General features: G+C 34.8%; 1 protein-coding gene across 1 annotated transcript; it reads left to right on the top strand.

Moving 5' to 3' along the window:
- Window positions 1-65616: 65616 nt before the first annotated feature.
- On the top strand, window positions 65617-264718 carry LOC309863867 (uncharacterized protein). Its single transcript, XM_082729125.1, has 7 exons — window positions 65617-65700; window positions 84110-84208; window positions 205124-205234; window positions 220053-220125; window positions 252374-252471; window positions 261838-261928; window positions 264414-264718. The coding sequence occupies exons 2-6, from the start codon at window positions 84196-84198 to the stop codon at window positions 261843-261845; spliced, it is 303 nt and encodes a 100-aa protein (XP_082585251.1). The 5' UTR covers window positions 65617-65700; window positions 84110-84195; the 3' UTR covers window positions 261846-261928; window positions 264414-264718.
- The last annotated feature ends 23640 nt before the right edge of the window (window positions 264719-288358 follow it).

Raw genomic sequence — 288358 nt, 5'->3', positions numbered from 1 at the left:
TAGGGATAGAGTCATGCAAAATATATGCCTATAATATATGGATATTAATTTTGAGGTTCAGATTCATTCAAAACCACAGGAATTTGTGAGTAACACAGAGAGAAGGAAAATACATATTTCTCTTAATAGTTAAAACTTTATGAAACAAACTTAAGAAAAATACATTATTAGACTTATCAAACCAATTTAAGAAGTTTAATTCATTATACTTCTCCAGCTATCCAATAAGTTGTTATAAATCTAGTATGAAATCAAAGAAAAACAATAACATCTTCTTTTGTAATTTTTTAAAAAGATTTAAATTTATTGATTTGAGAGAGAGCATCCAAGTGTGGGAGTGGGGTAGGTGTGGGGGAAGGGCAGAGGCAGAAGAAGAGAGAAAATGTTAAGCAGACTACTTGCTGAGCAAAGAGCCTGGGGTGGGGGGGGGGGGCTCAATCTCATGACCCTCAGATCATGACCTGAGCCAAAATCAAGAGTTGGATGTTTAACCAACTGAAACACCCAGGGACCCCTGTTAGTAATGTTAGCATATCTATCTAGGCAACTAGACCAGAGACATGGAAGCATTTTCCATTTCTCAAATCATGAGTGTCTTACAAAATGCATACTTTGAAATAGGTTCTCATTGAATGACAATTAAATGAATGAATAAATTAGTAGAAGGCCACTCAAATATATAATTGAAACTAAAGATAGAGAAGTAGAGTCTGTCATTTTTTAAATTGCCCTAAGAGTTTGGGACTAAATAGATCCAACAGACTGAAAAAGAAAATACGGTCTTCCTCACTCAAGTAATTTGATCTGGCAGTGTTTATAAACAAATGGATACAATATAGTACATTCTAGTTCCCTTCCTTCTCCTTTCCTTTTAAAAATGCCTCACTCAGGTAAGTGCTGTTACATCAAGATGAATTTAATGACGTCTTTGTGAGGTATTTGCAATAAAAATACCTTTTTTAATTTGTTTAATGTAGACATACTAGGCAAGAGTAACTTTGGGGAGAAGGCACGTACGTTCCAAACAAGCCAAATGAAATGAATATGGCATAAGGAAGTCAGGTATTAATAACCTGCATAAAGCAAACAAGCAAGCAAGAAATCTGCATAAGAGGGTACTTTTCTATTTTGTATTTCTTTCTACTTTGTGCTAGAACTAAACTTACTAAATTATATAATTACTCAGGTAACTCTTTGGAAATCAGTATCTTATATAGCTAAACAAAATTCGTTCTGCTACAATCAACTCATTTTTTTGTTGTTGTTTACTTTGAAGGTATTTGTGACACATCTAATCCAAAGCTCTCATTAAATACCAGCTGTAAAAGCCTTAATGCCAATCATACCAGAAACTACGTAGCTATGACAAATTCTTTATAATTATCATAAAAATATATTAAAAGCATAATTTCATAGCCATGAAATTTAAATAAGATAAATCAATTTATACTTAAGTAAACAAATATCTAGGAACTGCATTAAAAATTAAATATAACCAAAATCATTTTTATTAATAAAGTTACATTTCTTGCACATGAACTAAATAATTATATATTCTTCTTATCTACTAAATGCCTATTATTGTTCATTGACAAAAATTACTTAATTCCTGCCATTTTAAAATTCAATTAAATATTAGGATATTTTCTTCTTTTAAAATTTAATATAAAGTGACAAAAATTAAGTTCTATTGAAGGCAAAAACATGACTAGTTATAATAATATTTTAGAGCACCTGGATGACTCAACCAGTTAAGCATCTGACTTTTAATATCAGCTCAGGTCTTGATCTCGGGGTCCTGAGTTCAAGTTCTATGATGGACTTCACACTGGACATGGAGCCTACTTAAAAAATAATAACAAAAAAATAATAATGACTTAGTGAATTTTCTTGAATCTCATTTGAAAAATACCATGGAATGAAATAATTTATATCAAAGCAGCAACATCTTCCCCCATCATTTATTTCATCAGTTATTTCATCATTTTATTTCATTATGTTTTTGGTCCAGTTATCCTATCTTGAGTCACTTTCCTTATTTACTTATGTGATTTAAGGGTTTAAAATTCTTTGTAGTGGCTATTTTGATAACTGTCATCTCATGAGTTGTGAGGTAATCTGTTTGCAAGAAAAGAAAGTTGATGAGTCAATGGTATGAATCATTATATTAAAGCCCTAATTATAAACTGTTGACATTCTTTTAAAAATTTTTCAAAATCCTTAACGTGGTTCAGATTTAAAAGAAAATATTTTCTATAGATGGAGATCTTTTGCACCCAGAGTTTCCAACTATAGGCCTAAAGATCTTAACTTTCTATTCCTTATAGTACCACACTATTTTTTTTTTAAGTAGAAAAGCAAATGAAACCTATTACTCTTAATGGTTTAGGTAGGCTCAGCTTAAAAGTTAGTCCTTAGGATTCCATTAGATTTTTGAGAAGTTACTTTACTTCGTAGATTTTAAAGCTATGTTAAAATACATTATTTGGCTTATGAAGCATAGAGACAATGGAGTCAAATTTTGATAAATAGAGATAAGCATTAAATTCTGGTTCATTTCTCCAAAAAGGCATCTGTGGATTTTGGTTTGAGATTTAGGATAATTTTAAACAGTGAATATCATTAAACATTGAACTAGAATTTGGATCTATCCACATAAGTGCCAACTCATACTTACAAAACACTTCAAAATATATATTCTGTTTTTAAGAAACTTCATTTATTGTAGTCTAGTAATATGGAAATGCCACACCATTTTCCAAGCTCAGAGAATTGTTCATAGCTTTACTTTTTCAAAATCATTACCTAACGTGATCATGTAGTTAATATGCCATGTTCAAATAAGTCAAAAAACATGAAATAAAAAATAAAAAATTAATTAAAAAAAACATGAAATAAAAAACCAAGCCTAGCAAAAAATGTATTATCATGTTTCCTATAGAAATATGAGTAACTATGGAATCAGTGCTGGGTAATTCATGTTGCTATTTATTTTCTCAAAATTTTGACCTCTGCAGACAAAATCCTACCTCAACGGAGAAACAGACATTTCAGGTAGCTCCCAATTCTTCAGGACACAGTTCCTTGCCTTCATTTGTTTTCCTTGTATTGAATATGCTAAAATTAAGGCTTTTGTGATGATTTTTCCATTGACATATATATTAGTTTCCTGCTCTTTCACAAAATTTGTACCAAAGATTGGTGAAAATTGGTGCCCACAGCTTGTCAAGAGTGTTGTGGATTGCTTTATTGAACTCTATCATTCACCTTTTATTTATTTTCAAGTGGTAGGGATTGATTTTGAGGTATATGCCAGTTAGATTTACTTGAATCATGGTACAGCTTAAAAGAGGCCACTTAGCTGAAAACATATATTATTGCTTTTAAGGGGGGTGTATAAGAGGGTAGGGATAGAATTAAGCAAATAACTAGTAATTGAAGTTATTACTGGACCAGCAACCCAGATGCCACTGCTCCAATTCTGGATTATTACCATGCTCTATCAGTCAACTTTTTGGTAGGGAATGGGTTACATTGTCAAACTGGGAATTTGAAGAGAGTCTAGTAAAGTATTCACAAAGATGTAGCAAAATATAACAAAATTGAAGGGCATTTTATAATAACATGGGGCACTGTTACTACTCCTAAACCTGAAAAATAAGGACAAGATGAAGTTAAAGGAATCAGAAGAACTGGTTCCTTGACAAAGTCTGTGATCATCCAATAAGACATGTTGTTGGGCAGTGAACCTTCTAAACAGAGCTGTGGAAATGGTTACCATGATCTTTCCCTCTCCGAACTCCTACTGTTGTTCCTCTTGGCTGGATCTGACTGGTAGCCAGAGAGCTAGAAAGTTTGTTAATGTACCTCCATTGGGCACAGGTGGGGTTTGGAAAGTTGGGAAAATAGAGGAGCATAGGAACAATGTCCAAAATACTCTGCATACTATAATTTATAGTGGTGGAACAATTAGATGGCTAAATAATTTTATACTGGTCAAAATTATTTATATTATTTTTTAACCATCTGCTATAGCCTCCAATGCAAAGATACATAGATATAGATATAAAGATATATAGACTATATTATATTAATCCTTTAAGTTTCTTGTCAGGTAGAAATCAGGTAATGCTGCCCTCATTTCACAAATTATTAATTAGCCTAATAGCAAACATGTACCCAGGAAGTGGTAGAATGTGGATTCAAACTCACCTTCTGCTTTTCAAGCCCAGTGTTATCTCCATTAATTTGTTTTTATTAAAAAAAGTATTTGGGAATATTTATTTTCTTCCCCTAAAAATGTGATGATTAAACATTCTTGGCAAGCTTAAGTATCTGACCTCAGTCAGTCAGTTGGGTATTTGATACATGAAGTCAAGTAACCATTTTGGTTGAACTATTTGACATGTCATTTACTATTAATCAATTAAGCTGATGACTTATAGACTCAGTTTAGAGAGTGTTAAACTAAAAATCAAAAGCAGTTTTGACTCTAGAAGAGTCTCCTTCATCTTCTTGTAAAATACAAAGAAATTTATCTCTGAAATATAGTTTAATATAACCATTCTATATAATTTGTTATACTCTATATCTTAATATAATCATAATATAATCAATACAGTTCATATATTCAATAATAATTATAAGTGTAATTATTATTACAAGCTTGGCGGAAAGTAAAATAATTGTATGTTTTGTTCAAGGTTTGTCTTTTTCTTCTTTTTTTTTTAAAGACTCATTTATTTATCCTAGAGAGAAAGAGAGGGAGAGCACGAGTGAGACCGGCAGGGAAAGAGGAAGGGTGGTTCTGAAGCAGATTCCTCACTGAGTGCCACCCCAACACAGGCCTGGATCTCACAACCCTGAGATCATGACCCTGAGATCATGATCTGAGCCCAAACCAAAGTCCGAGGTTTAACTAACTGTGCCACCCAGGAGCCCCTCAAGCTTTGTCTTCTTAATAACTAAGTCATCTAGTATGAAGTAAGGTAGAATCTTTCATTACAGTGTGTTCAAAATTTAATGGCAGAAAATTAGTTTATCATTTTAAGCTGTCCTTTGTTAAAAGATATTTATTGGTAGTCGTCATTAAGTATTACTGTTCTGACCATGCAGTTCCAAGACACAATGACTCAGTGTGACATAAAGGCCAGACCACTGATTTCCAGGTATGAGCTTGATCTGGGCTCAACGTTGGCATTAGCCAAGTTATGAGAGAGTGTTAGCTTCTCAATCCATAAAATGTGTTTCCTGAAAAATCTGGCATAGAGTTTTATCATCTAAAAATTATCTTCCTCCTCAACTATTCTTCCAAGTTAGAATTGTTTACTTGAGTAAAAACTACTGCATTCATGCAAACGTGACAAGTGTTTCCTGCATGTTGTTTAAAAACAAGTAAAACAAAAATTAGTCCTAATCCCTGCCATGAGAATTTGGGTCCAGTAGTAATTAGCTCTTTTGTTCTATCTTAATTAAAATGTACACTTTCACTGGTAGCAGCAGTATAAAGAACTGCTAATTTAGATTTTTTTTCCCCATTTCCTCCATTAACTTCAATATATTTCATGGAAGAAAAACTATATGGTGATGAAATAAAGACCAAATATTTCAATTTGGCTTGAGTAAATATATGCAACTCTATATATCTTGGTAATTTGAAATAAATGTATTATATTGGGTTTCACACAATCAAAAAAGCAGAGTAGTGTTACAACTTCATGCAAATACTAACTTTCATTGTGTTAGTTTTAGTAATGCATGGAAATAGCATTAATAATTTAAATATATATTTTATTGCTTAATGAAACTGCTAAAGCAGTTTTATTTTGAATTGGATTTCTAGTAAAACACTGACCAAGAAATCATCCTCTAAATACTTCTCTTAAAAAATAGCTTAGCAGCTAATACATTTAGTGTTACAGACATTTTGCAAAAATATTTACTGATTTGTTAATATGTAAAATTCAATTGCATGAAAACAGCAAGAATACTGAATTTAGTTTACAAGCTTATTTCTAATTATTTCTAGCTGGGTCACTCCTTAGAGAGTAATTATCCCTGTAGATAGTATAGAGATTGGGAAGCATTTGAAGTCAAAAAGGAAAAGGGAATGAAGTTTCATTTCTACTTTAGCCTATGGAGGGAGGAGTGGAGTTATCCAAGTTGTCTACCCTTGTCATTTCTCATGCTGTTACAAATCTCATCCGAAATCTTCAATTACGTTTTCAAAATCATCTTGAAGCAATGCAGACCCTAGATGTCCCAAATGAATGTCCTGAGACTCTCTACGTCTCTTCTACCTCCATTCAATTTTTCTTTGTATCCCTCCAGCACATGCTTCTAAAGTCAGGCTTTCTCTCATGGTATTCCTTCTAGTTAGAGCATTTTCACCCCCTTATTCACCCTTAAAACAGAGTTTAACATGCTTTTATTTCTAAAGTTTTTCTGTAATATCCTATACCCATCTTGTACCTTCTATTTTCTGACTTACCCTCCAACTCAGAAAATAATTATTAGGTAATTATTGTATTTGCCTTAAAGTTGTTCTTACATAAATTCCATGAAGGCTTAGATTTTGTCTAATTTGGAAGCATTCTGAATACTGCTTGATACTGATTGGATTTTTGCTTTGTTTTGTTCTTTCTTTCTTTCTTTCTTTTATTAAGTAGATACGTGTCTCATTTCCTTATGGCTATGTGCTGTACTGTGCAGAGAAATTTTCTTTTACACACAATACAGTTACTAAGCTAGGGGGCTTTAGAGAAATACTAGGTGGTTTAACTTTCTAAGTTGACCAGAAATAAATTGTCCTGAGGGTGTTTAAGATTATGAAATATGTGAACTAGATATAACCTGTATCATGCTTCAAGGTAAAAAAAAATAAGAAAAAAAGCACACTCATGATTGTTATGGGTACATAAACACCACAAATCACATTATAATTCTTAAGAGACAATTGTCTTATTTCTAATTATCTTTTTGAAATTCACCAAACTGAAAATGCATGCTTGATATGCTCCCACATAATACTTTGGATTTACAGATGGAATACTTGGTACAGCATTTATTCTTTTTTTTTTTTTTCCTCATAGATTTCACACCTTTGCAAGAAACCTACGGACAAGTGCTAAGTCATTTGATTTATTTAACTCTGAATTTCTTTGCTTTAGGATTATAAATCAGACTCTTATTGTCACTTTAATGCAGAAAGTGTTCTTTTGTGTTCATAATATAGATCAAGATGTGATTTAAGTCGAATCTTGTCAAGGTAACTCCTTTTTAAACTATGAGAAGAGACTTGGCTGTAGCCCAAAACTAATGGGAGTCATATTTTATAATAAAAAGCAATATGTTAGTAATAGAGGCTTTGCTGCTTCTTGCAATCTCCACAAGCACAACTTCTTGTCAGTTTTCACAGCTAATGTGTTTTTTTGTCAAGTCATAAGCACTTTAAAAAAGGCTCTACTTAATATTGTGGAAGACAGAAATTCTAATTTCCAAAGGAAGCAGTGAAAATAGAGATCTTAGCCTGGAGGAATAAGATATAAGATGCCTGACTATCAAATGAATCCCATTTTGAAAAGAGAGACCATCAGAAAGTAGACTAGTGTGAATATAAAATTGAACAAACTTTCAAATTGAACATAAAGGGGTGTCATATCGCCAGTACTTTTCCTCTTCCCCACACTTTATAAAGGGGTCCTTCAACTGATCAAATGTAAAAAGATGACAAGAAGTAATTTATATTGTTCACATCTACTATGTAATGACTCCTGTGAGGAACGAAAGTTAATTTCACTCGTGTTTGCATACACTGTAGACACTTGTCACACATTGCTTATAGCTTTTATAAGGCTATACTAGTCTGTACTGTAGAGATAGACATTGAGGAGAAACTAGAGCAAAAATTTCAGAAATGTTCGTTACTTAAACTTTTAAACTTCTGTGACTGCTAATGTGAGAAAGCCAAAGATATGTTGCATAGGAAAAAAAAGACCAGTGTGAGCAATTAAGTCAAGTGGGAAGAACTCATTTTTTAAAATACTGATTACATTAAGTCATCTTCCTAGAGAAGCAAGTCAGTTTTATTTATTAAGTTCATAAATTTTATAAAAAAGGAAAGCTAACTCAATTTACAACTTTATTCTTCTATTTTTACATGGCGTATGAGATTTCCAAAGCTCTCATTTGCCTATTAACTTACAGGGTTTTCAAAGACGTCCAACATTTCAAGGACATCCATGTAGCTTTTTAATATTTAGTTTTGAATTATGCAAATCCGCTATGTTCACATTGTTATAACTGTCTTCGTGTTTTCCTCCTTCATGGGGGTGTCACAGATGGAGGTGAATAGTCATCTTTGATGTCAGCGTGGCTTTCTTCAAGAAATATCATCAGTGGTTTAGTAGATGTAAACTTTTGCCTTTGCTCTTATGTGCTCTGGAATAAATTTATTATGTCACAGATGTCTTTCTTTTTATTTCTCTTATGTTTTTTACTTATATGACTGAATTCCAAACAGCAGTTAAGCTGCTTTGGACATTGAAACAAAATCTATCACTTACTTCATTTCATTTTATATTTCAGTTTGGTTTATTGAAATACTTTAAATCTACCTTCCAGATGAAAATTCTGAGGTTCACAAAACTTACATAAATTGTAAAATCAGGGTGTAAGTATAGGTCTTATAGCCCTAGTAGGCTTCTCCCCCCTACACACAAAGTTCCCTCAAATTATTTTGAAGACAAAGTCACCAACTCTTCTTAGGCCCATGAATTTAATATCTAGAGTATCTCCAAGTATTAATAAGGGTAGCGAAGATGAGCCTGTGAGAGAGAAATTTAATTCCTACACAAATGTACACATGTGCCTTATTATTTTATAAGAACTATCATTCCCAAAAAAACATTTCAGTAGAACCTGAAACTTCAGCTTTCCATCTTAACCTTTTCTTGAGTGCATCTAGAAAGTCAAATGTAAAAGGAAAATAATTTTACATGAAGAATCTTTTACTTATAATCCAGTAAGAGATGTAGTTTCATTCTGTAATGATCTGTTATTGGAACATATAATATCATTTTCATAGTTCTAGATTATTCAGTATCTTATTTAGGACATTTTTATTGGAATTAGTTTGTTTATATTACCTAATAATTTAACATTGTTTAATTCTTATCTTTTATAATTCTTTGAACTATTTAAAATTAATTGTTTTTGTCCTAGAAATCAATATCTATTATTTATTTGAGAGAGAGAGAGAGAGCAAGGGGGAGGGGCAGAAGGAGCAGGAGAGGAAGATAATCTCAGGCAGACCCCTGCTGAGTGTGGAGCCAATGTGGAGCTCAATCTCACAATCCTGAGATCATGACCTGAGTTGAAATCAAGAATTGGAAACTTAACTGATTGAGCCACCCTAGTGCCCCAACAGCTATTAGTAAAAATCATTCCTTTTTCAGAAAAAAAGAAAAAAAAGTTTGTTCTTTTTGAGCTAGGTATATGCTAAAAATGGAGAGTTTTGTGTATCACTCTATTTAGGTAATTTATTAAAGTGAAAGAATATCCTTCACTTCAGGTCTTTATCTTGATTTAACCTGTCCTAATATGTTGTCCTTTTGCTGTCCATTGATATTCTCTCCAAGTAATCTCCTCCATTCCCAAGGGATTCAACAACCAGAGATAAGCTGAGAAGGGTTGAATTCCCATCTCTAAACTAAAACCTGCACTGAGCTACAAATTATTTGTCCAATGTCTAATTAAATCTCTATTGGGGCATCTTAAAGACAAATTAAACTAGGAGACTCATGATCCTTCCCTACATTCTTTTTTTTCTTTTAATTTTTAATTTTTTGTTTTTTATAAACATATATTTTTATCCCCAGGGGTACAGGTCTGTGAATCACCAGGTTTACACACTTCACAGCACTCACCCAAGCACATACCCTCCCCAATGTCCATAATCCCACCCCCTTCTCCCAAACTCCCTCCCCCCAGCAACCCTCAGTTTGTTTTGTGAGATTAAGAGTCACTTATGGTTTGTCTCCCTCCCAATCCCATCTTGTTTCATTGATTCTTCTCCTACCCACTTAAGCCCCCATGTTGCATCACCACTTCCTCATATCAGGGAGATCATATGATAGTTGTCTTTCTCTGCTTGACTTATTTCGCTAAGCATGATACGCTCTAGTTCCATCCATGTTGTCGCAAATGGCAAGATTTCAGCCATCAAAAGAAATGAAACCTTCCCTACATTCTTGAACAAACTCCTCCTCCAGTGTTTTCAATCTCATTCAATGCCAACATCACAGTTGCTGAAACTAATAACTTTGGAATCATCCTTGACTCCCCTCTCTTCCTCACTCTTCCTTTAGTCTATCACCAAATTTTATTGATCCAAACACTTATCCCTTCTGTCACCTTCTCTTTATCCTTAACATTGCTAGAGACCGACGAACCACGCCCTTTAATGCCTAGACTATTGATAGAGCCTCTTTACCATTTTTCCCAATTCCTACTGCCATTTAGAAAACGTTCTAAATACTTAATATGGACAGCAAGTCTATGTGAAAGATAATCTCTACTCACCTCTGAACCCAAGTTCATTTCTTTTTCCTTTTCAATATACATGCCTGTCTATGCTTCAGACAAATGGGACTTAACTCGTTCTAACACACTTTCTCTTTTCACATGCAGGCATCAGAACAGGAAATTGTTTCTTATTGGAGCTCCTATTTTCACCACTACATATACATAAGTTTATGTCATCCTTTATGTATTAACTAAAATGTCACTTCCTTTACTGATATTCCTAAACCAGATAGGGTACTCAGTAAATGATCTCTCCAAATCTCCTTTCATGACAGTCATCAAAGTTGTAATTATGTGTTCATTCCCTGTCTTTCACCCTAGAATTTAAATTCCATTAGGGCATAGACCATTTTATTTTGTCTGCTGAATTCTTTGTATCCATCATAGGACACTGACAAAAAATGCATGCAATAAGCATATGAGTATTGAATAAATGAATATCATTTTGGTTCTTGATTATTTGTTCATAACACTATTCATTTCTGGAAGCATCATGCCATCTACTTTGTAGACAAATATATATTTACTTTGTAGGCAAATATATATACATACTGGCATCCAAGTCTTAGTTTGTGATATAAGATCCGGTCAAAGTTAAAAACTGTCCTTTACCTTGGGGCAATTAGTAGCCTTCCTTTGATCCTGCCATTGAGTCAGGGTTGATTATAACTTTCAAGAATTCAAGAATTGGGACTTTTGTCAAAAAAGTAAATTTTACTTACTTAGTTGAATTTATTCTTTAAAAATCAATTGTGCAATATTATTAAAATTCATGAAAATGAATTAAACAGGATATGCAAATCTAAGCCCTAAAGATTTCAGAAATCAAATCACAAATATTAAATCTCATTAATTAAAGTCACGCCTAAATAACCCACACTGGTTCCTCTTATTTTTTAAAAAAAATTTATTTATCTATTTGAGACAGAGAAAAAGAAAGAGAGAGAGCTTGAGCAGGGAGGGGCAGAGGGAGAGGAAGAGGGAGCAGCAGACTCCCCGTTGAGCAGAGAGCCTAACCAAATGGGGGCTCCATCTCAGAACCCAAGGAACTTGATGTGAGCCAAAGGCAAACACTAAATCAACTGAGCCGCCCAGGCGTCCCTCCTCTTATTTATTTATCATTTTTTATGACAGTAGATCTATACAAGCCTCATATCAAAAATAAGTTAGAAATGTTATGTTTGAAAATCTGATTTGCACTGTATGGGGATGCTGGTCTTATGTGAGTCAAATATGAATGCACATTTTCATATTATGAAACTATGATTTGGTATTTTCTGTGACTTTGTCAAATATACCCTGCATTCTAATCTCCATTCTGTTACAAAGCTACATTTCACTACTAATTATAAATCATCTTGATATCTTTGGTTACCACATAATGTTCAGGGAGGAAAGTGCCATTGACCATTTCCTCTCAGAAATGTGTATGACATTGCTGCTGTCTACAACTACCGTCATAGACTGTGGAGTACATGCATTGGACTTGAGCTCAAAAGGGCACTCACTCTGACAGTCAGAGATTGTCAAATAGAAAACTATGGTAGAAATGTAGGCTGCTACTGGAAAATAAAAAATAAGAATACAAAAGTAACAAAACAAAACAAAAAACTGCTCTGACTCTGACAAAGTAATGGAAGAGGAAGGATTCTTCACCGGATTAAATTTTAAACAATGCTAATTTAAAAGAGTGACAGTGTCTAGTTAACTCTCAATTTCAAAGTACTGGTGGATTTCCTGGAGATGATGGACTTTTCAAATCATCAGATTTTCCAACTGGAGATGCATCATTATGGCAAAGTTCGCTTATTTTTCTCAGTATCCATTATCACACACTATTCTCCTTGTACACTTGTTTTCATAACATCCATTGAAGTCCAGTTGGAGACACTTCTCAGCTTTCTGGTCTCTTTCCATCTTAAGTTCTCAGTAATTGGAAAATAAACAGCAGTCATTCAGCAAGTTCCATACCTGTTCCTTAACAGAACATTGCTTCCCTTCTATTTCTTCTCTGTCTCCTTTCTTGGGATTTATAGACTGAGCCAGCTTCAGACATGTAGATCAGGACAGCAGAGTAGCTGAGTAAAAAGTCACAAGAAACGTGGGAACACACCTTCCTATGGAGAACGTGGCTTTCCTAAACGGGGACTAAAATATGAGGAGAGATACAATTTGAAGGAAAGCTTGTGGTCTTACAAATTTTTATATCATTCTTTAATTTTCTAAATAATAAAGTTGAAATAGAAATGAATAGGGATATTTATGTATGCATACCTGTATGTATGTGCATATATACGTTTTAAAATCTGCTGGCATATAGCTTACATAAGGTATATTGTGTTAAATTAAAGGCAGGAGAAACCCTTGCATTTGTAAAAAAGTAATGTGATTAGGCAAGGGAATATCAAGAATAGTAGACTTGAATTTTTTTTAAAACTAGTTATCTCTTTTTTAATGGAAAATGCTAGAATATAGAATACTCCATTGTAGAAAACACAATTAAATTTAAAAATTACTAACTCTAAAAGTTTTTTGACTGTTCTCTTTTTACCTAGTGTTGTGCAGCCTTCCAACAGAAGGGTGATGATGCCTTTCTTTAAACAGCTAGGCTTGGTGAAGTTTTATCTTTAACCTCCTTCAAGATTCTGCATAAAATTGTGGTTAAAAGCATGAAGATGTTACATATGCCTAAGATTGCCTTAATAACACTAACCCAAATTTTAGCTCTATTTCCAGATATCCAAATAAGCAATATTAACTATGTACATATGTATATACATGTATACACACAAACACACATATGTATACACATATAAACGACTTATTTGAGGTTCTTTTTCATTGTATTTTTTTAAAAAATGTTGTTGTCATAGTTAACTTTTGCACAGAACTAATATCGATGGTGTTCCTAGTAACAATTAAATCAATTATCTTTATCCCATAATACTATCCCAAAGTCTTGGGCTTTGCCTCCTTTTAACCTTGCTATTCAATATTAATACATAACTTAAAAGCCTGTGGTGAGCCAATTAGTTATTCCCAGAGTATCACAAAGTCGTATACAAGAATAGGTGTTATTTCAAGTGTCTTGCTAACTCGGGGCTCTTAAGAAGTCTTATGTTTATAACTTTAAAAAACATAATTTATATTCTGATTTCATAGAGACTAATGTAAGCAAAGGGATCTAAATTGGGCTATCCAAATTAGTATCATTACCAGAAAGCCTGAATGCCCACAAGATGGGCTGGTGACAACTTGATTGTGTTCAGACACTTCCCAAATTAGGTGCTGTGTTTGAAAACTTGGCCCAAGTGAGATTGACACCAGCTTCTCAGCGAACAGTGAGGAAAACAGAAGGGAGATCAAATTTGGGCCTGCCAATCCTTGACAGGCTTGCTTTAACTTTCTCTCCCTGAAGTTCTTTGTCTTATATTCTCTCTTCACTGAAATTGTGACACAAAGGTTATGACAAGCATGTGAAAATAGCTAGTGACTTATTAATGTCTGCTATGACTTGGGAATCACAGAACAGCACAGTGTGGCTTCCATGATCTCCTTTCTTGCTTTCCACATATTGCAGCCAATCTCTTGAGCTGTCCAGAAGTGTCATATTCCTTCAGTGAAATAAAATCAGCACATTAATATGCTTTTCTACCTTGAAGCTCATAGATACTTGTCGCATTAATATTTTGCTTAGACCAACTTTCCCTGAAATATAAGAAGGCAAATTATTCAATTCTTGAAATCCTAATGCAGGCTCATTCCCAACGTTCCATTTACACATATATTGAAGCGATGGACTTTCTTAACAAACAGGAATTTTCATTTATTATATTCATCCAAAGGGAACTGAAAAAAGCAATATTGAAACAGGTTTTTTATGAAGTGGAACCAATCACTAACCTCCTCCACAATACTAAATTTAGAACCCTTCAAGAGTGATCTCTCTCTCTCTCAGTTTTGGGACATGATTGGCTTTATTCTTTTACACTTAGTTGTTTTATTTTGTTTTAATAAGACTGTCATTTTTATTGGCTTAAATTTGAGCACAGACATACGAAAGCTGTCCTTGTAGGGCTTTAGCTTATTTTGTTTTTCCTTCCTCTAGAAATTTAGAACATAGTATTGTCAATAACAATAACAACACAAACTTTTGGGAGCAAATCTGTCATTGCACACAATGATGGTTTCGAATTTAGAAGATAAATGAGGGGAATTTGAGGGAACAACTTAACATTCCTAGAGCAAGACAATTCTTCTTATTTATCTTTGCAGGATATAGAAGACAGCTAATAAAATGACTTTTTCACAACTCCTTTATTTTGCTGTTTTTGGCTCTTCACTGTTTCTTCAAAAGCATATCATCTGCTTGATAAAAGTGTATGTATATTTTGATTTTCACTATTTTTCTGAAATAAAATTTTTGTCCAATATTCCTGGGTTTCTAAAATCTATATTTCTATTATGAATTTTTATTGTCACTGTGAAACAGATTAAGAAGGCAAATCATTTTTCCAGGGCTTATTTTTCCACTCAAATTATGATGAAACAAACTGATTGTGTAATGTTTCAAAATTTAGTTATTGATGAGAACTAATAATCTTTAAATTTGTTGCTGTTTAACCATGCAGAAGAGATTATCCTAAGTACATTATATTTACTATTTCTTTTTAGCCTCACAGCAAACCCTAAGAAGGGTGTCATCACTATTCCAATTTTACAGATGAAGCAACTGTTTCAGAGATCTAATTGTTTAATGTATAAAATAATTAATACTAGGTTAACGTTCCACTATCATAAAGCAATCCACAATTTGTGATAACGCTTTATGCCTGTTGGGCATCCTTGTGACTCATAAACATTGAAGACTTTTATCCTCCCTCAAAGTCTGCTATATGATAAGTCTGATGACTACTTATCCCAAGTCCAGAAAATAAGACAAATTTGAGTACTATAGCAAATACACACTGATCCAGACTTGTCTCTGTAACTCTTACATTTTGACCCAAAATAGCTATGTCTTCTGAAGAAATAGGATTATTTTAACCATGTAAAGTTCATGCAACCAATGGACTGTTGAAATACCGATGACAGGAACAAATAAGACACTGTAATATTCTTCCAATACTTTGTATCCTGTGAACTTTGGAATAGTCACACAAACTAGGCAGAGCATACAAAGGCACACACATGTGCAGGCATGCCCACATTTCTTGTGTAATATGAGGACACCAAGGCTCTGAGAGAGTAGATTGTTCAATTCTAAAGTCAAAGTCCCTTAGTTCATTGTGTTTTGTACACACACATTTTCCATTTGAGACCTTGCACAGCAACTATAGCCTTTTGTGCTAGATGTATCTAAGAAGTTACCTTGCTAACATTTTTCATTTTACAGAGGTACGAACTAATATCCATAAAAATAATGTGACTTGCTCAAAATTTGGATTTTTTTCTTTTATTTTAACATCAACGTTCTGTATGATCTCTTGCAAATCACTTCTGTTCTCCAAGTTGTATTTCATGTTCTGTTCAATAACGGATTGATTATGAACTTTTTGGTCTCTTGCAATGTCACCGTGTATAGAGCAATACATTGCAAGGCCAGTCACGTCGGTTCCAAAGCCAAAACCCACTGTATGGCTCCATTCTTATTGTTCATCACTGGTGTTCTTCATTTGAATTTGTGTACATGCAGCCCTGAGATAGGCTGTCTCATCCCAGTTCTAGGTGAACACAGACTTTATGTGCTGTGTCTCTATATTCATAGTGTGGGAGGAGAAGGGGCAGTTCTGTAAAAATCCCTGCACTTCACAGTCCAACTTTTTAACACTTCGATGGCAGAGAACCTCAGGTTAATATGTTATCCACAAATCGAAATGTTAGCCCGTTATTTAGTATGGTTCTTAATGGTAGTATTTAATTAAAACAGAATTGTGGAAGAGTAATCAGCACTTAACTGTTCCTAAAATGTGCGCTTTGCTTTGAATATGAATTAAGTCCCTTTGTCCTCTTTATAAAAACCATTTCATAAAAGGAACATTCACCTTCCATTTGGCACTTCGTTATGGTTTATTTGCGGCACACCTACAGACAGAAGATCATTCTCTCTTTTTATGTTCTTAAATCACTGTCATGGGCCAGCATTCTGCTCGCTAACCACCAAAGTTCAGGTGTGATGCAGAGAGAGAGTTTCTTAGTGAACTGAAGAAGTTTCTAGAGACAAATCTTGATTGAGTGACCTTGAATAAGTCTGTTTATTTAATTATGGGGCTCTCTCGAGGTTTATGATTTTTATAATTTTTTTAAAGATTTTATTTATTTATTTGACAGAAAAAGAGCACCAGCACTCCCAAGTAAGTAGAGTAGCAGGCAGAGAGAGGGGGAGAAGCAGGCTCCCCACTGAACAGATAGCTCAGTAACATGGGGCTCCAACCCAGGACCCTGGGATCATGACCTGAGCCGAAGGCATTCGCCTAACCAACTGAGCCACCCAGGCACCCCCCTTCTGATGCTTAAATGAAACTACACACACACACACACACACATACACACACACACAGAGGCACACACTACCCTGCATATGAAACATAGTAAGCACTTAGTAAATGTTAACTGTTGTTTTGCTTATGAAAGACCTAACATAAAAACTAGATTATTATTGTTGGTGCTTCTAGAACTGAGGCCAATATATTAGACCTTGTTATTGACTGAGATATTTTATAATTAACACAAATCAACATACCCTGTGTATCAGAAATCAGAGTAACAGAGTTATAGAGTTACTATTTGATTATTTCACAGATCATTCATATTTTTATGAATAAAGTTAACGTTAAAGTATATGCAACAAAAATTTGTTGAAACCACTGTTTTCCAACCATTTCAACACCAAGATCCACTTTCCTTAGTGGATCTGACCTTCAGTATATTTTTCAAAACATTTGCTACTGTTGACCACGTATCCATTTCTTGGATAAGTGTGAGATTTGCATTAATTTAGAACTAGCAAATATCTTACTATGTTCAGACACCTCAGTGATTTCTTAGAACTATTTCTTAAAACCTTTGTGCCACTAAAGTTTTATAACTTTTCTTATGTTTATATATTGCTGTAGAGTGTATAGAAATGTTTATATGAATTATGCTTATAATCCTGCAGACAGCACTTTATTATAGTCTTGTAAAAATTTGATGTAGCTAACATTATTTAAGAGACCTGGAGTGATTCAGCCAGATCTTGCTAGTGAGTGCTAGAACAAAGCCTAAATACTTTCTGGCTTCAAATTCTTTGCTCATTGTATCCACATTTTACTGCCTTGTAAAAGGATCTGGAATGTAAATGGAATGCCCAGCAGCCACCGAGGAGCTCAGGATGTTTAGAAGACAAAAACAGGGGCTTTGATTTATGACTCAGTTCTTGTATAGTTCTTTATTAGAATTTTAAGTGATCACTATTCTATTGTCAGATAACATATACCATGAGAACTCTTAGTTCGGTTGGCCAGATGGTACAGCCAGAAGACGGAGGGGAGACCCAAGTAGATTAAGCATGGAGCTGGAGGCAGGCATATGATTAGAATGCAAAGCCTCTGTTCTCCATCCATGCTTCTGACGCTGGGTTACTCTCTCCAAATGTTTTACGCAGTTGCCAAAAAATCTGCATAAAAATAATATTCATTTGTGCTTGCAGCATTCATTAGTTACCCTGAATTTTCTCTGAATATCAAATACATGCCTAAGTGAGATGAGATATAAAAGCAGCAGGCAATGCTATCCAATTACCCAGGGAATATTGCCAGTTCTCAGCAAAGCCGCCGAATGGCTGAACCTCAAGCCTCCATACATGTATCTCTAATTGCTTAGATTTTAGAGTTTGGGTCAGTCATCGGCTTTAAAGAACCCTAAAACACTGCTTAAAACAACACTTGGCTTTTTAAAATCCTGTGTGTGCCTTTAAAATCCTGTGTGCTTTGAACATAGATCTTGTCCATCTTAGTCTGAACGTCTCCATTGTAACAATCCTTCCTCAGCTTTTCCTGCGATCCTCTATGTAGAACCCCATATTTAATCATTCACACATGCTTTTTCTTATACTTCCCTATCCTCTTTCCTTCTCTCTGTAATTCTAGACAACTTACATTTAGTCCTTAATTGACAGCATGCTTCAACATATTTTTCATTGTTTACTGATTCATTTATTTGGCTGAGCTACAGGGTGTCAGTGAACTGACTGCAAGATGACACATAGGATGCTGGCAGACAGGCATGGGAAAAAACGGGGGAAACATGGGCGGGGACTCGAGAGTGTTCAGTTGAGGAGATTTATGTTCCCCAGTCAATCTTCTTTGCTCCTGGATTTATCCATAGTGACACTATCCAGAGCTGCAGATTTCCATCTGTGATGATAATTGTGATTTTGAGTTTTTATTTGGATTATAAACCTATCCCAGCTGGGTTTTCTTGTGTGGCTTTATTCTGGTTGGCAAAAATGAGATCTGTTTAATATTATAAGCATATCGCAGCTTAAAAAGTACTTTTGCATTCTACCCTAGGGCAGGTGGTTTCATTTACATTTTAAAAATAAGGAATGGGAGGTTATTGATTATAACTTGCCATGCAGTGCAAGCCAATTTCATTTGATTCTACACACTGCAAATCTCAGCCTTTGCTCAACAGGTAGTCTAAGGTTACGAAGAAAATAGCTTTTAAAATTATTGCCATTCAGCTTCATTTCCAGCAATACACTCCTTCACTCAGACTCTTTTCTGGGCTACTTCTAAGTGGCAGGCTCTATACTGGCTGCTAAGAACATGGAAGTGCTCTAGATGCTCCTGCAGCCAGTAACAACATAGTTTATAGTCTGATAGTGAGTAATGCCATATTCCAAATAGCCCGGTTCTTCTGGGTATGTGTCCGAATTTCACTTGCTGTCTCCCTTGACTTTGTGTGGTGCATATGACCACTCCTGTCAAAGAAGTTATAAACACTAGTGTCTTCTCAGGCTGTTTTTCTCTTTGTGAGATTGGTCAGTTTCTTCTTCTCCCTGCCACTAAAAAAGCAATGCTCCAGGTAGAGGCTCTTCTAGTAGCTTGGTTCTGAGGGTGAGGACAATGACAACATAAAGAAGAGTCCTCAGTAGATACGTGGTGGGAATCTGGTATGAAAAGAGATGACATTTTGTTTTTTAAGTTACTGAAGTATAGTGGAGCGTTGCTTTCTGCTGAATAACTTCAGTTGTCCTGACTGTCATGCAAAGGAGCTTTCAAATTGAATTGCAAACTTTATTTCAAAGTTCCTCATTATTTATGTGTGTGTGTGTGTTTGTATAATTTCATTTAAGTCTGGAAGTCATCCTGAAATTTGATACTATTCCTTCCATTGTTTGACATCCCTCAGCTACAAAATAGAGGACCACAACTGCCCGTCACTTATGTCTGACTGCAAAAGCTACCCTCCTTCCCCTAGGAGGGCCCTAATAACAATGATTTGTTATCAAAATAGCATATCCATCATTTAACTATTAAGAACTGAACTTGTTTTTGAATGTAACATTTCTAGGGTTTTTTTTTAAGATTTAAAAATATTAAACATTTACAAGTTTTCTGTCTTCACAAAACATATATTTTATAACTGAAGTATAGGATAAAGTAACTGAGCTAATATCAGCAGTAGTCTCCAGGAGGTGCTTTTAAATCACCAAATAGACAAGTGGTAATGTGTATGGTGCTCTCTATCACCCAAGCTATCGATGATTGTATGCTCCTCCTATACTCCATGAATTCAAAAGAGAAACTCACATGGAGTCCCTTTTTCACAAAACATCCACCCCGAGTTTGCATAAAAGCAAGTAATATGTAAATTAGTAAGGAAATATCCATATTAGTAAGGAAAATGAAAGTGATTTGGCTAGCAGCATACGAACTTGTGGACATCTGAAAGATTCATGGTCCTGCCCTGTCAACTGAAAAGCATCCAGCTCATTTTCCTTCATGCTGTGAGTGAGACTAACCACGGTGGAGGCTATTCCAGTAGCTGTCACTAAATCATTTGTCCCATGGTGTAACCAAGTGATGGGGCAGGATGTCATACCTCAAAATGAAATTAAAATAAAATAGGGTAAAAATATAAGTGAAAGAAGAGAACCCTTTTATCTATGGTGAAATTTGAGGTAGTTCAGTTTTATCTCCAGACAGTTTTAAATCAACCTGGTGAACTCTAATTTATTAGTACCAGAAATAGTATTTGGCTTAAGTTTTCAATACCCTGACTTAATCCATACCAGATTTTCTGCACTCATGCTGTGGAGTTGTATGCTGGAACAGTAAGTGACAAGTGAATGAGGTTTCCCTCCTTCCCTCCTATTTTTCCTTTCTGAGTTGCATTGCCATTTACTCAGTGAAAGGAATTACAATGGTGAAACAAAAAGTATCCAATCTTTCACTCAACCTATTTTCTTAGTTTCTTTTAAGTCTGTGTTTCATAGTAACAATATTTTTTAAAAGACACATAGAAATTTATTTAAATAATTAAACCAGGAGTTTTTCCATTTTTATGAAACAAAGCTCCCCCAAATGAGGTATTCTAGTCACTTTTCACAATGTTTTTTTCTAATGTCACTAATTCCCCTTCACTGTAATGGGATTTGGTGTCATTGACATTCTCGTGAGATTTTTATAATATAAATCCATAGACATGATGTTACAATGTCAAATGAAATAAGCTGGCATGTCTATGGAGATATATGTCAATGATGCAAATATTTCTAACCTGTAGAGGTAGCAATATGTCAAGATGATGGCAAATAATGCCGGGGGATTTCTGGGGATACTATTTTCTGGAGCAAAAACAGTGCAAAAAAGACTGTTAATGCAGTTCTGTAGAAACAATGATCTGATTATCGAGGCTATAATAATAGAAATATTGCTAGTGCTTGTGATCATCAGAATTATTTTTTTCTGTATTTGGGGAATTGATATTTTTATATACCCCACTGCAAAGCACTAAAGAGCTTCTTGTGTCATAAAAAGGAAACTTCCGGTCTTACAATACACCAAACCAAGGAGAAAGGAGACTATCTCGGGATTTTTAAGATCAAGAAGACATATACCTTTTTACTCTGGGCCTACACTGAATCCTGAATCTGATTATTAGCTATTAAAGTAACCATTAATATCCATTTCTCCCATGCTTATATTTTTTAGGAGTGATTTAACTTTGGCAAAATTCGAGTTTGACACAGATGTGTTCATAAAACTTCTAAAATATGATTTTTAAAAATGAGGCACGACCTTAATCAGATAAATGGAGAAAAGGGGAAAAAAAAAAGAAAAAAGGTCATCCATTTAATTCTTTAAGTGTATTCAAGATAATGCCACAAGGAGAGTAATTTGACCTTACTGGGTAAAGCAATTTATTATAAATAAAGATATTTTTGGTGCCACTCATTTAAGTTTCTGCACATGGATAGAGTCCAGAATAAAATATTGAAATCCATGATTTTGAATTATGTGAGCTGTTCCATCATTACTGCTGGAGCAGCAGACATAAGGAGTAATTTCCGGCTGTGCAGTTATTGGAGTGATAGTGAAGTGGGTAAGAACGTGTGTCCAGAAACAGCACTTGAAGAAAGAATCAAAATAATATCATAGTCCCTCAGGAGAAAGAGGAACTTATATACACAAACACATGTATCAAACCTTTCAAAGAGCTCAAAGTACTTTCAAGCACGTTGTTTTATCTTCTTTTACCATACTATTCTAGTGATACAGATAAGGGGAAAGATTGTTCTGTTTTTGCAGGGAAATGGACACAAGCTCAAGTCACTAGTTCTTTCTGATAATGTATCTAAGGAGGAGCATGTAGAATTTAGTTACTTCTGTCTAAAATATCCCAAGTTTTATTTATTTCAGGTAGGTCAAAAGTGCCTAAAATGAAAATATTTTTCCATAATATCTTATTTCATTTTTAATACTATATTTCTTCACCTACCAAATCAGAATTAATTCCAGGTTTTAGTGCCACAGCTTAGTCTTTCTCTTACAAAATTCTATTTCTAGAGGACTGACATTACCATCATGACTTACTACAAAGCTATGGTAATCAAGACAATGGGGCATTGGCAAATGAATGGACAAACAGATCAATGGAACAGAACAGAGAGCCCAGAAATAGTGCACATAAATATAGTCAATTGATATTTGACAAAGGACCAAAGACAATGCAATGGAGCAAAGATAAGTCTTTATAACTAATGGTGCTAGAACAATTAGCTATCCACATGCAAAAAATGAATGTAGACACAGACTTTATACCTTCACAAAATTTAACTCAAAACAGATCACAGATTCTCAAATAGATCTATACTCATAGAAGGTAGCACAGGAGAATCTAGATGACTGGGTATGATAGTGGATTTTTAGTATAAAATGAAAGACATCATCAATAAAATAACTCATAACCTAGATTCATTAAAATAAAAACTTCTGCTCTATAAGTGAAAAAGCCAAGAGGATGAAAAAATAAACCAGAGACTAGGAGAAAATATTTGCAAAATACACATCTAACAAAAGACTGTTACCTAAGTATATTAAATATATACTATATATATATATAAATATATACTCCATAATCAGGTTAGCAGATTCCCTAACAAAATCTCCTCTTACATAGAACTATACCTTTCTACATCTATCTTCTATCAGCTTTGTTTCTGTGGAGAACCTTGACTAATTAATACACAGAATGATGTATATGTAGATATAACACATAGATACATAGAATGATAACAGTATGTTTAGTTTTATAAGAAACTACCAAACTGTTTTTCAAAAGTGGCAGTACCATTTTATATATATATATATAAATATATATATATATATATATAAATATATATATATATATATGAGATCTTAAAATTCAACAATAAGAACACAAACAACCTGATTAAAAAAATGGGCAAAAGACCTTAACAGATTCCTCACCAAAGATATACAGATGGCAAATGATCACATGAAAAATGTATCCCACACCATCTGTCATTGAGGAAATGCAAATTGAAATAACAGTGATGGGGCGTCTGGGTGGCTTAGTGGGTTAAGCCTCCGCTTTCAGCTCAGGTCATGATCTCAGGGTCCTAGGATTAAGCCCCACATCCAGCTCTTTGCTCAGTGGAGAACCTGCTTCTCCCCTCTCTCTTTGCCTTCCTCTCTGCCTACTTCTGATCTCTCTCTCTCTTACTCTCTCTCTGTTAAATAAATAAATAAAATCTTAAAATAAAATAACAATGAGATACCACTACATACCTATCAGAATGGTCAAACTCCAAAACACTGACAACACCAAATGCTGGCAAGATGTAGAGCAACAGGAACTCTCATTCAGTGCTGGAGAGAATACAAAATGGTACTGCCACTTTTGAAAATCAGTTTGGTAGTTTCTTATAAAACTAAACATACTGTTATCATTCTATGTATCTATGTGTTATATCTACATATACATCATTCTGTGTATTAATTAGTCAAGGTTCTCCACAGAAACAAAGCTGATAGAAGATAGATGTAGAAAGGTATAGTTCTATGTAAGAGGAGATTTTGTTAGGGAATCTGCTAACCTGATTATGGAGGCTGTAAAGAGCCAGTATCTACAGTCTGCAAGCTAGAGAACCAGGAAAGGTGGCAGTGTAATTCAGCCCAAGTCCAAAGGCTTGAAAATGGGGAAGCTAATAGCATAAATCCTGGTCTGAATCCAACGGCCTGGGGACCAGAGTCTCTGATATCTGAAGGCAGGAGAAGATGGGTTTTTTCAGCTTAAGCACACAGAATTTGCTTTTCCTCCAACTTTTTTTTTTTCTATTTGGATGCTTGAAGGATGGAATGATGCCCACCCACACTGGTGAAGGACATCTTTACCCAGTCTACAGATTCAAAAGCTAATCTCCTCCAGAGATACCTTCACAGACATACCCAGGAGTAATGTTTTACCACCTATCTGGATATCCACTGATCCAGTCAGATTGATCCATAAAAGTAAGCATCACACATTCCTTGATATTCTCCCAAAGGAGTTGAAAACATATGCCCACATAAAAGACTACACAGGAGTACTTACAGCAACCTTATTCACAATTGTCAAAATTTGGAAGCAACCAAGCTGTCCTTCCATTGATTGAATAGATAAACTGTGGTATCTCTAGACAATGAATTATTATTCATTGCTAAAAAGAAGTGAGCTGTCATGCCATGAAAAGACATGGAGGGAATTTAAACGTATTACTAATGAAAGAAGCCAATCTGAGAAGTTTACATACTATGAATTCTAACTATGTGACATTCTGGAAAAGATAATAATATAGAGACAGTTAAAGATCAGTGGTTGCCAGAGGCTAGGGAAGAGTGAGAGATGAAAAGGTGGAGCACACAAAATTTTAGGACAATAAAACTATTCCACATGATATTAAAACAATGCATCCATGTCATTATACATTTGTCCAAACCCACAGAATATACAACAGGTAGAGTGAATGTGAAATAAATTATGCACTTGGGATGATAGTGATATATTGATGGAGGTTTACGAGTTGTAATAAATGTACCACTTTAGTGGGGAATGTTGATACTGGGGGAAGTTATGCATGTTTGGAGGCAAGGGGTAAGTGGGGAATCTGTACCTTCTTCTCAATTTTGCTCTAAATCCAAAACTGCTCTAATAAGTAGTCTAGTATTTTAAAAAAATAAAATAAAATAAAATTCTGCTTTAAACAGCTGACCTGCTATAAACCAGCCTGGATTTATTTTTTATTCAGTACTAACTGTGTTCTGGTAATTTTATTTATGTCTTTATTTTTTAATTCATTATTATTATTTTTTTTTTTAAGAGAGAGAAAGAAGTGGAGGGAGTTGGTAGAAGGACAGGGAGAGAGAGAATCTTAAGCAGGCTCTACACCCAGCACAGAGCCCAGCACGGGACTCCATCTCAGGACCCTGAGATCACATCCTGAGCTGAAATCAAGAGTCAGATGCCTAACCGACTGAGTGGCTCAGGCACTCTTATAATGTCTTTAAAATAAGGTTTGAAACCCTGTTTTATAGATACAAAATATAAGAGTTGAAGAAGATTTAAAAAAAATGTGTAAGTCAAGCAGTCATAATCAACACTATTCAAGGTGTACATCAAGTCTATGCTGGGTTCCAAAGTCTGTACCCTTTGAGGAGACTTCTTGGTCAATCTATCCACCCATCCATCTAGTAAGCAACCATTTTAGTAAGGGAAAGTTTGAGTCAATCTGCCATTATTGATTACACTTTGTTAAGAGAATGAAAAAGTAATTCCTGGGCTTCTTGTATTCTTTTTACCACTCAGGAAACTTTCTGTGTATTCTGAGTAGAGATTAAGAATAGTAGGAGTGGTTATATCTTCTGTAGAATTTTTATACTTAACAGTAACCCATATATACATATGGATGCAAGTGGATTGTTAGGCCTAGTGTACAGCGTTATTTCTTATTCTACCTCATTTTTTTCCTTAAGTTTTTGTTGTCTTCAATAAGGGATTTTATCTATCTATTTATTTATTTATTTTAGGGCATTATGTATTTGAGAATGGAATTTTTTCTAATAAAAATCTATAAAATTCTATTATACGGGGATCTTACCTTAATGTAGAGTCAGTTGAATCATCGTTTAGAATAAAATTATAATCACCTTCATTTGTAACGTACTATTACATGACAAAGAGGTTTTTTCAAACTGAAGCCATGAGTAATTTTAAGAAAAAAGATTTTTCATTGAAATAATTTTGCTCTGTGCTAATCTACTTTTTATTTTCCATAAATCTAAACTAACCGGGTAATATTCAAAGTAGAAAGGTGATTTTAAGATTTACATAAAATATTTTTGCTAAAATGCTAGATGCTGCAACCACTCTCATTTTATTGGATGATCTTTTATAGGATTTTATGAGAGCTTATCAGAAATAAAAAGCACATATGAATGTAGAGTGTATATAAGGATTCTGTTTGCAAGAATTTAGTAAAATTTTATAGTCATGTTTGCTTGACACAAAGTCTAAGCAAAGCTAAAGACACGGCTTCACACTCCATTTGAAATTTTGAAATTGACTTTTTCTGTTAGGGACTTTATACAGGATTTCAAATGCCAAAAATCTATCAAATAACTACACATGCTTTCTTTATATTTGATAAAAGATATTATTTGCCGATTTGAATGGTGTGGCTCTATTAGGTAATATTACTTTGTAGTTACTGCAAAGTGTTAGACATGTCATCTCTTAAAATGCCACATTTTTATGAATCTGTCTTAAAACTTGGGAAGAAAATCAGTAACTGTCTCCTCACCCATTCATTTCTCATTAACACTAGTAGTTATCTAAAATTATAATCTTTTCAACAATCATGGTAAGCAAGTCCCACAGATCAATCCTCCCTCTTTGCTTCGATTCCCTGGTGTCTCAGTAGCCTCCTCTCCTTTCCAGAAAGCTCCCTGCTGGTTGTTTCTGGAGCTCATACAGAGCTGGTCTTCAAACTCACCTTCTCCAACTTGCCTCTTCCCCTTTATTAAGGAAATGAATTTTGCTGTAGCCAGTTCCAAGAAAGACCATTAAAAAATGAAAATATAGACGACTTAGAAATGATTGATAATTTCACAAAGGTGGCCTAAGTGCTGGGCCCTTCTAAGCATGGGGCCTGTTGAATGACAGGGTTAGTTTCCCATGAAACTGGCTACTGGATTTTAGGCCCCAGAATATCCCTTCTTGTCTGGCACATTCTTATGCTGATTATATCTTTAGTTGCCACACTCTGATTCTCTTTTTTATTTCCCCATAAAACAGCCTTAGAGGCTTGAAATTTCAGAGAAATTTACATCTCTTCTTCCTATTTTTTTCAAATGGAAGGTAAAAAGAACAATATTGTAGAATTTTTTTTAGAATAATTATTCTTAAAAAAAATCATACAAGACACTATTGGAATTAAATCTTATTTGATAATTAAAGTAGTATAAGCATTATACTATCAAATATTTTATCATTACTTAATTTTGTTGCTTTAGTGTATCATTAATTACTTAGAGTATGTATCTTTTCAAACTCAGTTACATGCATGTGAAAGTGAATCATTTGACAACAGTGTTTATGAATGTGGTGGCAGCAGAGTGCTAAAATATTAATCCTTGTTACCACCACTAAGAGGGCAACGTTCCTCCATGGATGTGGCATCTTTTTCAGGTTATTTAGCTGTTCCTCCTCTTTCTGATCGGTACCTTCTGAGAACCATCTTTCTTCTTCACTATCTTCTTCCTATCCTGGTTTTGGTTTTCCTGTTTCCCTAACTCTGAAAACCTCTTAGATGTTCAGAAGGTACCAAATCATCTGCCTTGTTTCCAGCCTTAAGGTAAATGGCATTTGCATTTTCCTGCTGACTCTGTGGGTGATGCAATGACTTGCTAGTTCCTGGCTCTGTCAAAGGGGCACTTCAAATAATGACAATTAATGATTTCTTTCCAGGGAAAGGAAGGTTTGGTGACAAGTATTGGTGGATATGAAGAATGTTTCTGAACATTTTCTCCAGAGAAAAGGTACAGCCTTAGTTATTTATTCGTGCTCAGGCTCAATCCTGGTCCTACCAGCGCTGAAAGCACTGCATGTAAAAATCCACTGATTCTTCACCCATTTCTTCTGCAGGCAGAACCACAACATCAACTTAGACTACCACTGACGAAACCAATTTATTCTGTTTTCACGTAAAAAGAGTTTTAGATCTCATTTCTCCACACAGAATTCTCAGTTCTTGCCTATGATTAGCCCATCTTTAACAAAAAGGGACCTGATCAAAACAATCTAATGATTCAGCTAAAAGACAAAAGACTAAGAAATATCTAGAAGAACAAGATATCAGTACTTTGTGTAGAATATAATGATGTGTTTGAGGTCTATAGAAATTTAGTTCTATAATGATTTATTAATGTTACAATGTACTTAATAAATAACCATATTGCATTTGACAGATACTTATAGACATAAAATACTAATTTGGGCTCCTGATACATCATCATTCTATCATTAATAACACTTATACTCAGTTTTTGTAATACCAATTTCCTCATGGAATGTCAACTCAATGGGAGACCAGCAGCCTTCTCTTTATAACAAGTAATGTAGTATATCCTATTATACATCATCAATTATAATTACCCATGGTAAATTGTGCTTATTATGACTACTGTTGGTTATGTTTTCATGAGTGTTGTGGCTATTTTCTTCAGTTATTTCAGAGTAACTCATATGCCTTTCACACAGAATCAAACAACATATTTGAAAATATTCATTAAATATATATATTTTAATATACTAAAAATCCATACATAAACGATGGTAAATTTAAAAATATGTAAACATTGGGGCACTTGGGTGGCTCAGTGGGTTAAAGCTTCTGCCTTCGGCTCAGGTCATGGTCCCAGGGTCCTGGGATTGAGCCCCCACCCCTCCACTCAGCAGGGAGCCTGCTTCCTCCCCTCTCTCTGCCTGCCTCTCTGCCTCCTTGTGATCTCTGTCTGTCAGGTAAATTAAGAAAATGCGAAAATAAATAAATAAATAAAAATAAAAATATGTAAACATCAAAAAAAAAAAAAGCAAGTAAATGTTAGAGTGAAGAACAATGGCTACATAGCAAACAACAACAAAAAGTTAATTACTCCATTTGAACCTAATTTTGAAACCTCCAAACTAAAATCTGTCTAGAACACTTGATTATGGAGTAAAGCAAATATTTCTATGGCTGATTTCTCTTAGTTTATTTTTTGTGGAACATGTAAAGGATAGGTTTGGAGCCCAATGAATATATACATTGTAAAGACAGCTATGAAAAATTTTAAATGAAAATGTTTTATCTACATTTAATTTGATGTATATATTATATTTGGGTACCTTACTAGTAACCAAACTTGCACAATTACATTATTAGCAGCCCAACTAAGCATCAAAATAATTTTATTGGACGATTTTACAACCCCTTATGGCTGATCAAATTGTTGTGGAAAACTGACTCTTGTGCTATTGAGCTTATGAAGTACAACATGAAGACAGAATTTCGAGATAAAGAAAAATGGTAGTTTTATTATTTTGCCAGACAAAGGAGGCTATAGCCGGCTAATGCCTTCAAAATAGCAGATTCACTGGGGTAAAAGGCTGAGGAATTTTAGAGGAAAACACAAGATCTGTGTGGTTTCTATAAGAATTTGGTCCCTGCAGCCAGCACATTGGTTGGGTCTTTAAGGTGGTCTCATGCCTAGCATAAGCATTGGTCATCCGAGTCTCATTATTAAGTATACATTGAGGTCAGGGAGATATCAACATCAATACCAAGTTCTGGGAACAAAGGATTCTACAGAAAAGCAAGTGAAGAGGAAAGGGGGTCTTCAAGAATGAAGAAGAGAAAAATTTGTTCAAATTAAAGTCAAGCCTTGCTGAAGCATTAGTGTGTCTATCTTAATTTCCATCCATGTTTATATTTCTATAGAGATTTTCAGATAGCATCACTGAAAATGTATTTGCTGAAATTTAAGTCATCCTAATGAAATAGGTCATCTTAAGAAATACAACTATTCCCATAGATTTGAGAAGTTTTACTTTTTTATAATGAAAATACCTTAATATTTAAAACCCTTTTATCTTAGTAAAAATTTGTATACATGATATAATTTATAGTTAATTTGAAATACTTTTGATGGTTCAAAGAACTGTATAACATTCTTAAATGGCAATGATTATTCTACTGTAAACAATTTAACAAATCATTTTTCTTATTTTTAAAGGAAATCACATGATATTAGATGTTGCTAAGAAAAATTAAATTGAAGCATCTCCAATGTACAACTTATGTTTAAAAAGTGAATAAAGATTGGCTTCATAGTCATAATTTATTGAATGGGCCTATAAATGACATTAGAAATATCCAGTTACTTACAAAAATTATGTTTTCACATTAGCTGTTCTTATATTTATATTTTGAATGATGCAACTAAGAGGTGCTGAGAAATATTTACAATAACAGATCATCAGGATAAAATAGGGACAATGTAGTTTAATCACTTTATTTATTTTTTTGAAATTTGCTTAATGGAAAGGATGAGTAACGGCCTTGCTTCAAAATTAAATTCTATTGCCCTGAGTGAGAGATTGAGTATTAGCATAACATTCTATTTATGTGAGTAATGCTGTAGTTTTGTCATTTTTTACATTACAGTGTAAGAAATGTAGTGATTTATTGTTGAATTTTTAAAGGGCAATGTTATACTGAAACCAGAATCTGAAAGAAGCTAAAAATCATATTTGTTGAAAACTCAAGCCTTGACGTAGTTTATGATCACTGACTATTTGCCCTATTTATAGGGCTGTATTTAAAAGTAAACTAATCTAGCAAGATCAAATATGATTGATGTTTTCTTATTTATTATTTTCCAATGTTTCATTTTTTGGTTTTATGATGGTTTTAAGATATAAGATATATGAAGTTATGTGGAAGTTAGAGAATGCATAACACTTTTTCCTTTCACTACACTCCTTTTGAAGAGAATTATTTTCTGAATATTCAGCTTGAGTCCTATCAGCATCTATTATAATTAGAGCAATTTTAAAAATATCAGATGACTTCTGAATATCCTCTTCAGCTACACAAGTGAGATATAAAATGGTTGCACGAGGATTTGAATGCTACGGTCTCGTATACAAGGTAATTATCACCAATGTGAAAAACATCCCACTTATAAATTATGAGGGCTTGAGAACTTGAAACTTTTGCAATATTATAGGAAGCAAGATCTAACTGACAACTTCTCATGTAGCCAAGCATCTGGAAACAGGAAGTGAACCTATATATCACTGTTCAAAGCAAGAGTACAAACATATCTATAGTCTACATTAAAACTAATTTCTTAATTCAGTCTGTTAGACTCATAGAATATAAGAATAATAGCTATATTTGCTTTTTTTTTAAAGATTTTATTTATTTACTTGACAGATATCACAAGGCAGAGAGAGAGAGGAGGAGGAAACAGGCTCCCTGCAGAGCAGAAAGCCCGACATGGGGCTCGATCCCAGTACCCTGAGATCATGACTGAGCCAAAGGCAGAGGCTTTAAACCACTGAGCCACCCAGGCGTCCCTTTCCTTCTGTTTTCAAACAACTATTTATCAGTAAATTTTAATCCTGACTTGAAGTTATCATTTTTGATATAACTACAAATAAATCACACTTTGATATTCCATACATCACAAGGCAATTATCCAAGTATATGAAGAGCAAGAAGATATTGTAAGTGACTTAAGTATATATGCCTTGGGTGAGAAGGCAGAAGAACCACTCACTAAAAGGCAGTACCAAGCAAATGAATCTGAGCATAACCTATAGGATTAATGTGGATGGGAATGTCTGATTTGCCTCATCCAGCTGGGCTGATTGGACTGACTATAGTAAGTTGCACTCACTGGAATTGCCATTCAATGGAATCTTTATTCCATCACTTGGATCAAGAATGAAACCAAGCCAAGATACACTTCTCAATTTCATAGATATTTTAGATATTGTACTCTACCTTGGAAAAAATGGTTTTGTGTATATTGTGGGAAAATTCAAGTGGTTAATGTTTCTAGACTTCAATATACAATAGGACTAAGAATGAAAAACATTGAATTAGCGAAGCTCAATCTATAATTACCACTTGCACCAGGCAAGGAAAATATTTTATTGCCAACTGACCTGAATAATAGAGGGGGACGGAAAGAAGGAAGCCTATTTATTTGAGACACCAAGTGAAAACTATGAAACACAAAGGGGAAAAGGCGGTTTCATTGAGAATAAAATATTCATGTTGATAACTTACATAAAACAAAAGATGGAGTGTTTTCTGCAGGGAAATTACTTTCTTTGATGAGCTCTATTTATGCATGATGAAGTTTTAAATTTTTGAAAACCCCCTTGGTTATTTTTTCTCCCTTTCAATTCTTGTGGTTTTAATTTCAGACATAAACAGATGTAAAATTTTCTTGCTAAAAGCTCCTTACTCTGTTTAAAGTCGAATTTATGACAGAGGAAAAAGAACCCAGAATGCCTTCTTACAATGACAGTGATTAGGAAATCAATATTTAAGGCATCAGTCTCATGAATTGCACGGTGAGCAGTGGCTCCATTCATTTTGAAACTACTCTATGATAAAATATATCTTCATTTACTTTGCTCATTTTTAACATTGTTTTGTATGAAGCATATTCTTGAGGGATGCTGAGTATTATATCTGCTAACTAGCAGCTTGAGTTTGGAAGCAATTTCATTTGAGTGAAATTCACTATATAATAACTTTGCTTGAGTGGTCTGCAAGCTACATGGTAAGGTTCAGATATTTACTTCTTGAGGATAGAAAGCTCTTGGCTTTTCTTGGTAATTTAAGGTGGGAGGCATTTTAGAGTCGTACCGGCAAGCCAGGATTTGAATCTTCTGTGTTGCCTATCACCCTAATCAAAAGAGAAGAGAAAATAGAATATACCTCCTCTAGAGACTTGGATTCCTGCAGTAGAATGTCAGAGAGATGGGAAAATAAATGTATTGGTCTTTGTATGTAAACTTATTTGTGCCTCGTGGAGTCACCGTGCAATGTGACACTATTTGAAGAAGGTGGCTCCTATCAGCCTTGCAGAGGGCTGGGACAAGAATGGGCAGGACAATGAATGTTTACAAGTTGATTTCCTAATATATATAGTGCCTGCTTACATGAAACTGCCTGGTCCATTAAGAGCAAATTTTTAGGGAAGTGTACTTAGTAAAATAACCATAAACAAATCTCTGTGGAATTACCTAGTGTGTTAAATAGATACCTACACTGGCAGACTGTCTGCTCTTAGGATGGAGGGACTCTGACTTTGTTGCCTAAATCAAAATAGTTTGTAAATCTCTCTGAGTGATTAAGTTCTGCACTCCTGGACAGCAGGGGTCTAGCTAACAGGGTCAGGACTATATTTTCACACCTTTATGATCTGGCAAAATCTAGTGATTGCAACATGTTTTCAAAACTCAGAAAATGCTAAACAAACAAACAAAAATGACTACACATATATTTGTATTTATTTATAAGCACATATATAACAGAAACAGACATACACACTCACATTTTTGAACCCTCATACAGAGTTAGAGAGTTGAAAAGCATGTGGACTTATAGAAGAATAATGTTTAAGAAATCAAAGTTTGGAGGATGCCTCTGCCTCTAAATCTGAGACAGTGGCTTTGCCAAACTGGTATGCATTTGACAAATACTAATTGATTATTAGGCCCTGGAGTTTCAGAGACAAAATATGACCTATTTACACACTTGAGAAGCTTACAATGAGCTGAGGGAGACAGAGAAGTCAATTTTTTTTTTTTTTATGGCTTAAAATACTAAGTATAAGGTAAGTAAAAGTTATTAGACAAGTCTACTTGACTCAGTCTAAGGAGTAAGGGAAGTTTTTGGAGATGGTGATATGAAACTGATTTCTGAAGAGTAAGTGAGCCCAAGGCTGTGATGGTGTGTAGGGATTCAAGGTGAATGAGACATGGGAATATGTGAAAACCTGAATGTTAAAGAAGGCATATGAATGATGGTGCCATATTCCTGCCGGAAGACAGCTGGATAGGTGGAGAGAGAACTGATTGGAGCCAGAGCTCCACTAGGTCCTGGCTCTGTCTAACATACTCTTTAGTGATTTTTTGCAAGCACCTCACTTCTATGTTTCATTTTTTAATCAGTAAAATGTTTTTAATAATACATTGTCTTTGAGGGATGCTCTGAAGATATGTTTTGCAATGGTACATACAGAGAGGGGTGCAATAAAAAATATTTAAAGAGGTTATAATTACCAACAATGGCCTGAACCAGAGGTTCCTAATCTTGGCTGTGTACTGGAAAAGCTTAAGGAAATTTAAAAAATGATGACACTTGCCTCTCACCCCAAGAGATTCTGATTTAAGAGGACATGGCATAATTTGAATGTGGGACTAAAGGAGAATACAGGAAAATCTGAAAAATAATAAGTAAGGACAGAGGAAATAATTGGGAAAATATGGCCTTTTTCAGAGAAGGTTATATTAGACTTTATCAATATGCTAAAGACTAGATATCTTCACTCCACAGAACAGAAAGATTGCCATGGTTAGGTGTGGTTAAAGAAGTATTTCTGGGCTTCACCTGTTCCAAAGTAGTTGACTGCTGGGGAGTTAACCAGCAAAGATAGAATTTCTGCAATCTGGAAAACCTCTTCTAACACGAAATGCATCAATTCTGTTTTGTATTATGGGAGAATAAGTTCTAAGTTTTAATGCCTTAGAATAGTATAGATGAAACATGGAAGGAGTGGTAAGGGGATCTAATACTGAGAAGAAAGATTCTTTGAGTTTTTTAAAGTACTATAGTTTAGTCCATCTAATTAATATGCATTTCAAAAGAGACTGAGGCCCCGCTTTGAAGATGTGAAATACAGCAAAAGCAATCCTGCCTAAGCCTTTAACCATAGGTTTGATGACTGGCAACAATATTTTTAACTATGTTAGGAGTAAAATAAATAGGCTGAATTGCAGGGAAAAGAATTTTAAATACGTACTAGAGAAAGCAAGGAGCTCGGTTTGAATCTTAAAAACAATTTACTCTCCCCCCACTCCCCGGTCTTTCACAAACAAGCCATGATATACCCTGATTACCAGCAAGAATCATATTCTCCAATGCTAAACATCAAAGAAAAGCCAAAAGAAGCAAAATTCCTTTTAATACACTCAGATTCCTAAGGTCTAGAGTTTATTTTTTGCATGAAGAACAGCTATACTGATATTTTGATTATGTAAATAAAACACAGTATGCTACACTGTTGTGATTGTTATCTGGGACCTCCAGAAAAATGAATTATTTTACCCATGTATTGTTTTTCTCATGAAAATACTTCAGGCTAATTGGAAAATAATTAACTACATTCATTTCCTCCCTGTGAAAGTCTTTTGATATTGCAGAAATATTTCCCTGTGAAATGTATAATTGCTGAAATATTTCCCACCTAAAATCATTCTAGTTACTTTGTGCCATTCCTGAGAAAGAAATACTTGAAATCCTACCATTATTAAAAGAAATCTTATTAAAGGCCTTCTTCAATACATTGCCATGCTAAGCAATACCTATGAAGTATTTCAGGAGTAGAAATTAAGGATCAGGCTATAATTAGAGCATATGAGGATAATCATGGGTGATACATATCCATTTTTGTGCTTCTTCACACACTCACATACTTGCAAACTTGTCTGTGCATGCTGTTTTTAATTTTGTACTCAGAACATACACAAGATTCCATTTACAGTCTGACATTTTCTTCAACCACTCAGATGGACTGTTTTATTAGTTATTGTTCAATGCACCAACTTCCTTCATGTAAACGAATCCAGGGATCACTGTTTAGTCACCATCTTATTTGACTTCTCAGCATTCGCTGAAGTTATTAGTACTTTCTCGAGATGTTTTTTTTTGTGTGTGTGTTAACGTCCACCCATCAAAGACCACCAGAATATACCTGTAGTTGAACAAATTGGGCTTTTGGATATTGCTGGGAGAAGGGAGATTGCATACCCTCAGGAACTTGGGGCATCTTAATAAGAGCATGCTAGAAAGTTCTTGTTATTGGTTGTGTTAGGTGATTTTTGGAGGATAATTTAAGGAAGTGGAATATATTCTAGACCGGTTACGTTTAGGAAACAATTGGACTCTATGACTGAATATCTTAATAATTTTTATTTAGCAGATAGAACAGGGTAAGGTTGAAGCTATAATTAGTGAAGAAGCAGAAGTCCCTTGTGTTAGTTGGGAGGAGGGAAGTATGGAAATCTTTATAGTTTTCACGGTGTTCTTAGTTTCATCTGTGTTCAGACAACGGTAACAGAGTGCTTTTGTTTTTGTCTCATTCTATCACAGTTACATAGTAACCTTATCTCACACTAGAGTTTCATGAAATTGTTCCTGCTCAGCAGGGAACCACATGACTCACCTTTGTACAAGGCTAGTTCCCAGCTAACAGCTGTCAGTACTACCTTTTTCTTTCTTAGTATCATGGTTCTGTATTCTTTTTTTTTTTTTTTTTTTTTAACCTCTGTACCCCCTGCTCCTTTTCAGTCTTTCCAACAGCATCTTCCCCCATATATGATTTTTAACTTCAGGGTTTCCCCGGCCTTATTTCTGAAACATCTTTTATATTTTCTTATACGTCTTTTCTTAGGCAATTTCACTTATTTTTATGATTTTAATTACTATCTGATTTTTTCTATTTGTCTATCTATCTGATCTGATCTGTCTGATCTATCTTAAAAGATGAGTTGGAAAACTACAGCTCAGTCTGTTTTTGCCCAGGGTGTAAGATGGTTTTTATATGTTTAAATAATTGGAAAGAAATCCAAGGAAAAATAATATTTCATGATACATGAAGTTTATATGTTGGGGTTAATGCAGAGCATGAAATCAACCATAATACTGGGCTTGCTAAAATGTAACACAAGAGGCCACTGGGGGTGAAGGAAGGTTTCCAAGAAGAGTCTGGGCCTTTGGAGGCCTGCATAGAGGCGTGGTTGGAATGCTGGGGGGAGTTGTTTTCCCAAAGCTTCCTTATCCCAAACAGCCACCTGATGATCTAAGATTTATGCATCGGCCCTTAGGCTACCTTCAGTAGAACACACAGATTAGCATATCTTATCTTTCCAGTAAACAGATCCTCCTGGTTTCAGTAAGACCCCTTGTCACACATCACAAGCTTAAGAAGCAGTGATAAGGCTTTATGATTATCCCCAAAGACCAATAAAAGTGGGAGCAAAAAAGAGCAAAGGGTCTTCCTCTCTGAGCACTGACCCCTCTTGCCTCCTGCTCTCTTTCACAGCAAAATTTGGAGTGATCTTTCATCCACTGGGACAGGATTGCTGACCATTCCTGGCATTTAAATAAAACTCAAGTTACTGTGTCCATAAATAAAGTTTTGTTGGAATTCAGGCATGTTCATTTGTTCAGGTATTTTCTATGGTTACTTTCTTGACGTGAGAGCAATGCTTAGTAGTTGCAACAAAGACCACATGGCCCCCAAAGCCAAAACTATTTACTAGCTAAGCTAAATCTTTATAGAAAGAGCTTGCCAACCTCTGCTCTAAAATCATATATTCAACTAACATTTGACGGTTTCACTTGAATGCTTTAATCATCTTAAAATACTTAAAACATGAGGCGCCTGGGGGGTTCAGTTGGTTAAGCGTCTACCCTTGTCTCAGGTCATGATCCCATGGTCTTGGCATCCAGGCTGGCGTTAGGCTCCCTGCTCAGGAGGGAGTCTGCTTCTCCCTCTCCCTTTGCCCCTCTACCTGCTCACGGTTTCTCTCTGTCTCTCAAATAAATAAATAAAATCTTTAAATATAATTAAAATACTTGAAACAAAAGTTTTATGCACATCCACTCCATACCATAAATCTTTCCCTTTCCTACTCCTGTTCATCTTAATTTTGGAAGTCACTGCCTACACTGTTACTCAAACTAGAAACCACAACTCATCTTTAATACTTACTTTTCCTCTATCCCATATTTCTAATCCTTCTAGAAAACCCATTGTTTTGACTTCCTAGCTTTATCTCAGATAGGTCAGTCAATCTTCATTTGCTCTGCCACCATTCTATATCATACCACCACCATCTTGTGTCTGGTCTATTCAAACAGCCTCCTTATGGGTTTCCCACTTATGGGATTTTAAGTCCTGAACCTATGATATTTTCTAGGATTAACCTGGTCTGTTTTCTTTATAGCAATTATCATAATTTGTATGTGACTATTTGGGTTTCAATTTGATATATATATTTATCATCTATCAAAGCACATAAGCTTTTAAAAGGTAATAGGATTTTAAAAGGTAAATAAGTTTTTAAAATGTAAGCTTTAAAAGGTAAATTCATGCTTTTTTTGCCCAGCTGTGGATATAAACACTTTGAAAAATGAACAGCATAGAGTAGAAAGTTAATAAGTACTTTTTTTTTAAACCAGTGACTGACCTGCTTAAAGACCACAAAGGCAGATGTAAAATTAACCTCCCCCTATATATACATGCATGCAGTCCATTTCTAAAGAAAACATATATAGGGAGCGTGGGTGGCTCAGTCATTAAGTGTCTGCCTTCGGCTCAGGTCAGGATCCCATGTCCCGGGATTGAGCCCCACATCGGGCTTCTTGCTCAAGGAGAGCCTCCCTCTCCCTCTCCCACTCCCTCTGCTGTGTTCCCTCTCTTGCTGTATCTCTCTGTGTCAAATGAAAAAAATAAAATCTTAAAAAAAAAAAGGAGAAGAAAACATATGCAAAGCGATGTATATTCAGTTGCTAATAAATGACTTTAAATTGGAATTATATCTACAGGGGAGGCAGTTTTTTTTCTGAGGGGGAAAAAAAAGATGACCTTGATTTCACTTGATTTTAAGAATTAGATCTTGGTCAGCTTTTGGTGGTGGTGGTGGTAGTGATTGTTTTGATGGTTACCTTTTTTCCTAGCAAACAAACAGCAATTCACTTACATCATTCTGGTGACTCAAGAGCTATCTCAAAGTGCACTAGTCATTTACCTGGTAATTTGTTGTTAATCATCAGTGTACTTTTTAAATATATATACAGGAAAGAACTATCTACTTATTTCTATGTGGATTTTATGTGAATTTTAAATAGGAACTTAGAAACTCTTCTAAAATAAACACTGAGAAAAGAATGAGATGAACTGTATATAAGCACTGTTTTTTGTGTGTTCAACAGTAAGGAGAAACTGCTGAATGGTGGAATTAGGTTTTAGGTAGACCCAACTTGGTGAAATGGTCATAGGAAGTCATGTGAAGGTCACTTGAGAACAGATTTTTGTAAGTTGTAGGGAAAGAAGCCAGACTGCAGGACTTTGCAGATAAATTACCTGACAAGAAAAGAAGGCAGTGAGTTGGCAGCAAAGGAGAGAACAAAAACGGGGTGGTAGACAGATGGAGAATCAAATACATAGGAGAGGAGAGGGAAAGTTCTCCGTGTTTGAAGGCAGAAGAAAGAAAGTCACTAACATGGAAAAAATTGAATTTGGCAGAGTGAAGAAAACATAAGAACTGTACCACTCAGAATCTTAAGTGTCTTTTCAAGTTTTGAATAATAATTTGGATTTTCAAAACTATTTTTGCATAATTTATATCATATGACCCTCACAAAAACTGTGTAAGTCTAAGTCAAGTGAGACAGGTGGTTCTATTCCCATTTCACGGATTAGAAAATAGAAGCTCAGTTCCCAGGGTCATGCAGAGGGTAAGTAACATAAGGAAGAACAGAAGTGTTCTCACTACTACATTTTTATACTTTCCACTGTACCATGTTGACAGTGTTGTGTTAATCTTTAAACAGGAGGAGATCAAAATCTGCTGTGAGGAAGAAAAACATTTAAGGCAATGATCCAAAAGAAGTAGTCTTTTTTCCCACCCACTCACTTAAACTATTATCACTTTAAATGAATTTTAGTAAGCCAGGAGGGTAGAAAGAGAGGACTGTGGTGAAGGAGCATGCGGAACATTTATTTATTTTTAAGTTACTCTATACCCATCACTTAACGGGTGTAGGAGATGTCATGATGAGTAAAAATAACAATAGTCCCAGCCTTAATGAAGTGTATTCTCCAGTGGAAAGGATGGACTTTAAATCAAGTAACAAAAATAAATATTTGAATACAAACCCAAATAAGAAGGCAAAGTCAATAGTGATTTGAAAGAATGTTACATAGGGCTTCATCGAACCTATAGGGCACAGAGATGTTTGCTTAGTGAGAGGATGACAATTGACCTAAACTCTAAAGGAGGAAGAGGAGTGAAATGTCTGAGGGGGAATGGTAGATGGATCTTTTAGGAAGGCTCTTACATATGAGGAAGTGAAAGGATCCAGTATAATCAGAAAAATGTTAGCTTGTCAATGTTCATGTAGCCTGAATTGAACCAACATAGTAGAGTTCTCCCTTCATTTTATATAATTATGTAATGGCATTGAGACACATAATTCTGATTCACAATTTTTCTCAAGTGATGAATTAAAAATAGAGAACAAAATGATTGCTATAAAATATTAATTTCTGGGAGAATATATATTCTTGCAAAGTTCTCAAATAGAGTTTTTCACATGATAAGAAGTCATGAAATAATGATTACCTAATTCTTTCAACATACGTTTATTGAAAATCTCTCAACTGTAATGTATACAAACACCTGGCTAAATGCCATTGTCAGCTTTTTATCCTTTAATATTTGACTGAAGAATGGCTAGGGCATGCTTTAAATGAATTCTTATTGATTTGGAAAAAGTCATTGCCAAATATTTTTGATGTACTTATAATCTGTAGATTTATTCTGTCTTTTCTGCCTTTGTCTCAGGTAGTATAAGATTCTCACAGTGCTGTAGTGATGAAAATATTCTGTATCTGTCCTGTCCCCTATGGAAGCATTAGTGACCTGTGGCTATTGAGCATTTGGAATGTGGTTGGTACAACTGAAAATTGAATCTTTTATTTTATTTAATTTTAATTAATTTTAATTTAGTAGCAACTGTACTGGATAGTGATACCTCAGAGGGGGTTTGACTTTGAGTTCCCACTATAACACCTCTGATACATTTGACATGAACTTGATATTTCTTATTATCTATGGCCAAGGTGTAATCCAAAGAGATGTTTTCTTGGTAGAAAGAAGAACTTATCTTAAGGTAAAAAATGTAGGTTTGAACAGAAGAAGGTCTTGGTTCACTTGGACAATAACAATTGAACTTGTTTATATAAAAAAATCCACTAAAAGAGGTAGGTGGAATTGCACAGTAAGTGATTTTTTTCAAGGACCCAAAGAGTTAAACAATTTTCTCTATGTTTACCATTTGAGCAATGGCCACTGACAAAGAAACAGAAACCCTGAAAATAAATGAAATAAAATTACCTTTGTAATAGACAGTCAAAAAAATTTAGTGGTCAGATAAAGAAGACAGATGGAAGACTAATCTGTGGTCAGCCAACTCATTTCTTATCATCATAACCAATGTTTAGAGTTTCAGTGAGACATCCTCTCTCTCTAAAATATTTATATTTGAATGTGAATGCATACAATTGAATGTGTTCATTCAAAAGGTAGAAAAAGAGTGTTTAGAGAGAAAAATATACCTCTGCTCCATGTTTGTAGCATAGACATTTAATTCTACTGCTTAGAGAATGTGCTTATTCTCAATTATCTCTCTCTCTCTCTCTCTCTTTTTTTTTTTTTTCAAAATTCAGAGATATTTACTCTTTCAACATGTTTACTGTCTATTATATGCTAGGCATTGTTCTAGACACTGGTTTATTTCAGTGAAAATAAAATAAGAAAAAAACAATAAAAATTTCCTTAAAGAATTACATTCTAAGGGAAGAAAATAGGCAATAAATAAAATAAATAAGGAAAATGCATCATGTGTCAAAATAATGGTCAATGCTACAGATTTTCTAAAAGGACTTTAAAAAAGGTGTTGGCATTAAAGAAGAAAAAGCAATGAGTTACCTCTGTTGGAGAAGTTTACATTTTTAAATAGGGTGAGCGGAGAAGGACTTACAGAATTTTATTTTAATCAAAGACTTGGAGAAGATAAAGGAGTAAAACATGTCTAGGCAGAGATCTTCAAAAGCCAAGGCCTTAAGGTAAGAGCTTGTCCAACATTTTGCTTGAAATCATCTTTGCTTTCTGTGGCTGAAATAGGAATCACAAGGCAGAGGCTTTTGATGTCAGGTAATTAATACACCATGTATTGATGAATCATAGTTATAATATCCTATATATTGTGCATTTTTCCTCATCAGATACATTATTAGTCTCTAGGTTAGAAATAGGGCTCTATCTCCCTGGTACCCATTATCTCTATTAACTGTGTATTATCTTCAAATAAAATAATTATGTATTAAGTAGGGTCTTCTTATTTTTCTTATGGAATATATTATATAATACTTACAAAAAGAGCTATGCAAGTTTCTTCCCAATGTTCTTTTCAAAGGCCAAGATCATTTTGAAATACAAGAATGCATCCCCTAGTTGAAGATATAAGACAGATTGTTTTGTACTAATACAGATCCATAAAGAATTATCAAAATGTGAATTGACTTGATTATAATGAGATTATTGCCAGTTATTATTTTTATAGCAAAAAATAAAAGACTTATGGAAGAGAAAATTACATTAATTTTGTGTATTAATGAGGACCTCAAACTCTAGAGAGTCTATAATAACCTCCAAAGTCTAGTCTAAAATGATTTTCCCAAAACTCATATGTTACAGCTAGCATTATTGCATTCATATATGTGAGAGCCATTGTGCTAACTACTTTTACAAGCACTGTGTAATTATAATCCACCTACCAACTCTGAGAGGGAGCCATTATTAATCTTCCACTAACATGGGAACTTAGAGAAATAAATAACTTCAAAGTCACACAGTTGGCGAGTGGTGCAGCTGGGATACTATCTTGATCTTTGTACCTCAAAAATAATCCACACTGGGCGCGTGGGTGGCTCAGTGAGTTAAGCCGCTGCCTTCGGCTCAGGTCATGATCTCAGGGTCCTGGGATCGAGTCCCGCATCGGGCTCTCTGCGCAGCAGGGAGCCTGTTTCCTCCTCTCTCTCTCTCTCTCTCTGCCTGCCTCTCTGACTACTTGTGATCTCTCTCTGTCAAATAAATAAATAAAATCTTTTAAAAAATAATAGTAATCCACACTGATCTACTTCCCACTGATCCTGGGAAGAAAGCATTTTAATAAGACATTGGATTAAATTTCATCTCCACATAAGAGCTTAATATTTTGAGGCAAGCTATGTAAACTTTTAAATCTGTTTCCAGTTCTGGAAATTGAGGAACCAAATTACAGCTCTATATTTGCTTCTCATGACCTTGGCATTATCCATTGTGAGTAATTTAATTTGTGAGTATATTATCACAGAGCAAATTAAAGCAGTTATTCAGTTGAGATGAAAACCTTTATATGGCTAAAAATATAGATCAGTATAGACAGTCCCCAACTTATAATGGCCCCACTTAAAATGATATGACAGTCACTGTGGGTAGGGAAACTTTTCAAGTTATTTTTTACATTATTAGTAGTGAATTTGCAATAAGCATCCAATCTCCCACACCGAGACCCCCAGTGATCAATTGAATACATTTACTGGATCACCAGCTGAGATTACAGGGTATAATCTGTGGCTAGGGATCAGAGATTGCTCTGTGTAAATTTAATTTACACTTACGGGGATCAAAAGCTCATCAATACCCCATTCTTTCCAACAGAGCTAAAAGCTTGAAGCAATTAGTATTTGAAAAATGTTTTCTTTCATTAATGTTTTCAATAAGAAATCTCTGGTAGGTATTCATATGGTATATTTTAAAATTAGAAATGCATAGCCGATGTCTTTTGCATTTCATAGTTGTTTTGGATTATTTTTCTCTAACAAGTGTTTACACAGCAACTTAAACAATAACAACAAAAAAGCAGTTTCTAGGTACTCATTTCATTCAAATGAATTGACTAGTAACTTTCAAGAGATCTAGATTATTCCTGCACAGAAGAAGAAGTGAGAAAACATTTTTAATCATTAACACAAAAGAATTTGCCACTTTTCAGTAGGGAAGACATTGTGTACTAGCTGCTTGAGCCTGAAGGCTGTCTATTAGTTACACAGATGTGTTAGAAATAGAGCTCCTGGCAATGCTCAGCATGACTAGTGAGTGAATAAGTGCAGTTTTTTATATACTTCATATAAGACACTACACTGTCCTTACCAATTATTATATACAAGTAAAATGTAGGTCTGTGTGATTATATATTTTCTTTTCTTATCCGACCATTATTCATAAAGAAATTATTCGTGAACAGAAGATGATAAATGTTGGTGAAAACAATCAAATGTTTTTGTTTTGTTTTAAAAAGCTGACATAATTTGAAACTATGATATATTACTAAGTCTCTGTATTATAATAGCATGTTGACAAATGATACTATGAGTGGATAATCTATATTATTACAAATCACAGATTAGGGACAATTTTGTATAATAAGTTAGCTTCATTCTTTTATCAATATGTTTCCTTAGTAGTACATCTAATGCTTAGAAGAACATATTAACTCTTTCAGTCCATTAATGCAACTTTAAAGACCTTGAGTGATATTGAAAAATATAGTAAATATGATTACAGTGCCTTAAGAGAGAATGTCCCTATGGATGCCTAAGTACATACAAATATTCTAAACACTAGTAAAATGGTTCTGAAGAAGAGACGGATTTGTAATAGAAGCTATTAAGGAGTAAAACGTTTCAGCTGCTTTTGATGTTCTTTTTTCTTTATGGTGGAGAATTGTAAAGTATATCTTAGGAAAATAACATATAAAATTTTGTCATCAGTTTTTTTTTTTTTTAGTGAGGATTTTCCCCAACTTTATTAATGTATAATTAACAAGTGAAATGATATTATTTAAAGTGTATAACATGATGATTTGATACGCTTACATATAGTGAAAGGATTCTCCCTCCCCACACTTAGTTAATTAACATCATCATCAGCTTATATATTTACTTTTTTCAAATTTCAGTTGTACAGAGAAGTGTTATTAACTATAATGATCATGTTATACATTGGACCCTAAAACTTTGTTCATCTTATAGCTGAAAGTTTGTACCCTTTTAACAACCTCTCCCTATTTCATCCACACTCCAGCCACTGGCAACCACTGGCAAACACTGTGTTTATAAGTGTTATTATAAAGAAAAATCCACATGTAAGTGATAGTATGAAGAATTTGTCTTTCTTTGCCTGCATTATATCACTTAGCACTGTGCCCTTCAGTTTTGTCTATGTTGCAAATGACAGGATTTCCTTTTTTAAGGCTTTGTGTGTGTGTGTGTATTATAAAGAAATTATAAAGAAAATGGATAAAGAAAATATTATATATACAATACTTATATATAAAATATATATCCGTTCATCCACTGACAGACACTTAGTTTCCATGCATTAGATACTATGAATAATGCTGCTATGAATATGAGAATACAGAAATCTCTTTTCTTTGAGGGCTGCTGGGTAGCTCAATCCTTAAGCATCTGCATTCAGCTCAGGTCATGATCCCAGGGTCCTGGGATTGATGAATCGATCCCCATGTTAGGTTCCCTGCTTGGTGGAGAGCCTGCTTTTTCTCTCTCTCCCTCTGCTGCTCCCCCATCTGTCTTGATCTCTCACTGTCCATCTGTCTGTCAAATAAATAATTAAAATCTTAAAAAGAAATCTCTTTGAGATAATAATTTCAATTTCCTTCAGATATACATCCAGAAATTGGATTACTGGACCATATAGTAGTTCTATTTTGACGTCTTGAGGAAACTCCATACTGTTTTCCATAATCACTGCACCAGGGTACCTCCCATAAATATGGTACAAATCCTTGCTAACATTTGATATCTCTTGTTTTATTCTAACAGGTGTGCAGTGATATCTCATTGTGGTTTTGATATGCATTTCTCTGATGATTAGTGATATGGACTACCTTTTTATGCACCTGTTGGTCATTTGTAAGTCTTCTTTGGAAAACTGTCTATTTAGGTCTATTGCCCATTTTTAATTGAATCATTTGGTTTTTCTTTTTTTATTTGCTATTGAATTGTGTAAGTTCTTTGTATACTTTAGATAATAGCCCTTTATCATTATGTGATTTGCAAATATTTTCTCCCATCCCATTTTATTTTCTCTTTCTATTTTGTGGTGATTTCCTTTGCTCTACAGAAGCTTTTTTTTTTTTTTTTTTTAAGATTTTATTTATTTATTTGACAGAGAGAAATCACAAGTAGACAGAGAGGCAGGCAAAGAGAGAGAGAGGGAAGCAGGCTCCCTGCTGAGCAGAGAGCCCGATGCAGGACTCCATCCCAGGACCCTGAGATCATGACCTGAGCCAAAGGCAGCAGCTTAACCCACTGAGCCACCCAGGCGCCCCTACAGAAGCTTTTTAGTTTGGCATAGTCCAACTTGTTTATTTTTGCTTTTGTTGTCTTTCCCTATGATATCAAATCCAAAAAAAAATAATTGCCAAAACTAGTGTCATGGAACTTAGCTCCATGTTTTCTACCAGAGTTTTACAGTTCCAGATCTTATGTTTGGGTCTTTAACCCAATTTGAGTTGATTTTGATGTATGGTGTAAGATAGGTGTCCAGTTTTATTATTTTACTTTTAGCTCTCCAGTGTTCCCAGTGCCATTTATTGAGGAAATTATTCTTTCACTATTGCACATTCTTGGTTCCTTTGTTGAAAATTAATTGACCATATATGGGTTTATTTCTGACCCTCTATTCTTTCCCATTGATTTATGTGTTGGTTTTTACATCAATACCATAATGTGTTGATTACTACAGGTTTGTATTACAGTTTGACAAGAAGTATGATACTTCCAACTTTATTCTTCTTTGTCAAAATTGCTTTGGCTATTTGGGGTCTTTTGTGGTTCCATACAAATTTGGGGATTTTTTCCATTTCTATAAAAAGTGCCTTTGGAATTTTAATAGAAATTGCATTGAATCTATAGATCATTTTGATCTACAAAACTAATTTTTCAGTCCATGGAAGTGAGACATAACAGGATTAAGTAATTTGACACAAACACATAGCTATTTGGTGTCAGAGTAGGGATCTGAACCTGGCCACTAAGATGCCAGATCCCTTGCTTTTAAATCACTCTCTGATTCTTCCTTATAAACACAAAATAGCAGATAGGGGATTCACAAAGTTTTGGAAAGATTGGAAGATTTGAGTGTGGAATTGCAGAAAGTGAGATGACAGACCAGAAGGTAAATTTCTTACAATGGGAGTCTGTGGCCAAGGGAAAAGCTGCTGACAATATAATTGAAAAAGGCTTAGATGGCTTTAAACTGTGAGAACTTAGGACTATTAATTAAATTGGGAACAAACTAGTGACACCGTCAAGATGCTTGCTCCTTCAGAAAAGTTGCTAAGACCTAACCCAAGATAATTTTCATGATGTGATGAAGCAACCTTCAGGGGTAACTGACTGCCTTCTGCCTTGTTCTAAGTTAATTTGATTTTTTTTTTACTCTAAGTTAATTTGAATCATGTTTCCATCTAAGAAAATCCTTACCCCACCTTACTTCATTCCTTCTATTCAAGTTTCCAGGGAGACATATAATAACCTCCAGCTCTTTCTCATGTGACCCATGCTTTCAATATATTAGGTCAGGAATCTCATCGAAGTCAAGTTTATCTTAGCTCTGCACTAAAATAAAATTAAATGTTAGACAATTGGAAAAACTACAATTTAGCCACAGCCCCATGGCACAGTTTAGAATAAAGTTTACAGCTACAGTTTATTGAAGGTAGACATTGATCTAAATGCCTTAAAGCACTATCTCATTTACTTCTCACATCAACTCTTTTTGAGAATAGTATAATAAATTCTTAATTATAGCATAAAGGTTAAAGTAAAAGAGCATTAAAAATAACTATAGCTACTACTGCTATAACAAAATCACAGCACAAAAAGAGATAATTTGACATCAAAATATAAAAGAGGAAGAATAAAAGGATGGGAACTTTATAGCCGAATGAAGGTAAATCCCTATCAACAATTTTATCTACAGACTATTTTATGTACAAAATATTTTATGGAAACCCACAAAGCTAAAATGGAGAGCAGATGCATGAAACATAAGAAAAAAAAAAAAAAAAGGTTACTGAGCAAATCACCATGGAAAACCAGCAATTTACAAAGGTAGACAGAAACAGAAAGAAAAAGAAACCGTGGAGAGACAAAATAACCAAAAGACAAAAGATAAAATGGCAGTAGTAAATCTTTGCATATCAATAATGACCCTATATGTAAATGGATTGAACTCACCAATTAAAAGGTACAGAGTGGCTGAATAGATAAAAAGACAATACCCACCCATTGTCTATAGAAGACTCATCTCTGCTCTAAAGACATACATGTGTGCAAAAAGAAAAGATGGTAGATGGCATTCCAACCAAAGGCAAATCAAAAGAAGGCAGGAGTAGAGGTACCTGGGTGTCTCAGTGGGATAAGTGTCTGACTCTTGATCTCAGCTCAGGTCTTGATCTCTTGATCTCAGGATCATGAATTCAAGCCTTGCATTGGGCTCCACACTGGATGGAGCCAACTTAATAATAAAAAAATAAAAGGCAGGTATAGCCATACTAATACCAGACAGACTGCAATTCCAAAAGGGTCAGTAAGAGGAGACAAAGAAGATCATTATGTAATAATAAAGGGGCCAGCATATGAAGAATATATAACAATCTAAATATATATGCTCCTGACATGTTCACCAAAGAATACTAAGCAAAAGCAAACAAACAAACAAAACAAAACAAAAACTCCCTTTCTTAATGGAGAAATGGACAATACATTAATTATAAGGTACTTCAATACCTCACTATCAGCAGTGTCCATCCAGACAGATAATCAACAAAGAATCATTAGAATTGAGCCACAGTTTAAAACAAATGGTCTTAATAAACATATACAGAACATTCCATCAAAAAACAGCAGAAAGCATGTTCTTCTATGGTGCACATACGACATTCTCCAGGATAGATCACAATAGGCTACAAAACAAATCATCACAAATTTAAGAAGATGAAATCATACCAATCATCTTCTCTGACCACAAGGGTATGAAATTAGAAATCAACAAAAGGAGATGTCTGGGTGACTCAGTCAGTTAAGTGTCTGCCTTTAGCTCAGGCCATGATCCCAAGAGTCCCAGGATCAAGCCTCTTATCTGCCTCCCGGCTCAACAGGGAGTCTCCTCCCTCTACTTGTGTTCTTTCCTCTCTCTCTCTCTCTCTGTCAGATAAGTAAATAAAATAATTTTAAAAATCAATACAGGGGCGCCTGGGTGGCTCAGTGGTTAAGCCTCTGCCTTCAGCTCAGGTCTTGATCTCAAGGTCCTGAAATTGAGCCCTGCACTGGGCTCTCTGCTCAGCAGGGAGCCTGCTTCCCTCTCTCTCTCTACCTGCCTCTCTGCCTACTTGTGATCTCTCTCTCTCTCTCTCTCTGTCAAATAAATAAAATCTTTAAAAAAAAATAAAAAATAAATAAAAAATAAAAAATAATAAAAAATAAAAAATCAACACAAGGAAAGTGAGAAGATCACAAATATATGGAAATTAAACAACACACTTCTAACACAACCATTGGATCAAAAAAAAATAGAAGATTACCTCAAAATATGCAAAAATACACCCTATCAAATATTGCAAGACACAGAAAAAGCAGTTCTAGTAAAAAGTTTATAGCAATAAATGCATATATGAAATTTAAAAGATTACAAATAAACAAACTAACTTTATACTTCAAAGAACTAGAAAGTCGAAAGTTGGTAGGGGGAAGGAAATAATAAAGATCAGAATGGAAATAAATGAAATAGAGACCAGAAAAACAATAGAAAAGATCAATGAAACTAAAAGCTGGTTCTTTGAAGAGATAAGCAAAGTTGACAAACATTTAGCTAGATTAACTAAAAAAAGAGGGAGAAGACTCAAATAAATAAGTTCAAAATGAAAGAGATGACTGATACTGTAAAAATACAGAGAATCATAAAAGACTACTATGAACAAGTGTGCATTAACAAATTGCATAACCTGGAAGAAATGGATACATCTCTAGAAACACAAAACCTACCAAAACTGAATCAGAAATAAATAGAAAACTGAACCAATAATGAGTAAAGAAATTGAAACACTAATCAAAAAAATCCCAACACAGAAAACTCCAGGACCAGACAGCTCACTGGAAAATTCTACCCAACATTTAAAGAAGAAATCTTCCTCAAACTCTCCCAAAATATTGAGGAGCAGGGAAAACTTCCAAATTTATTCTAAGAAGTCAGCATTGCTTTGATACCAAAACCAGGTAAAGATACCAAAACCAAAACCTATAGCCCAATGTAAATACAAAAATTCTAAACAAATATTAGCAAGTCAATTAAAAGGATTATATAATGAGACCAAGTGGGATTTATCCTTGGAATGTAAAGATAAAACATATGCAAATCAATACATGTCATTTCAATAGATTCAAAAAAAACCCCCAAAATTTGATATATACAACACCCTTTCATGATAAAATCCTTAAGCTATTAGGTGTAGAAAGAACATACCTCAACACAATAAGGGCCATAAAAGACAAACCCACATCAATTATAGTACTTAAGTAAGTACTCCAGTACTCAAGTACTCAAGGGAGTGTTTCCTTTAAGATCAGATATAATAGAAGCATACCCACTCTAATCAATCCTATTCAATATAGTTCTAAGAGTCTCAGCTAGAGCAATTAGGCAAGACAAAAAAATAAAAGGCATCCAAATTAGAAAGAAAGAATTAAATTGTTACTTTTGTTGGTGATATGACTTTACATAAAAAGAACCTTAAGCAGTCAATCAAAAAACTGTTGGAATTAATCAATGATTTCAATAAATTGGTAGGATAACATATCAACATACAGAAATCAATTGCATTCTTTTACACTAATGTTGAAGCATCTGCAAAAGAAATAAAGAAAACCATCTTATTCATAATAGCATCAAAAACAATGATATACTTAGGAATAAATTTAACCAAAGAAGTAAAAGAAAGATCTGTACAATGAAAACTATAAGACTCTGCTGAAAGAAATTAAAGAAGACACAAACAAATGGAAAACATTTTGTTTACAGATCAGAAGAATTAATAATGTTAAAATGACCATGCTACCCAAAGCCATCAGATTCCATGCAATTCCCATCAAAATACCAAAGGCATCCTTCACAGAAATAGAAGCAACAGTCCTAAAATTGTGTAAAACTGCAAAAAAAGACCCTGAATATCCAAAGCAATCCTGAGGAAAAAGAATAAAGCTGGAGGTATCATGAGCCCAAATTTCAAAGTATACTATAAACCATAGCAAGAAAAACTATTATACTGGCACAATAATAGACACATCAACCAGTGGAACAGAATGGAAAGCCCATAATTAAATACTGGTATACATAACCAACTAATATTTAATAAGGAAGTCAAGAATGCCCAATGAGAAATGATAGTATCCTGAACAAATGGTGCTAGAAAACTGGAGAAACATATGCAGAACAATGGGCCAAAGACTTACTCATAAGATCTGATACCATAAAACTCCTAAAACAAAATGTACTGAAGAAGCTGATCAATATTGGTCTTAGCAATGATTCTTTGAACATGACACAAAAAGCACAAACAAAAGCAAAAATCAACAAATGGGACTACATTAAACTCAAAACCTTCTGCACAGCCAAAGAAACAATGAAATGAAAAGACAAAAACAGAATGGGAAAAATATTTGCAAAACCTATATTGGATAGGGGTAAACATAAAAAATATATAAAGAATTCAGTCAACTTAACAACAAGAAGAAAAATAATCCGATTAAAAAATGGGCAGAAGAATAAAGTATTTTTCCAAAAAGGACATCAAAATGGCCAGCAGATACAAGAAAAGATGTATCAACATCACTCACACATGATCGGGTAAATGGAAGTCAAAATATCAATGTGTTATAACCTCAGACTAGTTAGAATGACTATTGTCAAGAATACTAGAGACAATAGATGTTGGCAAGTTTGTACTGAAAAAAGGAACACTAATACATTGTTGGTGGAAATGTAGATTAGACCAACCACTGGGGGAAACAATATGGAAATTATTTAAAAAATTAAAAGTAGGGCAGTTTATGTTTATAAAAAATAAAAAATTAAAAAAAAAATTAAAAGTAGATCTACTGTATGATCCAGCAATTCCACTTCTGGGTGTATAACCAAAGGAGATGAAAACAGGATTTCCAGAAGATATGTCTATTCTCATGTTTATCACAGCATTATTCACAGCTGCCAGTATGTGGATACAACCCAAATGCCCACCAATGGATGCTCAACAGATAAAAAAGATATGACGCATATACACAATGGACTATTATTCAGCAGTAAGGAAGGAGGATATCCCTCTATTTGTGACAACATAGATGGCCCTTGAGCACATTATATTGAACAAGATACATTAGACTGAGAAAGGCAAGTACTATATAATATCACTTACATATGGAACCTGAACAAAAAAAACTTGTAAAAAAACAGGGTTAATATGGTGGTTACTGAGGGACGGCTTTGATGAGAGGGATAGAGTGAGAGTTTTTAAGGGTAAACAAGTAATAAAAAAGCCAGAGAGATGTAATACACATTATAATGGATATAGAGAGTAATGTACTGTATTTAAGTAACGTGATAGATATCACTACATTGGTAATCATATTGTAATATATAAATGTGTCAAAGTAACACTCTATACATTTTAAATTTATACAATGTTACTTGTAAAATTTACTATGTTAAAAAAATGGTGATGTTGAATCTGAAGGAAGAATTTTATAGAGATCTGCCCACTCCTGAATATCTGAAAGAGCAAGAGATTACAAAGCCATATTGACATTTTAAATGAGATTATAATCCATAAATCTGTACACTTTTTTCTCCAAATTTGAGTTAATGGGATAAAAAATAGGGTATAATGAGAACATGTGGCTCAAAAAGGATATGTAGACACAAGAATCTATAAAGTGTTTAATATACCTGCCTTTTTTACTTTAGGGTGTTTATTCTATGTTTTTATAATGATATAATAGTGAGTGCTTTTATTATTATTATCTCAATTATTAAGGAGGCTTAAAAATAACCATATTAACTGTGCAATTTAAAAAGAATTCTCAGCCATTTGGGTTCATAATTTTTATGCAATTTGGTGGGATCTTCCATCGGCATCTGATAAATAAAATGCTATTAGAGTATTTGGTTAGAGGCTAGGAATTTTTACTTTCTGGAAAAATGAAATTAGAAGAGATGAAATACATTTATATAGTATAGAAACAAGGATACCAGTTGATCTGTGAAGTGTGAAGTTTCTGATGCAATCATGAAGAAAAGGACATTTAGGAAGGAAAGTGTTATCTACCTTTTTAGTGTCCTTTTAACCTTGGTCATAGTGTCACTGTAGTCATGACTCCTGGGTAGTAAGATTGTTTTTCTCCATATGCATAAAAATATGGAACCAGACTTAAATTAGTATGAAATTAAAAGGCATTCTAAAATTCATATTTTCCTACTTCATATTTCACAGATAAAAGGATTCTTTGATTTGATCAAAAGGCTACAAAAATGACTGCTTTCCCTAAGTTTTATTCACATATAAAGTTTAATTTCAGTGGACCCTGCTTTTGTACTAAAGATGGTCTTTCCTACTAACCATAAATCAATCTAACTTTAACTGTTATAAAATATTAAATCCATTTTAATTAATCTACCCTAAGGATATAAAATGAGATATTTCTTTTCACATTGTTAACATTATCAGAGCAAGCCTCATGTATCTATGTATAATGAATGGTCTTAGATCTTATTTCCAATATTGAGTCATGGAATTCTGAATAGGAAAATATCTCAACATAATTTCCCCTCCTTACCGGTTTGGGCCATGGCAGCTTTGGGTTCAGTTAAGGATATATGTGAATCTCTTGGAGATTTCACTAATTTTTCCATCAAACCCTTTTTGATGCCCAAATCACTGGTTATATAATTTTGCTGTCTGCTTCCTTAAGATATTCAAACATGTACTTTACTGATTTAGAGGAAATTGTTGGATCCCAATAGAGTGGGATTTGGCTCTTCTTTGGCTCTTAAGAAAATTTTATAGAGATGTTTGGCTTCCTTCTCTGTCTCACTTTCTGTTAAGATGATGCACTTTAAATGGTTATAGGCCTGTCTCTGCCCATGATGGGAAGGATGACCACTGATTAGTTACAATAGTTTCATTCATTTAGTGTCATAGATTTTTGTATCTATATGAGGTCAGTGGGGGAAATAATATAACCTAGTGATTAATACTAGGATTTTGATGTCAAACAGATTTCTTCAAATCCAGGATTTGCCAAAACTACTCAGGTAAATTTGGGGCAAAATATTATATTTTGTGAACATCAATTTTGTCATTTGTAAATGGGGATGGTAGTATTTAGCATGAGTAGTTTGGAAGTTTATGTGACATAGTGGAAATGAACCGCTTTACCTAGATCACAGCAAGCATGTACTAAGTAATAGCTATTCAAATTATTACATAACTAGATGTATGTTTTATATGGCATTATGAAAATTATATATTACTACTGATTTATGAAAATGTAAATCTGACAGTTTGTGAATAAAGCCTCCTCTATTTTTCATTGTATTTTTAATTTTCTAAGGCCAATGCATGGCATATCTGAGGACAAAAACATAGTAAAGCCTATTATGATTAGGTCAGTTGGCTATTTTGATTCTATTTCAATAGCACTTTAATGCTGACCCTGGTAATAACTCTAACAGTTGTTTTTTTTAAAGAGGAAAAAGAAAAGACAAATAATGTGTTGTCATTTTTAGGGTCATATTACTGGTTGAGGTATACAGAAAATTGAGTACTGTCTATATGCCAGAAAGGCTATAGGCACTAACATCATACTCAGTGTTTCAGGGACGAAGTCAACACTGAACATAATCACTTGAAATTAAAATCCTTTCAAATATGTAATAGTAAAGTGATCAGTTACTAAGGAAATTGTCAATCTTCCCTAGTAAAAAAGGGAAAAAATATTATTGAGCACTTATAATGTGTATTTTCATACATAATATCTCAATTAACTTAACGACTAAGGACTGCTCTGTAATATTTTACCAAGTATGAGTTGAGGACAAGAAAACACAGAAATTAATGAAACTTATCCCAAACTGGATACACTAATGAATAGTATAGCTGGATTTCTTCCAAGTATAATATTTCAAATCATATGCATTAAACATTAGCATAACCCAGCTTAAAATATGAATTATTTATGATTTATTCTATATGAAAAATATTTATAGTCAGTTCATTACTATTAGAAAATAGATTCAAATAATTAGACCTTAGCAATAAAAGGTATTTTTGGGAAAAGGCATAATCTGTCAAATCTCTTTTCTTTTTTTCCTTCTTGTTATTTATTTTAAAGGAATTAAGTCAATAAGATTTTCAGATGTTCATCAGATTTTTAAAAGAAGTCTCAAGTCTTAAGAAACAGCAAGGCCTTAGAAATTGTAAAATACATGTTTAAATACAAATCTGTTGTAATTAGCATCTGAGAAAATTATAGCTAACCTAGATGAGTGATTATATTTTCATGGCATTAATAGTTTACTTAGAGGTTTATGGTCCAAGAGACAAAACTTTAATTTCAATTCTCCCACCAACTCCAACTTGGTGACTTTGAAAATTTTTATCACTGCTGCCTTCACTTCTATATTGATAAAATGTTAATAATACTGTCTCACCAAGAGAATAAATTAATAAAATCCAGTACAAATTCTTTTGAAAGTTAAGATTATAAAAAGTAGTGTTTGGGTCTTATTATGGTCTAAACCTGCTGAATTTCAAATTTCATGAAAATTTTTGTATTAAAAAACTATTGTAGATAAGGTAAAGTATTTCACTGAAGCAGTGACATCGTTTTCATATTCAGTGATCATATTTAAAGGCTTAGCATCTCATAACTACAGTTTCTTGTTCAGTAAAAGAATAGCCATTTTCCCTTTATTTTTTAGCACTCTGAAAAAGCACTACTCATGAGTGGAATTTTTTTAAGGCTAAAGAAAAAATCCTAATGGAAAAGTAAAGTCTCAACTTGTTGGCCTGAAACTATGTAACACTGTTTTTTCAGATAGGAAAAGAGGAAGAGTGAAAAATGTGATGAACCCTTAATAGTAAAAGCTCCTCTAACTGAGATGTGGTGGTAATTGCTTTTTATTTTTTTGTAACATCTCCTGAAAATGGTAATGCTTTCAAGTGAGGATCAAAGAGAATGACCTACATAAGAAATAGATTGCAAGTGTAGTTACATTTTTCATCCTTTGTAATATGCTTCTTGCATCCATACTTCTAATAAGAAACATAGCATAATGCTCATCATTTTTTAAAATGAGTTGTCACTAAGGTCAGATGGGGTACTTGGAAAAGAAAAAAAATATGATTTGCACCAAGTTGTTAATGCCAATAGATGGATCAGTAGATGGATCACTCCTCACATACCACCTTTATACATTTGAAAGAAATAAGACCAAAAATTCAGGAATATGTATATATGTGTGTGTGTGTCATCTAAATTTTCTAAATTTTGTTTATATATATGTTATATATTTTTCATATGTATACATTGTGTATAAATAGTTCTGGATTTTATATGTATTCAGATACATGAACATATACAAAATATATTAAATATATATGTGTATGTATACACATAAAATATATTTCTGTGTATATATATATATGTACACATATCTCTATTTCTGATGCAATGTATCTGTGTATATGCGTGTGTGTGTGTGTCATCAGAAATAGGCAAGTCATCTGTTTTTCTACCCAAGATATTCATTATAAACAAAAGGTCTAATATAAAGAGAGGTAATAAAATGATCCTTTTTTAAGCTTGTAAACACATTTAATTCACAAATTTTTGTCGTTGTTTTTCTAGCCCTAAAAATGGCTAGTCAAGAGACTTACCTCACATATGTGACTAGAAATTTTTCACGAGAAAAGATAGCTCTTGCCAACCCATCACAAGGCCAACGTTATGACATTAGTTCACTAATGTACAAATTCCCCAGAGAAGTAGTACCTTCCGTTATTATTAGCAAACCTAATACATCAGATATTTGCAATGACTACAGTTGTTAGAGACCAGATTTCTATGGAAAGTTTTAGCACCTAGATGTTGATAGAGAAGCAACCGGTGGAACCTGGAAAAGGACAAACTGATTCACAAGTGTTCCTCCAAACTCTCCTTTTAAATTTTCCTTTCACCAATAAATTAAAATAATTGGCACTATAGTGTTTCTTTAAAAATGATGGTGGTCATTCCCTACTATAATTTTTTTTAATTTTTTATTTTTTATAAACATATATTTTTATCCCCATGGCCCTAATATAATTTTTAAATGTCCTTGGTAGAAGAAGAAAGTGAAAGAAAATCTATTTAGTAATGGCCCGGGCCCTGACCACCTCATAGAACAGAACTGAATTCTGAATTGAAGCTATGAAGCTTCTGTTCAAACATCTTAATGTTCTACTACCCCAAACTCTGTTCAGGCTTGCATCTTACTGAAGATGACTTATTTATTTATTTGTTTGTTTGTTTGTTTGAAAATGATACTTTATTTTTGAAGATTTATTTATTTATTTTAGAGAAGGAGGTGGTGGGAAGGGACAATGGGAGAGGGACAAGGAGAAAAACAGACTCCCCGCTAAGGGCGGAGCCTGATATGGGCTGGATTTTAGCAGCCTGAGACCATGTCTTGTGATGTAATCTCGTCCAATGCTCAACCCACTGAGCTACCATGGCACCCTCAAAAATGATACTTTTAGAAGAGAATGAATGAAATCAGACTAAATTCACAAATGAGAAAAACACACACAAACTGAAAAGCTCAAGCAAATGTGCTTCATGCTTACAAAAAATTCTACATTCAGATGACACACAGTGTAAAAGTTACTTGGTTCATTTATTCAACTTAAACAATAAAAAATTAAAACTAAAAGAAATAAATTACCCAAAATAAGTCTTAAAATAGGGGCATCCTGAGTGGCTCAGTGGTTAAGCATCTGCCTTTGGCCCAGGTCATTGTCCCAGGGTCCTGGGATTGAGGCCCCACATCCAACTCCTTGTGCATTGAGGATCCTGCTTCCCCCTCTGCTCCTCCCCAACTTGTTCTCTGTCTCTCTGACAAATAAATAAATAAGGTATTAAAAAAATAATAAAAATGCTTAGAATAAAATATAATAAATGGGTGCTTAATAAACATGGGTTGATTTAGCTATTAATATATACATTTTAATATCCATGAATATTATATTATGAACACTCTAAAGAATTTCTATCTGTACTTTATGGTATTTATTAATGCTTACTTTAACTAAAATACTATTAGAAGTTTTCTGGATAAAAACTGTCAAATATAAATCAAACAAATGTTAGAATTTCTAAGTATACTTTTTATACACAGGATTTTTTTTAATCTGAAGGCTCTTTTATCTGAAGGATCTTTGGTCTGTATCTGAAACAAATTATAATTTTAAAATTAAGGTAAGTGTACATATTTGCTATTTTGATTTTTGATGTTTCATGTTTTCATTTTAGCTGACAGTGGGAATATTTTCCATGTACCATTTTTGCCAAGAAAAAGTACAATATTCTCCATGAAGATACTAAAATTTTAGCTAAGGAGCTATAAATCTGTAAATTTGTGAGCAGAAGTAGAACAAGAAATATTAATGCAGTTAAAGGACTTTCTTCAGAAAAGACTGTACAGATAAAGAAATTACCTTTGAGAATTTGGTTCAGGATCTGGAGAAAGATCATGTGTTTGGTGATTCATACTTTTTCCTTTAGGAGATAGCTCTGGGAAGAGGAATCTCCGTATCTTATTTTGGACATAACAGGAATTTTTACATGCACAGAAATGGAGGTCATATGTTGTCACAAGCATAAATAGTTTATTTGCTTTTTGGATTGTGTGTCTAGATTCTAGACCAGAATGTCAGAGCTAGAATAAATATTAGATATTGTGCAGGTAATCCCTTCCTTGTACAGAGATTAAACCTGTCTCAGAGTGATATGACTACACCCAACATGGATCTGATATGTAGAGGATAAAAGCCACAAACAAAGGATGCATTCTAGGGAATCCATAGTCAAATATAACACTTAAAAATAACTCTACTCTTCCGTTGTTTCTCTGGAAACCTTATTGTGATCCTAAAAATTCTAAATCTCATCTCTCCTCACCCATCCTTCCATCTAGACAATGTTCACAACTGAAATGGTTGGGAATGATGATTGATACTGGGTACTTAGCAAGCTCTTTTAAGTTAGGGCACTAAAGCAAAGGCTGTTGTAATAAAAACAAGTGGCCAATGGAACTCTTTACATAATATTATAATCTCATAATTCAAAATATGCTTAATTGTTATTTGATGTAACACAAGAACTGAAGAATAAAAATCTTGTCTATTATTTGTTCTTCAGTCTTAGGTTGAAATTCCCTAAAATGTAAAATTCTCTAAATGAAGAAATTTGTCTTCTACTAAGCTCACATGACTGCATGTGATGTTAGTGCAAGAATATTCACCTTCTCCTTTTTAGCACATGTATATTAGCAGCCTCCTTAGCAGTGAGAGCTCACACTTTATAAAAGTTCTGTGTACATATGCATTTATATTAGGCATGTAGGTATATCCTTTATCCTGTGATCAGAGCTGGAATCTGAGAAAGGCTGTTCTTTCCTCGTCATCTCCAAAGATCGAACTTAAGGTACTTACTCATAAATAGGAAATATTTTATCAAATATGTTTAAATTTACCTCTCTGTTTTTTTTTTTTAAGTTTTGGTGGGTATTTGCTTTATTTGAAAAGGTCCACAATCTAACAGAAAGAAAATACTCATAACTCTTGTAATATTCTTTTCATTTAACTCCTTTTTTATGTCTAAAGTTTGAATACCCAGACTTATCATTATTTAGGCCAACCCTGTTACTCCAACTTCTCACTGACACCAGGAAATGGTTGGGTAAAAGGAAAGGCCTGGGTGTGCTGCTCAGTAGGCCTTCAGTCAGTCAAGAGCCTTGCAACTCAAGGGTGTGAGGGAGAACATTTCAGCATCCAGGCTGACAGATAGAAATAATGCCTAAAAACTCACACTGTTGTCCAGAACATGGTTTCATAGTACATTTTGTAAAACTGCACTTATATTCAGTTGTGTATTATATGTGCATATGTAATCTTTTTTTATTTATATATAAAATACAAATATTATAAATACAATTTCATTATTAATTTATCATTATTATGTCATCTTATTTATATTTGAGAATACTCTGTTGGGATTTAAAAAGAAAAGTGTCTACCTTGTTTTCTTTCTATTTTTTTTCCTTTCTTTACATGTGTGTCTTACTATATAAACTACTGATCATTTACTGTTAATATTAATCTAATGTAGTTAGTTATTTATGTACATACATTTAACTTTTGTGTCATGATGATCAAACAAGAAGCACTTTAATATGTAATTTTAATATGTAATATGAAGATAAGAGACAAAGTAACTGAGATATTACATTTCTGATCCATCACCATGCATAAGAGGGAAGCCCAGGTGAAATGTAACAAGCCTTTTGTGTCTGCTCCTTCCTTTGATTTTTAATTTAAAGAAATACAATCTAAAATAAGAATAAGTCACCAAATGCCAGATTCATTCTTTCCCCTGAAAAATTACATATTCTATGTAGTCATTCATAACCTAGATTCTTAAGGAATGCTGACAGTCTATAAGACATACATTTTAAATATTTCAGTTCCTTTTATCCCATTGTTTTAAGAAAGATATCAGTGTAAGACAACCAATTGTCTTTTTTTGTTCTTTTCCATGTTAGCTTTGCCCAACCTTTCAGATCACTTTTTTCATGGTTCAATCCTACCTTAACTTTTATTTTTTTTAAGATAGCAATATATTAAAGCATACTTCTTTAATTTTCTTTTTGAAATATTTTTAAGGCTAATTATAGGGGCATGAATATATACCTGAGTTTGTGTATAAACACACACATCCATGGTTAATAGAAATGGAGAGCACAATAAAGGACATTTTGACTATCCTTCTAATTTGACGTATAAGAAAGTAAACCTCAGAGAGATTGAATGAAGTGCACGTATTTTTAAAGCACTGTTAGATACATAATTAGAATACCAGTTTCCAAATGTCTCCTTTCCTAGCAAACAATTGTGAAGAATCCAAAGGCACCTAATTGAAATACCCGTCAGTTGACCACAATGAATGGAATTATGCCAGAGACTTTGGAGAATCCTCATGAGTATTAGAAAATGGTTAGCATACTGTCCTTCTACTGAATTATTCTGAGTGTGTGTGTGTGTGTGTGTGTGTGCGCGCGTGTGTGTGTTGGGTAGACTAAAAATACACATCAGAATTTTTTTTTAAGGTTCATCATCAAGCCTCTAATACTGTAGCACTTTATAAAATGCATCCAAATGCTAAATTCCCCACCCATTAATCTGAGGTTCTGTAGGCACTTAACTCAAAGTTGTAGAGATCATGCCTAATAGCCTACTTGTCTGCTCAGCTGGTAACTATAGATTATAGGAGTTCTGTGGGTAGTTCTCTAGAAATGTGATGTCTGGCTGCCTTTTATCTAAATTTATTATGGCTAGCAGTACAGTGCAGAAGTCCATAAACTTCTAAAATATATATATCTCATGGAGTATCCATTAACTGGATTTTTTTCCAGATTTTATTTTGACACAAAATGACCTCAATTGCTTGGTTCTGGCCTCTGAATTGTGACTGTCTTGGCAGCCTAGAAAGGATTGCAATTTGGTAAACAAATCATGTACATGGGAAGTTTTAAATGGTACTGAATTAAAACAGGGTTAATATTAGTGTAAAGGCAGTTGAGAGGAGTGGGGCTATGAAGGTGATTCAGATTTTTCACTTTAACAGCCTATTTTCAAGGATGGCAAGCCGACCTGATAAACTTGTCTCTAAACTAAAACCTGGAGAGTTATTACTGGTGTCAGACTGGAAAAGACATTTATTGGCTGCCTCTGAAAATATCAACCGGATCTCTTTAATGTTAAAAGGGCCTAGTGTACAGAGTTGGCAGGTCTTAGAAGTTTAAAAAAAAGTTAGTATGTAGATACAGGTTTCTGATAAAATTCTGAGATTCAGTGTAAAAAATAGTAGAGTTTCCTAGTTCATTACAAAATAACAAATGCATGTACATAAGAGTATTATAGAATGAGGGGTCACATATCATTATGTCTTTAATGGGCATAGGTATACATATGTATATTATGTATTTGATAGTAATAGATCTAAGTTAAAATAATATTAAAATGATTCCAATATTCAGTGATACACTTTTTGGCAAGTCTTTGACACTAACCTTCTGTTAGCCTGAAATTGAGAACATAAATATCTCTAGACAGAAAGACTACAAGTAGGGGAAGGTTAAAGATGGTGGTATAGAAAGATCTAGAAACCACCTCCTCCCATGAACACAACAAATCTACAGCTACAAATGAAATACATTTCTTAAAACTGACCTGAAAACTAACTGAATAGCAACTTCATAACAAAGGATAAAGGGTAAATACCCAGTAGTGCAATTGCTGGGTCATAGGGCAGTTCTATTTTCAACATTTTGAGGAACCTCCATGCTGTTTTCCAGAGTGGCTGCACCAGCTTACATTCCCACCAACAGTGTAGGAGGGTTCCCCTTTCTCTGCATCCTCGCCAGCATCTGTCATTTCCTGACTTGTTGATTTAGGTATTTACCCTAAAGATACAAACGTAGTGGTCCAAAGGGGCACGTGCACCTGAATGTTTATAGCAGCAATGTCCACAATAGCCAAACTATGGAAAGAACCTAGATGTCCATCAACAGATGAATGGATCAAGAAGATGTGGTATATATACACAATGGAATACTATGCAGCCATCAAAAGAAATGAAATCTTGCCATTTGCGACAACATGGATGGAACTAGAGAGTATCATGCTTAGAGAAATAAGTCAAGCAGAGAAAGACAACTATCATATGATCTCCCTGATATGAGGAAGTGGTGATGCAACGTAGGGGCTTAAGTGGGTAGGAGAAGAATCAATGAAACAAGATGGGATTGGGAGGGAGACAAACCATAAGTGACTCTTAATCTTACAAAACAAACTGAGGGTTGCTGGGGGGAGGGGGTTGGGAGAAGGGGGGTGGGGTTATGGACATTGGGAATGGTATGTGCTTTGGTGAGTGCTGTGAAGTGTGTAAACCTGGCGATTCACAGACCTGTACCCCTGAGGATAAAAATACATGTTTATAAAAAAATAAAAAATTTAAAAAAAAAAAGAAAGAAAGAAAAAAGAAAAGAAACAAAATGAAAAAAGAAAAAAAGGATAAAGGGGCCATGTTGAGATGGGTAGGAGAAGCAGAGACATGTCTCACTATAAAACCCCACACCCTGCACAATGACCCACAACGGGGAGGGATTTCACAAATACAGAGTTTCTTCCTAATGAGCAAGGAGTTTCTGTTCCCTGCCAGGCACCTCAGCTCTTGGGATCTGTACCAGAGAGACAAGCCACTCAAACCTCTGGCTTGGAAAAGCAACAGAGTTATGTCTAAGAAACCCATATCTGTAGGAAATGGACAGTCTGCTCTCCTAGTGTGCAGATTTTCTTGCCTGGGACCCAGCACCAAAAGGAAGAGTTTGAAAAATACCTAGACCAAATGTGAAGATTTATTTGCTAATCTTAAAGGCTGTGTTGTAGGGGCAGGAACCTATTGGGACTCTCTCTGGGAAAGAAGGCACAGTACTGACGGATATCATTTTTGTGTTCTCCCTCTACCTTATTAGGATAATTGCTGGTGGGCTCCAGTTTTTTCACTGTCCCTCTAACCTGCTAGTACCAGTTTCTGGCTGATTGTTCTGAGCTCTTGCCCAGTCCCAGGACAGGCTGTCTCATGCTGACTTCATGTCCAGAAACCAAGGTCACTGTGTCTGGTCAATAAACAAAAAGCAATGCTCTTGGCAGAGATTCCTGTTGCTACTTGCTGGCTAACTTTCAGAGTGAGTGGCAGCATCCGCCCACAACTGGGCTCTGGGGGATCCCATCACTGTCTCTCTCTATTTACACAAAGGCAGCTCTGACAACGTAGCTCACATTGTGTGGCCCCTCTGAGATATGACCCAACTTCTTCCCAGGCCCACTTCTCCTGGGGCTGCTTTACTAAAAACTTCTTTCTTCTTTCCTCACTGCCTCCTACTTCCTACCTCTGTCAGAAGTTTTTCAGCTCTGCCCAATTCCATGTGCATCTTCTGCTGGCTCCTTCTGTTCCTAACTTTATTGCCCACCAATGGAGGATCAGCTGGGTCCCAGTGTGTGGTGAGGGCCACCCCAACTGGGAATACCCGGGTCACCCTAGAGGCTGTTGGACAGCCCATAATGCTATACATGGTATCTCTGCATCATGCCTGGTACCTTAGTTCAGTCAGCTAAGAACAACAACACAGTAACAACAACAAAAACCTGTGCTACCTCCATGGCCCCATCAGAGCCAGGCAGCCAAGTGCCCTATCCCCAAGCCACCTTCATGGCCCCCAAAAAGCCAATAAGCATATGGAGCTCATACAAGAGATACCTCTTGAACGTCTGGCCCTGGTGGCCAGGGAGGATTGCATTCTGGGACCTATGGGATTGAAACAAATGGAGAGAGAGTTCTTAGAATTCTGCTACCCCCAAAGTAGCACACAGACAGCAGACTGAAATGTACCCTTAGTATTACGAGTGAGAGCTATCTATTTTTCCTGGAATTTTAGCCCAGGGGGCACTCTTCAGGATTACCCACATCCGGAGGCTATAGAAGTGATTTCAAAGAATATGGGCCAGGGCACTCCATCTTTGTGCTTTCCCTTGGCCTCACCATAGCTCAGTGGGATCACCCATAAAGGAACACATATATTTGTATGATTATTTAGCAACATATTCAAAGGTCTAATCATTATGCTATATGCCTGAAACTAATCCAATTTTATGTCAATTTTACTTTAAAAAAGAAGATAATATATTCAGATTTCACAAGAAGGTCTCATGAACCTTAGACTAAATATATTTCCTGAAGTCGCTTCTTTCAAAATCAGGTCCTTGCAATCCTGTGCAGCAATAATTATTGGAAAATTTTTTATATTCAGTTGAAATTGTATCTTAGTCCTGCCTCACTCCAGGAGTAGCACAAAATGGCTTTGATTGTCCTCTGCCACTGTTTTGTAATTGCTCTGTTTCAAGTTTGAGATCTACTGGTTCTTCCAATAAAGGTGAGTAGGAGGAAAAAAAGTGAAACTTATGGTTGTTTGAGAGCTAATACCTGACTCAGTGAACATCTATTTTGGAATTGTGTGTTTGAACTCAGGAGGAAGTCACTAAACTTTATAATGGCCATGTTATCTTAGTAAACAGAGCCTACTTAAAATTGTCACTCTGTTGTACAATGACATTGTGCTCTTGCTTAGACTATTTAACTGCAGCTTCTGTTTCCTTATCTGTGAAGTGGGATTTCTCATCATTCCTGACAGATATTTTGTGAGATCAAATTAAATAACAAATGCAAATTTTTGGCAGAGAAGCTTACAAAATATGAGCCTGATATAAGTTAACAGTGAACTATGATTTTTATTCTGAAATAATTGTGTAAATTCCTACAATACAGTTATAGATAATGTTCCATGAACAATATAAACTTTGCTACTGGTTAATTCTACTTTTTTTTTTGAGACAAGTTTGATATTTTCCACTGAGATTATACATAAGGCCCTCTGAAGTTACTTTTATTCATTTGAATTTTAATTTTACTTGATTTTTAAAGGTTTATTTATTTATCTTATTTATTTTAATTTCAATTTTACTTTATTTTGTTTAAAGTTTTATTTATTTATCTTAGAGAACATGAGTGCATGTGTGTGGTGGGTAAGGGCGGAGGGAAAGGATCTCCAAGCAGACTTCTGCTGAGTGCAGAGCCCCAAGGGCTGATCTCATGACCCATGAGATCCTGACCTGAGCCGAAACCAAGAGGTGGATGCTCAACTGAGTCACCCAAATGCCCCTAAGTTATCTTCATTTAAACAAATAATTATATATTTAATTGAAAAAAACCTGCATTTAGGTTGTTGGGTGAAAAATCAAGGAAATGCATATAGGAATGTCTTTGTTAATTCAGAGGACCTTCAAATAGAGTGAGGAATTTGTTAATCAATACCGATTCAAATACTGGTTAAAGTCTTGCTGTGTACTATATCTCGAGCCATAGGAGGTAAATATTGATTTTACTAAAGCACAGAGAACTCTGTTACTCGTTATTACACACCTATTATGTGTGAAGTGAAATTTCAACTGACTTCAGAATCCATGCATTCCAATTGCTGTAGCTGCAAAGAACAGTCACATTTATTCTGCTTATGGGTCTACAGCTTGGTCAGGGCTTCTTTTCTCTGCTCTGCATGGTGTCTGGTTAGAGGGCATCTTGAAAATTTGGTTAACTCAGGGACAGCTGGAATCAACTGAAGGCTCACTCACTTTTAGCCCTGGTACCTGCACTGTGAAGATTCAAACAGCTGGGGCCCTCAGACAAGTCTCTTTATCTCTAGACATAGGATGAGTCTCCATTTGGACACATTGGTGTAAATATTGCTGCTCCTGTACTACAACAAATTGTCTTCAGCTGCCACTTCACCATGGCTGGCTAAGTGAGGCAGAAGTATAAGTCTGTTCCCATTGCCTCAAGGGAGCCAACTCTTTCATATGGTTTATGTTCAGCTCTCCCTCTGAGAATCAGGCCATGGATGGACGGCAGCTGAGAATATATCCTTGCTTGTTCCCTTCTCCTTCCCTAGCCGACCTTACTTCCTTACAGGTTTCTGCAAACGAGCACCTCCTCAGTTAGTCTCATGCTCCTGAACTCCTGTCTTCAGCTCTCCCCTAGTAAATCCAACCTAAGATATAGGGTGAAAGTACATGTGGAAAGATAATTAAAAATATCCCTCATTAAAATAAATAAAGCAACAATTTTTTCATTCATAGCTTTTTGGAGCAACTGCATTGATTCTTCTCTGATATTAATTAATTTGGTCTAGAGATATAGTTTTTGGGACTGTCCAACTATCCATTAGAGCCTACTCTTCATAATACTGGACATTGCTTTAGTTAAAATCTGTGTACCAAAAATCCCAGTGCCTGACTATCTCTTGGAAAACTCATCTGTGTAAATTAGTTGAGTTTTATTCCAGCCTCCCTTTTCACACACAAAGCACAGGACACACTTATTATTATTATTATTATTTTAAGATTTATTTATTTATATGTGAGAGAGAGAGAGCACGAGGGCAGTGGGCGGGGCAGAAGGAGAGAGAGAAAGAATTCTCAAGCAAACTCCCGACTGTAGATCCCCACACAGGGCTCTATCCCAAGACCCTGAGATCATGCCCCCCACACAGGACACACTTTTATTTATTTATTTATTTATTTTTAAAAAGATTTTATTTATTTATTTGATAGATCACAAGTCGGCAGAGAGGCAGGCAGAGAGAGAGAGGGGGAAGCAGGCTCCCCGCTGAGCAGAGGGCCCAATGCAGGGCTCGATCCCAGGACCCTGGGATCATGACCTGAGCCGAAGGGATAGGCTTAACCCACCGAGCCACCCAGGCGCCCTAGGACACACTTTTAAAGAAAAACTCTCTTACCTATCACAGCATCATCAACAGTTGTTACAAGAGATTCACACGAAGCATAGATTTAGACAGCATTCTGTGGACTCTGTGCCTTTATTTTCGAAGTTGAGGCTAAATTTATCATTCGCAAATACTTTCACCCATTCAATAGGTTGTCTTGTTTTGTTGATGGTTTCCTTTGCTGTCCAAAAGTTTTTTATTTTGATGGAGTGGAATCTAAACAACAATAGCAATAGCAAACAAACAAAGCAGAATCAGACTGTAGGATCAAAATCAAAATATAGAGAACAAATTGATGGTTGTCAGAGGGGAAGAGATAGGGTTTTGGCAAAGTGGTTGAAGAGAATAAGAAGACACAGGGTTTCAGTTACGGAATAAATAAGTCATGGTGATAAAAGACAGCATAAGGAATATAGTCGATGATACTATAACAGTACTGGGACAGATGGTAACTATACATGTGGTGTACATAACAGAATGTATAAATGTGTTGAATCACTATTTGTATACCTGAAACTAATGTAAGATTGTGTGTCAACTATACTAAAATAAATAAATAAATAAATAAAAATGCAATAGAGGCTAAATTTACATTTTTGTACAATATCCAATAATACTGGATGATTCAAATGGAACTTTCAACAAAAACTTAAGAATTTAGAAAGTTAAGTTTTCTAAATGGGTTATAGGTACATTCTCTAAATTTATAGACTTTAGACAATATTTTTCAGAAAGAACGAGCAAGAAGCAGAGCAAAGTTGAGAGTTAGCATAGATGGTTATAATAGCATATAATTCCACCTATGTTTTACTATGAAAAAAAATTTAAGTAGATTAATCTCTTCACAGATCTTCCAACCCTCACCGCTTTTATGCTCTACCTCTTCCCCTCACTTACATTTATGAGGGCCAGCAAACCAGTCATTCCTTCAACCCCCGGGTGCTGCTGCATGCACTCACAGCAGCAAACCCTAAGAAGGCACCAGCCCACTAAATCCCCTTTTTGTAATCCAGCAATATTGTTTCACCTATTTCCTGCCAATGGTTAGGGGAAAAAAGCATTTGTGTAAAGTGTATTTTAAACCTCTCTTTTCTTAAGACAGCAAAGGAAGAAAGTTGATGATTAATGACATCCATAAAAACTGAATGGCAGTATTTTAATCTTTCAGGTTATACTCACATTCTGAAACAATAATTCCTTAACTCACAAAATGAATTTTATCAATGACATTATTTTAAACCTTCTAGTTAAGCTTGCACTTTGAAAGAATATTTTCTTAGCCTATAAATTGGATGAAATCAGGAATTTCATGCAATAGTTCCTACCTAAAAAAAAAAAAAAAAAGAAAAAAAAAAAAGAAAAGCTCAGTTTCCTGGGAAAATATGGTATGGACGTCACAGAGGTGTGAAACTATTTTACTGTTTAAAATAAACACAATAGGGTGCCTGGGTGGCTCAGTGGGTTAAAGCCTCTGTCTTCGGCTCAGGTCATGATCCCAGGGTCCTGGGATCGAACCCTACATCAGGCTCGCTGCTCAGCAGGGAGCCTGCTTCCTCCTCTCTCTCTGCCTGCCTCTCTGCCTACTTGTGATCTTTGTCTGTTAAATAAATAAAATCTTTAAAAAATAAATAAATAAAATAAAAACAATAAAGTCATATAAGTGAGCATAGGAAAAATTAAACCTATATCTCTGAGAAATAAAGAGGAGAATAGATTTTATGTTAACACTATAGTTTGGGAAGAGAAGTTCTGGCAATTAATGAAAGACCTCTTATTCACTGCTCCAATAATAATCTAGTGAATGGACAAGATTCCAGTAATTAGAAATAAAAGGCCTAAGGGAGAGAAAGGGAAACCAGATAAAAAGATACAGCGTGCTTCTCTGGCCCAGCAGATGGCATGGGATTTGCTCCATAGTTCCATAGCAAATCTAAGCAACCTGGTAATTCTAGAGATGATTTTGATTGTCACAACTAGGAGTTACATTTATGTAACTAATCTAACATTAGTTACATTTATGTAACTAATCTAACATTAGTTACATTTACTTGGGCAGAAACAAGGGATGCTATTAAAACATCTTAGGATGCACAGAATGGTCCCTCCCCATACAGGCTTATCTGACCCAACATATCAAAAGGGCCAACTTTGAGAAACGTGTTTTAAGCTAAGGCCTCTCTCTCCCACCAATAGCAAATTATAACCAAGGAAAATATCATATTGAGAAAAATGCCACTAATGTTTTCCTTCTGTTTTTGTTTTGTTAATTTAGCCACATACCAAAGTAGATCCTAAATGTGGGACATTTACTCATGTGATCCTCAAAGTGGACCCATTCTTTTTCAAAAACAGGTATCAGTTGTATGATACATTTGGCCCATTTCTGTACCTATTCATCCTGACATTGCTGTGTTGCAGTGGAGAATGGCTGGCCCCATCTTTACTGTTCTGGGGAAACCTTTCCTAGGCAGCCAGTTGTACAGCTATCTTGCCTCAGGGTGGGTCCTTGGAGTGGCTGTGTGACTGCACTGAGAAACTTTCCTCCCAGGTTAGCTTTGCCTCCAGGCTCTTCATAATTGTTCCTGTATTCTATAAGGTAGAGTGTGTTCATTTTTTTAAGGATCACCCTGACGAGTAACCCCGGGTGGCAATTTACCTTGTTTATTTCCCTAAATTCTTATTAATGGTGGTCTTGGTAGGCCAAGAAAATTTTGAATAGCTATAAGCAATTAGTGGCCAATTTGAGCAGAGAAACTCCCATGCAGAGAGCAGTTAGATTTTCCAGTATGATCAGATATTTTTTTTTTCCTAAGAATTGTATTTGCTATAACATCCAAGAACTATGACTGTTTACTGTAGACAGGCAATGTTGCAATTGTTGTAAAGCCCACTCCCATAGAGGATTATGTAAAACTTGCAATTGGTATTGAGAGAAGGCTAGGCTAGGGAAGAATTCCTGTGATGGTTGTAGCCCCTGTATTTTTTAGACACGCCTTGGGTCAGTGATATTATGTTGTATACACTGCCTTCCTTGTATATATTGATAAGTGCCTGGGGAGGAGGTCCATGGCAAGATGCCCTTGGTCACTGGGCTAATGCAATGTCTTTCCATCCAAATAAATGAGGCTTATACTGGAAGGGAAGAGAATTCATTATAATTAGTAGGAAAAGAGCTCAATACCTGTAAAGGTGTATATTGTTGGCTGGATTTATATTTATAATCATCCTAAGGAGAAGGAAAAGCTGCAATTTTATCTCTAAAATCCTATAGGGTTTGTCAACATTGACTCTGGATTATAGTTTTTGATTTGATTGATCATGATCAGGTCATGAAAATCCTGGTTGTGATAGAAGGTGTATACTATCTTTGAGCAGTATCTTTTAATGATACTCACTAGGTAGTGGCCCATTGCTCTTTTTGTTTAATGGCCACTAATTAATAATAGCGGGTTATGTATGATTTAAAGTAAAAGTTAGCCCATACAGTTTAGAAGGCATTTAGGAGCCAGGTATGGCAACTTAGAGTCTGACTTTGTAGGAATAGCTATTTCTAGTAGTGGTAGACATGGGAGGAAGAGTATTATTCTCAGGGCTGATGTGTATGATTATGTTGGTGGAATTAATCAACACAGGCCACAACATGGCTCCCTTTGTCCCTGCTATGACCTATGTTGTGTGTCTCCATGTGGTGTACATGTACTGTGTTGTTTTCAGACATTCCTTGTCAACATTAGAATCCAAATTACCAGGACACGTAGTAGACATCAGTGAGGATGAGAACTTCTCAGATACGAAAGAGGCACAGCAACAGTGGTAAATGAAAGTAAGAGATTTATTTGTGGCCATCAGGAGAGGATCTGACTATCTCCTGAGTGTTGCCAAAATACTGTCAGGAGTGATTAGTTCTACTGCCTAGGTGTTGGGAGCAAGTCCAGACCTGTTCCATAATACTTTTGTTGAGCAGAGTACATGGGAAGCTGGTGAAGATGCTTCTCTTTCCAGGTAGTGGTTAGTGTCTTGTTTGGCTTATGTTGGATGATGAGGGAATGAAGGCTGACAATGGTCCCATCATCAGTGGTTCACAACAGGACCTTGTTAAGACAATAAAGAAAATGGCTAGACTCTGAATTATTGGTAAGAGTAAAGGGAAAGATGAAAGTACTAGGTCGTTGTTCCTTTGCTATGGCTTACAAAGCCAGGGTTCTTGTGTCTGTGAAGACTGGTAATTGGATATATCTGGTGAGGGTATAAACATCAAAAGAGGTTGCAGTATCTCCATTGTTAGTCTCTCCTGTTATTGTTTATTTAAATATGATGTAGTTATGCCATGATATGTGTGTAGGGGGGTTGCTTAACATTATGGTTGCTTGACCATTTGGGGGACCATTGTCTTCCAAGATGTCTCAATTACCTCTGTTTTAGAAGCTCATTGTGCCCTTCTATGACACCTACTATTGTAGTGTGAGGTTGAGTTAGAAGGGTAGATTGGAACTAGAAACGAAATATTCTTAGTAAATGTTGTAGACTCCCTTAGTGTATCTTTTAATTGATTGGGAATAGTTTGCCATTCTGAATTAAAAATGTATCCCCCATGGAGCTCCTGGGTGGCTAGGTAGGTTGAGAGTCAGACTCTCTTTCTCTCTCTCTTTCTTTTCTTTCTTTTTTTTTTCTTTCTTTTTTTTTTTTTTTTTTTTTTTTTTTTTTTTAATTATGTTATGTTAACCAACCTATAAGAGTCAGACCCTTGATTTTGGCTCAGGTCATGATCTTAGGGTGATGGAAACAAGCCCTGCATGAGGCTCCATGGCTTGGAGCCTGCTTGAGATTCTCTTTCTCCTCTCCTTCTGTCCCTCCTCTACTCTCACTGTAAAAAAATAAAAATATAAAAAAATTAAAAATAAAGTACTATCCAAACTCAACAGACTGAGAGGATCTTTTTTTTTTTTTTTAAAGATTTTTTCTTTATTTATCTGACAGAGATCACAAGTAGGCAGAGAGGCAGGCAGAGAGAGAGAAGGAAGCAGGCTCCCTGCAGAGCAGAGAACCCGACGTGGGGCTCGATCCCAGGACCCCGGGATCATGACCTGAGCCGAAGGCAGAGGCCTAACCCACTGAGCCACCCAGGCGCCCCCGACTGAGAGGATCTTATATCTTATTCGGGATAGTTGTCTACTTCCTCTTAGTAAGGTGTTTATTCACAGTTGTGACAGATGGTGAGACAGACTCTTTTTTGAGAGCAGTGAGTAAGATGTCATCAATATAAGGCCAAAACCATGTTTTTCATGAGGTGTATGGGACAGGTGTCTAGGTGTTATTAGCAAATTCCATGTGCAATCGGAGGGCTATTTAAGTACTCCATAGGCAATCAGAGAAGAGTATACTGTTGACCCTCAAAAGTGAAGGCAGGTTGTGGTTGACAATACAATGAAATTTTTTACTCAGTAGAACATATTATCCAAGTTTATAACTTCAAATCATCTAACCATGCTTTTTGAATATTATCCACTAAAATGAGAATGATTGGTAGAGGTTTTTTAAGAAAACCAACAGCTTGGTTTAACTATCTTTGGTCTGTATTTATTCTCTACTCATAGCAGTGGCTTTAAACACAGGCCATATCAGGGAATTGAAAAGGGAGATGTTAGGTTAACTAAACTATAGCAGTTAGCTGATACTGTGGCATATTTACCACCTGTCCTGTAGAGAAAAGTTAACTGGTTCCCATTGGGTGGCATCCACCAGAAACACAGAGCCTTAGATATATTCCAGGAGGTTTCCTACTGACTGAGGAGGTCCATTCTAATAATAATGAAATGAATAGTGGGGAATGGAGGGGAAAACCACCAGGACAGAAGCATCTTTTAATAAAACTGAGCTGATTTTTTAATAAATAAATAAATAAATACCCCTTAAATTAATTTTTCTCCTACATTATGAGATGATCACACCCTGGAGTCAGTAAGGGTTTTTAAAACATACGTGTTTCCCGGGATTAGAGAGGTTTGAGCATCTGTGTCCAACAGAGATCCCCCACTATTTATTTTTTGGAGCCCAAACTACAGTTAAGGTGGTAGAAGAGCCTTTATCTTCTAGAAGGGGCCATTTCAGAGACCCCAGATCCTTGTGTGTAGTGGGTCCCTGACACTGGCAAAGATCAAGGGCAAGTGTTGAAGGTAGGGCTGTCTCTGAGGGAGATACTAGCTGTGGTTTGAAATATAACCCCATTTAATATTACAATTATTCCACCAATATAGCAGAGATTCACCAATTTTGGACTCCTTTGTCCCTTAGGACACTCTCTTGCTCGTTTTGGGCTTTTGCTTAGAAGAGAGCCTGGATGGTTGGTTTGTTCTGAGAGTGGAGGTAGCTTCCTGTTCTTAGTAATTTTGATCCAGGTTGGGTGGGATATTGTTTTAATAGGCAACACTAGTTCTGAGTTTTTTAGGGATTTTTATCTGTCAAGAGCCTCCCTGAGAAGAAGCCCAGAACTCGGGAATTAATTCAGCTTCCTCCAAACTTGCTGAATCAGTATCTATTTTCTAACATCTTCATCTGACCAAAGACTTTGGCCTTGTCCAACATTTTGCATTGACAGTCAGCTCAGGTATTATGAGACCTAAAGCAGAGTGAGCAGAACTTCAAAACCTAAAAATCCATATTAAAAAGTTTTATGTGGACAGGGGTCCACAACCTCCTCTGGTGGCCATTTCCATCTTACACACTAATTGTATAGAATCCTCTGCTGGGATACCACAATTTTTCATCTCATACTATGGCATGTAATTGTTTAGTTTTAGCCCCTAATAGGTGTTACTCAGTCACTGGTATATGTCACTCATTCACTCTATATTGCCAGGCAATCACTTTCTCTTTTGGTTCCAGGTAGGTTATTAGGGAAAGACGGAGCCTCAGGGCAAGAAGGAGGGCATATTTTCATCTCCAAGTGAGAAATGGATCCTCCTTCTTGACCCTTCTTGTCTTTTCTCTCTTTGTTATTTTGGTGATGGTCACCAGCAAAGCTGAGGGTTAATTATTTTCACCCTTATCATGGTTGTATTATGCTGGCTTTTACTCTACCAGGCATTAGTCCTCTTTTCTGGGGTCCTGCCCCCTCTAGTCTACCAGTAGATTAGTAGAAGGGAACTAGAAGAGGGGAACTATTCTACTGGAGGGTGGGGAAGAGGAGAAGACAGGAAAGAAACAAAGAGTGATTATTTACTAAATAATAATACAATCTTTCTGAAATGGTAGGGCTGAATTCCTGAAGTATTCTTTGAGCCCAGGAAGGTAAATTTTCTAACAAAATTGCAATTTTTAGGATAAGGAAAAATGTTAGGTTGAAAATAGTAGTTAAGGTGGCAAACACTAGTGTCTTCCATGTTAGCAAAATGACCCCAGAAAATCTAGTAAATCTAAGATCATGTTAAAACTTAGAAAATTGTCATTAAACTGTCTGCCAAAGAAACAAACCTAGATGGTTTACCAGATGAATTCTTTGAAACCTATAATGAAAATGTTTCAGAGATAGGATAAAAACTTTCAGCTTCCCTTTTTATAAAGCCATCACAATCCTGAAAGAAAAATCTGCTGAAGATGATACAACAAAATAGATACCTAAGTAGAGTACTATTATTTATGAATATCATTGGAAGATTATGTAATAAAACTTTATAAGTAGAATTCCATAGCATCTTAATAGAGTAATCTACCATGATAATGTAGATAATAACCATCATGCTTGGATGGTTCAATATTTTGAAGTCTATAAATATAAGCCTACCAAGTTATTAACTCAAAGGGCAAAAATATCTGACTAGTTCAATAGATGCCAACATTAGAAAGGCAAAGTAAGGTTAGTTACCTTTGGAGATGATGTGATGATAAAGCTGAACAGCACAAAATAATTAAATTTTAAAAAAATACAATGAGAACATTAGTTTACTGATTATAAATTAGTGTGTTAAATTCAATAACTTGTCCTAAATAAAGAGTAACCACTTAAGATATACTCTATAGGAAATGACCAGGAACAGAAGGAAAGATGCAAAGAGATGAAAAACTGTACTTTCTTTTTCATAAGATTTAGTATTTAAAGAAAAATCATGCTATCTGAATGACTGGATGAATTAATATGCTAACAATCAAACCAACTAAAAAATGTTTGTTGTGCTTTGATTTTTAATAAAATGATTCTTAATTTTATCTGAATATAAATATACTAAAGTATTAAAAGAAAAGTGATGAAAACAGCTTGCAAAAAGGGGCAAATATTCTCCAAAAAATTAACTCAGTGAATGAATATGAGAAAGACTTAGAAAAAAAAAGGAATAGGACCAACCAGTGGCTCAGGCACAGGGAATGTGGCTGAAATGGTGTGGATTTGGATATACAGTACCTTCTGGGCACCTGCTAAGTCTTTTCCTAAAAAGAATGTGAAGTCATTGAGATATTCTATCCAAAAATAGGATAGTATCAGAGTTTGCTTTGAAAAGACCATTGCCATAGTATTATTTAATAAAGGATGTAAACACGGATAAAATATGAAAAAAAAATTATGAGAGGAAGTCCCAAAAGTTTGAAAAGATATTATGTTTTTTAATAATTGCTTGAGAAAAGTCTACTATTACATTCAAATAAGGAATTTAAGCTAATCGATCACAAAATCTTTTACTTCTTTATGCCTTTTGGAAGTTGCTCTTTTGCTTTTTGGCAATTGATATAGTAGAAAAGTTTTCAAAGGTATAGATTCTCGTTCATGTGTTTGTTGGTAATAATGTGCTGTTCTTTTCAAGGTGATTGCTTAAAATTTTTGACTTCAAAGTCATAATATAAAATTCATACCAAGGTATACCCAGTATAGAAATCCTCTTATAGTTTTCCAGATACATGTTAAACACTCTTGGTTTTCACACTTAGACTTACTCTCAGATTAGAAAACTTTTATTATTTTGTACTAGCATTATTTCTTCTCTATAGTTTGTTTTTTATTTTTTAAATTTATGGTCAATCTGCTTTTAAAATTACCAAATATAATTAGTTTTAGTATTTTATTTACTTATGTTTTTCCTGTTTTCCTACTTTTTGACTTCTTACTATTTAGATTTTCTACCATTTATAGCTTGCTACTTACTATGAAAACCGGGATTTAACTTTACTTTGGTTTTCATTTTAATGGAGTCGTTCCTCGACTTAATTTGTTATACATCTATCATTTTCTCCTTTATGGAGAACGTGAAATACTTTAGAAAAGGTCTGTTTAGAAAAATGTTTTTAGACAGAGTAGTTTATTCAAAATACCTTGTTCATTACTACTCTTTTTCTCTTTAGCAGCATTTCCCCCCTGAATCCTATGATAAATACTATTTCTCTATTTCTATTTCCTCTATATGTTAAGTAAATTTGTTCTTTTTGGGCTTTCTGAAATGTTTCTTTCTAGCAGTAAATCCCAAATCAAATGAATGGATGTCAGAATTAATCACATGTTTAGGGGCAGAAGAGGACAATCAATAAGATGATATGAAACAATCAGAAAATTGTATAAAACTTTTTTTAAAAAACATAATATAATCATTACCTTGGCCAGTAGATCTAACTATTTAAGAACAACATAAATACTGACAGACTCCCTCCTCAGCCAAATTTTTTTCAGGCTCCTCTGAGCCCTCTTCTTGGTGAGGTCTCTATCTTGTCTCCCATTGTCACTGTGGCTGCATAGCCCAAGTTTTAGCAAAAATCCTGTTAAATAAGTTTAGCAGGAATCCCCCTGCTATTGATGCCTCCTTTTAGTAACTTTCCATCCACTAACCCCCTCCCTGCTCCTTGACTGTAAATCTCCATTCATCCTTGCTGTATTAAGAATGGAGCTCGATTCTATAATGAAGTCTCTTTTCCCCTATTGCAATAGTTTCCAAATAAAGTCTGTTTTTACCACTTACTACTGTCCACATTTAGTTTCCTTAAAAGTACATTTTAATAACATATACAAAAATATATGGAAACTTGAGACAAAATACTAGAAGAATAAGAAATAAAAAGAATTTCTTTTCATTTCTCTTTCTTTCTTTCTTTCTTTCTTTCTTTCTTTCTTTCTTTCTTTCTTTCTTTCTTTCTTTCTTTCTTTTTCTTTCTTTCTTTCTTAATGGAATTAGGTATGCTTCGCTCATGGGGAAATAAAAACAAACAAACAAAAAACAGGACAAAATAGTTAAGGAAAAGCCAGAACAGTGGGGTGTAAGCTGTAACATCCTCCAGAAAACCTTGCCTTATTAAGCTAATTGGTTTCTGTTTGCTTCCTCTCTGGCCCCAGGTGCTTTCAGCTCTGCTCTGTAGGCAGTCCCGGTTTCTCCAGGAGGGTGTGAGTGCATTACTCAGTGTGCACAAATACTCAGTAAAAGCTAACTTCCTAACTGCCCCGAGCTGAACTGACCTGCACAAAACTACAGAATTGCTAAATAGGGAGTAAAGCCAAGTGGACCACCTGCTCCTTGTTCCAGCCTTGGAGATCTTTCATTGACTATACCGTGTGAGAGTGGACAATCTGAATTAACAAAAGGGAATGAGGGATGTCCTATTTCATATTGATAGCATTAAAAACAAACATCTTTCCCAGGGCGTTTTTACACATATTTATACCAGGATATGCACTACCTCCGTTACGCAAACATAATTTTAATAATTACTATTTTTAATAATGACAAAGAATGGGTAAATATGCATTTTACTCTCAATTAAAAACTTACTATTTTGAAAATTGATTAAACATTACATGAAACTTTATGACTTATAAAAAAGTGCTGTTTTAGAGAATTCATTGGTATACTCAAAAAATAATCTCCATAGAATGACTTTTGTGAACAGGATTGTATAAAGTCCAATTCCTGATGTGACAAGTAAAAATATGTGAGTATTCACAATCTATGTTGTTATACATAGGATTTAGGGCATAAATTAACATTATACAAAAGTGTGATTTGTGATAATGAAAGTTACAAATAGAAAGATTTTTAACTTCGTTTATCTGGAATATCTTCTTAAAACTCTTGATTTTTCCCACCTTCTTAGGAACATGTATAGCAATTTTAGCTGAAATTACACTATTAAGTGCCTAAGAGCTCATTTTATGCAGTAAGACAATGTTATCTTTACTCTCTGTCAAAACACATTCTTTAATCATGAATATCTTTCATTTTTATTTTTATTTTTATTGTGGCTGAGATTAAAAAATAACTTATGATTGAAATTTTTATGCAGTGGATTTTTAGGTCACCTACATACCTTACTTGATATTCCAAAAATGTTATTCTATATTTGAGTCCTGTAAACTCCATCTAGATAGAAGTCTTCTTAGAATAGAAACACATTGTTTGACATTTGGTTGTTCTTTATTTTGATAAAAGTGATGCATAGAAAGAAGTTTATCTTTAAAAAATTTTTTTTGGCAAGTGAGCTTAAGAAAAGAAGTTTTGCTCAAGGGTTTGGTCAGGCTTAATATTAGACAAAAAATCAGCTGGGATTGATAATGGAAATAGCAAGAGATTACTTTCTTCATTTTACCAGCGCTTATAAAAAGATCAGTTTTCTAAGCAATACTTACTGAACAAAAATTAAACATTTCACACACTTTTTTTACTACAGGAAGAAATGACAAGATCCCAGTGTTTTTGAAAGTGGGGTCTTAACGGTTCTGTACTATTTAATAATAAGACAGCAAGTGGATTTCTGTGCAAGTTCAATTTTTGGGTATGCCAAAGATACTAGAGTTAACAGCTAAATAAATAAATCATGTTCAATACCTTGGTTGAGTTTAACAAAATTTATTTAGCTGGTTGAAAGGATTGCTAGGGACATTGTAGGTAAGGTTTCTAAATGTAATTGGGAATGTCAAAACGAATCATAACAAAATGTACGACTGTGCAGGTTTCTGCTTTGCACCAGACATTTCTAATGCACGGTATAGTTACACAAAAAAAGCCTTCAGTGTCAGTTATGAAATTGTATGATAGAGAAAAATTCATTTTTCTTTCCTTTATGATAACACGTTTTAATGGCTTTAGCTATATGAAAGCATTTTTTTTAATACAAAGGCCATGAATTATATGAACCGTGCATGAGAATTGAGTGGAAAAAAGTAATTTTCAATATGCTAATGCCACACTGTATTGCTTGAAACAGAGCAGTCCAATAGCAATACAGAATAAGTCCTACATTCAATGTAAAATTTTCTAGTATCCGTGTACAAAAGAGTAAAAGAAACAGGTGAAATTAATGATGATAACATATTTTATCTAACCCCAACTATCCAAGATGTTACATCTCTTTAGCATGAGATCAATATAAAAATTATTGATATTTTGCATATTTTTCTATACTTGCAACTCTGGTGCCTATTTTATACCTATGGCATATTTCAATTTAGACCAGCCACACTTCCAACACATATTAGACAGTACAAGCTTAGACGAAAATACCTACATTATTTCTTCATTTCATTTCAATACTAAAATGTTCTCATAGATTTACATGCATCTGTCATCATATTAAATAGTGATTAAAGGTGAAAATTTAGTCATATGGCTGGGATATTTCTCTGTAAAACTTAAATATTGACTCATAAAAATTAACATTTTTCTAATGGAAATGTTTTCTTTGTTTATAATAGTTGAGAACTGAAAGGCATAGCCTGCAGATATTATTTTTATATTAATGGATTGTCTTAATATTATAAAAGCCTCTATCAGGTGTCTTAACATTTCTTTAAGGTATAAGATGGATATGCACTCATACCATTTCATGGGAGGTATGCTTATAATTGAAATTTCATGTATCTTCTCTATTTTCAAAGGATTGAAGGATTCATACTCTCACAAGCACTAAAAAACTATTTAATTTACCTGGTCATTCTCTGTCACAGTTTCTTATCTTACTGAATGACACTCTAATTCCTTACCTTGTCTGTTACCACTCATCAAGAGATAATGAGCTGACCCTTCTCCAAACGCTTAGTCTGAACCACAGATAACACTGAATATTTGTTGGTGAGAAAAGTGGATAATAGGTATGTTTAAGAGATGGGCAATATCTGGACAGGGACAAAATAATCGTGGGTGCTCCTTAAGGGCAATGCTGTCGGCTCCGGCAGGCTATGAAAAGAAGATGGAGAATCAAATCACAAGAACAACTTATTCATATCACCTTAAAAAGCACTAATCAACTGGTTTGGCTTAAAAAAAAATAAAAAGTCTGAAACATACTTTTTGATACGAGTAAAGGAAACTTGAGGTGGTTAATAGCAAATAGTCCATCTCATAGTTAAGGTTCATAGTCAATTTTATATTTTTTAAAGTTCCATTTTATTATTTCTTTGAGAGAGGGAGAAAGAGCATTAGCAGAAGGGGCAGAGGGAGAAAGAATCCCAAGCAGACTTCATGCTGAGCACAGTGCTTGCTGTGCGGCTCTATCTCTTGGCTCTGAAATCACCACCTAAGGGAAACCAAGAGTCAGATGCTTAACTTACTGTGCCATGTAGGCACACCCATAGTCAAATGTAGTAAGTTAATTCAACTGATTAACAATAGTTAAGTTCTTAAATTTAATAGTTCAAAATCACCATAAACCCGTTGTCTTTTTATCTCATATCAACATGTTCATTTTGTCCCAACAGTGTAGATATATCTGCTGCTAAACGTTTTAATTGCCATTTTAAGTTTTAAATGTCATAATAATGGACCACATTATTTGAAAATTTAAGCCTTCTATTCTTTCAAGGTTCATTAAACACAAACACTTCAAGTCGTAGTCATAATGCACAGGTCAAGAATTGGTACCCTCATTTTGAAAGTGGTAATTATTCTCTGTTCTGTATTGCCAGTACAGAATGGAATGAGAGCTAGTGTCAGCCCTTGAAAAAATAAGCATGATGACTTGAAAAAGTAATAGATAATTCTCATCAAAAGAAGAAAAAATTATGGTAACATATTAAAATGTACATTGAAGGAATGTAAATGCTAACTATCCATTTTAAGTCAGGAATTACAATTAGTAAAATTAAAATATAAAACACAAATTGCATGTAATTCTATTATGAAACATTGTATTTTTTCACAAATTTAGTAAAATCTTTGATACACATTTTTAACAAGTTGCATGTACCAAAACTTCCATGTAAAGAAAAAATAAATATCAACTAATAGCTATGGTTACTAGGTTAATGGTATATGCATAAAAGACTAATTTTCTCCACCCCATTACTTAAAAACTGCAGCTTTGCTTCTAGATGTAAACAAAACAAACAAAGCAAACAAACTGAAACCACTCAGAATGATGGTTGTAACCACACTGTAGTGTTTTAACCTTGTGTTTATATAATGTTCCCAGTTTCAGAAGGATCCTCAGAACCGTGTGAGTCTTCCCAGTAAAGGGGACCCAGCGACTTACAACATGCAATGACAGAGGGACACACTGAAAATACTGATCTTGAAGAGTCATTTGAAATAATCTAATATTGACCCTTCATGTTATGGCTAAAGAATATTTGGTGATTTTGTTTGCTAAATAAATTTATACTCATAAATTCTACATTCTTATTTTTTATCAAAAGAGAATTCTAGAGCTAGACCTAGGCAGAAACACAGTTTGTGAGAACGTGAGCCAGCGTCAAGACTACTGTCCAACTTACTGTTGAGGGGAAAAGCCCTCACTTTCTCCACTGAGCTTGCCATTATGAAGATCTGGAATCTGAAGTTTGTGTCGTCATCTTTCGAAAATGCAAGGAGACAGCCAGTTTAAGAAGCAAGATAACACTGACTTCTTGTAACTATTAGTTATCATTTGTCCAACCACATGGCTCCATGCGGAGCTGCTGTTCCTGCTGTGTCTGATCCTGCTGCCAATCCTATATCTGGACTTTTTAATTAAGGAAGATAATTAATTCATTTTTTTTACTAATACAGTTTTGATTTGGTTTTTCATTACTTCCAATTGCAAGAGTCTTAGTTGATTAAAGATATTAAAAATGGCAAGTCTTATCAAGGTCTTAAAATGGCCTCCAATTAAATTGTATAGTGGAGGTTAGTGCAGGGACCAGAGTCTTATCAACTGGCTTTCAGTTTATTGTTCTTGCATCCATAAAATGTTGTATTCCTCGATTATCTAAGATGATTCCGCAGTGTGGAATGTTGGCTATGTGAGAAGCCTCATCATGGCATCTGGGGGCTGAGATTTAGTTATTTATTGACAGTACCTTCACTGAATGGAGAAAACATCCTTGTCACTCCTTAGTGATATACAAAGTGTGGTTTTTGGGTCTTCTGAAATAAACATAATATGAGGAAAGCAATAGCAAATTAAGAATCAAGGACAATAAGTTCAAAAAGTGTAGCAGATCTTATCAGAGTTCAAACTACCCTCTTACCATCTGTGAGGTACTGCCTCCCCACAGCTCCTCCCTTCAAAAGGATTACAACCCCCCCCTTGCAAAATTTAGAGGTGATCACATGTCCTGATCCCATCAGTGAAAAGTGAGCAGAAGTTATGCATGTCAGTGTGATATCCGGTAATGTTTACCGACAACCTGACTAGGCTACAGCACGGAGAACTTAAACACAAATTTGGTGATTCTGCGAAGAGATTCTGTGGATATGATTTTCAGCTACAATCAGTTAACTTTCTGTAAAGGAGATTATCCTGGGTAATCTGAATGGCATAAACGAATCAGATGAAAGGCCTTAAAAACAGAACTGGGTTTTTAGTAAACAAGAAGAAATTTTCCCTGTAGACTGCAGTGCCAACTCTTGAAAGAAATTCCAGGTTTTCCAGCCTGCCTCTCTTGACAGTCTCCCTACTTCCCCTACAGGTTTCAGACTAGCCTAACCAGTGCAATAAATCTCTGAGTCTCTTTCCTGCAGATTCTGTTTCTCTGGAGAAACCTTGACTGTCACAGCTTCAGGCAGAAGTTTTAAGGACCAGCAGCAAGTAGTGCTCATTTCTCTTTTCTCTCTCTCACAAGTTCAACAAGATTGCAAAATAAAAACTAGAGCCAGCCAACCATCAAAACAACATGAGGCAGAGACTCAGGGATTCAAGTAACCTGCAATGGATGCCTATGGTGTGTAATAGGATAAAAAAAAAAATACATTTTAATTTTTGCAAACTACTGTGATCTTGAGGTTGCTTCTTATTACATCATATTTTAGCTTACATGGACTGACTCAGGAAATGAGGTAGAATATATATGAAACTGAACTACTTAGGGCGCCTGGGTGGTTCAGTTGGTTATGCGTCTGCCCTTCTGCTCAGGTCAAGATCCCCGGGTCCTGGGATTGAGCCCCATGTTGGCATCCCTGCTCAGTGGGGAGTCTACTTCTGCTTTTCCCTCTGTCAATCCCCCTGCTTGTGCTCTCTCTGTCCCTGTCTCTAAATGAATAAATAAAACCTTAAAAAAAAAATACTGAGCTCCTCTGTCTTTTCTGAAAAGTCTTTTACCCTACAGTCTGCTGTATATCAGTTAGGGTTGATGTGGAGTCTGCCTCCTGGATAAACCCTATGTGTGATGTTTCACACATCACACACCAATGGTTTACAGAGGCTTGACCTGGCCAGACTAATGGGGGAAAACTGCCCTCAGCACCCCAGACTTGGGGCTCTACCAGTGCACTGAAGTAACTCAAGGGAGCTGAGGTCAAGGACTCAGCCTTCACCCTCTCGTCAACCCTCTCCTGCCCTCTCCTCTCCCCCCCACCCTGCCGCTGGTGCCATGCTCTTACACATTTTCCCAGCTCAGGTGCCTCCAGCTAGATGTTCTCAGCATGCGCCCCTGCCAACATCTCCTTAGCAGGAAGAGGGGAAAAAACCTCCAAGGTATATTTCCCAACTCTGACCCAATACTTAGTACTTTTCCATTCTTGGTATTACCCCCTCTCTTTCCCAGGCCCGGGGCCTCTTATTTGGGGCTCCCTTAGCACAAAATGATCCCCAAGTCTGTATGGATCGACTTTTCCCTCTCCAGAAGTCATAATCCGGGACAGAATGAAACGTTGAGGAACAGCACCTACTGCCCTTTAACCTCTTGTTTATATTCTTGTGGTATTTAAAGGCTTGATGGTTTCTCTCACTTTGGTTTCTTGTCTGAACAGACTACTCAGACACCAGGCAGCTCAGCTGTCTCTAGCTCGGTACAACTCATAACAGTCACAACTGTCTACAAATGTCACAGAATCATTTCTGACTCCTTTATTTTTCTCGTTCTCACATCCAACCCACCACGGAATAATATTGGAATATAGTCAAAAGGGATTGTGATCATTTTCATGACTTCTGGTACCGTGCCCACGCGCCCTGGCACATTACCTCTCACGTGCACTAGTATTAATATAATTGTAGTTCTGCCATTTTCTTGACTCCTACTGTTGTCTAACTGCAGCCTATTCTCAAAACAATAGCTATAGTGATCCTCTGAAAACATAAGTCAGATCATGCTGCTTCTTAGATCAAAATCTGCAATGGATTCTTATTTCCCTAAGAGTAAGAGCTGACATCCTTACAATGACTAACAAAGTTCCCATGTTATGCCCATCCTCTCTCTGACCTTGTCTTTTGTTTCTTCTCCCATTTTCTCTGCTGACTTCTCTTCTGCACCCATCCACCAGATAAAATTCTGCCAATTCTTTATTCCTTTTCTGGAAAGCCATACTACATTGCAGAATAATTTGATAAACCATTCACAAACAATGGCTTATAAGGCATACTCTATCACCTGTAGTAGATCATGTTTAATTTTCACAGACACTTTCATTGTCTAACTCAAAGGATGTCTTGTCCAGCAATTTTAGTCAGGGATACAGAGCCAAATGGGGCATGTTACCAAGAACAAAGGCCTTTTGGGTCATGTTTCTAGTCATAACTCATAAGCAAATTATACATAAAAAGAGCTATGAATAAGCAAATATCATGGATAAGTTTCTTTTTGTCAGATAACAGGAACATAGTTGACATTTTTTAAAAGATTTTATATATTTATTTTAGAGAGAGAGAGAGAAAGTAAGAGAGCACAGGAGAGGGGAGAAGATCAGGAGAAGCAAACTCCCCACGGAGCTGGGAGCCAAATGTGGGATTCAATCCCAGGACTCTGGGGTCATGACCTGTGCCGAAGCTGGTTTTTTAACCAACTGAGCCACTCAGGTGCCCCATAGTTGACATTTTGGTTTACTTTGCTGTGAACCAGTTTACATAACCTAGTGGACATTAATATGAGTATATGAATGCCAGGGGAATGCAACCATGTATGGAATCTATTTTATATTATATTTATAATGTATATGTACATTTTCACACATATATATGCACATACATAGTAAGTTATAGAAAATAAAAGGAAGTATATACTCTTTTAATTATTAAATGACAACAATTTGACAAATTTCAGTTAAGTTAATTTGGCCAAATAGAGAGAGAGGGGAAACTAAGATGAAATTAATTCCGTATTTCTATTTCTAATTTGATAAGAATATATAATTACTTTTAATTTAATCACTTTTGGTTTAAATTAATGTATTTTAAATTTTGGCAACTGAAAAAATTATAATTTGTATTAAAATTGTGAGGACCTGTTCAATGACTTGGACTATCAGACTGGATATTGTCTGCCCTATTGTAATCCATAATAAATGAAGAGATTAAAAATGCAGTCCAAAATTTCTTCCAAAAATAAAGAAAAGAATTTAGTTTACCCAGACTCTTTATTTTGTCCCATATCTAAGTATTTATACAGATGTTAAACTTTAGATTTTCCATTATGTTGATTGATTCCAGTCATCTTAAGAATATTTCTCTCCATAGATGTCAGCACAATGGGTTTTTAAAAAGCTGTTGTTCTGAGTGATGATCATCAAGGGAAGGAATACGACATTTCCAGGAGGATTTTAGCATTTCTATAAAATGTAAGATTCACTCATGGTGGTAGATAGAAAGTATAATAACATCAAATATATGAAGTACTTATAATGAGGTCTCAAACACTTGATCATAGACAAAACAAAAACAAAAACAAAACAAAACAAAACAAAAAACAAAAAAACCAAACAACTAAAGAGAAATACTTTCAGAGTATTTTAGGTATTTAAAGAACAAAAATGTTTCTCAGTGCTGTTGTAGTCCTCAAAACACAGTGAAGTTCACTGCAGTAGGAAATGTCTCTGCTGATTTAGATAAATGTGGCCTCATTCCAATAAACTCTATTATTCTTTTTATCCAATTGAAAACCTACCACAGGTTTTTACTGTTGGCTGTCAGAGAGAGCAGAAATATTTCATAAACCATAGTGGGTTTATTAAGTTGACCCCAATTTTAGCTTTGGGGTAGTTTACTTCATGGTTAAAAATGTATCCCCCCTTTCTTTATAATGGAAGACACAATACAAATGTTGTTTTGACAACCTAATGTTGATGCTACCTCCCAAGCCATGTGTTGGTGTTACTATACCAATCTGAGCTTACAAACCAGTGCAGGAATGAAAGATGTGAGATATGCTGTTGATAAGAAATTTACATTTAAATGTACTTAAAGTAAATTGGTCATTTATTTTTTATTTTTTTTATTTTTTTAAATTTTTTATTTTTTATATACATATATTTTTATCCCCAGGGGTACAGGTCTGTGAATCACCAGGTTTACACACTTCACAGCACTCACCAAAGCACATACCCTCCCCAATGTCCATAATCCAGCCCCCCTCTCCCAAACCCCCTCCCCCCAGCAACCCTCAGTTTGTTTTGTGAGATTAAGAGTCACTTATGGTTTGTCTCCCTCCCAATCCCATCTTGTTTCATTTATTCTTCTTCTACCCACTTAAGCCTCCATGTTGCATCACCACTTCCTCATATCAGGGAGATCATATGATAGTTGTCTTTCTCTGCTTGACTTATTTCACTAAGCATGATACTCTCTAGTTCCATCCATGTTGTTGCAAATGGCAAGATTTCATTTCTTTTGATGGCTGCATAGTATTCCATTGTGTATATATACCACATCTTCTTGATCCATTCATCTGTTGATGGACATCTAGGTTCTTTCCATAGTTTGGCTATTGTGGACATAGCTGCTATAAACATTCGGGTGCACGTGCCCCTTTGGATCACTACATTTGTATCTTTAGGGTAAATACCCAATAGTGCAATTGCTGGGTCATAGGGCAGTTCTATTTTCAACATTTTGAGGAACCTCCATGCTGTTTTCCAGAGTGGCTGCACCAGCTTGCATTCCCACCAACAGTGTAGGAGGGTTCCCCTTTCTCCGCATCCTCGCCAGCATCTGTCATTTCCTGACTTGTTGATTTTAGCCATTCTGACTGGTGTGAGGTGATATCTCATTGTGGTTTTGATTTGTATTTCCCTGATGCCGAGTGATATGGAGCACTTTTTCATGTGTCTGTTGGCCATCTGGATGTCTTCTTTGCAGAAATGTCTGTTCATGTCCTCTGCCCATTTCTTGATTGGATTATTTGTTCTTTGGGTGTTGAGTTTGCTAAGTTCTTTATAGATTCTGGACACTACTCCTTTATCTGATATGTCGTTTGCAAATATCTTCTCCCATTCTGTCAGTTGTCTTTTGATTTTGTTAACTGTTTCCTTTGCTGTGCAAAAGCTTTTGATCTTGATGAAATCCCAATAGTTCATTTTTTCCCTTGCTTCCCTTGCTTTTTGCGTTGTTCCTAGGAAGATGTTGCTGCGGCTGAGGTCGAAGAGTTTGCTGCCTGTGTTCTCCTCAAGGATTTTGATGGATTCCTTTCGCACATTGAGGTCCTTCATCCATTTTGAGTCTATTTTTGTGTGTGGTGTAAGGAAATGATCCAATTTCATTTTTCTGCATGTGGCTGTCCAATTTTCCCAGCACCATTTATTGAAGAGGCTGTCTTTTTTCCATTGGACATTCTTTCCTGCTTTGTCGAAGATGAGTTGACCATAGATTTGAGGGTCTATTTCTGGGCTCTCTATTCTGTTCCATTGATCTATGTGTCTGTTTTTGTGCCAGTACCATGCTGTCTTGATGATGACAGCTTTGTAATAGAGCTTGAAGTCCGGAATTGTGATGCCACCAACGTTGGCTTTCTTTTTCAATATCCCTTTGGCTATTCGAGGTCTTTTCTGGTTCCATATAAATTTTAGCATTATTTGTTCCATTTCTTTGAAAAAGATGGATGGTACTTTGATAGGAATTGCATTAAATGTGTAGATTGCTTTAGGTAGCATAGACATTTTCACAATATTTATTCTTCCAATCCAGGAGCATGGAACATTTTTCCATTTCTTTGTGTCTTCCTCAATTTCTTTCAGGAGTACTTTATAGTTTTCTGAGTATAGATTCTGTGTCTCTTTGGTTAGGTTTATTCCTAGGTATCTTATGGTTTTGGATGCAATTGTAAATGGGATTGACTCCTTAATATCTCTTTCTTCTGTCTTGCTGTTGGTGTAGAGAAATGCAACTGATTTCTGTGCATTGATTTTATATCCTGACACTTTACTGAATTCCTGTATAAGTTCTAGCAGTTTTGGAGTGGAGTCTTTTGGGTTTTCCATATATAGTATCATATCATCTGCGAAGAGTGTCAAATTTATTGCCATAGAGTTGCTCATAGTATGTTCTTATAATAGTTTGTATTTCTTTGGTGTTAGTTGTGATCTCTCCTCTTTCATTCATGATTTTATTTATTTGGGTCCTTTCTCTTTTCTTTTTGATAAGTCGGGCCAGGGGTTTATCAATTTTATTAATTCTTTCAAAGAACCAGCTCCTAGTTTCGTTGATTTGTTCTATTGTTTTTTTGGTTTCTATTTCATTGATTTCTGCTCTGATCTTTATGATTTCTCTTCTCCTGCTGGGCTTAGGGTTTCTTTCTTGTTCTTTCTCCAGCTCCTTTAGGTGTAGGGTTAGGTTGTGTACCTGAGACCTTTCTTGTTTCTTGAGAAAGGCTTGTACCGCTATATATTTTCCTCTCAGGACTGCCTTTGTTGTGTCCCACAGATTTTGAACCGTTGTATTTTCATTATCATTTGTTTCCATGATTTTTTTCAATTCTTCTTTAATTTCCCAGTTGACCCATTCATTCTTTAGAAGGATGCTGTTTAGTCTCCATGTATTTGGGTTTTTTCCAAACTTCCTTTTGTGGTTGAGTTCTAGCTTTAGAGCATTGTGGTCTTAAAATATGCAGGGAATGATCCCAATCTTTTGATACCAGTTGAGTCCTGATTTAGGACCGAGGATGTGATCTATTCTGGAGAATGTTCCATGTGCACTAGAGAAGAATGTGTATTCTGTTGCTTTGGGATGAAATATTCTGAATATATCTGTGATGTCCATCTGGTCCAGTGTGTCGTTTAAGGCCTTTATTTCCTTGCTGATCTTTTGCTTGGATGACCTGTCCATTTCAGTGAGGCGAGTGTTAAAGTCCCCTACTATTATTGTATTATTGTTGATGTGTTTCTTTGATTTTGTTATTAATTGGTTTATATAGTTGGCTGCTCCCACATTGGGGGCATAGATATTTAAAATTGTTAAATCTTCTTGTTGGACAGACCCTTTGAGTATGATATAGTGTCCTTCCTCATCTCTTATTATAGTCTTTGGCTTAAAATCTAATTGATCTGATATAAGGATTGCCACTCCTGCTTTTTTCTGATGTCCATTAGCATGGTAAATTCTTTTCCACCCCCTCACTTTAAATCTGGAGGTGTCTTCGGGCTTAAAATGAGTTTCTTGGAGGCAACATATAGATGGGTTTTGTTTTTTTATCCATTCTGATACCCTGTGTCTTTTGACAGGGGCATTTAGCCCATTCACATTCAGGGTAACTATTGAGAGATATGAATTTAGTGCCATTGTATTGCCTGTAAGGTGACTGTTACTGTATATGGTCTCTGTTCCTTTCTGATCTACCACTTGTAGGCTCTCTCTTTGCTTAGAGGACCCCTTTCAATATTTCCTGTAGAGCTGGTTTGGTATTTGCAAATTCTTTCAGTTGTTGTTTGTCCTGGAAGCTTTTAATCTCTCCTTCGATTTTCAATGATAGCCTAGCTGGATAGAGTTCTTGGCTGCATGTTTTTCTCGTTTAGTGCTCTGAAAATATCATGCCAGCTCTTTCTGGCCTGCCAGGTCTCTGTGGATAAGTCAGCTGCCAATGTAATATTTTTACCATTGTATGTTACAGACTTCTTTTCCCGGGCTGCTTTCAGGATTTTCTCTTTGTCACTGAGACTTGTAAATTTTACTATTAGGTGACGGGGTGTGGGCCTATTCTTATTGATTTTGAGGGGCGTTCTCTGAACCTCCTGAATTTTGATGTTCGTTCCCTTTGCCATATTGGGGAAATTCTCCCCAATAATTCTCTCCAGTATACCTTCTGCTCCCCTCTCTCTTTCTTCTTCTTCTGGAATCCCAATTATTCTAATGTTGTTTCGTCTTATGGTGTCACTTATCTCTCGAATTCTCCCCTCGTGGTCCAGTAGCTGTTTGTCCCTCCTTTGCTCAGCTTCTTTATTCTCTGTCATTTGGTCTTCTATATCACTAATTCTTTCTTCTGCCTCATTTATCCTAGCAGTTAGAGCCTCCATTTTTGATTGCACCTCATTAATAGCTTTTTTGATTTCAACTTGGTTAGATTTTAGTTCTTTTATTTCTCCAGAGAGGGCTTTTATATCTCTCGAGAGGGTTTCTCTAATATCTTCCATGCCTTTTTCGAGCCCGGGTAGAACCTTGAGAATTGTCATTCTGAACTCTAGATCTGACATATTACCAATGTCTGTATTGATTAGGTCCCTAGCCTTCGGTACTGCCTCTTGTTCTTTTTTTGTGTTGAATTTTTACGTCTTGTCATTTTGTCCAGATAAGAGTAAACGAAGGGGCAAGTAAAATACTAAAAGGGTGGCAACAACCCCAGGAAAATATGCTTTAACCAAATTAGAAGAGATCCAAAATCGTGAGTGGGGAGAAAGGGGTTAAAAAGAGGTTCAAAAAGGAAGAAAGAAAAAAAAAGCAAAAAGAAAAAAAAAAAAGAAAGAAAAGAAAAGAATTTTTAAAAAAAGAAAACACCTACGAAAAATGTAAAAAAGAAAAAATATATATATTAGTTAAACTAGTAAAAAATCGTTAAAAAAGAAAAAGGTAACAGTTAAAAAAAAATTTTTTTTACCCGAAGGCGAGAAAAAAAAAAAAATGAAAAAGAAAAAATTAAATTAACTGCAAGACTAAAAAAAATCACAGGAAAAATCTATGAGTTCCGTGCTTGGCTTTTTCCTCCTCTGGAATTCTGCTGCTCTCCTTGGTATTGAAACCGCACTCCTTGGTAGGTGAACTTGGTCTCGGCTGGATTTCTTGTTGATCTTCTGGGGGAGGGGCTTGTTGTAGTGATTCTCAAGTGTCTTTGCCCCAGGCGAAATTACACCGCCCTTACGCGGGGCCGGGGTGAGTAATCGCTCGGGTTTGCTTTCAGGAGCTTTTGTTCCCTGAGCGCTTTCCATAGAGTTCCGGAGGGCGGGAATACAAATGGCGGCCTCCTGGTCTCCGGCCCGGAGGAGCCGAGAGCCCAGGGCCCCACTCCTCAGTGTGCCCTCAGAGAACAGCGCCCAGTTACTCCCGTCTGCCTGACCTCTGGCCTCGCTCCGAGCTCACCGAGCCTGCGACCGGTTCAAGGTAACCCCAAGCTGTGAGCTCACTGTCGGCTCTGTCTCTGTAGCCGGCTTTCCCGTTCCAATACCCGCAAGCTCTGTGACACTCAGACACCCCCGATCCTTCTGTGACCCTGCGGGACCTGAGGCCACGCTGACCCTGCGTGGGCTTCGTCCCGGTTTGGCCTCTGGAGCGATGTCCCTCAGCGGAACAGACTTTTAAAAGTCCTGATTTTGTGCGCGGTTGCTCCACTGCTTGCCAGGAGCCGGCCCCTCCCCCCGGGGTCTATCTTCCCGTCGCTTTGGATTCATGTCTCCGCCGGCCTACCTTTCAGAAAGTGGTTGTTTTTCTGTTTCCAGAATTGCTGTTCTTCTTCTCTTCGATCTGCCGATGGATTTTCAGGTGTTTGCAATCTTTAGATAAGCTATCTAGCTGATCTCCGGCTAGCTGAAGCAGTCTCAGCTTGCTACTTCTCCGCCATCTTCTCAGGTGACTTCTAAATTGGTCTTTTAAAAATTTGATGATTCTTGGGATGCCTGGGTGGCTCAGTTGGTTGGGCGACTGCCTTCGGCTCAGGTCATGATTCTGGAATCGCAGGATCAAATCCCACATCAGGCTCCCAGCTCCATGGGGAGTCTGCTTCTCCTTCTGACCTTCTCCTCGCTCATGCTCTCTCTCACTGTCTCTCTCTCTCAAATAAATAAATAAAATCTTTAAAAAAAATAAAAAATAAAAATTTGATGATTCTAATGTTTAATTTATGCATATTCTGTCTGCTTGTCATAATAAAATAAATAAGGAAAAGTCAGACATAAAAATCATGTCATGAAAAACTTTGGATCCCTTTTTGAGGTTTACTCTAAGTCAGACACTGTTAGATGAACTTAATATACTCAGATCTTTAATTTGTATAAGAATCCTATATGTGAGGGATTATTGTTACCATTTGACAGACAGGAAAATTAGGTAAGTTTCCCAAAGCATCAGGTCTATTGAGTATCAAAGGGGAATTCAAACCTGGACACCATGATTCCAGAGGCTAAGTAAGCTCTTAACTGCTGTTTCAAGATCAATTTGGATAAAATGTAAATAAAGAGGTAAAATAAAATTAGTAATAGATGAAAGAAAGTTAGAGATAAAGGAATAAAGAAGGATGTATTGATCAATAAAAAGTAGATTAAAATATAATGTGTAAATTATAGAGAAAATGCAAAATAAGTTTAAGAATAATAAAATAAGGGAATTCATAATTAAAGTGTTAACATTGTATTTGAATTAAATCACACTCATACAAAAGACTGTTAAGACAATGAAAACTATGTTAAAAGAAAAAAAAAGTTGAGTAAGGTAACAACAGGAAGTATACATCTTAACACAGTGACCTAATTCAGAAGCAAAAATAGTTATAATGTGGTCAGGGTTCTGGATCTCTGCCTGGTTCCTTCCTTCTCTCATACATTCATGCATTCCTCAAATATATCTTGAGTGCTTTCCACGCCATAGGCACTGATGGAAGCACTGAAGATCCAGGGTGAACAGAGCAGACCGAGGCCTCTCCCTCAATTGAGTTCATGTTTTCGTGGTTATGGAGGGAACAATCATAAATACATTTGTAAGTGACACGAGGTGTATTAAGTGCTGTCAGGAGAAGTAAAGTGCAGGACAGGAGTACTGGGGATCACAGTGTTGGGTACGGTGATTAGGCAAGTGGTACGTCAGGAAATAATTGGAGAGGCCATTTATATATCCAGGAGAATAATTTTTCAATCAGAAGTAACTTTCCTGGGCCTGGAGTATGTCTAAAGTCCTTCAAAGAAAGTAAAGAGGCCAAAAGACTGAAGCAGGGGTATACGTTTCCTGGTTGCTGTAACAAATGCCCACAAATATGGTAGCTTAAAATAACAAAAACTAACTCTGGAGGCTGGAATTCTGAAATAAGGTGCTGGACCACACTCTTTCTGGAAACTCCAGGGGAGATTCTAGTTCATGGTTTTCCAGATTCCGGTGGCCACATGTGTTCCTCAGTATGTGGCCAGATATCTCCAATTTCTGTCTTCACATGGCTTTGCATATACAGGTGATTGCATTTATGGCCCTCCCAGATAATCCAGGATAAACAGATCCTCCCATGATGCTTAACCCAATCACCTTTTTTGTCTAAGGTAAAATTCACAAGTTTCAATGATTTGAGATGTAGGACTTTTGGGAGGAGACATTTTTCATCCTACCTCAAAGGTCAATTTGACTAAAAGCAGGAGTGAGGAGAGAGCAGGGGCATGATAGGGTGGGAGCAGAGGCTGCAGGTGACATGATTATATAGGCTTTTACCCTGAGTGAGATGAAGGCACTGGACAAATTTGAGCAGATAATTGACATCATCCAATTTATATTTTTAAAGGAAAACTCTTAGTCTTCTGTTGGGAACAGATTGCGGGGGACAGGAATGGAAGAAGTTGACCAGTTTGAAGTTTTATTGCAATTCTTTGGGTGACATGCACGCTGGAGTCGAGGAGGCTGGGTAGTGATGGAAGTAGTGAGAATGGTTCCATTCTACATATGAGTTGAAGGGGTACTGACTTCTCAAATGCTTTGAAACTGGAACACCATTTTGCAGGAGGTCCTCGAGAGGATTGGTTATTAGGAAAACATCCTCCATCATGGAGTTTTGCAAGATCAGAGGGCCTTTGGTCTTTTCCTATGGTAACAACATCTAACATCTTACATTTAGTAATGTATGCGAAGCTCTTCCGCTCATACGTGGCAGCTGACTTTTCACTTGAGAATCTCCTAGATAGCATGTACTCTCACATGTCTATAGAATGAGCTAGTAAATGAACATTTAGCATTGAGTGAACCTAGCAGATCCAGAAATTCGAGTCTTTGTAACTGTAAAAACAAACAAAGATTTCTGTGATCATGAGGAATGATGTTGAAAAGAATTAATAAAATAAATAAATTAGCAATAAATATGGAATATCATCTGAGCTTTTCTTTTGGCATGTAACACTGGCAGATCTGGTGTGGGGGTTGGGGGAGTGCTATAGAGCAAAGCTGTAAACTGGTGGCATGTTGGTGGAATTCAGTCCACAGATTTGTCATATTTACATAATAAAATGTTTGAATTTTTCAACATTTAGCAATGGAGCATTTCCATATAAAAATCGAAGTTCTGTGTATAAATCTGTATTTCCAGCTTGAGAAATGGAAAAATTGTGCCCATGTTCCTATATAACACTATCCTGTTGAAATCTTGCACTAAGGCCCCAATTTAGAAAATGCCCATAGTTTCTTCCCTCCCTCTTAATGAACTTATGGAGCTCTCTGCCCTCCTGTTCCAATCTGGCTGCTTACAAAGACTTTCTCTACACAGCTGCCATGTTGGGTTATCCCCTCTTTGTCATCCTCAGAATTTTGCTCACCTCTGTTATATGCCTCATTTCTAGGATCCCAATATGTACGGTTTCCCAATTTATTCTTCATTTGGTGGAGCATATTTGCAATAGTTAGAGAACCAACTGGAAAGTTTGAGGGAACATAGTCTACCACCCCACTTCTCACCCCAGTTACAAATGTGGAGGTTATATAAAACCATCTCCATTTTAATTATTTGCTTGAAAGACTCACAAAATCACTGAAAGCTTTTTCACTCACGATGATGATTTATTACAAGAAAAGAAACAGAGATTAGCCAAAGAAAGAAACACCTAGGGAAATCCTCCTCTCCCTGTGGAGTCAGGATGCATTAGTTTCCAGGCATCCGTGTGTGATAATACATAGGAAGTATTGGCAACCAAGGAAGCTGCCCTGAGCTTTGGTGTTCTGCTCGTATCGGGAGTTCCATTCCACTGGCATGATTGATGGATTGATTACAAACACGGTTGATTGCATCCTCCAGGTTGATTGACATGTGACCCAAAATCCTCACCGACGCTGCATTATTTGTCTTTCTGGTATGGCCAGCTCTCACGGTCATTCACACTGTTAGACTGTCTGGCATGACCGAAGGCCAGCAGGTAAACACAGACATTCCAATTAGGCATAAAATTCCAAGGACAAAACCTTTCTCTGAGCAAGGCCAAATTTTGTTACTATTACACAGTACCTTCATACGAATGGTACTTGGAAGTCAAAGATACGTAGAAAATTGTTGAAATGTACAAGGATCGCAAATCTGGCAGGATAAAGAATTTTACTCTCTCCCTTCAAGCAGTTCAAACCAACACACAGTTTTTACTTAGAAGGCATTATTTAATGATGTTTTAAGAATTCTGATACCGTTCTGACTCTTGATCAATTATAAATGACTAGCTTTTGCTCTCTGATGTTTTTAGAATTTCTTCTGTATCTCTAGTATTCTAACATTTCGCAGTTATGAGCCTTGGAATGAGTCGTTTTTCATTCATTAAATTAGGATTTGGTTGGCCTTTTTAACTTAGAGCCTCATGTTCTTAAGGTTTGGAACATTTATTTGTATTATTTCTGTGATAATTCTAACTTGTCATATTCCCCCCCCCCTCATTTTGGGACTCCTATTATTCACAAAATGAACTTGAATTATTCAGTAATGTCAGCTTCTTTTCCTTACATTTTCATCTGTCTTTTATACTATTTCAGAAAGAGGTTTTTATTCAATTCTCTCTTAGAAAGATTTGTGCTTTTTTTTTTTTAATTCTACTATCATAGGTTTAATTCAAGAGTATTTTGTTTATTTTCTGAGTGTTCCTTTTATAGCATCCTGGTTTTATTTTACTGGTACACTGTCTTCTCTTTGCATTTAAAGATACTAAATTTAGAGTTTTTGAGTTTGTTTTTTTTCCTTGCTCTTAAAATTATCCATTAAGGGTTTTGTTTGTTTGTTTGTTTGTTTTGTTTTTTGTTTTTTGTTTTTTTTGTTAGTTTGTTTTGGCTCTATGATTTCTGTAAGTGACTTTCCTCAAACTCAGGACATATCTTATAGTTTAGTCATATTTGTTATCAAAGCATAATTATGGGGATGCCTGGGTGGCTCAGTTGGTTAAGTGGCTGCCTTTGGCTCAGGTCATGATTCCAGGATCCTGGGATTGAGTCCTGCATCAGGCTCCTTGCTCAGCAGGGAGCCTGCTCCTCTCTCTGCCCCTGCCTGCTTGTGCTCTCATTCTCCCCCTAACCAAAAAAAAAAAAAAAAAAAAAAAAAAAAGCATAATTATGGAAGAAGTTCCATATGAATGGGTGGCATTTATTGACTGGCAGATTCTCCCTGCAAGGGTAATCAGAGGGGGGTCTGTTTTCTCATTAGGAAAACTAGTTGTTTATGGGATTTGTTTGGTCAGATGAGATGCAAAAGGGTGGGAATCCTTCACATTCCTACTAGGAAGGTCTGGTGTTTATCATTTTGTTGGGGAGGTCTACAGTGCAGCATATAAATTTTAATATTCTCTGGATGAAATTATTTACTACCACCGTTGATGATTAAGATTATAAACTATGTGATTATTTACTACCACCGTTGATGATTAAGATTATAAACTATGTGGTTCAATATTTCTAGGGAGTAAACTTCTAGTCTTTCACCAAAGTGGAAAGAGATTATTGCCTGTTTGCTCATACTGGTGGCCTCTGTGAACATAATTGCTTTTCGTATAAACTTTCCAACAATTTTTCCTAAAACCAGTGTCATACAGACTGCCTACCTTGTGAGGGTCTGATTTCTCCAAAAGCTGATTCTTCGCATTACTGTGTAGGATGAGTCAACCTTCTTTTGTTGCCCTACTTCATTGCAAGCTACAGTTTTCAGTTTTTCTCATGTAACTAGCATAATTCTTTATCAAATTTCAGCTTGCAAAATACAGTTGGCAGCTCTTACCTGCTAGAGTCTTCTCTTGTTCTCTTTTCCCTTGGATTTGTGCTAGTTTTTTAACCTCTTTGATACCATTTTAATGGGGCTTCAGAAGATTCTGGAGAAACACTTGTATATGCATCCTGCCTTGCAGGGCCAGAAGTCAAAATTGACTATTGACCGATGGGGGGAGCAAGCCAAACTAAACTGTGAGCATAGGATAACCACTTCAGGGTTTATTCCTTCTACCCAAAGAGCAGAATAATAAATTACATTTCAATTGAATACTAGAATTGTATATGTAATATGGAATAATTCTTCAGTTATGACAGATTTGTTCTGCATAATCTGGGGGTATTTATTTTAGAGGTACTCGTATATTTATTTTAGAGCATTATACACATATATTTCCTTAAACATATCCACTTATACATATACTCATCCATTGTTATTACAAATTGCGTTTATTGTCTCCAAAGACTTGGATCAGGAACCATAGACTAGGAGTACAGAGATTGATAAAATATAATTTTACCTTCAAAGAGATCATAATTTAGCAGAGATCCTATGTGTGTACAAATAATTTGGACACTAGAAACCTGGGTATCAAACAAGCTTTAGGCATCGGAACACAGTAGACAATCAGCAAGTATGCAATGAAAAGCTTTTAAAAACGAATCATCCTGTTGTTCATAAAATAAATCTTGAATGCTATATTTATTCATAGGATTTTCTCTAACTCTAACATGGATTGTGTTTGTCCATATTATAGATTTAATTCTAAGTTAAGTTTTTGATCTCCTAGAATGTATTTTCTTTAAAGTAGCAAATAACAAATGGAGTCTACAGCTAAGAGGGGGAAGACAATGCCACAAGGCTGAAGTGATGCCTGGGTCCTATGTCAAGCAGTATCAGTGGAGTTTAAAGGCCTGTTGTAATTCTGGTTCTGCTACCTGTTAACAAGAACAAGTCACAGTAACTTTCTCCATATGTTTCTTTATTTGTGAAATAGGACCATGATCCTGCTGACCTTCTACTAGAGTTCTTGAAAGGATTAAGTAAAATAATATGTGCAAAATGCATGGAAGTTAATTACAATTAATGTTCAGCATTTATCACTATTATTATAGTGCACCTGACTGGGATATTCAAGGTAAATGAAAATGGTTCAACACACCCCTGAAGACTCTTCAATTCCACTCTTTAGAGAGTGGTAGAGTATCCAGGAAGCATGGTCTGTCAGGGTTGAATCCATAAAACAGTAAGGAATCTGAGTATTTAAAACATAGTACATTGTATGCAAATGTTGGTTTCCATGGTTACAGAATAATTTAGATGCTAAACAGAAAAAGAGATATGGAGGCCCTGGGGACAAAAGTCAGCCATAGCAGAAAGCCCCATCCCATCTTAAGGGGAAAGACACAAGGAGGACTCAAAGGTGCTAGAACTGGGGAGCTGCCCAGAGAGTTAGCCTGGGCCGAACAGATGGACACCCAGTAGAAGAGAGAGAGTGAGACACCCTGGTTTCTCCCCTCTTCCATCTCTCGGTCCCCACTGATGTCAGAACCTGGGAAAACCAGTGAGTTGTAGTCCCACCCTACAGGACAGAGCAGGAGCTGGCCAGGAATGGAGATGTGGCCAAGTAGGCTCAAACATTCACAGCAAGACCCGGCGACTCACACTAAGTAGAAGACCACTGAAGTTAGTGAGATTTCAACTCAAATGCACCCACAAAATCAGTGCTTTAAACACTAATTTATAAATACTGCAGGACTCTCAAACAAAAGTTTTCAGTATTCCCTTAGTTATAGAGATCCACGGATATTTGTGCTGTGTGTGTGCGTGTGTAAGGAGAGAAAGGGAGAGAGAGAGTGTAGGAGAGAGAGAGGGAGTACTTCCTAGTCCCTTGTTGCATTAAGAGTCTCTTCTCCAGGATGCTGAGCTCTTTGTGTCCAAAACCTTATGCCGAATTTACTCTGTTTGTATCTGTTTCCCTTCCTCTGCTTTCCCCTAGAATTAAGTTAGTATGGAAGAATTGGAATCATGTGTTCTTCACTCCATTATTACACAGTATCTGCCACGTAGCGGGCATTTAGTAAATATTTGTTGAACTCAATTGAGACACTCAAAACAACCAGACTCTCAATTCAACTTTTTTGTTCAAAAGTTATTGGAGAATAAAAAAATGAGACTGCCAGTTCTTGGGAAGGAAGCAGGAAAAGGAAATTTGAAAACTGAGGAACTAATTTGCTTCAGTAGTACTGGGTATTTCATTATTAATCCTTAATGGGAGATTTTGGAAAGAGTTCTTTGCCATGAAAACCTAAATTGATTTTTTTTTCTTCTATTAAGATTAAATAGACCCTTTGTTATTCTAAATTTTGGTTTTGGGTCCCTTTTTTCTGTTTTTAAAAAATACATTGATTACAAAAATATGTTAATTCCTCTATATGACAATACAAACAAATCAGATTATCAATCAATGTAATATTCCCTGTATTTGGAGAAATCATCTTCCCAGGTAGCCAGCAGATGTGGGCTCTGGGTGTGAGCATGTTCTAGCTGTCACACGTGTCACCACACTGACTGCCAGCTTGGAGTCCATTGATCTTAGTGACTTTAAAAAACATTTACTTCTCTCACTAATGCATGCGTGTCTCCCTGGAAGCTGTATCATCTGACAAAGAGCTGTATTAAAGATGAAGATCTTTCTGTGAATGAGGGCTGTACTTGTGACACTGTGTTTCTTGCACAGAAATATGTTTCTCGTTTGTTAAGAAGGCCCTATGTAAATACGCACGGATGTCTGCAAACAGAGAAGAAAACTGAAATACATGTTAAAACTTCGGCAAGTTTGAAATCGCTTCTGAACCAGGTTGCTTTAAGTGTCCTGGTAGGAGGGTATGCAATTTGTGCATTTGTGTTGTCCAATACAAAGTCAATGACTCAGGAAGCACTGTGCCTCCCACTTGCTTCAATGATTGCAATGGAGAAGGACCGGTGAAAGCCCTCTATGAGACGTGTGCTCCTTTCCATCTCTGCTCTGCTCTCAGTTTCCAATTTCTCTTTTCCAACAGCTCAACATGAAGGTAGAAGGCACGCTGGGGGCGTTGATTTTCAGTTCCTTTTACCTTTTACAACTATGTTGCTGACTGTGCATTTTTAAAAAAGGTCTTAAACTGGTTACTGACAAAGTTGTTTATAAAACAGTAAGACTTTGATGTTCTTATTTTCTTCCCTCTGAAGTGTGCAGTGGCAGTGAAAGATTGTGTATACTAAATGACCTTCCCAAGGGTAACTTTTATTAGGAAGCAAATGAGTCTTGCCTTTCACAGATGTTTTTTCTAGTTTTTATATGTGCAGGTAACTCCAGAGACAGGCTTCCTGTAAATAGACATTCTTTTGAGTCCACATACTCATAATTCTTGCAAAATGAAATCAGTGAAAGGTGGTTTAAAAGATCACCACCTCTTTACTATGAAATAACTTTCTTTATTTAATTATACCAAATAAATATATAACACTCTGATTAGTAATTAATGACTGAAAGTATTTTATATATACTGTTAACAATAAAAACGTCTGTTATATAGTTCTTCCTGGGAAATTTTAGCTTTTAATTACCTTCAATGGAAACCAAACAAAGTAACTGTATGATAGTGACCATAAAATGAACCAGTCATTTTTGAAATTTGAGAATGCATATTTTCAAAAGACTAGATGTTTCTGGAATCTTTAGTGGATATTTCCTTGTCCCAATTTTTTCCTGCATGTTGATTTCTTTTATTCCAGCTCTGAACTTCTGGACATCAGTTATTTTTCTTTCCAGGAGGCGGGACTTGATGTGGCTTTTCTTTGTCCTGATTCATCCCTAGTATAGACAAATGTCCTCTGCTAATTCCTCTGAAACAAGGCTGTAACTTTGACAATAATTTACTGAAGATTTGGAAATGATGGAAGTTTAATGTAATACATAAACGTTTGCATGCCATCTTCAGTAGGTTAACTTAAGAAGAAAAGGAACTCAGATGCAAATACACCTACCCTGGGTATCAAACTGATATTTTTCTTTTCTTTCTTTCTTTCTTTTTTTTTTTTTTTTTTTAAGAAAAATTGACTTGTTAAGGACATTAATTGTAAAACAGTTTGCTTTACCTTCACCCCTAAATAGATGAGCCAGCTTGCTGCATTTACTGGCTGCTTTACCCTCTATTTCAAGTGTAAGATACATAAGCCTTCATCGCTGCACTGAACACTTTCCATTTCTTTTCTGCACTACTTAAAACAAAACAAGTGTCCTTGGGATGCATGGGTGACTCAGTGGGTTAAGCAGCTGCCTTTAGCTCAGGTCATGATCACAGGGTCCTGGGATTAAGTCCTGCATCTGGCTTCTTGCTCCCTCTGCCTGCTGCTCTCCCTACTTGTGCTCTCTTGCTCTTTCTGTCAAATAAATAAATAAACTCTTTAAAAAAACAAAACGAGCTTTCTCTAGAAACATACTAATTTTATGTGAGAAACTGACCAAATTCAGGAACATCAAATACTACTACCTTTACGAATTATTCCCATGGCTTTTTTGATGGTAAATACTGTTATAAGTCAAGCTTCTATTTTGTAGTGATTATCAGTTGCCATTTGTTAAAATATTTTAAAATAATTTATGTAAACAATGACTTTTTTCACTTTGCCTATTTAGTCTAAGAACTTGAAAGGAAATATAACAAGCATAAAAAATTTACACCTGATTTGCAATTTATTGATATTCTATAGTCATAAACTCTTATTCTTAGGAATTCTATTTTTTTTAAAATTAAACCTTAGTCATAAATAAGAGAAGAGAAAGTTACAATAGAGAAAATTTTTTAAAAATCATCATAATCCCTTATTTAATTACATTTAAAAAGCCCAGAATACACGCACACACACACACATACAAATACAGTTTAAAATTTATCTGAAATCTACCTAATATATCTATGCTAATAGTGTTTGCCATTTGAATTTTTAAAAATAAGATCAATATTTCCAGAATCTATACCATATTTTTAAAAAATTCCTTTAGTGGTCATATATATAATGTGATCAGGGTGATTTCTAATAATTAATTTGACTATTACAGGTATTCAGATTTTTGACATATAAAAACAAACATATGTACCTTAAAATAAATATAGGAATTTTATTATTGAATTTTAATTTGGTTGTCATTCAAGAAATAGTGGAAGTTTTAAAAAAGAATAATTGCAAAAAGCATATTAAATAAGCTGGGTATGATTATACAGAACAAACAAAAAGAATTTAGCATTCTATCTGGAATGCAATTCCAAAGAATACTATGTGAGCATTTTATTTCAACTTAACTAAATACATTTATATGATTACTGTCAAAGGTCATTTTAAGAAAAAAATTTAGATTCTCAAATCAGATTTCTAATCCTTTATGTCTTTCGGACAGTGCCATCAAATGACAAGGATCTGAAAGAAGAATATTTTAAAATTAGCATTTGAATCCTTGACAATAATTAGTTCCTAGGTTAGGAGTGCATCCTTGGGTATTATTTAATAAAAGCTGTGCTCAATTATCCAATAGATACTGAGTACCTACAATGCATACTGCCCAACAAAACCAATCCTGTCCACAATGGACTTGCTGACAAATGGCAAGGGTCGTCAAAATGTTCTAAGATCTTGCCAAAATCATAAGTTCATATTTTAGATGAAAATTAATAGTGACTAGCTGACTTCTTGTGTGTTCTTGGGAAAGTCACTATCCATAATTAAATACACAACTTCCTTTAGCATACATTTTGAGCACTCATCATAAAGTTGTTCATGTGCATGGTAGCAGAAGTTTCGTGCAAATCAAGGTAGAGTTCTCTGATTTTTTTTTTTAAAGATTTATTTATTTATTTTGGAGAAGGAGAGAGAGACAGAGAATTTCAAGCAGACTCTATGCTGAGGGAAGAGCCCACTGTGGGACTTGATCTTACCACCATGAAACCATGATCTGAGCCAAAACCAAGAGTCAGATGCTTAACCAAATGTGCCACCCAGCACCCTGGTTGTCCACTCTTTGAACTTTTCTCTATTCCTAGACCCCAAGTGAACTTCATTTCTTTTATCTGGCCTATTCTTGACTGATTATTTTACTCTTCAAATTTAATGTAGGTTTCATATGACATGGTAAAAGTAAATATTTTATTATTATGAACCAATATATTTATTCCAATATTTCTCCTGACTTTGTTATATCAAGTTTTTTTTTTAAGAATTTTTATTTGTTTATTTGACATAGAGAGCAAGAACACACACAGGAGGAGTAACAGGCAGAGGAAGAGGGAGAAGCAGACTCCCCACTGAACAGAGAACCAGATGTGGGTCTTGATCCCAGTACTCTGGGAGTATGACCTGAGCTGAAGGCAGTCACTTAACCAATTGAGCTGCCCAGGTGCCTTTATTATATCAAGTTTTAATAAGATATCTGTGAACATTTATTGTTTTATTTCATACTCTGACATTGCTTGGTGTTATAGAATATAACAAATGTTAACATTATAACTTTATAAATTTTTAAATACACTTAATCAACATGTATATGTTTGTCTATATCTAGATCTATCTTTATCTGTATCTTAAATAATATTCATAAGAAAAGCATTATCATCTAAATTTTATTCAAGATTCAATACCAAAATTGAAAAAAAAATCTGTCTGATTCTTTAATATAGACCATCATTGTAAAATCCTCATTGAGTGGTTATTGATAAAGTAGGGAGTAGTCACATAAGATCTAAATATAAATATAATAACTGTAGTGAAGCTCAATGATGGAATTTCAGGTAGCTTTTGTGTTTTCACTTTATAAAGGAGACCTGAAAAATTAACAGTGCTATTTGTTAGCATATGATCAGGTGTACAAACTATAAAAATGCAAAAATTGGGGCTCCTGGGTTGTTCAGTTGGTTCAGTGTCTGCCTTCAGCTTAGGTCATGGTCCCAGGCTACTAGTATTCAACCCTGTATCAAGCTCCCTGCCCAGTAGTGAGTCTGCTTTTCCCTCTCTCTCTGCTTCCTCTACTACCCTACTCATGCTCTCTCTCTCTCTTCCCTTCCTCTCTCCAGTAAATAAATAAAAATCTTTAAAAAATGCAAAAATGGTGATTATAGAAATGAAACTTTGGAAATACACACCCATTTAAAGTTTTATGCACATACACATATATCAGACTGTCTGCTATTTCACTATATGAAAAATAAGAAAGAAAATCTAAAATTATAGAGTGCAAACATTCCTACCTGGAGAGCAAGCAATCAGGAGGAAGTATGAAATACTAAGATATTGTGTGCAACACTAATTCTTCATTAGCACTTCTGTCCAGCAACTTATTTATTTAATGATATGGACATCCAGTATATTTTCAAGTGTTCATAGGAGCATCCATGTCCATAGTTAACCTATGTTGTCAACAGTATTTTACATTATTAATTTTTTATTTTCCCAGAAGCCCTTGGGACTCATGGAAATTGAAGACATTTTGCCAACAGATTTTCCTCAGATTAGGTTCTGTGTTTATATTCTCACTAGAAACCACAAATTGAACTTCATGGGACTAATGCCAAACAATTGGGCACAAATAGAAGTAGAAGAAAAACACTCTACATTCAGCACGATACTATTTTAGGACAGAGGATTCAGGGAAACTTTTGAGTCCAGTTAAAATTGCAGGGAGGATTAAAATGGAATTAAGTGCATATAATTAACCAAGCTGGAATTTGTTCAGGATACAGGGCCAAGTGCTCTTTTAATTATTCAGTTAATGGTCCTGTTCATGCCAAAATAGCCACCCTACACTGAGTCTGGCAGCTTGTTTTGTAGGAGTATGCCTTCATTTGTGCACTCTAATACCACACAGAAGTTAATTGCTTATCTAATACTTCCATATTCGCACCAAGATTCCAGTTACACTCATGAAGTTAAGTACGTGAGAAGGTCATCCTTGGTATTTGGAAGATTACTTTAGTAGATAAAATGGTTCTGCTTCATTGGTATGTTTTGTGTATACAGATTCCAGAACGTGGAAACATCATTTTTATGAACATATCTGACTTTAAATCTCAAATAAAAGCTACCTCTTACCTAAAGGAGTCTTGAACAGATGGTGAACATTATTACTATTATTTTTTTTAGTAATCTACCCAGTGACAACTTCATGATAAAATTAACTCTTCATAACTGTTCTCCCTCAGAAGATGATTTAGGTTACTTTATTAGTTGGTCATTCAGATGTTTCCACATATTTCTAGTCAATTTGCTGTTTTTCACATTTTATTTTTATGCCTTGATATCTTTTAAATAAGTGAAATTCTTCCACTTACTCAGATATCTTCTCCTGAAAAAAAGATTTACATGAATTATGAAATGCTTCCACTTTCCTATAAGTCACTAATGCCCCCAAACATTAAAGAGACTCATATAAATTTTACTCAAGCCCTGCAGTACAAACAAATGTGTGTTGAGAATCGACTCCTCCAGGGAATTATGGGAAGTATAAGACAGTTTGTTTCAATTTCTCCTTATTATTACACTGGCTCTGAAGTGACTGATGCCGACAAGTGTTCAATTCTTCGCTTGTGTTCCTCCTTCCCTCTAGCACTGCCTCCTCTCTCTTTTCTACAATCTGTCTCTAACTTCCACTACCAACTCAGGAAAGTATTTCTACATTTATTAAAACAAGTTTGCCATCCTTAAAACATACCATATACACAAAGTTATGTAACACAACCGCTAACACAACTAGCAAAGTGAAAATCTGATTAACGGATTGTTTTAATATAGGCTAAAGTATTTAATTCAATTATGAGAGGTTTCTTTTGAGGATTCAAATAGCTACTTCAGACACCTTTCTTCCTTTAGGTGACTTTAAATGTGGTATAACTTATGGATATATATACAGATAACAGAAAATAGTTGAAATATGCTTTTTCATTTTCATTTCAGGGTTAAACATGTAAGAGGGTTATTAATAAGTTTCAAAGTGTTCAAACTGACTTGACAAACATGGTGAGGCTCCAAAAACAAAATCATATTAATAAAGTGGTTCCCTGTATCTATTTTTCTCTGAGATAAAACAACACTGTTCTTACCTACTTCACCTCTCTTAATGTTTACAATAACCCTTTGAATGAGAAAAGAAATTTTAAAGAGCTGAGAAAAATGATACTCAGGTGATCTCACATGCACTAATAAGTGGGAGAATCAAAACTTAACACCAGGTTTGTCAGACTAACAATTTCAATATACTAACATTTTTGAGATACCATCATAATTTTGTAGGAGAATATACCAGCTTATTTTTATTTTCGCTTTGGGAAGCTGAATTAGAATCAGTTAGTTAGTCTACAATATGAAGACAAATTTTGGGTCTGTATAAAAACTATGAATTAAAGAGCTATGGTGACAGTAAAATAAGAGATAATGTCAGGAATCCTGATTTCTACAAAAGTTTTCTAAAAGCCCAAATCCACTGACATCAGCACTTACCAAGTGAAATTCCTGAAACAATTTTCCAGAATACATTAATGAATAAGTAAGGCATACATAGAGAGAAATGAAAAATAAATAAATAAATAAATAAAACATTTGATCAGATACAATTACCAGAGGAATTTTAATTCAGAAGGTGCCAAACTAAATTTTAAGAAAACTAATGGCTGTGCAGGTGTTTTGGACTCGTGAGGGAATGTTGCATTCCAACTTTCTCTCCCTGATTGATTAGTGCTAGTATTCTCTGAAGACCCCGGATATTAATGTAAATTTTTCTCTTGGCAAAACAGTCTTTCAGATGTAAGACTAATGCTACCATATTGCCTAATACAACATTTATTGCTGTACAAAACCATGAGAATGGGCTGGCAAAGGAAAAACAGTAAACTGTGAATTTTGCTTTAGCACTTTGAAGAGTGCCACAATTCAACATATTTATTTCCCAAATCTTCAAAGAAAATATATTTTCTGGGAAGATCTTGTGTGCTATTATACATACTTGGCATCATGGTAGATTCCAAGAGCTGAGCAGACCCTCACATCAGAAGAACAGCTGCAAAGTTTAGTAAGTAGCTATCGGTTTTATTGGTCATTACAGCTGACTATAGGGCTGTATTTTCAGTTCTCCTTATCCTTTTGACTTCTTAATAGAATTAAGTAGACAGATGGCAGAGAACGAAACTTCCTTCATGACAAATCTTTGAGATCTAAGTTACTGATGTCAGAAAGAAGAAAATCAGGAGTATGTTTTTGGTGGGCTATTATCAATTATTATCAATTGGTATAAGTAAACCAATCTTTTGAACTATTATACTCAGTACACGAAGTATGAGAAAAGATGATAGGATGTCTAAATTCCTCAAATGTCTTTAACTGGCACATAAAATTTGTATCTCAAATTTTACTCATAAAGAGAATGGATTTTTTTCAGTGTTAATCGAAAATCCTTCCCCACAAAATCTTACTTTTGTTATATAAAGAACAGACCCATGACAATGATGATGATTGTTTGGCTTATTCCAAAGTTAGTATGTTGTTAACATAATCAAGGGGACCAAATTTTAACCAAAGTGATGTTTAAATTAAATAATAAAAAGTAAATGGCAGAGTGTGGGGTTCAATTTTCAAATATGTACTTAAGAAAAATAAACAATTTGTCCACTCAGAATATTTCTGTACCAGTTTTCTATTTACATTATTCATTTTTTGAGAACAGGGATGATTTCTTATTCATTGTCATGTCTCTAGCTTCTACAGTATACTGAAAAATGTTTGTTGAAAGCATTTTTTATTTCAGCTACAAATGTATCATTGTCTTTACAATTTAAAAGTCAGAATTTCCTTCTTTGTTAAGTTATTGGTTTTAATCCACCAGTAATTGCAGGAAAATAATTGAACCAACAAAAATTCCTACAAATTTACCAATTGCCATTCTCTAATGTTAAAATCTTAATTTCCTTGATGCACATTTGAAAGAAATTTAGTCTCAGAGTATGAAAAATGAAGGCCAACAAAAGTTAATTACATAATTTTCTTTTTTTGATACAAATGTTGGTTACTAACCTATTAAAAATTAAGTGCATAAACACAGAGATACAAAAACATAGGATCTAGGTATCTACAGGGATATAAAAGAAAAATTTTAAAACTCCTTTGACACAACATCTTCCAACTTCAAATTTCTAACTTCACCATAATAACATAATAACCCTCACAGAAAGTCCAGACCTACAACTAAATAAGTTCTTAACTTGGAGATAATAAAGAGGTTGTTCAGGATAGTGGTGTGGAGGAATTATGAAATTATGAGACTCTTGTATGATAACAACCTAGCCTGTTGCAGATTTTTGGTGGTCAGCAGAAGGCAAGAGTCTCCTGGATCAGAAACAAAGGACTTTTTTATTCACCAGACATCAGTTCCTTTTGCTTTACAAATTCCATGAGACAATTCAGAGGGGGTGCTGGTTGGATGTTGCATACACAGTGAAGTTGTGTCATAGCTGAGAAACCCTAAGCTAAGGAAGTCCTAATCTTTTAAACATGGTTACAAGCAAATTTGCCCAACCTTTGCCTGGAGGAAGACTACCTTTACTAAAAACTCAGCACTCTGCCCAGGTGGCCAGGACTATATGTTTTGAGTCTTGTTCCTATAAAGACATCTATGCAAAAGTAGTCAGGAACAGAAAACATGCAGAAATATGACAGCTCCATGGAGAGTTGGCTTCCAACAATGTGGTAGATATACATATCTGGATTTTATTATTTTTTTCAATACCAGGAACACCCCCCCCCCACACACACACACACTTGTTGAATCAAACAAGAAAGCGGGAACTTTAACTTGACTTCCATATCTTTTTCTCCTTACTCATCTACTCATCAATCCTGTTTATGTATCGAGGGTTTTTCAAGGCTGTTCACTTTAATCTATTTCTGTTGCTATTGTTTAAATTTAGTTCACTATGATCAGTAACTTGGTTTTTTGCAAGTGATTTTACAGGTTTGCCAGACCCAAGTCTTATTTAACACTAACCCTTTCTTCATAAATGCAAATAGGATGATCTTTCTAAGATGCAAATCTGAGGTTACTCTCTTGAAGAGAAGACTTACATATTGTCTTTGCCTTCAAGAAACAATCCCTATTGCTTTAAATGTCTCACAGTGTACTGAGTTTATTTTTCCTCTCAATGTCTTCTCTGAACCCCACCCCTCACAGTCAATGTTGCAGCTCTACTGAGGTACTTAAAATTCCAGGACTATGCACATCCCATTTTTCCTTCCTAGGATAAACTACCTGGACCTTCATTCCTTTTGCAAAGCTTCCCATTTCTGATTATGCAACTCCATACTTTGCCTTTTTTAACATCTCTTATCATACAGTAATTAAATTGCTTATTAAACTTGTTTTTAATGTTTCACCAGGCAATACATTCTAAAGTGATAGATAACGAGGACCCACCCAGACTGGCACATGGTACTCATCCCTAAATGCTTACTGAATATGTAAATGGATGAAGGAATTAATAAATGAGTGAATAAATATCTAAAGAGATGCTTACTTTGATGGGAGGTATTCAAAATAGAAATGTACTCCAGGAATGATGCAAACTTATCAGAATCAATACTATTGTTGGCTATTACTTTTAATTTTTTGCTTTCTTTCTTTCTTTCTTTCTTTTTTTTTTTTCCTGTGATAACCTACACACGACATTGTTTCGACCTTACTGGTATATACAATTATGTCACTTTGCAAAGAGGATTTTTAAATGTCAGCCAATTCTGACTTCTTAGAATTTTATACACTAAAAAGAAGCAGTGGGAAAATACGACAGGTGGATATATGTTGAGGATTAGAGTACACCAGGGATTGAAATAGAGCTACCAATCTCATTAGCTGTCTTCTGAGCTGCTGAATTCTACCTAGGTCCCTAAGGTGAAAGGCTAATAATTAATTCAATTTACTATCTATTCTGTGGAAAGCTCCAAAGGTTAAGATTATGGAGGACCGATGAGGACAATCTTTTATACTGTTTAAATTGCTATTTAAATTTGAATTAGATTCTAATGGTGACAGTTTGAAACCGACACAGTTTAATTCATTTATCACATTCCAAAACCTGCCTACCTGAACTCACTTTAAAGTATGTCTTAAATAAGCAGTCAGTCAGTGCACTTACTTGTCCATTTGTATTATTTGCTTGGAATTCAAATATGAACAGCAATTATAAGCCTTGTCACCTTTTTTGTTCAGTTTCTATTATTTTAGCTTTCCCTGCTCTGGGATCCCCACTGGCCATGATATAATTTTTTTTAATTGATAACATAACTCATACTTCCCAGGACACAGTATTCTGGGGGTAAAATTAGATGGCATAATGCTGAAAACAACAACCACTAACTCTATACAGTGTTTATGATTTACATATATATATATAATTACATACATATTCATATACACACACATACATATATATGTATATAATGATTTGGTCCCCTGAACAATCCAGTCAGATGGTTATTATTATAAATGAATAAACTAAAGATAAGAGAGCACTATTTTCCCAAGATTATATAACCACGGACGACAGAACTGCCTTTCAAAGTCATAGGAAAATTTGCCTACATTCACCCACATTTGCTTCTTTGAGATTCGAGCTCTCCACAGGTTCCTTCAAATCATTCTGGAAATTCTGAGGCAATCTGGCATTTCACCCACAGACTTGAACTTGGAGACCGTATGGCACTTGCCATTTCCCCTCTATGCTGGCCCTCTGTGGATGCCTGTTGCTATGCCATGGCAGTTCCTCAAAAGCAGAAAGTGTGAGGGTACGTGCTTCATCCATCATATCTGCTGTAGCCAGTGCCTGCCAAACGCTGTCCTACATCCGTCATGGACATCAGTACTGCAGCAAGTGCACTGGGGACTGAATGTAAGCAGAGCTTCTACTGATGCCAAAAGGTGCTCAGATTGATCCTGCTAACCAGGATCAACCAATTCCCATTTTTTAGTTTTCACTCAAGATACTCTTGCAGGTCATGGTATTTGGGTTTATCAAGAGCCCCCCAAATGCAGAGATTAAGTACATGAGAAAAAATACTGGAATATTGACAAAATTCCTTTGACAGAAGTAAAAACATCTGAAAGAAAATGAGTGTTCTGGATATGTCCTTAATAATTAAATTATTTTTAAAATAGATAATCGCAATGAGATGTTAATGATTAAGCTGAATATTTTTCAAAACTTTATGCTTACTCAGAACTAAAAATAATTGATAAGAACACTTTTGTTAAATAAATGACCATGTTGTTTTTTTAGTTATATTTTAGTAATATTTAGTTAATGTTGAACACTACTTGAAAGAGTACAATGACCTCATGTTCCCCAAAGAGTAAACCACTATTTTCATTAATAAAAGATCTGATATGTCACATTATCATCTCTGGGTTGTTGAATCAAATAAAGATTAGCCTCACCTGGCACGATCAATTCAAAGAAACAAACTCTATATGTTATTTTAGTTAAAAGGTTAAATGAAATGTCAGTTATTAGGGAATTTCAGTACTTGGTTGATTTTTAATGCTCTGATACAGTAAATAACACTTGCACTGAACTTTCAGGATGGCAGTATTTTGCAGAACATAAATTAAATCTTTGTAATGGCTCTAAAAGTTCAGTGATGATACCATTCTCAGGTCCATGAACATGAGTGATTGTAGTGGCGAGATTTTTTTGTTTGTTAATGTATTTTTCTCTTTTTAAAAGGAAAATACTCATATTTTGAATATCATATATATTATAGCTTATGTTGATTAAGATTCTGAGAATCCATATAAACATACTTAAATATCATTATTTTGAATTTTTTGCATCAACATACTAGAAATTCTTACAATAAAAATTCCTAAACTGCATTTTACTCTTACTTATTCTTTCTTAAGGTGCAATTATATCTACATATAAAGTCACTTTTACCTATTTGACCTTACACACACAAAAATACAACCAAAGTTATGAAGAAACTAGAAAACTAGAAAACTAATTTTTTATTCCTCTGGATCCCAGGAGATTTACCTAATCCTTTTGTGGCATGAAATAAAGTTAAGTTTTTGTATATGTTCCTTCTTAACCTATTTATAACAAAGAGCTTTTCTTTATTAACCTATTTATAACAAATTAAAAACAACAACAACAAGGTTTTGTTTTGTTGCATAATCATTTTGTTTCATTCACTGCAAATATAGTAATCAATTTTTCCCACTTTAAGAAAAAATCACCATTATGTATTGTAATCATTGTTATGATCAGTGAGGCACAGGCATCATTAGCAAGAATTTAAATGCTTGGACACTTTTACAGTAGTATATAATAGTGTATCATCTGTTAAGTTATAAAAATACAAGAACAAGCTTAAAAAAGGAAGTTGGTGTAATTAATTGGTATTTATTAATTCATCAACTTAAGAATTGTTTATTTGTTTGAAATTTTAAGCAAATAGAAAATTTAAAATTCTACAATGCAGCCATGTGTCTTTTTCCTTCTTCCTGCTCCCCTAGTTATCCAAGTCCTCAGAGCACACTTCAGATAGAAATATTATCATCCATCTTTTATCTTGGAATCAATGTTTAAAATGCACCTCATTATGACAATAGAAAATAGATATGAGTTTCTTTACTTGACTTTGAGCTCTTTGAAAAGTAGAATCTATTGACATCTTAACAAGTCTTTTATGCTTATCACCTAGAATGACTGCTGTATGTACTTTGTTCAGCAGATGCATTAAAAAAAGTTATATTATACACTCATAGATTTCACAAGACACAGAGATCCTAGAAATCATCTAAAAAGAGCTAAGTATTTCCTTATCAAAGAAAGGCACAATCTAAAACTGTGCTATTTGTTGATAGAGTCATCCTAGATATTTTAGTTTTGGTCTAGAACTTTTTTATGAAATTATATATAAGATGAACTTTTAAAATACTTTCATCATTGTACATTCAGGTTTATGGAAGCTAAGCTATCTTTGGCTTATTTACACACAAAATGATGCAACAATTCCAACCTCATCAGGAACTCAACCTTTTTTGGTTTCCTGTTGTATGGTAGAGCGACAGAGATTCCTTCCCCACACCAAATTCTCTTTAGTGGTTTGCCATTTGCTGTGTTCTTGTGAGTATTTTCAGAATGTGATTTGGAATTGAAGCTTATTGTTTTCTCTGTTTAGTCCTCCTTTCAGGGATAGATTTTCTTGACATATGTTTGGCACGGGGTGTATATATTCTGTGTGGTGTCTAATATGTATGGCTCTACAATTGGAAAACTATGCTCTGTAACCCAGGTGGTATTGCACAGAATGATTTCGCCAGTATTGATTTAAGCAGTTGATGGTTGCACTGGAGAGGGAAAGTCATTCAATTGTATCAAAGGGCTTTCAGTACAAAGCAATTGGTTAAGCTTGTGCTAAATGACATTTTCAAAAGATGTCTTGAGTAATAACCTTAAATTTAATTCTAAGGTTTCCTCTATTTATTGCATTTTGCCTTCTCATTTAGTTAAAAATTTTTAAAGAAGACAAAAAAAGGCTTTGCAAAAGGGTGCTTGCTAAGCATTAAATTCACTAAGAAATATTATTTTTCTACTAACAAATTTTCTCAGCTGGCATGTGAATTTGGTGGATATAATAGTAGTCAGCTTTCTTAGAGAAATAGCACAGCAGTCTTTTCTTAGATTCCTATTTTGGGGATAGTTTAGAATAGTCACTTGCTACAAGTTTCTTATAGAAAAAAATCTTTATATTTTGGAAGCCTGCCTCAAGTTTTTAATTTTTAAAATTATTCACATTAGTTTGAAGCCATTGTTTCAGCTATCATTTCTGTGGATTCTAAGGTATGCAAAATCTGGGAAGTTTCATATATTTTAACCAAAATCTGGGAAGTTTTATGTATGACACATTTAGACAGCTATTAAAACATGGCAAAACTTCTTCATTGCCCATTGTCCTTTGATTGACATTAATGGCCCTTGAATTGTCTTGGTTTGTCTTTTTTTTTTTTTTTTCAAGTAACTTATTACATTTTAACTGGTTTTACCTACTCTTTTTTTTTTAATTAAGGATTTTTATTTATTTATTTGACAGAGATAACAAGCAGACAGAGAAAGAAGGAGGGGAAGCAGGCTCCCCGATGAGCAGAGAGCCGGATGCGGGGCTTGATCCCAGGACCTTGAGATCATGACCTGAGCTGAAGGCAGAGGCTTAACCCACTGAGCCACCCAGGCACCCCTGGTTTTATGTATTCTTTATGATTATTATTTACTTTCTAGCTTTTCCACTGAAATTTAAGTACCATAAAAGCGGGAATCCTTGTACATTTAATTCAGTCATATATACCAAATGCTTGAGACAGAGAAAACGCTCAGTAAGTAGTGTTGAACAGATGAAATCTGTTCCTTCATGGAAATATGAATAATGATGGATTCTTCTAAAGAAGATCATTTATTAAGCAACAGCTACGCTAATATCTGCACACTATTTCTGATGAAGAAACAACAACTAAAGATGCCCTTATTCTAGAAGTGTTTACTAAGATAAATACTAAATGAAAAAACATAAATAATTATAATATGGCTCAAGAAGAAAGTCAAGAGAGTTTCAATTTCTTCTGACAAAAGTGTCAGAAAATGTTTTATGGTAAGGGACCCAAGTGTAGCGGTGAGGTGAAGGCACAACTGTTAGACTTCTTCTCTAGAGCTTTCTTCATCACCAGTTTCTGTGGGAGGCTTAGTAATCCTTAATAATCCTGGGGCCTCTTCTTAAGGGTAATGATCTTCTTCCCAGTCTATTTTTGTACGGCCAGCATACAAGAACAATTATCATTTTACAATTTCCTTGTGGTTCACTTTTTCACTTATTAAAATAGACATGACTTTTTTTGTTGTTTGTTTTTGTTTTTAATTTTTTATTTTTTATAAACATGTTATTTTTATCCCCAGGGGTACAGGTCTGTGAATCGCCAGGTTTACACACTTCACAGCACTCACCAAAGCACATGCCCTCCCCAATGTCCATAACCCCACCCCCCCTTCTCCCAACCCCCCTCCCACCAGCAACCCTCACTTTGTTTTGTAAGATTAAGAGTCACTTATGGTTTGTCTCCCTCCCAATCCCTTCTTGTTTCATTGATTCTTCTCCTACCCACTTAAGCCCCCATGTTGCATCACCACTTCCTCATATCAGGGAGATCATATGATAGTTGTCTTTCTCTGCTTGACTTATTTTGCTAAGCATGATACACTCTAGTTCCATCCATGTTGTCGCAAATGGCAAGATTTCATTTCTTTTGATGGTTGCATAGTATTCCATTGTGTATATAAACCACATCTTCTTTATCCATTCATCTGTTGATGGACATGACGTTTTATCTGTGGATCATTGGATGTTTTAATATTGTGATGTTTACAAATGTGAATCTGCCCTGTTATTATTCATATTTCTAGATTTCTTGAGAATTTTTGTAAATTTTGTTTAAAGGACTATATCTGTTTCTAATTTATGTGTCTATATATTGGTTGTATTTATATAACCACATACAGATATATATATATATACATACACTTATATTTACATATTACATATGTATATGTACTATTTGTGCATTTACATTTATAAAAGCATATACTGTTTATGAAAATATATTATCTATTTATAAGATATACCATATGTGTATATGAATATTCATATACATTCATTAAAGGGAGAGAGAAAGAAAATGTAGAGGGAGAGACAGAGAGAAATCAGGAGTCTATAATCCTGTCCTTTAAAAAGCACCTACTTTTGGATATCAAAGAACTAGTTTCATGAACAACAGTGTGCTGGGCCAACAAATACTGCAGAGCTATGTAGGTGAATTGGGTAAACTGGACCACATGGACAACTCTTGTTATCGACGTTAGGAATAAGCCAGAGCCTAGAACTGAATGGTTTGATTTAGGTTAGTTATTGCTCGAAGCTCATGACTTAAAATAACATGGGCTGTATGGCTTTAGTAGGAAAGAAAGACTGTAAAGATCTACCAAGAAAGTCAAACAAAACTCAAGAGACTCAGGAAGCCGGAGAAAGCCCCTCCATGCCAGAGCTATTACCAAAGCATTCTTGCCTAGGCATCTCCTGAGCAAAAGTGCAGGCCAGCTGTCCCCTGCCTGTCCTGGTCTGTGGGAGGGAGAATAAGCAGAGGGAGGGAATAAGGGCCACAAAGACAGATAGAAGACTGTGTTTTCATTGAGTATCAGTAGTCCCCAGTCCTACTTCTGAGTCCAGGTCTCAGGGAAGAGGAGGGTCAAAGAGGAACCTTTGTCCCATAAATTCTGGATCCTAAACTATGCCCTTGACCTTGATTGATGAGGGGCTGCTTTCCTGGAAAGTAAAGTAAAGGAACCAGCAGAAGAGGATGGTGAAGAAGACTTGTTTCACTGGAGCCTGTAACTGACAATACAGATTGAAAAAATATGAATATATAATAGAATTCCAACTTATAAGGTAAAATACAGGGGAAAAGGTTGATGTTAAACTTCAAACAGAAAAGCCTCAAAAGAACAAATAAAGAATGAAAATTAAGTAGCAAAATCCTTCGTTCAGTTTTTAGACAACAAAAATTCCATTTACATTATAAACAAACACAAAGATATTCTCTATCATTTTCATGTTACAGAAATAAATTTTATAATAGGAAGTAGTATCTCTTTGCACATTAACCGTGTATGTGTTTTAGCTGGTGTTGAAGAAACTAATTTCATTACTTCTTGAACCTGCTAATCTCAAAACTTCCAGAGTTTGGCTAAGTGCAGAGAAAAGTTAGGGCTTTAAAAATGCAGAAGTAGGAAAATGAGCACTGGAGGACCATTCTCTTTAACTAGCTTTTTCTTTCATGCTCTTTCACCTCTCTCTTCTTTTTGCATTGGATTTTTGTTGTTGTTGTTGTTGTTGTTGTTGTTGTTGTTGTTCTAGGAAGGAAAAGATCTGAACATAAATTCTGATGCTCTATAGAGAACATTTGCAGACAACACATGTTATGAAATTTCTTCAAATGATTGTGGCTTTACCCTTATATATGCTAACACAAATTAACAACAGCAAATGATTCATTAACTATTAATATTTTTTGGCCTTACATTTATTTTTTTTAACACTGAGCAGGTTTTATCAGGTATTTTTAACATTGGAAAGCTTCATATTTCTTTTTTTTTTTTTTAAGATTTTTAAAATTTATTTGATAGCGATCACAAGTAGGCAGACAGACAGGCAGAGAGAGAGGAAGGGAATCAGGCTCCCTGCCAAGCAGAGAGCTTGATGTGGGACTCGATCCAGGGACCCTGGGATCATGACCTGAGCCAAAGGCAGAGGCTTTAATCCACTGAGCCACCCAGGTGCCCTGGAAAGCTCCATATTTCAAAAGATTTTGTTTACATATAGTTTGCACACATCATCTTCAGTATTTTATTCACTGTTGATAATGCATTGTAATGGATCTATTTCTGATCTATTGTTTATATAAACTAAAAAGAGATTGAAATATACAATTTGCTTTCCTATTGAAGTGTACTAATAATGATTTATTTGCTCAAAAAAGTATGCATATTTTTAAAGATAATTAATTTTATTATCAGAAATTAGATCATGGATATTGGGGATTAAGGTTCAGTTTTCCCTTATCTATTATATTGAATGAGAAAAACAAAAAAACTTAAGAATATGTGTAGTGAAGTCAAAATGTGTATTATTCAACACTATTTAACATTTTTGGTTACTCATTTGGAGACTAATTTTATCTTCAGTATGATAAAATAGTTTTTCCTTAAAATATGCTTTAATTTCTAATAGAAGAGGAGTCATTTTTACACTGTCCTTCTGGATTTAGCTCTGATGTATGAGAGTAAAGAAGTGTTGCCCAGGAAAAGTATATTTTTAAGAAAGGAGAAGAAGGTATTATTTAAAAATGATAGGTTTTATATGGTTGTATGGATTCTGATTCATATAGGAGTTTGATAGGTAGCCTCTGAGATGTCTCTACTAATCTCTACCATCTGGTATTTATGACTTTGGGTAATCTCTTCCCCTTGAGGAACTGCTTCTAACCCATAGATTACAGCAACAGTAAAAGGATGTCATTTCTATAACTAGGTTAAAAAATATTGTGATTTCTGTCTTGCTAGCTCAATCTCTTTATTGCTGTCTTAGTTTGAATGCTTTGAAATAATGAACTGCGTTTTAGGGAACCTCATGCAATAAAAAAACAAAAAACCTGAGGCCATCAGTCCAATAATCTGTGAGGAACTATCCTGTCAACTATGTGAACTTGGAAGACAATCTTTCTCCAGTCCAAACTTAAGATGACTGCAGTTCAGGAACACTTTGCAGCCCCAGAATAAAAGATTCGAGTAAATTGAGCCTGGATTCCTGATTCACAAAAACTGTTGTTTTAAACTATGGAGTTTTAGGGTAATTTTCTAGGCAATAGTAGATAATCAATACACTGAGATATAAACATGTATCCTTATTTTGCCTGCAAGGTATATGAGATAACAGAATACTTCTTTATAGCTTATGTAAAATCATGTTTTAGAATCTATAATTAATGGGGAGATAAACATAGGATTTTGTGATGCTTAAATACTACAATTCCATACTTAGTATGTATTTTATGCATGTACTCACATTCTAATGTAATTTGCATTATTTTAGATGCATCGTGTATTACAATTGAAGTGTGCATATTATTTTGGAATAATCTTATCTGTAGTTAGTAGAGGTTATTTAATAGCAGATAATATTTGAAGAAACAGCTATTATAAATCTCATATTTTACAAACATTCTTAATTTCAAATTTCATACATGTGGTTTAAAAAAAGAATTAGCATGGATTAATGGCTAGCTTTCAAAATAAACCAAAGATCAATTTATTTTAAGGTAACAACACTTTCTCTATTTAAGAATGTTTTGCTTAGTTTCAAGATAATTCACTCATATTCTGAAACAAATTTGAAGGCATTAAACCTTTGTCATGACATGTGGTGAATCCTAACATGTGCTTATTGCTTTGCTGAAACACAAGAAAGAGCATATACAGCAATAGTATTTAAAATGCACGGCTTATGTTTGACTCTGGGTGACAAGCAAGTGACAATGATAGATCCAAATGCAATCCCGATTTAGAGCGTCAATTAGGAAAATGGCAAAGGCCTTTCCAACATTATAAATTACTCTGTGAATGCCAGTAACAAAAGCTCTCACTGCCAGTAATTTTGCATGATTACAGTTTGGACAAAAGATAGCTGATGAAGGTGAAGCCTTATTATTTATGATGCTGAAACATGTTTCTTACCAGATGTATGACTTCAGCATAATCAAAACAATTTCTACAACTCTAAAACACACCTATGTGAAACAAATTGCAGATTGAAGCCACATTTTATGTCTTTAAATTACAGCACTAGTATTTTTTTGAGATATTAAGATCCAAGTTCTTAACATTCATATAGCAGGTTCTGTTCTATGAAAAGACATATATGCATATCTTGATTATCAGTTACATCAGTTACTGATGATGGCAAATGAATCATTATAAGATTAGCTGCCTCTTCAGAATGCCTTAGAATAATAGTGTTAATACTATATATACACTGTTAGCTTTAGATTTTCAGGAAAGAATACAAAGTTTACATTTTACTTTGTGTGACAAACAAGTGGGCAATCTCTTATAATAGAATTTATAAAGTACTTTATGTTACCCTTAAAACATAGTACATTTCTGGACTCCCTGCTGCTCATGGTGTGATGTATTGTTTGCTGATGCATGTGCTAATAGTGTCAAGCATCTCCCAAATAATAATACCGTAAGTTCATCACTCTGACACTTCAACCATTGGTTCTTGAGTCTCATCTTTAAAAATGGAGAACTTTAAGGGTTAAGGAGGATCTAATAGTTTTTTGTTTATGTTTATAAAATTTAAAGTTAAAAGTTACCTTAAATTTTATGAACTTTAAGCCCTGTATTTTCCTTCTATGGAAACGAGAACTCAGAAAAGTTAAGTGACTTCTTTGAGGTCAGTTAATTGGAAACTTCAAATAACGTCATGATCTATTAGTAGAGCAAAATGTCTTCTTGAAAGACAGTTAACACCATAAATAATTGTTCTATCCTCTCTGAATACTTAGTATCAGGTAAAAAAAAAAATGTAGAAACCACTCTAGATACTTCAAACAGAAAGAGGTTTATATCAAGGTATTGATTACAAAGACATTAGAAAGTGCTGGAAGGGCCATCATGAAGGAAGATACTGCTGAACACAGAAAATAACTGGCTTCTCCTTTCCTTCTGTGCTTCCAAACTCCCATTATTTGTGCATTGGGGAAAATTGAAAAAGATAGAAGACAAGAGAATCTTAGACCTGTGGTTTGCAGGCTTCAGCCCAAGAGGTATAAAAGGAATTATAAAATTGATTTTGGAATGGATAGTCAACAGGAATGACATAATTAGAAACAGGTATTTTTGATTCCTGTAAAAGTAATGCATGTTCTATGTTCTCTATTCTACAGTATTTCCATAGAAATATCAACATTTTAATGATTTTTCTCAGTGGTCAAGTTAAGAAAGAGAAAGGGGGACAGGTTTAATTTTCAGTTCATATCAAATTAGAGAAATTATATTGCCAGCCAAATGAAGCACACATCAATATCCTTCTACTTATTAATGACACAGAGAGCTCATTCCTTACTTAAAGTGTGGACAGATACTCAGCATTGAGAGAAATGGAGAGGGGTTTTGTGTGTGTGTGTGTGTGTGTGTGTGTGTGTGTGTGCCAACAAGATTTGTCTGTGCCCCCAAGTAGAGTTTCTCTTTTGTCTGTATACTTACTTTGAAATGGATCTCAGATCTTTAGATTTTTACCAAATAGAATTTACTTAACAGGAGATCAATTTAGCAACAGTGTTTTTAGCAAAAATAATCTAGGAAAGACTAAGTAGAGGCCTCCTTCAAAATTTAAATTAGATATCTCTTTTAAGCTTTTCTTCTTATTGGGGAGCCTGAGTGGCTCAGTTGCTTAAGCAACTGATGCTTGATCTCATGGGTGGTCATGTGTGAGATGGAGCTTCATGCTCAGTGAGAAGTCTGTTTGAGATTCTCTCTCTCCTCTACCTCTGCACTTCCCCCACTTGCTCCCTCTCTAAAAACAAACAAATATCGAAGAGATTACTGCCTATGTTCATTTCTAGGATTCTGATGGATTCCTGTCTCACGTTGAGATCTTTTATCCATTTTGAGTTTATCTTTGTGTACGGTGTAAGAGAATGGTCGAGTTTCATTCTTCTACATATAGCTGTCCAGTTTTCCCAGCACCATTTATTGAAGAGACTGTCGTTTTTCCACTGTATATTTTTTCCCGTTTTGTCAAAGATTATTTGCCCATAGAGTTGATGGTCCATATCTGGACTCTCTACTCTGTTCCACTGGTCTATGTGTCTGTTTTTACGCCAGTACCATGCTGTCTTGGTGACCACAGCTTTGTAGTAAAGCTTGAAATCAGGTAGCGTGATGCCCCCTGTTTTATTTTTGTTTTTCAACATTTCCTTAGCGATTTGGGGTCTCTTCTGATTCCATACAAATTTCTGGATTATTTGCTCTAGCTCTTTGAAGAATACTGGTGGAATTTTGATCAGAATGGCATTAAAAGTATAGATTGCTCTAGGCAGTATAGACATGTTAACAATGTTTATTCTTCCTATTCAAGAGCATGGAATGGTCTTCCATATTTTTGTGTCTTCTTCAGATTCCTTCATGAGTGTTCTGTAGTTCCTCAAGTACAGATCCTTAACCTCTTTGGTTAGGTTTATTTCCAGTTAACTTATGGTTCTCGGTGCTATAGTAAATGGAATCGATTCTCTAATTTCCCTTTCTGTATTTTCATTGTTAGTGTATAAGAAAGCCACTGATTTCTGTACCTTGACTTTGTATCCTGCCACGTTGCTGAATTGCTGTATGAGTTCTAGTAGTTTGGGGGTGGGGTCTTTTGGGTTTTCCATATATAGAATCATGTTATCTGTGAAGAGAGTTTGACTTCTTCATTGCCAATTTGGATACCTTTTATTTCTCTTTGTTGTCTGATTGCTGTTGCTAGGACTTCTAATACTATGTTGAACAAGAGTGGATAAGGAAGATGTGGTCCATATATACTATGGAGTATTATGCCTCTATCATAAAGGACGAATACCCAATTTTTGTAGCAACATGGACGGGACTGGAAGAGATTATGCTGAGTGAAATAAGTCAAGCAGAGAGAGTCATTTAACATAAGGTTTCACTATTTGTGGAGCATAACAAATAGCATGGAGGACACGGGGAGTTAGAGAGGAGAAGGGAGTTCGGGGAAATTGGAAGGGGAGGTGAACCATGAGAGACTATGGACTCTGAAAAACAATCTGAGGGTTTTGAAGGGGCGGGGGGTGGGAGGTTGGGATACCAGGTGGTGGGTATTATAGAAGGCACGTATTGCATGGAGCACTGGGTGTGGTGCAAAAATAATGAATACTGTTATGCTGAAAATAAATAAAAAATAAATTAAAAACAAACAAACAAACAAACAAACAAACAAATAGGGCACCTGGGTGGCTCACTGGGTTAAAGCCTCTGCCTTCAGCTCAGGTCATGATCCTAGGGTCCTGGGACCGAGCCCCGCATTGGGCTCTCTGCTCAGCAGAGGGGAGCCTGCTTCCCTTCCTCTCTCTCTGCCTGCCTTTCTGCCTACTTGTGATCTCTGTCTGTCAAATAAATAAATAAAATCTTTAAAAAAAATAAAATGAAAACAAACAAATAAATCTAAAATTTTTTCTTCTTACTGTTTAAGAAGAGGTCTGCTTCTTTTCAATACAGCCTCTAATATTTCTTTCCTATCTCTTTGGAGTAATTTAAATTTTACTTCAAGTCTTCAGAGTATATTCACCAGCAAACACACAGGCCAGCTCTTCAAGAACTCTACATATTAAAGTTCAGTTTTCCCAGGAAGAAGAGTTCAAGAAGTTTATTTCTGTGTAGGAAGTTTCCTGGAGAATGAATTTGAGATCAACATTTGCAAGGAGCTAAAGATGCAGGAGTAGCAAGAGGTAGAAGGTGAGCTCAGATGCAGTCACAATAAGGGCTTCAGCCTGTTTCAAAAGGAGCTCTGGACCTAGCACAGTTCTTCCTGAACTGGTATAAAGCAGCTGAGATTTTACACCTCTCACACAGACTAGTCTTGGATGTGGCTGCCCCATGATAGGGATGCGCCTTTGAATGATGATTTCTTCAACCAAGGGCAACCAACATGAAGAGGTATTAAGCTATGAGCTGTCATTAACACTATCAGGGTCTGGGGAGATGAGATGTTCTGAAGGAGAGTTCTGGGTTTGTACCCATTGTCCATGACTAGAGGGATGGTAGATTCTCCTGTATGATGAATTTTTTTTTTTAATGTGAGTTTTAACCATATTGTTTGACTTTCATTGAGCAAATATTTGACCTCTTGCAAAATCTACCTCAGTGTCTCTAAGATGATGCTAATAAGACTCAAAACAACAATTAGTTTTGCCCCTATCCAGACTTTCTGCCTCCTGGCCCTCTTTCCTCACACCTTATTTTATTAACTGGGGCATAACTCATCATCGAGCTACCCCTTTGGGTGCCGCATTACTTTACTCACTTCACTTATTTAAATACTGTTAAATTCCTTGCTTTTCCTTATGGGGTGCTTTCTCTGTCCCTTCATAGCAAGGTGGAGCTTTTCTGTGTCAGTGAAGGCCTCAAGGTTTTCCTTGGAACTTAAAGAATAACTCTTGATGGCTAGAGTCAACAACATAACATGAGAATGCAAAGTTGCCTTGGTGAGCTGGAGAAATTCCTAGCCTTGTTTTCTTCCACAGGACACTCAAATAATAAATAGGGTTCACTCCTATGTGGCTAACTCAAAAAGAGAGCACAACATTGTCACCAGAGTGCATTGCATCTCTGACCTCTGAAAGGGAGAAAAGCAGCTCATCTGCTGCCCTCATCCAGGCTCCTTCCCCCACAAATCATGAAGTCAGTATAATTGAACATCTGACATTTCTATTCTTAGTATTTCCTCACTGGGCAAGCAGGATAAAGATCCCTCTGTCATAAGATGCTTATCTCCATGTTGGAAAAAACAGAGTGCTGGGTATTTCTTTTATATATATATTTTTTCTGAATCTCTCAGATGGCCCTGAAGCCTTTCCAAATATTATTTGGGACAAATTTATCCACACCAAAACTGAATCTGTGATCTTTGCCTTTGCATGACCCCAAGGTTACTAGCTTTCTAATTAGAGGTAGGGAAGCTGACTGCCCTGATTTGATAGGATCTTAGCTGGGTGGAAAACAACCTCACTAGCTCTCTAATATGAAATGGTACACCCAGTCCAAACTTTTGCACTTGGTTTTGCTGTCAGAGAGTAGCCAATGTCGCCTTCTACTTTTGAAGCTCCAAAATAGCTCTGCTAGCACTGAGAATGTGACAGCTCAGTTCTGACATGGGAAAATCTAGGTTTCTTCAGAAAGTCTTTGTTATGCATCAGTGTCGGACAGGCTTGTGCAGCCTGCCCTAATTTTCCACATCTTGCCTCCACTTTGCCTATCATATTTCTCTCTTAAAAAAATCTCTCAGGACTTAACATATATGTGCTAGTCTTTTCTCCTTGATGCTGATGTCTGGTAACAAACTTGACATACAATTTCCTATAACAGTCCTCATTACTGAAAACACATTCAAGTGCTCTCAGCCACAGTGACAGACACATTTGTGAAATTGAGATCATAGAAATCCTAATGGTGACCCCTGAAAAAAATGAATCAAATTTCATTGCTTCTCCCTCTGAAGTCTGACACTTTACTTACACAGTGGCAGGTTCCTCACCACAACTTAGTCCTTCTTTCTAATCTCTGGCACAATTCTTTTTCACTTTTTTGTCATAGCATATAGTTTCAATCTTAAAGGCTCACTGCAGAAGTCTGTTTTAGCAGATGAAGAAAGCATAGGTCCTAGAAACTACCAAAGCATAACTGCCTTTTGAGAAGAATACCCAAAATTTTCGGAAAATTTGAGTCTTTCAAAGCAGGGTTGAAGAGTAGTAGCGACTTGACAGAACTTTGTGCATACTACCAAGTTAGTTCATGGAATATTCTGCAAACATCGTATCTTAAACAGTGCACTCCCCTGTCCTCCAAAGTAGGAATATGCCAATTCAGTTTTTTCCTTAACTTTCTTATGACACTAAAATCAAACACAATGGACCAGTGTTCAAACCAAACTCTCAGCTGAGATTTAGATGTATCTTCATCAATTATAGTGAGGCTGCTAAGTACAGCATCTTTGTTTGTGGATTTTAGTTGTGAGCTTAAATTGTGCAGATATGCCTTTCACTAAAAGACAGCCATATTTTTGCCCTAGTCTAGCTCTGAATCACAAATACAGTGTTCATGGATTATCCCCAGATGCAAACTTCTGTCCAAGCCGCTTTGTGAGCTACATGGTTTCTACCAACATGTATCACAGAGAAAGCTTAGGTAGTTTGCATTGAGCAGCACATAAAATATTAATTCCTAAACACATGAACACACACACACCCTTCAAATCAGGCTTCTTTCTAAAAATTGTATTAAGGATTTTTGAGAGCAGACTTTCTTTCTCCACTTTCCATTAAATTGTCAACCACTAAAATCTCTCCTTTCTTATATAGAACGATTGAACTCAATCTCAAATTGATAATACTATTTCTTACTTACTATTTTCTGCAACTCTGGCTTCCTGGCCCCCAAGGAAGCTTATTAAAGTATTAAGGTATTATTAAATACCTATTGATTTACCTATTATTAAAGGAAGCTTACAGAATCTTCACACAACATGAGTAGATCTAATTCCAGGAGGAAGGATAAGGGTTATCCTACCGGCAACAAGGAAAAGTAAAATCATGTTTATAACATTATATCAAAAGTAAACAGCAACAGACATTGTACCAACATACATTCTCTGTTGTAAAGAAAGAAAATGTCCTTTAGCAATAAAATTAAGAACAGTTTTTAAAAACAAACTTTAAGAAATTACAGATTGAAGATGAAAAACCTTTAATATCTATATGTAGGAAGGACTAAAGAACAAAAATCAGAGAAGTCTGGACCTATTAGCACATGTGACTAAAAAGAAATAACAGGAGGATACCCAGAAGAAGCAATTCAAAACACATCACTCCTATCACAACATCCTGATAAGCATTTTTGCAGTTTATTCCATTCAATTATGCTTTTAATAACTGCATGGCAATATAGATCTAGTTTTCATTTTATAAGTGAGGATTCTCAACTTTTGTTGCAGTTTTACAGATACATGGATTTTTTCTTTTAGATTAGCATATAAACTAACTGGATTCCACATGACTATCATAGTCAAGATTTGGAGTCTAAAGTAAAAAAAAAAAAAAGTATATATATATATATTCATTTTATAAGTGAGGATTCTCAACTTTTGTTGCAGTTTTACAGATACATGGATTTTTTTTTTAGATTAGCATATAAACTAAATGGATTCCACATGACTATCATAGTCAAGATTTGGAGTCTAAAGTAAAAAAAAAAAAAAATATATATATATATATATATACACACACACACATATATCTGTATATGTATATATAGAGAGAGTAATTCCTGAACATGCCATGTACAAAGGAAATGCTTTTCATTATTAGGACATTTCCCCCTCACCTCTCCTTTTCTCCTCCATCCTATTCACTTATTCAGAATAATTTTATGAATTTTCAAATGCAACTTGTTAACTGATTTCTATGATCACATCAGGTTTATAAGCAGGAAAGTTAAAAAAAGAGGCCATTATATATATATATATACATATATATATAGAGAGAGAGAGAGAGAGAGAGCAAGAAATGATGAAATATCCACAAAAACTAGTAGTAACTTAGAAAGTTTAGTAAATAATATTATTCAATTATAAGCCATTTGGCTGTTGAAATAGGTTTCACACATGAGTACTAAATTTCAGAGATCTTTGCTTTTGCTCTATTACTTACTGTAATGCTAATTACCCTTAGCTCAAAATGGCATGAAGAGATAAAATTAATGGGTATATGTTTAAAGCAGTGTCATGAAGAGAGGGGAAATATACAGAGTAGGTGTTAAGATTCATTTTAAATGTGTATACAATTAGACTGGACAATGGGGAAGAATGTTTTGCCCAACTCGGTAAGACTATTAGTTTTATTAGTCTGTATTTGGTAAGAACTTGAATTTATTTGCCTTTTTAGGAGGCAGTGAAAAATTGTTTCTTTTTTAACAAAACTACCTATCAAAATGAGATTTCTCTTTCTTAAAAACATGGACTGTTTGCAGTGTTAGTTTTTCTACTAATAATGAGGCAGTATAGTATATGTGACTCACTGTTATAACCCCAATAACTTTAGATTTTATCTTGGTTGTATTTCACATCACTTTGCTTCTCAGTTCAGATTTCTTTTGAATGCAGTTCTAGTGTGATCAATAGATATCTAAATTATATTCTTTAAAATCACTTTTTGGTACTATTTTGTCGTATTGTCTACTGTGTCAGCTCTGTCTTCCATTTTTATTAATCAAAATGTGAAACTTGAAAAGTTGTTCATGATGTCATATTATGTGGGTTCATAATAATGAAATAGAGTATGGGTGGGTGTCTAAGATGTATGTTATGTGTGTTTATATAAGTATATGACCAATTTATATATATTCTTCCATCCGTCCATCCACCCATCTATCTTTATAGATTTTATCCCAAGAAATTCATTCCTTAAAGATAACTTCTTTGTATTAGGAAATGGATGCCATCTACAAGAATAGATTTTCATATACTGTACTTCTGTTTTAAGGAAATCTCAGTTCTTTCTTCCTTGGTTTGTTCTTGCTTGAGTCTTGACAGTTTACAAACCATTTCTACTATGCTATCACAGAGATTTTTCTAAAGCACAGAGCTTTCATATTCCCCTTTATGTCCCAAGTCCTATGGGATAGAAGTCCAAACTTTATAGTAAATCCACAAAGGAGGGAATCTGCTGTTTTCATAGAATCAACATTAGTCCTCCTCTCCTTGGTAACAATGCTTTGATTTTTCTCTATATAAAGCAGTCTGTCTTCCTGAGTTGCAAATCCTATGAGATATCAAATCAAATTTTATGTTGTATCCTGAAAGGAGGGAATCTGGTGTTTTCATCAGACCAGTATCAACCCCACTTATCTGGTAACCAGTACCTCAGTTTTTCTTCTCCTATGATGCGTGCAACATCTTTGGGGGCAGAGACTATGTTGGACATGGAACTCACACTTGTCAAACTGTGCTTTACCTTCTGGGCATTTACAGTTTGAGAGAGAATTGAGTAAAAAGGGTTATAGTGATTGAATCAAGACTTGGTCTCTGCTTACTTCTGGTTAAATCCTCTCATTTTGTCTTAATTTTTTCCTGAGACTCAGGTCCTCAACTTCTACCTTGATTCTAAGAGATGTAGCAGATGGTTCCAATTAGGTTTGGTATCATTGCTTTTGCATAAATAAAAGAATCCTTGCTATTATTTATAATCAAAAGATCCCCATTAATCCAGGGCTCATGATGGGCTCTTTGCCTACCTCTTCTGCTCTAACCACTCAAGATAAGCTCCTCTTATAGTTCTTACTCATCTCTGTGCCTTTTTAATGGCAAATCCATTTGCTGGATGTCTTTTTTGGGACCTTTCTTTATAAACCTACTTATTCTTATCTTTTCCTTTCAGTTGTTTCCCTTGGGAAGCCAATCTTATGGTTCTTAACTTCTCATATTAGAATAGGTTCCTCTTTCACACATTCCAATTGCAAGAAACTTATGCAAATTTTTAAAAAATATTTTTTATTTATCTATTTGACAGACAGAGATAACAAATAGGCAGAGAGGCAGGCAGAGAGAGAGGAAGGGAAGCAGGCTCCCCTCTGCTGAGCAGAGAACCCGACGTGGGGCTTGATCCCAGGACCCTGGGACCATGACCTGAGCTGAAGGCAGAGGCTTTAACCCAATAAACCACCCAGGTGCCCCAACTTAAGCAAATTTTAATCATAACAATGATACTGTAGGTAATTGCTTACTTCTTTATCAGTCTCCTCCATGAGAAATAGTTGCTCCAGGGGAAGTTCCGTGCCTAAATCCTTACACCTTTAGGACCCACCATATTATTTCCTACATAAAACACAAGAAAGTTATTTGTTGAGTAGTTAATGACTGGGTGTTCTCAGGCTTATTAAAAAAAAAAAAAAAAAAAACAAAGAAAGTTCTAGATATTATAATTATATATTAGAAAGCTCTGAAATGCATTTCTTCTAATCTTAGAATTGTCCTTCACATGCCCATAAAAGTTTAACATTGACACCCCAATGAAAATCATAGAACATTGGCTGATACCCTGTGTTTGAAAATAGTAAATAAGCCTGGATAACTATCATAACTAGAGGGATCATAGTGTTATTGTCCAAACTGTGACACTTTTTAAAAAGATTTTATTTATTTATTTATTTGAGAGAGAGAGAGAGAGAGAGAGAACAAGAAAGCACAAGCTGGGAGAAGGGCAGAGGGAGAAGACAACTCCTGGCTGAGCAGGAAGCCTAATGCAGGGCTTGATTCCAGAACCCTGGGATCATGACCTGAGTTGAAGGCAGACACTTAACAGATTGAGCCACACTGGCACTCTAACACTTTTTTGGGGTGGCGGGAGATCACGCATACTGATTAAGCCACATTGGCACCTCAACGCTTTTTGGGGGTGGAGGGGAGATTGTGCATACAAGCCAGGGGCAGGCAGAGGGAGAGGGAGAGGATCTCAAACAGACTCCATATTGACCCTAAGCCTGACATGGGACTTGATCTCACAACACTGAGATCATGACCTGAGCTAACACAAGATTCTGATGCTTAACTGACTGAGCTACCAGGCGCCCCAAACTGTGACACTTTTGAAAGAGAAAGAGGATCTGTTGTGCCATGAAAACTGTTAAAAACTGGCAGTGTTATGGCTAAACTAGAATACCTGGTCATATTAGTTACAATTAACTGACTAGGTAGGAGAGATCCAGCAAGGTAAATATTTCTATAATCACTATTTTGATGATGATGTATGTCCTAGAGCAGTATTTTACCCAACATCTTCAGTCTGATTATGAAATAGATATTTAACAGGCAAGTAATAATTATAATTGTTATTTATTTATTTATTTATTTATTTTTAGGCTAACATCTATCTAAATTATTTGAAAGACAGGAGGCCACCCTCCTTCCTACCACCTTTTCTTCAGACCCAGGTGGCTAATGACAAATATTTTAAAAGTGTTTCTTACGGATACTTTTGTTTATTTCAAAGACATTAATAATATTTGTCTGTAATATCTCTGTGTTCAAGCTATTTTACCTCCTTGGAAATACAGAAAATTCTTGGATTTAGAAAAAAACATCTTTTAGTTTCAGTTGGCTTGAAGCCCCATTTTCAGTAAGCTGAATAAAAATTTGTCCTAAAATCCAGCACTGCTCAATCTATTATTAATGTGCAAGTGAGGGGTCCTTAGGGTGAAGAGCTAAGGACTCCTACTACTAAGCGCTCATGAAAAAGGCTTTAAGCATCCCTTGCCCTCCAGTCTCCTCTATTTCCTTCCATATTCTACATTCCTGCCCCAGTTTTGAATGAAGTCTGTGAAAAAAGACATTTGACATTGACTTTACCTTTTGTCCAAATTCAGTGCTTGAAGAAACACGTCTGAGAGTATTCTGGTGAACTTTGCACTGACATTTAAAATCTGCCAGACACTACACTATTCCCAAGAGTTGCTCTGCCATTGGGGCTAAAATCTAATTTGTCTGTCACAAAATGTGGAATAAATTTAGAGATTAAAAAAGGAGAGATCTTTAACTCTCTGGTTAGCAATAATATTGTCTCCAAATAGCAATCATCCTTTCTCAGGCATATGCAATGGGGCCCTAGAGGAAATCCATGTAATCTTTGAAAGAAATAAATGTTACTAGTTCAATAATAGAGGAAAGAAATATAGAGAGCTATGAAGTTGGATAACAGAGTAAGTATATATGCCTTTGGAGGGCCAATGGAGCATAAAAATAAGAGTGTGAACCCTCTTAAGAATAGTTTCCATTCTTCTGGAGATGCCAGAGAGGCTGATAAGCCTCAAGGATGTCCTTCATAGAGAGGAAACTACATTGACATAATCATCTGCATTGTATGCAGTTCCTGGATACTGGAAGTAAAAAGGGAAGAACCATCAGCAGCAGACCCAGAAATGAGACAAAGAAGAAAGGGTGGCTCTATGTAGGAAGAGCTGAGAGTGGATATATATACTCTGAATGTTCAGCACAGACCATGTTGGCCTGGGAAATCTGGAGACTGAAAATCAAGGCACATAACACCAAAGTTTTACATACAAGGTTGAAAAAAGTAATTTTGCTGCCATGGTTGTTATGCATGCATAAATTTTAAATTACAGAATTTTCCAAGAATTCTGTGACTACCTTCTTCAATTTTAGTAGATGTGATATTGGTATTTAAATATTGATCTTATAAGGTTTTTGTAATTTCTTGCCATGATGCCAGATTTTAAAAATAATATATAAAATTTATATTATACCTCTTGTTTTTTTTCCAATGAAAACCTTTTCCAATGAAAACTATAGTAGAATGTATCCAGGAAGTTTAAAATTCTGTGAAATCCTAATTTATTAGAATTTTCAGCATGTATTCTCTGTCCATAAGAGAAAGTACTGGAAAGGAAGAACCATCTACACTGCTATCTGCCTTTGCTACAATGAAAAAAAAAGTTAATATACTTTTGAACATATCAGACACTCTCCATAAGTATTTGGTAAACTGAGCACAATTAAGTAGAATGGAATAAGAAACTGAAACAATATCTCAGTTTAAAAATAAGTTCGTTCATATATTTCAACCATGAATAATATCCTAGGTATTTTGGTAAATGCCAGGAAGTCAAATATAAGACAAGATTTCCCCTAAAATCTATTTATTAGGAAAGGCAACTGTAAGAAAGGACAGATAACAATAATTTGCCAAATACCATAAAAAAATATGTCTAAGAAAGAGGTACTGAGGAAACCGGTGTTAGAGAAAGACAAGGTCAGAAAAGTCTTTACAAAATATGCATTATGAAGAAATAATGATCAAGAATAGGAGAAGGGTAGGGGTGTCTGGGTGGCTCAGTGGATTGGGCCTCTACCTTTTACTCAAGTCATGGTCTCAGAGTCCTGGGATCCAGCCTCGCATCTGGTTCCCTGAATAGGAGAAGGGCATTTCGGATGGAAAGATGAATTTATTCAAAAACAAATGAACAAAATGTCAGTGTAAATTCCTGGAAGTATAATTAAATCATTATCGCTATGAGTCCAAGGATTATCCTCAAGGAGGGAGAAAGATTATGGAGAATTTTTAGAATTTTTTAGGCTGTGATAAGGATGGAGGTCATTTGTCCTAGTAAGGAAAGCTATTACAATATAGACATCTTGAGGGCAGGCCAGGTTGTTTTCAGTTTTTTAATCCTTAGAATATGAACAGTATGTAACATATAGATGAGTAGATGAGCTACAGATTTTTGTTTCTTCATTTGTGTTATTTGCCTTCAGTGACAGAAGAAATGGACAAGTGGCTAGATCAAGTGTTTTTACTGGAGTGATACTGTTATTAGGTGTGTACCTTAATCCAATATATTTGACTGTAAAGTATAATACATAGCAGGTAGCTTTAAACCCAAGAATCTGGAAAACAGATAAAAAGCTTTAAGAAAAGGGTCCTTATAAGATGTAAGATTGTGGATTAAGGTAATACCAGTGAAAGGACCAAAAGAACATGGGTATGTGACATAGCAAACAAGTAAAGAAATGATATTTGGTAATTTGTTCAAAGTGAGGTCATAGGGGAAAGAAGAAGCAGAAGGTAATTTATATTTTATGATGCAAATGATTTAAGAACATCACCTTCTGCATTAGGTATTGCAAAAGAAAGTTTTGGAGGCTCATGGAGAAAGGAAAGTTCAGTTGAGTTCATGCGTTGACATGAGTCATGCTTAGGCTATATCTGAACCCCAAATCAAGTATTTATTTCATCCATCTGAATAGAAATCAGAAATGGCAATTTATTTGGTTAGCACCAGAAAAACTCAACCTGTGTTTGAATGCACCAATATGCAAGTGGCAACATGGCCACTTTGAGTACCGCTTAAAACTTTTGACTTAACTTAGCAGTTTTATGTCTATTGGGCTGGCTGTCTTTCTGCAAAGATCAGCTGGGTTTTCCCAAAATCGGCATGTATACCTCATCAAGTCAAGAAATGTGGCTCTGAGCTGTTATAAATAAAATTAATATAACAACCACTTTCCAAAATTGTTAGATATTAATTAATACCTTGCTCTAATTTCTGATTTGGCATTTACTTCTTCATTCTGGACAGTTCTCTCTGTGTTGCATCTCTGGGTTTAGACCTGCTTTGTAATTTCAGTGAAGATACAAGCCTATAAACAAATTTAGAGTTCTTCTGTCAAGAGTTTGAAACCATTGTGAGAATTTAAGGAGAGGATGAGGAAAGGACACAAAAGATTCAATAAAAGGATTAGAAGACAAAGTCCAGTAAAACAATGTTAAGCATGAACAGACACAAGTAACTTCAGATAACTTGGAAATGCATTGCTGGGGAATCAGAAGTGTTGTTCAGACAATACGAAAAGAGGCTGCCATTAAAGCTCTGGCAGTTATTTTCCTCACTTTCACAAGGATTTGCTTGGATTCTTTTTTTGTACTAACATTATAATATCACATTAAAAACATTAGTCACACTTTATGGAGGCATTTATGGATAAAATATAGAGAAATTATTCTAATTTATGTAGACATTTATAGCTAAAAACAACAACAAAAAAGCACTCATTTACTAAAGAAGCACAATGCAGAGCTGCATAACTTAAATTTGCATTATAATTTTCAATAAACACGAATTTTGCATAGGAATAACTTGGAATCAGTAGCAATTATATTTTATTTTTGCATATTTATATGAAAAATAGCACAATAAACTTAGATCTTAAAATTGCCACGAATAACAACTCAAGTTTGTGTGCTATTCCAGAGTAGTAATAATCGTATCAGTGACAACAAAAAAACAAAAATTTGAGAACTAGCAATAAACTTACTACAATGAGCTTGCTACATTTAAGAGATATACTTTTGAGATTCAGGGGTTCCATTGTAGTCAAAGTGCTAAGTATTTGTAAAAATGATACCACTATCCTTCCTACCTCACAAAAATCCACATATTTGCATATATTATTATTAATAAAATGTACAAGCATAAGCGGAAGAAACTTCATCTTAGATTTTGTCTTGCTATAGCATTTCTCTTATTTTTTTTTCTTATAGCAGTAAGAATTTTTTGCTTATTGTTTATCTGCATTGTTTATCTGTATATCCGATGGACATTAAGAATACTTAGAATACTTTGGAAGATGTTAATATTTACTATATTTTGCTTAAGATTTAAAGAGATTATACAATCTCCTGAGTCCTATCTAGAGAGCTCAGATCAAGAATTTTTATAATTACAGATTTTCCTTTGTGGATTAAAATTCTCCCTCAGAAGCTCATTTCTCCTTTCTTAATCAGCTTTTAAATATCTCTTCTAGAACAGTATTTTTTACAGTCACATTTTTGATGTGTTTATCAAAGTGGGATTTGGAATTGTTGTATATACAATCTTGACATTTTAGCTCCTATCATGTCATAGAATCCTCTAAGATAGAACTGTATTTTGAAGATGTCATGAGTGAAAATCTTCCACATAGGCAACGTGAGCAAGTGTGAAAGTTAAAGACTCTTGGAGGTCCCAATTAGAGGGTGGTCTCCATAATTTGTGAAATTTACCTCCAGAACCTTAATCTGGTTCTCACAGCAAATAACAGAGAAAAATTCCTTTATGTTTCTGGTAAGGGAAGAAAAAGGGAATAATTCTGAAATATAGCAGAGCATTCTGTTTTTCTTAATAAAACCTGCCCTCAGGAGAAACTAGTTCATCAGAGTCTAACATTCTGGAGTATTACCAGAGCCTAATTCTCCTGGGGAAAAGAAGTACCCCAATCCTGCTCTAGCCATCTGCTCCCACTTAAGAGAAAAAAAAAAAAAAAAAAAAAAAAAAAAAAAAAAAAAAACAAGAAAAACGTGTGAAGTTCATATTTTAAAGACATAGGATCATTGAGACACTGAAACCAGTCATAGACCTATAGATGCTTCTCCCCCCTCCACACCCCACACCACATTAAAAAAAGGCCTATTTCATCTAGTCCACCATATCCAGCTATCAAGAGAAAATTACAAGACCTGTTGAAAGGCAAAAATATCTTTTGAAAAAACAAAGCCGATGTCAGAATCAGATATAACAGGAGTGTTAGAATTATCAGACTGGGAATTTAAATTAATTATGATTAATATGCTAAAACTCTAATGGATAAAGTAAAGAACCAGTAAACAATGTAAGAAAAGAGATGGAAGGGCGCCTGGATGGCTCAGTGGTTTAAGCCTCTGCCTTCGACTCAGGTCATGATCTCAGGGTCCTGGGATCAAACCCCACATCAGGCGCTCTACTCAGCGGGAAGCCTGCTTCCCCCTCTCTCTGCCTGTCTCTCTGCCTACTTGTGATCTCTCTGTCAAATAAATAAATAAAGTCTTAAAAAGAGAGAGAGAGAGAGATGGAAATCTAAAAATGAATGAAGGATACACTAGAGATCGGAAACAGTATAGAAGAAATGAAGGTCTTTGATAAACTTCCTAGAGCACTGACCATGGCTGAGGAAAATACATCTGAGCTAGAGGATATGTCAGTAGAAACCTCCAAAACTGAAAACAAAGAGAATAAAGACTTAGGCAAAAAACAGAACTGAATATCCAAGGACGGTTGTAAGACATGGAAAATGGGCTTTGCCTATGTGATTGACTTAAGGATATTGAGGTGGGGAGATTATCCTGAGTTATCTGCGAGGGCCCAATAAAGGGAAGGCAGAAGAGTGAAAGTAAGAGGAGATGTGAGGATGGAAACAGAGGTCCTGTGTGTGTGTGTGTGTGTGTGTGTGTGTGTGTGTGTGTGTGTGTGTGTGAAAGAGAGAGCTTGGAAGATGTTACACAATTGGCTTTGAAAGATAGAAGGCGGAAGGAGCCACTAATCTCTTAACCAAAAGATGTAAACAGTTTCTAGAAGCCAAACAAGGCAGGGAAATGGATTTTTCCTTCAAAGTCTCCAGAAGGTACCACTTGTGCCAACACCTTGATATTAGCCCAGTGAGAATGATTCTGGATTCCAGATTGTTGGAGAAAATATTTGTGTTGTTTAGACTACAAAGTGTGTGACAATTTGTTACAACAACAATAGGATTCTAACATACTCCTTCAGTGTGACCAGGGGCAGCGTGGCAGGGGGTGGGGATAGGGTAGATATATGTATATATGCACATCTATTGCAATTACAAGATGTTGTGAAAACAAAATAAAATAAACTATGAATAATACTTTTGGCAGCATGGAGTAGTATGTAACTAATTGCCTGCAAGATTAAGAAAAAAGCCCAAAGTAATGACATTGGAATTTATTCTTAAAGAGCATTTAATAAATATGTGGTAAAGCATTCTGGACAAATGAGTTAGCTTAATTAAAGGATGGGCTCATAAAAGCATCCAGAAGACATGATAAAAAGTAAATGTTACCAGAAACATTTTTTTAAAAGTGTGTGTGTATGTGCACTTGTGTGATAGAAAGCAAAAGGGTGGGAGTGGTTGAACTGAAACCAGACAGTTGGATTTCTAAGGACTTTGGGTTACATGTAAGGAGATTGAAAATTATTGCTCAGGCAATAAGAAAAAGAGTCAGATTTCTTAATTTACTATTTATTTTTAACAAACTACACTCCATCCACAGTTTGAAATGACCATAATTAAAATTAATATTCCGTTGTCCTACTCTTTCCAGTCTTGCGTCTTTGCTTCTTGAGGTCACTTATTTCTGCCCTTTTGTTTTTCTTCCAATATTTACCTTAATCATTTGAAATAACATATTTATGCTGGTGACTTATATTTTTCATTATCAACTATCATATCTGCAGAAAAAGGAATTTGAAGATGAAGCTCTCTTTCACATACCCCTCCTCCTGCAGTCCTTTAACTGTATTTGATATAATTAAGTTATAGTTTCTTAAAGTTAATAGTCACTTGGTGTATACATTGTATGTCTCCCTTTATAGCTGAACCACTGCACTCCAATTACATGTCCTTTCTTTTTTGAAAGCTGCTGCTTCACTGCTTCTTCTTTTTCTTCTTCTTCTTCGTCTTCTTCTTCTTTTCTTCTTTGTCTCCATTGGCTCTCTACCCACCATTCATCTCAACTGAACAAAAAAAACATAAAACTTCTCTTGTAAAGGCAGCACATCAGTTTTTCTCTCTCTTTTTTTTCTCCTGAGAAACATCTTACCTAAGGCCTCTAACCTTCTGCGCCAATCTGGACTGGCTGAGCTTTTCATTGTAATACCTTTGTGACTTTATATTTTATCATATAAACTAGGGCATCTTTGAGAGTGATAATGTTTTATTGAAGTTACATCAGAACAAGTGTAAACCCAAACTGCCTGGAACTAGCTAAATTTTCTCTGTATCTTGCTTTTTTATTCTCCTGTTTCCTGTGCAACATCTCTTCCTTTTTCTGGTATTTTCATTTGTTTTTATTTGGCTGTACTCCAGGGTCATTTGAGAATCGTGCATGAAAAAGTACTCCATACTTCATATTGTGGCTTGCCTTCATATAAAATGTTAGAGATAGAAAGTCATTTTCTAACAGAATTCTGAAGACATTTCTTTATGGGTCCTACATTTTAGATGCGGAGATGTCTGAGCCATGAAGATACTCTAGTCTTTGGAGTAATCTATTTCTCTCTTTCAGGAAGATTTATGTATCTTTTGTCTCTGATATTGTCAAATATTATTGCATGTAAACTACATTTCTTCTTTCAGGAGACTTTAATGTTTTTTTCTACTTATACATGGTACTCATGTATATCATTATGGTAAGGTTTAATATGGATTATTTTTCTAAATTAATTATGTGAGGTGGGATCTTATGGTAACAGATACTGTATCACTTACTGTATCCTTCATATAATTCTGGTTTTTTACAGCCATGTAAATTACCATATCCTGTTAGATTTTGATTACCAATATTTTGATTTGTTACTGTATATAAACATTTTGTTTTCAATTTTGTGCTATTATCACTTCTTCAAAGAGGTGGTTATACCTTTTTTAAACTCACTTGATGTCATTATTACTCTTTGAGTGAGTAATAGAGCTTAATAAGTGTGTTCAAGTCATCATTTAAAAAAATTTTTTTGAAAGATTTCATTTATTCATTTGAGAGAGATAGAAAGGAAAAGAGAGCACAAGCAGAGGGAGAGGCAGAGTGAGTGGGAGAAGCAGACACATCACTGAGCCAGAAACTGGACATAGAACTTGATCCCAGGACCTGGAGATCATGACCTGAGCCTAAGGAAGACACTTAACCATCTGAGCCACCACGGTGCCCCTCATACCACCATTTCAAACAAAAGCTATTATTATTATTATTATTATTATCATTATTATTTTAGGAAATTATATTTGGGACACCATGAAGACATATAAATTAAGGAAAGCTTAAAAAACCAGGAAAATTATTTTACTTGCATAGGACGAAAGTGATGAGAACCTGTGATGGCAAAAGAGGTGAAGAATTGATTTAGAAATTGTTCCACTGTAGTTGACAGGAAAGAGTTGAAGCTGATCTTAACTCTGCAGTAGAATGAAGGATGTAAGTCCTTGATAAGAAACTGATAATGGTTTTTTGAAATTTCTCCTTTATCTCTCTTTTACCTTTCCTTACTAATTAAAAAGATAATTCTACAGTACCCAAGCATAATTGCATTTATATAGTCTGTGAAAATATAGGACAATTAGAGCAACTGTCAATTCATTTGCTAATAAGATCCTTATAATATGAAGGATTCTAGAAAAATTTATGCATACCTGAGTCTCAATTCTTCTTTGTTTTCTTAAGTTAAAAAACTTCTTGTGCTCAACATATAATAAAATTGGAACAATGTGGAGAAGATTAGCCTTGCCGCCATATAAGGCTGATGCACAAATTCCCAAAGCATTCCATATTTTTCATCTAAGACCAAAGAAACACACAAATGCTGTGAAGAACAGTTCCAGGTCAAGAAAGAGGAAAACAAGGCTCTGTCTGAGGAGGAAGAAACCAAGAAATAAAACTCCTTCTCTTTGGTCTGTACATAGTGACCTCAGCAATAACACAGATTATTCAATAAAACAGACCTTTTCTGCCAAAATAAAATTCTTAAGGATTAACTATTTAAGAGTGTGAAAATTTAGAGATGTCCTTAGGTGATGTCGGTTTGCTTATTTAGAGTATTTTGAAGAGATCTTAAAGAGGTGTTAATTTCCTATTAATGTCCAAGTTGACCAGAAACAGAACTCCATCAGTCACACATCCCACAGATCATGCTCCCCTTCCTCCATATCACTTCTCTTTGTCCCCTTCAGTTCTTTGTCTTCTTTGTGGCTTATCTTTCTAAAACATTAAGAATAGTTGGAATCATAAAGAAGTAAAAGAGAGATAAAATATATTTTTGTATGTAGGGGAGTTCTGACTTAATAGAATATATTATGAAAAATGGTACCCCAAACTTCAGTCCCTATTCTACAACTCTAGTTATTCTCTGAGTTGGACTCTGGTTTTGACAAATTGGTTACATTTCCCAGAACTCACTTTCCTTAAAGTTGTGGGTGTAGAGTTTGCCTCCATTTGAGAGGCGAAAGTGATATAACAGCCATAAATCTCTAATGCTCTTCTAGGTAGGTTTATAAAAGATGGACACAGAAATGCTCAGCATGGCAAAGTTTCTTTTACTTTGTTTTGTTTTGTTTTGTTTTGCCTACTTGTCTTCCTCCTGTCTCCTAGCTTCACTGACCAGCAGTCACCTCAGTAATACCATCTCACATTGGCTATGGGCCTACAGAGGTAGTAGTCACACTGAGACAACAGTTCTCCACAGTTCTACATAGACTACTCTGCTTACTGTCCATAATGGTTCATGCCTTGCTTCCCAGATTTTCCTTCAAGATCCCACATGTCCACATAGACTTTGAGAGGACTGATTTTAACTTCTGTCATCTAATCCACCTTTCCTCAACCACGTTTGCTCACAATTGTATAATGCCTTATTTCTATTGTAAATCCTTATTTTATACTAATCAAAATGGTTTTGCTTCTCTGATATTACATGAAATACTACCTTCATCCAACTTCCATTTTTAATTCTTTTAAACTATTAAGGTTTTAGCTGGGGATGTAATTGCCTGCTAAAGACTATATTTCTTCATAGCCTCACTTACAACTAGACCCTGTAAATAAATTTTGTTATGGGCAAAATTTATATGCAATTTCTCTTTTATTTACTTAACAAATTGACTTCGTCTCCACATCTTGTTTCTTCTGTCCAATGAGATGTATTATGGTGCATGGTAACCCAACTTTTAGCATGTAAATAAGTGTCATGCTAATACCATGGTAGAGCGACAAGAAAGAATGGACCCAGGTCACTGAGTGTCCTCTGGGACTTAAGCTATCCTGCCACCTGGATCTCTCACCTCGGGTGTGTTATGTGAGTATTAATAAAATTATATCCTATTTAAGTGTATTAGGTATTCCTTGGCAAAATAAACACAACCATGCACTAAATATTACAGGTAATATCATAAAACCCCTTGTGATTTTTATGGCTTTTTTTGTGGAGCTGTTTGTTACTTTCCCTCCACTAGGCCATCCCCTATGAGTGCACAGACATGTGGAGACATAAACTTACAGATAAACATGCACATATATGCCAACTATAGAGAGATAAGCATAAGGTCACAGACCAAGGTAGAGGTTATATTACAACCAGGTAGACATGAACCATTTAACCTTAAGGTTTTAGTTAGTGTTTCCTATTGAAATAAGCTATTTTGACCAAGAACTGCTAAGTTTCTCCAGGAAAGCTCATTCTGCACTTTCCTTAATCATGTTGGAGTTAGGCTAGTATTACAATCAAATTATTTTTTTAAATAGTGTACTTTCAGCAAACATGCATTTATTACTTAGTTTTTATAACCTTGGTTTTGCACATCCTTATTGTTCATTTGTATTTGGTTTAATGTTTTGAAGAGCCACCTGTTTTCAAGGAAGAAAGAATCTCAATTCAAGTTTGGGTTCAGGCCAAGTTTCCCAAATGACAAACTTGCTGGCAGCAAATTTAGCAGGCAAGAGTACATCCCAGAGCAAGAGAGAACCACTACATCTATCTTTAGTATGAATGCCCAGTGGCTGTGCTGTCTCTATATAAAGTAGTAAGGAAACAAAATGAAGGATACAATCTTAAAAATAAAGAACAAAGTAGTGCAAGAAGCTGGGATTTACCTCAAATAAAACTCTGGGCACATAGATGAGTTGAAGTAATAAGCAAAAAATCAAGGTTATTAGAAATTATGGCAAAAGCTGCTGACGTCTGGATAAAATGACAGGACCCGTCCATATGCTGTCCACAAGAAACCCATTTGGAGCCTAAAGATACATCTAGACTGAAAGTGAAGGGAGAGAGAAGTATCTTTCATGCCAATGGGCCTCAAATAAAGCTGAGGTAGTGATTCTCATATCAGATAAATTAGATTTTAAACTAAAGACTGTAGTCAGAGATAAAGAAGGACACTATCATTCTTAATGATGTATCTATTAGAGAGTTAGATCTATCCACCAAGAAGATCTAACAATTGTAAATATTTATGGCCCCAATACAGGAACAGCCAACTACATAAGCCATCTGTTAATGAAGATAAAGAGTCACACTGATATAAATATATTAATAGAAGGAGATTTTAACACACCACTCTCAATAACAGACAGATCATCCAAAGAGAAATCAATAAAGAAACAAGAGCATTGAATGACATATTGGACCAGATGGACCTCATAGATATATATAGAACATTCCACCCTAAAACAAGAGAATACTCACTCTTTTCAAGGGCATATGGAACTTTCTCCAGAGTAGACCACATACTGGGTCAAAAATCAGGGCTCAACAGATATCAAAAGATTGAGATTATTTCCTGCATATTCTCAGATCACAATACTTTAAAACTGGAACTCAACCACAAGAAAATGTTTAGAAGAAATTCAAATACTTGGGAGCTAAAGTCTACCCTACTTAAGAATGTTTGGATCAACCAGGAAATCAAAGAACTTAAACAATTCATGGAAACCAATGAGAATGAAGACTCATTGGTCCAAAACCTATGGGATACAGCAAAGAAGGTCCTAAGGGGGAAATACATAGCCATCCAAGCCTCCCTCAAAAAAATTGAAAAACCCAGAATATACGAGCTCTCTTTACACCTTAAAAAACTGGAGAATCAACAACAAATTAAGCCAATCCCACTAACAAGAAGGGAAATAATCAAGATTAGAGTAGAGATCAATGAGATAGAAACTAGAAATACAATAGAACACATCAATGAAATTAGAAGCTGTTTTTTTTTTTTTTTTAAGAATTAATAAGACCAATAAACCACTGTCCAAACTAATCCAAAAGAAAAGAGAGAGGACCCAAATTAATAAAATTATCAGTGAAAAGGAAGAGCTCATGACTAACACCAAGGAAATAGAAACAATCATCAGAAATTATCAACAGTTATATGCCAATAAGTTAAGCAACCTAGACAAAAAGGATGCATTCCTGGAAACCTATAAACTTTCAAGACTGAAACAGGAAGAAATTGACAACCTGAATAGATCAATATCTAGTAACAAGATTGAAGCAGTGATCAAAGACCGCCCAGAAAACAAAAGCCCAGGACCTGACAGATTACCTGGAGAATTCTACCAAACATTCAAAGAAGAAATAATACCTATTCTCCTGAAGCTGTTTCAAAAAATAGAAACAGAAAGAAAACTTCCAGACACTTTCTATGAAGCCATCATTACTCTGAACCCAAAACCAGGCAAAGACTTCATGGAAAAGGGGAATTTCAGACCAATACCCCTGATGAATATGGATGCCAAGATTCTCAACAAAATCCTAGCTAATAGGATGCCACAGTACATTAAAAATATTATCTACCATGACAAGGTGGGATTTATCCATGGGATGCAGGGGTAGTTCAACATTTGCATATCAATCAATATGATGGAACAAATCAATAAGAGAAGAGAGAAAAACCACATGGTCCTTTCAATTTATGCAGAAAAAACATTTGAGAAAATATTGCATCAGTTTCTGATTAAAACTCTTCAAAGTATAGGAATAGAGGAAACATTCCTCAACTTCATAAAATCTATCTATGAAAAACCCACAGCGAATATCATCCTCAATGGGGAAAAGCTAACAACTTTCCTTTTGAGATCAGGAACATGACAGAATGCCCACTCTCACCACTCTTGTTCAACATAGTACTAGGAGTCCTAGCAACAGCAATCAGACAACAAAAAGAAATTTCAAATTGGTAAAGAAGAAGCCAAACTCTCTCTTCACAGATGACATTATACTTTATATGGAACATCCAAACCTCTCCACCCCCAAACTACCAGAACTCATAGAACATTCAGTAATGTGGCAGGATATAAAATCAATGCACAGAAATCAGTTGCCTTCTTATACACTAACAATGAAAATATAGAAAGGGAAATTAGAGAATTGATTCCATTTACTACAGCACCAAGAACCATAAGATACCTGGGAATAAACCTAACCAAAGAGGCAAGGAATCTGTACTCAAGGAACTACAGAACACTCATGAAAGAAATTGGGGAAGACATAAAAACATGGAAGACCATTCCATGCTCACGGATCAGAAGAATAAACATTGTTAAAATGTTAATACTGCTTAGAGCAATCTATATTTCCAATGCCATCTCGATCAAAATTCCACTGGCCTTTTTCAAAGAGCTGGAACAAACAATCCTAAAATTTGTATGGAACCAGAAGAGACCCCAAATTGCTAAGGAAATGTTGAAAAAGAAAAACAAAGCTGGGGCATCACGTTGCCTGATTTCAAGCTTTGCTACAAAGCTGTGATCACCAAGACAGCATGGTACTGGCACAAAAACAAACACATGAGCCAGTGGAACAGAGTAGAGAGCCCACATGTGGACCCTCAACTCTATGGTCAAATAATCTTTGAAAAACATATAGTGGAAAAAAGATAATCTCTTCAATAAATGGTGCTGGGAAAATTGGTGAGCTATGTATAGAAGAATGTAACTTGACCATTCTCTTATGTCATACACAAGGATAAACTCAAAACGGATAAAAGACCTCAATGTGAGACAGGAATCTATCAAAATCCTGGAGGAGAATATAGGCAGTATCCTCTTCGACATCAGCCACAGCAACTTCTTTCAAGACTTGTCCCCAAAGGCAAAGAAAACAAAAGCAAAAATGAACTTTTGGGACTTCATCAAGATCAAAATTTTCTGCACAGCAAAAGAAACAGTCAACAAAACAAAGAGATAACCTATGGAATAAGAGAAGATATTCACAAATGACACTATAGACAAAGGGCTGATATCCAAGATCTATAAAGAACACTTCAAACCCAATACACACAAAACAGATAATCATTTCAAAAAGTGGGCAGAAAATATGGACAGACACTTCTCTAATAAAGATATACTAATCGCTAACAGAAACATGAGAAAATATTCATCACCATTAACCATCAGGGAGATTCAAATCCAAACCACATTGAGATACTACCTTGCATGGCCAAAATCAACAAGACAGTAAACAACAAGTGTTGGAGAGGTTGTGGAGAGAGGGGAACCCTCTTACATTGTTGGTGGGAGTGCAAGTTGGTGCAGCCACTTTCTAAAACAGTGTGGAGATTCCTTAAGAAATTAAAAATAGAGGTTCCCTATGACCCTGCAATTGAAATACTGAATATTTACCCCAAAGATACAATTGTAGTGAAAAGAAGGGCTGTCTGTACCCCAAAGTTCATAGCAGCAATGGCTACAGTCACTAAACTGTGGAAAGAACCAAGATGCCCTTCAACAGATGAATGGATAAAGAAGATATGGTCCATATATACAATGGAGTATTTTTCCTCCATCAGAAAGGATGAATATCCAACTTTTGTATCAACATGGACAGGGCTGGAAGAGATTATGCTGAGTGAATTAAGTCAAGCAAAGAGAGTCAATTGCCACATGGTTTCACTTACTTGTGAAGCATAAAGAATAACACAGAGGACATTGGGAGATGGAGAAGAGATGTGAGTTGGGGGAAATTGGAAGGGGAGACAAACCATGAGAAACTGTGGACTCTGAGAAACAAACTAAGGGTTCTGGAAGGGAAGGGGAGGGGAGGTTGGGTGGGCCTGGTGGTGGGTATCATGGAGGGCACGTACTGCATGCAGCACTGGGTGTGGGGCATAAACAATGACTTTTGAAATTCTGAAAAAAAAATAAATTAAGGTAAAAAATTAAAAAAAATCTGCCAATGTCATAAAGCACATCTTCTTAAGGTGGTGAAGCTATGTGTAATGTAGGACTGATGCTTGTGAAGAGACAAGGGCAAGATAAGCCATTGAAGTGAGTCCACAAAGCATGAGACACATCTACTTCACATTAAATAGTCTTGAAACACTAGAATGCACCGAGTGGTTAAGATAATTAAAGGGGAGCAATTGAGATGTAAAGAGGAAGGTGAATGCTCTCAGTGAAAGCAGTGCAGCACTGATTCTCCCAGTCAAGATGCAAAGCACTTTCTGTCTTGAGAGAGAAGGCTCTTTGTGCCAAGCCTTCACTGGGGCTGCCTAGCAACCAGCTCTTCTAGGAGGGCAGTGCATAAGTTAATCTCTTTGGTAAGCATTTGTAGCTATTAATTTAATTAGCAAAGGCAGCGTAGCATGAATGATCCTGGTGCAATAGCAAAATATTAATGAAGATTTTGAAATTCTAACCTTGAATAGGCACATTGGAGACTGTTCCCCAGTCATACTGGGCCAAGGTAAACTCATTTAAAACTGAAAGTATTGCAGAACACTTTCTCTTTTTACATTTAGGTACTATGGGGCTTCAGGAAGAGACTACAATTTTTTTTTTTTTTTAAGATTTTAGTTATTTATTTGACAGAAAGAGAGATCACAAGTAGGCAGAGAGGCAGGCAGAGAGATAGGGGGAAGCATGCTCTCTGCTAAGTAGAGAGCCTGATGTGGGGCTCGATCCCAGGACCCTGAGATGATGACCTGAGCTGAAGGCAGAAGCTTAACCTACTGAGCCACCCAGATGCCCCCAGGAAGAGACTAAAATTTAAATTTTCTTCTCTCTCATTTCACAAAAACTTATTGTCTGGCTTCGAAAGTGAGACTGAGTGAGGTTTTTTCTAACTCTAAAATTCTGTGAATTCCAGATGCCTCTCTTCCAATATCCTAGTTTTAATTGTACTAATCCTTAGAAGACCCATGGTTTTACCAACATAACTGTCTTCAAGGCAAACGGTGTTGGATACCTTTCAAAGACTGGTAATGCTCCTCTTGTTAGCTGGCTAGAAGAGCAACTGTTCAGTGATAACAAGAAATGTTCCAGGGCTTTGACTCTGAGGCTGAGTGTTCTGTCCCCACAAGATTCTTGCTCAGACATCTTCATTTCAGTTTAATAAAAGACAGTTGTGTTTCAGATGTTTCAGAAAGTCAAGTTCCAGTAAAAGCAGATCACCTAGCATTTTATATACTTTCTAACAATTTTTTCTACTGGAAAAATGCTTTAATGGCATGCTGGATCTTGACCTTAACAACAACAACAAAAAATTTGAGTGGTAAAGCTTTTTTTTAAAATTAAATTTATTTATTTTCAGCATAACAGTATTCATTATTTTTGCACCACACCCAGTGCTCCATGCAATCCGTGCCCTCTATAATACCCACCACCTGGTACCCCAACCTCCCACATCCCCCCGCCACTTCAAACCCCTCAGATTGTTTTTCAGAGTCCATAGTCTCTCATGATTCACCTCCCCTTCCAATTTCCCCCAACTCCCTTCTCCTTTCTATCTCCCCATGTCCTCCATGCTATTTGTTATGCTCCACAAATAAGTGAAACCATATGATAATTGACTCTCTCTGCCTGACTTATTTCACTCAGCATAATCTCTTCCAGTCCTGTCCATGTTGCTGCAAAAGTTGGGTATTCATTCTGAGTGATAAAGCTTTAATGTTTGTCTCAGGCTTTAACGAGGATATACAGGAAAAAATAAAATAAAAACCCTCCAAAACCCTTCTTTTATTTATTTATTTTTCTAATTGAAGAGTGGAATTCAATAATATTCTAGTTTCTGCAAAGAAAACCAATAATCTGCTTACTTATTCTTTGCCTACTACTATGAGAATGAGGTCCTTCTATATAAGAAGATCTGAAGTTAAAAAATTAGTTCCTTAGGATACTTGTGAACTGATTATGAACAGGGTCAAGGATGTTAAATGCCTGGAGAAAAATCTTAAGTCAAAAGGAAAGGGAAAAACAACCATTACAGTAGCAGAGATGGCTATTTAAAATCATAAAGTTGGTGAATTACCTCTGAAAACAAACCTTTTCCATAGACAGGAAGGAAATAGGTATGCGTGTTTGTGTTTGTGTCTGTGTCTGTATCTGTGTGTGCTCTAATTCCTAACTCTATGAATGTGTTTCAATAGGATATACAATTATAAGAATAGAGTTAGTTAATTGGAACTCACCTGGCTTCTGTTCTTTACCTACCAACAATATATAAGAAAAGAAACAGAGGCATAGAGGCAAACAGTTAAGTGGTTTTCAAGAACTTGGTTGGCCAAAAGAACAATCAAACGAACTGATTTTTTGAAATTGTGGATCCAAAGTAAAATTCTTATCTAGACGTGTACTTGTCTGATGACTAAATGAATTGATTCTCAAGTGTGTTCTTGGATCAGTAACATCAGTAATACATGGGAATAGTTGAAATGCAAATTAATGGGCTCTTCTTCATATCTAAGAAATCAGAAACTCTAGGGGTAGGGTTTAGTAATCTGTATTCTAAGAAACTATCCAGATAATTCGAATGTATGCTGAAGTCAGAAGCTCTGCTTCGACCTGTCATGTGGTATAAACCACACATCTAATAAAGGTTTCTTTACCCCCATATCCCACTAACTATTATAAATATAATAATCTTTTTCCTTCAGATAGGTTATATTTAAAACACTTTTTAAAAAAAGTTATAAAATTCGTATTTTTCTATTAGTGGAATTCTTTTAAAAATTTACAAAATTCCCACATATTCACAAGAGAAAAAATATTTTTTTAAATGGCAGAAAAATTGATACTCAGAGATAACCCACAAAAAGCATTTTGTTAAAGAAATGTTCTAGATGCATTTCTATGTGTATAAACTTATTCATGTATAATCATAATCCACGATGTTTTTTGGGGGGGAGTTTTATTGATTTTTTTCCCAAAATATGACTTAGAAATTCTTTCAATGAACTCCTGCTAGGCTATGTGTAAGCTAAAAATATTCAAAATTTCTGCAGCATATAATCATGAACATTCCTATATTTTTCTTGATTTATTAATGCTACAAGGTCTTTGTGGCTGGCTTGAGCCCCATGAACCTTCTTATACTGGGACCCAGCCTGAAAGATCAGACCCTATCTATAATCTATTTTTATATTTAGAAGCAGAGACACACACTGAATACTACAATCCACAAAAAGCTTTTGCTCAAAATTGGTAGATGTCTCATTCAATCCCTTGCACTGACCAAAGCAAGTCCCAAGACAACTGCCAGCAGTGCAGCCAGGAATGGCTCTGCCTGTGGAAAAGTGCTGAAGGCATAGAGCAAGTGCCCAACTCTAACACACTTAGAAGAAGGGGGCGGATACTTAGGGAAAGGGACACAATCTGCCACAGGCATCAGTCCCCTTTTCGATTCTTCCTCCAGAGTTAATGTCACTATGGTCTCTGTTCTCTGCATATCAGCTATTATACAAATATTACTTCATTTTCTTCACAACCCAGTTTTCCTTCAGAACCTTCACTCAAGGTAGTTCCACCGACTGAATTGCTTTTTCCTTCTCTTTACCATCAAATTACTGCTCTTTTCTCAGAGAACTTCCCTATCCTAAGACCGTGCCACATGCTACAGTTATATGCTTTCATTTATTTTTTTTTTGAAGATTTTATTTATTTGTCAAAGAGAGAGAGAGTACAAGAAGGGGGTGGCAGGCAGAAGGAAAAGAGGCTTCCTGATGTGGGAGCCTGATGTGGGGCTCCATCCCTGCACCCTGGGATCATGACCTGAGCCAAAGGTGGGTCCTTAACTGACTGAGCCATCCAGGCATCCTCAGTTATATGCTTTTATATTTTACTTTCATTATTTAGTTATTATAAAAGTCAATAGTGATAATAATTCAATAGTGATTATTTACTTTATGTTTTACTCCAAAAGTGGTTTCAAAATTCCACAAAGATAGGTACATGCTGGTTTTTCCCTCCATTGTACCTCTAAATGGAATATAGAAATAAGAGTAACCCCGTAAATAGTCATCAAAAGGCTGAATAAATATTTGTATTTTTTACCTTTAGCAATATTTCTATTTCCTTTTTGTTATGATAATTTGGAAGATATACAACCTATTTATTTTATTCATTACTATGTAACTTAAAATAAAATAATTGAATCAATATTTATTAATTTATTAGTGTCACACTGAAGAAAATATTTGTATTCTTAATTTGAAAGATAAAGGAAGTTGTGTCATACACTTCCTTTTCCAATTATATTTCCAGATTTTTTTTAGTCTATTTTGTGATGTTTGTCTCAATCCAGTTTATTTTTATTCCATAGTGTTTTATTCAGGAACTTTGAAATCTGCATTCCGTATTATATATGTAATTTTTAAAGAGTTTTAGAGTTAGTTTCTTGTTTGGAGAAAATAAAAAGTTGTTGTTTATCCTTTGTAATCCATGTCCCCATTTGTGTCTTTTTTTTTTTTTTTTAAAGATTTTATTTATTTATTTGAGAGAGAGAGATCACAAGTAGGCAGAGAGGCAGGCAGAGAGAGAGAGGAGGAAGCAGGCTCCCTGTGGAGCAGAGAGCCTGATGCGGGACTCGATCCCAGGACCCTGAGATCATGACCTGAGCCGAAGGCAGTGGCTTAACCCACTGAGCCACCCAGGCGCCCCCCATTTGTGACTTCTTTATGCTGAAATTTCTCTGGGTTAGTGCTGGGTTTCATTAATAGGGCTTTGTGAGAAGGATATACATAGGATAGCACTCCCGAGTCCTCACATTTATGAGAATGTCTTTATGTTGTTATTGTAAGTAAGCTATATCATCACTGGTATGGAATAGAATTGAAGCATATTCTTTTTCACTCAAATCCTCTACACATTTATTTTTTTTTAAAGATTTTATTTATTTATTTGACAGACAGAGATCACAAGTAGGCAGAGAGGCAGGCAGAGAGAGAGAGAGAGAGAAGGAAGCAGACTCCCTGCTGAGCAGAGAGCCTGATTTGGGAATTGATCCCAGGACCCTGAGCCGAAGGCAGAGGCTTTAACCCACTGAGCCACCCAGGTGCCCCACATTTATTTTTTTTTTAATTTTTAAAAATCCATAGTTATTAAAATGCTTTATATTTTTAGGGCTAATATACAGTTCTTTTTCTTTAAAATCCTAGGTCTCCGTTTCTAATGCCTGATTGGCTGCCATTGGGTGAATTCCCATGATTCATATCTGACCCCAAACTTCCTTTCTATGTAATATGGGTTTTCAATTATTTATAATTGCTCTTAGAATAAAGACAAAAATCTTTAAGATGGCCTACCCGTCATCTGATCCCAAACTGCCTCTTCTGCTCAAATTTGCCAGGAGCAAATGTAAACATTTCTGTCCCCAGTTGCTTAAACAAGAGGAGATATATTACTTTCAGCCAAAAGATTTCTCTAATAGAGATACTATTTTCATCAGGCCAAATCTACGGCATTAGAAGTTCAATAAGGTTGAGATTCCCTGAACTAATAATGCCTCATCTCTCATCGCCACTCTTTCAACATTAGTCTTGGTATGACCACCAGTGTTCAAGAAAGAAAGGGAATCAAAGCTTGTTGTTCCTGTTTTTCAGATGGCATGTGAATCAAACCCTAGCCTCAGTGGCTCCAACCAATTTCTTTCGTGCATTCATTTTATACTTTCTGTAAAACCAGAGGCTGACACTCAAAATGGTTCTTCTTTCTTCTTACCTATTGTGCACTCTGGGATACTGTTGAAATTACTTCAAAAATTGGCAAGCAAGCAAAAAGCAGTGAAGCCAACTAGAGACTGGGCTTCAGACAGCTTCAGGAAGCCTGGGGTTGTCTGCTAATGTTTCAACATTAGTTAATGTCACCCATGTCATGAAAGCTAACAGAGGAGCAGGAATTTGAGATGACATGTATCATCCAAGTAGAGAGAGGCTAGAGAAATGAAAATGTAGTCTTTCTTCTTAACTTCTGTTAAAATGATACTCATGTCTTTCTATTTTAAAGCATATTCATTTATTTACTAATTTTTTTTTACTTATTTTTCTATAATAATTGACAAAAATCTAGATTTGTATTTGCCACAGACCAGGAAAAAAGTTAACTTTTTTTCTATTTTCTTTAATCAATAGATATAGTCTACTTTAAGCACCTCATTTTAACTTTAGGTATAGAAATAAACCCTACTTTTTTCTGAATACACAGGCACATAGCTAAGGCAAAGGCCCAAGTAGATATGGTGTCTTTGATATTTAATAACATGAACATCATGCAGTGTACGTGTGTGTTTATGTGTATGCATGGGTGTGCATGTGTGTCATCAATGAAAATAGTTGTGCCAATTAAGTATTAAAAAACTTGGCTAAAATAAGGGCATTTTTATCTCACATCTCCCCAAAGTGTGAAAGTAGGATAGTTCTGAGCTCTAGTCTCATTTATTTGCTATTCTCTCAACTGTTCTTTCATTGGTATGCAGTTTTTTCTTCTTTTCTTCAGATGGTCTATTCTCATCATCATAAGATGGCTATTAGCAGAAAACAAGGTGATGTACTTCCTTGTTCACTTCTAAGACAAGAAAGAAAAGACTCTGTACCAGAGGCATAGAATATAAGTTTTTTTTCTGTTCCATTTAAGTGGTCCAACTTGGGTGAAGTACTCACTCAGTAATAATCATCGGAAAATAATATACGTTGATCAGTATAAACCAAGATTCTTTTACCAATCGCTGGCAAAAAAGCTGAAATGCCCATGATCAGCTTAAGCTAATCCTCACCCACAGCCAGAGTTGGATGTGGGATCAGCTTCTCGTGAGTCACACAAACTACTTGGGAGTGGGTTGCTCCTGAACAAAATGGAATTTTAGGGGAGAATGGTCACTGTGAAGGCACTAGACAATATCTCCTCAAAAGAAAGTGGATGTCTCCTTTGGAGATTTCTGGGACCAACCAGCTGAGAAGTAAATGTGTTTATTTTCCAATACCTTATAGAATACAGATGATTCTCAACTTCATAATGGTTGGATGTAGGATTTTTTAACTTTACCATGGTATAAAAGCGATATATAATCAATAGAAATGGCTTCAAATTTTGAATTTTGATCTTTTCCCAAGCTAGCGATATACAGTGCGTTACTCTCTTGAGATGCTGAGCAGAGGTAGCAAGCTACAGCTCCCAGTCAGCCAAGTCACGATAAGGGTAAACAACTGATACACTGGAAATCATTCTGTACCCATATAATCATTCTGTTTCTCACTTTTAGTACAATATTCAATAAATTCCATTAAGTATTTTATATTTTATTATAAAACAGGCTCTGTGTTAGATGATATTGCCCAATTGTAGACTAATGTAAGTGTTCTGAGCACATTTAAGGTAGGCTGAGGTAAGTATGATGTTTGGCAGGTTAAATGTACTTTCAACTTATGATAGGTTTATCAGGATGTAACTCATCATAAACCCAGGAAGGTCTTTATAGAATGATGATTACAAACTCAGCCTTTGTAGTGCCATGGTCCTGGATCCTAAATATAAATCCATTGTTATTGCTGGATGAGCTTGGCCAAGTTATTCTTCTATAAAATAAGGAAACATTAATACCACATAGATGTTTTCTTTCAAAACTTATTAAAGTGAAATAATTCATGGATTAGGAAATAAATGCTGACTTTATTTTTACTGTTAATTTTCCTTAAATCTCAGGAATATCATTTGAATAAATTGTTTCTTGATGACTTTCTATCAACTTTCCTAGAACACTCTACTCTAATTTTAGAAAATACTTTTTTTACCTTCTATTTTATATTTAATTTTTAAATTTGTTTTAGTCTTCTTGAGAGACATAATAATCATCTTTATGTTGTACTCATTTATATCTTTCTTTTTGCTTATAATCATTCATCTCTTTATCGTTTTTATTTTCTTTTACTGTGATTTTCTTAACATTATTCTACACATAACTGATTTAGTTTTGTGTATTATCAGGGTTCCACTCCTTGCTGCTTTGAATATGTCTCTTGGTTGAGAAAAGGTATTGTTTTTCCATTTCTCTCCTGACAGCTTCTTTTAGATTTTCTTCTGTTGTCTCAGCATGTCAGCTTTGAAACTTCAGTTCCTTAAATTCATGTTTCGTTATTTCTTGACATTGCTAAGTAGCAACAACATTTGTTTTTGTATTTTGGGGACAAAACCATTCCAAAAATGGGTGCCTCATCTGCATTTTGCATAATAAGCCCTTAATCTTATGTATTTGTTTGTTTACTTATTATTCCATATTCTTGCATTAAATTGGGTTCATTTCTTTCTCATTGCATATTTATCTTCGATTGGGGTAAACTAGGTCTGCTGTGGCTCCTTAAAATAATAGAAATTAGTTTTCTTTTACCTTGCTTTGCTGTCTGATTTTTAAACTCTGCTCTTGAGTTGAGGGATTAGGAGCTGGATGTGTGTAGTTGTCATGCCTGTCTTCACTCTGCACTGGGCCCTACCTTACCTACTTTGATGAGTATGTAATCCTGTTCAGCTCTTCCTATAATACACATTTCAAACAGCCATTACACTGTGCATTCCTCATGGAGAGATTTGTGTTTCAAGTGGTTCTCAATTTTTATATACTAATTTTTATTTTGTGTTTGTTTGCTGTTACCATCTCATTGGACGCCATTACATTCTGGAGATTGTTCCCTGTTCTTAGCTTCTGCTGAGACAAACTGGGCAAGTTTTAGTAGTTCTTCTCACCTGAGCATTGGGAGATTACTTATTGGCAGTAAAAATAAAGGATGGTTTGGGAACATTTAGAGTTTCTCTCCAGAGTACACTCATTTCTTTTATGCCCAATTTATTCAAGGTGTGATATATCAGTTAGGAATATTCAGCAGGATATAACAGAGTAACAGACAGCACCAGCACACTTTCTTTCCTAAGTTAGTAGAATAGCGTTTCATGGCCACACTTAAGAGGCAGTGAGACAGCAAGAGAATTAGTAGCCTTCTCATCTTCTGTGCTGGAACCCCATGACAGAGAAAAAGGTTAGATCCGCCTGAGCTAAAATAGTGTCTACTACAGGGTCCCATATATTTGCAAGTTATTTGCCCTCCAAGTTATGAAGTCTGTGACCAAGCAAAAATAGGTTGCTTAACATCTCCTGAATCTCTGTAAATTTTATTCCAGACCATGTCCTCACTAATTATGTCTCTTTTCCTAGAATATCTTTCACAGCTATTTCTACTTATGGAAAATTGTACTCAACCTTGAAGGTCCAGCCAACATGTCAACCCCTCTGTGAACACTTCCTGATTTTACACATTACTCTTGGTCAATTTCTCTCTTCCTACTTTGAGCTATTACTGCATTTTAAAAGTTTGTCTTTTAAAATGTCTTATTCTCTAATATGTATTAAGATGATCTCTTCATGTTTATTATTATTCCCATGAGATCATGAAATATGCAAAGTTGATATTTTCTTTCTGCTTCTTTCTCCCAAAACACATTGTGAAGTGCTTGGCACATAGTAAATGCTCATTTTTTGTTTACTTGTTCCCCCCCCAAAAAAGCACTCAATTGGATGCATCTTATTCAACCAGAAATTTCATTTATATTTAAAATCACTTCTTTGGGAAAAAATAAGGAATATAAGTATATATTATAGTTTGTAATGCTTCTCTGAACACTTAGGTTAAATTTAATCATTTAGATAGTTTTATTTATTTATTTTCTTTAAAAGTATGAGTAAATGTCTATCCTTACATAATTCAAGCACTTCAGTTACTGAAGAGACTCTTTAGGAGAGTGGATGATTTATAAGAGGAAACACAAATTTGATTCATCTTTTTTTGTTCAGTCTCAGGGTGGCTGTGCTTTATCAGGTGGAGGGCTTATTGAACAAGGTTTCTTACAGTTCTCCACTGACACAGAAGTCAGTGTCATTATATAGGGACTGTGTCTACAGATGATAAACAATGCCAGACTCCATGTTACCTTTATATGTCTTTTTGGAGCACAGACTAACCTTTAAACCTATAAGTTACAATTTCCCACTGTCTACTGTGCTGCTAACAATAGGCTAGGTCCCCTGTGTTCAGCTGAGCTAACCAAATTCTAAAGTTCAGAAGAGAGAGATTGGGGTTTCTGCTTCATTGCTGCATTCTACCTTACCTCTTTAAAATCTTATATGTAGTTACATCTTGGAGTTTACATATTGCTGAACATTCAAGGCCCTGGTTAAGGTAAGCAAAATCCATTATAATCCTTTCCCAATCCCTTCTGATTAAATACTGCTCCACAACTCTGTCTAAGTGAAAGCAGTGGGGCCAGTAAAGCTGCTTCAGCTTAATTATTGTTGGCATTCTTTTCCACTTGGGGCTTTGATGGGATGTTTCTCTTTGACATTTTTTAGCAGTAAAACTGCTTGGAATTCCCATACACTTTGTAGGAATGTTTGCATTAGTTTGAGACTGGATTTCCTTCTAAATTAATTCCTAAAAAGGAAATAACAATCAGTTATGGGAATACATGGTGAGGGTCACAGAGCACTAGAGGCCATTTTTATTTGTTTTAATTTCTAAATATTACAATCTACTTTTGAGAATATATATATACACAATTCACATATATATAAATTTATACATGCATATGTATTCATATATTGTAAGGCAATATACAAATATTATATCAATTATAATATACTCATATTTACATATGTTTAAGTAATTTAAAGGTATATAAATGCATTTATATATGCATATTGGAGAATATTTCAATATTTGTATTGAAAGTAGAGCAGTAGCTCTACTGTGCACTGCTCTGTTCCCTGTGCACCTCTCTCAGCACGCAGCAGATTGTCAAAATTTTAAACCTTTATACTCCCCTGAATGAATTTGAAGAACGGGTAACCGTGGCCTTTATACGAACAATCCAGGCACAGCTACAAGAGCGGAATGACCCTCAGCAGCTGCTGTTAGACTCCAAGCACATGTTTCCCGTCTTGTTTCCATTCACGCAGCCCTCGCCCCTGCCCGTGGCTCCATTTCCAGTGAGGGCAAGAAGGAAGCCTCTTATGTATGGTGAAGTGAGGGGTCTGTTAAATCTGTAAAAGACTGAGAGCCCGTACAGAGTGCTAAACGATACGGAATAAGACACATTTGGCATTATTTTTTGTACATACTGCTCAGAATAAAAACACTTGAAGTATGAAAAAAAAAAAAATAGGACCTAAGGTTTTCACTTTGTTTAAATAATTTGTTGGTTTGTATTCAGTAATACAAATAACTTCTTTATTTGACTGTTTAGGAAAAAACACATCTCAATAAAATGGACAAAAGACTACAGTCTCATGTGTGTACATCTCACAAAAATAAGAAAATATTCCATTTAAAGACATGTTTTATATCAACTCAAATTTCTGTTAGGTTCAATCAGAAGATGCTAGAAGACCAGAACTTTCTGGATACTAGAGAATGCATTAAGGAGGGGGTCTTTGGTCTACTTAACTATAAACTGTACTGACTATGGAAGTACATTAGAAAATGTAGCTCTATTTTTTTTTAATTTTCCTGGCAATTCTCATGCACTATACATATTAATACTTTAGAAAATTTTAGCACCTGTTCTATTTAAAGTTGTAGTGTAGCTCCTAAAATGTCCTATTATCTATTAACAGCATCAAATCAGTAGCTGTATATAATTTTACTTACAAAAGTAATTCAAAATGTCTACTGAATTAAGGAGCAAGTTACACTGACAACTTCTAACTAGAAGCCTCTTTTATTTAGAATACTATACAAACGATATTGTCTATTTTTCCTACAAATCCAATTTGTCTTAAAAAAACAATATTCACTTACTCTTAGTCCACATTTTCAGCTCTACTTAGAAACATACCTCTTGAAAAGAGGTCAGTGACTTTCTGAAGTGCGTTTTTAAAACAATTATTAATATGAATAAAAAGTATGTCTTGTTAAAATACCCAAATTACTATGATTCACTCTCCCATTCTTTCATGTCTAACTTCTTAAATACTTCTTAGCATCAGTGTCTAATTTCTCAAACACTTAAGAAATCCTCTGCTCATATGTTAATACTGTTACCAGAGCCTTTCCTGTAGTTCTTTCCTGGTATCAAACTCAGGGATTTTTTTGGGGGGGTGGTTTCAGCCATGCCCTTTCACCCTACAATATGAAGGTCTTCAACATTTAGCAATAAGTTTTAAATCTTCTTTAGAAATCCTTAGGGAGACAAACCATAAGAGGCTCTTAATCTCACAAAACAAACTGAGGGTTGCCAGGGGGAGGGGCATAGGGAGAGGGTGGTTGGGTTTTGGACATTGGGGAAGGTATGTGCTATGGTGAGTGTTGTGAAGTGTGTACACCTGGTGACAGACCTGAACCCCTGGCGCTAATAATACATTACATGTTAATAAAAAAAAAATAAAAAGAAAGAAAGAAAAGAAAAGAAACTTCTCTGGGGTCCAAAGTCAATTCCTAGAGCACTGGATGAGAACAACTTGGATTTTGCCACCTCAAAGAACCTAAACTCCCCCTCACTGGGAATTTCTAGTGAGTAAAACTCTCAGGAGCTGGCAATTTTCAATGAAAAATGTGATGTAGTTTTTTGGTTTGGGTTTTTGGTTTTTGTTTTGTTTTGTGATAATATCCAGTTTCAGAAGTATCTAGAAATATTAATGTTGCAAAGATATTCCTAAAAATCAAAGGCAACTTACACTTTTTGAAGAAATAAAATAGACAGAAATGTTTTTATTAAAATTTTGACCTTGAGATTTATTCCTTCACAATAGACCCATCAAGAGAAGTTAATATTGGAAAATGACATTAGAGCTACTAAAAGTATTCAAATACTGGTGTAATGTAGGTGCCTTACCTTCACAAAAATGATTTATCTTAGCACTTTAAATAATAATCTTTATACCTTTTATCTTTGGGTAATAATCCACAGCCTTTAAAATTGCAAATAATACCTGTAATGTAAGAAGTCTACATGACAAAGTCAAGGAGTTCAGTTTAATTTAGCAGAAAGTAAACAGTCATATTTCTTTCAATGTGGAGGATTAAATTGAAAATACAAGTATATATAATGGATTCATATCCTAAAGTCATTGGTAATCATGTAAAATATGACTAGAGAGAAAAAGAAATGCCTTGTGTTTTTTTGGCTTTTGTTGATTTTGGAAGTTGTGGTTATAGTTGTGTATTTCATATTCATCATATTTATTTAAATCAAAATTGCACAGTTTAAAGTTTGATTTGTTTAGGCAAATTTACTCCATTTATACAAAAAGATGTTATTTGGGGAATTAATTTTATTTTTAGACAATTCCAAACTAACAGAAAAATTTTAAGATTAGTCATAGAACTCCTGTATATCTTTCAACCATACTTCCCAATCATGAAGTTTGCCACATTTATTTTAGCAATGTCTCTCTCCTCTCTTCCCCTCTATCTTTGCCCCCATGTCTGTCTGTCTGTCTGTCTTTCTCTCTCTCTCTCTTTTTTTTTTTTTTTTTTTGATATCCCTAAAACTCTCAGCTCTTTAGGGTATTGAGAGAAGAACAAGACAGAGAGAAATAGTGAGACTTAGGAAAAGAACAAAAACACTCCAAATATTTTAGTGTATATTTAGTTAAGAATAGGGGTATTTTCTTATATAATTATGGTGGAATTATCAATATTAGGAAATTAACATTCATATAACATTGTTATCTAGTGTATAAGCCATATTTAAATTCTACCAATTATATCAGACTATCATAGCAAATAATAATAATTATTATTATTCTAGTCCAGGAACATGGAATACATCATTTGTCATTTTTCTTTAGTATCCTTTATTTTGAAACAGGTCAGCTGTTAACACAATATCTAGTAGTTTCACTATTTCTAATATTCCTCATGATTATGTTCAGGTTATTTCATTTGGGAGAGCAAAACCACAAAATTAATGTCAAGTCTTTCTCAGCATATCATATTAGCAAGCACATGGAATTACTTTGTATTAGTACTGGGTATAATAATTTTGATCATTTAGGTAAGGTGGTTTCTACCAGGTTTGAAAACCTCATTCAAGACTGACTCATTTTAGGACACAAATTTGATGTTTTATATGTGCTTTGAAACAAGATTTTAATAACTGGTCTTTTGAATAGACTTCTGGGGTGTCTTGTGGTCAGCTGGTTGAGTCTGACTCTTGATTTTGGTTTAGATCACGATCGCAGGGTTGTGAGATTGAGGGTCACGTCCAGCTTGTTCTGGGCATGGAGCCTGCCTAAAATTTTCTCTCTCCCTCTCCCTTTTCTCCTCCCCCTGCTCATGCTCCCTCACTCTCTCTAAATAAATAAATAAATAAATAAATAGCAAAATACCCTTCATAGTCAAGTAAAACTGTCGGAGGCAGGCCCCTGACCAGGGCAGCCTCTGCCATTAAAAGATGGCGCCTGGCTAGTTGCCAGGTTAGGATTGCCTCATGAGACTCAGCGGAACGCCCAAAGAGGAAGTAAACAGCATTGGTTGCTAGCGAAGTTGTTCGTTTAGGTACACAGCCTGATTTGCTCCCTCCTGTACCCTGCTTGCTGATTGGTCATGTAAGCGTATATAAGTGTGTAGACTTGCAGAAATAAAGAGAGAGAAGATGCATCTGAACTGGGGCTTCTTGTCATCCTTGTGGGGCGAGGGCGATATAAAACCAGATTAAAAATTAAGACTATAAAATCCCACAATTAAAATTTAAATAGCAATAATTATAAGAAATATGAGTTTCATTCAACTATTTGTTTGATGGTCCAGCTTTTCAAAGTTGCAAATTTTGTTTTTCCATGTAAGAAGCAAACTAGTTATCTGCCATTCCAGGAACAAGCTCATTTTATAGAACATATTGTTCATTGATATGTCTGATGTCTATCTGGAAAGTTTCATATTATAGTCACCATACAAACAACAAAAACTGCAATCATAATGTAACAATAAGCTTAATGTTCACCTTTCACTTCATTTCACTTTATTTATTAGAACATTTTTAGGTCCACAGAAAAATTAAGCAGAATTTACAGAGATTTCACATGGGGCCCCTGCCCACACACATGCATAGCCTCCTAACAACAGCTCCTACCATATTGGTACATTTGTCACAACTGATGAACCTATATCAACAAATTACTATCACCGACAGTTCATAGTTTAGTGTTCACTCTTAATGTTGTATTTTGTATAGGTTTGGACAAATATATAATGACATATATCCATCCTTTTAATATTTTACAGTCATTTTACTGCCCTAAAAATCTTTTGTGCTCTATCTATTCAAACCTTCCTTCTTCGAAAGACAACCATTGATTTCTTACTGTATCCATTGTTTTGTCTTTTCTGGAATGCCATGTAGTTGAAATCATACAGTATACAGCCTTCCTAGAGTGCTTCTTTCACTTAGTCATAGGCATGTAAGTTTCCTACAGGTCTTTTCATGGCTTGATAACTCATTTCTTTTTCATGATAAAAGACATTCCATTTTATGAAAGTGCCACAATTTAACTTTCACTTAACTGAGGGACTTCTTGGTTGCTCTGAAGTTTTGGCAATAACAACTAAAGCTGCTACAAACATCCATGTGCAGATTTTGGTGTAGTAATATGTTTTCAAATATGTTAGAACATACCACAGAGCATGGTTACTGAATCATATGGTAAGAGTATGTGTATTTATGTAAGAAACTGCCAAACTGTCTTTGACAGTGGCTATACCATTTTGTATCACCATCAGCAATGACTGAGTTCATATTATTCCATATCCTCACCAGCATTTGGTGTTGTCACTATTTCTGATTTTGACCATTCTAATAGGTGTGCAGTGGTATCTTAATATTTTAATTTTCCTTTCCCTAATGACACATGATGTGGAGCATATTTTTGTATACTTATTTTCTCTTTGTATGTTTTCAGTGGTGATACATCTGTCAAGGTCTTTGCTCCACTTCTTTATTGAGTTATTGATGTTCTTTTGGTTGGGTTTGAAGAATTCTTTTGTATTTTAGATAACGATCCTTTATCTGATAAGTGTTTTGAAAATATTTCCTCCCAGACTGTGATTTGTCTTTTTTATTGTTTTGAGAGCAGAAATTTTTCATTTTATTGAAGTCCATCTTAATTTTTCTTTCACAGGGTATGCCTTAGGGTTTGAACAGGTGGAGGAGGACAAGCAAAGAAGAAAAGTTCTTGTTCAATGGGTATTGTGGTAGTGGCCTAGTACTGGTGCTCCCAGATCTTCAAAAACATTTATCACTCATTTTATCACTCATGGATATTTTCATTAGTTCTTTGGATACACCATTATAAAAATTCCCCATTAATGCCTTTATCATTTTAATCATGATTATTTAAAATCTCTATTTCTTCGAAGGTATGTGTCATATTCAAATCTGGTTATATCTCTTGGCAGTGTTCTGTTTATCTTGATTTTTTAAAAAAATATTTTATTTGTTTATTTGACAGAAAGAGAGAACACAAGTAGGCAGAGCAGCAGGCAGAGAGAGAGGGGGAAGCAGGCTCCCTGCTGAGGAGAGAGCCCGATGTGGGACTCAATCCCAGGACCCTGAGAACATGACCTGAGCTGAAGGCAGAGGTTTAACCCGCTGAGCCACCCAGGTGCCCCTTATCTTGATTTTTATATGCCTTTTGAGTTTTTTTGAAGGCCAGACATCAAGTGTAAGATAGTAGAGATGGAGATCAATAGCTTTAATGCCTAATTTGGAGTTTTCAATTGATCTTGTCAAAAGTTGCCACATTGCTATTGCCCTAACCACCTGCCATTCACAAATGTTAACTGTTAACAGAAAAATAAAATATAATCCTAGATCTTTAATTACTTCTGTAATTTTTCAAATGCAATATCCCTGGCAATAAAGAAATCATCAAGAGAAAAGAAAGATCACATGAATAACCAAAGAAGAAACAATATCCAATATACAATGAGATATCCCAAGAGGGACTCTAAATATTTGAATTACCAGATAAAGACTTTAAGTATATTTGTTCTGTTTACAAAAATAAAATATAATTTTGACTGGAGGTTGGAAGAGAAAACCAGAATAAAAGGGAGAAGGACAAAACTCATTTGAAAAATAAGAAATAGAGTAATTCCCCCCAAATATAAAATAAATAAATAACTCAAATTAAAACAATGGAATACTTAATGGAATAAAACTTAATGGAAAACTTAATGGAATAGAATGAACACATCTAGTAGCTTGATTTTGGTTTCTCCAATAAAAGGAATGAGGACACCAGGGAGATGTGACTGTTCTAGAACTGGAGTAGGCAATATACAAGATGATCCCATAGCGTCTTGTAGTGCCAGGAAATAAAGAGATTTAAAAAAAAAATAAACCCAATGATGGGCTATGTAAAAGGGACACAGGAGCCAACTGAAAGAGGTGCCAATGACCATCCCTGGAGCAATTCGAACAACAAAAAAATAAAATAGTATTTTATTAAAACCCAATGTATAATACATATCTGTGACCCCATATTAAAATAAATATATGATTTAATAAATTGACAGGGGAGAAGAGATAAGTTTCCATGCAGACTTTTGAATAATCCATGGAGATACTGTGCTCTAAAGGAAGAGGAGAATCGTTTCTCAATCCCTCAGTATGGCCTAGACATAGTTATTCCTAAGAGAATAGTATGTGAAAGGGGTAAAAAGAGTAACTTTACAGTGGAGAAACCTGATAAACACGAATTACTTCAGTGAGATGTTCAATATCAACATTCATGGTCATAAATCGTGTTAATCGTATGTACCCTTGACATAATGAGATGAAAACAGTATTTGACCCACGTGATACTCCTTGTTAAGACCCACAACACCAGTCTAATCATGATGAATTCCAATCATCAGACAAATTTTGTAGGGCTTGCTACCTGAACAATAGTCTTAAACACTGTCAGGATCAATAAAAACAAGGATAATCTGAGAAACTATCATCATAAGAGCAACCTAAGGAGATAAGATGATTAAATGTAATGTGGTTTCCTGCATAGTACCTGGAACAGAAAAGGTCATTAGATAAAACTAAGGAAATACATGGAGGGTCTGCATGGCTCAGTAGGGGTCCTGGGGTCCACCCATGTCAGGCTCCTGGCTCAGTGGGAAGTCTCACTCCTCCTTCCCCTGGCTCCTGCTCTCTCTCTCTCCCTCTCTCTCAAATCAATACATAAAATCTTAAAAACAAATAAACAAACAAAAACTCAGGAAATCTGAATGAACAGAGGACTTTAGTTATTACTAATGTATCAATATTGGTTTATTAATTATAACAAATGTTCCATGTTAATATAAAATATTATTAAAAGGCAATCTCTGTAAATATAAAACTATTCTAACAAATAAAATCCATTTTTTTCTAAAACTCAATGAATAGAGGTAATAACAAATTCAATGTGTTTAAAAAGAGAATAAATAAACTGGAATAGAGAATTGAAGAGAACACCAGAGTAAAGTATAGAGAGAAGATTGAAAATATAGAGGAGAACACAGAGAGATGTCTTAACATAAATGGAATTAGATAACCCAGGAGAAAAGCGAAGAAAGGGAAAGGGAATAAAAGCAATGGATTATGAGAAATGGTTAATGGGACTTCTGGTTGGCTCAGTCGGTTAAGCATTTGACTCTTGATTTTGGCTCAGGTCATGACCTCACGGTTTTGAGATCTAGCCTGATGGGCCCTGTGCTAATCAAGGCTAGGGGTGTGGGGGTGGTGGAGTCTGCTGGACATTCTTTCCTTCTGTCCCTCCTGCTCACACTGTCTCTCTCTAAAATAATCTTTAAAAAAAAATAGTTACTAACTTTTTAAACCTGACATACAATATAAAAACACAGATTTAGAAATTAGTGTTAACCCAAAGCAGTTTAAATATTTAAAAAAAAAAAATACCACAGAAAATCATAGTAAAATTGCTAAAAAGCAAAAAGCAAATGAAAATATTAATAGGACTCAGAAGGACAGATAGTAGGCATACTACTTGGAAAGAAGTGATAGATTAGAAAAGAAAACCAAAGGCAGCCATCTCAACAGAAATAACAGAAACCACAGATAATGCATTGATACCTTCTGTTTAAAAAAAAATTAACTGCAAATGTAGAATTTTACACCTAATAAAAAGTATCCTTTTAGGAATAAAAGCAAAATACAAATTTTTTTTTACAACGAAAAAGAGAAGTTTGTACTAGCAAATCCACCGAAAGCAGATTTAAAGTATATTTCCCAGGCAGAAAGAATGTGATTCCAGATGAAAATTTTAAGACAAATAGAATGAAAATGGCAAAAATTAGGGTAAATAAAACACATATTGACAGGAAGTTTGTCCCCATAATCGGACGCATTTTTAGGTTATTTAAGGTATTTAAACTTATAGCTGCACTGAGACAAGTGGGAAACACTGATGTATCATCTTGGGATTTAACAAGAATAGTTGGGATGCCTGGGTGGCTCAGTCAGTTAAACAGCTGCCTTCAGCTCAGGTCATGATCCCAGGGTCCCAGGATTGGGGTCCTTGCTCCATGGGGACCCTACTACTCTCCCTCTGCCTGCTACTCTGCCTGCTTGTGCTGTCTCTCTCTGTGAAAAAAATAAATAAAACCCCTCCCCCCAAAAAAGAATAACAATTAAGTGAAAGATATGGTTCAGATCATGGTCAAAATACCAACTAATGTTTGACTTTTGTAAGTAAAGATTTAATAACAATTCTGACATTATTTTTGATGTTTGATCATTGACAAGATTCAGGCTTTCATTCTTTCCTTCTCCATCACCACACAGCTGGTATTTTAGATAAGGAAACTTCTGTGTACCTCTTGATCCCTTGATCTCTCTGGGCCAGTAGGAAGTTTCAGGTCCTTGTCCTTAACCTGCATGTGTGAACCCTGTGCTAGCGCCAACCCCCAGACACATTCTTATTTCATTGAGTTGAAATATGATCACCCTACCACATTCCTTTTTCAACTATTAATATCAATTATTTTAGTCTTTTAAAAAGATAGTTTCATTATTTAAAAAATAATAATAACAACCTATTTAGTATAGGATCCTAGCTGTGTATATATGTGCACTGGTGTGTGTATGACAGCTTGATCAGTGTGATTATACCAAACAGAGAGAAACTCTGCTCAAGAATTATAAACTGCTGGAATCAAACAGATGAACAGTGTTACAGTTCTGAAATTTAATGATTAATATATGAATAGTATCATTATTTTTAACTTTTAAGGTTAGACATTTGGTACCGTAAGGAGTAGGAAGGCCAATAAAGCAAATATAAGCCATAGAAATAGATGTGTGTGTGTGTGTGTGTGTGTGTGTATGTGTGTGTCTTCAAATGAGTATTTCAAATACCTTGGAAAAATTTGAGTAATTGAAGGATGTCATTTCATACTAAAAAAACAATACATATTATTAAATACAATTATGGAAACTTGAAAATCTCTTTGTTCTTTAAATATTCTACCAAGAGAAAAGTTGGGTGCCTGTCTCAGTTCCAACAATAGCTATACAGTGCTGGTAACTTGTTCACGTGCACCCATATGTGGGGAACTGTCAAAACCATCAACCCTGGAAAATTTTCACTCCTACTCGTCCTATTATTCTGTTTAATCTTTTGTTTTAACTATTTTTCATTCTTATGTGAGTAATAAATGCACATAATTTAAAAAGTCAACTAGTACCACAAGGCTGTAATAAAATATTAGAACTCATTCCTCACTTATCCATTCTCAGTCTGACTTTCAAATGTTTTCACCTCTTTAAAGAATTTTTATTTATTTCCATATTTGAAGGTTATATACTTTACTGCTATTTTGTAAAGTACTAAAATCACACATTGTGTCATTTTAGAAAATGTAAAGAGTTATCATTTTTAATTATTATTCTTGCTCCCTTCCTCTATCCTTCTAAATTAATATTGGGATTTTTAAATTAAAACAATATTCTGGCATCATGATGTAGAAATTGTGTTTACCATGATTGCATTTCCATTCTGTTTTTCCCAGAGACATTAATTGCTTCCAAAAAAATCACATGTTTTTACATGCATCTCTCACATAATTTCCTAAATTTAAGGCTGCTGCAAAGCTGTCATGCTCAGAATTCTCTTCACTCTGTACTGGACTTCTTTTTACCATTATATATGGTGCTATTCATATGGTATATGAATATACCATCTACTAGATCTCATGCCTTTTACATGTTTTATAATTTTATTTATCACACATGGAAAACATATTCCAGTTGCCTCTTGAGATGAGCTATAAGGTAAGTAAATTCTTCAAACCTTTTCTACCATTTTGAGAATTCCTTTCTTCTGTGCTCCTGTCTCACATTTTGTCAAGTTTCAGAACTTCTTCTTTAACAGCTTTAGAATTTTTCACTATCCTTTGTTTCTAAAATTTTATTAAAATGTGTGCTTTGTGGGCCTATTTGAATTCATTTTTTTCCTAGGTTTCGATGAGTTATTTCATTCAAATTCTAGAAGTGTTTTTGAATTATTTCTTCGGTAACTTCCTTTTTTCATTTATACTTTTATCTGGATTGTTACTTATTGTATATTGACTTCTTAGATTAATCCTCTTAACAATTTCTTTTTTATTAGACATGTCTTTTTCTTTTGGTTCCATTTTCTGGGAGGTTTCCTCAACTTGACCTTCTAATGTTATTTTTTTTTCTTTCTTTCTTTCTTTATTTATTTTTATTTATTTATTTTTATTTTTTATAAACATATATTTTTATCCCCAGGGGTACAGGTCTGTGAATCACCAGGTTTACACACTTCACAGCACTCACCAAAGCACATACCCTCCCCAATCAGGCCTTCTAATGTTTTTATATTTCTTTTATTTTTTATTTATTTTTAAAATTTTGCTATAGTCTCTATTTATTTCTGTAAATTCTTCTTCCTTGGCCTCACTTTTTAAAAAATATTTTATTTATTTACTTGACAGATTCAGAGAGTGTGCAGAGAGAGTACAAGCCAGGGCAATATCAGGTAGAGGGAGAGAGAGATGCAGGCTCCCCACTGAGCAGGGAGACCGATGCAGGGTTTGTTGTCAGAACCCTGGAATCATAACCTGAGCCAAAGGCAAATGTTTAACCAACTAAGCCACCCAGATGCCTCGTTGGCCTCACTTTTTTTTTTTTTCCAAATGTAAACAAATCTTTGAATTCTTTTATTTTAAAAATGGGAGGGAGTGGAAGAAAGGTACTTAGCTATCTTGTAAATTGTGTATTTGTGGCAGATGCATGCAACCCCACTTCCTAGGCTCTTTTTTTTTTAAGTTTTTTTTTTTTAAATAATTTTTTTTAACATATAATGTATTTTTATCCCCAGGGTTACAGGTCTGTGAATCATCAGGTTTACACACTTCACAGCACTCACCATAGCACATACCCTCCCCAATGTCCATAACCCCACCCCCCTCTCCCAACCCCTCTCCCCCAGCAACCCTCAGTTTGTTTTGTGAGATTAAGTCACTTATGGTTTGTCTCCCTCCCAATTGCACTACTGGGTATTTACCCTAAAGATACAAAGGTAGTGATCCAAAGGGGCATGTGCACCCGAATGTTTATAGCAGCAATGTCTACAATAGCCAAACTATGGAAAGAACCTAGATGTCCATCAACAGATGAATAGATAAAGAAGATGCAGTATATATACACAATGGAATACTATGCAGCCATCAAAAGAAATGAAATCTTGCCATTTGCAATGACATGGATTGAACTAGAGGGTATCATGCTTAGCAAAATAAGTCAATGAGAAAGACAAATATCATATGATCTCCCTGATATGAGGAAGTAGAGATGCAACGGAGGTGGGGGTTAAGGGATTAGGAGAAGAATAAATGAAACAAGATGGCCTCACATTTTTAATGGCATCCTTTTTTTGTTTTAGAGGATATAATGTCTACCTTGCAGTAGTAATAAACAAGTTAACTTCTCATTAGATCCTCCACTTCAGACATTCTTCAGTTATTCACCATCCACTTTAAAATAAAACAAACAAACAACAATAACAGGGGCACCAAGGCGGCTCAGTTGGTTAAGCAGCCGACTCTTGATTCTGGCTCAGGTCATGATCTCAGGGTGGTGAGATTGAGTCTATGTCAGGCTCCATTCTGGGGTGTGGAACCTACATAAGATTCTCTCTCTTTCTGCCCCTCTCCCCCCACTTGCTCTCACTCTCTCTGCAAAAAATAAAATGTAATAAAAAATTAAAATATATAAAAAAATAAAACTTAACAGACTTTCTTCTTAAGAGAAATTTTAGGTTCACAGAAGAACAGAGTGGAAAATACAGAGTTTTCACATACTTCCTCCACCTCACACATATTTTCTTATCATTAACATCTTACATTAGTACGGTGCATTTGTTATAAATAATGAACCAACATTGACACATCACTACCAGTCATACTTTAGCTGATATTACAGCAAATAGTCATCTTTTTAGTGTCATGCAGAATAGTTTCACTGTACTAAAAATCCCCTGTGCTCTCCCTCTTCATTTTTTTCCCCCTAAGACCCCTGGCAACCACTGATACTTTAATTGCTTGGTAGTTTTGCTCTTTCCAGAGTATCATATAAGTGGAATCATATGCTATATAGCCCTTTAAGATTAACTTCTTTTGCTTAGAAATATGCATGTATGTTTATTCTGTGTTTTTTTTTCTTGGCTTAATCATTTAAGCCAATAAATTGTATCACAATTTATTTATTAATTTTAATTGAAGGGCATTTTGTTTGCTTCTAAGTTTTGGCAATTATTAATAAAGCTTCTGTAAACATTTGCATGCAGGTGTTTGTGTGGACATAAATTTTTAACTCCTTTTAGTAAATAGCAAGAAATACGATTACTGGACTGTTTAGTAAGAGTCTGTTCAGTTTTCTTTCTTTCTTTCTTTCTTTTTGTAAAAATTCTTTTTAGTGTTCCAGAATTCATTGTTTATGTACCACACCCAATGCTCTATGCAATACATGCCCTCCACAATACCCACCACCAGGCTCACCCAACTTCTCACCCTCCTCTCCTTCAAAACCCTGTTAGTTCCTCAGAAACCACAGTCTCTTCTCCCTCTCCAATTTCCCCCAGCTCCCTTCTCCTCTCCATCTTCCCATGTCCTCTATGTTATTCCTTATGCTCCACAAATAAGTGAAACCATATGATACTTAACTGTCTCTGCTTGACTTATTTCATTCAGTAAATCTCTTTCAGTCTTATCCATGTTGATACAAAAGTTGGGTATTCATCCCTTCTGATGACGGCATCGTGCTCTATAGTATATTTGGACCACATCTTCTTTATCCATTTGTCCATTGAAGGGCATCTTGATTCTTTCCATAGTTTGGCGGCTGTGGTCATTGCTGCTATGAACATTGGGGTACAGATGGGCCTTCTTTTCACCACATTTGTATCTTTCGGTAAATACTGAGTAGTGCATTTGCAGAGTCAGAGGGAAGTTCTATTTTTAATTTCTTAAGGCATCTCCACACTGTTTTCCAAAGTGGCTGCACCAACTTGCATTCCCACCAATAGTATAAGAGGGTTCCCTTTTCTCCACATCCTCTCCAAAACCTGCTGTTTACTGTCTTGTTAATTTTGGCCATTCGATCTGATGTAAGGTGGTATGTCAATGTGGTTTTGATTTGAATATCCCTGATGGCTAGTGATGATGAACATTTTTTCATGTGTCTGTTAGCCATTTGTATGTCTTCATTGGAGAAGTGTCTGTTTATGTCTTCTGCCCATTTTTTGACACGATTATCGGAAACGATTATCTGTTTCCGATAATTGTGTCAAAAAATGGGCAGAAGAGTCTATTCAGTTTTCTTAGAAACTGTCAAACTATCTTGCAAAGTTGCAATACCATTTTTTCATTCCTATCAACAATTAATGAGAGTTCCTGTTGTTTCACATTCTCACTGGCATCTGATGCTGCAGTATTCAGGATTTTAACCATTCTAATAGTGATATGTCATTGCTTTATAAGTATGAGTTCCTTAATGATACCTGATATTAAATATCTTTTCATGTGCTTAGTTGCCAACTGTATATCTTCTCTGGTAGGTTGTCTATTCAGATGTTTTGCACACTATTAGTTGAGCTTTTTTTTTTTTTTCCTTATTGAGTTTTAAGAAGTTTTTGTAGATTTTGGATAGCACCCCTTTATCAAATGTGTCTTCTGCTAATGTTTATTTCTCTATCTATGGCTTATCTTCTCAATCTCTTGACAGTTTCTTTTCCAGAGAAGTCATAGTCACTTTTCATCATCAAAATGCATTGATCTCCTTCATTTTCTTTGTTACTATGATATATATCTGTATAGCTATAGATATATAGTATTTGCTGCATATTAATGTATTGGTGAGTATATGTGTGTATATATATATATATACACATATACATATATATAATTTTATTTGCTACATAATTTATTTATTTTTTTATTAAAATATTTTATTTTGGGGGCACCTGAGTGGTTCAGTCATTAAGCATCTGCCTTCAGTTCAGGTCATGATCCCAGGATCCTCAGATCGAGCCCCACATTGGGCTCTCTGCTCAGCAGGGAGCCTGCTCCCCCCCCCCCGCCTGCCTCTCTGCCTGCTTGTGATCACTGTCTGTCAAATAAATAAATAAAATCTTTTAAAAATCTTAAAATATTTTATTTTTAAGTAGGCTCCACACCCAATATGGGATTCAAGCTCACAGCCTCAAGATCAAGAGTTCCATGCACTGCTCACTAAGCCAGCCAGGTATCCCTGTTACCTTATTTAATCATTAATCCTGATAATCCAATCTAAAATTTTTCACATTCCTCTAATTATTAATCACAATATCATGCTCTTTGCCTTTTTTTCTTTATAACATTTATCACTAACTGACTCACTTTTTCTTTTCACTATTATCAACCCCATGAAACCTGGAACTTTGCTTCTTTTGCACATTTAAGAGTTCCTGCCACATTCGGTCACTCAATATATATTTGTTGAATTTGTAAATATAGAGACAGAATCTTCCAAAATCACCTATTCTATGTGATTTTATGAGAATTGCCCCTTTTGCCAGAGGGACAAAAATTGTGATGTGCCATTTCATAATCTAATCTAAATATAAGGTAAATATTACAAATTATTAAAATAAATTTGGGTACTGATTTTATCACTAAATTGGATAGCCACATGCAGAAGAATGAAACTGGACCATTTTTTTAATACCATACACAAAAATAGACTCAAAATGATGAAAGGTCTAAATGTGAGCAGTAATCCTTCAAAGCCTAGGAGAGAACACAAGCAACAACCTCTTTGACATCTGCAGCAGCAACTTCTTGCTAGACACATCTCCAAAAGCAAGAGAAATAAAGGCAAAATGGACTACTGGGACTTCATCAAGATAAAAAGATTTTGTGCAGCAAAGTAATCAGTCAACAAAACCAAAACAATGGACAGATGGAGAAGATATTAGCAAATGTCTTACCAGATAAAGGGCTAGTATCCAAAATCTATCAAAATAACTTATCAGACTCAACACCTAAAGAACAAATAGTCCAATAAAAAAATGGGTAGAAGACATGAACAGACACTTCTCCAAAGAAGACATACAAATGGCCAACAGACCTATGAAAAATGTTCAACATCACTTGACATCAGGAAAATACAAATCAAAACCACAATGAGATACCACCACCCAACAGTCAGAATGGCTAAATTAACAAGTCAGGAAACAACAGATGTTGGAGAGGATGCAGAGAAAGGCTAACCCTCTCACACTGTTCACATAGCTATATATAGAGAGAGAACAAAAGCGGCATAATATTCAGCCATCAGAAAATGAAATCTTGCCATTTGCAACATGAAGAATGGAACTAGAGGGTATTATGCTAAGCAAAATAAGTCAATCAGAGAAAGACAATTATCATATGATTTCACTCATATGTGGAATTTAAGAAACAAAACAGAGGAGCATAGTGGAAGGGAGGGAAAAATAAAACAAGATGAAATCAGAGAGGGAGACAAACCATAAGGGACCCTTAATCATAGGAAACAAACTGAGGTTTGCTGGAGGGGAGGGGTTGGGAAATGGGATAACTAGGTGATGGACATTAAGGAGGGCATGGGTTGTAAGGAGCATTGGGTGTTATATAAGACTGTTGAATCTCTGAACTCTACTTCTAAAACTAATAATATAGTATATGTTAATTATTGAATTAAAATTTTTAAAAAGTTGCCCGTGGACATAAAATTGCTATAATTAAAAAAAAAATGATGCTTCTCAGAAAAAAAATTACAAGTTCTAAAAGTTTATTGAAAAATTTATACTTAAGAAACATATATGAAGTAGAATACTGGTAAAGGGATTTATAATATATTTAAGCATATTACCTGTCATTAAGAAGCTCATGGGCATAGACAAATAATAATGTATGTATATGAATATGGAGGATATAAGGCAAAAGATGTGCATCAAAATGAGTGATATATAAGGTTTAATAACGTTCAGAAGTAAGTCTTTACTTCCATGTGTGATTTCGGCTTAAATTCCAATAAAATCTATGCTCGCTAAACAAATATATAGCATTTCATAGTTCTCACTGTTTCCCTGTTTTAAATTTGAACACAAGGAAAAACACTAAGTGGTTACCTAGATTGACAGAATTAAAGTAACTTGAATTCTGATTCTTTGCATTTATAATTATTGTGCTATTACTTATTCTGAATCTAGTGTTCACATTCAGAAATAGTAGTATCACTGGGCAAAAACAACTTTAACCATACTGAAGAGTTACAAGAGTGTTCCTGAAAATGAACCCATTTAGCTGAGCCAAAAGTGTTCTGGCTGTCTACATAACTGGGAATTATTCAAATTAACCTCTTGAATAGAATATGTTGTTCATTACAGGATAAGTAAAAAGTGCTTATTTAGAACTCACATATATACGATTAAAACTCAACAATAATTGCAACAACTGTTTAGAGCTTAGACCAACAAAAGCTTTGGTTAACATTTTTTATAGAGGAGTATTTTCCTTCAGACATCATTTAGAATGGCTTAAGTATAGTGATAGTTAATAGCAAACAGACTTTTTTTTTCGTTTTTAGTTTATTACTGCCTAATTCCCTATAGATGATACCCCTACCAGTCCTCCTCATCCCTTATCTCCCATTGCCTACATCCAAGGTAGACTGTTCCATTGTTTGCCCTTAACCGGCCATTACCATTGAACTTAGTGTCAGTGAAGAGGAGAAGAACAGGGCAAATCATGTAAATCTTTTGCAAACTTTAAAATCTAGTAGGGAGAATGGTCATATTAAGGCATAAAGCACTGAAATATTTTCAAAAGGCATAGGGAGGTAATGAAAAGTTTTGGGCAGGGAGTATATAGTTAAGTGTCTAAAAGGTGTATCTCATAGGAATGTGTGGGCTCCTCACTAGATATGAAGATACTGGAGAAGAAAGACTTGATGTGGAATCAGAGGCAAAGTGTGAGAGATGAATAGATATGATGACAAACTGAGATATTAATACTAGCAATGGATAAAAACTGAGATATTGATTAAGAATGAATAGAAGGTTATTAATTAAAGGGGAAAGACAGAGATATGGGTTATATACAAATAAATAATGACATTTTATTTAACATCCTTTAATTTTTTAAATAGAGTTGCTTGATTAATTGATGGGGCAGATATCTTGAACTCTGAATCTGGACTTGAACAGACCATTTGGCATTTCTCATGATAACTTTCTGAATAAGATAGAAAACTGAAGTACAGCCATTTCTCTGAACTAACTTTGGATAAGAAGAATAATTACTTACTAAAATAGAAGTGATAGCTTTCAAAAACAGAGGTGTCAGAAAAATATTAGTATAATCAGACTTTATCTTAGACTTTTATTAATAAAATTCTTCTAAGAAAAGGTAGGCAGACTTACATAATATGAAACTTGTAAAAAACCTAATACTTTCTGATGTAAACCCAAATATTGCAGTTGTGGAATAAAAAGTACAGATACCTAGAGAATCAGGAGTTTCATTAATAAATTATTTAATAAGCTCACATAATTAAAATATATGGTAGAGGGGCACCTGGGTGGCTCAGTCGGTTAAGTGATCAACTCCTGATATCAGCTCAGGGCATGATTTCAGTGTCCTGAGATCAAGCCCTGCATCAGTTTCCACACTGGCTATGAAGTTTGCTTGGGATTCTTTCCCCCTCTCTCTCTCCCTGTGCCCCTCTCCCCACCACTCATGCTCTCTCTCTTTTTCCCTCTCTCAAAAATAAAATAAAATAAAATAAAATATATGGTATTACAAAAATCAGACTTAGATGACTTGTGAGAAGAGTGACATCAATTCTAAAGTCCAAGATGAATGAAGGCTTAATAAAATGATCATATCAAGAATGGATATTTTGGCCTTTTCCCCTATCCTCACTCTGCCTAGTTCCTAATCTTTAGGGTATGTGCTTGTTCGGTAATGATCTAATCTCTATGGCTGGGGAAAATTATTCCCTGCCAATGCACAAACACATCAATTAATGCTTATGACAGATTTTAATAACTCCAGGGAAGAGTAAAGTTGCATGTTATTGACATTATCATTAATCATTCATAAATGGTTCAGCCAAGGGTGTCATTATCTACACCAATAGACCAGTGACCTGTGATCTTGTCCAAATCAAACATCATGTAACTCACTCCTCATAATACCATGCCCTTCTGTTTTTATCCCCATCCTGGCTACTGTAGTTGGCATATTTCAGCTACTTCATTTGTTCAGTTACTTTCCATTCAATGTCCATATATGTGGATTTAATGTGTTGGAAATTCCCTTATTTTTGTCATTTAGTGCATTCACTTATTTGTACTACCAAGTGACTGTTAGATTTATTGCAAAAATCTTGGTTAAGTACTTTGAAAAATAAAAAATAATGGACTTCACTCTTAAGAGGACTTAAGTATATTTAAAATAAAGATAGGTACAGAGACTACCACAAGTAGATGGTAATAAAATCCATAAGAAAAGTATAGCTAGAATGATATGGGAATTCAAATGTAAGAGTCAGTTTTTGAAATATATGAGAATAAAAAGCTTATTTTACATTTTGACTTTTACCTAGAAAATTCAAAACAAATTGATGACTGCCTTTTTATCACTTCTAAGCTATTGACACAAAATACCTACATTTTAGGAATTAGTTTAAAAGGTACTAAGAAATAGGTAAATACAATCAATAAACAGATTATAAAAATTTTGTTTTGATGAAATGGAATCTTGATTTTTTTGCCTTTTAGGAAATTATTCATAGTAAAAGAAAAGCTTAATGTGATTTATTTTGGAAACATTTGTTTATGTTTTATTGATTTATGATTTATTGATTTAGATCACTTTTGTAGACATTGGTAATATATTTTAAAATCTCCAAAATTAGCAATTAACTCCTCACAGTGAACCTAGTGAATATTATAATACCTCAATTTTTGTATGACTTGTCTTTTAAATTTTAAATGTTAATTATTTTCATCTTCAAATAATTTCCTATATTGATTTTTATTTTCATACAGTTTTATTTCTCTCCCATTTAACATTTTCTTAACTGCTATTTGCTTATAGCTATTGTTCCTGTATTGCTATTCCTTATTGCTACATTGTCCTGGAATTTCTGTCTCTTTGTATTCTAAATATACAAATAGTACTGAGTTTCCCAACCTCAACACCCTATTCTTGCTCTCAGCTCTCCTTGGACACTTGTACTGACTTTTGTATTTATAACTACTGATGCTGATGACTCTTATATCTTATATCCAATATAGACTTTGCTCTTGAACTACCATTCTATGTATCCAATTGTCTATTCAAATGTACCACAGGACTCTCAAGCTCAATATATCAAAAAAAAAAAAAAAAAAAGCCACTTTTTACACTTTACAAATCTATTCCTCCCACAGAATTTCAACTCTCTACTGATGACCTAACAATATCATCAATACCCTAACCCAGAAAACAGGATTTAATTCAAAACATTATCTCCCAATTTTCCACATTTACTTGCTCATCAGTTTTGTTGATCTCATCTCCCACTTACTCTTTAAGTCAATACTAACTACTTTATCTCCAATGACACTACTTTTGTATTGTGACTCTTACTTCTCTGGATAGTAACAAGTTCTGCATCTCTATTATAATCTGTGAACATTCTCAGACTTTCATTCATGGTGGTAACTAAATAATCTCCTGAGATTGCCAATTTTACTATGTCACACTCATACCCATATCCTGAAGCCTAAAACCTTCAGGATAAAGACTAATTATTTTTGCCTGGCATATAGAGTCTTCCAGGATCTGAACTCAGGCATAATGTATGCCTTCTCATTCTTTATACTTTATGTTACATTTGTACTGAATTACAAGTGGGTACCTTGATGCACTATTAAGATGTACTGAGCTTCAAATTTTGCCTGACACAGTACCATTTCTTCCTTACTGATCTAGGACATTCCTACTCATCATGGGAAAATCTGTCCCCTTAAGTTATCTCCCTTATCTTTTCAGTCAGATTTCACTTCTTTCATTGCTCTCCAAATGTACATTCTACATACAATTTATACAACATTTTTACTGTCCTACTGTGAAAAGAGGTTTTCCCAGCATTTTTGTCCCAGAGCTTAGCACTGTGTCTTGTGAACTATAGGATCTCATTTAAAGTTTCTTAGATGTATGAATGATTAATTCTACTGAATCAATTTTTCTTAATAAAATAAACTAATGAAACAGTCTTTGAGATCTAATCAAAGCGAAAGCAAATAGCTAAGTTGACAGAAGTGGTTAACTAAATAAAATTAGTTTTCTCTTTAGAAAGGGAAAATGTGGCGAAGAGAATGGTGAAAAGGCAATCCACATTATCTGACACAAAGGCATTGTTTTGGTGGGAATTTCTAAGTGATGACAAATATTGAATATTTATGACATTGAAGTTATGAGAAAAGTGAATCAACATATTATATATATATATATACACACACACACACACACACACACGTGTGTGTGTATTTGCGTATGTTCATATAAGAACATACATAAGGCACACCTATTGAGTATTCCTATATTCTAATGTTATTATATCATATAAAAATGTTCTTTTTGTTCAAATTTATGCCAGCTGTTTCTCACTACTAGAGAAAATAGACTTCTAAATAAAGAGAATGTGGGGAGAAGGGAGGCAATAATATTCTGGTGGTGATTCAGGGGCTGAGCCAGCTGATGCTCAGCTATTCAGCAAGAGAACAACTCTTGAAGAGCGTTGTGAATTAGGCTGGCTGAAACTCAACAATTCCAGGGGGGGAAAAAAAACATTTAGCCAAAAGGAAGTAAAAGACCCAGCACTGTTAAAGACTTAATGAAACAGATGGCCCATTGTTTTGCAATGGAGCCACTAGAATCAAGTCTGTTTTTAACCCATTTTAAAGACTTGTGTATAGATGTTTCAAAAAGTAGACTTTCATCCTAGAAAATCTATCGAATATTAACATTTTTGTCCTGAGCAGCTGAGTGACAGTGATGAACTAAACACTGCTTAGAAGAATGAATTTGCAAGGGGCTCTGTGTTTATTATTAGTATTTTTATAAGAGATACTTTAATTTCTATCTTGGATAATTTTTTTTTGTTAAAAGAATGGAAAAGCAGAGTAGGAAAATACAACATTAATTATTAGTTATCAATTTTCAAGTTGGTAAAATTGAGATAACCGCAAATTATGATATCATTGACTGAGAATAAATAAGATTATTTAATGACACATCATTTTATAACTCATGTATCATACAAAAAGTACCAGGAGTGTTTGTCTAGATCAAATTCTGACTTCTCCATTCACATAGAGGAGATACAAGTCTCAGTTTGGATGAGAAAATCAGGCTGACATTTGTCTACTGTGATTAGAAATATACTGACAGGTCATTATTGCTCCACAATATTCTTGTTATATGTTTTTAACCTTTCTTATCACCTGCCTTAAAATTTTAATTGTTGTAAGACAAGTTTTGTAATACTTAAATCACCTATTGTTGGATTATTGCTATTAAATATGCTATTTATTTATTCATTCAGCCATTTTTTTTCTTTTCTGAAATGAGTGGTAGAGTCAAGCACTGACGTCTTCCTTTGCCTTGAATACACACCACAAATTTTTCTCTGTTAATACAATAACATTAAATTTTTGATTATTTGTTACCTTTAATTAAAAAGAACAGTGTCTTTAGGAAGTGAAGTACTACATAGTGTTGATGATGGGATTGCTTCCCTATTCACTGTCCTCTCTCTCTCTTCTCCCTACCCAGCGTTTCCTCAGAGAAGCCATCTATACTCATTATCCACTTTCACAAGTGCCATTCTTTACTTTGAACTATCTTGACTTTGTCTGGTCACTGTTTTGAACTTGTTTTACTTAGTTCTCCAATTTATTTAATGGCCAAAACCAAATGTTTCTTTTCACACCTCATCCTGCTGGAAATGTCTGCATTTCTCTTTGTCCCCAGCTTTTGTGTCTTTTCAAATGGAAAGCATTTGAAGGGTCAGCCCCTTATCTTCCCTGAGCCAGCCCCCTACCTCCAAGGCAGGATATTTATCATTAGCATCGGCTCCCCAGTCTTTGACCTCTAGCCTTGCTTCTGTAGATCTATTTTTTTGTTTGTTTGGCTTCTTACTTTTTTTTGTTTTGCTTTATTTTCATTCTCTTTTGTCTTGTTTTATTTTGTTTCAGATGAGGCCTAAACAGTCATGCACCTTCCAAGTTCCAGTTTTTGGGAATATTTTACCTGAGGGACTCAGATCCTTGTCCAGCTGCCCCTGGTTGGGAGTTGTTGGGATTTGCATGCTAAATTTACCCCTTGCCAACCTTAACTTTTAATCTTCAGAAGAATTCCTTTGGGGTGGTTTTTAAAAATCATGGACCCTTGTAAATTGGGAGTCTGAAAGTTATAAAACTGATAAATCTACTTTTGTGATTTGCCTATCTTGGAAGCTACTTAGAAAATAAACAAATTAGTGTAAGACACTAACTAGGATGCTTTCTAAAACTATGGTGTTTGTAGTTGCTTGTTATTGAGCACCAGCTACCATCTTTATTTCTTTCATTATCGCTCCATTTGAAAGAGTGTGCACTCTCATCTTGAAACATGCCTAAATCAAATTTGCTGCCCTTTTGCTAACATTTTGTCCTGCTTTATTGCCTCATTTACAGCATTTTGAATTGGAGGTTTTCTGACTATAAGTAACTTAAACAATAAGGGTATTTATTAACCCTCACATCAAAATGCTAAGGTATAGATTAGTGATTTATAGATTAGTGACTTAATAATGTTATGAAGGATCCATGTTTATCCTTCATGTTTTGTTTGTTATTTCATCACCTGTATGATGATATTTGTCTTCAGCCTTGAACCTTTTGTGATACAAGACAGGAAGTTACACACAGCTAAAACAGCTGTAAGATCTTCGGGCATCATGTCCTCAAACAGTTATGTCCAAAGTCAGGAAAGAGAAGAGGAGGTTTTTCATCATATTCCATTAACATTTTATCTGGGAAAATTTGAATGCAATGAATTTTTTAAAAATCAACATTGTACTCATTTGTTTATCTTCCAATATTACCCAAAACCCTGAACTTTATACATTCAAGTTGGCCAGCAAAATTTTTAAAGGATCTTCTCAATGGGAAAATGATATTCACGTTATATTTGATATTGACAAATGATCAAGATTGTTATATGTGTCATATGTCATATGTCATATATGTTGGAAGTCTTTCTAAGTTGACATATTGGTCATATCTAAATATTTACTGATAAAACTCTTTACAGGCATATCTTGTTTTATTGAGCTTCACAGATATTGTGTTTTTTACAAATTGAAGGTTTGTGGCAACCTTGCATCAAACAAGTCTATTGACTTTATTTTTCCAACACCATTTGGTCCCTGCATGTCTCTGTGTCACACTTCGGCAATTCTCACAATATTTCAAACTTTTTCATTATTATTGTTTTTGTAATGGTAATCTGTGATCAGTAATTATAACTCATTGAAAACTCAGATGATGTTAACATATTTTAGCAATCAGGTATACTGTAATCAAGTTATATACACTGTGTTTTTAAATGTAATGCTACTGCACACTTAATAGACTACAGTATAATATGAACGAAACTTTTATATACAATGGAAAGCCAAAATATTCATTTGACTTGCTTTATGGTAATATTCACTTCATGTCAGTGGTCTGGAACCAAACCACAGTATCTCCAATATCGTACAGCTGTATTTGTACATATGCACACCAACCTTCTCTTCTAGTTCTCTTTCTACCAATTCAGATCTTTTAATAATCTCAAACATGTTGCACATTTTCAAAGTGGTTTTTTGTTTTTAGTTTTTTGTTTTGTTTGTTTGTTTTTCAGTCCTCTTTGTTTTCTGGTTATTCATTCTCATCCTAAGAATTTCATTTAATTATAAAATTTAGGGTAAACTATGGGAAGGGTTCCAAAACCTGTCACTCTAGCTTTGATCTTTCTTCCATATTTCTACTTATTAGCAATATTAAACATATCCCCAGCTCAAATTTATCCAAAGCAGAACTATTGTTCTTTCCTGATGCTCTCACTTTAATCTGCTTCTTGCGTCTCATCCAACACCATGACAATGGTTCTTCAATCATCATTATCACTTAAAATCACATTTTTTGGTATCTCACTCTCGTGAGATTTTACTTCCCTACTTAGTGTAGGTAATGAAAAATGAAAAGACATTACCAGACCATCAGTATTTCTGAGTCTCAAAAAAAAGATAAGCTATGCCTGAAATAATTATAATAACGGTTATTTATTCAACTGTTTTAAGTTATTATCAGTTATTCCCTTAATATTGTATCCCGCATACACTGAACTAACAAATACTTTTGGCTTTATGTAAAAAAAATAAAATAAAATCTAGGAAAAACCAACAAACATTTATCAAGACCTCTACCATTATAACTAAGTAGAAACTACCAGCACTCATAACAGGGTGTTGTCACTAATTCTGAAGTAGTCTGTTTTCATTACACACACACACACATCTCTATAGCAACTAAAGTGACCTGTTGCTCAAAATCCAATGTTCTCCATTCTTTCTCAGAGTAAAAGCTTTACAGTGACTTAAGACCATACATGAGCTTCACCTCTACTCTCTTCCCAAATTCAGCTCCTAAGAACTCAGCCTGATCACTCTGCTCTAGCCACAGAGGCCATCTGGCATCCAAATGCTTCCCAGGGCTATTTTCCCTGAGTGGAATGCCATTCCATCAAAGCTTTCTTCCTCCATTCCTTCAGGTCTTTGTTGAAAAGAGAGCTTTTAAAAAACCTTCAGTAACCTTCATCTTCAAAAAAATGCAACCCATTTCCATTACTTTAATTGGTTTAACCACTTGTATTCTGTCCTTCGTACTTATTAACATCTGGTGATATCTATTTACCTATGTATCTATCTCTCCATCTATTTACCATCTATCTATCTAATGTCTCTCCATAAAGAATGGACGCTCCATGAGAGCATGAGAGCAAGGCCTTTTTTTTTTTCCCCTATCATATTTGCAGTGTGTGACACAATGCCTAACATGTAAAGAGTTCTCAATAAATATTTGTTGAGTAAATAAATGAATAAATAAATATTATGGATTATACTGAATAATAATTTCCAAAACTGCATAAGGGAAAGAAAATGGGGTAAAGGGAAACTAATATTTTATGAATTCCTCACCAAGTACACATATTGTTTTTTACATTGTATTACATGACATTACAAGCATGGCCAGTCTTGGCCAGATGATGACATCAAATGTAAGGTAATTTTTATTTTCCCATTGAAATAATCCATTAAATAGTTTTTTGACCAATTTGAATGCATAAATCTCATCTTTGTGATAATATTGCATATTTATAATATTTTATTTGTTCATTCTTGTGTATAGAAAGTAGCATAATGTATTAATTTAAAATTTTTACCTTTCTATTCTCACAATACATGAGATCCTTTTATTCAACTACTCATGCTCCCCTTTCACATTAATTTCATCACCTAACACAGCCCCTACTTCTTATTCTTTCTCTTCTAAATAGTTCAAGATGAATTCTGTGTATGAAGCAAACCATCATAAATTAAAATCACAAGTTCCCTTAGTACTGAAATTAGAGCAATAGTTTTGCTTTAACATTTCCTTCTTAAGGATATAACTATGATCTTCACAGTATAATAATTTATTGTATAGTTTTCAAATAATTTTTATAAGTCTTTTGCCTTCTTTCTTCCTCTCTTTGATGATTATAATGCAAACTTCCAATTGTGAGAGCATATACCCAGCAATGATGACAAATTTGTGTTGTCTATTGTTTTCATTATTGTAGTTTGGCTCTTGTTTTACTATTTATGTCAGGTTACCTCTGTAAGTATCCTGATTTAGGGATGACTGCTTTGCCTAATATATATATCTCTTAAGAAAAAAGAAACATGTCTATAAAAGCTCACAATTAGGCATTCTTTATTTTTTTTATTTTATTTTCCAAGGGTTAACTTCAAGGAAAAAAAAAATCCTCACGTAATATTTGCACATATAGAATAATTTATTTCATTCAATAATTTCAGCATCTCTGATTATGGCTCTATCATATGCTTGCTGTTTACCCATAAATTACATCATTTAATCTTTACAACAACCTGAGAGACATCCACTATTTTCATTTACAGATGAGAAAAAGTCTATCATACAGAAATAGAATAGTGTTCCAAAGTCACAGTGAAGTAAACCAGAAATTCCTTCTCTGTTTCAGGTTGTTTTCTGTCTCTACCTTAAAAAGACAATAGCATGCAGAAGAGTTCAGAGAGGGAAAATGCTAAAGAGAAGCAGGGAGACTAGCTGGGAAGGTATTGAGATAGCCTAGATTAGAGGAGATAAGAATTTTAAGGCAAACTAAGGTGTGAATATAAGGGTATTTTATATCTGCAATTACTAGAGGTGAACATTTATCTACTGTTAAATTTGGTTTTGAAAAATATTGGCAAATAATGGTGATGAGATATTTGATGATTTAGTTTTGATCTGATGGGAAATGTGCAAGATTTTTTACTCTAATATTAACCTCATTTAAAATTGTAAAAGGAACTTGCTATTTATCTCAGTCACATGAAATAAAAACAGTAGGTAGAATTTTATATTAAAGTGCAATAAAATATGTATATCACTGGGTTCTTTTTTGTTGTTCACACACTGGAATTATAGAACTAATTTTCATATAAATAGTATTCTAAGATGTGTTTTTCTGTCATCAGCAATGTAATAACATCTATAATCAGTTTATTTCAAAAGCTTCTTTCATCCAAAGAACTCAAAGTTATCATGAACATTAATTACATTTACAAGTCTCTGAGGGTTAGATTCATTTATGTAAGCTTCTCTGATGGAATCACTTACAGATAATGGTGTTAAATAACAATATTTCTGCTCATCAGACCTTTTGAAGCATAGGATTTATAAGTCTTAATAAAACAGGATGCTGACAGAGAATTTTATTTTATGTTGACATTTTTTCATTGTCCACATAGTCTTCACAAATCTTCCCTAAATTACAGGGAAGTTCTCAAAAAACACCTACCAAGGATCAAAGATGTATTTTCTCTGTACCCAGTGAAGTTCAAGCTTTTGGGTTCTTCTCTTGCACATCCACTTCGATGGATCTAGGAGTGTCCTAGAAATCTGTTGTTCACAAGGTCACAGGCAAATCATACCCAAGTCCATAGATATATGTGAAGGATGAAACTCTTTTGATATCATATCCTAACTAAATGAGTTTACATCTGTGGCCCGAGTTTGCAAAAAACAAAACAAAACTTACATTCCTCACTTGTGTCATGAAATATCATACATTCCAGTCAAGACCACCAAACAACAGTTTGTTCATTGGAACAATTTCAGAACCCCATATAAGAAGACAAAACAAGGAAAGAATGGATTTCCAATATAGGTAGAAAATACTTACCTTCTTAGAAAAATGGTTTTAAGCTCTATATGTGCTACTGTTGACCTTTTTATTTAACTCTGAGTAAAAGCATTGCAAAGAAAATATTGTAGACCTTTGTCCAGAAAAAAAAAATATATATATATATATGTATACACACACACACACACACACACACACACACACACACACACACACATATATATATATATATATATATGCATTCCTACCTAATACAAAATTAACAAAATGTTAACGGCAGGATGAACTAAAGAATCAAGGCCTATGTTCTTTTGTAGAGGGAAAAATGAGCAGTAGTAGATAAGTTATAATTCTGTGCATTATGGACATTGTATCTGTGAAATGAGGAAGAGAGTACTAGCCTTTGTTACCCTACCCACATGGTCTACAAATTGATCAAGAGATCTTTCTCTTCCTAGTCAAAGGTGATTAGATGGTAGATGAGTATTTGATTCTGGCAGGAGATCAGGAATTGCATGAAATGTCTTAGAATATCGACAATTCCAACAAGTAGGCATAGAAATTACAAACATATGATAGGCAAGAAAAATGGGAAGAGTATTGTTCAATAGAACTTTCTGGGATGATGAAAATTTGGCTATTGAAAATTGGAATGTGGCTAATATGAGAAAGAGAAACTAAATTTTGTGTTCTATTATATTTTTTTAAAAGATTTTATTCATTTATTTAAGGGGTTGAGAGACGGAGAGAGAGAGGACAAGGGAAAAAATTCCGTGCAGCCTCCATGCTGAGTGCAGAGCCTGACACAGGGCTCAGTCTCAAACCCTGCAGTTATGACCTGAGCTGAAACCAAGAGCCAGAGGCTTAATTCACTGAACCTTATAGGTGCCCCATGTATTTTATTAAATTTAATTACTATGAATTTAAATGTAGCTAGCAGCATTTTTTAAACAGCGAAGATCTGAAAGGTCATGGTAGTAGTCAAATTGTGTAGCTCTGATGGGGTAGGTGTACATTAAATAAAGGGGACCAATCAAAAGGGAATAGAGCTTATACAAAAAAAAAAAAAAAAAAAAAGTGTTAGAGAAGAGAGAAATTATGCTGTTCCAGAGAGACGAAGATCATAATCTTGATTTCTGATTTTTAGTTTCAGTTTTTTACCGTATCATTTAGTTTGGTGAGAAATCTGTTCTCTTTCTCTGTAAATCTCACTTATATTTTGAATTAATTTATATGAATTACTTTAAAAAAAAAACTTGAGTTGGAGAAAGAATCATACAACAAATAGTAAAATGTCTCCAGAATGCCAGGGAAAACAGAAGCAATCCCAGTCCTGCATTCTTCACATAGGTTTGTGAAGTTATGTACTTTACTTCCAGTATGAATTAGCAGGTAGAGCTTGAGTTTATATGTTATATAGATCTCAGCTGGTAGTTCAGCTTGGTCTTTAGGTTCTGTGAATTTGGAAAAAATTTTCTGTGTCTGTAAACATCACTTTGTTATCTCTAAAATGGGATGAAGAACAGTTAATGATAATACCAACTTTACAGGAGTGTATTAGATACAATAATACATACACAGAAATTGTGAAAGTGACTGGCACACAGTAGCTAGTTTTATTCTTGCTCTCACCTACCGCCCATGTGCAGAACCTGCCAGGTGAATGGAATAAGCCTGGCATGTTCAGATGAGATCACCAGTCACAGTTCTTTTAACACGTATCATCATCTTTGTGAGATAAAAAGGAAAGAAGATAGGATAATTTAATTCAAACTGTAGAGAATAACTTAGAATTTGGTAGCTGTGCATAAAAATCTCCATATGGACTGTGTTTTGTTGCCTAATTAATAGTGAAAGATAAGACCACTGATACACTGAAACAACATGTCATAATTAAGTTTAAATTATCTGAAAGTTTCTACAGCAATCTCAAAAACATGTTTGTTTTTGATGCATTGCTATCTTCTTACCTAAACTTTGGCAAAACTAAATAAATAAATTCATGAAAAAGAAATATCCATATAAAGAAACATATCTTCCTTGGGCAAGATACAATCTTTCTGAAAATGAAAAGAATCACATTAGAAATTATAATGTGTTACTTTCATTCCAATCTTAAACATGTTTGAAACAACAAAAAAAATTCCAATTTCTACAAAAATGTTCTCTAGGCTATCATTTGCATACAATTGCAATGTATATGTGATATGTATAGAAAATAAATGTTTGACTGTCAAGATGGGAAATGGAAATTCTAAATATATCCCTGTTTATACATTGATCATGTTATCAATTAGATAAACGAAATGCAGTTTACATCTTTTAAGAGATTTAGATAAATATCCTACAATATCATAATTGGTTTTTTTAACAACTGTAGCCCAGTATGGCTGGGGCTGGATCTATCACTTTCTGAGGGTGCTGCTACCTTATCTTAATATGGAACATTAGATTAGGTGTTATAATGTTAGTTTAATTTAATAGAAGCAATTTCTGTACTTATTTGTTAAATGCATTTTAATTTTTATATGCCTAGAAGCTAAACAAATCATACTTAAAAAAGCAAACTGGGCATTATTTTTAATTGATTTAAAAACATCACAGCTTATATTTCGTATAGATTTGTGTCTAAGTCTAAAATAACAAAACTAAATGAAAAGCATGTGTTTATCAGTCACCTGCACATCTCCCAGGCACGTCAAAATCCATGTGATCAAATGAGAATTGTTTTTTCCTCTAAAGTTCCCCTCCTCCCATGAGTATGCTTTAGCTAGATAATAAGATGCCATCACTTGTCCCCAGGATAGAAAGTAGGACTTATCAGAGTCTTTCTTTTATTTGTAAGTTCTCTGCCTCTAATTCATAATCAACTCCAGGCTCTTTTCTTTTCAATGTCTGTCAACTTGCTTCTTCTTCTCCACCTCTGCTCTTCCTCTAGACTATATTTCACTCTGACTATTAAAATTACAGCTTTCATCAATTCTCTACATGCAGCCTAGAATGATTTTTATAAAACATGAAGCTTATTATGTGTTGTTACTGTCGTTACGGTTTAGCCTGTACGCCAATACAGTTCTGTTTCTACATGCCATGGCTTCCTGACTCTTGCAATGGAACCAGTGTTCCAAATGTTCCATGTCTGATCCAAACCCCTCTTCCACTAAGCTCTGGATCTCTTGCCATTTCAGAATATTACCCTCTGCTTTTTGTAAAACTGATTTTTTTTCCTTGATTCCATATTCTCCTCTGAATGCTCCTCTATTTGTATTTTTCTCCCTACTAAAGAACCTTCTTTTGACATTTGGACATGGCCTCATTGTCTCCACTTCACACATCACTCAATTTCTCTGTTTCTCTAACCAAGCCACTGAAATTGCTTTGGTAAAAATCAAAAACTATTTTTGTGTTACCCTGTCCAATGACTCTTTTCTGATGATGCCCTATTTGACATCTCAGAAGAATTTTTCTTGCCTTACTTTCCTTTCTTAGATTTTATGTGATCAAACAGTCCCGATTTTTTGCCTCACTATTTCTTAGCCTCTTTCACAAGTTCCTTCTAAACTTTCAAAGCAGGCATATTCCAGCATTGCTCCTGTACTCTCTTCTGTGTATGCACTTACTTCTTAGGGGTTCCCTAACATATTTGAAGTAAAATTTTGATTTGTCTCCTGTTTCTACAGTTTTTCCCATTACAGCAGATGATATCACTGATTAAAGAACTGCACCCAAAACCCAGATGTTATTGTTGGTTTTTCAACATACACCAGAGAAGTATTCCTTTTCCTTCATTTTCACTTCATGACCTTGAAATAGTAAAGGAAAACACTGAAAATACTTGCATTTTATTAAAACTACAAATGCCTGTCCATTAAACTAACTAATAAGAAAAAGATGAGCCACATTATGGGAAATTTTGGCCACATATACAACTGACAAAGCACTTATCCATCAGATGTAAAGAACTGCTGTCAAGGACATGTAGACAGTAGTATTTAAAGATATCTTGACTCCTTTACAATACAATTATAACAACATAATAGTATGATAAATAATTTTTACTACTCGCTTACTAGTACAAGATTATTTGCATTAGTTCAATATCATTTAATTCTCACGAAGTTTCAGTTGAAGTAGATATCACTGTTGTTTCAGTTTTACAGACAGTTACAGATGTTTGGCCTATGAAGTAATACACTGGAGATGCAGTATCTGCCCAGATCCAATCACCCAAGACCTGGCTGTTGTAGCCCAGTAATACCATCATAGCAAATGGACTCTCCTTCTTTCAGTAGATTAAGGAAGTGATATTCTTAGAAGCTGATTGGATCAAGAAGCAATAATTAGAATATCTAATTCTCCCATGAAAAAATAATCTTCTGTAAGGTAAACTTCTCCAAGAACACCTGGGCTTTCCCTAACCAGCATCTGGATGCCATCATGGGTATAAGTGTCTATATATATATATGGTATGAATTTTGGTCCAAGATATACAAGAAAGAACACGTTTCCTTATTATTCTTTAAGCACCTTCTTTAGCAAATGTAAAGACACACACAGTCTGCTGAAATCATAAAAAAAAAGTTTAATCTCATTATTTCTAGTAATCTCCTAAGAATTCTGTATTCATGTTAATATCTCGCCAAGGAGATATTTTTATTCTCTTCCCATCATCTTTCCCCAGTTTTCTGCTGCCTCCATGCTATCCTGGGGACACAGGAATCATTTCCAAAGCTGGGAATCACAATGGCTAAAATCTCATCTCCTTAGATGTGCATAAAATCCATTTTTCTTTACAATTTGCTTCTTATATAGGGAGTATTGTTGGGCTTAAAACCTGTATCCAAACTGCTCAAGAGCAGTGTGTGTAAACACAGAGCTGTTTACTTCCCATGGCTCAAGGATTTTCTTCCCATTCATGTAAGAAATTCTTCCATATCTTCTCTATGCCTTTTGCAAGCTATATTTTATGGAATGCACTTAGACTTTTGTAAAACCCAAACCAGGAGGTCTTAAAACCCATCCTGCTAATAGAGGTGAGTGAGGTATATACTTATTGGGCACAAAATTGAAAGGGACACAAAAAACCTCAGTAATGAAGATGAATAGTTAATGGAATTCTAAAAATAAAAAAAAGCAAAAGTTAGGGATAAGCAAGGTTCCTAAATTTTAAATACAGTCAGAAATGGTATTACTTACTTATTTTTCCTTTTGCCACAAGTTTCAGTATGGAGAATAGTCTTGCCACCATCCCCAAGTACTGAATAGGCTATGTATTTACAGGAAGGAGAAAGGAAAGCAGGGACTGTATATGTTAACTCTCAAAATATTATACACCAAAATATGGAGGAGATGCTCTTTGGAGATTAATCTGTCAAGAACAACAGCCCGAACTCACATATTTGGAACTTAATTTTCTTGAAATTCCATGTGAAGATCAATCACTTGCTAAAATATTTGATACCAACCTTTGAAGCCCAGTGAGAAGCTTGAGACCTCACATTCTTTGGAAGAAAATATTCCTAGATGTCTTTCTTTACAATGTCACGAGTTGACTAAGGACATAGTACTTTAGAGACAGACTTAGTATACCTTTGGAGCCTAGATATCCACAATTTCCAACTCTGTTTGTGGTCGAAGTTGGGGAGAAACAAGTTGACCCATGTACTTTTCTGCTGAGTAGTGAGGGGTGATCACCTCATGTACCTTTTGGATTTGCAGATTCTCTTCACCCACACAACCTTTATGGTGTGTTATAATATGAGCTAAAGATGGCTTCCTTCAAAAAGCTCCAGAGAACAGAGTTGGCTCTCTTTCTCTCAAGAAGCTTCAACAAAATTGTTCCAGCTTTCCAAACTATTTGGCATTGCTTCCTAGATAAGTCATCAAATTAATAAATAAACAAAGAACATCTTCCCTATCTTATACCCCATGAGAATGCCTGAGTCTTCAATTTCTAAAAACAACTCAGTGTTATTTACTTACTCGGCATTTTTTTTTTTTTTCTGGAATAAGTTTTTATTTTCTTTTCATTGAAGAACTGAAAGTAACTGAAATAATCTAGTACCTTGCTATTCAAATGTGGTTGTGAGGACAGAGGAATCAGTATTAACTATTAGAAATCTAGACTCTCGGGCCCCTACCCACTGCTAGTGAATCAGAATTTGCATTTAAGAAGAGACCAAATTGATTTGTATGCACATCAAAGTTTCAGAAATGCTGATACAATGCAGAATGCCTTTTTATTTTTTTTCCTCCAGTTTATATTTATCTTGTTCTACACTCTCTAGTGTGTGTTTTGGTGCCCAATTCTTGCTCTCAGTTTCTTATTATTTACTCCACATACTTTCCTTGATTTTGTTCTAAGTAGAATATTTAAAAACAGATTTTCAGCATTTAAATTCTACAAAATACTATCTCTCGTCTCCACTATACTCTGCAAAATGCTTTTTAGATAATAGGTCTAAATCTGAGCCATTTGTGTAACGGGTTGCTCCAGAATTTGCAGACTCTGTGGAATCATTAATTTTTCTGTGGATGTTGTGGTGGGGAAGGTTTTTTGTTATGCCTAGGGAAAGTTACTTTGCATGTGGAGCTCAAGCTAAGGATCCTCTACTGGACAGAAAGTGATGTGTTAGAGCCAGCTTATAATGGTTTAAGAAAGCCAATTGTATGCATCTTTTTCCAATGCCATGTTCATTGACAGCACTATGGTTGCTTGAAATTACATTTGGTGAAGGTATTTATAACTAATATCACAAGAAATTGGCAAATGCTACAAATCCCAGGTTAGTTTTGTTTTTTGATTTTTGTTTTCTGTTTTATATTTCTGGAATTTATATATATCTCAAGTTATTCTAGGTAGTAAAAATAAACCTTTTTCTTGGAACAGTAGTTTATTTTTACTCTTACTGATTTGTTTATTTTATAATATTGCCTGGAATTAATCTACAAAGGTGAGGTAATTTTCTAATCTACAAATTATAGAATTATAATCTCAAACAATTGTACATGGTAGATAAGTAGATGGTTAAAAAAAAGAAAAATGAGTCTTAGGCATAATAAGTGGATTGTCTAAAGCAATATAATTAACAAATAGTGAAGTGAGTAATGGCAGATTTATCTTTATTTCTCTAAAACCCCCCTTACTGTTTTTCATATCCGTCAGGATATGATTTGAGACAGGCTTACAAGGGCTTTGATGTTTGAGTATATTGCCAATCTGTTCATGCTATGGAAAAATACTCGCCAGCACAAGTTCTTCAGCAATGAAAAGAAAATAAGAGCTAATACTTAAAAAGTGAGTACCATGAGTTAGGCACTGTTTTAAATATCCCATAGGTATTCTTTCACTGAAGCCTCAGGAAAACCCAAAACCATGAATACCTGCATGTTATAAATGAGGTTGAGAAAACTTGTCTAAGATCCAAGAAGCAGTATGTGGTTGATTTGGGATTTGAACCCCGATCATTCCACATCACCACCTTCAGTAACAGATCCTTGGTTACAGAGGCCACCAGGCTCAGCTCCACACTATTATAATCAGGATGGCCACACATTTTAGGTAAATGAGGTTTTAGAGATGTTTCTCTTTATAAAGCTTTAGTAGCTTTTATTTGTAAAATGTGAATTTTCTTAAACTAATCTAGTCTATATTAATATCAATCCATTATATAATACTAAATTAATCTATAATCTAGTATATATCTGTTATAATCTATTAGACTTCATCTTTTTCCCATTTCAAAAACTGAAAGCTCTCCCAATCTATAGTTTGTATATTCTCTTGTCCATTTTCATGTCATAAAAAGATATCTTCTTAAATTTAAATTTTCTAATTTTTGAAATAGAAGCATGCCATTATTCATATAATTATTTTTAATAATTTTTTAAAATATTTTATTTATTTATTTGACAGAGAGAGACCACCACTGAGCCACCCAGTCACCCTATTATTAATAATTTTAAAAGCTAAATTTTTTATAGAATCAATGTCTTCCTTTTTTTTTTTTAAACCTTTATCCAGTAAAACATTTGTCTTGAGAAATATAGAGACACTTCAATATCAGGCCATATGTAGCCAGAAATGTATTCTGATGATAGAAAGGCAATATACATAAATTATCCCACAAGAAAACATTCCATTAACTATAGACAGCTGACCTTCATTGCGTACAAAGTGATTTATAATGTAGGCTGTTTTTTGCAAAAGACATTCTAAGAGAGGAAACAGTCGTCTGGATCTTGGCAGTGGTTTGGAGTCATTTTGTAATTGAGCATTAGATTTATGAAGTCAATAACATCAACAATGTATTCTGATTTTATCTTAATTGGATGCAATTAGACCTAGGTGTGCTTTTCATAAAATTAAAGATCTGAAGCACAGCAATATGAAAGACGCCAGTGTTCTTTGCTTTCTTAGATGAAACAAATTGAGCTTTTATATGCTACTGGGATTTCTACATATTTATGGAGATAAATGCTAGAAAGTGGTGCATATTCTGCTTGATTTTCCCTTCTTAGGATTTACAAGAAGAAAAGGAAAAAAAATTATATATATATATATATATATATATATATATATATGTGAAAATTCAGTTTTCATTCATTTATCCAACAAATATATTTTACTTTTTTTAATTTTTTTAAAGATTTTATTTATTTATTTGACAGACAAAGATCACAAGTAGGTAGAGAGGCATGCAGAGAGAGAGGAAGAAGCAGGCTCCCCACTGAGCAGAGAGCTCAATGCTGGGCTTGATTCCAGGACACTGGGTTCATGACCTGAGCTGAAGGCAGAGGCTTTAACCCATTGAGCCACCCAGGTGCCCCATCCAACAAATATATTTTAAGGATCACTAGGTTCCAGGCACTAGCCTATTCTTTAGGATACCCTGGTGAACACTCATGGACTTTCTTTTTTTTTTTTTTTTTAAGATTTTATTTATCTATTTGACAGAAAGAGATGACAAGCAGGCAGAGAGGCAGGCAGAGAGAGAGGAGGAAGCAGTCTCCCCACTGAGCAGAGAGCCCAATGTGGGGCTCGATCCCAGGACCCTGAGATCATGACCTGAGCTGAAGGCAGTGGCTTAATCCACTGAGCCACCCAGGTGCCCCATCCAACAAATATATTTTAAGGATCACTAGGTTCCAGGCACTAGCCTATTCTTTAGGATACCCTGGTGAACACTCATGGACTTTCTTTTTTTTTTTTTTTTAAGATTTTATTTATCTATTTGACAGAAAGAGATGACAAGCAGGCAGAGAGGCAGGCAGAGAGAGAGGAGGAAGCAGTCTCCCCACTGAGCAGAGAGCCCAATGCGGGGCTCGATCCCAGGACCCTGAGATCATGACCTGAGCTGAAGGCAGTGGCTTAATCCACTGAGCCACCCAGGCGCCCCCACTCATGGACTTTCTTGATGTTTGGGGAAGAAAATAAAAATATAGAATAATATATAGACAATAGACAATAGAATATAGAATATTTTATGTATTATATTTATACATAGGTACTATATATACATTATATTTGCATGCACACTATATAGTCTATCTATAGTCCCTGCTTTAAGACACCATGGTGAAGGTGTTTAGCAATAAAAAGGAAATTCAACTGAAAAACACTGGAAGGAATAGTCAAATTTCAGCTGAGGTTAGGAGATAGAATTAATGTATTTGTGAAAAGGTAAATAGAATCAAGAAACTTGCTTATAAAGAAAGCCATAAAGAACAATGAACACAACTAAAGTAAGGTTAACGATGGACTATTGGGTGAGGGACAAGCAAGCAGAGAGCTAATGGAAATTAAGACTGCTATAGAGGTTAATGAGTACTGGGTAATGTATGGAAGTTTTGAATCAGTACATTGTAACCTGAAATAATATTAATTAACTGGAATTAAATAAAAACTAAAAAAAGAAAAAGAAAGAAAGAAAGAAAAAAAAGAAGAGTGCTATACAGGTTAAGAAAAATGACCAGAGAGATGGGGCTTGTAGGTGACTTAATATAATTCTCAGAATAACTCTATCAGAAGCAATAGAGTTTCCCTCTCTGCACATAACTTTTCTAGGATAACATAAGGTCTGGTATCCGATCTCTGTTTATGTAATTATGAGACACAGTAGAGCATAATTTTTAAAGAGCTGGCTTTAGATTCAGACTAAATTCTGGTTCCACCACTTGGTATAAAAATTTGACCACGTTTCTTAATCTCCCTGTATCAGAGTTTCATGATCTGTGAAATGGGGCAATAATGGCACTTACTACAGGAAGTCATTGTAAAGATCAAATTGGTAATTCATTTTATTTGCTAAGAAGAATGTCTGGAATGTCATAGTGTCCAACAGTATTTAGCTGATGATCTTTCCATTAATTGTAATCTTGGCCCTACCTAGGTCTTCCATTTACATGAGGAAAGAAATCCATGCCATGGGAAAAAACAAGTCATGCTCTGCCATGAGAGAGGGACTATTACAATCAGTTCTGCCTGGGTTAAAAGGCAGATGCTCAGGAAGAGAGATTGCCCATAGTTTGTCAGAGTCTAAGAGGCCAGTTAGGGATAGTCAGGTTTACTGATGATTGAAAGATGAACATCTCTAATATTTCCCCCTTCCACCTGGTGGGAAGAGCCAGGGAAGGCCTGGAACTCAGGGTAGAATAGCTGTCTTTATCTCATCTCTTATCTTATCTTCCTCTTATAATGGTGAATGGCTATTAGATCAGGTCATTTTGTTCACAACTCCCTCTCCACCTCCACCTTGTTAAGCTCTGTTTTGTTCACTTTTTTCCCACAAGCCCGGAGACAAAGTGTTGAAAGCATATGATCTAGATTTGGGCTCAAGAGGAGGTGTTACTGTGCAACCAGCTTGAGGCCACCTACTTCTTTGCAGCCTTGAGATAGCAGCTAGAGGTGGAAATTTGACTCCCATTTTAATATTCCCGCCTGTGTATTCAGGACTCTTAGAAACTCCATGGAGATGGTGAGACGCAGGCAAGGTCTGACTTAACCCTCACAGACTCCCACTCATGTCCTGTACGTGTGACAGTGTCTCCCCACTGTGGGCTGACCCTGTCAAATTTCACCTCTCTTTCAGAGTGCCTCGACTAAATAAGCAAATTACCAGTGAGGGAAAAAAGTTTTCAAGAACATTAGGTGTGTGTTGGGACTTTAATTGAACAGATTTCCAGTAAAGTAAGAGTTTTTAATAAATCAGTTTATTATTTATAATTCATTTGTTATTTATTTGAATAATATTATTTATTTACCATACAATGTGTGTGTGTGTGTGTGTGTGTGTGCTAAAGTATGTAGCTACAGGCTTTCTTTCTTTTTCTTTCTTTTTTTTTTTTTTTTTTTTTTTGTAAAGCATTAGATTAGGGAAGTGTGGTTTGTCTCTAAGTTTCTTTTGACTTTCTTTTGTCTCCTCAAAGTTTAAAATACCCTTTTTATGCATCATCGTCAGAAGCAGAACTATTATTATCATTAGCAATTACATTTAAGACAATCTTCAGTTCCCACTCTTTTCATTTGTAACACAAATTCTACATGTACCCTCCAAATCACCACCCTTGAGAGAATCTTCTGTAGCTCTGTCTGCCTTAAAAATGTGCAGCTCTTTCCTCAGAACCACTTATGCTAACCAAACTATTAGCACCTGCTGAACCTCCTCTCCATCAGTCATCAATCATCAGCAATCAGGCAGCTACTTGATAATTAGTTGAGAGGGGGAAAAACACTTCAAAGAACTAAAAATATTTTCCACAGTGACTTTGTGCATAAAATAATTATTTTCCCTCTATTAATCCACTTACATGTCTCTGTGCAAGAGGAAAATTTAAAAATGCTGTGCCCATGCATTAGTACAATTCAATGTATCATATGCTTGTTTACTCACAATTACTAGGAAAACAATGCATAACAGATGCAGACGATTCCAAGGTATTATATATGTAATTAATTTTTTTCTTTTTAAACATATTGTCTTTATCACCTTTCTTGATAAAAGAAAATTTTAAAAACCAAAACGAAGCACATAGGCAGAAAATAGCTAAGAGCTTTTTGGTGCTCAGTGCCAAGCACTACTCTAACATAGTTACATATATTAACTCACTGAATCCTCATGAATATCCTTTGTGGAAGGTACTATTTTTATCTCCACTTTACAGAGGAAATCTGAGACAGAGAGATTAAGTGACTTGCCCAAGATCATACAATTGATAGGTGGCCTGAGTGAGATTCCAACTCAGACAGCATGGCTCCAGATTCCATAATCTTGACCACAAGGGACAGGTAAGATATAAAAATACATGAAATAATGAACCTTCGCAAGTAAATCAATGGGAAACACAATATGGGTTTTTTGGGGTATTTTTTGTTGTTGTTTTTGGTGAGTGTCCACATAATTATAAGCATTACACATACTTTCACAAAGAATCATATATGGAGATAATAATAACTACATAAAAGTAATAATACTAAATGTATTAATAGCTAATAATTACTGAATGTAATTCTGCTCAAGATATTATGCACTTCCAGGGCACCTGAATGGCTCAATGGGTTAAAGCCTCTTCCTTCGCCTTGGGTCCTGGTCTCAGGATCCTGGGATTAAGCCCTGCATCAGGCTCTTTGCTCAGCAGGAAGCCTGCCCCCCCCCCCACCTTCACACCTGCCTCTCTGTCTACTTGTGATTTCTGTCAAATAAACAAATACAATCTTTTTTAAAAAAAAAAGATATTATGCACTTTCTTACACATTTTATTTCCTGTGACAGGTTACTGGCCCCGACACAGAATCCAAAGCTACATTCTTTTATTTTTTTTAAGATTTTATTTATTTATTTGACAGAGAGTCACAGCAAGAGAGGTTACACAAGTAGGGGGAATGGGTGACAGAGAAGCAGGCTTCCCTCCCAGCAGAGAGCCTGATGGTAGCTTGATCCTAACTCAGATGCTTAAGAACTGAGCCACCCAGGCACCCTGCAAAGCTCCATTCTTAATCAATGCTCCTTATTTAACAGTAATGGATAAACTCATTGCCTTTCAGTCATCAATTTTCAAAAATTGCCAAAGCTAGGTGAACTATTTCCAATATGACTAGTTAAAATATTATTTCACAATCTGTCATTTTATTTATTTATTTATTTATTTATTTATTTGCAGGGGCTAATGTGTTTCTAATTTGAGAGTTTGCCCACACAGAGTGTTTTTACAGAGTACCAAAAATGTGGAGAAGCTGTTGGTATAAGAACTTTATGCTTGATTTTTCTCCACACTTCACTTACAATTTTAATTGCTAAATATATTTATACACATACAGATATATCGACTTAGCACTTGACAACTGTAGAATCCAGTGCATGTACTGGATGATAATATATAGGTTTGTGTGAGGTGTGAATTAGAAAAAAAAAAAATATATATATAATGAATATATATACTTCACTTCATTGGCTCCCATAACATTAGAGAAGTTGAGCATGTACTTTAGCTCTCTACCCTAAAGTTTTAATGAACTTTGCTTGCCCAGCAGCTGTGCAGGCTTGTCTAATGTGGCTATTTATTTCAGCAACCAGTATCTTTTACATAGAAATGCAAATGAAAAGGTAGCAGAAGCTTGAAAAGTGTAGATACATCTCACATGCATATGGCATGCATTATTTTCTACTGTCCTGTGCTTAGAGCTTAAATGTGTCATCATTCCATTCTTTGTAAAGGAACACAGCCTTTGCTGTACCCCTATGTGACCAGTAATTATTTTTTTATTTATAAATGAACACAAAGGTGCTGATACAATAAAGTAAAACACTATAGTGGGAGAAGGAAAAGAGGAATACAGTGTGCTATATAGCACACTGATACTTTTTATCCTTTGACTTGTCAATTATTTTTAGAACAAGAGACTTTGGAAATGAAAGGTCTTTAAATATTTAGGCTTGAAAGTCTTTCTAAGTAGGAACCATTTCCAAAAGTGGAACTTTAAAAGGGAAAATATTGATTATTTTTTGTTTTGTTTTCTGAGATAGGAATCATTTATTTTTTATACTTAAATATGTGTGTCTGTAATTACACCAATCCAGATGCAGTTTCTCTTTCTTGATGTATTTACATGTAGAGTAGTTGCAAAATAAAGTCTTGAGGCAGAGTTTAAGGGAAATAAGTTTTTAAAAAAAGGAAGAAAAGAAATGCAGAAGGGGAGTAATAGCATGAAGTCTTGTAAGTCAAATACTTATACTTCATTCATATATACATTATATGCATTTATACATATCAAGTATACATATTTGGGAGCAACAAACACGGGGGGAGTCTCCTTACATGCTTTAAAAATGGCAACAGGGTTCATAAAACTTAATTCCACACTTACTAAAAATGCTACCCAATTTTTTTATAAAACTACTCAGATAAAGTAGATTTATAACTGTATCTTTATAACTCAGATAAAGATCCAACAATATGGGGCACCTGGGTGGCTCAGTGGGTTAAAGCCTCTGCCTTCGGCTCAGGTCATGATCTCAGGGTCCTGGGATTAAGCCCCGCATCTGGCTCGGTGCTCAGTGGGGAGCCTGCTTCCTCCTCTCTCTCTGCCTACTTGTGATCTTTGTCTTTCAAAAAATAAATAAATAAAATCTTAAAAAAAAAAAAAAGATCCAACAAGATTAAGAAGGGAAGAAAAATGAGAAAGTTACAAAAAAATCAAAGAAGGCATAACCAACAACGTACAGAAAGAGAGAGCAAGAGAACCACCAGGATTGGGGTAGAAATAAAGAAATACAGGCATTCGAAGAGATAGATCAACCTTGGGGAAACAGGGAGGAGTAAAATGCAAATATGCACTTGCATCTGACAAGTTCATCTCTTACTAAATGTGTGCTGTTTTGTGATGTGTTTATCTGGGCATCATTTTCTAATGTGATAATAATAATCTCGATATCAACTATTGTAAAGGGTTATTGTGAGAATTCAATCATAAATATATGAAAGTATATACATATACATAATATACCAGTACTTCATGCTATTGATTCCTAGAAATAGAAAAATAACCCTTAAACCCGTGTCTAGAACAAAGATTCAGAGAGAGCAAAGAAACATGAAATATGAAGACAAAAAAAAAAAAAAAAAAATCTGTGAATTAGACATAGTGTAAAGAGAAAAAGACACTAAGTTAATTTTAACTCAAGGGATTTGTTCTTGAAATCACAAAAAATTCGGTATTATTTAACTTTTTACGGAAGTCATCTTAGAAAGTGCAAATTATTCTGAAAGCGTTTTGAATATACACGATTTTAATGTTTGTTAAAGCACTGACAAGCCAAGACCAAAGTCATTTTCATTTTTTATTCCCTTTAGTTTCAGAATAAAAAGAAAAAGTCAGTTTTGCAGGAATTTGCCAGTGAAAGTTCCTGTCTTCACACCTGTGATCAGGAATAGTGAAATGGTCAGAAAATTTTTCTTCTTGTTGATAGAAAAATACTAACATTCTCTTTTCTGAGAATCAGAATGTGTGGTTTGTTTCCCCAGAAAATGAAAATAATAATGTTTTCATAGGGAAGTCTTCAAGCTATTTCCACTAAAGGCTTTTAATTCGCTTTTCATTTGCACATTTATAAATTGAGTTCCTCCCATTTTCTCATTTTTGTCTCCCAAATTGGACTAAATTAAGCCAAGAGCTGAGTTGTGTTCAACATTCATTAGTTCTCCTCTCTCCATTAAAAAGTTTGAAGTTTTAGCCTTTTTTAAAAATGTTTTATATTTTAAAAATTGATCACTAGTACATAATCTCCATATCTTAGGTGAGAAACTATGTAAATCACAAAACCAAAAATTAAAGAAAATTCTTAAGTAGTGTCATGTACTGAATAGATGATGAGCAAACTTTCTGTGATAATACCTATTTAAATATTATATAAATGTGGAAGCATAGGCATACGGTCCACACAAGATTGCATTTAAATACATGAGTGAGCCTAGAGAACCTGATCCCGGAGTCCCGGGATTGAGTCCCACGTTGGGCTCCCAGCTTCACGGGGAGTCTGTTTCTCCCTCTGACCTTCTCCTCACTCATGCTCTCTCTCACTGCCTCTATCTCAAATAAATAAATAAAATCTAAAAAAAAAAAAAAAAAAGAATTTATTATTAAAGAAAGGTGAAAATTTATTGAGAGGCATTCTGATTTAACTATGAAATTGTGAGTTAGACTTTAATCAGAATCCTAATTTCAGGTAGTATAACGTGTTGGATGAAAGGGAGAAGTATGTACTAGAACTATTCTTGCAAATAATGAATGTATTAATTATCCAAATTGAATGAATGACAGGGGTAATTTATTTCATTTTTCTAGTCAATATACATGTTTTTCAAAATGCCTATTGCACTGGGGTTTTGGCAATAATGCCCAAACATTAATTATTTCCTAGAAGTTTCATTTTATTTACATGCAAGTTGGACACATGTATACATTCAAAATAGCCCAACTCTTGTAACCAATAATGCTTCCACATAATGCTTCCCTGGTTTTAAATTGCTTTCATATACACTCTTCATTTGCATATCTTAAAAAAACCTATAAGTATTAATAATCCTTTTTGTTGGTAAAATGTATCACAGTAACTTTAAGAGACTTTTGCAGAGATTAAGCTGAGGGGCAAGGCCTTATCTTCAGTCACAATTTTATTTTCTTATTATTTATTTATTTATTTATCTATTTTCAGTTACAATTTTAAATCCTGTGTTTTTTCCACTATACTATGCTGTTTGATATAATGATTTAGATGATAGAGTCTGACACTACCATCTGGCTCCAAATTCTACCTGTTTAACATTGAGCAAATTAATTAGTCTCTCTCGGGTCTTAGTTTCTACATCTGTAACGTAGGAATGATAATAGTAACATATTCTTACAGGGCTAGTTAAATAATAAGCAAGATCCATTACACAATGAAAATGTGAGGCCCCCTGTTTGACAAGCAGGAAAATAAGTTACCATTAAAGGTACTAAAATAAAATGCTTTTTTTTTTTCTTTTATAATCTCCCTGGACTTGCCTGGATATTTTTTGTATCATGTTTATTATTTTAAGTACAGAAAAACTAAAAATTTAAATTATCATCACAAGTTATATCACTCATCTTTATGGTATGTAATACCAGTTTATATACAAATTTGCGAATATTTAACCTGTGTATGGATGGATTTTTATTTCATAGCTCTTACATGTATATGCATTTTGCTCTTAGCCAAAGACTAGAAATCCAGCACAAAACTAACTCATCTGTTTTTATTTTATTTCTTGAGAGGCACACATTCTACCAAAACTCTCTAGCTATAGCTTACTGATGAGTAAGGAAGACAAAGGGAAAATGGTTTGCCCTATCTCTTTTCTTCCTTCCTGTACCATTCTTTTAACATAAATGCTTAATTAATACAGGAAGTGACATGATTAAGAAAAGATAGTGATAGAATTCCTTGGTTGTTCCTGTTTGTTGAACTACCATTTCTTTTTTTCTGGATTGAAAGTAAGGTTTTTGAAGAGAATGCATAGCCTCTCATTACTATCTGCACCTCTGCTCACTCCGTGATAGATGTTACCTGCTAACCTTGCACTTCATTTGAATCTCCCTGACCTCCCATGCCTGTGTAAGTCCGCTGGAATTGTATACTCCTAGGACATCATGAATGATATAAGGTAGCAACAAATGGGGCATGCATATTACAGGTACCTCTTCCGTTCTTGTGCATGCTTCACTGTCCCATTAGCCTTTACTTAAAAGCACATGTTCATTGATAAACTTATTTAGAATATCGGAATGATGATGGCATATCATTACACCAAGTTCAGGCCCTTCTGAGCGCGAAGCTCTGTGCAATAGTATAGGTCATGTATCGGTGAAGCTGGCCCTCTCTGCCTTGAAGAATTGTTGGAAGGACTACATGAGTTAATACAGGCAGATTATCCAGAAGAGTTCTTCATTCTTAGGCAACGCTTACCAAATTAGCCTATTATGTAGTAAGCAGAGGTAAAGTAAACAGAGGTAAGTTATTGCTCTATTATATTAAGGATATCTAAATTAAGTTAATGGATTTATATTATCTGGAGGACCTCAGATGAGATCGGTGACATCACACAAAATAAAAAATAATAAGCCTGTGTAAAATGTACAGGAATCTCTGAATGAGGAGTACATTCAGGGTTCAGCCATACACAGAAACCAATCTAGATTGCTGTCTAAGAGTCTCGCATGGAGGTTGAAGCGCATGCTTAAGAGTTAGATGAGCCAGTGTTCTTACCTGCATAACCTTGGTTATTATATCCTGTATAATCTTGGACGTCAGTTTCATGAGCTGTAAAACGTCATAGTAATTACTGATGAGATTTGTTTGAGAATTAAGTCAGGTAATATGTAAGTCACTTATTCAGTTACTCGTAATGTTATTTTTATAATCATCATCATCATTATATTTAAAACCTGATAATTAGCATCTAACCATAAAACACATTTTACTGGGAGAAGGGAGAGGGCAATTACAAATAAATAAATACACATACGGGAATATAGATTTCTAAGTTATTTTCATCTTTGGTTCAAGAAATTTGCTGGCTATAGAAATACTGGCAATAAATGCATCTTTATTGCTTCCAAAATTCCTGAATCCTACCTTTTCCCTTTCTGAGCAGGGCTCCCAGTGCCCACAGGTTCAGCCTTTGTCACTGGAGCAGAGCCAATTCGGTGCCATTGTAATGCAAAGCTTTGTTCCACTCTGAAGACTTCACGAATAAAGGATAAAGGTAATTCATGCACCAGAGATTATATCAAGTTTTAGGAAAAGAACTTAAAAAAACAAATAAACCTGATGTGTATTTTTTTTTGGAATATTTATTATCTTATCTAAATTCATTGATAATATTTAACTATTTCTCCAAGTAAGAGTGAAAGCAACATTAAAGTATTCAAATTATTTGATTTGTTTTTTTGCTTACTCTCAGAAGAACTCTTTGGAGAGTCTTGTGTACAATGCTGTGTTCTCATTTCTTTTTATTCACCAGTGATACATACTGTTTCTTTACTTTTACTTTAGATCTGTGTTTTGGTATTCTACTCAGGAAACTTCCATTTGATCTGATTTCTCTCCACCTTTCACTCAATCAAGTAATGTTCTCATTTTGAAATGCTAATGCTCAGCTTTATATAGCAGTTAGTTGAGAACCTGTGACAATTCCATTTAGCCTTATGGTAAATATTTTAGGTTTTTTTTTTTAAAGGTCCCTCACCTTACAGCTTAATAAACAATCTCAGCTGATACAAAAACAAACACTCAACAGTTTAAAATCCTTCTATTTATTTTTATTTTGTGTTTTATATTGTTCATCAATATTCAGGGCATTTTCCCCTACATCTGAGCAACTCTTACATATTAGTATCCCCAAATAAGCACCCATTCAGTCAACTCATGAATATTTTAAATAGTAGATACCTTAAGAAATATATTGTTGAAATAATTTTTTAGGCTCAAGATAGAGCTGCTCCTGTCCATGGATGCCACTTCAGCAAACTAAAACTTCGGTAACTTTTGTGTCCCTTATAAATGCTCTGCTTGACCTGCCATCCCCATGATGAATTTTAGAACATACATGAGGTTCAGTGGGGTGGAGTCCAGAGCTGACGACCAAGAAAGAATTCTTAAGATGTCTCTGGTGCAAAAGTGATTTATTAAAGCACGGAGACAGGACCCGTGGGCAGAAAAAGCTGCTGCCCTGGGCTTGTTAGGGGTGGCTGGTTATATAATAAGAAGTTGTGGGAAGTAAGGGAAAAGGAAGTTTCAAAAGAACTTTCTTATGCTAAAGAGGACCTACAATATACCCAAGAACTTGAGGCCCTGACATTGTCAGATTAAGATTGTGTCCCGTCTCCCTCACCCCACCCCACCCTGCCACTGCTAACAAGGCATTAACATTAAGGTAGTTGGGAGATTCAGGGAAGAATGTAACACCTGTCCCACCCAGGAGGGCATGTGGTGAGAAGTTGCAGGGTGTCAGCTTGTGCTGTCCTCAGCTTGCCTTCTGTTCCCTCATCACCTAAACATCAAGCCGACTCTGGACTCTAGACTTTTTTCTTGTTCCTTCTCACCCCAAACAAATTTGACCTGACCATGGGACCCCAGCCCATCAGTTGTCTTCCATTTTTCTCTCCTTTTTTCTTTTTTCTATATCTTATGAAAGCTTTCTGCCTTCCACCCATTTTGCAGTTCTTCGGATGGAGACTGCGTCATGAAATGTCAAACGAAGTTTGTAGCACCTAAACTGTGTTCTGTAATCATTTTTAACAGTCTTTACGTTCATCAACCAATAAAATATCTAGTTATAAGTTTAGGTCTTATTATCTATTAGTTAGAAGTTTTTTTCTCAAGGAGAAGTTAGAAAGTTTAGAGCATCCAAATCTTATACTATATACCGCACTAGATTTTTTTTTTTTTAAGATTTTATTTATTTATTTGATAGAGAGTGAGAGAGAGAATGACAGGGGAGAGGGTCAGAGGGAGAAGCAGATTCCTCATGGAGCTGGGAGCCCGATGTGGGACTCAGTCCCAGGGTTCCGGGATAGTGACCTGAGCCGAAGGCAGTCGCCCAACCAACTGAACCACCCAGGTGCCCCTACCGTGCTAGAATTTAAGCATTTTATTTATTTTTTATTTTTTTTTAAAGATTTTATTTATTTGAGAGAGAGAGATCACAAGCAGGCAGAGAGGCAGGCAGAGAGAGAGGAGGAAGCAGGTTCCCTGCTGAGCAGAGAGCCCGATGCGGGGCTCGATCCCAGGACTCTGAGATCACGACCTGAGCCGAAGGCAGCGGCTTAACCCACTGAGCCACCCAGGCGCCACCGAATTTAAGCATTTTAATAGAAATGCAGGATCCATCATTCCATGAGAACTGACTTCATTTGTTTATTCAAACCTTGTCTCTAAACATCTACTAAGTGTCAATATTTTTGTAAACAATGGGCTTAGCAGTAAACAAATCAGAAACATTTATTTATAATGCTTATTTAGAATTGACTCATTTATTCTTTCTTTTTTTAAAATAAATGAGTCAATTCTAAATAAGCATTATAAAAAAAAGAATTGACTCATTTATTCTTTCTAATCACTCTCAGGTTATTTGAGTTAATTCATTATAAGCCCTTTTATGCGACATTAATCATATAAATCATGGGAAATGTATACATACACTTTATTTATTTATTTATTTGTTTGATTATTTATTTTGTTAATTCATTTCAACCAAAAATGCATTAAGGTCAAATCTCTGTCCCAAAATTGGTACTAAAACTATACATTTGTGAAATCAGAAGGAAAAGGAAATAAACAGCAACAACAATACAGCAACGTAGCACAATAGTTCATTTAATTTAAATTTCTTCTTCCTAATTGTGTTTGTGGTTTTTCCAGATTTTGATATAATAACATTCCTTCTTTTATGACATGGTAGATTTGTATATGTATAAATTAAAGCTATGGCTAGTCTATTAAGAAAAATAACTTTCCTTGAAATTCAAAGCAAATAGGATAGTAGTTATCTCATTAAGAAAAAAGTAAATAGCTCTGTAAGGTAGAAATTAGTCTATAAATTGAATCTCTATTTTACAGATATATTTATGTCATTAGTGACAAGGACTTTGTTATATTAGTCCCAAAGTTAAGGACAAATAAAATATCTTGAGGTACTGACTCAAATTAATGTTCAAACCCAAATAGCCTAAGTCATTTTTACTGATACATAAACTCACGCCAATATTCTCTTAAAATAATGATAATGAGGACACGGACAGACCAGTCATATTTAATTAGGCATATGGTCTTGATGGCCTATTTGGGAATTTGAATACTGGCAGGTTTGGTTGGCACAAAGGCTATGGGATAAAGCCAAGCCCTTTTCATACACATGAAAAGTGCCACATTCATGATCTCTACACCGTCTGTCAGATATTACTGGGATGGAAAATAGAGCAAGGTTAAATGTTTTTTTCTCAAATTAAAAGAACATTAAGCCAAACAAAAGGTCTCATTATCCCTTGAAACAACGTCATTAGAAAGATTTATGCAAAAGCACAAAATATTCTATTTCAAGTAAAAGATTGACATATGTATCAGTGTGAAAATTTACCATGATGCATGCAAATATACGATTTTAAAAATCGAAACAACCATCTAAAACTCCTTTTCTCATAGAGATACACTATATTTCTATATTTCTATGATTATAGGCAATTCTTCCTGAAAAGATTTAGAGTAATAAAGATAAAAAGTAAAGAGGAACTTCACTCTAAAACCTGGTCATTTGCCATATTATAAATTTCAAATTTATAAAACCAGTCATATGAGACAACTCCTAGTACTATTTTTCTTAATTTTCACATTCCTTAAACATTACTTTTCTATTTTCTTGCTTCAGTGGCTTTGATCAGTTATGTTGTTATATGTGTATGACCTAAATTGTTATTTTGAACTCATGGGCTCACTTCCCCTTAAAAATCTTACATACTAGCAAACTGACCTCAGCATTTCTCCCAGAAAATAGCCACACATTTCCCATTTGTACACTCCTCCCTAAGTTTTCTTTCATGTTCCTTTTTTTTTTTAAAGATTTTATTTATTTATTTATTTAGAGCACATGCACAAGCAGCAGGAGGGGCAGACAGAGAGGGAGAATTTCAAGCTGACTCTGTGCTGAGCAGTGTTGGTGGGAGGGGTGGGGGCTGGGGGGAAGGTAATGTAGGGCTTGATTTCACAACCTTGAGATCATGACCTGAGCCAAAATTAAGAGCTGGAGGCTTAACCAACTGAGCCATCCAGGCACCCCCTTTTAGGTTCAATTTCAACAGGGTAGGAGGCAAGGGCATATAGTGGTCCTAATGTGAGAATCTCTGAGTTTAAAACCCAGCTCTGTTACTTACCAACTGTGTGATGTGTCAGAATCAATATCTTTGTCCATAAATTATAGCATGAGGTTTGCTAAGTGAGATAACACAAGTAAATGACACAAACAGCTCCTGCAGCACAGTAAACATACTAAAATTTTAGCATATTATTGTCTGTCGAGATCCTACTTATCCTTCAAGCTCTCATGAACACCGCTTTCCAGACCACCAACTTGATTGTTCTTCCTGTGTCCCGAACACCATTGACATTCCACCTTGAATCATTGTTATTTCTGTCCTAGTCCTTTCTCCAATTTTATAAAGACAAAAACAAACAAACAAACAAAAAACAAAGACAAAAACAAAAAACAAAAAACAAACTCAATCCCAGGATGTAACATCTGTTTGTTTTTTGTTTTTGTTTTTGTTTTGTTTGTTTGCTTTTGTCTTTATAAAATTCTAACATATATTCATGTGAGCAATATATGGTCCTATGAAAAACTGAAAGGCCAATATCTGCAATGTTAAGACGCTGAAACCTATGGTGGTGTATAACGTAATATTATTTGCTCTTGTCCATATATGTCCTTATTCTCTTTCTTTGGTCCTCTGGCAAAGAGAGCAAGTATCTTGTTAATTATTTTAACGTTGTGACAAATTTATACAAGTTTGCAAGATTGTAAACTGATAGTTTTGCAAGGAAAGAAATACTTTTAAGATGGAATGGGTGCAACACCTGCTGAGGATATTGCCAACTATTTCATGATCAGAGGATCTTGCGCGCATTGCTAGTTCTCCTCCTTCTGGCTGCAAGGTTGACTTTTACTTCTCACTGTTTTGAATTTAAGCATTGACAGGCAACCTACTGTGGTCTATAAAATATGAGCAGTTGCAATGTCTCATGTCCTGGTGGCAGTTTTAAAAGTCACTGTGTAGGGGTGCCTGGGTGTCTCAGTCCAATAAGCCTCGGGCTCTTGATTTCGACTCAGGTCATGATCTCAGGGTTGTGAGATCGAGCCCTGCATGGGGCTCTGCACAGAGTATGGCACCTGCTTAGGATTTTTTCTCTCCCTCTCCCCCTGCCCCTCCCCTCTCTCACACACCCACATTCTCTCACCTTCTCTCTAAAGAAAATAAAAAAATAAAATAAAATAAAAATAAAAGCCAGCATGTAATTTTTCATGTACCTTCCACCATCTCCTTCCAGCAAGGAGGTATTCATTGAGAGAGGGCATCTGTGACCCTGAGTTCCTGGCTGATTATTATGATCAGAATTTTAACCCTGCTGTCCAGGCACTTATATTAAAATACCATGTAAAGTGAGGAATAAATCTTTGATAAAAACACTGAGGTTTTGTTATCCATTTTTCTGTAACATAATTTAACATCCTAACTGAATATCAGCTTTTCTCAGTTGCTGGGTGTTTGGGGCAGCAGGCATTGTCACTGCCGCAGTAATATTATGGCTACTATTTCTGACACCATCACCACCATCAACTACATCTGGCATCTGTCATTAGAGTGCTTGCTACAAGACATGCACTGAATAGTTTTTTGAGAAAAGTTTTTCCCAAATCTACAAGGTAAACAAATACTCTTGCCCTGTTCGGCACCACCGTGCTATTAGAATGGGATTGTGATTGTCTTCCTGAAATTATGGAAAGGTTTGGAAAGGAAGGCAAAGGGTTCCTGTGGCAGGTAAATTAGTATATGCTAATATACTAATGCATATTACAGAGATATGGACAATTTTGTATTTTATGGCCACAAAATTATGAAAAATATGATATCTTTACAAAGCAAGGGACTAAGTAAATGAACTCTCAGATTCTGATGGACTTCTACCATATGTTTTTATTGCAAACTGTGAGGTCAGGATAGATAATTTGTGAGTTTAGAAGTTGGGGTTTAGTGTTAATTCTTGGTTCTTCTCCTTGTTAGCTATGTGAACTGAGGTCTTACGTGCCTTTCAAATGATAGTTTCATCATCCATCAAATGAATATGAAAATTCTTATTTCATAGTTTTGGGGTAAAGGGTAGAAGAGTTTGATTTAATGAAGATGATTTCACTTTGGAACTACTACCTATCTGAAACTCCCTCATTTAATTATCGAATATTTATCAAGGGCTTCTTCCTTTCCTTTCATTCCTTCCCATCCTTTTCTTTAAGATTTTTCTAAGTGAGCTTTCCAGAATCATTCATACCACCGCTGATTTATTATTTGCCAAGGTGGATCTTGTATTCTTAAGCAAACTCTCTCAGCAAAGCATGAAAATGGGGAAGTTTACTATTGAGAAACATTTTCTGGCTACAGCTATATGTAGATGTATACTATATTAGAGTGCAAAAATTCATGTAAATTCAAGCCAGATGGAAAGAAAACATTCCCAACTGTGTGTCTTAAACACACACACACACACACACACCCCCCTCATACTAGGACCTATGGATAAAAACATGTTGATTATCTATCCAGCCCTCTCCCAAATTTCTATGACAATTTTTAAAAAACTTTGACAGTATACACAAGACATGTATTTTTAGCAGTTCTTAGAAATCTGCTTATTAATTTCTCTTTCTTTAAGAGAGAAAATGTTTGAAACTATGAGTATTTAGTTAAAAATAAAATAGTGATTTTTATATCATAAATGAGAGTTATGAATGAAGTTAGGTACACTATTATATCATATAGGTTGGACTTTCTGTATCTTTGCTTTGTAATACTATAGCATCCTTGAACAGTCCCATTAAATATGATTAGAACTGCACATTTTCTGTTTCACCTATTATAGTAAATATGAAAGAGGATATTATATGTAGTGCATAATATAACTAAAATAGAAAAAATTGTAGAAAAGTATTTCTTTGCAAAGGCACGAAATTTCTGTGATAAAATATTTTGACAATGTGACATTCTCAACATAGTGCTTAGCACTCAGAAGATATATAAAAATATTTGTTGAATAACTAATTAAGGCTCTTAACTCTTGTGGTATACTTGCTATCTTTATATGAGTGTTGAAACTTGACAAAGAAAATTGAGCAGAACAGAGAAGCAGGAAAGGAAAAGGGACCTAGTCATAGAAAATGGCCCAGCCTAAGAATTCTCCTTGAACCCACAGCCCAAGGCTTCTCTCACCCACACTGAGATAGGCATAAAGAACCAGAAAGGGAGCCCAAAACAGTAAGCATTGTGGTTCAGGAAGTCTCCCATCCCATGGACCTGAGATCTTTCTCTGACCAGAGACACTGAAGCATCTGGGAAGCATTAGTAGAGGGATTTCAATGCCATCCTGAGAAGATACACTTGTGCTATCTTCCCCCACTAAGATACTCAGAAGTCCACACTTGAGAATCAACTTTCATCACCATAGGCAGCAGCAACAGGGACCAGTGAGACTATAGTTGCACCAGATATAACCAGGAGATGCTCTGAAAATTAAACTGTCCTTGGAACCACCACCCACAAAAGTAGATCAAGATCTGTATGTTAAGCCCGAAGAGTGAAATTGCCTATTGGTATGGACTGAATATCTGTATTCCTCCAAAATTTGTATGTTAAATTCCAATATCCAGTGTGATGGTATATGGTGGTGGGGACTTTGGGAGGTGATGAGTCATGAGAGTGGATTCCTCATGAATAAGATTAGTAACCTTCTACAAGAAACTCCAAACTGCTTTCTCACCTTTTCTGCCATGTTGAGGACTTGTGAAAATAGAGCTGTTTATGAATCATGAAGTGAATCCTCACCAGACGCTGAATCTTCTGGTTTCTTAATCCTAATTTTATCACCTTCAGAACTGAAAAATAAATCTCTGCTGTTTATAAGCCACTAAGTCCATGATAAGCTGTCATAGCAGCCTAAACAGACTAAGGTTATATATTAGGTAACTATATATTAAAATACAAGATTCTAACAGAAACTAGAGACTTCTAAAAAGACAGCAAGTGCTCAGCATACAATTGAAAATTACCAATCATATCAAGAACCAAGAAAATCACAACTTGAATGAGAAAAGATAATCAACTGATTATAACACCAAGATAAATCATACAGTGGAAGTATCTGAAAAATATTTTAGTATATGTGCTGCCGAAGCAAGCACTGAAAAATATTTTAAATTAACTGTCATACAAGTACTTCAACATTCAATTATAAATTCTCTTGAAAGAAAAAAAGAAAATTTCAGGAAATAAATAGAAGAAGAATCAAATGGAAAGTACAGAATTAAAACAATACAATAAGAGAAATAAAAATTTGTTGAATGGGCTCAATAAATGACTGAGGACAGATTCAGTGAACTTAAGAATTCTACCAAACATTTAAGAAAATAGACGAGGAGGAAAGTCTTTCCAACTCACTTTAGGAGCCCAGTATTTCTTTGAGTCTGAAACTAGAAAAAGATAAGGCAGAAGAAACACACACACACACATGCACACACACACACACACACACTCAGAAAACTATATACCAATATGTCTCATTAGCTTAGATATAAAAATCCTGAACAAGGTATCAGAAACCGAATCAAGTGATCTATAAAAAGAATCATATACTCAGACCCTCTTGGAATTTATTCTAGGTATTTAAGTCTGGTTTGACATTAGAAAATCAATTAATATATTTAATAATATCAACAAGCCAAAGGAAAAAAAATCATATGATCATATCACTTGACACAGAAAAAGCATTTGAGAAATTCCCAACAGATTTTTTTTAAAGATTTTTTTTTTAATTTTATTTATTTGACAGATAGAGATCACAAGTAGGCAGAGAGGCAGGCAGAGAGAGAGAGGAGGAGGAAGCAGGCTCCCTGCTGAGCAGAGAGCCCGATGCAGGACTTGATCCCAGGACCCTGAGATCATGACCTGAGCTGAAGGCAGCAGCTTAACCCACTGAGCCACCCAGGCGCCTCCAACAGAGATTTTTAATAAATATACAGAGCAAGCTAGAATTAGAAGGGAATTAATAACTTAACATGATAAAGATCATCTACAAAGAACTTAAAGCTGACTTCATACTTAATGGTGAAAACTATATTTTTACTACCTAAGATTACAAACAAGGCAAGCATTTTCTCTCACCAATCTTATTCAACATAGTATTTGAAGTTCTAGGCATTGCAGTTAAGTCAAGGAAAAAGAAAGCAAGACATGCAGTTGGATAGGAAGCAATAAAACTTCCTCTGCTTGCAGATGACATGGATTGTCTAAAGAATCTACGGAACATTACAATATATTAAGTGAACTCAGGAAGGTCACAGGATACAAGACCAATACACAAAAACCAATAACATTACTACATACTAACAATGAATATACAGAAACCAAAGATAAAAATATAATACCACTTACAATGGCTCCAAAGAAAATAAAATTCTTAGGTATACATTTAACAAAAGATGTACTGACTCTGTATAATGAAAGTTACAAAATTAAAAAAAAAAAGGGAAAGATAAAAAATATCATGCCCAAGTATTAAAAGACTCTTCATAGTAAAGATGTCAGTTCTCCCCATGTTGATCTACTGGTTTAATGCAATTCTTATCAAAATCCCAGTAAATATTTTTGTGGTTATAGATAAACACACTCTAAATTTATAAAAAGAAAGGTATAGATTTTTTTTTTTTCTAAAGAAAGAGAGAGCAAGAAAGGAGTGGTGGAGGGAGAAGGGGGGAGAGAATCTTAAGCTTGGAGATTGACTTGGGACTTAATCTCATGACATGGAGATCATGACCTGAGCCAAATTTGTTAATTAATAATTATTAATAATTGGAATATTTTAAGTCAGACACTTAACTAACTGAGTCACCCAGGCACCCCTGAAAAGGTATAGGTCTTTGAGTAACAAAAATAATCTTGACAAAGGAGAATAAATTGGGAAGAATCTGACTTTAAAATCTTACTGTGTAGCTATAGGAATTAAGGCAGCATGGAATATTATTGGCTTAGTGTTAGACACATAGGTCCATGAAATAGAAAAAAGAACCCCAAAATAGATGAATAGATCCATATAAATATGTTCAACAAATTCTTGACAAAGGTGCAAAAGTAGTTAAAAGAGGAAGAATAGTCTTTTCAACAAATAATGCTGGGAACAACTGGATCTCCATAGGAAAGAGAGGAGAAGAGAGAGGAAGAGACAGAGAGAGAGAACTTAGACCTAAACCTGCACCTTGTATAAAAATTAACCTGAAATGGATTACAGACATAAATTTAAAATGTAGACTATAAAACTCTTTAAAAAGGAGAAAATCTCCTCTAACTGTGGTTAGGCAAAGACTTCTTATTTATTTATTTACTTACTAATTTATTATTTATTTATTATTAACATATAATGTATTATTTCAGGGGTACTGGTCTGTGTATCATCAGTCTTACTTGACACCAAAATCACAATTTATAAAAGGGGAAAAGAAAAGATACACTTGATTTCATCAAATTATAAACTTATGTTCTGCAAAAGCCCATGTGAAGAGAAAGGAAATTCAAGGTATAGATCAGGAGAAAATATTTGCAAACCTCATATCTGACAAAAACCTAGTATCTAGAATATACAAAGAACTGTTAAAACTCAACAAAAAGCCAATTATAAAATGGGTAAAAGAAAAAAAAAGAAAGAAAGAAAATGGGTAAAAGAGCCACAGACATTTCACTAAAAGAGATATACAGATGGCAAGAAAGCACATGAAAAGACATTCAGCATCATTAGGCATGAGGAAAATGACCACAATGTAATATCAGTATAAGCCTAGTGAATACCTAGAATAATAAATATTGATAATATTGAATGCTGGTGAGGATTTGGAAAAAGTGAATCACTCATGCATTGCTAGTAAAATAGCACATTCTCTAGAAAATAGCTTAAAAATTTTGTGTAAAGCAAAACAGGCACAGCAGTTGTACTATTGGCCATTAATCCCAGAAAATGAAAAGAAATGTTCACTCAAAAACCTGTATATGAATGTTAACACCAATACTTGTAATACTTGTTTTATTTGTAATTGCCCCAAATGGGAATCAACCTGAATGTCTTTGAACAGAAGACAGTTTTTGGTTTGTTTGTTTGTTTGTTTGTTTATTTTTAGATTTTTATGTATTTATTTGATAGAGAGAGCACAAGTGGGAGGAACAGCAGAGGGAGAGGGAGAAGCTGACTCCTTGCTTAGCAAGGAGCCTGATGCAGAGCTCAATCCCAAGATCCTGGTATCATGACCTGAGCTGAAGGCGGATGCTTAACTGAAAGAGTCACCCAGAGCCCACACCTCCCAACAGTGAATGTTTAAACAAACTGTGAGACATACAGACCATAGAACACTACACAGCAATAAAAAGGAATCAGCTACTGATTCATGTGGCCATTTTTATGTATATCCAGGGAATTAACTGAGGTGAAAAAAGTTGACCCTGAAAATATAGACCACGTGTTTCCATTTATATAACTGTTTAAAAATGACAAAATTTTATAAATAAAAGAATAGTGGTTGCCAGGTATGAGGTAGCTGGGGGCAGAAGGGAGACAGGGGCAACATGTGGTATCCTGTAGTAATGGAGCTATTCACTATCTTCACTGTGGCGAGACATGAGTGAGCACAGGGGAAAAAACTGTATAGAATTAAACTTACACACACACAGCACACACAAAGTATGAGTAAAATGAGGAAATCTGAATAGATTTGTGGATTGTATCAATGTCAATATAATGTTGGTGATATTCCATATTCACTACAAAACTTTACCGTTAGATGAAACTAGGTAAAGGTACATGGAATATTTCTATATTATTTCTTATAACTGCATGTGAGCCTACAATGATCTCACCAAAATGTTTTTTATAGTTTTTATTTATTTATTTGAGAGAGAGAGAGAGCATGAGAGTGGGGAGAGTCAAAGGGAGAAGCAAACTTCCCACTGAACATGGAGCCCGATGCCAGACCCTGATCCCTAGACCCAGGATCATGACCTGAGCCGAAAGTAGTCACTTAATCAACTGAGCCACCCAGGTGCCCAACAAAATTTTTAATTAAAAAAAATTAAATGCATAATGGAGAGGCAAAGCACACTCATTAAGCACACTCATCATAAAGGTGTTTTGGAATTCAAGTATTTTTATATTTTTTATTTCAGTCATTCCTGATAAATTTGAAGAAATAAAAAATATCTGGAATTCAAGTATTTCTTCTTCTTCTTCTTTTTTTTTTTTAAGATTTTATTTACTTATTTAACAGAAAGACACAGCAAGAGAAGGAACACAAGCAGGGGCAGTAGGAGAGGGAGAAGCAGGCTTCCTGCCCATCAGGGAGCCTGATGTGGGGCTCGATCCAGGACCCTGGTATCATGACCTGAGCCCAGAGCAGATGCTTAATGACTGAGCCACCCAGGTGCCCCCAAGTATTTATTCTTAATATACTTTTCTATAAACACTATTCCTAGAAGGTGAAAGAATATTTTATTTTGCTATGATTTCCATAATTACATTAGAAATACTTTAAAATTTATTCCATTAAGAGTAACTTCTATAATAAACTAAAGATTATTATTTTTAATGATCTTCTGCTTTCTATAAGTTCCCTGATATAGAACAACCCAATAAAGTTGTGGAATTTTATTTTTCTATTTTCAGCAAGAAGCATATTTACAGATTAGTACAAATTGTTCTTATCAATTAAAAGATGTGAAGTAATTGACCTTTCATGAGAGAGAGGGAGAGAGAGAAAAAATGATTTCATTATTTGATTTACCTCAATTTCTAACTTTGCCTTTTGCAAAATGTGGCTCAGGAATATAAGACTGTTTTATATAATCAGTATTTTTGAAATTTGTATCTAAAAAAATAAGATATTTACAACTAATAAATACTGAAGGCTATAGTATAATGGCCCTCAAAATTTATCTCAGGAAAAATCCATAAGCTGAATTTACCAATAATATATACCATGAATACAACTACTTCATAAATTTGTTCTACAGATAAGAACATACTGTACAAGTATATGTATATTAATATATATAGATATACATGTTCTTGTTCCTTTGGAAAGCTATTTTGATTTTCAAATTAAATTCCCTGCTTTCAAGTAGAATGCTTAAAAATAGATTTTGCCAGTGTTCCTTTACCCACTTCATTTATATGTTCATTTTTACTTGTTTAACCTTTACTTGTTTAACCTTTGTCCTTTTCTACTCATAGTTTCTAGTTTTTTTTTCCCCTAAGTGTGGTAACAAAATTTAAGTCTTCTTTTCTCTTTAAAGACTTAATTGCATTCACATAGCATACAGCTGAGTGATCAGAATATACTGAAACAGAAAAAAAAAAGCCATTTGTTGCAAAATGCTGTGATTATGTGAGTATTTGTTCTGCCTACAAAGAGCTGCTTTGATAAACTCTTGTGCAGAGCTTTTGAACTTACACATTTTCTTTTGGAGTCCTGAATCAGCTCTGGGAAACTCTAAATTAAAATGGAGATTTGAACAAATTAGAATAGTTACATTAAAGCGGAACCAGTACTGTATCATGAAAAGAAGAGTTGAAAGTACTGAGAATGTTTTACCTAATGGAGAAAAGGCATCATGGAGGATGACTGTACTTCCTAGTTTCCCTGTGATAGTCAAGATTTATCCATGTTATTCTAGCATAATTTTTAATACCACTCCTTTTACTTGCCACAGTATCTCAGTTTTGGCAGCAAATCATAGGACAAAGCTTCCTGTGAGGTACATAATAACTGCCTTTTGTTGTGTGAAAGATGGTCAGATGGAGAAGGCTTACATCTAAATTTGCATGAACCAGGGATAGGAATAGTTCAATGGTTAGAAGTTTTAAGAACCCACATTTTTTTAATTAGAATAAGATAGTATAAAATTTAGAAATAGTCTCTCTTCAAAAGAGGAGAAACTACTGTCACTGGAGGTATTTAAGGTTGAAGAATGACAACTTGGCAAGTTTTGTCAAGGGAATTCAAACCTCAGACAAAAAATTGGATTAAGCAATCTTTAAGTTTCCTTACAAATTTTATAGTCTCTAAGTAATAAATAGAAGAAAAATAGGAATAACACTGTTTCTTGAGTGCTGCTATGTAACTCTTCCTTGTATTTTAATATTTAATTGTCCCTTAAATTTATGAGAGAAAGTATCAATATTCACTCCTTCATCCATTTTAATGAAGAAACCAAAGTCCAGTGTGGTTAAGTAATTTGCCCAAAGTCACCATCAATCTTGCAGCGGTAATTATATAAAATCCTAGCATTCTGGTTCCCAGAACTGTTATTGACCATGTTAATCATCATTAATATGGTCAAAATAATAGCATACATATTTATAATATTAATATTCTGTTGAGTACTCACTGTATCCAGGTACACTAATAACACTTTTCATATCTTCTTCTTAGAAGAACTCAATGAAATATTGATCAGGACTCTCTTGCATGCAAGTGATAAAATCCAGTTCAATCTGGCTTAAAATGATAGGTATGTAGATCACAACTGAAGCCCAAAGATAATGCTGGCCTTGAAACTACTGGATTCCATTGGTTCAAGAAAATTGGCAGATATTTATATTTCTTTCTTTTTTTTTTTTTTTTAAATCTCTAGGTTCCATTTTACTCTATATTGTCATAGTTCTTAGTCAGGCTTTGCCATGTATGATGGAAGAGCTCTGATAATTCCAGATTTATGTCTTCTTCACAGGTAACAGTATCAGGAAAGGACAGACTGCCCTGCTGTGGATTAACATTTATTCCTGGATAATTGCTATATACAGGTATGTCATATAACCTGATTGGCTGGCCTCGTATCATGTCATGAGTACCACTCAAGGATGTTGAGGCAACAAAATTGATAAGTCCACCAGAATCCCATGGATACAATTCCTTAAAGGAAATATGTCATTAACAGAAGCAGAAGATATGCTGAATTCGACACCAAAAATATTACATGGACATTTGATGAAAAAATAATTATCATACCTATTATATTGATGGTAAGTTATCTGTCCAATGCAATGATGAATTTTGAATTCAGGATTTTGTCCCACCTTGCAACCACTATGCAATGTTTATTAATGTCAAGGTAGAATTCTTATTTAATATGTCTAAGTTCTTTTTTTTTTTAAGAATTTATTTATTTATTTGACAGACATCACAAGTAGGCAGAGAGTCAAGCAGAGAGAGAGGAGAGAGAGAGAGAGGTAAACAGACTCCCCGCTGAGCAGAGAGCCCAATGTGGGGCTTGATCCCAGGACCCTGAGATTATGACCTGACCCGAAGGCAGAAGCTTAACCCACTGAGCCACCCAGGCGCCCCCTAATATGCCTAAGTTCTATTTAAATTTTGGTACAGGAATTCCTCCATTTTTCCTATTTAACTTTTATAAACTTATTACATAAGTGGAAATAAAATACTGTATATTCAAATTGTATAAATTGATAATTGACTTGCCCCAATCTTTAGCTCTAAATATGAGAGTATAGGGTCAGATTAGTTAAGAAGCAAATAAAAAAGAACCCAGTCCAAAACAAAAAAAAACAACAAAGAACCCCAGTGATGTCTGGAATACAAACTGGTTTAATTTTTAAGGAAGACAATGGTTATAATTAATCAAATATTTGATCATTAATCAATGTTTATATGCCATGCAGATTTTATATGCCATGCAGATAGAAGCCTACATTGTTCTCAAATTGTATGCTTATTTGAGTTCTCTTGTTTGCTAGCATATTGAACAAATATCTTTTATATGATCTTTCTTATTTTGAGTAAACCCAACAAATTGTTTTCTTTTTTATCAAGGAAAGAGTTACCTTTGTATTTCTAATCATTTTTGAAAGTCTTGTAAATGATTCATTCTTCTTTTAATAAAATATAAACTAGAAAATTTCCTTGAAGTCTGGGGAGCTTCTGAGAATGAAATAAATCTCTTTGAAAAGGATTTAATTCCTTGTCTCTTTTAAAAATGAGAAATACTTTTCTTAATTCTAACTTTGTTCTGTTAAGTCTAGTGAAGGGAAAATTAAGATTATAAACTTGAAGGCAGAAAGTGTTTCACATATACATATGTATATAATAATGTTTTGAGATCAAAATCTCAAGAAAGAGACAATAGACACCATGATTTAATTTCCAGAATGAACATTTGAGGGTGACAATAAGTAATCTTGTCTGACTGTCCTTGCTAGAAAGAAAACAATAAATTACTTGAAAAACTTGAGCAGTAATAGGAGTAAAAGTAAAACATCAAATACTAAAATTAGTATGAAGAAATTAGAGGGGTGCCTCAGCTGGTTAAGCATCTGACTCTTGATTTCAGATCTATTTATCTTCTTTATGGATAAAATATTTATTTATTTTTATTTTTATTTATTTTTAAAGATTTTATTTATTTATTTGATAAAGATAGAGACAGTAAGAGAGGGAATATAAGCAAGGGGAGTGGGAGAGGAAGAAGCAGGCTTCTCGCCAAGTAGGGAGCCTGATGTGGGGTACAATCCCAGAACCTTGGGATCATGACCTGAGCTGAAGGCAATCACTTAAGGACTGAGCCTTCCAGCCACCCCTATGGATAAAATATTCAGATGTAGATATAGATTGGGTAAATCTTTCTAGACTGTTATGCACCTAAAAAAAGATTCAAATGGAAAATCTTTCAAAAAAATAATTTGATTCAAAGACCACAGTCATAATCAAAGATAGCCCTTTTTCTTAGAAATTAATTTCCTATTTATTTAGTATTATTATAGACAAGCCATCTTAGTTAAAAGCATGAGAAAAAAAAAAGAATATTATTCTTCCTTTCTGGCAATGTGTTCTAACATTGTAATATGTTTTTATATATTCATTTTCTTTCTCTCTTTCTTTCTTTCTTTCTTTCTTTCTTTCTTTCTTTTTTTTTTTTTTTTTTTTTTCTGCTTACCTCTAGACAATGTGGTTACATAGGCGTTCCTGGGTGCCTGAGTTGGTTAAGTGCCTGTCTTCAGCTTAGGTCATGATTCTGATGTCCTGGGATGAAGCTCCCCTGCTTAGTGGGAAGCCTGCTTCTCCTTCTCCAGCTCCCCCTGCTTGTGCTTTCTGTCAAATAAATAAATAATATATTAAAAAACAAACAAACAAAAAAATGTGGTTACACAGAGTGTGTGGTTTACATGATCACTGCATGATACTCAGATTGCTTCTTCAATCCCCCGATTTTGGAATTCTAGTTCATCACTCTAGTTTCAAGAAAATGTAGAAGATCTTGAGTGCATTCAAAAACAAAATCTGTAGCAGTGGGATTCCTAAAAATGAAATCCTAAAGATAACAGCAATATAAAAAAATTAAAGAAATAAGGTGTCATGTGGTAAATAAAATTGAAGAGTTTAATTTATTTATTTTATTTTATTTTATTTTATTTATTTATTTTATCCAGAAAAATGAGAGTGCATAGTAATTCTTTGCAGTATCCTTATTTAGGTTTCTATCAAATACCTGACAACTTTGGTTCTAAGAGTTTGATTTGATTTATTAACTCCTTTCTTCTCCAAAGTATCTGAGTAGATGATCTTGCCTTCTATTTTCTTTTATATGGACATGCAGTTTACCAGAAGAAGCATCACTCTTCTTTGCCAGAGATAAATCCTCTACCTGTGCTTTTAAACCTATCATCAGCTGCTCCCACCTAAATATAGCACTATATTTTCTATCATGTGCTATTTTAATCTTGAGTTCTTTTATTTTGAATGATTGTGTCTTATCCAAAGATCTTTATCCTTTGTGATATCCATTAATGCATCCACACGATTTTTCCAAGTTAACAATAACACATTCATTTTTTTCCTTACACTTTGCACAAAACTACCAAACTTTCTTTTTCAAAGAAAACATACGCAGGGGTATTCATTACTCCACCAAAATAGATCTGATATTTTGGTACCCACAATTCTCCATCTGTATGCCAGATGCTTGAAGCCACGTGGCACCGCACATATTTTAAACAAATAAATGTGAAATATACAAGATGGGTAAAGGGCAGTGTTAATGTTTTACACGTGTGCCACCATTATTCAGTACTATATTAATCTTTTCTGAGATTTTAAATATCATTTGAAAAAGGAATGCTGCAATCCTGGGGAATAGACACAGAAAATAAATCAACATATTTAACTGCTTAATACTAACCTCATACATAATAACATTGAGAATCTTTTTAAAGGAAAATAATAAATACTTTAACTATATTGAAATAAAACACAAAATGTAACTGGTCATTGAATTGTGGGCACATTTCATAGGAAGAATTGACTTCTTGATTTCAATGAGATTTTTATTACTATTATTATTTTTTGGAATACGTTATGTTAGATAAAAGAAAGATTTTGATAAAACAAATTTCAAACTTTATCATACAAACAAAATCTTAGCTCAAATGTATATACATGTGGGTAGATGCACCTTAAAATCATTGTATATGTATATCTTTGTATATCTATTTTCTTATTTTTTGTTCCAAAATATGTTGATATTTTATGTCCTCTGCTGATATCTATTAATAAGCACACTTTTAAGGATAAGTTATTTATGTTATTTATTTCTTGTTCACTTTTTACTGCTTTCTTAATTCATTTTCTCTTTGTTATATCAAAATTCTACTGTTTAAATATCTTCTTAAATTGTTTCCCGGCCTATATATTTCTTCCTTTCAGAGAATCCCCATGGATATTTTATCATCCTAATGTATTACTTTTTTTCTTGCTCCTTGTTTCAATTAAACTTCAGTGGTTTCCTGTTTTCCAGAAATAAAGCTGAAACATTTTAACCTAGTTTCCATATTACACCACATCATGGACAACAAACTTTCTTAATCCTATTTCTCACCATATCTTCAAATCACAAGTTAGTTACTATGGTTAGAATTTCTCTTCTTCATTTTATTTTTAGCATCCCAAAGCATGGAAGACACACATATCTGTCTTCTCAGACTATACTAACCATCTCTGATGTTTATCAATATTCAATCAATGTTTATCAATATTTAAGTTTAAAATGATAAATTAAAAAATTTGAGATGAGTGTATTGGTTGTGCTTTCATTCTGTATGAAGAAGCGACATGTACACATACAGGAAGGTGTTTGCACACACAGGCACATATGTATGAAAGAAATACACAGAAAACCTATGGGTCTCTAGCTAGTATAGTGATCTATGCAGGTTATTTTTAAATAACAATACAACTTTTCCTTAATAACTACATAATATCTATTCAGACAAAAAAGAGAACGTATGAAAATATAGAGAAACCAAAAAAACTTGTGAAAGATTCTTTCCAAAATACCTTACCCTTTACTGCTATAATTAATTCAGTAATTAATTATGTACTTTATAGGAAAATCATTCTGTGTTCTTGAAAGTTATTTGTGGGGTGCCTGGGTGGCTCAGTGGGTTAAGCCTCTGTCTTCAGCTCAGGTCATGAGCTCTCTGCTCAGCAGGGAGCCTGCTTCTCCCTCTCTTTCTGCCTGCCTCTCTGCCTACTTGTGATCTCTCTCTGTCAAATAAATAAATAAAATCTTAAAATAAAATTTGTATTCTTTATCTGATATTTAAATCCTTTCTTGTTCATTTTTCATGTACAAATCTGGTCTCCCCAAATAGATTGTTAGGTTCTTGGGGAAGCAGACTTTTTGTTTTAAGTTACTGTGAACACTTAAAAGTAACTCACAGAGCACTCTATATAGAGTAGGAACTCAGTAAATGATTTTTTATTTGATAAAATTTGATCCTTTTATTATTTTCTGTGAGGGTTCTATTACTAGTGCATATAGTTCATTGTTCTACCTTTTAACGTATTCACATAGATCAAAACCTTGTCTTACTTTTGCATGTCAAAGTAGGAAATCTGTAAATTTATTTCTGTGAGTTTAGAAAATGTCCTTTGGATTATAGATTTATTAAAGACAGACACTCACTATGCCAACCATCTTTTCTCACCAATGTTGTGTATTAGGCTTGATTCTCAGGGCTAATAAAAGAATATTTTAATTTAAGTGAGAAACGTAAGTAATATATATTCTCATGATACCTAAATTTAAAGTTTCATTTAACATCCTTCTGTCATGGCTGAGATGGAAAGCTCTATAAGTTCTGTAATATTCATTGTTCAGTCCTTAGTGTTTGGTAAGATGGTGCTTGGTTCATGGTAAGCAATCAAGCATTATTTGTTGAATGTATAAAATGCAATGACTCTGGTATCCTATCTAAAAGATACCAGGGCCAGAAATTAAAGACAGTCTTTCCTGCTTGCTCCTGCAGAAAAATACTAAAAAAGGCTAACTACGAGCCTTGTCTAGTTGACATCTTTACTCCCCAGGGTCACTCAGGGCTATGAGAAAGTTTTATCAGGGAGAACAGGTGGGAATTCATGTCAGAAGCCACCAGGAGCTATTGTAAGGTACATAGAGCTGGGTCTCTGTCCTTGAAGTGTTTGTTCAATAACAAACTTAAACACAATAGTAAAGATAAACACAAAAGGCTCCGTTTGTAGCACAATGTTTAAGTAATGCAATTTTTCTTGAGGAAAAGCACTTGCTGCAATCTCTCAGCAGGGGTAAATTAATTCCAATTCATTTGAACATTGTTCTCCATACTGTCTTTCTGAATCTATATGCTTCTTATAAAAGTATTAGAATCCTCTCCTCCAGTTCTTATCATCTCACAAAGTTTCTAGAACTTTTGGTGAAATGGTATAGTAAGTAATGTTTCAAGTCATGCAGCAGATACCTAAGGATAAATCTAAGCTACAATTTCCACCCTGAAATATGTTATTTGATTTCAAGTGGCATTACTTGTTGTAATGTATCAAAATACGGATGATCTGTTTAATATTAACACCAGGCTACAGAAATAGGAAGCCAAATTGAAAAGCTAGAAAGCAGTTAGGCTAGCTCTAGGAACAACATAAGCAGAAAAGATAAGGACTTCAATTCTATCTCTTAAAAATTATCATTCTAAAATGAAAGTGTATGTTTTCTAAATCTTTCTTCCTATTCCTTCTGTACTTTCAACTTCCTAAACTTTAATTACTACTGAAAAAAAATTTTATTGTTATCTATGGAATGATTTATAAATGGATGTTATTTTGTTGTTATTACTGAGTCTATACTTGTTATAAATATGACAAATTCTTATTATTCCATCGAAAAAGTCATAATTTAAATTACTCTTCACACATTTTAATGCTGTTCTGCATTGTTCTTAATGAAGGTCGGGCCTGTGAGATAATATGCTATTATTGGCTGAATTCTAGCTATTTTGTATGCATTATACATTTGACGAGAATACAGCTTCAGAAGAAGCAATTCATTTGCATAGAAAATGTTTTCCTATAAGCAAACCAAAGTATGCCTGCATCCAAATATAGAAATGTGTTGGAGGATTGATAGCTTTATTTTGCAGAGAATATATATGTGTATGTGTATATACATACATATATATATGAATATATATAGTATGTGTATGTATATGTATATTCTCTCAGGCTTAGATAATGAAGACCAAATGTATTTTGGAACTGAGGGTATTTACCTGTCATTCTCACTTGATCTTTTGTTCATTTATCTAATTTATTTTTTGCTGTGTTTCATAGCTATGTAATCATTTAGTTGATTAGTACTTAACAGGACACTCTACTTAGCAATCCATAGGTATTTTCTTACTTAAGCCTAATAAGAAAAAGAATGATGAGTTTTGCTCTGTTTTACCTAGGAAACTAAGGCTTTTTGTTTGTTTGTTTTTTCCATTTTATTATATTATTTTTATTTTATTTTATTTTATTTCTTTTCAGTGTTCCAAAATTCATTGTTTATGCACCACACCCAGTGGTCCATGCAATACGTGCCCTCCTTAATACCCGCCATCAGCCTTATCCAATTTCCCACTCCCTCCTTCTCAAACCCTCAGTTTGTTTCTCAGAGTCCACAATCTCTCATGGTTTGTTTTCCCCTCCAACTTCCCCCAACTCATTTCTTCTCTCCATCTCTCAATGTCCTCCATGGTTTTTGAATTTCTGTAAGTTTTTAAGTGAAAAAGCCAGGCTAAATTAACATACATCTCCATATGCTGTACTTACTACCCCAGAATGAAAGGATGAGAAAGGTCCCATTTTCCTTGCCCTCTTTGGAATTAAATAATTGAAATTATGTCCATAAAACAAGTCCAAGATTTGTTTTATTAAGCCTTGTGTGAATTTCATGCCATTTCTTAGGGCATATAAAGAAGGATGCCTTGAAAAATATAAAACTTTCATGGTGAAACTGAGAGCTAGAATAAATTGCTTTATACTTTTAGATTATGTTTACACATATAGAAGATATCTGATAGTGGAATAATTTTCCTATTTATCCAATCAATACAAAACAAATCGGTAAAAGAAACATTAAAATTCTTCAAGTTAAAATTGATATGGATAATTGATTTATTTTTTCATTTTAACCCTTGAAAGCAGCCTAAATCATGGTGGAATTTATAAATTGAATTCTCTTTGAGGACAGACACCCAAGCCCAATTCCTATATTTCATTTCATACTGATAGGTATTTCTTACAGCTCCTTAAATTTGTTGTCTTTCTTGATTCGTTTTGATTTTCAAAACTGAGCTTGATTTACTTTAATGTGTTCTCAAAGAGCATAGAAGAGAGAAATAGTTTTTTTTTTTTAACTTTTATTCATTATGGCCAATTAAGACTAAAAAGTCTGTCTACTGCAACCCAATCCATGACCACCAACATTATTGGCATATATTTTTTAGATAAAGAGAGGGAAAAAATGAAATTCTAAAAAGTTTAGATGACATGGTTTAGAGAAAAAATGTGGGGAATAAAAGTTCTGGTTCTTTGTTCAGCCCAGGCACACATGCCTTTGCAACTCTGGGAGATAGGACAGTCGTCAATACTGCAGTTTGCCCAAGAGTCATGAATGAAAGATGAAAGTTACTTTTAATAAAGAAGATTTCAAGTACTATTACTGATGCATTCATTTCAATTTTTTACACTCTTGTCTATCCTGTAATTGGGACATATTAAAGTATGTATAAGAGAGGAGACATATTGAAAATAATGTGTATAAGAGAAAGAACTCAGGGAAGATGTATTTGGTGCTCTCTGCTCCCACTTTTGCCTCAGATCTGAGGGGCCACAAGTCCTGAAAAGTAAGAATAGGGTGACAAAGAGAGGCAAGGAAAGAGAGGTGGGGAAAAAGAGGTTTTGAAAGAGGAGTGAATAGCTTTAGTGTGATAAACACATTTTATTCAGCTAATTTGTGAGTCTTATTCACACAGTATCAGAAATTAAAGGACACAAAACCAGGATTTAGATTGAGAAATTGTTTTGTAACTTAATTTTGACTGAAACATGAATGAGAAAATCCTGAAGGGGTACTGAGAAGTTTGAGAATATTTCTTACCTTCTGATGTTCATAATTCCCATTAGACTGAACTCACGTTGTATTTATCCACTGTCTTTTTCTCATAAGAAATCTATACAGACAAATAGACATTCACATCCTATTCTAATTTTATCAAATAGCAGGGTTTTTTTTTTAAAGCATATCCTCTAAATACATTCAAACTCTTTTTATCTTTAGAAATTAATACTAAAAGGTATACTTATAGTTCTCTGGTGTCTGATGAAGAGGATATGTTTCCTTATTTTTAGTCATCTGGTATTTCACAATTGTCTTGAAATTCTCCTATGCAAGATATATTTCAACACCCATACATTCCAAATCAAAAGTCCATAAATAAATTAAAGTGTGTTGGTGAAAATAGTACATATCTATAGCCAATCCAGGTAGAAATCAACTCCTAAACTTAACAATTTTATCTTTGATCTTGCCAAATTTATCATGTGGGCAATGAATTATCAGGTGCATAAAGGGGCCATTATTGACACATTAATTTAATTTCTTCTTCTCTTGCAATTCAAACCACAAAAAAATATAGTTCAATTCTGATTGCTCTTCCGTTTGCAGCTGTACTGAGGCTGATTACTGGAGCTCTCACTTCCCACTTCATCCATGCTGGCAGGCCTGGAGGTGAGATCGCTCTCCAATTCTCTGAAATGCTCTGACAGAATCTGTCTTCCAGTTTGCTATCCACTACTCCCTTTTCATGGTCACTTATATCATCTTGCTGCTGAATATTTCATTTCAAAAAGAACACAAGTGTGTGTGTGTGCTTTTAGCCTTATCTAGTCAAGTGTTCTCTGGCTTTTCATTTTGCAGTAAAGCTTGACAGTAATGTACTCACTGGCAATAAAGAGGAGTGTTTTCCTTCGTTTTTATGTCATCACTTCTACTTATTTCTGAAAACACTGAATAATCACATTCCCTTGCATTCTGTTTTATTGATTTCTTCTTATAAATGAATATATGTATAAATGGTGGGGATTAAGTATGTATGCACACAAAATAAGGATTATAGCTTTAAGAGAAAAATCAGATTTCATTTTACATGCATTAAATAAGTTTCTATAAAAGATATTTTGATATTCACCCATTTCCCATCTCTTTGCAAGAGAAATAAATAGAGATGGCAGGTAGCGTTAGGAACATGTGCTGGAACCAGGTTCTCTGGATTTCATTCCAGTTTGGGCCATTTATTTGTCATGTGACCTTGAGAAAGTTATTTCACTTTTCTCTCAATTCCTTCATTTGTAAAAACAAGAAAACTATCAATCTCCAAAGGTTAAGGTGAAGAGTAAATTAAGGAGTTAAAAGGTAGTCCTTGGTACCTATCAGGGATTAAATACTTGTTAGATACTATGCTTGTAATATTTATAAGCTTCTGCCAAATAAATGCTGGTATCTGAAGAATGTTTTATGACTCAGTGTTCCTATAAGAAATGTACCAATTGTGAAGAATATGTTCATTATGTTTACTTTTGCTTTTTCTATCATCTAGAACTGTGCTTAGACAAACAATTGATGTTCAACATACATTTTGTGATTGATTAAATGGAAGAATGAATGAATGATGGATATTATCTGAAAGAGAGTATATATGATTTGTTTATATTTGGTATATATAGATCATTTATATATATTTTGTGAAAAAAAGAGTTTAGCAAAATTATTGACTTGTAATTGACTAGCTAGCTACTTTACTTTGAAAAATTGAGCACAGGAAACTTTGAGCAAAGAAATTAGGGACAGGCAACTAAGTGTGACCTAAGAAATCAAACATCTTAAGAGGACTTCAGGATCTGAGATGAAGCACTATGGAAAGGATATTTAAGCAAATGCCATAAGGCCTGGCATGCTGATCCTAATCTGCTGTGAGATCTTAGTTAATGCAGTTAACAGCTCTGAAACTTTGTTTTCTATTATATAATCTGCTTATTTCACTGGCTTGCTGAACTAAGTATACAATTGTAATATTCCTAATAGATTTCGGATGGTCTAGAATAAAAGAACTTATTTTGCATCCCCACTTACCCTGCTTGCCAACAAATTTTCAGTGCTCCTCTCTATTCTGAGAGTCTCAAAAAATTGTGGAAATCATGCATCTGCTGGGCTTATCACCCCTTAATATCCAGGTTAAGATAGACTTGAATTTATTTTTTTAATGAAAAAAAAATTTAAGTACTTTATTTATTTGTCAGAGAAAGGGAGCACAAGCAGGGGGAGCTGCAGGTACTGCATGCAGAGGGAGCAAGGAACCCCATGTGGGATGCTATCTCAGGACCCTGGAATCATGTCCTGAGCAGGAGGCAGACACTTAACCAATGGAGCCACCCAAGTGCCCCAAGCCAGACGTGAATGTTTATCCTATTCTCTTTTCTGTAGAAAGCCTTAAGTCTTTCCTAAGAATTGTACATACTCCTCAAATGGTGGTGTTTTGTGTTTTTTCACTAACTCCTCACTCCTCTTGTGTCCGTGTCTCCAATCCATGCCCTCCTTAATACATCACAAGACTCACTTATTTCCCCCACCCCTTCCCTTCTAAAACTCTCCATTTGATTCCCAGAGTCCATAGTCTCTTATCATTTATCTCCCACTCTGATTTATCTTCCTTCACTTTTCCCTTCTTCTAACGTCTTCCATGCTATTCCTTATGTCTCACAAATAAGTGAAACTATATGATAAATGACTCTGCTTGATTTATTTCACTCAGCATAATCTGCTCCAGTCCCATCCAAGCTGATGCAAAAATTCAGTATTTATCCTTTATGATGGAGGCATAATATTCCATTGTGTATATGGAGCAATCTTCCTTACCCATTTGGCTGTTGCAGGGCATCTTGGCTCTTTCCACATTTTGGCTATTGTGGATATTGCTGCTATGAATATTGGAGTGTATTTGGCCCTTCTTTTCACTACCCAGTAGTGTAATTGCTGAGTCATAGGGTAGCTCTATTTTTAATTAAAAAAATTTTTTTTTAATTTTTAATTAACTTATAATGTATTATTAGCCCCAGGAGTACAAGTCTGTGAATTGCCAGGTTTACATTTCACAGCACTCAGCATAGCACATACCTTCCCCAATGTCCATAACCCAACCACCTTCTCCCTAGCCCCCTCCCCCAAGCAACTCTCAGTTTGTTTTGTAAGGTTAAGAGCCTCTTATGGTTTGTCTCCCTCCCGATTCCATCTTGTTTCATTTATTCCTTTCCTACCCCCCAATCCCCCCATGTTGCCTCTCAACTTCCTCATATAAGGGAGATCATATGATAATTGTCTTTCTCTGACTGACTTATTTGGCTCAGCATAATACCCTCTAGTTCCATCTATGTCATCACAAATGGCAAGAGTTCATTTCTTTTGATGGCTGCATAGTATTCCATTGTGTGTGTGTGTGTGTGTGTGTGTGTGTGTGTGTGTGTGTTTATACACACACCACTTCTTTATCCATTCATCTGTTGATGGATGTCTAGGTTCTTTCCATAGTTTGGCTATTGTGGACATTGCTGCTATAAACATTTGGGTGCATGTGCCCCTTTGGATCACTACATTTGTATCTTTAGGGTAAATACCCAGTAGTGCAATTTCTGGGTCATAGGGTAGCTCTATTTTCAACTTTTTGAGGAACTTCCATGTTGTTTTCCAGAGTGGTTGCACCAGCTTACATTCCTACCAACAGTGGAGGAGGGTTCCCCTTTCTCCACATCGTTTCCAGCATCTGTCATTCCCTGACTTGTTGATTTTAGCCATTCTGACTGGTGTGAGGAGGTATCTCATTGTGGTTTTGATTTGTATTTCCCTGATGCCAAGTCACATGGAACACTTTTTTTGTGTGTCTGTTGTTCATCTGGATGTCTTCTTTGCAGAAATGTCTGTTCATGTCCTCTGCCCATTTCTTGATTGGATTACTTGTTCTTTGGGATACTAGCCCTTTATCTGATATGTTCTTTGCAAATATCTTCTTCCATTCTGTCACTGGTCTTTTGTTTTTTTAACTGTATCCTTTGCTGTGCAAAAGCTTTTGATCTTAATGAAGTCCCAATAGTTCATTTTTGCCCTTTGTTCCCTTGCCTTTGGCGATGTTCCTTGGAAGAAGCTGCTACAGCTGAGGTTGAAGAGGTTGCTGCCTGTGTTCTCCTGAAGGATTTTGATGGATTCCTTTCTCCCATTGAGGTCCTTCATCCACTTTGAGTTTATTTTCAGGTGTGGTGTAAGGAAATGGTACAATTTCATTTTCCACATGTGGCTGTCCAATATTCCCAACACAATTTGTTGAAGAGGCTGTCATTTTTTCCATTGGACATTCCTTCCTGCTTTGTCGAAGATTAGGTGACCATAGAGTTGAGGGTCTCTTTCTGGGTTTTCTATTCTGTTCCATATGTGTCTGTTTTTGTGCCAGTACCATAGTGTCTTGATGACGACAGCTTTGTAATAGAGCTTGAAGTCTGGAATTGTGATGCCACCAACTTTGACTTTCGTTTTCAATATTCCTTTGGATATTCGAGGTCTTTTCTAGTTCCATATAAATTTTAGGATTATTTGTTCCATTTATTTGAAAAAAAAATGGATGGGATTTTGATAGGGATTGCATTAAACATGTAGATTGCTTTAGGTAGCATAGACATTTTCACAATATTTGTTCTTTCAATCCATGGTATGGAATATTTTTCCATTTCTTTGTGTCTTCTTCGATTTCTTTTATGAATAGAGTTTTCTGAGTATAGATTCTTTGCCTCTTTGGTTAGGTCTATCCCTTCATATTTTATGGTTTGGGGTACAATTGTAAATGGGATTGACTCCTTAATTTCTCTTTCTTCTGTCTTGTTGTTGGTGTATAGAAATGCAACTGCATTGATTTTAAATCCTGACACTTTACTGAATTCCTGTACAAGTTCTAGCAGATTTGGAGTGGAGTCTTTTGGCTTTTTCACATAAAGTATTATATCATCTGCAAAGAGTGATAGTTTGACTACTTCTTTGCTGATTTGGATGCCTTTAATTTCTTTTTGTTGTCTGATTGCTAAGGCTAGGACCTCTAGTACTATGTTGAATAGCAGTGGTGATAATAGTTATCCCTGCCATGTTCCTGACCTTAGTGGAAAAGATCTCAGTTTTTCTCCAGTTGAGAATACTATTCACTGTGGGTTTTTCATAGATGGCTTTGGTGATATTGAGGTATATATGCTCTATCCCTGCACTTTGAAGAGTTTTGATCAAGAAAGAATGCTGTACTTTGTCAAATGTTTTTTCAGCATCTATTGAGAGTGTCATGTGTTTCTTATTCTTTCTTCTATTAATGTATTGTATCACATTGATTGATTTGTGGATGTTGAACTAACCTTGCATCCCTGGAATAAATCCCACTTGGTCTTGGTGAATAATCCTTTTAATATACTATTGGATCCTATTGGCTACTATTTCAGTGAGAATTTTTCCATCTGTGTTCATCAAGAATATTGATCTGTAAATCTCCTTTTTGATGGGGTCTTTGTCTGGTTTGGGGATCAAAGTAATGCTGGCCTCATAAAATGAGTTTGGAAGTTTTCCTTCCATTGCTATTTTTTGGAACAGTTTCAGGAGAAAGGGTATTAATTCTTCTTTAAATGTTTGGTAGAATTCCCCTGGGAAGCCATCTGGCCCTGGGCTTTAGTTTGTTGGGATATTTTGGATGACTGCTTCAATCTCCTTACTGCTTATAAGTCTGTTCACATTTTCTATTCCTTCATGGTTCAGTTGTGGTAGTTTATATGTCTCTAGGAATGCATCCATTTCTTCTAGATTGTCAAATTTGCTGGCGTAGAGTTGCGTAATATGTTCTTATAATTGTCTGTATTTCTTTGGTGTTGTTTGAGATCTCTCCTCTTTCATTCATGATTTTATTTATTTGGATCCTTTCTCTCTTCTTTTTGATAAGTCTGGCTGGGGGGCTATGAATATTATTAATTCTTTCAAAGAACAAGCTCTTAATTTCATTTATTTGTTCTACTGTTTTTGTTTGTTTTGGTTTCTACTTCATTGATTTCTGCTCTGATCTTTATTATCTCTCTTCTCCTGCTAGGTTTAGGCATTCTTTGTTGTTCTTTCTCCAGCTCCTTTAGATGGGTTAGGTTGTGTATTTGAGACATTTCTTATTTCTTGAGAAAGCCTTGTATTGTTATATATTTTCCTCTCAGAACTGCCTTTGCTATGTCCCACAGATTTTGAATCTTTGTGTTTTCATTATCAATTGTTTCCATGATTTTTTAAAATTCTTCTTTAATTTCCTGGTTGACCCATTCATTCTTTAGAAGAATGTTTTTTATTGGGTTCTTTCCAAATTTCCTCTTGTGATTGAGTTTTAGTTTTCAAGCACTGTGGTCTGAAACTATGCAGGGAATGATCCCAATGTTTTGGTACCAGTTGAGAACTGATTTGTGACCAGGATGTGATCTATTCTGGAAAATGTTCCATGTGCACTAGAGAAGAATGAGTATCTGTTTCTTTGGGATGGAATGTTCTGAATATATCTGTGATGTCCATCTGGTCCAGTGTATCATTTAAGGCTTTTATTTCCATGTTGATCTTTTGCTTGGATGATCTGTGCATTTCAGTGAGGAGGGGGTTAAAGTCCCCAACTATTACTGTATTATTGTCAATGTGTTTCTTTGATTTTATTATTAGTTATTTTATATAGTTGGCTGCTCCCATGTTAGGGGCATAGATATTTAAACTTGTTTGATCTTCTTGTTTGACAGACCCTTTGAGTATGATATAGTGTCCTTCCTCATCTCTTATTATAGTCTTTGGCTTAAAATCTAATTGATTTGGTATAAGGATTGCCACCCCAGCTTTCTTTTGATGCCATTAGGATGGTAAATTGTTTTCCACCCCCTCACTTTAATATGGCAATGTCTTTGGGTCTAAAATGAGTTTCTTATAGACAGCATATTGATGGGTTTTGTTTTTTATCCATTCTGATTCCCTGTGTCTTTTGATTGGGCGCATTTAGCCCATTTACACTCGGGGTAACTATTGAGAGATATGAATTTAGTGCCACTGTATTGCTTGTAAGGTGACTGTTACTGTATATTGTCTCTGTTCCTTTCTGGTCTGCTACTTTTAGGTTCTCTCTTCACTTAGAGGACTCTTTCAATATTTCCTGTAGAGCTTGTTTAGTGTTTACAAATTCTTTTTGTTTTTGTTTGTCCTGGAAACTTTTTATCTCTCCTATTTTCAATGATAGCTTAGCTGGATATAGTATTCTTGGCAGCATGTTTTTCTCATTTAGTGCTCTGAATATTTCATGCCAGTTTTTTTCTAGCCCGTAAGGTCTCTGTGGATAAGTCTGCTGCCAATCTAATATTTTTACCCTTTACATTACAGACTTCTTGTCCCAGGCTGCTTTCAGGATTTTGTCACTAAGACTTGTATGTTTTACTATTAGATGATGGTGTGTGGACTATTCTTATTGATTTTGAGTGGGGATTCTCTGCACCTCCTGGGTTTTGATGCTTGTTCCCTTTGCCATATTAGGGTAATTCTCCACAATGATTTGCTCCAATATACCTTCTGCTCCCCTCTCTTTCTTCTTCTTCTGAAATCCCAAGCATTCTAATGTTGTTTCATCTAATGGTATCACTTATCTCTCGAATTCTCCCCTCATGGTCCAGTAGTTGTTTGTCTCTCTTTTGCTCAGCTTCTTTATTCTCTGTCATTTGGTCTTCTACATCACTAATTCTCTCTTCTGCCTTATTTATCCTAGCAGTAAGAGCCTCCATTTTTTATTTCACTTCATTAATAGCTTTTTTGATATCAGTTTGGTTAGATTTTAGTTCTTTTATTTCTCTAGATAGGGTTTTTATATCTCCTGAGAGGGTTTCCATAATATCTTCCATGCCTTTTTCAAGCCCAGCTAGCACCTTGAGAATCGTCATTCTAACTCTAGATATGACATATTACCAATGTCCGTATTGATTAGGTCCCTAGTCTTCAGTACTATCTCTTGTTCTTTTTTTGTGGTAAGTTTTTCTGCCTTGTCAGTTTATCCAGATAAGAATATATGAAGGAGAGAATAAAATACTAAAAGGGTCGCAAAGACCACAGAAAAATGTGAGTTAACTAAATCAGAAGAGACCTCAAATCATGGTGGGAAGAAAGGGGGTAAAAAGAAATTCAAAAAACAAAATTAAAAAAAATAAAAGAAAATATAGATATTAGACTGGTGAATAGAACATTGACACCAATTTAATTCTGGGAGTACACTAGTCTCTTAGAAGAAACTACCTCTCAAAATTTTAAAGAAATATACATACACACACATACACACACACACACACACACACACACACACACACACACCCATACAAGGGTAATCATGATGAAGGGATGGAATGACTGTAAAGATGACAACTTTAAAAAAATTTTAAAAAATGTGTTGATAAGAGAAGTTGGTTGCAAAAAGGAAGAAAAGAAAAAGAAAGTGGAGAGAATTTGCTCAGGCTGGAGACTAGAACAAAACCCTCTGCTAGATTTAGGGTATATTTTGATCTATTAGAAGAAGTTGTACCCCAAAATTTTTTAGAAGAAAAAACCCTATGTGCATACAAAAAATAAAATTAGATACCAGGAAGTATAATAATGAAGTTTCAAAAAAGATTTTTTTGTTAATGAAAGGTATTGTTAAGATAAACTAGTTAAAAAACGTTAAAGAAGGAAAGAGTAAAAGTTAAAAAAAATTAGAATAAGAAAAAAATGATATAAAAAAATTAATTGTCTTTGTAAGACTAAAGAATCATGGGGAGAAAGCCATGAATTCAATGTTTTGCTTTCTCCTCCTCCGGAATTCCACTGTTCTTCTTGATAAGTGAGCTTGGTTTTCGCTGAATTTCTTGCTCACCTTCTGTGGGAGGGGCCTGTTGTAGTGATTCTCAAGTGTCTTTCTTTTTTTTAATTAGTTATTTATTTGACAGATGGAGATCACAAGTAGGCAGACAGGAAGGCAGAGAGAGAGAGAGGAAGAAGCAGGCTCTCTGCTGAGCAGAGAGCTGGATGCGGGACTTGATCCCATGACCCTGAGATCATGACCTGAGCTGAAGGCAGAGGCTTTAACCCACTGAGCCACCCAGGTTCCCCAATTCTCAAGTGTTTTAGAGCGAGGCAAAATTCACCCTTACCAGGGTTCTGGTTAAGTAATCTGCTCCTGTTTGCTCTCAGGAACTTTTGTTCCCTGAGTGCTTTCCATAGAGTTCTGAAGGACTGGAATGAAAATAGCAGTCTCCCAATATCTGGTCCAGAGGAGCAGAGAACTCAGGGCCCCACTAATCAGTGCACCCTTGGAGAAAAGCACTCAATCACTCTCATCTCTCTGACTTGCGGCCGCGTGCCGAACTCACCCAGCCTGCAACTGAACATCTCTTTCTCTGGCACATTGGCCCTCCTGGAGTCTCCAAACCCAGCAGATAACTGCTGCTCTTCCAGGGAAGTCTCCTGGATCTGCTACTTATGGGGTCCCTGCTCCAAGAGCTGTTGTCTGACTGTGCCACGGATCACAGTTTAAGGTAACCCCGAGCTCAGAGGTCACTCCTTAGTTCTGTCTCTGTAGACAGCTTCCTTGCTCTAATACCTGAAAGCTTTGCAATATTCAGACACCCCTGATCCTTCGGTGACCCCACAGGACCTGAGACTACGCTGTCCCCATGAGGTCTCCTCCACAACTTAGCCTCTGGAGCAATGTGTCTCAGTGGAGCTGACTTTTAAAAGTTCAGATTTTGTGCTTTGTTGCTTTATTGCTTCCCTGCTTGCTGGGAGCTGGCCCCTTCCCCCATTGTCTATCTTCCTGTTGCTTTGGATTCACTTTTCCACAGGTCCTACCTTTCAGAAAGTAATCGATTTTCTGTTTCTAGAATTACTGCTCTTCTCTTTGATCTCCTCTTGGATTTTTAGGTGTTTAAAGTGGTTTGATAAACTATCTAGCTGATCTCCTGCTACCTGATGTCATCTCAGCCTGTTACTCCTCTGCCATCTTGACTCCTCCTCTATTTTTAATTTTTTGAGAAACCTCCACACTGTTTTCCGAAGTGGCTGCACCAACTTGCATTCCCATCAACAGTGTAAGAGGGTTCTCCTTTCTCCACAACTCTTCCAATATTTATTGTTCCTACATTGTCGATTTTTTCAATTCTAACTGGTGTGAGGTGGTAACTCGGTATGGTTTTGATTTGAATTTCCCTGATGGCTAATGATAATGAATGCTTTTTCATGTGTCTTCTAGCCATTGCATATCTTCTTCAAAGAACTGTCTGCTCATATCTTCTGCCCATCTTTTTGACATGATTATCTGTTTTTAGGGTGTTGTGTTTGAGAAGATCTTTATAGATCTTGGATATCAGCCCTTTGCCTGCAGTGTCATTTGCAAATATCTCTTCCCATAGGGTTGGTTGCCTTTGTTTTGTTGTCTATCTCCTATTTCCTTTGTTGTGCTGAAGACTTTTATCTTGATCACGTCCCAAAAGTTCATTTTCACTTTTGTTTCCCTTGCCTTTGGAGATATCTTGAAAGAAGTTGCTGTGGCCAATGTTGATAAAGTTACTGTGTATGTTCACCTCTAGGATTTTGATGGATTCCTGTCTCACATTGAGGTCTTTTATCAATTCAGAGTTTATCTTTGTTTAAGGTGTAAGAGAATGATCAAGTTTCACTCTTTTGTATATTACTGTTCAATTTTCCCAACACCATTTGTTGAAGAGAATATCTCCCTCCCATTGGATATTTTTTTCCTGCTTTGGCAAAGATTAGTTGAGAGAGTTGGGCTCTCTATTCTATTCTGTTCCATTGGTCTATGTATCTGTTTTTGTGCCAGTACAATGCTGTCTTGGTGAATACAGCTTGAAGTCAAGCACAATGATGTCCCACACTTTTATTTTTCAACATTTACTTAGCTCTTCAGGATCTTTTCTGGTTCCATACAAATTTTAGGATTGTTTGTTTCAGCATTTTGAAGAATGCTCTTGGTATTTTGATTGGGATGGTGTTGAAGGTATAGATTGCTCTGGGCAGCATAGTCATTTTAATGATATTTCTTCTCCTGATTTATGAGCATGGACTGTTTTTCCATCTCTTTGTGTCTTCTTCAATTTCTTTCATGAGTGTTTTGTAGTTCCTAGAGTATAGATCCTTTACTTCTTTGGTTAGGTTTATTCCAAGGTATCTTATGGTTTTTGATCCTATTGTAAATGGAATTAATTCTCTACTTTCTCTTTCTACAGTTTTATTGTTATTGTATAAGAAAACAACTGATTTATGTGAAGTGACTTTGTATCCTGCCACATTATTGAATTGCTGTATGAGTTCTAGTAATTTGGGGATAGGGAGTTTTGGGTTTTCTACATAGAGTATCATGTCATCTGTGAAGAGAGAGAGATTGACTTTTTCTTTGCCAATTTGGATACATTTTATTTCTTTTTGTTGTCTGATTGCTGAGGCTAGGACTTCTAGAACTATGTTGAACAACAGTGGTGAGTGTAGATATCCTTGTTGTGTTCCTGATTTCAGTGGGAAGGCTCTCGTCTTTTCCCCATTGAGAATGATATTTGCTATGGGTTTTTCACAGGTGATTTTATGAATTTGAGTAATGTTTCCTCTATCCCTATACTCTGAAGATTTTTTAATTAGGAAAGAATGCTCTATTTTGTTAAATGCTTTTCCACATCAGTTGAGAGGACCATGTGATTCTTGTCTCTTCTCTTATTTATGTGTTCTATCACACTGATTGATTTGCAAATGCTAAACCATCCTTGTATCCCAGGGATAAATCCCACCTGCTCCTGATGGATAATTCTTTTAATGTACTGCTGGATCCTATTAGCTAAGATGTTGTTGACAATTTTAGCATCTGTATGAATCAGGGATATTGGTCTGATTTTTTTTTTTTTTTTTTTAATGAGGTATTTGCCTGGTTTGGGAATCAGGGTAATGTTGGCTTCATAGAAAGAGTCTGGAAGTTTTTCTTCTGTTTCTATTTTTTTTTTGAAACAGCTTCAGGAAAGTAGGTATTATTTCTTCTTTGAATGTTTTTTAGAATTCCTCATCAAATCCATCAGGTCCTGGACTCTTGTCTTTTGGGGAGTTTTTCATCATTTCTTCAATCTTGTTAGTAGTTACTGGTCTATTCATGTTGTCAACTTATTCCTGTTCCAGTCTTAGAAGTTTAGAGTTTAGAAGAAATGCACCGATTTCTTCTTGGTTGCTTAACTTATTGGCATATAGCTGTTGATAATAATTTCTGATGATTGTTTCTATTTCCTTGGTGTTAGTCCTGACCTCCTCCCCTTTCATTCATAATTTTATTAATTTGTGTCCTTTTCTTTTGGAAAAGTCTGGCCAGTGGTTTATTGATCTTACTAATTCTTTCAAAGAGCCAGCTTCTACTTTGATAAATTAATTATTTTTCCAAGAGCAAGGTATTTGAGAAACAAAAGCCAGTATAATATTTGTGCCTTATTTCCTTTTGGAATTGCTACCTTCCTTCTTTAAGGCAATTGCCCAGGAATTACCAGTTGCTTGAGTGAATAAGGTGACTGGGGAATAGGAAGACAAAGATAGGGAAAACAATTTCAAGAAAACAGTTGTATAATAATTTAACATAAGATATAATTTTATTATCAGGAATTGATTATCTATTTTGAAATCTGAAAGGACTGCCACAGGTTCATCTGTAAGAAGAAAGCAGCATGAAAGAGAGAAAGAAAGACAGACAGACAGAAATTTCTCTGCCTCAAGTTGCTTTTCTTTCTTTCTTTCTTTCTTTTCCTTCCTTCCTTCCTTCCTTCCTTTTTTCCTTCCTTCCTTCCCCCTCTCTTTCTTAAGCCAGGTAGGACAAAATTTATACATTAATCTGTTCATCTCCCTTTATAGCAGGCTAACAGTATAATTATTGCCACCTAAAAAAACAATAAAAGCAAAGATGCATCCTTAGATAGTTCCAAGACATTCAAGGATATTCATAGAAAGAGTCTATGAACAGTCTACTAAGTGATGAACAGTCTACTAAGGAGTGATGAATATAGACAAGCAGGAGAGGCAGTGAAGCATGAGACCAGTGATCTTTGTGTACAGAAATATTTTTGTTGGAAAATTATAAGTAATCTTTCTAGTTAAGCAGTATACCATATAGCTAAAGCAGAAAGTAGTGAAGGAGTCCTGGGCATCAATCAAATATGATGGGTAACCAGCCAACAAAAATTAAACAATGGGTTATATATGTCAATCTGCTCATCAGAACTATATCTAAGAGGACAAAGTGACAACATTAATGTGGGCTGTGAGAAAGGATGTTACATTTCAGGCATCATGTCTTGTCAAATGTGTGTCTTGGAGAGTGCTCTCATCATTCAAAAAGGAAAATAAAATCACGCCAACAAAGAAAGTACTTCTGAGATGTTTGCTTTTTGTTGGCAGCTAAACATTAAAAGATGCTTAGAAAACCAAAGGGTAAATGATAAGGAACACTTCGTAGTAGCAGTTACCAGTTCTGCAGCAACTATAAAACATATTCACACATAAAACCTTGTAGGATTCATGGGAATTGGGGAGTATAGATCTAAATGTCATGAGGAGCTACTACCCTATAATTCCCCTTGATTTGCTTCACTGTGAGAAATACTTGCTGAAGTGGTGACAGCAGACGAATGCTCTTGGGGAAAAAAGGATGTCTACCAAGTCATATATAAGACTTAACCTCAGCTCTCCCATTTAGTGTCTTTTGAGAAAAATACAAACTGCATATTCATTTCAAATTATGAATATGTTAATACACTAAAATAATTAAGGAAATTTAAAGAGACAAGTTGAATGTTCAAAAACATGCAAAATTTGACAACCTCTGTTGGCAGGCAAAGACAGGGAAGCCATAAGGAAATAATACACTGAGATGAATTTAGATCTGGAAAAGTAAATGACTGAGGTAAGATGAGATCATAAAGACACTCAAGATTTAAACATATAATTACATTTTACTTTGAGTGCTACTAAGTACAATTAACTCTTCCAAAATAATCAGTGATTTGAAAAACAAACTGAAAATTTTTCAAAATGTGGCAGAATGAAAGAAAAAGATGAAAAGAGAATGATTACAAAAGATGAAGTCAAAGAACAGATATCCAGAGTCAGAGGTTATTTCTAAAAGGGGAATTATTGATAGAGGCTGGCATAGTTCTGAACAGAATCATAAAGGTATATAATTTAATTCACCTTGGGGGGGCCTGCCAAATACATTTCTATCTGCCACTGGCATTTAGAGCACCATGACTGTAAACCCTAAGTGACAGATCCACTTTTGTGGCATTTAGACTTGTTGAAAACCCCTTTTTTGTTTTGGGCCACCTTAAAATTTGCAGCCTTTAGGGTTATTCAGTAATTAGATCAGAGTAGCACACCTGAATGGGATATATGTTCTCTCCAAATTCCAAAAATGGCTGAGAACTATTATGCTTCATTCTTAGTTCTAAGAGGGGCCAAGTGCAATAATTTTTCCTTTCCTTTTACTTTACTTGAGATTATAGTAACATGTCCCAGAGAACTGAAACCCTAAAGTTCACTGAATTAGTAAAAACATGAGTTTTTATGAAATTTATTTTTTACAAGTTGGCTCGCATACTTTTTACCAAAGTTTCTGAAGTAGTTGGTACTGCCTACTGACCAGACCCAGTTGACTGAAACCATCAAGCTTGTGAACCACTATGATGTCTTGTAGAAGGGAAAGTTGATCAATTCCTTGCAGATGAGGTTATGATATGGAGGTGGGAAACTAAGATGGCCTTGACATAGGGCCATGAATATGCATTGTTATCCATGCTGGCTGGGAAAACAAAAAAACAAAACAAAACAAAACAAACCCAAAATTCCAGAAGATCTTTATTAATAGAGAAAAAATAGTTTGGCCATATCAAGAGATATGTATTGGATTATGGACATGCATACAGACACACATACACGTACATCTCTAGAATAACCAGAACAACAACTACTATCACATTATTAATTTTATAATAATCCATTGTCCTTCTCCAAATAATTCTGTCTTCTGCAAAGGCCAAATAAGCAAGTTGGATGGGCATAGGTGGTAATCAATATTGCTGCAATTGTCAAGCCCTATTAAGCAACACAGATCTCTGATTTGCCTCTGGAGATGTAATATTGTTTTGGATTTACTATTTTGATAGGTAGAGACTTTTACTTGGCCTTTCCTACCATCACAGTCCATACTCCATAGCTCATGCAGCCAATGCAGCAATTCTGCCATTTGTTAAATATGTCTTTTTCAAAATCTGCATTCTGAAACTGGAGAAATAACCACATACTATCCATGGACAGTGATAATTACCCATAAAATATAGACAATGTATCTATTTCTCTTCTTTCTGTTCCTCCATTTTTTAAGTTACTTTTGTCTTAACTATCAAATGAAAGTATTTTGTATCTTGATTATATTGGAAGTTATATCACCATCAATGAGAGTATTAAATATGCAAACCAAAACATATTGAATTTTATATAAGTTATTTATAGAGCTACTAACATAAAATTTTTATCTCTATATTGACACAATGATATAAATGGCATTCTAGGCTTAAAATGACAATTAGGCTTAACCATCTTCTTAGAATGTGCCTTCAATTTATAAAATACTATTAATATTCAACTATTTTTATTGAACTTAAGTTTGAAGAAGAGTATGAATATAGACTTTAATTTCTGTTCTAAGATACTATTGTTAGTTAATTTAGAGTCCTTTCCATCATCATTGCTAACTGCTGTAGTCTGACATCCATTCCCCAAATGAAATGTGACTTTGATGGATAAACTCAATTAAAGCTCAAGCATTAGATAAATCAAACAGAGAACTGGAATGATCTTTACCAATCTTTCTTTAAAAATACAATGAGTATTTGAAAATGAAGTAGTTATAAATTATACTGAAAATATGTTAGTAAAATTGGATTGAAATTCAAATCAATTACTTTATGTAAATTTCTATTGCTTAGAGAGTAACATTTGTTTTTCCCCTTAGTATTGTACCTAATAGAAACTTTTAATAAACAAAATCAGAGAAATGCCTGTTGTCTCCTACATGCTTAAAAATTTCTGCCTCTCTTACGATATTTGTTTGTTAAACATCTAGTTTTAAAGATAACAATATACATTTCATCATAATCTCAAAAACTTATAAATAATTATATTTAATTTTCTTTTATACTTTTAAAAATGACTTAGAGGGTATCTTGTCTATGATAACCCTTAATATTAACATTGATGTCCTACTCATTTATTTGTTTAATCATTAAAACTAATTAATCATTAAGTAAAAATTATAGCCCTCTATAACATATACAAAAAAATCAGGCTTGGTTGCATAGGTAAATAAAATATGTACAAAGAGATCATTAAGGAATAATTTGACTTGGTGTGATAAATTGTTTATTAGATACATATGTAGGTTGTAAAAGGAGACATCTAATTTAATCAGGGAAATTGGGAAAGTCTTTGAACCACATCATTTTTAATTTAGAAGACCTTTAGAATTTATAAGAATTTAGAAGACACTTTAGAGTTTAAAGAATTTTTTTTTTTTTAGATTTTATTTATTTATTTGACAGACAGAGATCGTAAGTAGGCAGAGAGGCAGGCAGAGAGAGAGAGGAGGAAGCAGGCTTCCTGCTGAGCAGAGAGCCCGATGCGGGGCTCGATCCCAGGACCCTGGGATCATGACCTGAGCCGAAGGCAGCGGCTTAACCACTGAGCCACCCAGGCACCCCTAAAGAATTTTTATTTAAATCACATCCAATTCCATTATTTTGAAGTAGAAATAATGATGACAGTTCGATTTTTTTTATCTTCAATGTAGCTGAGTAGATATTTGTAGTAATTAAGGATTACAAATCCTTAATTGAGAATTGTGACAAATATGAATTCAAATTCCAGAATTCTATCTTGAAACTACTAGACATGTGAGCCTTGGATTCAGTTTATTCATCTGCCAAATGGGCAATAAAAACTAACTACCTCGTGGTGTTTTGTTGTGAACTTTACACAAGACATTTAATAGAAGAGCCATCCCATTGCTTCATACTACCTTTTAGGGTTGTTGCTAGGATTAAATGAATTAATAATTGTTAGACACTTACAATACTGTCTGATCTTATGAAGGTCTATATAGATGCAAAGCATTCCTATTTCTCTTGTTCTTAATGTTGGGATTATGTTTTGTTTTTAATAGCCTATAATTCTGTTCCATTGCAATTTCATGTAGAGAGCAAGGCATTCATTGCTTTAGAGAAGAATATTAAGACAGAAAACATTTAAAAAAATCCTTTTCAATTTAAAATTTCTGGATTTTCAGAGATCCTTGAAGAAATATCTAAGTCTAAGGCTGGAATGAGGGATATAGAAAACGAGCCTGGAAGCCATTGTAGTGGCAGGAATTGAGAAAGTTCTCAAAAAGAAAAAATGTAACAAAAATGTTCAGAACCCACAATGACAGGTATATGTCAACAGGACACAGGAACCAATTGAAAGAGCTCCTAGTGAGCAAAGCTGGAATAATGTGAGCAAAAACCAAATGGTGCACTATTCTATTATAACCCAAGCTATTGAATAAGCATCCATGAGTTTGATATAAATAAATGTGAGTGAATTGATAAATCTGTGCAGAAGAAAATTTATATAGATATTCTAACAAAAGAGGGTAAGCATAACTCCTCACTCCTTACATGACCTCCTGTCAAGGACTGCACAGTGACTTCTTTTTAAAGATTATTATATGAGGGTGCCTGGGTGGTTCAGTCAGTAAGTCTATGATTTTTGATTTTGGCTCAGGTCACAATCTCTGGATTGTGAGATCAAGCCCCATTTGGGGGGGTGGGTCCATGCTCAGTGGGGAGCCTGCCTGAAATTTTCTCTCTCTCTCACTCTGCCCCCCCCCATGCCCTGCTCTCTCTCTCCAAAATAAATCATTAAATCTTTTTTTTTAAAAGGTAACACTATGAAAATAAAGAAACATGAAGAAATCTAGTAAATATTACTCACCAAGGTGATCAAGATTAACATCCACAGTGACATCATGTTGATGTTTGTACACAGCAATAACCCCACTCTCACAATCAATACAAATCAGACATATTTCAACTGAAGGACTTCCTACGAAATACCTTAATAAGACTTCATAAAACTGAAAAACTCATAAAAAATCAAGGAAAATATACAACTATCACAACCAAGAGGAGCCTAAAAAATACAATGACTAAATGAAATGTTTTTTTCCTGGATGAGATGTTGGAACGGAAAATTGTATGTGATAAAAACTAAATAAATCTGAATAAATGTATTGATAAAAATGTTTCAGTATTGGTTTATGAGTTGTGATTAATTTTAACAGCATGAGAAAGTGATTGTGGACTATATAGGAATTTCTCTATAGTGTGCTCCCAATTTTTTCTGTAAATCTAAAGCTATTCTAAAATTAAAAAAAATTAATTCAAACATCAGGTTTTCTACTATTAAACTAGACCCATTTTTCCAAACTAGGTGAGAAAAGAAATCATTAAGATTTCCTCTCCAATCAAGAGAGAGGACACCTTTAAAGTTCTGGACTACTTAGGTATACCAGTCTTTGGCAAATCCACATCTCTGTCATCTCTGTACATGATTTTGCAGCTAAATGTACTAGAAAAAAAATACAATAATACTGATAAATTTTATGTTAAATATGTAATCAACATTGACTCCTTAATTCTCCATGCAATATTATCTTTCTCAAACCATTAAGTTTTCCTCTCCCTATGACCACATCTCAGCTTCTTCTCCTCTCCCCTCAAGTCTCTAATAATCTTCCTTTATTCTTTATCTTCACTGATGATCTTCTTTCTTATTTTACTAAAAATACCAAATTCATTAGAAGACAATTTCCATAAATTCCACAGAAAATCAATTCTAACTGCATCAGCTTTTGAACTGTCAGCCTTTTCTTCTTTTGATTAGAATGAAATTTCTGTCTTTCCATTTTTGTCATATATCCCTTTTTTCTTTGACCTACATAGAGATATGGCTCAAGTCAAACCAAAGTCTTTCCTGTCTTTCCTCTTTTCCTGCATCATTGATGTTTGTTAGTTTCCTGTCACAATTTGCTCATAAATACACCAACATACTTCTATCTTGGGTAAAAAATTGTTCCTCAATCCTGTTTTACTCTTTAGATACTGTACCAGCTTCTCTCTTTGCAGTTAAATAAAAATCCTTTGAAAGTATTGCTATACTGCCTTTTTCCATTTTCCCTCTCATTTTCCCATGAACCTGTATGAGGCAAGCTATCATAGCCGCAACTCTAGGAAAACTACTTTTGTCAAGGTCACCAATGGTTATTTTGCCTTGTTCATTTTACTTGACTGAGCATCCTCACTAAACATTTGATTATCCTCCTTTTTCTTGAAATGTTTTCTTCTCTCCTACAATAGCATATTTTTCCTGTAAACTTTTCCTCCGTCCGTTGTTCTGTTTCATCCTTATATCCCAGAACTGTCAACTTTGTTTCTCCTCAGTGTCTAGCCAGTGTATCTCTGTGATTTCATTTTACAATAAATCCTTTCATGATGTCTTCAGTTCTCATGGCTTTATACCCCGTATAAAACCCATAACTTACCTCGTAAGTTCTTTATGTGCTAATAATTCCCAAATGTATATCTGTCTCCAGACATCGTCTCTGGCTTCTGGTCTCATGCACCCAATGGAAGACTCAAAATCTTCTTTAGGATTTTTTTTTTTAATATAATTTTTTATTTTTTATAAACATATATTTTTATCCCCAGGGGTACAGGTCTGTGAATCACCAGGTTTACACACTTCACAGCACTCACCAAAACACATACCCTCCCCAATGTCCATAATACCACCCCCTTCTCCCAAACCGCCTCCCCCCAGCAACCCTCAGTTTGTTTTGTGAGATTAAGAGTCACTTATGGTTTGTCTCCCTCCCAATCCCATCTTCTTTCATTTATTCTTCTCGTACCCACTTAAGCCCCCATGTTGCATCACCACTTCCTCATATCAGGGAGATCATATGATAGTTGCCTTTCTCCGCTTGACTTATTTCGCTAAGTATGATATGCTCTAGTTCCATCCATGTTGTCGCAAATGGCAAGATTTCATTTCTTTTGATGGCTGCATAGTATTCCATTGTGTATATATACCACATCTTCTTGATCCATTCATCTGTTGATGGACATCTAGGTTCTTTCCATAGTTTGGCTATTATGGACATTGCTGCTATAAACATTCGAGTACACGTGCCCCTTTGGATCACTACGTTTGTATCTTTAGGGTAAATACCCAATAGTGCAATTGCTGGGTCATAGGGCAGTTCTATTTTCAACATTTTGAGGAACCTCCATGCTGTTTTCCAGAGTGGCTGCACCAGCTTGCATTCCCACCAACAGTGTAGGAGGGTTCCCCTTTCTCCACATCCTCGCCAGCATTTGTCATTTCCTGACTTGTTGATTTTAGCCATTCTGACTGGTGTGAGGTGATATCGCATTGTGGTTTTGATTTGTATTTCCCTGATGCCAAGTGATATGGAGCACTTTTTCATGTGTCTGTTGGCCATCTGGATGTCTTCTTTGCAGAAATGTCTGTTCATGTCCTCTGCCCATTTCTTGATTGGATTATTTGTTCTTTGGGTGTTGAGTTTGCTAAGTTCTTTATAGATTCTGGACACTAGTCCTTTATCTGATATGTCGTTTGCAAATATCTTCTCCCATTCTGTCAGTTGTCTTTTGATTTTGTTAACTGTTTCCTTTGCTGTGCAAAAGCTTTTGATCTTGATGAAATCCCAATAGTTCATTTTTGCCCTTGCTACCCTTGCCTTTGGCGTTGTTCCTAGGAAGATGTTGCTGCGGCTGAGGTCGAAGAGGTTGCTGCCTGTGTTCTCCTCAAGGATTTTGATGGATTCCTTTCGCACATTGAGGTCCTTCATCCATTTTGAGTCTATTTTTGTGTGTGGTGTAAGGAAATGGTCCAATTTCATTTTTCTGCATGTGACTGTCCAATTTTCCCAGCACCATTTATTGAAGAGGCTGTCTTTTTTCCATTGGATATTCTTTCCTGCTTTGTCGAAGATGAGTTGACCATAGATTTGAGGGTCTATTTCTGGGCTCTCTATTCTGTTCCATTGATCTATGTGTCTGTTTTTGTGCCAGTACCATGCTGTCTTGATGATGACAGCTTTGTAATAGAGCTTGAAGTCTGGAATTGTGATGCCACCAACGTTGGCTTTCTTTTTCAATATCCATTTGGCTATTCGAGGTCTTTTCTGGTTCCATATAAATTTTAGCATTATTTGTTCCATTTCTTTGAAAAAGATGGATGGTACTTTGATAGGAATTGCATTAAATGTGTAGATTGCTTTAGGTAGCATAGACATTTTCACAATATTTATTCTTCCAATCCAGGAGCATGGAACATTTTTCCATTTCTTTGTGTCTTCCTCAATTTCTTTCATGAGTACTTTATAGTTTTCTGAGTATAGATTCTGTGTCTCTTTGGTTAGGTTTATTCCTAGGTATCTTATGGTTTTGGATGCAATTGTAAATGGGATGGACTCCTTAATTTCCCTTTCTTCTGTCTTGCTGTTGGTGTAGAGAAATGCAACTGATTTCTGTGCATTGATTTTATATCCTGACACTTTACTGAATTCCTGTATAAGTTCTAGCAGTTTTGGAGTGGAGTCTTTTGGGTTTTCCACATATAGTATCATATCATCTGCGAAGAGTGATAATTTGACTTCTTCTTTGCCGATTTGGATGCCTTTAATTTCCTTTTGTTTTCGGATTGCTGAGGCTAGGACCTCTAGTACTATGTTGAATAGCAGTGGTGATAATGGACATCCCTGCCGTGTTCCGGACCTTAGCGGAAAAGCTTTCAGTTTTTCTCCATTGAGAATGATATTTGCGGTGGGTTTTTCATAGATGGCTTTGATGATATTGAGGTATGTGCCCTCTATCCCTACACTTTGAAGAGTTTTGATCAGGAAGGGATGCTGTACTTTGTCAAATGCTTTTTCAGCATCTATTGAGAGTATCATATGGTTCTTGTTTTTACTTTTATTGATGTGTTGTATCACATCTTTAGGATGTTCAATAGAGATCTTAAACTTAACTTATCCCAAACTGAGCCCTCATTTTTCTACAAAAACTCACTCTTGCAAGTTTTACTGATTTTTTGCTATTAGTCACTTTATTCTTCCAGCTCTTTAGGCTTTGGTTCTGAGAACCTTACTTCACTCTGCTCTCTTTACATTACATCAAATTCTCTCTGCCTTATGTTTGGGGGAGAAAAAAAAAAAGAAAGAAAAACAAAACAAAACAAAAACAAACAAACAAAAAAAACCCTAGACTCAGAAAATTTCTTATCATCTCTATCTCTACTACCCTGGTACAAGCCACAATTCCCTTTCACCTAAAGCTTTGCAGTATCTTCTTATTTGTTTGCTTACTTTTTTTTTTTTTTTTGTCCACACACAATTCAACATTTTGTACTGATATAAACTTAATTATGTTACTACTCTGCCATAAATACTCCAGTGGCTTCAAATCTGGTTTCATTGCAATGATTTTCCCCTATTGACATGGTCTTGTTCACACACCAACCCAGATACTTCTTTTGTCTGGTGTCAACTTCTCCATAAGGACTTCTATGTATACCCTCTTTAAAATACCATTCCTCCATCCATCCTCCATACTTTTCTCCTTGCAGGTTTTTTTTTTTTTCTTTTTCCCTTTAGGACACCTCACCATTTATTATTCTATATAATGTACTAACTTATAATTATTTTTTTCTCTCCTGTTATCATCCCTCTCCCAAAACTAGAATGTAAAATTTAGGAGGTTAGAGATTTACTTTGGTTGGTTTTAGTACCTTCTAAATACCCAGCTTTACAAATAGCACTTGATTAAAGTAGTCACATGAAAAAAAATATTGAATGTTAAGTGACAGGTGTCTTTCACTTCTTCCTTTTACTTATGAAAGATCCATCTTAAATTAAGCCTATGCTTATACACATTTCACTCCTTGTTTGTTTACATAAACTTAATCCACAGCATTAATTTCTCCTTATTCAAACTCCTCTTTTGGTTTTGGAGTGCTTTTCAATATTTTCTGAAATATTCTGCTTATAATTTCTCAAACTTTGGTTATATCATTTAGAACTTGACAGAGCCACAAATTGTAGGCTGTATCAAACTACAACTTAAGAAATCTTATTGAAAAGTTTCCATTTGTTTAGTATTGCATTTGTAGAAGTTGGGATGTTATAAGACATAAAACTGATAAAATTTTTCTAGATCTCTGAAGGCAACTGTCTTTTAAGAAAAATATAATTAAAGAAGTTCTAAAGTTTTTTGCACGAGGGAGGATCATTAGAATATATTTCAGATCACTTGAAGTTTCTAAACTGAGTAACTTATTTTGTATCTGCTGGAAAGCAAAACCAAGTTGTGGCAATAAACTAACGATGCTTTTAGATTCAAAATCATACCTCATATTATTTCAAATACTTTTTCATACAGACTATTTACTACATATGAAAATAAAAACATTGCTTATTCAATGATTATCAAATGGATACAAGGTGTTATCTCTCTCCAGTTCTACTATATAAGCACTGGTGAGTCATGCATATTTTTATACTTTTATACTTATGATTTTTTAATAAAACACTATATTTTTATTCCTTTGATTAAAAAATAATTAATATTATTTTATTAATGATTATTTTATGAATAATAGTTACATAGGATAGCCTGACAGCAGCCCATTCATGGTGGCACAGAGACCACAGTTGAATACATAGTAATACATAGTATTTCAAGGTTCCTCCTTTGAAAGAGAACTCTTACTCATCTTAGTTATTGTGTCATAAGGACTCTATTTCTTCAGATTATCTCATTTTATAGATTACAGAGCTATTGGAAAAAGTGACTGCTTATATATAACTTTTATATTATTGAACATTACAATTTATTTTGGTTTCATGTGCCCGTGTTTTTTTCTGAATTTACATTTAACTTTTCTCTTACTTGTTCAACTACTATGAAAATAAAACTGAGGGAAACATGTTTTAAAGGGTTCTGATTGGTGTTTTTAAAAATTTTTGGAAATGATAAGAGTGAAAGAGAGAAATACAGGAATACCACAATATGTTATCATATGGTAATCAAATGCAAACTTCTTTAGTTTTTAGAACTTTCTTTAGATTTTAATTTCAAATTAAATTTGAGAAACCATACATTGATCTAGAGTAGTGCGTTATAGTTCATGGCTTTCTGGAGCTCCTAAATATATGATAATTTTCCTTCTAAATGGCTCATATTTCTTTACCCTGAGATCATGACCAGAGCCAAAGGCAGTGGCTTAACCCACTGAGCCATCCAGGTGCCCCTAAATGCCTGATATTTCTTAAAACTTATATTAGACTATAAACACTTTGAGGCTATGGTCTTTTGTTTATTTTTTTTCATTCTGTATATAGAACTTAGATGCTTGAAAAATATTTGAACTCATTAAAAAGCTATTGAATGCATAAATGAAAACCAATTTATAGACCCAATTAACAGCATTTTATTAATAATATCAGCAATTACACTGTCATAATTAATTCTATGTAATAAACATATTTCTATGTCTTCATCTGTTTAAGAATATGTCTATTTAATAAAGAACTGTTACATTTTGTAAGGCGTTTACATGTGTAGAAATATTTTTACATGTTGGTGCCAATACTAAAGTCAACAAGATTTTATCAGGCATCTACAATGTGTCCAGTACAGATGCTATTAGTCTTGGTGATGTCTGCTTGACAATTCCAGGCGAGGTGAAGCAGAAAACTCAATATCTTGATAAGTAGAGTTATGTACTACCTAAATAAGGATGTTTCTTTACTCTGATAATCTGCTTATTCTTTATTTAGTAGCATTTGTTGATTGTCTACCATGTACTAAGTACTATGTTGAGTGATACTTTATTTTATCTACTCTAATTTGTAGTGTTTTTTCCCCCTAGAAACTTATCACATTGCACTAAACAAACAGAAATTGCTGTCTAAATCAATCTTTCCACCTTTTCATTTATTGTATTTTCCTTATTGGAGTAATAATTAGTAAATGACCACTGCTATACGTCAGACATTATTTTAAGCATCAGAGTTACACCAATAAGTAAAAGAGACTAAAACTTGCTGTGGAAATATATTTCATCCTAATAGAAAATATATATATTAAACAACAAGCACCATAAGTAGACAAATTGTAATAAGCTCAAGAAAGAATAAATGTTTTAGAAAAAAAGAAAACGTTAGAACTTCTGCTGCTGCTACTGGCAAGTTGAACAACACTGAAGCACCCCTTCCACTGAGAACAACCAAAATATTTGGACATATTTGTTTAAAAATAGGCTCAAAGACATGTGAACACTAAATAAAGTAATGAAAAATTATGAGGCTAAAATGCAAGAGGAGAATCCAGAATAGGAGCTCAATACTTAGTTGAACATTTTTTTTTTTTTTCTAAACGTATCTAGAGGAGATAGCCAAGAAACTTGAGAAAACTTGAGAAAATTTTTTGTCAGTCTTGCAAGGCAGGTGAACAGAAACTGGAATTCAAGGTCTTCTTAGGAGAGGAACCTGTATTAAAGTTCCAAAAACTTATAGCTAACATCACCTTTAATGGTAAGGAATTCAAAGTTTTCCCATTAAGGTCAGGTACAAGGCAAGGATGTCCCTTCTTACCACTTCTTTTGAACATCAGATGATCCTATCCTCATCATTATTGGAAAATAATTAGTTTAAACCTAATTATTTTCCAAAGGCCCCACTTTCAAATACCATTACATTGGGAGTTTGGGCTTTGACCTGTAAGACTTGATGGGACATAACATTCAGTCCATAATGGAGAGTAAATGAAATAGAAGTTGCATAAAACAGTATCATATAACATGAACTTTAGCCAAGGGAAATTAAATAAATCTAAGTAAGATTTATAATAAAACTAAAATAATTGACTGTAATATTTATATAAGTATAGAGTCTAAAAACAGACCTATTCATATATAAATATATTATTTCACTGTAGTATGGAAATGACAATGTAGAAAGTAGTCAATATACACATAGAAAAGTAAATTCATGACCCTAGATCATTTCATACATAAAAATTCAGTCCATATAGATTTTAAATATAAATATAAAGGACATAAAAATCTTATAAACTACTATCTTCAGGACTTTGGAATGGGATGAAATTTCCTAAACAGGGCACAAAAGCACTAAACATTAAAAAGTGGACATCATTAAAATTAAGAATACTTTTAATTGGGACGCCTGGGTGGCTCAGTTGGTTAAGCAGCTGCCTTCGGCTCAGGTCATGATCCCAGCGTCCTGGGATCGAGTCCCACATCGCGCTCCTCGCTCCGCAGGGAGCCTGCTTCTCCCTCTGACTCTGCCTGCCATTCTGTCCCATTCTGTCTGCCTGTGCTCACTCTTGCTCTCTCTTTCTCTCTCTGACAAATAAATAAATAAAATCTTTAAAAAAAAAAAAAGAATACTTTTCCATTAAATAAGACACAACTGGGCATCTGGGTAGCTCATTGTTAAGCCTCTGCCTTCAGCTCAGGTCATGATCTCAGGTTCCTGGGATCACACATCGGGCTCTCTGCTTGGCCGGGAGCCTCCTTCTCTCTCTCTCTCTCTGCCTGCGTCCCTGCCTACTTGTGATCTCTCTCTGTCAAATAAATAAATAAAATCTTAAAAGAAAAAAAAAAAAAGACACAACTAAGACATTGGGATGTAAACCATAGAAAGAAGATATTTGGAAAACTTAAAAATAACAGGAGTTTTGGTTGCCTGGGTGGCTCAGTGGGTTAAGCCTCTACCTTCGGCTCAGGGCATGATATCAGGGTCCTGGGATCGAGTCCCGCATTGGGCTCTCTGCTCGGGATCGAGTCCCGCATCGGGCTCTCTGCTTGGCTTTACCTCCTCTCTCTGCCTGCCTCTCTGCCTAACTTGTGATCTCTGCCTGTCAAATAAACAAATAAAAAAATCTTAAAAAAAAAAAAAGAATAACAGGAGTTTTATATCCATGGTGAAAAATAATGAATACTGTTATGCTGAAAATAAAAAATAAATTAAAAAAAAAAAAAAAAGAAGGGATAAAAAAAAAAAAAAATCCCAAATGAAAATTACAGACTACCCTATACAATGAAGGGTAATATTTGAAGAACCAATTAACAAAGGATAATGTGCAATAATCAATATAACTCATCAGCATCATACTTAATTCCATAATGAGATACTATTTTATAAGAATAAGAATGAGTAAATTACAAAAAACAGAATAAACAAATTGATTATTTCCAAGTGCTGATGAATATGTATAGTAACTAGGATCCCCTACTCTAGTGGTAGGAATATAATCATTTACACAGGTTGCCCTTATATATTGAAGTTGATGATAGAACAATCCTGTTATTGAGGAATTCCGTTCTTAGGTATATATTTTTAAAATATATGTATATTTGAACTCAGAAATGTGTAAACATTTTTATGGCAGTATATGTCTTAACAGCCTCAAACTGGAAACAATTGAAATGCCCATGAAGTGCAGACTGCATAGATAGATCCTGGTGTAGTCACACAATGAAAACCTATGCAGGGAAAAAAAAAAAATGAACTCTATATGCACAAAGGATGGATGAGTCAAACTGTTGAGAAAAAAAAAAAAAAAACAGATCTCTATCCAAAAACCATACTGTAATATTCTATTTATCTAAAAGACACAAACAGAAAAATTGAGCTATGGTTCTAAGTTCAAAATACTGGTACATGGGGTGCCTGTGTGGCACAGTTGGTGAAGCGACTGCCATCAGCTCAGTTCATAATCCTGGAGTCCCGGGATCAAGTCCCACATTAGCCTTCCTGCTCAGCAGAGAGTCTGCTTCTCCCTATGACCCTCTCCCCTCTCCTGCTTTCTCTCTTTCTCTCTCTCAAGTAAATAAATAAAATCTTTAAAAAAAATACTGGTACCTTTAGGGAAGATGGATAAATATTTAACAGATATTTACAGAAATTCTATCCAAAAACAACAGAATTCACATTCTTCCCAAATGCACATGAAACATTTTCCAAGATAGAATGGGTTAGGCCACAAAACAAGACTTAGTAAATTTAAGAACATGGAAGAAATATCAAACATCTTTTCTGTCTACAATGGTATGAAACTAGAGATTAATTACACAAAGAAATTAGAAAATTAACAAATATGTGAAGATTAAACAACATGTTATTAAATTATCAGTACGTCAAAGAAGAAACCAGAAGAGAGATCAGAAAATGCCTTCAGACATACAAAAATGGAATGTAACATACCAAAATTTATGGGTTGCTGCATAAGCAGTTCTAAGAGAAAAGTTCATAGCAATAAATACCCACCTCAAGAAACAAGAAAAGCCTCAAATAAACAACTTAACTTTACAACTCAAGGAACTAGAGGAAAAAGAAAAAAAATATTAGAAGGAAAGAAATAATAACTATTAGGGCAGAAATGAATGAAATAGAGATTAAAATGGCAATGAAAAAGATCAATAAAATTAAGAGACAATTCTTTGGAAAGATTAACAAAATTGACAAACTTTCCGTTAAACTTACCAAAAGAGAGAAGGGGGGGGAGTTAAATAAATAAAATAAGAAATGAAAGAGATGCTATAACTGATACCACAGAAATAAAAAGTATCATGATAGACATTTAGGAGCATTATATGCTAACAAATTAAACAACACAAAAGAAGTAGATAAATTCCTAGTAATATACAAACTACAAAGACTAGATTATGATGATATAGAAAACCATACAGACCCTATACTAGCAATGAGATTTAATCAGTAATCAAAAACCTCTCAACAAACAGAAGTCCAGGTACAGATGACTTCACTGGTAATCAACAAAACATTTACAGAAGGATTAATATAATCCTTCTCCAACTCTTCTAAAACTCTTCTAAAAAATAAAAGAGGTGGAAACTCTTCCAAACATATTTTATGAGGTCAGCATTACCCTAATACTAAACCCAGACAAACATGCTACCAAGAAAACAATTATAGACCAATATCCCTGATGAACATGAATGCAAACATCCTTAACATCCTTAAAATAGTGTAGGAGGGTTCCCCTTTCTCTGCATCCTCGCCAGCATCTGTCATTTCCTGACTTGTTGATTTTAGCCATTCAGATGTGGTATATATACACAATGGAATACTATGCAGCCATCAAAAGAAATGAAATCTTGCCATTTGCGACAACATGGATGGAACTAGAGTGTATCATGCTTAGCAAAATAAGTCAAGCAGAGAAAGACAACTATCATATGATCTCCCTGATATGAGGAAGTGGTGATGCAACATGGGGACTTAAGTGGGTAGGAGAAGAATCAATGAAACAAGATGGGATTGGGAGGGAGACAAACCATAAGTGACTCTTAATCTCACAAAACAAACTGAGGGTTGCTGGGGGGAGGGGGTTTGGGAGAAGGGGGTGGGATTATGGACATTGGGGCTTTGGTGAGTGCTGTGAAGTTTGTAAACCTGGTGATTCACAGACCTGTACCCCTGGGGATAAAAATATATGTTTATAAAAAATAAAAAATTTAAAAAAAACATCCTTAAAATACTAGCAAACTGAGTTTAACAATACATTAAAAGGATCATATACTTTGATTATGTAGGATTTAATCCAGTGTGCAAGGATGGTTCAATATCCACTAATCAGTGTGATAGACCTCATTAATAAAATTAAGGATAAAAATCACATGATCTTCTCAATAGATGTAGAACAAATTCATCTGATAAAATTAAGCATCCACTTATGGCATATGCCCATGTTTTATTCAACATACTTTTAGAAATCTTAGCCTAAATAATTCATTGAAAATGGAAAGACATTTCATATTCACAGATTGAAAGAATTGATATTGGTGATTTTAAGAAATAGAGAAAGATGTGGAAGAAATTAATAAGCTTTTTTTTTAAGTTTACAGAAAAAATATATAAATTTTCCTTGTTTATTTATTTGACTCAAAAGACTATTTTATCATAATTCATTATTATAATTTCTTTCATGATTAGATTATTTTCAATAGAACTATTAAAGTAAAACATTACCTTGTACTAACATTAAAAGTTCTGTATTTGTTGCATATGGAGGCATTAAGCGGTTGGCTTACTTTTTTCATTTTATGCCAAATTTTAAAACTCATCTTTTATGTATGAGAAATATCAAAATTAGCTATTAAAACCCCCGACTGAGCAAATCAGAGTTCTGGTTATGTTCATGCCTGTTGGCCCATTTAAAGAATATACTAGTAACATATAAGCAAAAACTACCCTGTTATTAAAGATAAGGAATTTAATTCATTTAAGCTCTTTTAAGGAATAAAATTCATTTAATGAATTTTAATTCATTCACTCCCCATTTCCTGCTTCACAATTGTTAGATCATTCATTCATTCATTCATTCAATACATGTGCCAGGTATGACACTAAATTTTGGGGCCTCTTTTGTTAACAAAACAAATATTGTGCTCTACTGGAAACTTCCATAGGTGAGAAAAAGATAAACTGAGTAATATGTAATATATGAAACACTGATGAGTGTTGTAAAAACAAAGAAGTGTATAGGCATAGAAGGTAGAGGCAATGTCTTACTCTTTTAGTTAAGAAGGTAAGTGCAGACCTCCACTTGCATGGAAAAGTCAAAGAATGAAACGAGGAAGAAGCTCTTTGTGGATGAACATTCTAAACAGACCATAGTTTATGGAAGCTTCTTTTCTGTGTTTGGGGGAAAGCAAGCAAGCCAGTGCGGCTGGGACAGTATGAGCAATGAGGAGAGTGGTAGGGTAGTGTTGAGTTGAGAGTCAGGCAGTGTCCAAATTATTCAGAATCTTGAAACCATGGTGAGGACTATGGATTTGACTTTGGCTGAAGTGGAAAGCCTCTGAAAGATTTTAAATAGAAGTGGGATTTCCATTGTAAAAGGTTTATTCTAGTAGGTTTCTTGAGAATAGATGGGGGCAGGTTGTGAGTGTGTGTGTGTGTGTGTGTGTGTGTGTTGGAATTATTGCAGTTTTCCAGAGACAAAATGATGGTGGCTGAGAGTACAATGGTAACAAAGAAAGTGGCAAGAAATGATAATTAGAAATCTTTTGTTGTCATTGGTGTTGTTTATTTGTAGTTTAAGAACCAGACTACCAGGCACCTGGGTGGCTCAGTGGGTTAAGCCTCTGCCTTCGGCTCAGGTCATGATCTCAGGGTCCTGGGATCAAGCCCCGCATCGGGCTCTCTGCTCTGCAGGGAGCCTGCTTCCTCCTCTCTCTCTGCCTGCCTCTCTGCCTACTTGTGATCTCTATCTGTCAAATAAATAAATAAAATCTTAAAAAAAAAAAAGAACCAGACTATCAATTTAAGTTGAATTACAGATGAATGGATCAAGAAGATGTGGTATATATACACAATGGAATATTATGCAGCCATCAAAAGAAATGAAATCTTGCCATTTGCGACAACATGGATGGAACTAGAGTGTATCATGCTTAGCGAAATAAGTCAAGCAGAGAAAGACAACTATCATATGATCTCCCTGATATGAGGAAGTGGTGATGCAACATGGGGGCTTAAGTGGGTAGGAGAAGAATAAATGAAACCAGATGGAATTGGGAGGGAGACAAACCATAAGTGACTCTTAATCTCACAAAACCAACTGAGGGTTGCTGGGGGGAGGGGGTTTGGGAGAAGGGGGTGGGATTATGGACATTGGGGAGGGTATGTGCTTTGGTGAGTGCTGTGAAGTGTGTAAACCTGGTGATTCACAGACCTGTACCCCTGCGGATAAAAATATATGTTTATAAGTTGAATTACACACACATGCACACACACCTGAAAGGATCATATTAAAATTGCATTCAGTTTGATATTTATCTCAAAAATAGCTTAAAAGTGGAAGACTGCATAATTCAACATCAGAGATATATAGATATTTAATTTGAGTCTTTCAAATTGCAATATTTTGTAATTTTAAATGCACAAGTCTGGAATATTTTTGTTAGATTTATTCCTAAGTAGTTGATAATGCTTTTGTTTTACTGTATTATCTGTAACATCCAGCTTAATAATAAGGGAAGTTAATTGTCATTTTACTATTAAGCATAATGTTTATTGAAGCCTGTTTGAACACTTTTTATGAGATTGTCAGATTAAGAAATTTCATGTTATCAAAAAAAAATTTCATGTAGGGTATAGTTATTTTTTAACTATTAATAGGTTATGGGTTTTCCTGAAGACATTCCTACATTTATGCACAATATCATATTCTTTTTTCTGTTAATGTGATAGATTTGATCAATTTCATAATGTAAAGCCATCTTTGTATTTTTTTTTTAAACTTATTCGTCATGTATCATCCAGTCTCTATATTGTCACATTTTATTTGCTTACATTTATTTAAGATTTTTGTGTCAGGGGGCACCTGGGTGGTTCAGTGGGTTAAGGCCTCTGCCTTCGGCTCAGGTAATGATCCCAGGGTCCTGGAATGGAGCCCCGCATCGGGTTCTCTGCTCAGCAGGGAGCCTGCTTCTTCCTCCTTTCTCTGCCTGCTTATCTGCCTACTTGTGATCTCTGTCTGTCAAATGAATAAATAAAATCTTTTAAAAAAAAGATTTTTGTGTCTATATTTATGAAAAAAAAGTTGTGTAACTTACCTTTATTGTAATGTCTTTGTCAAGTTTTTAAGCTAATTTATACTATTCTTATAAAAGATTTGGAATTAGGTTCTACTTTGCAGATAGAGCTGACATAATTTACTCATAGATTTAAATGAAGTTATGAGACAGTTTAGAGTTACAATAAATCCAAAATTTCCAGTATTTTAAAATGATTCAGATAAACTGGGGTGAGTTTTCTGAAATCCTCTTCTATATTTTTCTACTCTTTCAGTAAAATAAGGAGCAAGGTTATCAGCTAAGAGTGTCTGTGATGGTGTTACAGATGAAGGTGGGAAAGTATGGCATCATCACCTTGAAGATTGGTGAGTTCATTGAGTAAAGAACTATGAAAGAATAATTATAGCTATGAACAATGAAATCCAAAATGTGTAGGGGAGGAAAATCTTCAAGGTTAAGAAATCATCCCATGGAATAGCTAAGCTAAGTTTAATTTAGAACAAAGAAGTGAAGTGAATATTGAAAATAGTTTTGGAATATAGGGGATTTTGCTGACTATGAGTTAGTTAAACAGGCACAGTGAAAAACTTTGATATTTGGTTGGGAAGATAAAAGATTATTATAAGGAGTGTTCAGAATCATACATCTGGATAATAAGGGATTACTTTAGAGTCTTGGATTCTGTGTTGATAGAGATTATCATAGATGTGAATCATCATGGGATTAATCTTTATGGTCTCTTCAAGGAATAGAAATACTTAGTCTAAATGCAGCTTCATTTTGGAGACGGATCTCTTTCTTTGGATTGATAAACTGGTCATTGTTGAAGGAATCAGTTTTGTCAGAAAACTAGGAAATCTATGCTTCTTCTCTTTAACTTTGAGATGGTTTCTTAGTCTATTTGAATATAAAAATATTATAGAAGAAATGGCTTATGAAAAACAAAAATTCATTTCTCTTAGTTCTAGATACTAAGAAGTTCAAGATCAAGTGCTAGAAACTTCCAGGTCTGGTAAAGTCCTGCTTCCTGGTTCATTGATTGCCGTGTTTTCAGTGTAACCTCCCCTGGTGGAAGAGAGGAGGAATCTCTCTTGGACTTTCTTTTATAAGGGCTCTGACATTGTGATCTAATCCCCTCCCTAAAGGCCCCACCTCCAAATTCCAGTACATTGGGGATTAGGTTTCAATATTTCAATCTTGTAGATTCACAAACATTCAGTCTATAATAGATGGGGATGTTGAGGAAATAGGAACACTTATCTTTGTAAGATAGAGAGTTTCTGTAGGATTCATCCTAATATTGCTATGCTTAGTGTTTGAAGGCAAGGGGTAAGTAGCCTAGCTAAAAACCTCTCAGCATGCCTAGTTATATAGTTTTTATTTATTCAAGTTGTCACATAAATTAACTTCAGGTGATGCAATAAATCTCTCATTAAATACACATCCACTGATTTCTGTCAGTCATATATTATTTTTGTTTAACGAATTTTTGTTATATTTTGCTTTTGTAAAACAATTTTTTTAATATTATGCTAATGTTGATCACTGTATGTGCTGAAACTTTCTAAAGAGTATTTAAGCTATTTCTATGTCAACATTGTTATGGTTAAACTCCAAAGTAAAGGAAATGTAATCATATGCCACCAAATCTGTGCTACTTGGAAGTCTGTTTCAAGTATTTAGGACAAATAAAGTCTCATTATTTATATTTTATAAATTAATTAGAATAAAGCCATTCTTCAGATTATTTCACAAGTAGAGCAATATTATATTAAGAAATTCTTTATTTCTGTGTAATATTTAATCATCTTTCCTTGACAAAAAAATAGCAAAGAACTCCGTATCATTGATATTTTATTTTTAATTATATAATAGGTGAAATGAATTATAAATTATTTTTAATACATTTCTCATAAAATTCTTTGACTTCTTGTTTAATTACTCCTGATTTTAAAAAGATTATATCACAATTTACAAATTGGAGATTTTTCAATTATATTTCTAGGATTTCCACTGTGGAATCTTATTTTTGTTATATTGTATCCCATTTTTAGTCTATTGAGAACATTCTATGGAAATCAATATTTATTTTCTTAATCTTCACATGTCTATAAAAATGTTCATTGAATAGTTTCTTTCTCTTATTACTTATTTTGAAATCATGTTAGATTACAACTTTGTATAACATATAAATCCTAATTCAGAATATTCTTTCCTCAGAAATCCGAGGCATGGTTATTGTCTTTTTGTACCTTGCCAAACCAATGTGATACCAATCTTATTTCTTGTTAGGTAACAACTTCTCCTTCTTCTTCCTCCTCCTTTCCTCAACCTTCTTCTTCTTCTCAATGAATTGACTTTTAAACTTTCACCAGGGAGGATGAAGGTGTTGGCTGCTCTTTTGTTTATTTGTCTTTTTATGGATATTTGATGTGTGCATGTGAGTGTTTGTGTGTATATATGTATATAAGTAAGTGTGTGAGCTGAGTTTGAGAGTTCAGAATTTCTTTAATTTAGGGCAAGTAATTTCAATAATTAAGAATTAAAATAACCTTTACTTTCACTTCTTTATCCAAGCAATATGAAATATTTAGTTTAAGCACTTAATTTTTGTATCTTTCATTGATATGAATTGTTTGATGAATGTGCCAATGCATCCAGTCATTTTGGTTTTATATATGTGAGAAAGCGGTGTGAATGACCAGAAACAAAGGTCTGTTTTTTCTTTACAGACACAACTGTATTATATGCTTCGTCAATAGACTTACTGAAATAACAATGAACTTCAATTCTCTCTTTTGGAAACTAAACCTATCCAAGTTTACATTTCTTTCTTATATTGCATTACAGCATGGAAAAGCAGCCTCAACACCTTCCCTTGCCATAAAGTTATACAAACAGTGTGAAGAAAAGGTTGCGCAGGATGTCGGGAGCCCTATCCGACACCCTCCTACCTTACAGGGAGATTGCCTGCACTCCATGATGCTGTCCACTAACTGAGGATGGATAAATCTGTATCAAGCTGAAAAAAAAATGAATATTAAAATTAATACACTACAATCTCTGTGAGAGGTAAATAATCAAAATTAAGTCTTCATGGACTTGTCATTACTATCTGGTAAAAATAAAATTTTCATCATAGGTAAAGGGAGTTAAAAAAAAGGAAAGGAAAAAGTGATGAAAACAAAATGTGCATAGAATGATCTAACAGAAAAATAAATCCAAGGACTATGTTTTGTTTTGTCATTTGTTTGTTTTTTTCTTTTATAATACCTACTATGTTGGGGAAATTAAACTTTATAAATCGATATTCAATTTAATATTGAGAATTGTGAAAATAACTTGCAAATATTTTCAAAATGATAACATAAGCTGATAAACTGATAATATCTTTATGTAAAATTTATAGATGTATATTTACATATCTACTCACATATAACACACATACATGTAGGCACATGCAAAAGGATCTTGTCTTATTTCAATGACTCCAAGTTTTTGTGGCTTCTACAGTGTATTTGGTATATTGGTGAACTTAAATCAATTATAGTTAATCCTACTAAAATATAATTTTTACTCTTTATTCCTATGAAAAGTGATAGATAACGTTTCTGTCACAATCAAAAGTAAAATGTGTTATAATATGTTCAATTACCTCATTAATTGGGTCCTCCTATAAAAAGCTGCTTTTACAATTTACAGGATTAGAGATAATAAATTAGTCCCTAAAAATTATACAAGAGATTAGATGTAATAAAAGTGGTATATAAAATTCACACTTGAACAAAGACAAAAACAAAAACATTAGGTCCATTCTCATGCAATTTTTAAGGATTCATCAATCCCGGTTGAGCCATTCTTTATTTTGTGTGTATGTGTGTGTATGTGTGTGTGTGAGAGAGAGAGATTGGTTGATATAATTAATAAATTCTACCCTATTGCTATATTAAGTGTTTATTTCCTTCTTATAAAATTTTCTTCTCAGAAACACAAGGGCGATTGAAAAATCATGAGTAGAGGTGTGTGTTGTTATTCACTAAATAAATTGTATAAACTAATAGGTGTATATGTAATCTTTATAAAAATGAACTATCACGTGACACAGTATTGGCATGCTATCACAGTAAAAGAAAACGATCAAAAAGTCCATTTATTTATTTATTTATTTTTTAAAATAAATTTTTTTAAGATTTTATTTATTTATTTGACAGAGAGAGATCACAGTAGACAGAGAGGCAGGCAAAGAGAGAGAGAGAGAGGGAAGTGGGCTCCCTGCCGAGCAGAGAGCCCGATGCGGGACTCGATCACAGGACCCTGAGATCATGACCTGAGCTGAAGGTAGCGGCTTAACCCACTGAGCCACCCAGGTGCCCTCAAAAAGTCCTTTTAAATTAACTTTAACTTTGTCAATAATTTCTTAAAGTGCAGAGAGGATTATATTTCTAATACCACACAATCTTTTCTAAAATCTTTTCCTTGTTTACTTTGTTAAAAATGTAAACTCTGGAGTCAGATGTCTGCAGTAATTTATTGTGGTGATCATTTTGCAATATATACAAATACCGGATTATTATATTGTGCATCTGACACTAATATAATGTATTCTCCATGAAGAATTTTTTTATTTCACCAAAGTAAGTAATTGTGAGTTTCTGTACTTTATGTAATTTCTTTTGTGCATCCAATTTTTTACATCAAAAATAGGAATAAATATATGTATTTTAGGATTACTCTGAAAAGTAAATGGCTTCCAGCATGGAAAGTACTTCAAACCAAGACAAATAAGCATCCCATACACATTGGTCACAATTACTTCTCACATGTTATTGGTCACTATTACTTCTCACATCAGTCCAGGATAAACTTGATTTTTCTCTCTTCCCTTATTCTCATTTTTCCATTTTTGAAAAACACATATTTCTTTCTTTTCTGTATATTCTTGCCTTCCCTATATCTATATTCTCTCACTGTGCTTATGTTCCCTCAACTCCCTCTCTGAGCTTGCCCAGTAATTTTCCTTCTCTGTAACTTAATAGATTCTGCCAAATGGAAGTGTCAGGAATCTATCAGGCAAAGACTGAATTTTTTTTTAACTGGCAGCTTCAGAGGCCGAGACTATGTATAACTATAACTAGAGAATTAAAAATTATAGAGAAAGAGAGAACACCGATTTTCATTTAAGTAAATTATCTGTATGTTGAAAGTATCACATATCTTTGAGAATCACATCAGGTTGAAGGACAGCTCTTCTTTTTGATCACTTTGTTGCATTGTGAATTTTTCCAAAGGTCACATATAAGCTAGATGTACAAATCATTCAATTTAATGTTCTTAAAATGTAAATAAATTTAGATTCTTTCCATTCTCTTAATTACTTATACAAGATGTCCTTATGTCAGGAATTTAAAAGGATATGAAAGAAATGTTTTTGAAATATAAGAAAATACAATTGTGAACCATGAAAGCAACTGAAATAAACTAGTTTATTACTGACACATCTTAGATATCATTTTTAAAAGATTATGGGGGAATTAAAGATAAACATACTGGGTTAAAGGACTGCATTAAAAATGCGGAATGCATTACCATTTGAAGCACACTTATCTTTGCTCCAAATCCTCCCTATAACTATCAGAAGGTCTTAAAAATACATGATAACACTCAGAAATGCATTTATAATTTAAATTAACATAATCAGAACTTGAATTGGCAAATATTCAATTTTGCTTTTAAGAAATTTTAATTATTAACTTTAACAGAGTTATAAAACTGTGGGACAATTTTCTATTTCAGGAAAAAAATCAGGTAATCAACTCCCAATTATCTGACTAAAGGATAAGTTACAAAGTCTTTTGCTTTCCTAATAAAATATTTCATATTGCAGGATAGTAATTTAGGTGAAAGTGTAAAGACCTATAAGCAAAAGAGAATGGTCTCTAATATTGATCTTCCAAATTTATAAGTATAACCTAGCTAAGTTTTCCTTCTGTGTCTCTGTATCATTGTTTGGAAAATAAAGGATTTGGCCTAGTGATTCTGAAACTCTCCTTCTTTCTAAAATAAGTAAGTTCTATTATAAGCTCAATTACCTCATTATCTTTGATGGTCGAGAGAAAGTGTGATTAGCAAATATATTAAAGTTTTGAGTTGATTGTAGATTGGGTCTTTGATTAATTTCTCAAGTAGGCATATTATCTAGAGCAAAGTAGAGTATGGTAAGGCCTGTGAAGCATGAGGAATGGGAAAGCTTTGAGTCATGCCTTTAAATGTATTTACAGATTATGTCAAGTGCTGAAGATCCCAGATAAGGAAGAAATAGCTTTTTTTTAGGAATACTTAAATATAGGAAGCCCCTTTCATCAGTCCTTCTATGATCACTTCATCACAATGGTTTGAGTTAAGAATATCTGTCATTCAAACATCTGTCACCTGTTTTCTGGTTAGTCAAGAGGCTGAAATTATTTATTAAAGATAAACCCAAAACTAGTTTTGGTTGTGATCTGGTTTAATCAAAATGATTTCCTTAAAAGTGTCTGCATCCTTTTTTATTAAGCTTTTTATCTTGAGACAATTTAAAATTTGCAGGTGATGATGATATTGTTTTGAAATGTTCATGTATCATATAAATGTGAACAAATATAGATAGAAAAACCCTCTTTAGAAATACTAAGATTTACATTTTATTCAGTAGAGTAGATTAGTAAAAAAAAAAAAAAAAATATCCAAGATCTTTCTTCACTTTTATTCACTGTTAACCATCCTGGAGAGATAAAGCACCTATTCATGAAAAAAAAATCAGAAATTATTACTATTTTCCTTTTTAGGTGTCTTGATCAAAGTATAGAGAAGACCCCAGATTTCTCAGATGGATGAGCTTGCCATGTCAATACAAATAATTTTGTACTTTGTTATTTTAAGACCAATTTATTGAAGACTTTCTGCCCACAACTTGACTTCTATAATAAGGATAGATAAGGCAGTTAGGAAATTTCCATTTGAGATAGAAGAATCTGTATGTCAGAAATTCAGTTAGATCAAGATCCTGATGAAAATGTAACTTAAAAGCATAGCTTGACCAAAAAAATGTCAGGACTATAGATAAATACTTGAAGATTTAATAGACACTGAAACAATAATTGATTCAAGCAAGGGGTAAGATATAGCATGTAAACAATAGGATATAAATGTTACATTTTCTGCTACAAAAGGAATTAGAGGATAAGTAAAGAGTTAGAATCCTTTTGCCGTGATAAAGACAAACTTGATCTGACCTAAAGACAGTTAAGAATGAAGTCTTGGGGGGTGCCTGGGTGGCTCAGTCTTAGTTAAGCATCTGCCTTTGGCTCAGGTCATGATCCCAGGGTCCTGGGATTGAATCCTACAGTGGGCTCCCTGCTCAGCGGGAAGCCTGCTTCCCCCTCCCCTACTTGTGATCCGTCTTTTACTGTCTCTCTCTGTCTCTGTCAAATAAATGAATGAAATCTTAAAAAAAAAAAAAATGAAGTCTTAGTGTGGATTTCCTTCTTGCCTTGGCTAAAAAAAAAAAAAAAAATGTGATAATGAAACAAGCAAACAAAGATTATGAAGAAAAAGGCATGGAGTTACTTCCCATGACAAAACCATGTTGTTTTTTAAAAAAGTAGAGAAAGGATAAGGGGAAAAGTAGGAAGAAAATAGAACAAGAGCAAGCATTAATAAAATAATAGTACTTGGAGTTCACAAGCACATTTATAGCTCTTAGCATTTGTGTTACTCAGAGTTCTTCAGAGAAACAGAACGAGTAGGATGTGTGTGTGTGTGTGTGTGTGTGTGTGTGTGTGTGTGTGTAGAGACAGAGGCAGAGAAAGAGACAGAGAAACTGAAAGAGATTGAAAGGGAGATTTATTTTAAGTAATTGGTTCACATGATTGTGAAGACTGGCAAGTCCAAAATATGCAGAGTAACCCAGCAGCCTAGAATCCTAGAATCCCAGGGAAGAACCCATGCTGTAGTTTAAGTTTGAAGGCTGTCTGGTGGATAATTCCCTCATGGAGAAGTTAGTCTTTTGTTCTAGTCAGGACTTCAACTTATTGGTTGAGGCCCACCCACATTATGGAAGACTATCTGCTTTACTCAAAGTCCACCAATTTAAATATTAGCCTCACTCAAAAAACATTCTCTCAGAATATCTGGAATAATTTTTGATCATATACATGGGCACAAGACCCAGCAAAGTCAATTTGTAGAATTCATCATCACAGGATTGCTTAGAAAGTGGACATATTTTGGGCCCCTAGGTGGCTCAGTTGGTTAAGCATCAGACTCTTGATTTTGGCTGAGATCATGATCTCCGGGTTGTGAGATCAAGTCCTGTGTCCAGGTTTGCACTAGGTGGTGAGCCTGCTTTGGATTCTCTTCTCTCCCTCTCCTTTTGCCTCTCCTTCTCAGCATCCCTTGCACATGAGCATGCTCTCTCTCTCTCAAAATAAGTAAGTAAATAAATAAATAAATTAGACATATATTGGAAAATCTGAGTCAATGGAATCATACTGTCCTGGCTTTGTCTTTTATAAACAATGAGACATCAAGTTACTTCACCTCTCTGTTTTGTTTTCTATTGATGGTGACAATAATCCATATTTCATAGTGTTCTAAGGACTGAATGCAGTGATCTTTATGTAGTCCCAGGCATGCAGTAAGCAGTCAATAGAAGTACCTCTCATTATATTATTAATATGTCTACAGTATTATCATACTACTATATTGAAATTTGCCATTGCTTGAGTTAGGGTTTCTTGGATGGACATTGAAAATGAAGCATATATATATATATATATATATATTTATTTTTAATTTATTTTTATTTATTTGTCAGAGAGAGAGAGAGAGAGTGAACACAGGCAGACAGGGTGGCAGGCAGAGGCAGAGGGAGAAGCAGGCTCCCCGCTGAGCAAGGAGCCCAATGTGGGACTTGATCCCGGGTTGCCAGGATCGTGACCTGAGCCAAAGGTAGCCGCTTAACCAACTGAGCCACCCAGGCGTCCCGAAAATGAAGCATATATTTGAAAGATTTTCTAAAAGAAGAGATTAATTGATATTTTTAAAAGAAAAATATATTAAAGTTTGATTTTTAGGATCTATTTACCTAAATTAAATTAATCTGAGCAAAGCCATGTATGTTATTTCCTTCTATGTAGACAGTGATAATGTGTGACTTCTGAGTAAAGCATACTTGCAAGGCTTCTCTATCTTCCGAGATAACAGCATATTTCAGGTATTATTTTAAACTTTATGTACTATGAACTTAAGTATTTCCTGATGAATAAAGATTTTTTTCCCTAAGTGTTTCATAACATTTAAGTATAGAAATACCTGAAACAGTGGACTATTTTCACAAAATTCTCAAAATTCATTTTCTAAAATTCTCTTTTATGGCATTTGAGATATGGTATAAGAATCAATGAAAAAAAAGTTTTGTCAGCTTGGGGAAATATCTAGGTATTACTTTCAATTTAAAAATATTTATTTTATTAACATTAATTGATAAAAATTTTATTTTAAAAAATATTTTACTCATTTATTTGTCAGAGAAAGAGCACGTGCAGGGAGAGAGGCAGGCAGAGGGAGAAGTGGGCTCCTCACTGAGCAAGGAACCCTATGTGGGACTCAAACCCAGGCCACGGGGATCATGATCCAACCTGAAAGCAGCTGCTTAACTGACTGAGCCACCCAGGTATCCCAGTGATAAAAAACTTTAATACATGAGCATGAATATGTGAACATTTTTGTTTTATTTAAGAAATCCTTTCTCTTTTGTGTGTTTTCTCTTTAGCTTCATCGCTTTTTCTTCCACTTTAGGTTTTTTAAAATCCATAAGAAATACTGTATTAAACATCAAAATGCAAATAAAATATGATCTTGAGTAGAAATCCAACTGTATATAAAATCTAAACTTATACACTATGTGTGTGTATGTGTGCAAGCATCTGTTTCTGGGGAAGTCTAACTAGGGTGGCCATTCTAGTAAGTCACTTGGCAGTATCTAATAAATTTAGTACCAGAAATATCCCTGGCAGATGCTCATGAAAATATAACATTGTGGTAGTAAAGATGTGGAAACTGTGTAGGTGTTTATCACCAGTTGAATGATGATATATGGCGACAATTAGGTCAATGAAAATACAGGTATATACTTCATAAAACAATACAGTGTATTTTTCAACTACTTCAAAAATGTAAATTTTAGAGATATCATACTCAGTTGTATAAATTAGGATCATACAGCCTGGGATAGTTGACATTTTTGTTTTAATTATGGATACTTATATATAGAGAATAGAGATTACCCTTGTTAAATCTTGCTTACCTCACATTTTATTATCAATACTACATGATATGGATGAGACTTGATATTAACTACACCCTGTATAATTAGGAAAAAAAAGTTCATGTTTGCTCTTTGAAAATTTTGCTCATTTGAAATATAATTTCCAATACTTTTGTTAATACAAAATCACTTATTGAGAAAAGAAAAAAGAAGCCTGCAGTCAACTTTTAATTTTTAGCTTAAATATATATACTTATATATGTCTTTTACTTTTAATATACTTATCTTTTACTTTGTTTCTATATATTGTTTTTACTTTCTTTTTCTTTTTTTTTTTAAGATTTTATTTATTTATTTGACAGAGAGAGAGATCACAAGTAGGCAGAGAGGCAGGCAGAGAGAGAGCGGGAAGCAGGCTCCCCGCCCAGCAGAGAGCCCGACACAGGGCTCAATCCCAGAACCCTGAGATCATGACCTGAGCCGAAGGCAGAGGCTTAACGCACTGAGCCATCCAGGGACCCCTTGTTTTTGCTTTCAAAACAAAGACATAGATAACAAAAAGACATATATCTTTATTTTGAAAGTTAAAAAAAGAAAAAGAAAAATCAAGGGATATTATGGGAGATGGAGAACATTATAAGCCCAACAGATGCAAACTGTCTACTAAAAAACAAAGAAGAAAATTAAATAAAACAGAATATTATACAAATATCAAGAAACAAAGGCTTCTAAATTTCTTATTTAGAAGTAAGCAAAATGAAGTCTCACTAAGGAGAAATTACCAAGCATAAGAAATACCTTGATTTAAAAAAAAAAAAAACCAATTCTGATGTTGATCTAACTGCACTTTACCTGGCGAAAGCCTAGAATGAAGTGTATCACTTGTTCAAATTAAAGGGGAATTTCAGTGCATTTAATATTCTTAAAATTTGTTATTAAATCCAGAGGACTTTGAGGGTATATGAAGCCATAAAATTAAGGAGACCAAGGACATGAGTTCATCCCTCAAGAAACATGCAACTATATTCTGTGAGCTAAAGTGTTCCTAATCATACTTCAGGGCATCTCTTGATTTGTGCCACTCATCTCAGAGGATTGAACAAGGGAATGTGAATGAATCACTGCTGTGAAAAATGAAAGATAATGGAGCCAGTAGCACCCTGGTGGCCATAATTATAAAGGCAATGACTACAAAAGAGGAAATGCCCAACAATTTTTCAAAAGCAAATGTTTCTTTCTTTTTTAGGTTTGTGTGTGTGTGTGTGTGTGTGTGTGTGTGTGTGCATGTGTTTCAGTTTGGTTCTGTTTCTGTGTGGAAGGTTTTTGTTTGTTCATTTTTTTGGCTATCGCATAGTCAAATCTGCCATGATCTGTCTATTTTATGTGCCTATATGTTCTAGAGGCAAATAGAATCTGTAGGGACAAAGCCAGATAACTCACATTACTTGAATATTCATTATGTCCTCCTACTATGAAGATTTCCAATACAAATTTAGTGAAGAGACATTGTTGCCTGAAATCTCCAGAGAAGCAAGACAGGGGGTCACAAAATAATTATGATTCTTGTTAGCTTGCATTACTTAAATCACAAACCCACTTTTTTACTCAATTATATGATTAAAACTACTTTTTTGCCATTTTATTTGAGCTGAAATAACTTCAGTTTGAAAGACAAAATTAATTATTGCAAGTAATAAAAAATCTTACTAATTGTCTTTGGGTAGACAATTTCAATATTAATTTATATTTCAAATTACTAAAAATATGAATAAGAATTTACAGCAAAATGTGAAATGTGTGTTTCCTCACCCATAATGTATCTTATGTGATTCTGTAAGCATTATTATATGATATTAAAGAAAAGTTACTTAAATTATTTGTTAAGAGCAAGAAGTCACACACTGGTTATCCAGTCTTGTGGAAAAACAATGGCATCAAAACTTGCATAACATCATATCATTAGACAGTGATGCATAAAGTGATATAGAATATCAGTAACCAGAGATCCAGCTACCTGTATCCGAAGATATCTTTCACCATGTCCCTAAGCTCTCTTTTTAATTATAATATTACAAAATATTGAGATAAATGAGAGATATTTTTATTTGTTTAGTAATTAGATGTCATAGATAATCAAAGTTTTGCTCAAAGCCATTCCAGACACAGCACCATCAAACACCTTCTTAATGTGTTTTTGTATTTATCGAGAAGACTCAAGTCTTGTCATGGTCTGTTGAGCTGACTGACTTTAAATCTTGAAGCCTCATGGGTTTCCCTCTGGAAAGGAAAAAGAATGAATTCAGTACTGTACCTCCCTTGAAATCCAGCCCTTATGTCTAATAGCTTTAAAATTAGAAATAAGCCCAAGGGAGTCATTTAGTGCCGCTCTGAATGTTAAAGCATGAAAAGTCTTTTGATTTGAATTTTAGGGAGCTAAAAAAATTTGTTTTATCTTAATATGAATTCAAGACTTTATTTTTAATTTGACAAATGTGAAAAACACAATGGCATTTCCTGTCAACTACTTCTTACAGATGCTATACCATAAGAAACAAATTTCCTCTGCCTGAAAAAGTCCTGAACAGACAGCTTATTTCATATATATATGTATATATATATATATATATATATATATACATATATATATATAATTTTTTAAATAAGAGCATGTGAAGCTGACTCAAATCAAGTAAGCTGTATCTGTAAACACTCAAACTTGACCAGCTACATCTTGGATGCTCCTACTCCTATCCTGGTATTATAAACAATCCTGACTTATTTCTGTGAATGACATAAACCTGAACAATATTTTAAGGAAAATAAAAAGGCTATCACATTATTTAATGAGTGTTAGATTCAAGGCACTGAATGTAATATATCACATATGTATTTTGCTTATAATTCTTAATAGTGAAGTATGTATAGTTTTTCATATTTTAATAGCAAGGAAACTAAAATAAAGAAAGTTTAGTTTACTGTCCATATACTTACAACAAATTTGAGCCTGATCCTCTATCTGTAAAATGAAATAATCTATATCTTCATCCTTGAATTATTATAAAGGTCCAATAAAATACCATATATACATTACCTGGCATGTAGTAGACACTCAAAGTGAAGAGTAGTTGTGTGATACTGTTATGGTGACCATAGTAGGTGGGGGTGCAGATTGGAATTAGAATGCTTGTAACTTTGAAATCCCTTTAATCTTCATGTAATATTTTTTGAGAAAATCTGAGTTTGGTATCTTCTGATTAATACAGAAGTTATGTGTGAAGGTTTGATTTAAATTTTTCTTAAGGTACAAGAACAGCACTTAAAAGGAAATTGGGCTTATTTTAATACAGTTTTAGTTTATAGTATTGTCTTATTGAAAAGAAACTTCAAAAAAGTTTTACAATTAGATTAATCTATAGTTAAATATGCTTTTCCTGAATTTCAAAAAAATCTGAAGTTTGACTCCTAAACTACTGAGTATGGCCTAATGAATTCTTAGTGAATTACAAACTTTGCAAGTCAAAATGTGCTCTCATTCCTTTTATTTAATATCAACCATAATTAAATGTTCAAATCATGAATATTAAAAACATCTTTAAAAAGAAATGACTTTTCTAAAATAGAATACCACTTGAATCATACTGATGACCGAAAATAGTCAATCTTTTTTTTTTTTTTTTAAGTGCAGGTTGATTGATTTCACTGACAAATAAAAATTACCACATGCTGATCTGAATAGGTAATGAACACAGGCATTTATTTAAGAAAGATCAACTGCCCTTTTTGTATATTAAGTTTCTGTGGATATGTGTTCTAATTGACATCATCCAGCTTCTTGTTACCTGCCTCTCCTTCCACCCTACCACCATTTGTTACTAAGCTTCATACACACACATGTGGAATATTGATGAACTAAAGGGATTGTTCTGATTTCTTTATTTTTTCCTATGGAAGAGTCAATTAAAAGTGATGTACAGAATTCCTTCTTACCCCTGAGTTATATACTTGAAATAGTCTCCTAATATTTTTTATATTAGTGTTCTCCAGAGAATGGAACCAATATTAAATATGTATTTAATAATGGTAGCTCATGCAATTGTGGAGACTCAGAAATCTTAAGACCTGCAATAAGCCAACTGGAGACTTAGAATGAATGTTGTTCCAGACCAAGGCCAAACTGAGAACAAGAGCTGTTGTAGTGCCAGTCTGAACATCAGCAGGCTTGCCACCCAGGAGGTGGTTTCCATCCCACTCTTAAGGCCAGTAAAGTTCGGAGTCTCCCCTTATGCAGTCAGGCAGGAGGAATTTCCTCTTATTAGCGCTTTTGGCTCTATTAGGTCTTCAGTTGTTTGGATAAGGTTCATTCACATTAGGGACTGACATCTGCTTTACTCAATCTATCTAATCAAGTGTTAATTTCATCCAGAAACACATTTGGTCAATACGTTTGGTCATTTGGTCAAATGTCTGAGCACCCCGAGATCCAGTCAAGTTCACACATTAAGTTAATCAACACGATTTTTAAAACACTTTTTGATTAAACTTTTATTTTGAGATTATTACAAATTTCAAATGCAATAGTAAGAAATAATACAGAGAAGGAGAACCAGAGTGGCTCAGTGAGTTAAGCATTTGACTCTCGATTTCAGTTCAGTTCTTAAACTTGGGGTCATGAGTTCAAGCCCTATGTTGGGCTCCATGCAGAACATGGAGCCTACTTAATAATAATAATAATAATAATAACACCGAGAAATCCCAGAGATTTGCCTTTGCCCAGTTTCCTCTGATGGTAACATGTTGCGAAACTATAGTAGAACATCACAACCAGGTTATTGACACATACAGTGAAGACAAAGAATATTTCCCTTCAAACAATAATCCCTCCGATTATCATTTTAAAGCGTACCTACTTCCTTTCCTTCACCATACCTCCCAAATATCTGTCAGTTGTTAATCTGTACCTATTTTTTTAAATTTTTTCATTTTAAGAATGTTCTATGAATTGAATCATACAGTATGTAACCTTTTCTTTATGTCTCTCGCTAGCATAATTCTGGAGATTCAACTAGGTTTTTGCATGTATCAGGAGTTCATTCTTCATTCTTTTCTTTTTTTTTTTGGCCGAGTATTATTTCTTGGTATGGATCCACCACAGTTTATTCATCCATTGAAAGATATAAGAATTGTTTCAAGTTCTGTCTATTGCAAATAAAGTTGATATAAATATTTTAAACAAAAATTTTCATTCTTCTGGGATGCATGTCTAGAAATGTAATCATTGGGACATATGGTAGTTGCTCACATAGTGTTTTTTTATTTTTGTTTTTGTGTGTTTATAGGAAACTTTCAAATTGTTTTCCAGAGTGGTTGTGTCATTTTATATTTCCATCAACAACATATGAATTTCTCTATATCTTAGCCAGCAAAACCTTAGTATGGATTGGTTTGGGTTTACCCTATTTAGGATTTGTTTAGTTTCCAGAATCTGTAGATTTATGTTTTCAAACTCAGTTTTCACCATAACTACTTTGATTACTTTTTTTAACCTCTGCTCTCTTTCTCCTCTCCATTATGAAATTCAATGACATGACTGTTGAATATTTTGTTATAGTCCCACAAGTGACCATAGCTGTGTTTTCTTTCAGTGTTTTGTTTTTATAATAGTCTATTTTCTTTCTGTTATTCAGGTTTGGTAATTTCTCTTATTCTGTCTTTTATTTATCCTATTCTTTCCTATCCCCTCTGTTCTGCCCATTGAACATTTTTTACTTTAGTTATTATATTTTTAAAATATAAAGTTTTCATTTAGTTATTTTTATATTTTCTACTTCTTGTCTAAGACTTTGTACTTTTTTATTGAGACTTTAGTTTGTTTGTTTTTTTTCATTTGTTTCAAGTATGTTTATATACATTATAGTGATGGCCTCATCACCACTAGGCAGTGGTGAAACTTCCTGCTTTCCACTCTCTAAACACCAATCAATAGGATTAAAGGGGTACCTCATTTTAGCCTCCAAAGAATGAAAATCTAGGTTGCTCATTCATTCTTTGATGGTGTGTATGGGTATAGGATAATAGATTTTTTTTTTTTAAGATTTTATTTATTTATTTGCGAGAGAGACAGTGAGAAAGAGCATGAGCAAGGAGAAGGTCAGAGGGAGAAGCAGACTCCCCATGGAGCTGAGCCCGATGTGGGACTTGATTTTGGGACTGTGGGATCATGACCTGAGCCGAAGGTAGTCATCCAATCAGGCATCCCTGGATCATAGTTTTTCGTAGTGTTTGACGGGAGAAGAGCAGTTATTGTCAAACAAAAACAAAAATAATTCTCTTTCTAGGCTGGCCCTTTTCTGGTCATTGGGGTAGAGAGAGCAGCTTTTTTGGGGTCTTAGTTTGGTCCATTCTTATTGGTGTTTATGAGTTTCTGCCTTCTTGTGCTCCAGGTCTGGAATATTTGAGGCAACAAGAAAACCCAGAGAGTCATAACTATTTTTCTTCATGGGTCATGAGGTCTCTAGTAGATCTGCATTCTTCTTTTTATCTTGCAGACTTATAGTTTTGTTTTTTTTAAGATTTTATTTATTTATTTGACAGACACAAGTAGGCAGAGAGGCAGGCAGAGAGAAAGGAGGAAGCAGACTCCCTGCTCAGCAGAGAGCCTGATGCGAGGCCGATCCCAGGACTCTGGGATCATGACTTGAGCCAAAGGCAGAGGCTTTAACCCACTGAGCCACCCAGGCACCCCAGACTTTTAGTTTTTTTAATATTTGTTTTATATATAACCTCCATGGTTTTTAGCTGTTCTTAGCAGAAGAATTATGGGAAAAGATTGTATCTATTCCACCCCTCTGGGAGCAGTAGTCTATCCTAATAGTCTTATTTTTAAAAAATTTTAAAATCAAATGATCAAATTATGAAATGAGACATCAGTGTAAAGAAGAATTAAATATTCTTAAAATCATGGAGTGTGTACTTTCTTCTCTCCTCGCTCTCTCTTTCTCTGTCAACTCCATTACTTTGAATATTTCATAGTTTCTGGCTCTGGATCTCTCTGCCTTTCCTTTTTCTGGTTTCACAACAGAGTATATTTCAAAATGTCTTCCTATTTTTCAGTGCAACTTGAGGCTGCACAATATTTTTAAAGGAACACGATCCTCAAAACATTCTCTCCTTTTTTCTCTCTCTCTCTTAACCCCTTTACTATCTCTGATTCACTAGTGATATGGATTTGTAAAATAAAGAATGTTAAGGGTAATTTTTTCTCACTAGTATATAATGTTCATTTAATTGCATAGTTAATTTTTCATTCTTTTTCAAAGAACAAAATTTTGCAGTATATTTGATAGTCTGAATATTTCCCTAACTCAAAAGTCAATCATATAGATTATAGATTATATGCCTCTCAAGAACTGAAGTTATCCTTCATTCACTATTTTGTCACCAGGTCCAATCAATGTGACTCATGCTCATTAGATGATGGTTGAGTCAGGAACTGAATATCAAGAAGTCAGCCAAGATCTGGTGGCAGAGTGTTCCAAATGCAAAATGTCAAGGACATAAGAGAAAGGAAGAGGAGCAAGAACAAAGTATGTAATATAAGGACAGAGAGGGAGAGATTGAAGGAGAAGAATTAGGAATGAGCCCTGAAATGTTTCAATATTTGCCAAAAACGCATTAAGCACACAATAGTTCTCAAATTTATAAGAATAAACAAATTTACTTAAGCAGTATCTAGAGAAATATGATTTATTTTTTAATCACTTTGTTAACATAAGTAATAATAAGCCAAAATATGGAAGCAATCAGCCAACCCAAATTATACTGGTATGTATATGATCGAGTTTAAATATTCCATGTTTGTTTTTCAATAACACTTAGGTCCTCTAATTATATTAATAACTTCTCCAAAAGAAATAATAATAAATGTAAACCTTGGAGTTCTTCCTTTCTCATTTCTTGTATGTTTTTATATAAATAAAAGTGATGCCCTGAGTCTGTTGGAGATGGAATGGGAGGGCGTTGACAATGGGTGGCATCATGGCCTATATTATATCTCTTAGTAATCTTTTCCTTAGGTAGACTGGTGGGGATGGGGTGTGAGGTCACATTCCTATCTTTCTGTTGTGCCCTACACTTACTCTCCACAGTAGGGGAGTTGAGAGGAAACAGATTTCTGCCTGAGAGTCTGTCTGACCTGCTGTGGTTTTCCAAGGAACAAAAATAGGTGTTTGGTGTTACAGTGGTCCTGAATGGTCAGGTAATTCTGAGATGAAGGAGGAAGAGAAGGGCCACTATTTGTTGGAACTTATCTCTAAAAAATTAGTGATAGGGAATTTTTGTAAAATATTAATATGCTAGTAAAACAAAATTGCACATTTGTAGTTTTTAATCTCAGTTGTAACTTGAAACTACCAACTTTTCTCCCTGCCAGGCTCTGAGCTCTGCTGTTTCAGCCTTTGATATGCTCTAGCTGCAGACTCAATGCCTTGTTAACTTGGAAGTTTTAAAACCTTCTATGATCTTGTGATACATTTTATCAAAAAATGACACTTGTGATTCTGAATTAGCAACCTACTGGCACTCTTTCAAATTTCTTGAATGGCTGCTGGTAATTCTCACAATTGTAAACTATTTGGTGCAGACTTAGGTTGTTAATAGCTATCCTTTGACTACTTTTTGATTCCCCTTGATTTTTAAAGAATTTAGTTTCCTATATAACAACCAAGTTGGAACAAAGACTACCTAAAGGTGAGAAGTTTAATACATATTGTATAAAGCTTGATGGTCTCAGATCCATAATACTGTGGAAGCTGAAAGTATTACAATTCTTCATGAGTGGGCTGGGGTCACTGATTGATGGAAGTTGATTGTTAGAGCTATGCCCATTCAGTTTCCCAGTTTCTGTCACTTATCTGATTTCTTATTTTAGGTTATTTGTGGCCAGCAAGACTCCACTTAGAAAGAAAAAGATAAGAACGGCCCTATTATTTGCAGTGTTGAGCTAAATCAGAAATGAAAACATGCGTTCTTTGTCTTGTCTCATGTTGGCATTCATGCTTTAATTCTCCTCAAAATAACTGGAACTTCAATGTCATTAGGTTCTGCTATGACACAACACTTTATGGGAACTTGTGTAAAGGAATAAACACCAGATCTCTTCAAAATGAGTGCAATGTGTAAATAATTAGTTATAGGCTTAGCAATTAAAACTGCTGTATTTTCATTATCAGGAATTTCATCTCCTTGGACTGTCTTTTTTTCTAATTTGGAAACACTGCTAACAAATCAGTGATTTTTAAATATGCCAGGGCCTTGAGAGATAAGAGAAATAAGATCTCACTTTAGAGAGAAGAGATCTAAATGAGAATGTTCAAGCAAGTAATATCTATCACTATTTTCTGATTATCTAGAATCCAAGCAAATATCATCATCAGATTCTACCATTCCTTTGAATGTGAACTTGGAAATTGTTTTGTAACTCCCTGCTAATGCATTAGTGATCAGAACTTTGAAAATGCTAGTAGGGGCACCTGGGTGGTTGAGTGGGTTAAGCCTCTGCCTTCAGCTCAGGTCATGATCTCAGGGTCATGGGATCAAGTCTCACATCGGGCCCTCTGCTCCACAGGGAGCCTGCTTCCTCCTCTCTCTCTCTCTGTTTGCCTCTCTGTCCACTTGTGATCTCTCCCTGTCAAATAAATGAAATCTTAAAAAAAAAAGAAAGAAAGAAAGTAAATGCTAGTAAACTAGAGTGTTCAGTCTGATTTTTACTATGAAACATTTCACAGAAATAGGCATCATGAAGAGGTTTGGTGATGACATAGTTGAGGAAGAAAGGAGTGCTTCTGATCTCAAAGTCTGATAATGAAGATGAGAGATGGACATTGAGAAGGTTGACAAGTAGGCTCAAGATTAAGAGCTGGTACCACTGTACAATCACAAACAAATTATAATCCCACCTATAATGATAATTCATCTTCTTTGTATCAGCAAAAATAAACAAAATAACTTAGAAAATGTTTTTTGCACTCTTTGCTCACAATCCTTCATATTTAATTTCTATCAATAGTTATAGAATCCTGCCATACAAGTTAAAATGTGCATATGTTTCTGGTATAGAAATGGAGGAAACTCTGAGGATTGCTGATTGCCAACCTCAACTTTTTCAAACAGAAAAATCGGTGGCTTCAGAAAGAGAATTCAGAGCTTTAATCATCAGTTGACATAAGGGTACCATACAGTCACTAAATAAATAAATAAATAAATAACCAGAGATTAAATAGATCAGACTTATTTTGAATTATTTTAGGAAAATTTCTTTTGTTATTATTTAAAGCACCTCCAAAGAAAGATACAAGATTTTCTAAGTAACACTATTTTCTAACATTGTCTATGCATCATTATTCTCCACAATTAATGAGAAGATGATTATCAGTGATAACTCATATATATTTAACTCAGGACAATAACAGAGTTTTAAAATACATCTTCTAAGCTTATAATGGTGTTTTCCAATCAATGGTATGACTTGAAATGAGCATGAGATATACATTTCAGCAGTCAGTACAAATATCTCCAGTGTTAGAGGGGCATTACAGAGACAGATTAAAGATGGTTTCAGTAAGAATCTCTGTGCCCACTTGGTTCAAGAAGAGTGAAGGTAACCACAAATATCATTCTCAATGGAGAAAAACTGAAAGCTTTTCTGCTAAAGTCAGGAACATGGCAGGGATGTCCATTATTGCCATTGCTATTCAACATAGTATTGGAAGTCTTAACCTCAGCAATAAGACCACAAAAGGAAATTAAAGGCATCCAAATTGGCAAAGAAGAAGTCAAACTATTACTCTTTGCAGATGATATGATACTATATGTGGAAAACCCAAAAGGCTCCACTCCAAAACTGCTAGAGCTTGTACAGGAATTCAGTAAAGTGTCAGGATATAAAATCAATGCACAGAAATCAGTTGCATTTCTATACAGCAACAGCAAGACAGAAGAAAGAGAAATAAAGGAGTCAATCCCATTTACAGTTGCACCCCAAACCATAAGATACCCAGGAATAAAACTAACCAAAGAGGCAAAGAATCTATACTCAGAAAACTATAAAGTACTCATGAGAGAAATTGAGGAAGACACAAAGAAATGGAAAAATGTTCCATGCTCATGGATTGGAAGAACAAATATTGTGAAAATGTCTATACTACTTAAAGCAATCTACACATTTAATGCAATCCCTATGAAAATCCCATCCATATTTTTTTCAAAGAAATGGAACAAATAATCCTAAAATTTATATGGAACCAGAAAAGACCTTGAATAGCCAAAGGAATATTAAAAAAGAAAGCAAGAGTTAGTGGCATCACAATTCCAGACTTCAAGCTCTATTACAAAGCTGTCATCATCAAGACAGCATGGTACTGGCACAAAAACAGACACATAGATCAATGGAACAGAATAGAAAGCCCAGAAACACCCTCAGCTCTATGGTCAACTGATCTTCAACAAAGAAGGAAGGAATGTCCAATGGAAAAAAGACAGCCTTTTCAACAAATGATGCTGGGAAAATTGGACAGCCAGCCACATGCAGAAAAATGAAATTGGACCATTTCCTTACACCACACATGAAAATAGACTCAAAGTGGTTGAAGGACCTCAATGGGAGAAAGGAATCCATCAAAATCCTTGAGGAGAACGAGGTAGCAACCTCTTCAACCTCAGCCGTAGCAACTTATTTCTAGGAACATTGCCAAATGCAAGGGAAGCAAGGGCAAAAATGAACTATTGGGACTTCATCAAGATTAAAAGCTTTTGCACAGCAAAGGAAACAGTTAACAAAACCAAAAGACAACTGACAGAATGGGAGAAGATATTTGCAAATGACATATCAGATAAAGGGCTAGTGTCCAAAATCTATAAAGAACTTAGCAAACTCAACACCCAAAGAACAAATAGTCCAATCAAGAAATGGGCAGAGGACATGAACAGACATTTCTGCAAAGAAGACATCCAGATGGCCAACAGACACATTAAAAGATGCGCCACATCACTCAGCATCAGGGAAATACAAATCAAAACCAAAGTGAGATACCACCTCACACCAGTCAGAATGGCTAAAATTAATAAGTCAGGAAATGACAGATGCTGGCGAGGATGCGGAGAAAGGGGAACCCTCCTACACCATTGGTGGGAATGCAAGCTGGTGCAACCACTCTGGAAAACAGCATGGAGATTCCTCAAAAAACTAAAAATAGAACTGCCCTATGACCCAGCAATTGCACTACTGGGTATTTACCCTAAAGATACAAACGTAATGATCCAAAGGGAAATGTGCACCCGAATGTTTATAGCAGCAATGTCCACAATAGCCAAACTATGGAAAGAACCTAGATGTCCATCAACAGATGAATGGATAAAGAAGATGTGGTGCATTTATACAATGGAATACTATGCAGGCATAAAAAGAAATGAAATCTTGTCATTTGCCAGGATTTGGATGGAACTAGAGGGTATTATGCTTAACGAAAGAAGTCAATCAGAGAGAGATAATTATCATATGATCTCCCTGATATGAGCAAGTTGAGAGGCAAGGTGGGGAGTTTGGGGGGGTAGGAAAAGAATAAATGAAAGAAGATGGGATCGGGAGGGAAACAAACCATAAGAGGCTCTTAACCTCACAAAACAAACTGAGGGTTGCTGTGGGGAGGGGGAGGTCAGGAGAGAGTGGTGTGGTTATGGACACTGGAGAGGGTATGTGCTATGGTGAGTTCTGTGAAATGTGTAAACCTGGTGATTCACAGACCTGTACCCCTGGGGATAAAAATACATTATATGTTTATTAAAAAATTAAAAATTAATTTTTTAAAAAAAGAGTGGAGGTAGCCTTTCAATCGAATGCCATCTCAGGCTTGTGACACTGAGTATTTGGAAACATTTGGATACCTTTTTGTGTTTTTCCAGGAATCATCTTTATAAATGGGTTTCTTGAGTAGTTCTGCTACAATAATACCTCAAATCTGAGTTTCAGAGAGAGACAACACAAAAGGAAGGTTGCATAAAAACGGAGAGAACTTTTATTTATACCCTCAATATCACAATGGAAAGATTCAATTTTGTTTTAAACTTTAAGAACATGTAAAATGTTATTACAATTTCTCTCTTGCCTCCAATAAATGTTACTTTGTAATCAGTTTCTCATCCTAACTTTCTTTACAATACTACCATTGCCATTTACTACCTTATCAAAAAAGATTATAATAAGAATTACAACTGAATGCTAATAAAAAATTACTTCATGAAATGTAGGTTGTTCTTTAGAGGAGCAAACGTTGCAGTTGTGGATGAGCTTTTAAGCTTATAAATTCAATTTAAATTGCAAATGCAAACTATCAGAAGGAAACACCTGTAAGTTTTCAATCAGGCATTCACTGATTTTTAACCAAATCAATAAATTGTAGCAGGACAATGTATTTGTACCAACCAATCAAAACAAATACGAACTATCTTCTTATTATCATAAAAGCAATAAAAAAGGCTTGCACAGCATCCTTCCCTTAATTTGTCTTTCACTCTGCACCATAAAGATAACAAAGTGCTGCATTTTCAAAGAACATATTGTTTTACGTTATATGTTTTTCATCACTGAAGTCTAGAGAGTATTGTTTTTTAATTTGCTGATGGAATCCATCAATTAGAATTAGTTTAAATGTTGTGGGAGGGTAATTACAATGGGTATGAAAGAGAGGAGGAATGCATAGCATGAATTAATGGTTCTTTTATGGCACTTCTCACTAGATTCATGGCTGAGCTCATTGGATGAGTAAATAACTTATGGTTATGTCAAAGCTGGCAAAGGAGATGTGGTTACAGTCATCTGATTAGAGATACTCATGTAAGAAAGATGGAATCAATGTCTGTGATTAACTGTTATTAAAGCCTTATATATGAATATTATTTTTTTAATTGCTGACACTGTCTTCAGTTTCTTAATCTCAATATCAACTAAGCAAAGTTGTTATTCCTGTCACTGCTAACAAGCTATATCACTTAGAAACATTCTCAGGGGTGAAATTAACATTTTCTTGCATGAGAAAAAATTCTTTACATTTTCTTCCAACTTTAAGGCTCTATGATTCCAGTCATTCTAATGTGTAGTGATCCAGGTGACCAAAGTTCATTACATTTAAGTCCTAAACCCAAGTTGACTGTCATGAAGATGCAATGTTCATTACAGTGTAGATTGATCTGATTTCAGTGTATCTCTCTAAATTGTAAACTCAGACAGCTGTCTTTGGTAGAGTTTGGAGTGAAGCTTCACACAATCAAATTTTAGATATTTTCCCTCTGACTTCTGTTCTGAACCAGAAAAGTTATTAGCAATAATTAATACAATACAAATAATTCTTTCCTGCTACACATAACTGGTATACAAGTGTGGGCCAGGGTAGTATGTCTTGGATACTTTGTCTCTGGGACATGAATTACTGAAAACTCAGTATCATTGGTGGGCAAGATAATGAAACTTGGTTTTGGAAAGGTAAGAAGAGATGAGAATAAAACCTGAAATGCTTGGTCATCCTCTAGAGAGAATCTACCCTAATATAAAATACATTTCTGTATAGAACCTCTCAGCTTGGCCAACAAATAAAACAGAAAAGAACCTGAGCAAAATCTTGTCTAAATTAAAAAAAAAAATTAGATGCAAATGTTACTGTTTTTATGTATTATGTCATAGCACAGGCCTTCTTTGAGCCACAAATAGTCTTTAATTCATAGCCTGGAGAAAATAGCTTATAAATATAAATGAAATGACTATATGGTGGCATTTAACAAACAGATCATTATTTTGCATTTTTATATAACATCAATAATATTTAAAACCTACTATGAATTGTGGCATTATTTCAGGAAAAATAGCGAAGTTTGTTATATTTTAAGTTCATCAGAAGAAAGAAAAAATATTTCTGTTTCAACCAAGTATGGCAGTATAATTAAGTCAGTCAGATTGAATTAAAACAGCTAAATTAACTTGAAGCCCTTTCTGCCATCCACTGTATGTCTGCGATTTTTAATTAATGTTTAAAATGCAGTTTGCTTGTAGTTGATATTTAATTTATAGCTATAAACAAAATATGTAAGTTTATGGTAATTTGAATATTTTCCTCATGAAAGATTCTTTTGGCCTTAAAATGATAGAAAATGAATACAAATACAATTTAGCTCTTTTGTAATTAAAATAAATGTTTCCCTTTCTTGTTGTTTTACTTTTAAGTAAATTAAAACTTAATATACCATAAACCCAAATAACTGGGGTATTAATTGTCTTTAAGATGCGGCTCCGCAACCTATGGAGTCTGAGCTAAATGGTGGCCAATTTCCCAAGTATCAATTTTGAAATTCTTTGGTACTTCCATATCATATTCCATAATCAATTATGAATAAAATGATGGTCCCTTAGGGGTATATAAATTCATCAAGGTACATAGAATATACAATCTGGGCCTTGTTTCTTTGAAAAAAGGTCTATGAATTATTTAAATACTTATTACAAAAACTTCATTGCAAGCAAAATAGAAGATTCAGTATTAAAATCTACATTTAGTTTATATATTTTAAAGGAAGCATGACATATTACTGTATCATAATTTTATACATATACACTAAATTTTTATATGTAAGAATAAAGAAAGATGTTTGAAAGAAATAAATATAATCTGCCTGGAATTTTAATAAAATAGTTATAGAAAAATCAAGTGCTCAAAATCAAATTGAGAAGTGAGTTTATGGCTATGTTATTGATTTACTGTGTTATTGGTATCTGTGAAATATAAAATAAAAATATATGGAAATCGTGTCTGAACTTATTAATAGTCTTTGGAAAACACTAAGCAAACTCTCTTTCTATATTATATAAAATATTAAATTTTGTTGTATCAATCCTGCAATCCTGCAGTGAATGAGATAATATGCTTTAGGTACTGTTCTTTTTTTTAGAGAGAAGAACGAGCATGTGTAAGAAAGTAAAAAGGAGTAGGTGGGGGAGAGGCAGAGAGAAAGGGAGAGAGGGAATCTCAAGCAGACTCTGCATAGAGCCCAACCAACATGGGGCTCTATTTCATCACCCTGAGATCATGACCTGAGCCCCAGAGCCAAAATTTAGAGTCAGAAACTTAACAGAGTGAGTCACCCAGTTGCCCCCCTCTTTTCTGAGATTTTGTTTTTAAGCAATCTCTATACCCAAAGTGGGCTTGAACTTACACCCCTAAGATCACTGAACCAGTCAGCCCATTATTTTTGTTTTTTAAAAAAATTGATAGTTTTAATTCACTCCTGGGCCTGTTGAAATAACCATTAGACATATTAACTGATCTTAAATATGTGATTTGAGTGCAATTTTCAGCTAGTGTTTCCTGTGTCCAAATATTTATCTATAAGTAAATATAAAAATATATCTACCAGATAGAATTGATAAATACACTGTTTACTAAAGTGTCCT

Source organism: Mustela nivalis (assembly GCF_964662115.1).
Source record: "Mustela nivalis genome assembly, chromosome: 4".
Classification (NCBI taxonomy): Eukaryota; Metazoa; Chordata; class Mammalia; order Carnivora; family Mustelidae; genus Mustela; species Mustela nivalis.
Note: the sequence above shows the minus strand (reverse complement) of the source record. Positions and strands in the feature narration are given on the sequence as shown.

What these genes read in the sequence shown, in the direction of transcription:
- LOC309863867 (XM_082729125.1), top strand. An exon ending in TTCACGAATAAAGGATAAAG is followed by an intron (nt 205,235 to 220,052) that starts GTAATTCATGCA and finishes TCTTCTTCACAG; the next exon opens with GTAACAGTATCAGGAAAGGA. An exon ending in TGGATAATTGCTATATACAG is followed by an intron (nt 220,126 to 252,373) that starts GTATGTCATATA and finishes TTTTTCATACAG; the next exon opens with ACTATTTACTACATATGAAA.